Genomic DNA, 248,672 nt, shown 5'->3' on the forward strand with positions numbered 1-248,672 from the left:
CCTTAAGTTACTGTTGAATTGAAATTTTTAGTATTTAATTGAAGATTTTCTTTAGTTTTCATTTTAATAATTTTTTGGTTACATTTTAGTCTCAGAATTCTATTAGGCTAATAAAATGAATTGGATAATTTTTAACGATGTTTAACTTCTGAATAGCTTATAAAGCATGGGAAAATGCCATTCCATAAAAGTTTGATGAAATGATCTGTCTGGACTTAGCAATATTTCAGAGTAATTCTTTAATAATATTGAAAGTGTGTATCTTTTAGTTGGTTGTTCTTGATCAACTATAAAAAGTTCGGATAAAAGAAAGTATGAGGAAGAGAAATTAATTACTTTCAAACCCATCTTTCAGAGAGAACATTTTGGTGTATTTCTTTCTAATCGATTTTTTAAATAACAAAATTGGCACTATGATGTATTTTTTTCCTGATTTTCTATACCATATGTACTTTTTCTCCTATAATCTAATATCATTTAAAACATATATATATTTAAAAACAAGCATTCAATTGGTAGACATTTAAGTTTTTATTTCTGTGCAATTAGAAGTAGTACATCATTTTCCTATGAGTCCCTCCAAAATATTTTAAGTCTGTTCACATCCGAGTTTTATCAACTTACCTGAATAACCTATAATTTTTAATGATGGATTAATTTTGCTTTTACATTTAAAATTTAGAATTTCATCTGCACTTCACTTTAGTGGATGTAATGTGAGATTGCAGTTTTGCATTCATTTATTTGTTCAATGATTCATTCAGTGGATATTTATTAAGTACATATTCTATTATGTGCTGATAAACCAAACATAGTCCTTGCTCTAGTGGAATTTACAGTTTAGGGAGTGAAGACAGATATAAATCAAATAATAACACCAATAATGTACAACTATAAACTGAGATAAGTGCCCAAAATGAAAGGAAATGTGGGTTCCTTGGCAGCAGGGAGCATGATACCATTTAAAGTATTAGAAAGAGGGGCAGAGTGGCTGGCGTTGGACTGCAAGGTGGAGATAACTGAGAGACGAGACTGGGGAAGCAGGCAAGGATACACCATGCAGAGCCTTGTGACTTATTAAGAATTTTAATCTTTATCTTAAGAGTAATGAGAACTATTTAAAGATTTTAACAGCAGGCTTACATGATCAAATTTATGTTTGGAAAAGATCACTATGGAAGCAGAAGAAAGAGTTGGGGGGATGAGTGTCTTTGTGGATGGCAGAAGCCTGTAAGCTATTATAGTAACACAGGCAAGAAATGATGGTAGCCATTTCTGGCTATGAATAATAATTGATGACTAAGTTGGTGTTGCTGGAGACAGAAGTAGGCAGATTTTATGGATATTTACAAAACAAAATGAGTAAGATTTGGTGATTGATTGAATGGTTGGGGTACTGGTCAGGGGACAAGGGAGAGAGGTATTAAGGAAGACCTCTAGATTCCTGGCTTGAACAAAACTGGATTCACAAAAAGCCATTTCCCAATATCATTTGTTAAATAGGCTGTCATTCATCCTTGGCTTATGACATACTGAAGTTTCTTCCAACTATCTCTACATTTCTATGGCAAATACATTGCAACCATTTTAGTTTTACAATGTATTTCAATATTTAGAGAGGCGAATACACTCCACCAAAACTCTTCTTTTTAAAAATATCTTTGTTGGCTGGGCATTGTGGCTCATGCCTGTAATCCTAGCACTTTAGGAGGCTGAGGCAGGAGGACTGCTTGAGGCCAGGAGTTCAAGACAAGCTTGGGCAACACAGTAAGACCTGTATCCACCAAAAAAAAAAAACAACTATCCAGGAGTGGCGTTATGTACCTGTAGTCCAAGCTATTCAGGAGGCAGAGGCAGGAAGATTGCTTGAGCTCAAGATTTCAAGGTTGCAGTGAGCTATGATCATGCCACTGCACTTCAGCATGGGCAACAGAGCAAGACCTTGTCTCTAAAACAAACAAACAAAATATTTGTCTGTTTCCACCTATTATTCCATATGAAGTTTAGAATCTTTTTTCAATTGCTAAGAAAAAACCCTAGAAATTGAGAAGTTCTCTTTTAATTTTTATAGCTCTCAGTATAAAGTTTTATTCATTTCTTTATATAGATATCACATATTTCTTGTTAAAATCAATTTTTTTTTTTTTTTTTTTTAAGATGGAGCAATCTCAGCTCACTGCCTCCTGGATTCAAGCAATTATCATACCTCAGCCTCCTGAGTAGCTGGGATTACAGACGTGTGCCACTACGCCCAGCTAATTTTTGTATTTTTAGTAGAGACAGGGTTTCACCATGTTGGCCAGGCTGGTCTAGAACGCTGACCTCAAGTGATCCACCTGCCTCGGCCTCCCAAAGTGCTGGGATTACAAGTGAGAACCACGATGCCAGGCCTCTTGTAAGAATTATTCTACGTATTTTGTTGTTACTGTTATTGTAAATGCAATGAATTTAGTTTATTTTAATGCAATAAGGTGACAAGATTGTGGAAGCTTGTTGAAGAAAGCTACAATGATGCTATCTCAGATATAAAACTTTTGGTAATTAAAGGGATCCTTCTTTGTCTGAGCCCAAATAGCTAACATGATTATATTTTCTGTTTGATGTTGCAAGCAAGATATCTGAATGCACTGAACTTGAGACTGTAGAGAAAAAAATAAGAGAATGGATGAGTCTGTGAAGGAACTATAGTTATTAATATCAATACCAGTACCTGGGGAGTGGGTAGATGTTACTTGGAGTGTGCATTCATGTCCCGTATCAGAACTGTCCTGTGCTAAATGGAATCACAGAATTTGAAGAACAGCTGAGCTATTTGGTAGAAATAAAATCGGAATTTCAAAAAACATTCACTAGTTTTCATTAGCATGAATTATGCTTTAAGTTTCTGCAGCTGACTTTAGAGAGATGTGTTTGAATTTTGTAAGCATCTGCCTTGTCAACATGGCTCTACTTCAAGAGGAATTGATTGAGCTGAAAGCAAACCCACAGAACCTCTAGGATTTTTTTTAATGAATATATACATCATATATTGCTATTCTGAAATTTCTGGCTCTGTAGTCAAATTCTTGCAACATTAGAGTCTTCCAACTCTTTTAATGTATATTTTCTTTCCTGAAACTATGGAAATAAAATCTAAGGACCACTTTCAATAATGTAAACCTGGACTGGGAATTGAGATGGGCCCTGTCTATATTCAGTTCCCCCTGCCTTTTTTTTTTTTTTTTAAGTTTCATTGAAATAGAATTCACATACCATACAATTCACCCATTTAAAGTGTACAATTCAGTGGTTTTTAAGTGTATTCACAGATATGTGCAATCATCACTACAGTCAATTTTAGAGCATTTTCATTACCTCAGAAAGAAACTCTATGCCCTTTAGCTATTCCCCTGCCCACCCATGCTCCCACCCTCAGCTTTAAACAGCCAGTAATCTACTTTCTGTCTGCATAGATTTCCATATTCCATTCATTTGAATGCAATTATATAGCATATGGTCTTTTGTGACTAGCTTCCTTCACTTAACATAATGATTTCAGGATCCACTCACGTTGCAGCATGTATCAGTACTTCATTCTTTTATATGGCCACATAATATACCATTATATGGATGCCATATTTTGTTTATGCATTTGTCAGTTGATGGACATTTGGGTTGTTCCCACCTTTTGGTGATTCTGAATAATGCTTCTATAAACAAATGTGTACAAGTTTATGTGTGGACATACGTTTTCATTTCTCTTGAGTATACACCTAGAAATAGAATTGCTGGGTCATATAGTAACTAGATGTTTAATCACTTGAGGACCTGCCAGACTGTTTTCCAAAGTGGCGCACCATTTTACACTCCTATCAGAATGCATAAGGATTGCAGTTTTCCTCTATATCTTTGCCAATAATTGTTGTTGTCTGACTTTTTAATTCTGGCTATCATAGAACCAAACCTTGTAAGTGAAGAATGAAAGCCTTGTAGTTTCTTTATTTGCTTTTCTCTGGTGTGTTAAGCATCTTTTCTTGTACTTATTGGCAATTCGCATTTCTTCTTTGGAGAAATGTCTATTTAGATTCATTGCCCATTTTAAGTGGGGTTTTTATTGCGTTTAAGAGTTTGTTATATATTATAGACATAGATCCCTTATCAGATACATGATTTGCAAATATCTTTCCTATTCTGTGGATTTTTTTTACTTTCTTGATGGTGTCTCTTGAACCACTAAGGTTTTCAATCTTGATGAAGTCCAATTTATGGTGTTTTTGTTTGTTTGCTTCTGGGGGCTTGTGTTTTTGGTGTCATAGCTAAGAATCCTGTCAAATCCAAGGTTATACAAATTTATCCTTATGTTTTTTTCTGAGAGTTTTATAGTTTTTCTCTTACATTTAGGTCATTGATCCATTTTGAGCTAATTTTTGCAAAATGGTGTGAGGTAAGGATCCTAGTCTTTTGCATGTGGCTACCCAGTTGTCTCAGCACCATTGGTTGAACAATAGCCTTTGGTTCTTGAACAAAGTTTGATCTGTTATATACCAATATTCTCGCTGACTTCAAAATTACTTGAAGGCTAGTACTTGGCCCATAATTTTACATCTTTTTATAAATAAAACTCATTAAACTAATGTGACACTACTTTGTAATACTGTAAAACTAAATACTTTTTCTGGTTGTTGAGATATGCTCTCACTCTGTCACCCAGGCTGGACTGCAGTGGTACCATCATGACTCACTGCAGCCTCTACCTCCCAGGCTCAAGCGATCCTCCCACTTCAGCCTCTCAAGTAGCTAGGACAAAAGGTTCACACCACCACACCTGGCCAATTAAAAAAAAAATTGATTTTAGAGATGGGGGTCTCACTATGTTGCCCAGTCTGGTCTTGAACTGCTGGACTCAAGCAATCCTCCCACCTCAGCCTTCCAAATTGCTGGTATTACAGGCATGAGCCACTGTCCTCAGCCAAAAACTAAATACTTTTGAATAGCTAATAGGTTATAATTCTACTATTGTAATTTAAAATGTATGTGGCCCACATACATATGGATTTCTGATAGTTGTGATTCACTACTGGAAAACATGCAAACCTCTGAAATATGGCATAATCTTCACTTCCACCCTGTCATGCTAGTTTCTATCTTGCCACTAGGTGACATGAACAATCAAGACTATATTAATCTTGATTTAAAGGAACCAAAATGTGTGGTGATGGTAGGAACCAATGGTGAGTGGATAGATATTATGAGAAGATTGGTAGTAAGACAAATATGTTAAGAAGGAGTGATGAAAGTGAAGCAGCAAGAATGGTTAGCAAGCATGGGTTGCATTGGAGTTGCACCTCAGGGCGAGAACAGACAAACTACTTGGAAAGTTTGCTGTAAGCTTTCTAGATGTGGGTTGAAAGTATTATTAAGTTGAAAGTATTATTGTCAAGGAGAATTTGCTACTAAAAATAAATTATTAAATCACTTGACTGATTACATTAACTTTCTCTTTGATTCACCTTTCTCCACCCTCTCTTACATCCCATCCTTCAGTCAGTTGCCCAAGCTTCTGTTTTAATTGAAATTACAAAAGCAATATATAGCCACCTCAAGAGTCCGGATGAGAAAGTATTATGTCAATGAATATGAACATTTTTACAGCTCAATACATGTTTCTAAATTGTATGAAATTTCCAAGTTCACCACACCTTATCCCTTTTGTGGGGTAATGTTATAGGTACTTTTTTTTATTGTTAATTGTAGAGCTATTCTAAAATGCAAATTTTATCATGATATTATCCTGTATATAAAGTTCTTTCATATTTATTTGTTGAGTGTGGGATAATATCTGCCTCCCAGGTTCAAGCAATTCTCATTCCTCAGCCTCCCAAGTAGCTGGGATTATAGGCATGCTCCACCACACTTGGCTAATTATTGTATTGTTAGTAGAGATGGGGTTTCACCTTGTTGCCCAGGCTGGTCTCAAACTCGTGACCTCAAGTGATCTACCCACCTCGGCCTCCCAAAGTGCTGAAATTATAGGTATGAGCCACCACGCCCCACCTAAGAATGTTATCTGTCAATGTGTATATGCTAATTCAAAATTCCTTTAAGAAGCTCATACTCTGATACTCTTAGAATATAGCAATATTCAAAAAAAATAGGGAATTAGAGACTTACTTATATTCAGAGGCATACTAAACTCCCATCAGTGAATATAATAGCTACATTGTAGTCAGAATAGTTTTCAAACCAGTTTTCTGGTGAGCATCGCTTAAAGAGCCAGATTTCACAACTATGATGTTTTATAGCAATATTGTGTACAGAATGATAATCCAAAAGATTTAATGTAAACACAAAATTAAACTTAAGCATGATCATTTCTAAGCTCCTAGACAAAATGGACATTCAAAAGTTTTTACAGAAATTCTGAAAGATGTGCAATATGTTCTTTAAATTAAAAATACTTTTCCATCTATATTGTCAAATACTACTATAGCTCTTCTAAATTCATAATGTAAGCTATTTTCCCATACATCAAGCAAAAGTTACATCATTTGGCTAGATATGATTATAAGGAATCATCTGACTGTATTGGAGAAAGCTGATGAATGTTGATGTTAGAATTAGGAAGAAGGCAATGCTGAGTGTTAATTGTACAGTTTTTGTAGAGTTAATTATAGGTGCTTTAAAAGCAGTACAGAATTCAACAGTGTAAGATGGAAAGAAGCTGATAAATCAGAAATATTACTATTAAATTTTGGTTTTGGTGCTTTTTAAAAGAGAAAATAAAATATTTCAAATGTCTAACGAAAAATGTTAAAAGCAGTATTCATGTATAGGTACCAATTCCTGACTAAACTTTTATATTTAGTTTTTTAGCAAAAGAGAAATTATTTACTCAAACCTCCTGATTTTGTTCACTGGAGGTCACTTTTTTGATGCTTTTCCTAATCTGTCACCATTCCTTACTCTGGAATAAGACATGAGCTATTTTCTCACCAGCCTTTGTTTGGTTTTTGAGTTTATTGAGTTTATTGTTAGTCAGAATCTTCCTTTTTTTTTTTTTTTTTTTGAGATGGAGTCTCTCTCTGTTGCCCAGGCTGGAGTGCAGTGGAGTGATCTCGGCTCACTGCGAGCTCCACCTTCTGGGTTCACGCCATTCTCCTGCCTCAGCCTCCCTAGTAGCTGGTACTACAGGCATCCACCACCACACCCGGCTAAATTTTTTATATTTTTATTAGAGACGGGGTTTCACTGTGTTAGCCAGGATGGTCTCGATCTCCTGACCTCATGATGTGCCTGCCTCGGCCTCCCAAAGTGCTGGGATTACAGGCGTGAGCCACTGTGCCGGCCAGAATCTTTTAGATTGTTAAATGAAAACTAGATAAAACAGGAATACCTATACTATATATCATAGATTCTGAAATGTTGACTTTGGTGACAAAGTTACTAGTTTTTATTGGACTTTGACATGAGTTAACCCATTATTATGCTTATCAAAAAGGAATAGTTCATGGTAAAGCTACTGCCACTTCATTAATTTAATTTTTTAAAGTTCATAATAGCTGTTTTTCATGGGTGAAAACATTTAAAAGCTTAGGCTGTTTATCCAATTCTAATAGCCCACATTCATCACAACTCGTGTGTAAAGGAAACAAATAATTAGAAGTAGTAACTAACACTGGTTGCATTGAGGTTTCTTTGGTATTACAATGTCTCTAGGCCGGACGCCTTTGCTCAGGCCTGTAATCCCAGCATTTTCCCAGGCCAAGGCAGGGGAGATCGTGCAACTGCACTCCAGCCTGGGTGACATAGTAAGACTCTATCTTAAACAAAAAAAAGTCTCTAGCTGTACATCTTGGATATCATCACTGTGATTAACTGACTTGACGCCAGATGCCAATATATAAAATGCCAGGATAATATAGCATTATAAAAGAATATACCCTTCAAGAAGTTTACAGTCTACTTTCTAGTACTCAAAATCAAATAATTTGCTTTTTTTTTTGGCTGGAGATTGGAGTTTTATTATAACTCAAATCAGTCTCCTCGACCATTTGGGGATCAGTTTTTGAGGATAATTTGGTGGGTGGGGGAAGGCAAGTGAATCAAGAGTGCTGATTGGTTGGGTTAGAGATGAAATCATAGGGAATTGAAGCTGTCCTCTTGCTCTCAGTTCCTGGGTGGAGGGCCACAAGATCAGATGAGCCAGTTTATTGATCTGGGTGGTGCCAGCTGATCCATCAAGTGCAGGGTCTGCAGAATATCTTAAGCACTGATCTTAGAAGCAGTTTCAGGAGGGTCGTGGCCTCCAGCTGCATGACTAGAAATTAAACTATAATTTCTATTCTTGTGCCTGATTTGTTAGTCCTACAAAGGCAGTCTAGTCCCATAAATGATTCGCTTCTATGAATCACTTTCTTGAAATTACTGGTTGCATATTGAATTTGTATGACTGTTCATATATCAATGAAATTAAATTTTTCAACAAAATTTAAGAAGTTTGTCTACTTAATAATGAAGATATGTTCCATGTCCTATGGAGATAGTGCTTAAGAAGTATATTTTTGGAAGGAATAAACACATGAATAAAAGTATATATGGTATGTTTCCACAAACCTTGAAACGAGTAAGGGGCTAGACTAGCTAATTCATTTGGTTATTTAACTAAACATGTTTGGGTCTTTACATTTTTTATTTTGATGCAGTTAGCTAACGCTCAGCTCTTATAGTTTTACTTCAAATAATAAAGAGATCACATCTATTCATTCAATATGCACCCATTCTATCAGGCATTTTAAAGTTCTTAGACAAAATTAAATAAACTGACATAATCACTTAGCTACTAGATTCCTCCAAACATCTCTCACAAAACAGATATTACTTTATTTGTTGTGTTAATAAACAGTAGTGGAAACAATTCTGTTCTCTAATTTTAAACTGAAAAATATTGTCCTTATTACTTCGCTATAATAATTTTTATTAAATTTTATCCCTTGTTTCTTAGATTAAATGCACATAAATTTGATGTACAATCTAGATATTTGTACCAACTTTATAGTTTTAAAATGTGTCTATTTATGGCCTAATTTCAACTTTAAGTGAAAATGGAATTATTAGGAAATATTCACTGTTACATTTGGCTAGCAATTCATCATGGCACTAAGGTACTGTTTTCCATGGTTTTTCCATCTTGGGTTATAATACTGAGACATTTCACTTGTATATTTCCACATTTGATTTTTCTTCCAATTTATTTCCTGCAAGGTAATTCTGAGTCATAATTGTCACTCTATCCTTATTTGATACATTGGTCACCTTTCTCTCCTTATGACTGTTTTTTTGGTAAACCCAAAAAGTGAGCAGGGGCCATATAGTTAAATTCAAAACAGGAGGTCATATGATGTTCCTTTATACTCCTACCTTTCATGATTGACTTGGCTCCCTCTGCTGGTTAGTAATATAATTCCTTTCTTAGTTCAATAGGGTATGTATTACATTGATGAAATATTTGGGGTGCATAAGCTTGGAGTTAGAGCTTCTTATATGTTGATTCTCTAGCAAATTTTGTGTTTAGCTAAGGTTTTAATCAACCTAGGCCTTACTTATGTATAATGGAAAGGGACTTTGCATCACATGCCTGAAAAACAAAATTTTTATTAATGCCCTTTTAAATAGACTTGCCAACATCACAATACTGAAATCTCCAAATAGCAAATAAGGTGAAAGAGTAATGAAATATTTAAATTATATTAAAATATTTCCGTATAATATAATCCTTATCTTATTTGCTTTCTGGTTAGATACTTTTCATTCTACTTATGCAATATAATGCCTCCTTTTTAAATTCTATACACAATTCCTTTCTTCCTAAGTTTCCCCCTTTTAAATCCTGTACACAAGTGTAAGTACATTTATTTAAGTACATAGAATCTTAAGTATATAGAATGAGTTGGATAGCAAATGAGAGTTACCTATTTAAGAAATTATTTACTTTGGCTAGAGAGTAAACACTTATTAAAGGTTTGGTTTTTTGGAGGGAGAAAGGAGTTTCCACCATTTTCAGAGAGTACATTTGTTCCTATGATAATTACTCTGTGAAAGATAGAAATCTGCTTTGCTTTGACTTATTAATAAACACTTGTTTTAAGATTGAAGGGAAGGTGGGAAGAAATAGAAACAAACATATATTTTGCCCCATGTTTATTATTGTGCTGTACTGGACATTTTAGATTGGAAAATGTGCTAAAACAGATCAATAATTGTCACAGATCTACACACAACAAATGTAGGTCCACTAGGAAAATAATTCCTCCTCACAACTTTAACCATATTTGACATTTCTACTAACAGCATACTTTATTTCCTACCCTTTGCCTTAAGATTACCTTTCTGAAACTAGTATCAGATCTCTAAAATATCCTAGTACTTCTTCTAATAATCCTTCACTAGTTCATAGGCAGTCAGATCTTTCTAACATTCCTTTTTTCCCCATTTTCTAAGGAAAATCTGAAGAGTAGACTTTTAAAAACAAAAATGAACACAATTTTTGGCCTGTAACCCACAATAGGGAATATATTTTACAAGGTAACCTAGCACACATACACATGAATAAATGTTTACTTAAAAACACATATCTTTACCATCTGTGATGTACTCTTCTATTTTCTATTCTTTTCTATATCTTAAATTAAAAATGCTAGTCATAATGCAATAAATTAATTTCATGATCCATAGTGGTACTATAATCCACAGACAAATTTGACTACAAGCTAACCTACGCAAGAATGCTGTTAAAATAAGCACCACAAGTCTCTCTTCATACTTATTTTAGATGCTTTAAGTTTAATAGATTTTGTATTCTTTCTTCATAAACAGTCATTTTTTAAATGATGTTTTTCCAGATTAGTTCAGCATTAAAATACTTGACTAGTTTAGCTCTGGTTCACATGCAGAGTATGTGTAGGTTCCAGGAAGATTAGGCTTTCATGAAACTTTATAGTCTTAAATAATTTTACATTAAATATTTCAGAAGTGCATTTTTTGAGGCCCTTCCCTCTGTGTAATTCTCTATGCATTACACAGTGAAACTTGTAGTATAACATGGAACTGGTCACTTTGATTTAGGAACATAAGGCATAGATACATAAAAACATAAACAATAAGGCCAGGCACGGTGGCTCACGCCTGTAATCCCAGCATTTTGGGCGGCCAAAGCGGGCAGATCACGAGGTCAGGAGACCTAGACCATCCTGGCTAACACGGTGAAACCCCGTCTTTACTAAAAGTACAAAAAATTAGCCGGGCGTGGTGGTGGGTGCCTATAGTCCCAGCTACTAGGGAGGCTGAGGCAGGAGCATGGCGTGAACCTGGGAGGCAGAGCTTGCAGTGAGCCGGGATCGCGCCACTGCACTCCAGTCTGGGAGACGGAGTGAGACACCATCTCAAAAAATAAATAAACAAATAAATAATAAACAATACAGGGGTGTCATAGGATTATAAATAGATGGCATGGATAATAAAATCTATAAGTTTAGAGAAAAATGGTAATTATAGGTGAGAAGTATTAATGAAAGGACAAAGCTTGTTCTTAAAGGACTAGAATAGGCCAAGATGAAAAAAGGTATCCATGGGAAAAGAACTATTCATTTCTATAATTTTAACAAAATAGATAAACTATGTTGAATAAACTCCATAAATACTATTTCCAAATTTGATTACGATATTTACTTTGAAAACCTGAAACAGGAACATATTTACAGTATTAAGTGATTTGATAATTTTGTAGCTCTGCCCTAAAAATCAATATCCTTAATTAACTCTTCACCAGTTTAAGTCATCCATCACCCTAAAAGCAATTTAATTATTCTAAATGTGAAATAATTTTGGTAGCGTCTAAAGTAATCTATAAAACATACATACACTACCAGTTTTTTTTTTCTACCTTTAACAAATTTGTTCCCATAAGAGACAATTTTATCACTAACAAAGGATAACTGGCAGGCATAAAATAGTGAAAAGAAAATGATTTTCTAAAATTTTTCATTTCTATCATTTTATAGCAAATTGCATTTATCTTAAAGATAAATATTCTTCAATAAAAATAACAATTTGTAATTTTTCAGTTGTAGAAATTCCTGGAGATGACATTTGGTACAGATAGTTTATACTTGAAATCCATTTAAAATTTTTAATCAAATCTTCTGCAATTCATTGATCAAGAATACATATGAGACTATCCAGGAATATTCCTAGCAAAGAAAACTGAGTCATGTAACTCAGTTCTTGAAGCAAGGAGGCAATTTAAAGTCAGAATAAAGGGTTATTGGACTGTCCTCAATGGACAAGTCAAGGATGTAAGTCACCTGATTTGGAACATAAAAGACTTAAAAATGTAACAGCGAAACAAATGGATGATATTGGGAGAAATAATTATTAAGGAAAAAAAAAAAAACCCAAGACAATGAAATGAAGAAAACACTAATATTAGATTAACAGATTCTATGTAAGATCTCTACTTGGATACTTAAATTTATGCAAGCAAAATACCATTTGATTTAATAGTGAAATACTATGATATACATTGAAACAATTTCTTTGATTCTGTAATCTGGAAAAAAAAATGGTACAAACTATATACAAGTTAAAGCCCTCAGAGGCAGTGTTGTGCTTTCATTCACTACCATGTATGAGATGCCTAGCATAAAGCTAATTAGCACCTAATAAGTCCTCAATAAGAAGGGGAAAAAACTAAAAAAACTTTAAAATTTTACATTAAGTGGCACAGTAATGCCAAGACTTTCCAAAGTAAATTGACCGTAGCAGCTGCAGTTACCTGGACATGCAAAATTACTAGTTTACCAGTAACATTTAAGAAAGCAGACAGGAAGATAAATGTGCTTCTATTAGTGAACTGAAATAATAGTATTTTGAAACTGAGTGAAAAACACATTCTGAGCCATCTGTATTAACTTAAAGCTATTCTGAAGATTAATGGGAAAAACAGTAATGAACAGACTATTGGATTTACTAAACAATGTTTAATTAATTGTATTAATGGTTATAAAATATCTATCAAGGCTATCTTTTCTTGTCCAAAAATTCAATACATGAAATAGGAAAATTTGTAATACCATAGCCAAAGCCTTACTGCATAGCTTCTAGCTTACTGATATATTTACCTATTTTAATTTAAAAAGCCTATTTTTCCAGCCACTAGGAAATAAAATTTCCCACGTTTTATATACTCAAAAATCATGATTAAGTATATCTAATGCTACCCTAAGTGTAAGCAAACAGCAAACTAAATGGTGAATTAAAATATCCACACTAAGCCTGACCTCAGCTTTCACTGAATCTTTTCTTCAGAAGAAAACTAAAAACAAATCTCACTAGCATTTGCTTTGCTTGACAGCATCATTGAGTAGCAACCAAAGTAGCCATATGTGATCCTTTATGTAAGGCCTCCTAGCCTCAGAAACACACACCTTTTGAATTACCGTGCCTGGTACCCATTTGTGCCCGATAAATACTTGCTGAATGAACTTTTCCAATAGTGCTGGATTTGGTCTGAGCCAACGAAATTCTCACTTTTAATGTATTTTGCAAGACAGAGGACGACAAGATGAAGAATGCAGTTTGAGACTCAGGAGAGCAAAGATAATCGGCCCAGTATGGATATGATCATTTGATGCACTATCCTCGGACATGCCCATTTACAGAAGCCTAAAAACAAATTTTATCCCGCGTTTGTGGGTTTCTGGTGTTGTGGAGGGCTTTCCAATGTTTAGAAGCAATGTCTTTTTATAGAATTCTGTAATAAACTTTTAAAAAATATTTTATAAAGCTCTCTGTAGCATATAAGTACATATTAAAGACAGAAATGGGGGAGTGTCAAGGCCCTTATAATCGTCATTCATTCATTAACCACACACTACGCATCTACAGTGTGGCATTCTAGGCGCTGGCCGTAACACCAGTGCAGAAAAACACAACCTCTTGTCCTCTTAGAGCTTACATTCCCCTGGGGAAGGAGAGAGAAGATAAACAAGTATGGATATGTAGACTGTCCAAAGGATAAAATGAGAAGGGGGCTAGGGCTCAATTTAAAAGTAGCCGCGGAAGCACTGAGTGACACTTGGGCAAAATCCTGAAGGTGAAGGAGCAAGCCCTATGGACGCTCAGGGAAGAGCCTGGCAGAGGGAACGACGAGGGCAGGCCCGCCCCCACCCCCAAAGGCGCGCGGGGACTTCAGCCGCGGTCAAGGATTTGGCTCACTCCCCTCAAGAAGCGAAGCCATTCGCAGGGCCTAAAGAAAAGGAGTGACAGGATCTTGGCCCCCCCGCCCCAGACAAAAGGAATAATCTAAGCAAGTTTTCCTACTTACTTTAGCGCACTGGTACACACACAAATACACAATACAATTCATATAACAAGAATTTCGTCCCGGTTGAATAAAAATCCGCTTACCTACTGCACTTTTTACCGAAAATAGCCCCCTTTTAATTTACAAAAACTTAATAGAGAACTGTGGAACGATGGAGTCACTTCTTGTTTTACAATTTAAAAACTACAACAAGCATAGTACTGTATGTATAATCACATTTTGTATTCCAGCCTTGTCCAGCGCCTCAGTGTTCCAAACCTAAAGAGGAAAACGATGTTTGAAATTAGCTGGCCGCAGGCCCGCGGGTCGCCCGCAGTCGCCGGTGGCTGAGTCGGGGCCGGCAGTTCTCCCCGCGCGGTCGGCTCCACCCACACCTAGAGGGGGGCGCCGGGGCTGCCGCGGGCCACCTTCTCGCTCGCGCAGCGTCGCCTACAGGCCTTCATCCCGACGGTTGGAGAAGAACCCAATCCTCTGCTGACAAAAAGCAAGAGCAGCGGAGATCGCCTGTTTCCAGAAATAAACGCATCACAAACACGATTCCAATTCAATCCAGCCGAGAATCGTCTTCACCTCCAAGGGTTGCGTTCTTACTCCGCAGAAACAATACGCAGTCGGGCGTAAGGTCCCGGCTCTCAAAAGGAAAGGTGTACGATCCATCCATCCACCCAGCTGCAGGGACACCATTTAAAACGGGCATCATCGCCGTCGAATCGCGGGCGTCCTCTGTGGGGCCGCCCGGAGATCGGCTCCCTAAAGCTAACGACGACCTGGGACAGCCAGCGCGGCCTCCAGCGGCCGCCGTCGGCGACCTGCAAGCCCGTCCGGGCTTCAGTGCTCCCCACGCTCACGACCACCACCGAACTCCGGCCCCGCTCCCGTCGGCCTCCAGGAAAATAAAGACAGAGGAGAGCCGGCCCGCCTGTGTCGCAGGGAAAACGTCGCTCTGAAGCATCGACAATACTGGCAACATCCACAGCCGCCCTGAGGGGAAGGGCGTAGAGGAGAGCTGCCGCCGCCCGGCTGCTGGCCCCGGCTGGGCCCGGGTGCGGCGAGGCGAGGCGCGGCGCGGCGCGGCGCGGCCGAAGACGCGAGCCCAAGTGGCGGCGGCGGCGGCGGCGGTGGCGGAAGTGGAGTGGGGAAGAGGGGGTGGTTGTTAGTGTTTGGCGCCGGCGGAGGGAGTCATTCCTGCAGCTGCACTTCCGGTCGGCATTTTGTTCTGAGAGGGAGAGACGGAACGAGAGAGAGACACACACAGGGCTCCTTCCCCCCGCCCTCCCCCCCCTCCCTCCGTCGGTACCGACTCACCCGACACCACCAAGCCGCAGGGAGGGACGCCCCCGCCGACAGGAGGATTGGTTCCCGGGCCCGCGGCGATGCCCCCCCGGTAGCTCGGGCCCCTGGTCGGGTGTTTGTGAGTGTTTCTATGTGGGAGAAGGAGGAGGAGGAGGAAGAAGAAGCAACGATTTGTCTTCTCGGCTGGTCTCCCCCCGGCTCTACATGTTCCCCGCACTGAGGAGACGGAAGAGGAGCCGTAGCCACCCCCCCTCCCGGCCCGGATTATAGTCTCTCGCCACAGCGGCCTCGGCCTCCCCTTGGATTCAGACGCCGATTCGCCCAGGTAAATTCCTGCTCTTTATTTCGGCGGCGGCGGCGGCGGCGCCAGGTCCTCAGCGTCTCTCCTCCTCGCTCCCCTCCCCGCCGTTTCCTTAGCGGCCCCAGGTCTCTTCCACAGGCGAGTCTAGAGTTCGCTCCTCTCTGGTGGCAGCCGCCTTGGGTAGCGGTGGTTTTGTACCCTCTCCCGGCCGGCTCCGGTGGCGGGGACTGGGCTCCTGCTGGGCGGCCGGGGAGGCGTAGGCCCGGCGGAGAGTGCAGGCCGCGGGCCAGCGGAATCTACTTGAGCTCGGGGATTAGGAGAGCTCCGGGCTGAGCGGAGCGACTGCTGGTCGGTGACAGGCCTCGCCCGGGAGAGGAGCCGTAGCTAGTGAGCAGGCGGAAACAATACAACTAACAGCAAATGTGCCCTGATCGTCCCCATATTTACAACTTTCCCGGTCCGGGAGTGGGGAACGTCCCAGTGAAACAAACAACCCCCCTTCTTCCCCCTGTGACCCCATGAAGGGAGGAAGTAGTTTCAGTTAGTGAGACAAACGTAAATACTCAGACGCGGATCCAGTGGTAATTCTTTCTCTTTCTAAAACTTGTTTGGACGTTGGAAAGTTCATAAAGACTCATTTTCTTTTTTAAAGAATTAAATCGTCCACATGAATATTTAATACAGAAAACCACACTGTGGCAGACACTGCACATCTCCCCCTCCCCAAGAGCTTTTATCTTGTTGTTTGACAGTGTGCTGTCGCACATGGACTTTTTATTCAAAGACAAGTATAAAGTACTTGACAGGTTTACTCTGCCACTTTCTATTTGTATGCGTTATGTAAGGGCAGTTTTAAACGACTATACATAAAAACCTCAGGTACTTCCTGACCAAAAAGTGTAGGAGCATACAAAGAATTCTAAGTGTTCTGAGAATTGTACTGAGATACGGGTAAAACCAATTTTATTTTATTTTCTTTTTCAAAAAAAGAAGAAATTAAGTTATACTTAAAATCCTTGGGAGGTTAAAAAATTGTAGAAGGTGCCATCCTTTCATGTCAGGGCAGTTCTTCTTGAGGTCCCAGGATTGTCATTGGCTGTTTGTGCCATGATGTTTGACTGTGTAATGAGAGAGGTGTCATTTTAATAGGTCAAATGTATCTGTAAATGCTGGAGAAAAATATCAGTTCTAACTTGACAAGTTCTAGTTCATGAGTAAGTTAAGTGTTTCGAGCTTGTTTATGGAGGCATTCGTAACGTAGGTTGGTATAAGGGGGAAACACCAATTTAAAATTCCTCAGTCAGGCAAATTGCTAGAAAAATGTACCTGGGTTACACGTTTTGATACTTTGTTTCTTGTTCGCTGAAGGAAAACTTTCGTTGGTTAAAATGAAGCAGCCCTGCTTGGCGAAATCCCTTGTTTTACTAGTGTATGTTACATTGGTTCAAATTTTTTGTCATTAAATTATTGTCACTGTAGAATAAGTTATTTTGTGGAGGTTATTTTTGAGTTTAGTGTCCTACTTACAATAAATTGTTTCACATTTCCTGCAAACGTACGGATAAACGTTTAAAAGAATGAAGTTAATATAGCTGTCACGTACTAGGCATGTTTTTAATGCTATAAATCCGTGTAGTAGTCAGTAGCGTGTCCGTGATTTGTATTGGTCAGGGAGCAGTTTGAATTTTAAAAAGCCTGAAGCTCCTGCTGAGCCCCAATCCCGGCCTCCCTCCCTCCCACTAATCTCCCATTCCTGTCTTTGTGCTGCCTGCTCCTGTTAGACACTGTTTGCTACGGGGCCTCAGGCCTACTGCGGGTGGGGGGTGTACGAGTGGGGGGCATGCCAGGGAGGGAAAGCAGACGGAAGGAACACTTCACATCTTAAGAAAGCAGAGGGTTTGCTTTTTTGGGGATGGGGGTGTTAAGGGCTTCATTATAAATGTTTCAAAGGCCCTCATATATTCCTGTGATTGTCTCTACAACTTTTATTTAATTAAAATACTAAGATGTATATCAAGGGATAAACATATGTTTACTAAAGATAATGGAAAGAGGAGTTCTGCTTGCTTAGTTTTCATGAACTGAAGCAACTTATTTTTGGAGGTTGTCTTATGCAGATGTTTGAATAAGTGTGTTAGAGATGGGTTTATGTGATTGATTCTTTTTTTCTTGAGACTTTGCAATTAAGTTATAGTGAATTAGTTCTTCCCAACTTATTTTCCCAATTCTACATATTTAGTAATTTGTGAGTAACATAGGTTGTGTGATAGCTTTCATTATGATAGCGTAAACGTTTCTTTAAATTTAAAAAAATGTTTTGTTTGGTCCAAACCAATTAAATACGTCATTTTTAAAGGAGAAAACATTGTGTAAAAATCAAATTGTAAAATTTAAACTTGAACTTTAAATCTCTGATAACCTAGTTGGAGAGAATAGTTTGTTTCCTTAAAGAGTGTAGTCTGTTCTGCTTCCCCTCTGTTGGTTGGAATATTCACCAGTGGCTAATCATCTATTTCCATAAAAAAAAAAAAAATTAAAATTCGGTGAAAGGAAAAATCAGAAGTGTTCCAGTAATCTTATAATCCTAATTATATTATTTGGAGAAATATTTTCTAATACACCTAAAGAAAATTTCAATAGTGTCGCTTATTGTTTCTCTTGACTCGGAAGAGTTGTCAATAACATTTTTTACTTGAAAAGAGATTTCAAGTAAATAATGAAAGTAAATTACAGTTGAACATTAAATAGATAATTTTCAATGTTTGAGAAATGTATATAGGATGCTTCCTTTTTAAAGTCATTCAACAACTTGTTTACTGAAGTTATTTGAGAACATTTTTGAACCTGTTGTAGAGATCATTATAATATTTTCTGCTTTTAAGCAAAAGTTACACATTACTTGAAAAAAGAAAAACTGTCTACTTGGGATTCTTTTTAGGGATGAAAAGGGAAAGTTTTTACTGTGGCAGTAAACTTGGTTCTTCATAGTAATCATTATTAAATTTCAAAAATATGAGCAAAGCTATACCAATACAAAATTTTCTTTACTTGCAGCCAGACTACCCCACTGAAAAATGTATTTTCTAAGGCTTCTTCAACTAATTGCAGGTTTAATTTTTTGGTACCAATCCATCATCAAACTGTCATAGAAATATTTGAACATATCTGTGTTACATATTTGATATACCCCATTGTGATATTTTTACTTTCTCAAAATAAGATGTAGTAATTGATAATGTAAGAGTAAATAAAAACCAGGAGTTTGAGTTTTATTTAATTTCATTTAATCCTCCTTTCTGGTGCTTATTAGGAAAAGCATAATTTGGAAGAAATTCTAAAATTTTAAATTAAGATTTCAGTTTTATGTGAAGTGATTAGGGAGTCTGAGGTAAACAATAATTCCTTTTAGAGAAATGTAACTTTAATTCTGTTTATCACATTTGCTTGCCATAAAAATGAATGGGAAATAACTAACTAGGAACCTTTATAGAAGCCTGACAATTAACTGTTCAGTTGAACATGCTTATTTTAATATCCTGAGCATACTAGGTTAGGTTTGGTGGTAATTTATGGTCTTATATAGCCTTTAAAAATTATTTTAAGATGGACTTTTTAGGCACAGTTTTTTCTTTTTTCAGCAGTTGTCATTTATAATAATTCTTTGTATTTTAAAACTAGTCCTTTTTCAAGATGATCTGAGTTCATTTAAAAATATTCTGATATCCCTGTGAGAGAAGTGACCAGCATGATTTCCGTTTAATGATGAAATACTTGACACTTAATAGACCATATGATTTGTATAGATTCATGTAGTAAGTCAGCAGGAGAATAAGGGATTCCCTGACACTAGTGTTTTCTTAGATTACGTTGCTTTAAGAAATGTGTGAGCTCTGGTCTTGAAGCTAGGTATTGCTCAGCGCTGACATTGATACCATTTGTGACTTTTTCAATTATCTAAGTTCAAAGTGCATTTTCCTCTTCTTTTAGAGAGATGATACCTGTTTCTTGGTTGTATATTCCTGGTATGAAAATAGAGTGGGATTTTAGTGTTTCTGGTTGATTTAAAAAGAATTTTAAACTCCATGTCTCTTAAGGCCATCATTGTAATTTTAAAGAGTATTTTATGTGCGTAGAATATTTCACCCAAATAAATTACTAAAAGTAATTTTAGATAGATGTGTGTAATTTTTTTTTTTTTGGTGTAAATCTGGAGTCAATTTTATTGAATTGAGTTTTGTCAAATTGCATTATGTTTTAAGACATATTTTTTTTCTATTCCCAAAGTTGTATCATTAGGAGAGATCGTTTCTTGATGTAGCATTGCCAGCTAAGATTTTGTCACATAAGATTTTGAGGACTTACTATTTGCCAGAAGTTAAGTCTGTCCCCATAATATCTCATTTAATCTTTTAACAAGCCCAAAAGTAGAAACAATAATTATCTACAATTTACAGATGAGGAAACTGAGGCTGGAAAGGTTTAGAAAACTGCCCATGGTCCTATAATTAGTAAATGATCAGTCTGATTTACATTTGTTCTTATGGATTCAGGATTCTATATATCTAGTTTCAGTGAAATTTTAATATTATCCTTTGGGCGTTGGTTGATTTGATACTTGCCAGTCATTTTATAATTGTGTATTTCAGGCAAAGAAGCTGAAATCGAATTCAGGCTATATATTCTGTATATATAATACTTTTAAAAATCAGTAACTCTTTACCATCTTATATTTAAAACAATTTTTGGTAAGCAGTCTAAAGCTTTTAGTTCGTTTAAGTATTTTATATTGAGTTGAAGTTGTTTGTCAAAGCATCTGTTGTTAGAAAGACAAAATTCAGCTTTAGAGTCATTTCATTCATAGAAATATATATGACCAATTGTAGGATAGTAGCTGAATCTGTAAATTAGTTTGACTGATCATTTTGTACAGTTTCAGTATTTTTATAGCCAGAGAATGTTGATCGTTACAGTCTTCAACTTGGGAGGTTGTGCACTTATTCCAGAACTGTTGCCATTACATACAACCTTATAGGAATTCCTTTAACGCATTTGAAATAGTCTTTTTCTCATCTTTATGACAAATCTTTATTTTCTGGAGTGAATTTGAGTTTTAGATACTGTACAGCATCACTTGAAACTTAGTTTAGGAAACTAAGATTTAGTAAGGGTTTTTTTTTTGTGTCTGGCTCTATGTTGAGCGCTTTATGTTTGTAATATGTAATATTATTGAATGTTTCCATGTGCCAGAAACTGTGCCAGGGAAAAAGTTTTTAGTTCCTCAAGGTATTGAAAAGTTGAATATGAAGTTGAAGTTAGTTGTATGAGAAAACTGAGATATGGAATGATTACGTGACTAGCCCAAGGTCACACAACTAGTAAGTTAAAGAAAGTGGAGAAAGGATTTCAGAGTTTATACTTTACCCGTAAGCCTTAACCACGATACTGTGTGTCATGATTTGAACCACCCAACTACTCAGTGAAGTGAGTGATACTGTTCTCTTTTTACAGAGGAAATTGAGGTTCATCATGTTTAAGAAACTTGTTCAGGGTAGCAAATCTAGCAAGTGTTAGAAGTAGGATTCCAGCTAAAATATATCTAATTCTAAAACCTCTATTCTTTACATTCTACCACCCTGGCTCTTCAAAATTTATAACACAATTTTTGGTGAAAGGGTAGTCTTGGTTATGAAGTTAGTGACACTGTTTTTCTTGTGGGGCTTACAAGAGTAATTCTAAAATGTTTTGGTCAGTTATAGCTGATTCATTATTTGATTATAGTCTTTTTTTTTTTAACCACCTTGTTACTTTATGTATAGTACACAAAATGTTTGTCTATTCAAATATGCATATAAATAGGATATTGATTTTTAAATACATGTACTGTGGAATATATTGAATGTAGGCATCTGTGGAATAGGTAGCTTTAGGAAATTTGGCAAAAGCTATTCTCAGACTATAAAAATACTGAAATTTTAAAAAATGATCAGTCATGCTAATTTATATACATTAACTGTATTTTTATGATTTTATTGTGACTCTTGTTACTTTTAATAATAATGTTAAGCATTAAAAAGATTCCCAAGAATGCATTAAATTTTCGAAATAATTCATGTAGGTAAATTGCTTTGCCATCTTACATGTGTAACATATCTCTTAACGTGGATATACCAGATTCCTTTAGAGTTGTCTTTTGTACATATTTGCCGTTTGGCAGAAAAGAAAAACTTCTTCAGAAATTAGCAATATTAATTTATTAAAATAATTATATATGTACTTTTATCCTGAGAAATTCAGAAGCTGTGACATAATTTTAAAATGCTGGATTTCCTTTTGTTAGAATTAACATATTTGGGTCACTTATGCAGATGAAATGCATGGTTATTTTTATATGAGCACTATTGAAAAATACTATTCTAGATACATTAAAACTAACAATGGCTAAAACACGAATAAATTATTAAATTCTGGATATAATTTACTTTTAAAATATTAGTCTTTATGATTGATATTTATGATACTTAATTTGGTATTTGTAAAGCACAAATGTCCTTTAATCCTGGCAAGGAAATACATTACAGAGTTTTCTCAACACTGCTACTTGTCAACCCTTTCAGTATTTTAAAACCTGCCTTTAGTTGTCTATTTGAATCAGATTGTGGGTTGCCAGTTTCCAGCTAAAGACATTGATCATCTGAGTGTATGCTCTATGTAATTTGGTGTTTTTTATGGTAATGACCAAGTTGAAATTTTACATGGTGTTAAGTTGGGCATAACATCATTTATTATTTATTTATTTTTTATTAATACTATTCTTTGAAATTGATGTACATGAAAAAAATGTCTTCCTAGGATTCTGCTTATACCTCAGAAAGCTCTAAGATTGAAAGTTGAAATGTCATGACCTGAAAACTACTGATTCTTTCCCCTTTAAAAAAAGAATTCGGAAACTAATATTTATTCCATAAGCTTACCTTCAAGTTATCCTGAAAGACACACGTGACATACGCTTTTATTTAACTCTACTAATCTTTTTACTATTTTCTCTTTCCCTTTTCCTATGTATCTCTTCCTTTAACTATCAGTGTCCATTTCATCTCCCCCAAAGCAAATTTTTGCATACTGTGGCTAATATAGGTATTTGTTGTTAGTGTGGATGGTCTTGTAATGTGTTACTTTCTCTGATGAAACCCAGAGCAGTTTCAGAGGCCTCAAATTCTGAGATCTGCATAAGTTCAAAATAGATTACTGGTGGAAAAGCATTGACATTAGCCATGAAAATATCTATTTGTGTATTTTCCCCACTTTTCTTCTATAGACATACATTACTTTTCAGAATTTCAGCTCAAGGACCAGAAATTTTTTCTAAGGAGAAAAAGCACTGCTTTTGCAAAAGTTTCCCTGATCATTCCATTTCATAGCATTTGTACAGTTTTTTACTTGTATCTCTTGATAAAATAATTTGTTCCTATATTTGTCAGCCATACTAAACCGTCAGCTCTGTGAAAGCAAAGAGATTTTGTATTATCTTCATCTGTATGTCTATAACATCATCACAGTGGTGCTCCTGTTTTAGGTATTCAATATATATTTGTTGTTTAGTTAGAATTGAGTCATATGGTGTTTCTTAAAGGTATGTTTTTAAATCTAAGATTAGTGAATGGCAAGTATATTTCTCTTAATTTCAAAATATAATTTTCTTAGGTAGAGCTGTGTCCTTGAGGGCTTCTTGCTTTGGGGGTAGGAATATTTTATTTACATATATCCCTAACAATATGTACATAACTTTATAAACATGAAGAAAAATTTAAAGCAGCATTCCTTTTTAAGCTGTTAGGGAGGATCGTGAAGTACAGGAAGAGTTTTTTGTTCTGTTCTGTTCTGATTTTCTGAACTGATTTGTTCAGTTCAGTATCCAGTAAGATACTGGAGTATTGCAAGAGGTGAAGTATCTAAATACTTTCTTGTTTTAATCTTTGGATTTATTTTAGTTTTTATTTTCTTTGCCAATTTAAGTATTATATATAATCAGATAAGTTAACTAATGAGAAATACGTTACAGCACGTAAAAAATGCTATTCAGGGTCAGCAAAGCCTGAGTCCTGTCCTCTCGCTCTCCTCCCCGGACAGCATGAGCTTCACCACTCGCTCCACCTTCTCCATCAACTACTGGTTCCTGGGCTCCGTCCAGCCACCCAACTATGGCGCCTGACCGGTCAGCAGTGCAGCCAGCGTCTATGCAGGTGCCAGGGGCTCTGGTTCCCAGATCTCCGTGTCCTGCTCCACCAGCTTCCGCAGCAGCTTGGGGTCCAGGGGCCTGGCCAAGTGGATGGCCCGGAGTCTGGCAGGAATGGGAGGCATCCAGAACAAAGAGACCCTCCAAAGCCTGAATCTGGCCTCCTACCTGGACAGAGTGAGGAGCCTGGAGACCAAGAACCAGAGACTGGAGAGCAACATCTGGGAGCACCTGGATAAGAAGGGACCCCAGGTCAGAGACTGGGGCCCGTTATTTCAAGACCATCGAGGATCTGAGGGCTCGGATCTTTACAAATACTGTGGACAATGCCTGCATTGTTCTGCAGATTGACAATGCCCATCTTGCTTTCGAGTCAAGTACGAGACAGAGCTGGCCATGTGCCAGTCTATAGAGAACGACATCCATGGGCTCTGCAAGGTCATTGGTGACACCAGTGTCACTTGGCCATAGCTGGAGACAGACATCGAGGCTCTCAGGGAGGAGCTGCTCTTCATGAAGGAGAACCACGAAGAGGAAGTAAAAGGCCTACAAGCCTAGCTTGCCAGCTGTAGGTTGACCATGAAGGTAGATGCCCCCAAATCTCAGGACCTCGCCAAGATCATGGCAGACATCCAGGCCCAAAACGACGAGCTAGCTCAGAAGAACCAAGAGGAGCTAGATAAGTACTGGTTTCAGCAGATTGAGAAGAGCACCACCGTGGTCACCACTCAGCCCGCGGAGGTTGGAGCTGCTGAGATGACACTCACGGAGCTGAGACATATGGTCCAGTTATTGGAGATCCACCTGGATTCGATGAGAAATCTGAAGGCCAGCTTCTGGAGAACAGCCCGAGGGAGGTGGAGACCTGCTATGTCCTGCAGACAGAGCAGCTCAACAGAATCCTGCTGCACCTGGAGTCAGGGGTGGCACAGACCCAGGCAGAGGGGCAGCACCAGACGCAGGAGTATGAGGCCCTGCTGAACACTGAGGTCAAGCTGGAGGCTGAGAGTGCCACCTACCACTGCCTGCTTGAAGAAGGCAAGGACTTCAATCTTGGTGATGCCCTGGACAGCAGCAACTTGATGCAAACTATCCAAAAGACCACCACCCGCTGGATAGTGGACGGCAGAGTGGTGTCTGAGACCAGTGACACCAGAGTTCTGAGACATTAAGCCAGCAGAAGCAGGGTACCCTTTGGGGAGCAGGAGGCCAATAAAACGTTCAGAGGTCATTGGGGAGAAAAATGCTATTCAGTTAAAATACTGATCTGATGACTGAATTTTTTTTTAATATGTCAGGTGTGTTGAGGTATAGTTTATACAGTAAAACTCAGTCTTTTAGGTGTACAGTTTGATGACTTTTGACAAACATACACCATCTTAATACCACCACCACAATCAAAGTATTTCCGTTACCCCAGAAGTTCCCATGTGTCCCTTTGTAATCAGTTTCCTGCCCCTACTGCAGCCCAAGGCAACTAGATCTGGTTTCTGTCTCTATAGTTTTTCCTTTTCTAGAACATAAAAATGGAATTATATATAGCCCTTTATGTCTTTTTTTTAATTTAGCAGAAATCTTCTGAGATTCATTCATGTTCTGTGTATCAGTAGTTTGTCAATGACTGAAGTTTAAAATTGTTAACTTCGGTGATGCTCTTATGAAAGAGTATTATAAAAAAGTAGTACTTTGAACAGTTGTAGATATTTCTCTCAGATTTTGGCAGCTGCCTTATTGAACATTTTAGTTGCTCGTTTTTACCCCTCGCCTCCCAAATTTTACTTGCCTGTTTTTACCGCTCACCCCCAAATCTAGTCTAATTGACATCATTATATGGCATTTATTTATATTAGTAAATGCTGTTTAATGCTCTACCCGGCAGGTGAAACAGACCTACTCTCTTTTTCATCATAATTAAAATAGGTAGCATCTTGCATTTTGAACATATAGCACGTAGAAACTAGAATAAAAAATGAGAGATAGTGCAATAACACCAAAAACTTGAGTTTACATTTGCTTTAGGTTTAGTGTTTGTAAGTTTGTACTAAAGATAGAGCATAGATTATAGTGAATAACAGTCACAGCCTCTCTTCCAATGATTAAAGTTAGAAAAGCAGTGCTCTTTTATGAAACTTGGGGACAGATAATGAGAAAAGAATCATTTTCTGGACATTTTATTTGACCACCTTTCCCCCAACCCCTTCCTTTTTGAAACAGCTTCATCTCTGGGATATTCTCTTCTTCTTGTTTCCTTATGTCTTTGACCTCCCATTTGTTAAGTCTTTTGCTAGGTCTTGGTCCTCTATCTACCTCTTTAAATATTTGTATTCTCCAGGAGGTGCTTCAAACTTATTTCTGTTCTCCCTTCCTGTTGATCTTATTTATTCACATGATTTGTTACATGCCACCTGTATAATGACGACTCACAAATCTATCTCAGAATGTATTTCTCTTCTGAGCCAGATTCAGCTGTCTACCAGGTACCTCCTGATGTCCCACAAATAACAGAAATTCCAAAGTATGTAAGTCTGAACTCATTCCTTAATTCTTCCTTACTCTGACCTGTCACCCAGAGAAAGAAAACTATTCTTAAAAAATACATGAAGTAGGTTAATGTTTTCACTATCAACTCATTTGCGTAAAGTAGAAATTCGGGATAATCCTTGACACTTCTTTACCATACTTCCAGTTCAGTTGTTCACCCAGTTCTGACATTTGTAACACTTCCTGAATATCACTTGAATCTACCCTTCCCCCAATGTTTTGATTCTGTGAGTGGGCCTGAACATACAGTTTTGTCAGATTTAATAACTTGTAGTATTTTAAGAAAGATTTAGAGGTAATTGTGAAAGTAATATGTATTTACTATTGGATACTCTTTGCTTCTATGCTTGGGCTCTGGTATTTAAAATTAAGGTGTAATCTTTAGTAACAGTGACACTATATAACCTAAATGTTACTGTGTTCTGTTATGTTTAAAATTTAGGGCTTTTGACTTACAGCCCAGTTTATCAGCTGGAAGACTTGAACTCGTTTTTTATCTTTCCATTCTTGCTTTTAGAATACTGCATTTCATGGAGGTGTATATTCATTTCAAGACTTTGTGTTTATGTGTTTTGGAGCATGGTAGAGGAGAAAATGGGAATGTATAAGGAAAGTTAAAGGAAAGGCTTTTGAATTGACTATCCTATACTGTGGAAACAAGTTTACTTAAATAACATTTTCACTTTTATTGCAAACAACAGAAAACTAAAGAAATGCTGTGGGATATGATAGCATTCAGGTGCTAGGCATGCACATATTTTTAATGACAGGAATTAGATATGTTGTAACAGTATTACTTGTTTCTGAGTTTGGAAATTAATGTTCATGGTTTTGTATAACCTTATGATATTTCTTCCTTAAAATAAGAAATTACCCCTCTAGCCCACAGTTTGAGCCAAAGGGTCTGCTTGAAATTATTAGTTTAAATAATCCTGAGCGCATCTTTTGTAAAGGACATTTAAAAATGTAATGCTGCTTTGAAAAACAAAGCAAGCATTTCTTCGTTATATCTAGAGTTTATAACTAAAGAAACTATGTGCTATATTTTGCTTTAGTGCTAAGTACCATATTTTGGAAAGAATAGAATCAATCTAAAGGCAGTTTACAAAGACTGAAGGGAGACCCAGTTTGGTAGTCATTGGATCCCTTTGGTGGCTTGCACATAGTAAGCACTCAACAAACAATTGTTGAATAAATGAATTTGAATATATTTCAATGTGGGGATATAGGACTAATTAGAGTGACAGAAGATGGGTGGGACTTGCTAAATACTGAGCAAGTTTTACAGAGGAAAGAAAACATGAAACCCAGAAATGGTGGACAACATTGACAGCAAAGAATTGGTGTCATTTAGTTAACTATTTTTATCTGGACAATAAGGTTTATTTAATTGAATAAGAGAAAGATCTATATACAGAAGTGTTTTGAGTTCCTTCTACTTTTATTTCCACTCTGGCTCTATTTCTGGACCCCCATGTTCACTGCTAAAGAAGCAGTTGTAGGCTTGGGGCTAAAGTGATCTGCGTAATCCAGATACTCATATTAAGAACTGGGAGGTGTTGTTGGGAAAGAAGTTTTTCTTACAGTTCTTCAATCTTTCCAGTTACTCATGTTTCTTAGTATGTGTCAGGGTGCCACTGCACTGTCCTCAGTGTTCATATGCAGGTGTCTAAAAACTAGACCTTAAAATCGCATATAATTTGCAATAAGCTTATAACTGTCCCAGGATGAAGTTCAATATCTGAATCTCTAATAATTAGTTACCTAGCTGTTGAGCCACATTGCCATCTACTCTGATTATCATATGGTTCTTATGATTCTGATATTTTAAACTGGAAGATAAACACCACAGTTTTAGTGTGTCTCATAAAAATTTTATAATCCAGTAACAATCCATTCCTTTAGTTTTCTTGGAAACCAAAACTGCATATAGTTTTCTGATATGTTAAGTTTAAACTGTGGAATTTAGAACTTAAAAATTTTCAAGAGCTTCAAAGTTGAAGACTTCTTAATTTTTTTTCAATTGTAGAACCAATGTGAGAAAACAAACTACATGCTATTTGGGAAATGGGAAAAGTATCAAATTTTATGTTTTTCCTACTAAGTTTCCTATTAAGTTTTTACATAAAAATATTATATAATGAATGTAATTATGGTTAAATACATACATTCATGCTATAAATTTATTCCTCTTTTAACATTGGATCATGAAGATTTTCCTGGTTTTCTATATAGTGTTTTGTAATTCTTTTTTTTTTTTTTTTTTGAGACGGAGTCTCGCTCTGTCTCCCAGGCTGGAGTGCAGTGGCCGGATCTCAGCTCACTGCAAGCTCCGCCTCCCGGGTTTACGCCATTCTCCTGCCTCAGCCTCCCGAGTAGCTGGGACTACAGGCACCCACCACCTCGCCCGGCTAGTTATTGTATTATTTTAGTAGAGTCGGGGTTTCACCGTGTTAGCCAGAATGGTCTCGATCTCCTGACCTCGTGATCCACCCGTCTTGGCCTCCCAAAATGCTGGGATTACAGGCTTGAGCAACTGCGCCCGGCCGTGTTTGTAAATCTTTAAAATGTTGCCCAGTATTTTGTCAGTGGATGAACCATAATTTAGTCATTCTATTCTTGCATACTTTTTGCTTTTACTTTTTTTCTATATAAATAATGAGTCAGTGAACATCCTTATATGTACAGGATTTTCCCCCTGTAGGGGCTTTATTCGCTTAGAGTAGAATCTCTTAAGTGGAAGTAATGCTGTAAATGGAAGTTGGGCCAAAAGATTTGAACATTTTTATGGCCCTTAATATATATTTCCAAAACTGCTTTTATTCTGCTATAATCTTTATTTTCATTCACATCTTAATTCAGTAGATTCATTGTATTTTTCATATAGAATACACACTTCCTATGAATATAATTAAGTCATTTAAGTGCTCCCTTTTCCCACTATTGTGCTTATGGTCCCTTTACTATATTTTTTAACCTCTTGGTGATAAACAATTGTGACTTTTCAAACTGTGTATATCATTTCGAGGTATTATGTAGTAAAATTAGCATGGGATCTAAACTGCTATTAGCCAAGTGATGTTTAGGCCAATTCTTAACCCAAGTCCATGTCTTCAACTGTGAACGAAGAGGTTCTCAGCTTTTGAGATTTCATGGACTAGTCAGAACAAAGCAAGAAAGTGCTTTCTGCAGAAATAAAGTGGTAAGGATATTGTAGATTGGCACGTAGTGAAAAGAAAAGTCAGTGTCTAGGTAAGACCCATTACTTAGTCTTAATATTTGAAATATGAAATACCCAGTGTGATGTGAACATGGTCATGATCTCATACTCATTCGCTTGTTCGTCAAACACTGAGTGATTCCTTTGTCTTTTCTCTGAAACTATTAGGCATTGCAGATGGTGAAATAAAAGACTTCAGCCCACCCATTTTATATGGTTTATAGACAGGTAAACAGAGATTATGTTACAATATCTAAGTGCTATGATCAAGATAAACAAGGTGCAGTTGGAGCACTGGTGGTAGGGGTGGTCACCTAATTTAGACTAGTGAGGCAGTAAGTCAGGAGCCCTCCTAGGTGTGATGGTTAGTAGAAGGCTGTTAGTCATACTGGAGAATCTGGGCCAACAATTTGATTTTTGGGAACTGATGATGGCTTAGATTATTAGAACATAGGCTGGAAAAGGGGCATGCCAAAAAGGTTTGAAACTACAGAGAGGGGCAGGCTACAGATTATGAAGGAATGGATATGCCTTACTAAGAATTCTGTGTTTTATTTTAAAGACAAGAAACCAGGAAGTTATTCAGTAATGGAGTACATTTTATGCATATGTAAAAAAATTTTTGGATAGTAGGCAGGAAAAGGGAGGCTCAGGAGGCCAGTAGGAGTTGAGGTCCTCAATTAAGGTAGGGAGAGTGTAGCAAAGGAAACCCATAACAAATACTAAGGAGTTAGTCTGGTTATAGTTTAGTGATTCTGTGTAGGTAGATTGGGTAAGAGAGAATGAAAACAGTCAAAGATATATCCTTGATTCCCAAGTTTCATAATTATGGGCATATGAGAGTAGAATATAAGTTAATTCAATTTTGGCTGCCTGTGAGTAAAAATATAGTCTACCAAAGCCTGTATCACCTTTCACACTTTAGAAGGAATGGATATTGAAAAATTTAGTGGCTTGGTCAAATTGTACTAATGATTATTTGGAAATTACTTTTACAGCTGGCCTAGAAGATCTCTCCAGTGTTAAATCAGGGTTAAAAGTAGCATGGTAGATTATAATCTTACTTGATTAAAGTACTAGAAGATAATACTATTTCTTTTTAAGGCTTTGTTTTCCAGTATATTGACTATATCATTGTGAGCTTAGAATAACATAATGAATGTTCTTTAATAACTATTTTCTATTGTGCAAAGCTCTCTTAGGGCCTTTCTGGTGTATTTGTTTATCCAGCCTCATCTGAAGACTGCCCCTTCAGTTAGTTTTATACTAAATCCATACATATACTGTAATGAAATCTTGTAGTGAGAACTATGTTACTTTGTTCATGAGGGGATTATCTTTACAAATATAATTAAAGGGCTGCTTTTAAAATAAATCTTAAAATGGCAGTAGCTTCTCAGAATTGTTATATGCAGGAACAGTTATAAAGCAGTAAAACTGATGTATCCAAAATAACTGACCAGGTGACATACTGCCAAAATGAAAATTAGTACTTTCCAAGGTTCTAAGTATACTTAAACAAATGTACTTCATTTTGTTTTTTGGCTTAAGAGGTAGCATATCAAAATCACCTAGGTATTTTTTTCAAACTGTAATCCTTTTTTGGAGATGAAAGATGTTTTTAAGTTTCTCTTTTAGCTGTGTTCCCTTAGACTTCTCAATCATTCAGTAAGAATTAATTGAATAACTGCAATGTACTCAGCAATGAATATTAGATATTCGATGTGGACTTTCTTTTGAGTCTCCCTCCCGAATTTTACATGGCTACCTAAAAGATCCCTCTCTTTTTTGTATTCTATAAAAACATCATCTGTGAGGCATAAAGGAGCAAGGAATCATGTGAACAGAGTTAGTGAATTAGATTTTTTTTTAAAAGATGATAGAATGGTGAGATGTGTTTAGTTCTGAAGAATGGAGGAGGGGTTGCTGGATACTAGAGAGGACATAGAATTGAGGAAAGAAGTTAGGGTAGGAGATAGTATAAATGAATTTGGTAGAAAAAATTCAGTACAACCTAGCAGCAGTACTTCAAGTAAAATTAGAAATTGTGAACCGACTGACCTATCTGTTCCAAAAGGTGCCTTATATTTTAAAAGTTTGCTCAAAAGTCATATTGAATCTTGTATATGTTAGAAATACACTACTTAAAAATATAAACCATGACTGTATGTTTATACTAAGTCCTCAGCAAATATTTCTTCTTTATTAGTTCATAGCTGCCTTTCTACTGATTTGATGGAAAATGTATCCTTCTCAAATATATTTCCAAATGAAAATCTGCTAATTTGTGACATTTCTAATGGATTATTAGGAAGAAAGGTATTTGATAAGAAGCAAAGAAAAAGTAATCAAATTAGCTCAAGTTCATCTGATATTGAAGTATGATAAGTATTCCTTACTAATACAACTTAGCTATATACCCCAGATAAAGTGAAGTATCCCAAAAAATAACTGTACTTATATGAGAAGTTTGATTTAACTTTTGCCTAATATCTAAAGTTAATTATGTCTTCAACGGTGTTGTACTATACTGTCTGTATGTACTTTCAAAAATACATGTATATAAAAATACATGTATACATACAATACATTCATATATATAAATATATCCTATGCACTTTGATAACTCTGTTTTGATGACTTGTTTTGTATTTTCCTACCTCGCACCTTTTAATGAAAACATTTACCTCCTTTTTTGTCCTTCTATCCAAATCATACTTTCTTTCTATCATGATCTTATGTTTTTCCCCCCACTGGGGGGAGGTGGCATGTCTCTATCCTGTGGATTATTTTCAAGCTTAAAATTCTTTCCACCTTTTCTCCTGCTCCAGTTCACGTGATCTTTTCCTCTTCTAGCGGTACACTGTGTGTAGGAGTTATAGGAATTATATGTTAACTTGTCACATTTTCTTACTGTATATCAAGCTAAAGTTTGTTTTATTTTCACCTTATTTGTCTTCTCAATCAGATTATAAACTCTTAGAGGACACAATCTGCCTGTGGTGCTTGGTGTCTTATCTGCAACAGGCTTGTAGCAAATGTTTGCTGATAACTGGTGTAGCTCTTCTGGACTGGTTTGAAGAGGTTTGAAAAATACCTCACACTCTTACAAACTAAAATTCACCCTTTTAAAGTGTAAAACTGAGAGATTTTTAGTATATTCACAAAGTTATACATTCATCATTACTTTCTAGTTTCAGAGCATTTTCATCACCCCCCCAAAAAACATTTCCATTAGTGGTCACACCCTGTTGCCTCCAGTCAGTCCTTGGCAAACATTAATTTACCTTCTGTTGCTATGGATTTCTGTATTCGTATAAGTGGAATCAAATAATGTGCCCTTTTGTGTCTGGCTTCTTTTACTTGCTCATCTATGTTGCAGCATGTATCAGTACTTCATTTCTTTTTAGGACTGAATATACTCCATTGTATGGATATACCACATTTTACTTTTGCTTTGACACTTGATGGACGCATGGATTGTTTTCAACTTTTGGCTATTATGAATAATGCTGTTATAAACATTCATTTGGAAGTTTCTGTAAGAATATGTTTTTACTTCTTCCAAGTAGGTGCATAGGAGTAAAATTTTTTTTTTTTTTTTTTTTTTTTTTTTTTTTTTTTTGAGGCAGAGTCTCGCTCTGTCGCCCAGGCTGGAGTGCAGTGGCGCGATCTCGGCTCACTGCAAGCTCCGCCTCCCGGGTTCCCGCCATTCTCGTGCCTCAGCCTCCCGAGTAGCTGGGACTACAGGCGCCGCCACCACGCCCGGCTAATTTTTTTGTATTTTTAGTGGAGACGGGGTTTCATTGTGTTAGCCAGGATGGTCTCGATCTCCTGACCTCGTGATCCGCCCGTCTCGGCCTCCCAAAGTGCTGGGATTACAGGCTTGAGCCACCGCGCCCGGCCAGGAGTAAAATTTTTAGGTCATATGGTAACTATGTTTAACTCTGAGGAGCTGTCAGACTGTTTTCCAAAGAGGCGCATGATTTTACATTTGTAGTAGCAATGTATGAAGGTTAGACTGTCTTTACATCCTCACCAACACTTGTTATTGTCTGTCTGATTGTATTGGTCCTAGAGGGTGTGAAGTGGTATCTCTGTGTGGCTTTGCTTTGCATTTTCCTAATGACTGATGATATTAAATACCCTTTTATGTACTTATTGGTCATTTATGTATCTTCTTTGGAGCAACATTCATCCAAATCTTTTGCCCATTTTTAAACTGGGTTATCTGCCTTTTTATTGTTGAATTGTAAGTTGTTAGACATATTCTAGATACAAGTTCCTTATCAGATATGTGATTTGCAAATATTTGCTCCCATTCTGTGGATTGTCTTTTCACTTTCTTGATAGTGTCCTTTAAAGCACATACATTTTTAATTTTAAAGATCTCTGTTGTTTTCCTTTGGTTTTTTATGCTTTGGGTGTCATAAGAAACCATCGCCTAATCCAAGGACAGGAAAAGTTACACCTATGTTTACTTTTAGCACTTACATTTAATACTCTGATCCATTTTGTGTCAATTTTTTGCGTAAGGTATGAGGTAGGGATCCAGCTTCATTATTATGCATGTGTCTATCCATTTGTCCATTACTGTTTGTTGAAAAGACTATCCTTTCCCATTGAATGGTCTTGGCATCCCTTTCAAAAATCAGTTGAATGTAAATTTAAGAGTTTATTTTTGGCTCTCAATTTTATTCCATCAGTCCATATGTCTATCCTTATGCCAGTACTACACTGTCTTGATTACTGTGGCTTTGTAGTAAGGTTTGAAAGTGGGATGTGTGAGTTCTCCAACTTTGTTCTTTTTCAAGATTGTTTTGACTATTCTGGATCTCTCATTTTCATATGAAGTTTAGGATGTTTGTCATTTTCTGCAAAATAAGCAGCTGCAATTTTGATAGGGGTTGTATTAAATCTATAGATGAGTTTGGGGAGTATTGCCTTTACAGTAATATTAAGTCTTAACAATCCAAGGGCATGGGAAAACATTCCATGTTTTTAATGCCCTAATGTCCTTTAGTGTTTTGTTTGTTTGTTTGTTTTGAGACAACTCACTCTGTTGCCCAAGCTGGAGAGCAGTGGCATGATCTTGGCTCACTGTAACCTCCGCCTCCCTGGTTCAAGCGATTATTGTTCTTCAGCCTTTGAGTAGCTGGGATTACAGTCCTTTGCCACCATGCCTGGCTAGTTTTGGTATTTTTAGTAGAGGCAGGGTTTCACCATTTTGGCCAGGCTGGTCTCAAACTCCTGGCCTCAAGTGATCCGCTTGCCTTAGCCTCCCAAAGTGCTGGGATTACAGGCTTGACCCACCACGCCTGGCCAGTGTTTTATAGATTTAAATGTAAAAATATTGCATTTCTTTTGTTAAATTTGTTCGTATGCATTGTATTCTTTTTAATACTTTTGTAAATTGAATTGCCTTTTTTTTTTTTCTCTTTTCCTTTTTTTTTTGAGACAGAGTCTTGCACTGTCGCCTGGACTGGAGTGCAGTGGCACGATCTTGGCTCACTGCAACCTCCGCCTCCCAGGTTCCAGTGATTCTCCTGCCTTAGCCTCCCGAGTAGCTGGAATTACAGGCATACACCAGCACACCTGGCTAATTTTTTGTGTTTTTTAAGTAGAGATGGGGTTTCACTATGTTGGCCAGACTGGTCTTGAACTCCTGACTTCGTGATCCACCTGCCTCGGCCTCCCAAAGTGCTGGGATCACAAGCGTGAGCCACTGCGCCTGGCCTGGAATTGCTTTCTTAATTTTACTTTCCAGGTTGTTCACTGCTAGGGTATGGAAGTGCAGTTGATTTTTACACATTAATCTTGTATCCTGCAACCTTGCTGAACTTATTAATTCTAACTCATGCTCTTCTTTGACAGTTTATGTTCTTCAGTTTGGTTCATCGTGCCCTCCTCCAGTTTTCCAAATACATGTCAACAGTGTTATAAGAAAGAAATTTCTTATTTGCTCCTCCCTGCTTTCTTTGTGACTTAAACAAAGTTGTGCACATATAAAAAGTAAGATTAGACAACTCAGAAGAAAAACTATGTCCACTAAAAACTATGTCAACATTTTCATTTACTCCTCTGTCTGTAGCATAGGATTAAAAATTTGAGGACTGTGGTTCAGTAGTTAAAGCAATAAACTTTACCTATAGTGAGGCATCTTCAATATTTGTTGCAGAAATAAATAAATGCCTGCTAACAATGTGTATATAGGGATGTAAAATAAATTCTATTGGTCAGTAATTTCTGAAGCCTTTTCTCCACTAGTCAGTAAGTGATTTTCAGTAGTGCATCTGGAAAGCTTGAGTCATACAGGGGGGGAAAAAATAAAGCAGGGAGGGAAGAAACAAAATAAAGTAAGATTAATAATTTGAATTTTGTTATAGAGATAATATAATGATTTAAATAAACTTATTGATTAGGAACAAGAGAGGAAAAAATGGTAACAGATTACAGTATTATTCCTCAAGTTCCAGCTTCTGAGTTTTTTAATGTCAGAATCAAACCTAAAATGTCAAATATGCATATAAAAAGATGTCCAAACTTACTAGCAGTTAGAGAAATAAAGAGTAAAAATCTAACTAGCTTATGTATTTTGTTGATCAATAAGGATAAATAAATGAAGTGTTGAAAGTATGCTTGTTTAATAAGTTGTATCCTCTATTATCATTAATATTGTTCCTATCACTGACCTTTAGGTATTAAAATAGATATCGAGAAGGGTAGTGTAATCCTGCCTTAAAAAAAAAATTCATCAAATGCCTTGTGTCTTATTCATCGTCATATTTAATACTCTTGAAGAAACCCATGAGATAGATATTTTTGAGACAATTGAGGCTTAGGAAGTTAAATAATTTGCCTGAGCTTACACAGCTTGAAACAAGAGGAAGAAGAAATCAAACCTATGTTTTTCTGATTCCTTTTTTTTTTTTTTTTTTTTTTTTTTGAGATGAAGTTTCACTCTTGTTGCCCAGGCTGGAGTGCAATGGCACGATCTCTGCTCACTGCAATCTCTGCCTCCCAGGTTCAAGTGATTCTCCTGCCTCAGTCTCCTGAATAGCTGGGATTACAGACATGCACCATCACGCCCAGCCAGTTTTGTATTTTTAGCAGAGATGGAGTTTCTCCATGTTGGTCAGGCTGGTCTCAAACTCTCGACCTCAGGTGATCCGCCCACCTCAGCCTCCCAAAGTGCTGGGTACAGGCGTGAGCCACCCCACCTGGCCTGTTTTTCTGATTCTAAAACTTAGTCTTAAACTTTTCTTTTTAATTTAGTCGTGAACTTTTAATTGATGTACTATATTGCTTATCCACTACATTTGAACTTATTCTAGGTGGATTATATAATAAATAATATTCCTTGGATTTTTAAATTGTATTAAATAAGATTTAAAGCAGAATTTTAAAACTGGATTTTGATTTTATTTCAGAAAACTCTCAAGTCTTTTCTTTGGGAAATCAAACAAAACATTTGCCCTTTGTTGTAATGCTGCTGTATTTCCCAATTGTGATTTCCAGAATGTCTTTGATTCTCACTTTGGGAAATGGGGTCTTGAAACTCACGAAATCTGATTTTGGGTTCAGAAGCAAATAGATTCAGTGAAAGAGACAGTCATGGGAGAACCCCTTAAATAGTTTTAGGACAAAAAGTTACAGTTTAAAGAGACGGATGGGTCAATGTTGAAGAAAACTTAATAACTCTTAAGTTTTCTCTATGTTGAAGACTCGTGTTTTGCATTAAGTCTTGCCTGCATTAAAAAAAAAGTGTAATGTGATTGTCTTATGTACTTAAAAATTAATATGTATTGTATCTTTAATTGCATCTCTGTGGAATTTTTATATCATTTGCTGACTTTATTTTATACCTTTCTTTGAGAATCTCATATTTGGTGCAGACTGTTGTATTGAGTTTGGTTTGTTGACCTGGTGAGCAGTAGGATTTTGTAAAAGGAAATTCAGCTTAAAGCATTCAGAACTTTGGCTGTTATGCCCTTTCAAAAGTGAAGTTTTAAATAGGTTTAAAATAACTGACTGCCTCCAAAGGATTGCTTTCTAAATTTGGTGTTAGAGACATGCTTGCCTCTTTTGTATTTTAGCCCCAAAGTGAATTATTGAAGCTTTTCTGCTTGAGTTGGTGACTATTACTTCTTAAGTACGTGTATATACACAGAGTTAAAAACCTGCTAGTACTCAAAAATCAGTCCTGTGTTGTATAGAGATTTGCCTGCTGATGGATCAGGTGTTGTTTTCAGTATACTGTTCTTGGACTTTATGATAGACTAGGGGTACTTAATGCCTGAGTCGATAATCAAATTATCACTTCTTACAGTTTGTTTATAGAATCTAGAAGGAGTTAAACAGTCTTTTCTGTTCCTTCCTTATGATTTAGAAAATAGAAAAAATCTTCACTAAAGCCTTTAATTGCCTTATTCTTGGTGATAATGATGATTATTATTATATTGATGGCAATGATGGCCAATATTTATCATGAGCTCACTATTTTGAATATTTGATTGGCATTATTTAATCTTCACTTACAGTTCTTAAGGTATAATCAGACCTTCATATTTGGGAGTCACACATTTGCAGATTCAACCAAGCACAGATTGGAAATATTCAGGAAAAGAAACCAATATAAAAACAATACAAAAAATTTTAAAGTGCAGTATAAAAACTAGCATTTACATTGTATTTGGTATTATAAGTATTCTATTGATGATGTAAAGTATACAGGAAGATGTGCATTTTATACGCAAATGCTACACCATTTTAAATTAGAGACTTTAGCATCCATGAATTTCGTATCTGCAGCGATCCTGGAGCCAATCCCCCCAGGTTACCAAGGGGGACTGTCTAGCTATAATATTATCTCCACTTTACAAATTAGGAAACTGATGCTTACAAAGAATGTGACTTGCTCAAGGGATGAGAGAAGGAAGTCCCACGAGCAATTCAAAGTCAGCATAATTAGAATGAATGTGTGCTCTCCTTAAGTTTAGTTAGACTCCTGACCTCCTTGAGGTCAGGGACTTAATATGTTTATTTCTTTAATTCTAATTCTAGTACCAAGCACAGCACCCAGCCAGCATATGCTCGGGTTTTTTGTTTTTTTGTTTTTTTTTTTTAATAAAGAAATGAAGTTGTGAGAGGCTGATTCATTAGCTTTAGCTGAGTCTTCTGGAGGGAATCCATACCAATTTCATTTACATTGCATGATTTTTTTTTTCCTTTGCCTTGGAATACCACTTGGCAGGGAGCCTAGTAAGTTTCTGTTCATTCTTCAAGTTCCAGCATAATTCCATCTTTTCTTTGATGCCTTCCTTGTCTCTTTTAGGCAGAATTTATTGTTCCCTTTTCTACCTCCACTCCTTTTTTCCCCAGCCTTTATTTTAGATTCCAGGGGGTACATGTGCAGGTTTGTTATATGGGTAAATTGCGAGTCACAGGGGGTTTGTTGTAAAGATTATTTTGTGACCCAGGTAATAAGCATAGTACCTGACAGGTGGTTTTTGATCTGCACCCTTCTCCCACACTCAAATAGGCTTTGGTGTCTCTTGTTTCCTTCTTTGTGTCCATCTGTACTCTATGTTTAGCTCCCACTTACAAGAGATAACATGCAGTATTTGATTTTTTTTGTTCCTGTATTTGCTTAAGATAATGGCCTCCAGCTGCCTCCATGTTGCTGCAAAGGATGTGGTTTCATCCTTTTTTTATGGCTACATAGTATTCCATGGTGTATATGTACCATATTTTCTTTATCCAGTCTACTGTTGGTGGGCATCTAGGTTGATTCCATGTCTTTGCTATTGTGAATAGTGCTGTAGTGAACATACACATCCATGTGTCTTTATGGTAGAATGATTTATATTCCTTTGGGTGTATATTCAGCAGTGGGATTGCTGGGTTGCATGGTTGTTCTGAGTCCTTTTTTTTTTTTTTTTTTTTTTTTGAGTTGGAGATTTGCTCTTGTTGCCCAAGCTGGAGTGCAATGGTGCGATCTTGGCTCACTGCAACCTCTAACTCCTGGGTTCAAGTGATTGTCCTGCTTCACTTGAAATAGGAGGGATTACAGGCGTGTGCCACCCAAATAGCAGGGATTACAGGCGTGTGCCACCACACCCAACTAATTTTGTATTTTTAGTAGAGATGGGGTTTCACCATGTTGGTCAGGCTGGTCTCGAACTCCTGACCTCAAGTGATCAACCTGCCTCTGCCTCCCAAAGGGCTGGGATTACAGGGGTGAGTCACCACACCTGGCCCATTCTAAGTTCTTTGAGAAATTGCTGAACTGTTTTCCACAGTGGCTGAACTAGTTTACATTCCCACCAGCAGTGTATAAGCATTCCCTTTTCTCTATTGCCTCACTAGCATCTGTTATTTTTTTGACTTTTTAGACTAACCATTCTGACTGGTGTGCAGTGGTATCTCATTGTGGTTTTGATTTGCATTTCGCTAATGATTAGTGATGTTGAACATTTTTTGATATGCTTATTGGTGGTATGTATGTTTTCTTTTGAGAAGTGTCTGTTCAAGTCCTTTGCTAGTTTTTTTTTTTTATTTTTTAATAGAGTTGTTTTCTGCTTGTTACTTTGTTTAGGTTCCTTACAGATTCTGGATATTAGACCTTTGTTGGATGCAGTGTTTGCACATATTTTCTTCCGTTCTGTAGGTTGTCTGTTCACTATGTTGATAGTTTCTTTTGCTGTACCGAACCTTAGTTTAATTAGATCCAACTTGCCAGTTTTTGTTTTTGTTGCAATTGCTTTTGAAGTCTTCATCATGAAATCTTTGCCAGGGCTGATGTCCAGAAGAGTTTTTCCTAGGTTTTCTTCTAGGGTTTTTATAGTTTAAATTTTAAATTTTAGTCTTTAATCCATCTTGGGTTGATTTTTGCATGTGGTGAAAGGAAGAGGTCCAGTTTCAATCTTGTGCATATGGTTAGCCAGTTATTATTGAATAGAGAGTCCTTTCCCCATTGCTTGTTATTTTCAGCTTTGTCAGAGATTAGATGTTTTAGGTGTGTGGCTTTATTTCCGGGCTCTCTAACCTGTTCCATTTGTCTGTGTATCAGTTTTTGTACCAGTACTGTGCTGTTTTGGTTAGTGTAGCCTTTTAGTATAGTTTGAAGTTGGATGGTGTGATGCCTCTGGCTTTGTTCTTTTTACTTAGGATTTCTTTGGCTATTCGGACTCTTTTTTGGTTCCATGTGAATTTTAGAAGTTTTTTTTTTTTTTCCTAGTTCTGTGAAAACTGTCACTGGTAGTTTGATAAGAATAGCAATGAATCTGTAAATTGCTTTGGGCAGTATAGCCATTTTAACAATATTGATTCTATCCATGATCACAGAATGTTTTTCCATCTGTTTTTGGAAACCGATTTCTTTCAGCAGTGTTTTCTAATTCTTGTTGTAGAGATCTTTCACATCCCTGGTTAACTGTATTCCTAAGTATCTTATTCCTTTGTGGCTATTGCTAATGGGATTACATTCTTGATTTGACTCTCAGCTTGGATGTTATTGGTTTATAGAAATACTGTTTATTTTTGCACATTCGTTTTGTGTCCTGAAACTGTGCTGACATTGTTTTTCAGATCTAGGAGTTCTTGAGTAGAGACTGTGGGGTTTTCTAGGAATAGAATCATTATCATCTATGAGGAAAGATAGTTTGACTTCCTCTCTTCCTATTCAGATGCCTTTTATTTCTTTATCTTGCCTGATTGCTCTGGCTAGGGCTTCCAGTACTATGTTGAATAGGAATAGTGAGAGAGGGCGTCCTTGTCTTGTTCCAGTTCTCAAGGGGAATGCTCCCAGCTTTTGCTCATTCAGTGTAATGTTGGCTGTGGGTTTGTTGTAGGTGGCTCTTACTATTTTGTCCCTCTTTTTCACCTTTAATGTATTAGTAATACCTATTATTATTATCATATTGTAATTATCTACTTCCTCTAGCCTGGGAACTCTTTATAGATCAGGGAGGGGTCAGTGGTAGGCTTTATCTAACTCATCTCAGTTATTGTCAGTATCAAGTATGATTTCTGGCACTTGGTAGGTGCTCACTAAATGTTTGGGCTGAATGAATTCATATAAACAAGCTAAAAATAGACTTGTAGATAAATGGTGGAGAACGTTAAACGTTGTCTTCTCTGAATTACTGTCATTTGCTTTGTAATTTTAGGCTACTTCTTAGTTTATGAACATTATTTCTCAAGGCTGCATTCTTTAAGAAATATTAATATTTGAGGAGATACTGCACCATCCAAAGACTGCCGCTAGTATTTTCTAAGATGTTTTCTGACATCCTTATCCTTTAGGGAAAAAAATGTAAGAATGGAGGAAAGAACCTATTCAGTGAAAGATGTGATCATAAATAAGCAGACAGATTTATAGGAATAAACAGGTTTTTAAGAATTTGAATATAGAAAGGAATATATTAAATTCTAGAGTCCTAAAGTAGAGTGTAGGCCAGAATTATATGTGCTGTTACACAAACCACATGCTGTATAGGATTGTTTATGAGGTTCAGTTGAGGTAATATAAATAGAAGTGCTCGTAAATAGGATGTTTCTACAAGATGAATTTTGTTAAATATGTAGCGTACTGTAAATAAAGTGATTCTTTTTTTTTTTTTTTTTTTGAGACGGAGTCTCGCTCTGTCACCCAGGCTGGAGTGCAGTGGCCGGATCTCAGCTCACTGCAAGCTCCGCCTCCCGGGTTCGCGCCATTCTCCTGCCTCAGCCTCCCGAGTAGCTGGGACTACAGGCGCCCGCCACCTCGCCCGGCTAGTTTTTTGTATTTTTTAGTAGAGACAGGGTTTCACCGTGTTAACCAGGATGGTCTCGATCTCCTGACCTCGTGATCCGCCCGTCTCGGCCTCCCAAAGTACTGGGGTTACAGGCTTGAGCCACCGCGCCCGGCCTAAAGTGATTCTTAAGAATTCTTAAAAACTGGGCTGGGCACGTTGGCTCACACCTCTAATCCCAGCACTTTGGGAGGCCAAGGTGGGCTGAGCACAAGCTCAGGAGTTTGAGCCCAGCCTGGCCAGCATGGTGAAACCCCATCTCTACTAAAAATTCAAAAAATTAACCAGGTGTGGTGGCGTGTGCCTGTAATCCCAGCTACTCGGGAGACTGAGGCAGGAGAATTGCTTGAAACCAGGAGGCGGTTTGTGCTATTGCACTGCAGCCTGGGTGATAAGAGCAAGACTCCCTCTCAAAAACAAACAAAAAAACTGTTAGTTATATATTGCCATGGAACAAATTACACCAAAATTTAGCAGTTTGGAGCAATGAATATTTATTATCTTACTATTCCTATGGGCCAGTAATATGGGTACAGCTTAGTTGAATGCCCTTTTACTCATGGTATCTCAGGAGGCTATAGTCTTCTTACAGTTAGGGTCAGTGGAGGCTGCAGTCATCACAAGGTTTGACTGCCAGAGAATCTATTCCAAGCTTAATCACTTGACTCTTGGTGAGCCATAGGTTGCCTATAGCTGTTGACTGGATACTTCAGTTTCTTGCCACCTGGGTCTCACCTTAAAGCAGCTCACAACATGGCAGCTGACTTCCCTTAAAGTGACTAAGAGAGGGTACCACAAGAGAAGCCAGTCTTTTTGTAACCCAATCTCAGAAGTGACATGCCAACACTTTTGCCATATTCTATATTTGTTAGAAGGAAACACACAATAGGAGGGAATTACACAAGGTGGATGGCGTAATTGAAGACTGTCTTAAAGGCTGCCTACCACAGTGCATTTAGTATGGAATTAGTATGAGAATTCCAGTGATGCAAAAGTGAAAAAATTCAACAAAAACAAGTACAGGAAGCAAGTTGAGGTTTGTTTGTCTGTTTTACAACTTTTAATGCATGGAGGGTAAATTGGCCAAAAAAATATTAGTCAAGAACAGAAATATGTAGCTTGTCAGCAGTTAGTTGGAAAGGGGTAATAAGCAATGAATTTGAATAATTTACTAAGAGATAATATTACTGTAATGTGTGTGTTCATGGAATCAGTTCACCTCTTCCTATATATTTCTCGTTTCTGTGTTGGTTCTGATGCAGGAGTTTTTTCCTGTTTGAGTGAGATCCACTAATGGAGGATTGTTATTTGATGATTTAGGACTTGGGATTGAGCAGAAAACACTACTGTTTGCTTGTAAGATCAGAATTGGTCTTTTGAATATGGAATATACTACCTTCTTAAATTTAGTTTTACATGTGTAAGTGAGGCAGTTTCCCCTGTGCAGTTTTTCCTTGCACTTCTCCTTCTTGAACCAGTCTTAATGAGGAATGTGTGTGACATGTACCAAAAACTTTAAAACTTTAAGATAGAGAAAATATTCTGAAGATGCCTATTCATAAATTATTTATTGGTTTAATTTATTTTCAATGAAAATTTCAGTGAGATGTTAGGTAGGTGCAATATTTCTGAAATTTATCCAAAAAATAAAGTCAAAGAAAATTCTGAAAACTAAGTTAATGGGGAAGGAAAAACAGACATGGCTTACTACGTATTAAAATGTCATTTCAAGCAGTAGTATCCAAAACATCAATACATCATGATAAATCAGTGGATGAGAGCAACCCGAAAATAAAACCCTACCATTTCTGGGAATGAAATATATAATCATTGTCTAATATAGCTAATATGTAATATGTAGTATATAACGTGTAATGAATATACATAAGATGCATAAAGGAATTCTTCATTTTTAGACCTCCCACAACAATTTTAAATAGTGACAGTGACACGAATAATATTACAATTATTTTGGGACTCTGTTTTAACATTAATTTTAACAAGAATATATTTTGTGGTAAGTATAATCTTGGTTGCTGGGATTACATAATTTATCATCTTGTTAAAATCATTTTGTTGCCTTTATTAGTCTTTTCATTAAGAATGATATGTCCTTTTTTCTATCAAACTACTAATGCCTTTTAGAAGTTATTTCTGCTAACAGGACAGATTTTGTTTTACTTATTGCTTAAGGTCGTTAATGAAACAATCTTTGCAAAACGAAGTGAAGTGACAATTTAATCAAATGTGTAGACTGTTCTAACTACCTTGATCAAGTAAAACAATTTACTTGACTTTGTTGCAATCTAAGCTTTCATTTTGTCAAAGTCTAGTTATCTTATTAAATCTTCAGCAGAAGATATAATTAATACTTAGTGATTTCTAAATCTGAATATTGGAGAAAAGGGCACCAAATTGAAGAATGCTAGATTTTTAATATTTTCTAGAACTTTAATCTATATGTTCCTCAAGGGGAATTGTTGTTGTTAAGCACTGTCTTGATGTGGGAAAACAGATCCACAAGAAATACGAGTTTCTTCCTCCCAGCCCCTGAAGATACACTACAGTGTAACCTCAGACTTGACTGAATTTTTCAGTGTAGTGCTGTCTTTGCACAGGTGTATTTCTTTGCGCAGGTGGTGACTAGTAGAATGTGGATTCCACTTCTGAGCCCATCATACTTGTTTGGTTTTTCCAGGTGAATATATAGCCAAGTTTTAAAGGCAATGCTTTGAGATTCTTATTCCACATCTTGTTAAATGGCGATTGTGAACCAGTAGATCTGGAGTAGGGTCTGAGAGTCTGCATTTCTAACAAACCCAAAGGTGATGTTATGCTCAGCAAGGTTCTAGACTGCTAAATTTCCTGTATAGACTTAGTTGTTGTGATGTCTTTATTCAAAAAGAACTGCTTTGTTCTTGGTCTTGTAATTGTATAAGATATTTTGTTAGGTGAGTCCCATATATTTTTTCTTACTTAATCTTCACAACACCCCTGCAAGACTGTAATACATGTTCATTATGGAAAATTCAGATAAGCAGAAAGAAGAAAAATAAAACTTATGTAGACACTAGAAATAAGATAATATTTAATTATAAGTTTAAGACTCCAAGTGAAGATTAAAGCTCTAAAAGGAACTAAAGTTATAGCTTCAGGAGTATTATATGCATTTTCCCACCTTAAGTAAAGAAAGCAAAACATTGTGGGAGTAATATGACTGAAACTAAAATGTATTTACTTAGAAGAACCAGAAGAAAATATCAGAGCATACAGTAGTTGCGTTAGGGATACAGGATTATAACAGGCACTTTCTCCTTTTATCTGCAGTCCCAAATATTTATAATGTGCATATGTTACCTTTACACTACAAATTTAAAAACCTTAGTCTTCTCAGAAATGCCACTGAGGAAAAGGTCTGAAAGGTAATAATAACTAGATAAATACTTTACAATTTAAATGAAAATCATCAAGATGGGCAAAGAATAATTCATACAAGTGAAAAATGGTAAATGAACAACTGGAAAGAATAAATCAAATACAGCTTTAGTAAAATAGTAAATGGCTTTACACAGTAGTTAAAAAAAAAATGTAGCCAAGTAGGTATCTGTCTTTCCCAAAAAGAAGTATTTTAGAGCTAACAACCAATGCTGACAAGGCACAGCAAAACCAATATATTTGTTCATTTCTGGTAGTAGTATGCATCCTTTTGAAAGGTAATGCGGTTAACACAAAGATTCATAAATATTTAGTGGCAATCGAATACAAAAATATACACACTCCATCTGTCACTATGTAACATGCTTACATGCTGAAAGACAATCTTTTGGGAAAAAAACTTTTTTGAGGATAAAGAGATGAGATTACAGAGTGCTTTAGTGTTTGCTTAAACATTCTTTAAGTCTTTTTTAACTTAAAAAAAACAAATAATCAAAGTTGACTTTACATATGATAGCCCTCTGACTTCAAGTAAGTGAACCACATTTTGCATATTATGGATGTTCATGCTTTTTTGTTTGTTTTTAGCCCTCTTTGGACTAATTCTATAGAATTTTCCTAAATTAGAAACAAGTCTTGAGATTTGGTTTTAACTTTCCTAGTACTAAAGTCAACCACTTATTCAAAATTTATTGAATTCACCTGTATGTGATACAATATCTTGTTATCATACAGGGAATATAGAATTGGGACCACAAGGAAATTATGATTTTAAGAAATAGAAGGACTTAAAGATATTATTTCAGAAATGACTGGAGAACTTTAGGCATTAAAAGAAATCTGTAAGTTGTGGTTTCAGTTTCTTCTCTTCAGTGTCCAAAATTGTATCCAAAATAGCACAGCCACTGCCAGTCATGTGCATTAGATCTTGGAAAGCAAAAAGAGAAATGGTCTGTACCAGTAAGCCACGGTAGTAAAAAGTTTCAGCAGAGACTTTCAGAAGTAATTGGTCAGGTGCAGGTTCTATAGAAACTTGAAGTCTTACCTAAGGAACAAGGTAAAGGAACATATAACATATACCATGTTACATGAACGTAACATTTAATATTGTAAATACTTCACAGAGCTATTATTTTATGTATATCTTCGTCTGAAATGATGTGTCTCCACTTGAACCTTGTTGACTGTCTTTCCAGACTTCTTAAAACTGAAACCAAACAGCATACCCTTATTATCTAGTTTAGTATTTCCCAGCCACATGTTGGGTGAGAGCTGTTGGCATTTTGGACAAGACACTTATTGTGCTGGACTGCCCTGTGATTTTGTGTGCCACTCATTACTGCCAGTTGCAACCCTCAAGAATGAGTACTAGAAACGCCCTCACATGGGATTGGTGAGCAAGTACCTTCTGTTGAGAATTGGTCTAGTCGTTTGAAGAATGCTAGTTAGCTCTTTCTAAAATAGGTTAATTTCATGTCATAGTGGTTAGGTAAAAGCTTCACATTGGACATGAATAAAAAGGATTAGAGTTTAGTATATTCGGGAAACTAATATAAGATCTTTGAATCTTATTTTGTTCCAAGATTGATGAAATTCAGGAGAGGACTTGCTACGGTGTTTTTGGAGGGTAATTTTGCACTACTGTTTGAATCAAAATTTTAAATTGCACATTTCTCATTAACCCCACTTCTAGGAATCAAGCCTATAGAAATCTTGGAGGGCATGAAAATTTATTTGCCAGGATGTTCATTTGCAGTATTATTGGTAATCGCAAAAATAATAAAAGCTAGGAAAAAAAAAGAACGAAATAACCAACAACAATAAAACCCCACCTACCTAAAAGAATATTATAAATAGAGAAAAGGTCAAATGGGCATATAGTACATGTTATACGTCTATTATTTAAAAGGAACTGGGACTCTATGTCCTGAATAAATTTTTAACAAACAATGTATTATTAAAGGAAAAAAAAGAACAGTATGGGCCATGCACGGTGGCTCACGCCTGTGATCCCAGCATTTTGGGAGGCCGAGGTGGGCAGATCACAAGGTCAATAGATCGAGACCATCCTGGCCAACGTGGTGAAACCCCGTCTGTACTAAAAATACAAAAATTAACTGGGCGTAGTGGTATACGCCTGTAGTCCCAGCTACTCAGGAGGCTGAGACAGGAGAATCACTTGAACCTGGGAGGCGGAGGTTGCAGTGAGCAGAGATCGCGCCACTGCATTCCAGAGTGAGTCTCTGTCTGAAAAAAAAAAAAAAAAGAACAGTATGATTAGTATCATCTTCAGTTTTGAAATAACATGTGTGTGTATAGATAAGTAAGGTCTGGAAGGTGACTTCTTATATTGTTTAAAAAAATAAATGAAAAAGCATAACCAAGGCTTTCAAAGGTTGAAAAAGGGAATAATACTTCCTTTGTTTTTCTAGAACATGATTGGTCCTCCCATCATTTTCCTTCATTTCTTCCTTTAGACTGCACAATTGCACTTGTAGTAAACCCTACCTCTTGAATCCCTACCCAAAGATATTTTGAAAAGGATCTAGTAAATAATGGGGCAATAAGCAGCACTATCATCATGGGCACATTAGGCTCAGAATTTGTCATGTTTTAACTGTTTCTCTGTCTTTGCTCTCATGTCATCTTCAGTTGTTGGGTCCAACTTGCACATCTTTTCCATATACCTTTATTGTTCTTCCTGTATTTATCCTAGTTCACTTCATACCTAGATTATTACAGTAGCCTGTGAAGCTGGTCTCTTTTCAGCTTAAGTATTTCCAGCTGTAGAGAGTATACCTCAATGAAAATATTGCTTTAGCAATTTGTACCTCTTTACTCTATAAATTATATTTTATCTTACCTTTTTTTTAGTGGTGGAGTAAGAAGGTAAAGAGAGATATAGGAGCTGATACTATTGTGTTTCAGTACTGGTGATCTATTGCTAAATGATCATGTAAGCTTGCACACTGACCCAACCCTTCTAGAAGGGAGAGTGTTAACAAAACTAGCGAGAGAGATTGTAGCCGAGAGTTAAAATGGGTATATTTATGGGAGAAGCCTGCATAGTGAATTGTGTTTTAGGGTAGGAATTCTGTAATGAGTAAGCATGTCTGCCCTTTTTCTAATATCTGTTAAGTTTGGGGTTATTTTATTCCATGTCTTTTATCTTATCTTTTAGAAATCCTTAGTTGAATTAAGAAAAGATCATTTCAAAAAATATATCTAGACTAGCATTGTATGAATGAAGACTGCAGAAATCTGTAGAAACCTGCTAGAAATTGGTCAGTTAGTAAGGTATCCCCTTGATAGCAATTTCCCATATGGAGGATGTAGTAGGGAGGTCATAGCATCTGGAGAGGTTTTTCCTAAGTGACAGTCATCACATTCTGAGATGGCATCCCACTTATTACCTTTCTCCCCTTGAGAATCAGTTTTAATGAGTCATTATTACTAAGGGAATGTGTTTTTATTTCTCATGTGCAGGGGCAGAAAACTAATTTGGAATAGTTACCTTAGAGAAAGTGAGTTGGCAGTAGCAGTGATTATTTCCTTCACTCCCATGCCCAAATCTTTCATACTCTTTAAGGCTGAAAACTGCCACTTCCTCTAGGAAACATTCCCTGATTTCCTTCTGGCCTTTCCTATTTAGAAATAATTTGTCCCTCTTCTGATCTTACTTGAATCATGTTTATGACCCTTGTTATTTTCTACATTGTACTATAGATTATGTGTGTGCTTATAAAAAATATATATTCTATACTAGAAACTCTTCCTAGGGCAGAGTACATGTCTAACGCCTCTTGTATTCTCACAATACTCAATATAACATCTTGCACATAATATAGAGGCTCAGCAAATATTTCCTGATCATATTATTAATTGTGAAGTTTGCTAGGCAAATTTAGTGAACCTCAAATGTCATTGCTCTTCTACCCCTTTAAAATGTCTTTTACCACAGAGAAAAATTAGCAAAAAATTATAAAGCTGATATCCAGTAACTGAAATTAGGAAAGCAATGTATTGAAGAAGGAGCTAGTATAAATCTGGAAGTGAGTAGAGCTGTAGATAAGCAGTGAATGTTACAAAACCTTGTAGGTAATGCAAAGAGTCTGACCTTTTTCTGTACTTGAAGAGAGCCATTTGAAGACTTTTAAGAGGGGAGTCATTTGATCAAATTCGTGTTTTAAATAGTCTGATACAATGAGGAAGCTAACTGTACAGACAGTAGCACTAGAAGATGGGAACCCAATTAGGTTATTGCAAGAATCTAGGAAAGAATAAATCCTAAGATCTTACAACAGATGGAGTATAGTAGGATAAAAGAGAATGGATTTAAGAAATAGATAAAATTGATAGGCTTGGTGCCTTATTTGATGTGGAGTAAGGCATATGGAAGCGTCTTGACGAGGCTTTAGAGATTGGATGAAGTGCTGACACATAAGTTGGAGAAGGAATATAGGGAAGAGGGAGAATAGCAGCAACTTTAGTGGCTGAGATGAGTTTTGAACGTGGTGATATTGAATTGTCTGTAGGAGAGCCGGTTGAAGATGTCCAGCAGTCAGTTGGTTACATAAGACTCAGGTTTACGGAGAGATCAAGTCTTAGAATCATCAGCATATAGATTCAAAGTAAGAATGGCTAGAGCTTGTCCTAGAGAACATGTATGACTGATTTTTATTTTTTTATTTTTTGAGACAGATTCTCACTCTGTCGCCCAGGCTGGAGTGCAGTGGTGTGGTCTCCGCTCACTGCAAGCTCCACCTCCCAGGTTTACGCCATTCTTCTGCCTCAGCCTCCCCAGTAGCTGGGACTGCAGGCGCCCACCACCACGCCCGGCTAAATTTTTTGTATTTTTAGTAGAGACGGGGTTTCACTGTGTTAGCCAGGATGGTCTCGATCTCTTGACCTTGTGATCCGCCCACTTCAGCCTCCCAAAGTGTTGAGATTACAGGTGTTAGCTACCACGCTGGCCTTTTTTTTTTTTTTTTTTTTTTTTTTTTTGAGACGGAGTTTCGTTCTTGTTGCCCAGGCTGGAGTACACTGGCGCGATCTCGGCTCTCTGCAACCTCCGCCTCCCAGATTCAAGCAATTCTCCTGCCTCTGCCTCCCAAGTAGCTGGGATTACGGGCATGTGCCACTACCCCCAGCTAATTTTGTGTTTTTAGTAGAGACGGGGTTTCTCCATGTTAGTCAGGCTGGTCTCAAACTCCTGACCTCAGGTGATCCACCTGCCTCGGCCTTCCAAAGTACTGGGATTACAGATGTGAGCCACCGCGCCCATCGTATTGTTGATTTTTAAAACCTTTTCTTCACTGTTTTCTCTGGTGTTTCCTTTAGCCAAGTATTTGTTATGGTTTACTTTCTGTTATTGTTTTTATTATAGAAACAGTGTCTTTCAACCTGAATTTAGTCATGGGGGGAAATAAAGCAATCCAAATTGAGGAACACTGTGAAAAACAATTGGCATTAAAATGTCTTCAACAATGTCTATCTTGAAATATTAAAAATATAGGTTGTGGAATTGTTCAACGTTAAAGGAGACTAAAAGAGACATGATAACCAAATGCAACCTGATTTGATTGATTGATTCCAGATAATCTTTTTAGAGGAAATTATTGGAATAATTGGAGAAATTTGAATATGGATTGTATTCTAGATAATAGTAACAATATTAAAGTCTGATAATTTATTGTTGTATAGGAGAATGTCCTTTTACGTAGGGTAAAGTGCCATAATGCAACAACTCCAGAGGTTCAGCACACACAAAAAAAGTACGTGTAAAGTGATAAAGCAAATGTGGTTTGCATTGTAAGTACATCTTATTATGTAAATATGTATTTTTATAAAAGTGCCTAGTTTTCTTATTTCCTTCTTTTTCTCTTTCTTTTTTTTTTTTTTTTTTTTTTTTTGAGACACTGTCTTGCTCTGTCTCCCAGGCTGACATGCAGTGGCATGATTACAGCTTACTGCATCTTCTACTCCCTGGGCTCAAGCCATCCACCCATCTCAGCCGCCTGAATAGTTGGGACTACAGATGTATGCCAGCACAGCTGACTAATTTTTCTGTAGAGAAACTCCCAATTTTTCTGGTCTTGAACTCCTGGGCTCAAGCAGTCCTTCTGCCTCAGCCTCCCAAAGTGCTGGAATTTCAGGTGTGAGCCACTGTGCCCAGCCTGGTTTTCTTAATCTATTTTTGCATATGGTAGTATATTAGAGGTTGAATACAATTGTATTTATTACATGTTTGTGCTTTTCTCTATTATGGGAAATTGTTAAGACAAAATAGCATTCACTGTATAGCAGCTGGTTTATCCTGGGGTTCTTCTCTTGCAGGCAAACTTACTAAGTAAATGGACCAGAATAAATTATTTGTATAATCTATTATTAATAAACTCTGTATTAGAATATGATATAATCTCAGTTATTTAATACAACTAGGGTTTATTCTTGCTCACATTACCTATCCAATAGTTTGTCAGGGAATAGATCTACTCCATACAGTAGCTCAAGAAATCACACTGATGGAATTTCTGACAGCGTATATCTGTACACCTGGAACATTAGGCCTCCACGGTGACCACCACATGGAAATAAAGCGCTAGAGGGTCTTCTGTTGGCTGTTAAATATTTCAGCCATGAAATGACACCCAGGTCATTCAGTCACTCACAGCCTAGTAACCAGAACTAGTTACCTTACCCTGCTGGAAAGTGTCTGGGACATGTGGGAAGCACATGGTTGGTTGGTGAACAGTAAATGTCTCTGTCACATATTGTAATTCATCTCAAGAAATATGTGTAGTCTTTACTTATGGCAAAGTTTTTGTGTGCCAGATGCCTGACTGAGAAACAAGATATTTTCGTTTAAAAATAAACAAATAATCCTCAACTTTTTTTCTAACATACCAAATTGATCCATATGCATGATGAAAAACCTCTGATATTGAACACAGAGATTCTTATTAATTGTGGTGTTCACAGGATTAGAATTTAAGTACACAAAAAGTAAAGAAATATGTGTAGTCTTTAAACGTATGGATAATGGCCATTGTTGCCATAATTCTGCTTATTAAGTTGTACTTAAAAAGTGTTACAGGCCAAGTATCCCTAATCCAAAAATCTGAAATCCAAAATGATCCAAAATACAAAACTTTTTGAGTGCCTACACGGTGCCACAAGTAGAAAATTCCACACCCGACCTCATGACAGGTTGCAGTCAAAACTTTGTTTAACGCACAAAAGTATTATAAGTATTGTATAAAATTAACTCTGGGATTTGTGTATGGGGCGTATATGAAACATACATGAATTTTGTGTTTAGACTTGGTTCCCATCTACAAGATACCTCATTATGTATATGTAGATGTCCCAAAATTTGAAAATCCGAAATTTGAAACACTTCTGGTTCCAAGCATTGACACTCAACCTGAATCACTTTTAGTGACAAACAGTGGCTTTCCTCTTATATATTGACTATTTCTCACATAATCCATTTTATTTATTATTTTCAAAACTATATAATAAATGCAAACTGATTTTGAGAGAAGTTTAGTGATTTGCCCAGAGTTACAGAGGCTATCACTTGGAGAGCTTGTAGAGTTTTGAGATTTTGCTTTGCCATTTAAATTTAATGATAACTACATTTAAATACTATTTTAACCTAAAACTTTTGTTTAGATTTTTAAAAATTTTTTTCTCAGATTTTAATTTTTTTCTTAAAATTTATATTATTTACATTAAAAAATAGCATTACATACTGTTTTTCAGAATGAAGTCTATTAGCCCTGTATATAATCATTCTTTTATTCTTGGGCACTTAATTAGTTAGACATTACTCAAAGGTATAAATTCTAACGTATTTCTAAACAAATGTCCAAAATGTCTTATATTATAGTTTATCTTAAACACATTTGAAATGTCTACATATAATAGAATGATGAAATCTATATAAACTTTAGTAACGTTTATGTCTCTAAGATATGGCACTACAATTAATTTCTAATATTAAAAATTTTAATAGAATCACAAACAACAGAAAACATTTTAAATTGTATTTAATTTTAGGATGTTTATTTTAAATCTAGTTATAAACAAAGTCAGTTAACCAGATTCTTCAGTTGACTTGATCCCTGTACCAACCCTTCCTGCACACTTCTTTTTATTGAATTAGGTAAATTGTAAACCAAAATCTCTTACTAGATGAAGTTCTCAGGTCAGTACAGGTTCAACAGTCTGTTATGACCCTGTAATTCCTGATTGGAGTTTTGTTCTCAAAATCGTACTCTTATGAACAAACACCAAAGCTATATCATAACTATAGAATGAAGGGGAGAGAGTTACATTTTAATATTTAAAATGTTTAAAGCTTTACATGTTTGAAGCAGGTTTATTAGCTTAGTAGTTTTAACTTTTGTTCAATTATAGTCAAAAGATAGCTTTCATGTTTAAGTAATCTCTGACCTTTGTTTTGACATATAAAGATGTTATAAATTTTATCATAGTGATACATTGTAACACATGCCCAAGTATCTCCAAAACTGAGTTCATGTTTTGTGGAAGTGATGCTACAAGTGACTTCATCTTTTGTGGAAGTGATCCTAAACATACCAGGAAGTCTTAGGCATTTGTATCAAACTGCCTAATAACCCAGCTGTTAGCTTATAAGTCAGTGAAATTATATTTTATCATTTATTATCATTGATAGAACACAAACTAAAAGGAAATACATCTGAAGTCCATTTCTTTAATTCATCATTATCTCCAGTGGAAAAATACATGAGGAACAGCATCACTCAGTTGGAAATGAACCATGTTTGTCATTTCATTTGTGGTAGTTGTCCTTTCTTTCTCCAAAAAGCTATTTCTTGAAGAAAGGGAAAGTTAGTGAAATTTGTTTTCTCATTATATTTTACCCAAATTTGAGGTTTCCTAATAAAAGTAGGTAATTGCCTTTTGGCAAGTTCCTTCTTTATTACAAGTTCATGTAGGTGTTCGAGTTTGTTTTTCTTATTCATAAGTTAGGCAGAAGATAACCCCAATTTTCACAGTTATTTACTAACTCATTGCTTTAGTTTGAAAGAAACCGACAATTTTTTTTCTGAAACTTTTTTTTTTTTTGAGACGGAGTCTGGCTCTGTTGCCCAGGCTGGAGTGCAGTGGCGCGATCTCAGCTCACTGCAAGCTCCGCCTCCCGGGTTCACGCCATTCTCCTGCCTCAGCCTCCCGAGTAGCTGGGACTACAGGCGTTCGCCACCTCGCCCGGCTAGTTTTTTGTATTTTTTTAGTAGAGACGGGGTTTCACCGTGTTAGCCAGGATGGTCTCGATCTCCTGACCTTGTGATCCGCCCGTCTCGGCCTCCCAAAGTGCTGGGATTACAGGCTTGAGCCACCGCGCCCAGCGAAACTTTTTAACAATACAATTAATTAAGCACCTGACTAAAATAAAGTATCCCTTTGGGTTTTTGAATTGGACATGCCAGGTTAATATCAGTTGTTTCACTAAAACCACAGAAGTGCCCTCAATTTTTACACCATTTTGTTTTTTAAGTGAATTTTACCAATCATTTACATTTTAATACAGGATAACCAGGTTTTTATGCTGCTAAGGACAATTTTGTAAAAATTATTCCCCCAAAAAATTATTTTAATAAAAGAGAGGACATTTTAATACCAAAAGGTAAAGTAGGAAAGGTGTATCTTCAGAATGAAAGACTGCCCTTCCATGTATTTCAGTTGACATTATTATGCTGATATAGTATGTCTCCCATTATCTTTATTTCTCTCCTACCTCTCTTTGTTTTAAGAGATAAGGTCTCATGAAACTGCCCAGGCTGGCCTTGAACTCCTGGACTTGAGTGATCCTTCCACCTAATCCTCCCTAGTGACTGGGACTGCAGGCATGTACCACTGCACCCAGTATTACTTTTTTTCTCTTTACCATGTGCTTCTGTGAACTTTATTTTAATCCTTACTTAAAAAGCATGATTTTGAACACATCCTGTGATGGTTACAGTGCTTATTGCAATATTGCAATAGAAAAGGAGCTTTCAATTTTGTAGGCAAAGTTTTTGTGTGCCAGATGCCTGACTGAGAAACAAGATATTTTCATTTAAAAATAAGCAAATAATCCTCAACTTTTTTTCTGACGTAGCAAATTGATCCATATGCATGATGGAAAACCTCTGATATTGAACATAGAGATTCTTATTAATTGCGGTGTTCACAGGATTAGAATTTAAGTACACAAATAGGTATCTGCAGCTATCAATACCAGATGACTCAGTAAGCTAAATACAGACTTTAATAGAACTATCTTGGATGCCTTTTAAAATATCTTTTAAACTTGTTGTCAGGTATTCTTTTTTATCCTGTGATTTCTAAAATGGGTTGTAACATTTGAGACTCACGGAAGTTTCTTTTGTATGTTTAGCGATAATACTATTTTACCATTTTCAGGATAGAAATACTCATTTTTTAAGCTATTACTGTAGGCAGCTTTTTTGTAAGGCGATATGAATATCAAAAAAATATAACTACATGTTATACTTCTGATTTCATGGGATTAAAAAAAGAAAAGTCTTCTCAAGTGACACAAATGTATGTGTTTTCAGAGACTAAGAAAGCATAAATTGATGATGACAGAACTTGCAGTGCATTTAGATTTGTGTCACTTGAGAAGCACTTGTTACAAGCATCCTATCAATTTGTATTTCATCAAATAGCCATTTTAAAGAAAAACGTAAGTAATAGTACACTGATGATACTCAGATATGGTGAAATCATACAGGTAGACCTTGAATGAGTAATGAGCATATTGCTTTAGGACAAATGTGACTCTCAACTTTTGATATTTGACTGTAAGTTTAAAGTTGATGCTTTAATTTTTTAATAAGTCGAACTTGGGAATCTAATGACTGTTACTATTTTTGATAAGAAAGCACTAATATAGAACAAGAAACAATGTTCTGAAATGAATATTATCAGACTTCCACTTTTTGTTCATACCTATTTCAAAGAATGTACGTGGCGTATTATGTTCTTTGCTACTAGTTACTATTAAAATGGAATCGTTTTATAAATATCTTTCAGCAAAGAAAAATGTTGTCTGCTGCTGTGATTACCCACCACTAACTACTGTGTTCCTCCTCTCAATAGCTGGACCACCTTGTATACTTTACGTGGCATCTTTAACCGGTGTCTGGCACCTTACATATCTTCTTTGTTCCTTAATTTTTTTTTTTTTCCAAAGACTGCCTGGACTTACTCTCTCATTCTCTCCTCTCTGTTGCTACTATAGTTGTCACTTTCTTCTACATTCTTATTCTCTGCTTTGGCTGCTGTAATTATCTTTTGCTTTTGCTATTTTGATCTTGTCATTCAGGACCATACTATAAATTACATTTTACCATGGGTTAGGTTTACCTATCTTTAAAAAAATTTTCAGATTACCTTATTCTCTCCTCAATATCAAATAATATACCCCAGTTTTCTTAGCTAATTTTTAAGTGTCTTCCCCATTCCTCCACATTCACCAAGAAAAATTCATCCTACACCACATTTTTACCCCGGACCTAAAGTGCATTATATGTTCTTGAAAAGGAAAATTTCATCTCCTGAAAAAATAAAAACCATTACTGATATTTCCGTGAGTAGATATTGATTGTGGTTTGATGACTATTTTGAAATAGAGTGGATATAAAAATCTAGGATGAAATCTTAAAACTAGTAAAATTATCATTAGAACTAGTATATATAGAACTATTAGTCTGGTGACATAGTCTGTTATACTACTCACACTAAGGCAAAATAAAAAGTACTGTCTTCACTTGGAACTCTTGTCTTATAATTCTATGCCTGCCTTCACCATAAAAATATTAATTATTGTTCTTGGCATACTTTTTCTTTAATTTATGTTCTTGCCAGGACAAAATCACAAGTGATGATTTAGGACTTGGAAATTTGTTGAGATAAGTTCATATTGTCACCACTTTCCCAGTTTTGAAGCTTACAAAAAAAGTAGGCAGGATTTTAGTTTGCCTTCAGTTAGAGAAAGGAGAATTCATTTGCCACGGGAGTAAAATCCTATATTTTATAAAGCTATTTTAATGAAAATGCCAGCTTTCCAAAATGAATGGGACCAGCACAGAATTAATTGATGCTTAAAAACATTAACTATATTGAGTTTCGATAAATGATAATTCAAAAATAAAATGGGGGGGCAAGAAATTATTAACTTTTTATTGTTAAAATACATTTTCCTCAATGTGTTTTTTTTTGTTTTTGGGGGGTTTTTTTTGTTTTTTTTGTTTTTTTTTGAAACGAAGTCTTGCTCTGTCACCCAGGCTGGAGTGCAGTGGCGTGATCTCAGCTCACTGCAACCTCTGCCTCCCGGATTCAGGTGGTTCTCCTGTCCCAGCCTCCTGAGTAGCTGGGATTATAGGCTCCCACCACCACGCCTGGTTAATTTTTGTTATTTTAGTAGGGGCAGGGTTAAACCATGTTGGCCAGGCTGGTCTTGAACTCCTGACCTCGGGCGATCTGTCCGCCTCAGCCTCTGAAAGTGCTGGGATTACAGGCATGAGCCACAGCACCTGGCCCCCTCAATGTTTTTCTTAAAAATACGTTACCAGTTTCTATCACTGCCCATTTTCCACCCCCTTATTTTTTGTATAATGACCTTGAATTTTGACCCGTTTCTTAAAAATTGGATTTTTATCATAATTTTTATACTCTTTCCCTAAACCTGTTGGTTCGATTTTTCAATAAGAAAAATCGTGCTATTCATATAGGTGAAATCTCATCTGAGGTTACCCACTTGAGTAGTATATTCATAGAAAAAGTATTTTGAGTCCTTAAGAGCCATGTAAAAAAACAAAACGGGGGGGGTCAGTTTTCTTTCGGCCATTGTCAAGTATTATACTTTTAACTTAATATGAAATGTAGGAAGTGTCAAGTGTACTGGATACTTACTTCTCTGAAATTCACTCTGGCTGTCTATTGGTGATATTTGATATTACTGCACAAAGCACAGGTTTTGTTCTAGAAAGTCCTGGATTTGACTTTCTTACTCATTTTATGAAGCTGTGCAGTGATGAACTCTGACGTTCATGTACTTATTATGACTTATAAAACATTTAAATTGTTAGGGTTGTTATGCCTAGACTTGGCGATTTTATGTACCGTTGCAATTTTGTTGAGAAGATAAATGCTGAAAAGCAAACCCTTGGGAAATTAGTTTACCTTTCCTTACCTTTGATAAAGGGAATGTTAAAGGGTGACTGATTTGAACTACATACTTCTTTTCTACCACCTTTAAGTACTTTTAGGTCCTTTCCAGTAATATCTCTGTAAACAAAGTTAAAGAAAAATACATTTTAAAGAAAAGAGTTGTTGTAACTAAACCAATTAAATCTGGCTTCTTGGCCAGGGCTGGTGCCTCACACCTGTAATCCCAGAACTTTGAGAGGCGGAGACGGGCAGATCACAAGGTCAAGAGATCGAGACCATCCTGGCCAACATGGTGAAACCCTGTCTCTACTAAAAATGCAAAAATTAGCTGGACGTGGTGGCACACGCCTGTAGTCGCAGCTACTCAGAAGACTCAGGCAGGAGAATCACTTGAACCCAGGAGGCAAAGGTTACAGTGAGCCGAGATCGCACCACTGCACTCCAGCCTGGATGACAGAGCGAGACTCTATCTCAAAACAAAAAACACAAACAAACAACAACAACAAAAATAATATATATGGCTGGCTTCTCAAGTTCAATAATGTTATTCTCTGAGATATATATTTATTTTTTCTTTTCATGAATAAGTTGAGTACATTATCTTGATAGCTCTTGATCTGATAACTGGAGTAATCTTTGAATGTTAGTTAGCTATTATTAAAAATACTTATTAAGGTCCTTTATGGAAATTGACCAATTTCTTGCTTTTATATTCATTCTTTTTTCTGTGGCCTGAAACGTTATGTGGTCTTTGGTTATTTACTTTAGAATTTAGTTATTCCTATAAATACTCTTACTTTAAAAATTTTACATCCAGAATAAGCTTTTTCTGCAGGCAAAGAAGTAGTCTTGATTAACCTGTTTTGGCTTTCTGTGTAATGTCTGTATTAGATACCAACTGATTGATATAAATGAGACTCTTAAGGGGATAATAGTAAGTGTTAAGGCCCAATTAACACCCTGAGGCTGTGAAAATGTTCACTGCTATTTGTAGGAAGTTCATGTATAATATGATATAAAAATTGCAAATTGAGTCCTGGCAATTTCTAGTCTTATAAATGGATAGAGCAAGATACAGTTTTGAGTGAATGAATTCCTTCTTTAAAGTGGTTAAGGATTATATTTGCAAGTTCCAAGTTATCTGTATTCTACTAATTGTCCTATAGATGACATTGTTATAATTTGTTCACTCACATTTTTGCTTTCCCCTAAGATCTGTTATTATTATCTCTAGAATTTTCTTATTTGTTAACATGATTGCTTAAATGATTAATCAGACTAGATCAGATAACATAGAACTCAATGAATATAGCTCTTAACTTTGGATAATAGCTGTTTTCCTCTTGAACTAATACCCAGATTTTTAATCTTTAAATATTACAACTACAGTAAGCATGGAATATTATTGAAATAAATTTAAATATAACTAATAAATTATTAATTATGGATGATTAAGAAAATGTTTAGTGTGTTATTGAATGTTTCTTGAGAAAATTATCAGTTCAAATAGTTTTGTAGCTTGTCAGCATTACGGAATTTTTTTTTTTTATTGTGTCAGTAAGTGTAGTGGTTGAGAACATAGGCTTTTAGAGTAAGATCTGAATTCGTATTCTGATTCTGGTCTTTATTAGCTGTGTGAACTTAGGCAAATTACTGTAACTTCTTTGAAAAGGTTTCCATTTCTATAATAGTTTGCCAGCTAGTTTGGTCAGGAACACTTTATTATCTTGTGTATAGGTGTATCCACAATGTCTGGCACCTAGTAGGTGCTCACTAAATTTTTAATGAAATGAATGATAACTGCTTTGCATGATTGCCTTGAAAATTAAATGATGATATGAATGTAAAGCAGCTAGTAATGTACATAGCTGACACTAACTGCTCTTACTATCAACAGTGACAGAAAATCTCCAGTCTAGCTAATACAAGAAATAGATTTTTCCTCAGACTCTCATCTCACATTCCCTTTTAAGATTTCCTTGTTCTATCCCCACCTTAGATGTTTCCATTTTGCTTTTATTTTCTCTAATAATTCCTGGGGGCCTCTATTAAAGTCCTTTTTCTTTGACTACTTACGTCCATTATACCAGTATCTTTGTCAGTAAAATTTTATATATCTTTTATCCTACTGTCATCGGGTTAAGAAACAATAATTGTATTTTTAAAGGAAAATATTTTATGATGCTACTAAGCAGTTACTTTGTCCACTTATGCAGTTATTTCATAAGTATGAAGTGGGGAGGTCAATGTCTGTGACAAGAATCTGCTGAAGATTAATGTTTACTTAATCTAGCAGAATGCCTGGCATATAGAAGGTACTCAAATGAGTGATGCTACCTGTTAATAGTATTGATAGTAATACTTTAAAACACACTTTTTTCTAGTATATCATATCTCCAAACTTAATATCTATTGTCTTTTACACTTAATTTACATACATTAATTCATTAATTTTTTTGTTTTTTGTTTTTTGTTTTTTTTTTGAGATGGAGTTTCATTCTTGTTGCCCAGGCTGGAGTGCAGTGGCGCGATCTTGGCTCACTGCAACCTCTGCCTCCCGGGTTCAAGCGATTCTCCTGCCTCAGCCTCCCGAGTAGCTGGGATTACAGGCATGCACCACCACACTGGCTAATTTTGTATTTTTAGCAGAGACAGGGTTTCACGATGTTGGTCAAGTTGGTTTCGAACTCCTGACCTCAGGTGATCCACCTACCTCAGCCTCCCAAAATTCTGGGATTAAAGGTGTGAGCCACCGCACCCGGCCAATTCATTAATTTTTAAAATAACTCTGTGAGGGAGGCACTATTATCCTCATTTTATATGAGAAATCTTCAGAGAGACTAAGTAAATAACTTAAAGTCATTCAACTAGTGCGTGGCAGAATTATAATTAAAAACCTGTTTTTGCCGCTATTGCATATTGTTAGAAGGCTGTTTCTTCTTGAGGCTGAGCTAAGAGAACATATATCCATCCTGTATAACTTATGGTCCATTGTCTGTTCATTTGCCTATATTCTACTCACATTTCCTGGTTTCCATTCTTATTTATTTCTGTCCAACTAGACCAAGAACATAACATTCCATACCCTATCTCCCAAACTTCTAAGTCATAGATTTGTTTTAACCTCCTGCTATGCTCATTTAGCTAGGTATCATTTATGAATATTTTCTTCTCGTTTTCATACCCATTCTCACGTCTAATTCATTGATGACTCAGTCACGTCAGTAGTTTCTCCATTACCACGGCAATACCTTCCTGAATATGAGAATAAACATATTTCCTGACTTAATTCCTTTGGCTCATTCTGTGAATTCTTTACCACTTTTGCACACTGTAAATGTACCTTTGAAAACTTCTTTGTTGCCATTTTGATTTAAAAACAAACAAAAAAAAAATGTTACTGACTGTTCCAGTTATCTGTTGCTGTGTAACAAACTACTCCCAGTACTTAGTGTGGTTTTAAAATAACAGCCATTTTCCTATGTCTCACAATTTTGTGGGTCAGGAATTTAGGCAGAGCTTGGCTTTGTTCATGTGGTAGGGATGGAGGTTACTTGGAGGTATTCAGCTGGTAGATGGGCTAGCTATAATAGTTCCAGATGGCTATACCCATATAAGTGCTGCCTTAGTAGAGACAGCCAGAAGCCTGGGTTCAACTGAGACATCATGTATAGCATCTACATACAGCGTCATCAGCATGGCTTTTTCATGGTCATGTGACATTTAACATAGTGGATCAGGGTTCCCAAAAAGTATTGTCAACATGTTTGTTTTAAAGCTGTAAGGTTTCTTACCACCTAGCCTTGGGAATCTCAGAAGGTCATTTCTGCTGCATTTGATTCACCATGCATGTCACAAAGGTCAGCCCAGATTCAAAAGGAAAGGAATTAGCCATTACCTCAGTATGAGGACTAGCAAATAATTAGTGGTTTATATTTTTTATTTTTGTGGGTACATAGTATATGTATTTATGGGGTATGTGAGATATTTTGGTATAGGCGTGCAATGAGTACTAATGATGTGGTTGTTTTTAATCTGCCACATTGTATTAAACCGATTATTTTAGATTGTGTAAATTCAAGTGAAAACAATTGGTAATAGGGCAAATGGTTTTATGTATTTTTTTTTACCGGGAACAAATTTAAACAATTATTAGAATCAGAGCACCTATAATTGGAGTCGATTTTTCCTGAAGCTGAAACAAAATGTTTATTGGTTTGATTTGAAAGGAGAAGTTGGTTTTGTTGACATTAGAACTATAAACACTTTTTCCTATAAATATGTATATTCTCCCTCTAATATTTGCTTTTTGATTAACAGTATGCTATCATCTGCTTTTGTATCACGACTTGAGTTCAAGAGTTGTAAGTGTATGAGATCTGAGAAAAGAATCCTCTGCTCCATTTCACCTAATGTTATATTCTCACCAATTTGTATAACACTTACATATTATATGTATTGTTTTCTCAAATAAGATACAGGCATATATTTTACTGAGAGGAGAAAAGAATATCAAGGTGGATTTTTGGTTTAAAATGTTATTATTCATATTCAAAACTTGTAGATCATTATAAGGATTTTGCCTTTGTCTGAAAAAGTCATTGAAAGATTTCAAAAAGAGTGACATGATCCAACCTGTATTTTAATAGAATCTCTGGTTGCTATGTTTAACTGCCAAGGAGTGCAAGAGTGAAAAAGACCAATTAAGAGGCTAGGAAGGGAGCATGGTGGCTTGGAAATGGTCGAATTTTGGGTATATTTTGAAGGTAGAGGCTCACAATCCAAAAATTGTGTAAAAAAGGTAGGAGTCAAGGATAATAACAAGATTTTTGGCCAAAGGAACTGGATGAATGAGTTGTCTTTAATCAAAATTAGGAGTATTATAGAAGAAGCATGAAGAATAGGATAAAGAATTTATTTTGGAAGTAAGTTTGAGATGGTTGTTAGACATCCAAATGGAGATACGAAATAGGCAGTTGGATATACCAGTCTGGAGTTCAGGAAAGAGGTCCAGGCTGGAGTCATTAGCATATACAGTGTTTAAAATCCTTGAGACGTGGAAATCACCAAGGGAGAATAAAGTGGTAAAGGAGATGAAATTTAAAGACTTACTCCAAGGGTTTTGAAAGAAAGTTAAAAAAGCAAAAAGATTTGAGAAAAGAAAAGTTGTGTTTGGGGTTTGTTTGTTTTTGAGACAGGGTCTCGCTCTGTTGCCTGGGCTGGAGTGCAGTGGCAAGATTATAGCTCACTGCAGCCTCAGTTTCCTGGGTTGAAGTGTTCTTCTCACCTGAGCCTCACTAGTTGCTGGGATCTCAGGCATGTGCCACTATACCTGGCTAATTTTTTAGATTTTTAGTAGAAATGAGGTCTAGCCATGTTGCCCAGGCTAGTCTCAGACTCCTATGCTTAAGCATTCCTCCTGCCTCAGCCTCCCAGAGTGTTGGGATCAAAAGCATGAGCCACTGCGCCCGACCAAGAAATGGCTTATTTAAAAAAAAAAAAGAAAGAAAACAAGAATGGCAATATTAATGCGAGACAAAGTAGTTTAAGTTAAAAATACTAAAGTAATGAAAGACAAAGGAAAAAACTGGGTTACAGCTAAAATTTTTTATAAACCAAATAAATAACTAAATATAAAAGGCAAGAAATATTTGAAATGTAAGTTTAACTTGACAAAATATAGTTACATAGTGGGAGATTTAATATAGCATTTTCAATACTAAAATATCTAGTAGACACAGTAGGAAGATAGAGGTATTTAATAGAGTAGTTAAACTGAATAAAGAGAGATAAACATAAGTTCAAATAAAAATATGCTTCTTTTTTCTTTAGGGTAAAAATCTCCCCTTTGGTCTCAGAGAAAGAGTTCAGAATTTTTCTTTTAAATCATTCCTTTTTCTGTGATAGTAAGAATAAGCTTTTATTCCTTCCTTTAAATACTTATTAATGCGCATCATATGCCATGCTTGATTGGACTATAGTAGTGAACAAGATATACTCATTTTCTGCCCTTTTAGTACTTTAAATCCAGGGAGGGATTTTATTAAACAACTGGTTACAGAAATATTTATTTCATTATAGTTACGACAAGTACTGTTGGGTAGAGCACTTGAGAGTGTGTTTAACAGAGTACTTAATCTAGTTTAGGAAAGATCATCAGATACTTTCTTGAGACAGCGACCAGGGTAGGAATTAGCTAGTTCGAGGGTTTTTGGGAGGAGTGGTTTACACATGAAGAAGTGAGTGGCTTTTCAGGTTAAAGGCATATAAAGACAGTGAAGCAGAAAGAAGAATCTCTGGGACTAAAAGAAAGCCAGTATAGTTGCATCATATTGAGAGAGAGAAGGAGTTGTGTAGAAATGAACCCACAGTAGGAAGCAAGGAGTAAATTTTAAAAGTCAGGCTGGGCACAGTGGCTCACACCTGTAATCCCAGCACTTTGGGAGGCCGAGGCAGGCCGATCATGAGGTCAGGAGATCAAGACCATCCTGGCTAACACAGTGAAGCCCTGCCTCTACTAAAAATACAAAAAAATTAGCTGGGTGTAGTGGCTGGCACCTGTAGTCCCAACTGAGGCAGGAGAATGGCATGAACCCAGGAGGTGGAGCTTGCAGTGAGCCGAGATTGCACCACTGCACTCCAGCCTAGGCAAAAGAGTGAGACTGTCTCAAAAAAAAAAAAAGTCAAAGCATTATTTCAATTTTTTGAACGAAGCTAAATAGTCTGTCCTTAGCAGCTAAAAATGTTGCATTCTTTTCAGAGGTCACACACTGTTGCCCTACAGGCCAAATCCATCCTGCAGACTTGTTTTCCCTGACCTATGCAGTGTTTTTTTAAAAAAAAAAAAAGTGAGTGATTTAAAATCAAGAAACCATATTAAATTTAAAAAAAGAAGAAGAGGGGGCCAGGTGCGGTTGCTCATACCTGTAATCCCAGCACTTTGGGAGGCCGAGGTGGGTGGATCACCTGAGGTCGGGAGTTTGAGATCAGCCTGGTCAACATGGCAAAACTCCGTCTTTACTAAAAATACAAAAATGAGCTGGGCATGGTGGCACACACCTGTAATTAATCCCAGCTACTCCAGAGGCTGAGGCAGGAGAGTCACTTGATTCTAGGAGATGGAGGTCACAGGTGAGCTGAGATCGCACCACTGCACTCCAGTCTAGGCGACAGAGTGAGACTCCGCCTCAAAAAAAAAAAAAAAAAGGAGAAGAAGAGGGAAGAGCTGATTTCTAGCTTCTCTTGAACACTTAAAGATCTGGTCACATGACCTGCATTCTATAGTACCTGTAATCTCAAGTGAAGTTGCTGCTAACACTTAAAGATCTGGTCACATGACCTGTATTCCCAAGTACCTGTAATCAAGTGAAGTTGCTGCTTTGGGCAGTCTCCAGATTGCCACTTCTTTTCCTTGTTTTATATCTGTATTAGTTTGTTCTCACATTGCTATGAAGAACTACCTGAGACTGGGTAAATTATGAAGAGAAGAGGTTTAATTGACTCAAAATTTTGCAGGCTGTACAGTTGGCATGGCTAGGAAGGCCTCAGGAAATTTACAATCATGGCGGAATGCAAAGGGGAAGCAGGCACATCTTCAAATGGGTGGCAGGAGAAAGAGCAAAGTAGGAGGTGCTACATACTTTTAAACTACCAGATCTTGTGAGAACTCTGACGAGAACAGCAATGGAGAAGTCCAACCTCGTGATCCAGTCACCTCCCACTAGGCCTGTCCTTCAACACTGATGATCACAACTCAGCATGAGATTTGGGTGGGGACACAGCCAAACCGTATCAATATCCATTCTTTCTTTCACTCCTTTGGGGTGACTTTGTGGTCATTGGGTATTTCAGTAGCAACCTCTACTTTAATATTAGTACATATATGTATCTCAGGCATTATGAATTCTAAACACAGATAACTTAAGGAAAAGAGCTTTTCTTGATCAGGTAATTCTATTTTGATAGAAAATTAGAAAAAGCTTCTCAAAAGTCAACTTAACTGCATTATGTTTGTGTGTGGTCAAGTGTTTAGCAGGCCAGCAGTTGAGTTCAGCATGGCATTTATTCATTGTATTTATTTTCACACTGCTCTGAAGAACTACCTGAGACTGGGTAATTTATGAAGAAAAGAGGTTTAATTGACTCACAGTTCTACATGGCTGGGGAGGCCTCAGGAAACTTACAATCGTGGCAGAAGGTGAAGGGGAAGCAAGGCACATCTTACATGGTAGCAGGAGAGAGCAAGGGGGGAATGACCAAACACTTTTAAATCATCAGATCTCATGAGAACTCATTCACTATCACGAGAGCAGCATGGGGAAACCACCCCCATGATCCAGGCACCTCTCACCAGGTCCCTTCGTCAACACGTGGGGATTACAATTCAAGATGAGGTTTGGGTGGACACACAGAGCCAAACCACACATTCATCGTGTAAAACTTCCTGGCATCGTGGTAAGCACTGAGAATATAAAAATAAGCGATAATGTCTTTGTCATCAAGCAGTTCATAAGCTAAATGTGAAACCCATCATTTTATAAATAACTACAGTGTAGTCCAAATGCAGAAATAGAAATGCACATTAGATGTAGAGGTAACATGAGATTGCCTAAACAAATCAAGCTTTAGAAGAATAACTCCAGCAGTGTTTTTTTGTTTGTTTTGTTTTGTTTTTTGAGATGGAGTCTCCCTCTGTCATCCAGGCTGAAGTGCAGTGGCGTGATCTTGGCTCACTGCGGCCACCTTCTCCTGGGTTCAAGTGATTCTCCTGCCTCAGCCTCTGGGATTCCTGCCAGTAGCTGGGATTACAGCTGAGTGCCACCATGCCCAGATAATTTTTTGTATTTTTTTTAGTAGAGACGGGATTTCACCATGTTGGCCAGACTGGTCTCGAACTCCTGACCTCAGGTCATCCGCTCACTGCAGGCTCCCAAAGTGCTGGGATTACAGGTGTGAGACACCGCGCCTGACCCCAGCAGTGGTTTTAAAGGTAGAGTAGATAGAACAGGATGATCGGTTTGGAGACCTCTTTTATGATTGATGTTGCCCATGAAAATCTGTGTGGAGATGTCTGATAAGTAATTGCATGTACAGTAATAACCCAAATAAAAATTATCTGAAATAGATGAGTACTATATTGTAAACAATGTTGTTTCCTATTTATTCTACAAGTAGAATAACATTGTTGGAGTCAGATGGTTAGGCCACTAACAGAGAGGCAGTCTGAAAATCATTGGTTTGGACTTTAAGAATTTCCTCAGTGATTTCTTCCATTCCCCCTTTCTCTCTTTCATTAGATGTGGTTGTCTTGGGTTTTCCCTATCTACAATTTATGGTCTTGAGTGAAGTTAGCACCAATTATTACAATAATCACTAATTTTGTTGCAGTTTCCAATCCTCCTTTGCGTGTCTGTCTTGACAAACTCCCGTTCTGCCATTTCCGACTTTGCTTTCGTTTTGTTCTATGCTTTAAAAATCCTATAGGAATTCATTTCAGGAAGAGGAACTTTTTGAAATTTCTTAAGCAATAGAAATAAGCTTTGTTTTCTTTATCATCAGTTTATCAAGTTATTTTTTTAAATAGGCTCCTGTAACTTTCTAATGTAAAGTTTTGTGAAAAATAATTTAGCATATCTAATTTCAGTGAGGGCAATATTACTCCCAGGAGGTGAGAATTAGTTGTGGGGGAATAAAATCATAGATAAACAATTAAGAAACAATTATTAGGGAGCCTCCTTAGTGCAGTAGGTGTTTTGTAGGTTTTATAGTCTGAAGAAACACTGTTTGGGGATAACGTGGCTATGTGTTGATTTGAGAACAAGTTTGATTAGGTAGGGGAAAGATTGTAACATCTGAAAGGAATTGGACACCAAAAGCCAAATTTGAGAAGCAAGATTTTACTTTATATTGAATTATACCTCATATTGGTAAAAGGGAGTCCAAAGCCAGATCTATTTAAGCATGTTAAGATAGATAGAAATATTTTACAGCATATTTCTAATGAAGCATGATGTAAGTTTGTTGAAATCTAATGAAACATATGCTGCAACCTAAACTGATTTCATAAAAACTGATCAACAACTGTCTCAAGAATTTTTATTTAACTCAAAGAACAAATTTCACTTCTTAGTGAGGCTCAGAGATTACTTGCCGTTTATATTAAAAAGCCAATTTTAGGCTGGCCGTCGTGGCTCATACCTGTAATCTCAGCACTTTGGGAGGCCGAAGAGGGCAGATTACTTTAGTTTAGGAGTTCGAGACCAGCCTGGGCAACATGGCGAAACCCCACGCTACAAAAATACAAAAAATTAGCCAGGCGTGGTGGCGCGTGCCTTTATTCCCAGCTACTTGGGAAGCTGAGGTGGGAGGATTGCTTGAGCCCAGGAGTTGAGATTGCAGTGAGCTGAGATCACATAACTGCACTCCAACCTGGGTGACAGAGCAAGACCCTGCCTCAAAATTTTTTTTTTAAACAAGCCAATTTTAATATAATAGAAATATCTCCTTTTCCCCCTGAGTTTTTCTTTCTAAATACTATAAACCTTTTGACAGAAAACTTTCAGTGTATCAGAAGACTTTCGTTTTCAGTCATTTGTATAATTCTTCCTTTCATTTAAAAAATCTCTAATTTTAAATAAGAATGTCCAGCATTCTTATTTGATGAGCTCCATCTTATTGATGGAACTATTTGAGACTTAAAGTAGATGTATTTCCAATTTCAAGAGCCTATAAGTAGAAGAAAATAAGAATAACAAAACTCAAGTTTAACATAAGAATTAATGGAATTAGAAATGTGTAGGAATTAAAGCTTTTAAGTGAGGGTAAAGTGTCAAGAATAAAATAATATTGCAAAGAAGGGATGATACTCAATTCTGAAAAAACAGCAGTATTTAGAATAATGATTTCCAGAGTTGTAGTAGGATGGGAAAGATGTAGTAGAATGTGACTGGGCGGTGTGCAAGATAATTTAGCTCATTGTGGAAAAGAAATTAGAACTTTGAGATGTACTTATTTTTATCTCATCCTTTTAAAATGTCTATGTTATGACCTTTACAGTAAACATATTTATTGAAAGTGTAAACACAAACAATATTTACTGAAAGGAATTGTTTTGGAGACCACTGCTTAAACTACCTGAAAGAACAATGAAATAAAAAGAGCATGGAAGGCAGATACATTTAACTTTTTAAATTCTGGCTTAATTGTTTACAAACTTTCTAAGCAGGGCAAGTTAACTATTTTGAACCTCAGTTTCTCCAGTTATTAGTATTAGGTAATTCTTACTTCATGGGAATGTTTTGAGTATTAAATGAAATAATAAATACGTCAAAGGCTTTATAAAGTTTCCCTCCCTTTTTGTAAAATAAAAAGGAACCAACAAGTTGAGGTTACAAGAGATATGTTGATGGGATGAAAAATTAATCAGCTGTTAGCTGTTGCCTGGGTATTTTCCTTGTGATTATTTATTTTATTTACATATATTTTTGGAGACAGAGTCTGTCTCTCTGTCACCCAGGCTGGAGTATTGTGGCGTGCTCTCAGTTCACTGCAACCTCCACCTCGTCGGTTCAAATGATTCTTGTGCCTCAGCCTCCCGAGTAGCTCAAATTAGAGATGTGTGCCACCATGTCCAGCTAATTTTTTTGTATTTTTAGTTGAGATGGGTTTCACCATGTTGGCCAGGCTAGTCTGGAAATCCTGGCTTCAAGTGGTCCACCTGCCTTGGCCTCCTGAAGTGCTGGGATTACAGCCATGAGCCGCCACACCTGGCCACAGTGATTTTTTTTTTTTTTTCCTACCACTTTCTTCTTTCAATAAAACCATACTCGATGTACAAAAAGAGCAGGAAAGTCAGGAGACTGGGAAGCTTTGCTACTAACTTTGAATGTGTGATCTTGAACACGTAATTTCATCTTTTTCTTACCTGTAAAACAAAGGGATTGAACTAGATTACTTGTAAGATGCTTTCCTACTTTAATATATCAGTGAATCTTTTCAAAACAGAGTAATTATATTGAATGTCACTGTCATCCTAGGGTAAGTGAAATAGTCTTTAACGACATGCAGGTGACAGTTTGTGAGCTTGCTTAAAAACATGATTGCTTTGCCTGTTCTTCTCAAGAAATTTTAGTCAAGTGCAAGTTAGAGCTGATCAATACAACCAAATCACAGTGTTTTTGCATTCCCAGAAATTGTTAGTACTGTATGTGATCAGTATGTACAATAAATTTTTTTATCAACTAAAAAAATTTCTTAAGGAAAAAAATAATGACCTAAGGCAAAATGTTTAGAGCTAGATAAAGGAAATTAATATCTCTAGATGCGATTTTACTTTACAACTTTATTGAGGTATGATCCATTTAATATAAACTTCACCTGTTTAAGTATACAATTTGATGGTTTCCAGTTTTAGAACCTTTTCATCAGTCCCCAAATTTTCCTCAAGCCTATTTGTAGTGAGTTCCCAACTCCCACAACCCTCTCCAGTTCTGGCAACTACTGATCTGCTTTTTGTTTCTATAAATTTTTCTGGACATTTCATCTAAAAAGAATTATACTGTATGTAGTCTTTTGCATCTGGCTTTTTTCACTTTACGTGTTTTGAGGTTCATTTATGACATGGCATGTATCAGTATTTTGTTCTTTTTTATTGCTGAATGGTAGTTCATTATATTGCGATATGTTGTCTATGCACTAGTTGGTAGATACTTATATAATTTCCAGCTTTTTACTTTTATGAATAATACTTTTTTGAGCATTCATGGAGAAATCTTTGTGTGGACATACGTTTTTATTTATCTTGGATACATTACTAAGAATGGAATTGCTGGACCATATGATAAATTAACTTTTTAAGAAACAGCCAAACTGTATTCCAATGTGGCTGTATCATTTTACATTTCTACCAGCAGTGTGTAAGGGTTCAAGTTTCTCCACATCTTCACCAACACTTGATATTGTCTGTCTTTTTTATAATATTACGGCAATTTAATGGATGTGTCATGGTATCGTGGTTTCAATGAGAGTATACCTAATGACTAATGATATTGAGCACTTTTTTTTGTATGTTTTTAAGCCATTCATATGTATGTGTTCTTTGGCGAAGTGTCTAAGTAAGTTCTTTGCCCATTTTAAAAGTTGCATTATCTTCTTGTTCACTAGTGAGAGTTCATTTAAATTCTGAATACAAGAGCTTCATCAGATTTGTGATTTGGCAATAATTTCTCCCAGTCTATGGCTTGTCTTTTCACTTTCTTATTGATATCATTTGAACTATGAAAGTTGTTAACTTTAATGAAATCCAGTTTATCAGTTTTATCTGTTATGGCTCATGTTTTTGTTATCTAAGAACTCTGCCTTGTTTTTGTCATCTAAGAACTCTGCCTGACCCAAGGTCGCAAATGTTTTCTCCTATATTTTCCTTTAGATGGTTTATAGTTTAAGCTCATACGTTTAGGCATTTGATCCATTTGAATTAATTTTTGTGTATGGTATAAGATAATAGTCTGTTTTATTTTATTTTGCATGTAGATGTCTAGTTATCTAAAAATTATTTGTTGACAAGACTGTCTCTTATTCCATTGAATTTTCTGGGCATCTTTGTGAGAAATCTAACATAAATACAAAGATTTCTTTCTGGACTCTAAATTCTCTTCGTTGATCAATCCGTATACCTGTCCTTACATTAATACCATACAATCTTGATTACTGTAGCTTCATAGTAAGTTTTGAAATTGGGTAGTATAAGTTCTCCAACTTTTTTCTTCCCCAAATTATTTTGGCTATTCTAGATCCTTTGTATTTTCCTATAAAGTTAGGATCCGCTTATTTCTACAGAAAAAAAAAAACAGCTGGGATTTTGAAAAAGATTATGTTGAATCTATAGATCAATTTGAAGAGGATTGCCATATTAACAATTTTGAATTTTCTAATTTATGAGCATGGAATGTTAAAGATCTTTTTGACTCAGCAATGTCTTATAACAGTGTGCAATACAAATCTTGTACTTCTTTTTAAAAATTTATTCCCAAATACTCTTCATGGTCCTAGTTTGAATGGAATTGTTTTCTTAATTTCATTTTTGCATTTTTGCTAGAATGTAGAACTACAACTGATTTTCGTATATTGAGTTTCTATCTTGTGATCTAGCTGAGCTTTTTTTTTATTATTCTAGTTGTTTGTTAGTGGCTGCTTAGGATTTTCTACATACTGGACAGTGTCATCTGATAATGCAGTTTCATTTCTTCGTGTCTAATCTGAATGCATTTAATATCTTTTTAAGTTTTTTTCTTTTTAAGATATGTTACTTTTTGGTGTTTTACTGTACTAAAACCTACAGGACAATATTCAGCGGAAGGAATAAGAACAGGCATCTTTGTTTTTCTCCTGATAGGGAAGTTAGCTGTAGACTTGTCATTGACACTCTTTATTAGGTTGAAAAAGAGCCTTTTTATTTCTAATTTTTGAGAGTTTTAAAAAATAATGAATGGTTGTTGGATTTTGTCAAGTGTTTTTCCGTGTCTTTCGAAATGATCATGTAGCTTTAGTTGTTATTTCTATTTATAAGATGTTTTACATTAATTTATTTTTAGATAGTTAACCACCCTTGCATTCACAGGATAAATCCCATTTGGTCCTAATGTATAGTCATTTTTATATGTTGCTGAATTTGGTTTGCCAGTTTTTAAAAAATAATTTTTGTATGTGTGTTCATGAGGGATATTGGTCTGTAGTTGTTTTTTTGTTTTTTTGTTTTTTTTGCATTGTCTCTGTCTTTGGTGATACCAGACTCAGTTGGGAAATATTCTCCTCTAGTTTATAAAACAGTTTATAAAAGTTTGCTATTCTTTCTTACATATTTCATAACATTCATTGGTGAAGATCATCTGTGCCTAGGCTTTTCTTAGTGTGAAGATTTTTAAATAGTTCAATTTTCTTATTTGTTAGAGATCTATTCAGAGTTTCTATTTCTTGTTGAGTCTGTTCTGGTAATTTGTCTTTTGAAGAATTTCTTTTTTTCTTTTTTAATATAAGTTGTGTAATTTGTTGGCTTAAAGTTCATATTCCTTTTTAATTCTTTTTTTTTATTTTTTTGAAAAGGAGTCTCACTCTGTCACTCTGTCACTCCACCACCCAGGCTGGAGTGCAGTGGTATGATCTTGGCTCACTGCAGCCTCTGCCTCCTAGGCTCAAGTGATCTTCCCACCTAACCCTCCTGAGTAACTAAAACCACAGGTGCGTGCCACCATGCCCGACTAATTTTTGTATTTTCTGTAGAGATGGGGTTTCTCCTTGTTGCCCAGATTTCTCTCAAACTCCTGGACTCAAATGATCTACCCGCCTTGGCCTGGAAAGTGTTGGGATTATAGGCGTGAGCCATCGCACCTGGCCTTCCCTCTTAATTTCTAAAGGATTGGTGATGATTTCCCCTCCTTCATTTCTGATTTTGGTAATTTGTGTCTGTTCTTCTCTCTTACTTTCCTGGTCATTCTATTTAAGGGATTGTCAATTTTGTTGATTTTTTTTTAAGAACTAATTTTTGAATTCATTGGTATTTCTCTGTTTTTTGTTGTTGTTGTTTTCTGTTTATTTTTACTTTAATCTTTATTTTTTTCTTCTTCCTGTTTTTGATTTTGTTTGCACTTTTTCTAGTTTCTTAAGGTATGAAAGCAATAGATACTGATTTGAGACCTTTCTAATATAGGCATTTCAAGCTGTAAATATTCCTACAAAACTGCTTTAGCTGTATCCAATGAAGTTTGATATGTTGTGTTTTCATTTTCCTGCAGTTTTAAGTATTTAATTTCTCTCATGATTTCTTCTCTGACCCATTGATTTTCTCAGATTTCTTTCGGTTATGGATTTTAATTTTATTCTTTTGTTGTCAGGGAACACCCTTTATATGATTTGTTGTAAATTTAGTGAGATTTATTTCTTGGCCCAGCATGTGATCAATTTTGAAGAACGTTCTTGTGTGCTTAGAAGGCATTGAGTATTCTGTGGTCTTTGAGTGTTCTGTAAACTTAAGTTAGGTTATTTTGGTTGATAGTGTTGCTGAAGTTTTTTACATCCTTGTTAATTTTCTCTCTAGTTATATTTATCATTCAGTTCTGTTGGTTTGTGCTTCATATATTTGGCAGCTTCGTTGTTAGGTATGAACACATGTATAAATGCTGTATCTTCCTGATGTACTGACTCTATCATTATGAAATATCCCTGTTTTTCTTTGTTACTATTTATCTTCAAGTCTGTTTCATCTGCTGTTAATAGCCACTCCAGCTTTTTTATTGTTTCTGTTTGTATGGAGTATATTTCCTATTATTTTACTTTCAATCTACTTGTATCTTTGAATCAAAGAGTGTCTTTTGTAGAAGTATATAATTGGATCTTGTTATTTGAACCAATATGATAGTTTTTTGGCTTTTGATTGTCATATTTAGTCTATTCCCATTTAATGTGATTTTTGATATGAGTGAATTTATTTCTGCCATTCTTCCTTTACTGCCTTCTTTTGTGTTAAATATTCTTTTAGTGTACTATTTAAATTCTTCTGTTGATTTGTTTTTTGGTTTTTTTTTTTTTTTTAAAGAACAGAGTCTCATTCTGTTGCCCAGGCTCAAGTGTAGTGGCTGTTCACAACTGCCATCATAGCATACTACAGACTCAAACTCTTGGCTCAAGTGATCCTTTCCCTTCAGCCTTGTGAGTAGCTAGGAGTACAGGCATATAGGAGTACATTGGAGCACACAGTTGTACACTACTGCATGCAGCTCTCTTGATTTTTTTAAAAACAACTTTTTAGAGTTATTTCCTTGGAGGTTACTATAGGGATTATAATATGCTTCTTAATTTATCACAATCTACTTGTATAGTTAAATTTTTATTCCAGTATGGTAGTAGAAAAACTCTCCCTTTAATAAAGTTTAGAGTAAATAAGTTTTTAAAAACATACTGTTTTTTTAAAATGTACTGTTTTTAAAATCCTAATTTTTATACTTAGTAAATCTTATACTTAATAATTCTATTTTATGATATTTCTAAACTATGGTATCAGTTCTGGTGTGTTTTCTATATCAATTAACATTTAGCTAGAATTTATTCTATATTAATTAACATTATTAATTATTAACATTAGTATTGACATATGTCAGCATTTAGTGAAATTCTAGCTAAATGCAGTGTCATATTGAATTCTGTTATGAGTTTCATGGTTACTTATAATAAACTCCCAGTTTCCCCATTACACAGTAGAATGGTATTTTTCCAATTTGAACTCTTAATTCTAAATTTTCTTCTACCTTTAAAATTCTGTGATTCTATTTGGTCAAAAGTGTCTATAGAAATAATACTTAATTTGATATGTTTATATAGCAGTTATTCAAAACTTACTCATCTATTATTTGCTGACATCTGATGAGATATAGTTCTAGAGACATTTTTTATTTCTGGACTTTAGTCTTGGGTGGATGAAAATTTGATCTGATTTCAGGAAAGAAAAAGGATCTTAAGTTAGAATCCATAACATGTGTAAGAAGTTTGTTTTTAATGTCAATGTAATGGTAATTTTTGATAAAGAATTTAATTTTTTAATTTAATTAACTAAATCTAATTAGTTAATTAGATTTTTCTGTATGATTTCAGACACCAATAGTGAAAATTACCCAATTCCATTTAATTTGGTAGCAGTAAGATATCAGTTGGCTTTTATTATTTAATCTTCCTTGCTCCTTTATCAACTATACCACATTTATGTAAGTAAAAACTTACTCATGTTGCTAGCTTTTTGTGGAACTGTTTTGCATTTTATTCTCAATTTTCCCAAGGATTTTACACTTTCAGTCCATGTAAAACTTCAACTCTTATTTTTCTTAATAAGAGTATTGCAGGGAGCAGTTTCTAGAATTAACTGATAGGTCTCTGTTAAAATGAGGTTCTCTTTCTAATAAAAAACAGGTGTGACGTGGCTAATGTAAGCTTAACATGTAAAGATCATGGTATTAAGATCACTTGATACATGTTTGCATATGACCACCTGGTGTCATCATTTTAACTACATGAACTTGCTCAGCATCCTGATTTCATACTCTTTAACCTAGTGTTTGATTGTATAAGGCGTTGTGTTTTTCATCTAATACATTCTCTAGCAGTTTTGTGTTTCATTTCAACCTGGTAACCATATGACCAGCATTGTGCTAGGTATTATGGAGAGATTTCAAAAATTAATTTTAAAAAATTAATTAGACAAGATTCTGTACTTAAGGTGCCAATGAAATGATTAGAAAGAATGTAATTATGCATGGCTGGATGCTGACTTTGTGTGGTCTAATACAGGAATTCATTAAAGGAAAAGATTGTGAAGTAAAATGGTAGGTAGAGGATGGTTTCCAGGAAGAATTGGAACTTGAAGGATGGTAAGTGAAATGATAGAGGAATAGAGGATAGATAGATTTTGTCTAGGTGTAATGATAAAATAGCAACATAGACAGTCCTTGATTTACAGCAGGTCAACTTTACCGTTCGGATTACTAATGAATGGGAGCAATGGTAGAAGATCTAAGATTACAGATAGTGATTTTTCATTTTAGAAATATTTGAGCAGTAACATTTTAAGGGGAAATGATTGTCATGTTGACACATTCACACATTGGTACTATAAGAATTTGTAGTGCCAAAAAAGAATCATGAATGAATTCCCACATAATGAAGCAATAAAGAACTTTCAGAGGCCACGGAAATAATTCAATTTTTGAAGAGCTATAGGTAGACCTGAGTAGCTAGAGTTAAGAAGTTACCAAAGATAATGAACCATTAGAGAAAGTGGAGTCAGTAGAGTCAATCTAAGGTACAAGAAAGAAGATTGAGTCACAGAAACCAAAGAATGAGTTGCAGGATAGGACTCACTACGTGCGTTGAATGTTGCAATACTGTTTTTCTTCTCTTCAGTGTCCCTCTTTTCCTCCTTATAGCTTAAATTCAAAGGTCATTTAATCATTCCCTTGCATACAAATACCTTCAGTTCCTTCGCTCCTCTCTGTTTTGGCAAAACCACAGCTTTGGTTAAATCTCACCCTCGCAGCTAAGTGGTACTGGAGAAGAATTCAAAAAACATAATGACTGGTCTCACTTTAAAGGCAGTGGGCTCTTAATGTTACCCAGCAACTGTACCACACTTCTTTGAGCCGTTCACTCTCCTAGATGATTGTTTTATTCTTTTTCCTCTCCTGAAAACCTCCAACATCTCTTCCTCATCAAGGCAATCAGAAAAGCTTTCACAAGTACCTGACATCACATTTGTCCTCCCATTCTTTGTTAAACCTACCCTAAACACGTTTCTGCTCTTCTGTCCCACCATTTTCAAAATGGGTCTTCTCTAAGTCACCAGTAACTTGCATCAAGTCTAGTGGTCAGTTCTCAGACTTTAGTATTCAGTGACCAGTTGATGACTCCTCTGGTATTGGGGGCTCTCTTCATTTTGCTTCTAAGGTACCATATTGTATTAGAATTGCTGTATCAATCCCAGTGCCAACACAGAACACACAATATCCAAGGTTTCTTTTCAGTTCTTTTTGTTCTTAGGATATATTCCAGTATATTCGTTTCCTAGGGCTGCTATAACAACTTATAATACCATAAAGCTGGTGGCTTAAAACAACAGAGATTTATTGTCTCACAGTTCAAGGGGCCAGAAGGCCAAACCAAAATGTCAGTGTGCCGATTCACCTTCCAAAGGCTCTAGGAAAGAGTCCTTCCTTGCCTCTTCCAGCTATTGTAGTGGCTCCAGGGATTCTTTATCTTGCGGCTACATAAAACTCCGGTCTCTGACTCTATCCTCCTGTGGCTCCCTTAGTATGTCTGTCTCTTTCTTCTATCTTATATAAGGGTGTGTGTCATTAGATTTAGGGACCACCCTAAATCCAAGATGATCTCATCTTGAGATCCTTTATTACATTGGCAAAGACCCTTTTTCCAAATAAGGTGACATTTATGGGCTCCCAGTGGACTTATTTGCAGGGGGGTTGTGGGGTTTTATATTTCAATAAACTACTCAGTAATTGTATAGTTATAGTACTGTCATCGCAGTTACTTGAAAAATTTTTGTGTGTGATTATGGTATTATTTGATCTATAGTTGAGTTTGTTTGTTGCTGTTTGTGTTGAGTTTTAGGATTTGCTTTTTCATCCACTAATCAATAATATTGATTTTTGAGTATAGGTAACATACACAGTCATGTACCATATGATGACATTTGGTCAACAACAGACCATAATGACTGAGGTCCTATAGGATTTTAATACCGTATTTTTACTGTACCTTTTCTATGTTTAGATACACAAATACTTACTATTGTGTTATAAATGGCTACGTATACAGTACAGTAACATGCTGTTTAGGTTTGTAGCCTAGGAGCAATAGGCTATACCAGTAGCAATAGGTGTGTAGTAGGCTATACCATCTAGGTGTGTGTAGGTACATTCTATCATGTTTGCACAGTGATGAAATTGCCTAATGGTACATTTCTCAGAACGTTTGTCCCTGTCATTATGTGACACATAACTGTGTGTGTCTCCGAGGTCAAAGTTACTATTAGGAGGATATGCCCAGAATTCTCACTACCATCCCATTTTATCTTCCTTGTGGATAACCATTTTATGATTACTGTCAAGTTTATCTTAACCTAACAAGTAAGTCTGATTAACCTCATCTTAATAATGGGACAAAAACAAGCGAACTGCCCAGAGTTCCTATCTTTGAAATGGTGGTAACAAGACTTATTCATTGGATTATATTGAAGATTAAATGGGGAAAAAAAACTAAAACAACTAGCACAGTGCCTGGCACATAGTAGATTTAATTTCCTTTTTTCCCCTCTGTACCTCATAATATAGGCTATGTATTGCCTACAATTAGGGAGGCTAATCAATTTGTTCACATATAGCCTTTTCTTTCTATAAAGGAGAATTTGTGGTATATTAAACAGGCATTATAAAATATTGCCCAGAAGTTTTATCAATTTTTTGGCTTTCAGCTCCGGAAACTATAGATAGCATTTATCTATAGTTAGTAGCACTGGTTTGTAAATTTGGAATCGTGATCCTCTCATTCATTTATGTATTAGAGCAAAGTCAGACTTATTTTAAAAACAATTCTGACCTGCCTGAGGCTTCTGTCTAGAAGTGGAATGTATTTTGGGTAAGCTTCTTAAACTTCATAAAATCACCTTCTCATTTGTTCCTTGCCTTAATTGATAAAACATGTACTTCTGCTCTTAATGATATTCAGCCATATACTCTTGACATTCTAAATTTTTCTAACACTCAATTTTGAGAAATGTATTAATGGAGCACTGACTAAAGGTTGGCATTCTCTGCATTCCTGTGAATATTTCAAATTTTACTTTTAAGTTAAACCATACCATTGGAGATCTGTGTGCATGGATTGCATGATTTTGACCTCCTGTTAACTTTGCGTTTACTGGATTGTACTTTTAGGATGTGATTTCCCCCGCCCCCCAAGAAAAGAGAGGAAAAGGAGAAGTCGCCTAAAACAGATCTTTAATTTTTTTAGGAACACTATTAAGGACCTTCTCCATTATGTCATCCAGCGTCTTTCTGAGGACTTACTAGTGAAGTTACTCTCTGATTTCTGCATCTTGGAAAAGCTGTACTTTGGAACAACTACTAATTCACTTTTATTTTACATACATAATACTTTCTTCTTTTCGTTGCTAACGAGGAGACTAAAGCCTTATTTTAGGACCAACTCTTGGAGTTTGGAGAACAATGTCTGTTTCTGTGTGCCATTTTTATTTATTTTCGATATCAAAATGTATCCTTTGCCCGGAATCTTTCCCCTGTTTATTTTTAGTCATATGTATGCATCAAAATTACCTGAAGCACTTATTAAATACCAGCTCCCATCCTTGAAAACCTTGGGTTCAGCGGGTGTAATAGATTGCATTAATAGCATCAGTTCTTTGCCATGTGACTATACCATTTACCACCTACTCCTAAAGGGGCAGATTATATTTCGTTGCCCCCTGCTTTGGATTTGGTCATAGGACTCACTTTGGTATTAGTGGGCATGACATGACCAAAGGCTTGAGTAGCACTGGCAGGATTGGGCTCGTATTTTTGTGCCTCTATCATCTCCAAAAGACCATGTCCAGCCTGGCCCACTGGTTCCAGGAGAAAGGTTGAGAGACTGTAGTTTTAGGCCAGTACGTATTGAAGTATTTAGGGGAATGAACTTTGATGTTGTCACCTCTTAAATGGTTCAAGGGAGACACACCACACACACACACAAGCACGCACGCATGCACGCACGCACGCACACCCCTGACCACCACCACACCACGAGTGAGGAAGGGAAACAGGAGGAAAGAGTTTGTGATTGTTTAAGCAGATGGAGCAAAATATAAACAATTGGTGAATCTGGTTAAAGATTATGGTAGTTTCTTGACTGTGTAATTTTTTAAGTTTGAAATTATATCGAAAGTAAAAGTTATCTTTTCCACCGAAAAATGTGAAAACATTTAAAACCCAAAGAAAATTGTTCTGCAAAGTTTCTAAATCAACTAATTTGAACATTAAACTTTGTTAAGTGATAAAAAATCTATACTAATGAACTATGTACTGTCCAGAATGCACAGAGTATTACTGTTTTTTAAATTTTTAAATTTTGAAATAATGTAGATCCATAGGAAGTTGGGGAAAAATGTACAAGGAAGTCGTCACCCAGCTTCTCACAATAATAAAATTTTATATAAGTATATTACAGTTTCAAAACCAGGAAACTGACGTTGATACAATCCAGGAACTTGTTCAGATTTAACCAGGTGGATATGTACTGTTGTGTGCGTGTACGGCAGGGGTGTGTGTGTACAGTTGTGTGTACATGTAGTTATGTATAACAGTACCACACTCAACTTACTATTCTATCACTGTAAGCACTACTTTGGGTGCTATCTCTTCATAACTACACCTGCACTCTTGTTTTTTTGTTTTTGTTTTTTCACAGGGTCTTGCTCTGTCACCCAGACTGGAGTGCAGTGGTGCAGTCACAGCTCACTGCACCCTCAACCTCCGTGGCTCAAGTGATCCTTACACCTCAGCCTCCCAAATAGCTGGAACTACAGGTGCATACTACCACACTTGACTAATTTTTGTATTTTTTGTAGAAATGGGCTTTTGCCATATTGCCCAGACTGTTTTTGAACTCTTGGGCTCAAGCTATCCATCTACCTCGGCCTCCCAAAGTTGGTATTCCAGGCTTGAGCCACTGTGCCTGGCCCACTTGGGAGTTTTCAGTCCCTGGCAACCACTAATCTTTTCACCATCTCCATGATGTTATTATTTCAAGAATGTTACAAAAATGGAATCATGTAGTTTGTAGGCTTTTGAGATTGGTATTTTTTCTACTTGGTGTAATTTCCTTTATATCATCCAAGTTGATGTTTTTACCAATAATTTTTTTCCTTTTATTGTTCTAGCATTCCGTAGTATGGATCTACTGTGGTTGGTTTAACCATGTCTGCATTGAAGGACATTTGTTTCCAGCTTTTGGCTATTATGAAATTGTCTTAGTCCATTTTGTGCTGCTCTAACAGAATATCTGAGACTGGGTAGTTTATAAAAACAGAGATTTATTTCTTACAATTCTGGAGTCTGGCAAGTTCAAGGTTGAGGGGCCCACATCTGGGGAGGACCTTCTTGCTGTTTCATCCCATAATGGAAAGTGGAGGAGCAAGAGAGCACAAGACATTAGTGGGGAGAAATAGAAGGGGACAGAACTCTTCTTTTTATCAGGAACTCACTCCTGAGACAACAACATTAATCCATTTATGAAGGCAAAAGAGTCCTTGTGAACTAATCACCTTTTAAAGGTCCCATCTCTCAACACTGTTGTATTGGGGATTAAGTTTCCAACAAATGAACTTTAGGGGACGCAGTCAAGCCATAGCACAAATAAAGCAGCTTTGAACATTCATTTGCAGGTTTTTGCATGAACATAGTTTTCATCTCATAAACACCCAAGAATATACAATTGCCCTTTTACTTAGCATTTAGATTTTTCCTTTAAAGTTTATTCTGAGGCAATTGTTTTCATACTTTATTTGTGAAAAACTATTGTTCTTTCCAAGGCCTTAAAGCTCTGACTAATTCTGTAAACATAGTTATTGTAATTTCAGGTTAATATTTTTAAGGAGTATACATATTTTATTACATGTATTTAAGAGAGAAATGGATTCAAAACTAAGCAACTTTTAAGTGTGCCATGCTTATTAACTAAGATATGTGTGGGAGTAACCAGTAGATTATTTTTTGAAGTAGCATGAGTCAAAATAAATCAAATTGAGAGTGCCTTCAGCTTGTCTCTCAGGTGAGGAATGAACTAATTTGTATGTACCTTTTCTCCCTAGTCTTGTGTCAGTCCATCACTATGTACTAGATAATCTTCTTTCCTTAGCTAGTTTCTGTCCTTCTTCAGAGACTTGAACGTGCTAAGATCCTCATTTCTTCTTCCCCCTTTGCCTATTTAACTCTTACTTATGAGAATTCCCTCATCAGGCATTTCCTCCCTCCCCGAACATAAGTTTAATTAACCTTTTTTTCTTCTCTTGCAACAGTTTTTGTTTTGTTTTGTTTTGTTTTTCATATGAAAAACAGCTAGGACTCTGGAATGTTAAGAGTGGGGATTCTGGAATCAGACTTGGGCAAGTTACTTAATCTTTATGTGCCTCTGTTATTAATTATCTTAAAATGAATATAAAAGTAGTACCTAATTCATAAGATAAGAATTAAATGAATTAAAATATGTAAATCCCTTAGATAACAATGCTAGGCATATATTAAGCACTATGTTAGTGTCATGAAATGTCATTACTGTTAGGGAATTTATCACAAATATGTAATTATATGTTTCGTAGTGATTATTCAGTGCATCATCCCTACTGGACTCTTACAGTCTGTGAGGGTATGTCTCTTTGGTTTACCACTGTATCCTCAACAACCACTGACGGTCCCTATTGTAGGTGTTAGGTATTAAGTGCATGATAGTGAATGCATAAAGGTTTACTTTTTAAAAGAAAATCTGGAAATCAGATAATCAAAAAGAAAGAAATTAATCACTTAGTAAGTTTCATCTCCCAGTGATAAGAAAACTTAGATAAAGAGAGGTTAAACTACTCCTTCAAGTTCAGGCAATTCAGTATTCTAATTGAAAGTGTTGTGTTTCCTTTTTAAGTCTAGTTTTGCTTCTGTGTTTATGTGTCATAATTAATTGTGTTAAAACATAATTTTAGAAACCGATCTTTCTATATCCCTCTTTTCTATACCTCCCAATTTTACTTCAATTTCTTAAACAACAATAAAAGTCCCCTGTAACATAAGATAAAGCTTTTCTTCCTAATTATCTTCTTTAGGTACTTTAAAAATCAATCAGCTATCACATATTCTGGACCCCTATTGAGTTAATATCCCAAGAGTTTCAAAACCCAGAAACAAAACAAACAAAAAAAAAACCCACCAAAAATGCTGTTTGGAGAGTTTCAGGTTTAATTAAAGAGTCTGTTCAGTTCTTTTGCTGTTTGAAATCATTACCTGAGAAATTACGCTATAACACATGGTCATTTGATTTCTGTTTCCATTAGCCTTCTACCCTGGGATATATGACTATTACATTTTCTTTTTAATAATCTGTGTTTCATAGTAAGTTGACTTTTGTGGAACTCTGTTATTAAATCAAAAATCTTACTTAAAATTTAAAAATTTATTTTTCTAACGAACAGTTGGTATTACAGAACTAAATTTTTAAAATTTTATGTGCAGAAAGGATCTAGTATTTCATGTTATCAAAACTTGCATGTTGTGATTGGTTCATTGACCATGAGTATATTAATTTAGAAAAAAATACATCCCTAATTTATATCATACTTAATTTGTATACTTGTCATATAATGCAGAGGTCCAATGGAAAGCCTAGAAAGGTTACTGTAGGTAATGAGTTACAAGTCACTTTTCTCCATTGATAGCTTCTTTTTCTGTAAATCGAACTACTTAAAATAGTTTATAAACTTAGATCCTTAGTAAAAAGCTGTTTTTTATTGGTTTAAGTTGACTTTTTAAAAATTTATCTTCGCTGGCCAGGCGCAGTGGCTCATGCCCAGCTCTTTGGGAGGTGGATGGGGGGTGGATCACCTCAGGTCATGAGTTTGAAGCCAGCCTGGCCAACATGGTGAAAGCCCATCTCTACTAAAAATACCAAAATTAGCCGGGTGGGGTGGTGCATGCCTTAATCCCAGCTACTCGGGAGGCTGAGGCACAAGAATCACTTGAACCCGTGAGTCAGAGGTTTCAGTAAGCTGAGATCATGCCACTGCATGCCAGCCTGGGTGATGGAGTGAGACTCTGTCTTAAAAAAAAAAAAAATGGCCGGATTCAGTGGCTCACGCCTGTAATCCCAGCACTTTGGGAGGCCAAAGCAGGCGGATCACTTGAGGTCAGGAGTTTGAGACCAGTCTGACCAAGATGATGAAGCCCCGTCTTTACTAAAAATAAAAAAATTAGCTGGGCATGGTGGCGGCGCACACCTGTAGCCCAACTACTTGAGGGGCTGAGGCGCAAGAATCACTTGAACCCTGGAGGCAGAGGCTGTAGTGAGCCCAGATCGCACCACTGCACTTCAGCCTGGGTGACAGAGTGAGACTTTGTCTTAAAAAAAAAAAAAAAAAAATTATCCTCCCTAAAAAGCTATTCCAGTATCTTTTTTCACATTCATTAGTTATATTATTTAGTGGTTATATGTAGTTCTTTTGAACTGTTTTCTGAGTTTTTGAAACCAATTGCAGAAATACAGCCCGAGGGAAACATGGTTTAGCAGTAGTAGGACTGAAAAAAAGAAGGTTTTTTTGTTTTGTTTTGTTTGTTGTTTTGTTTTGTTTTTGTTTGTTTGTTTTTTTGAGGTGGAGTCTCACTCTGTCACCCAGGCTGGAGTGCAGTGGCGCCATCTCAGCTCACTGCCAACTCCGCCTCCCGGGTTCATGCCATTCTCCTGCCTCAGCCTCCTGAGTAGCTGGTACTACAGGTGCCCGTCACCACGCCCGGCTAATTTTTTGTATTTTTAGTAGAGACGGGGTTTCACCGTGTTAGCCAGGATGGTCTCTATCTGACCTCGTGATCCTCCCGCCTCAGCCACCCAAAGTGCTGGGATTACAGACGTGAGCCACTGTGCCTGGCCAAAAAGAAGTTTTAATTATTGCCAACCTCACTGTGAGACTGTAGTATTTTGTACCTAACAAAAAAGTTTCCATAGTAATCCTTAGTAAAAAAAAAAAAAAAAAAAAAAAACCAAAACAAAAAAAGCAAAACCTTCTATTACAGAAAACTATATAGTTGTTATACTGTACTTTTAAATTTTTGTTGTGTTTTTTATTGTCATATTGTTTTTTCTCACATATTTTCAGTCCACAATTGGTTGAATCCATGGATGTGGAACCTGTGAATACGGAAGGCCAACTGTACAAAAAAGACCCCAGAATTAATAAGTAAGGTTAGTAAGTTTTCAGGATACAGAATTAATATACAATATTCTATTGTATTTCTGCATCCTAGCAATTAACAATTGGAAATCAAAAATTTGTCAATTATAATAACATCAAAAATGTGAACTACTTAGGAATAAATCTGAAAAAGTATGTGAAAGCACCATAGACTGAAAACTAGTAAGCATTGCTGAGCGAAATTAAAGAATATCTAAATTAGTGGAGACATATACATCATTTGTAGATCATAATGCTCAATATGGTTATCAGTTCTACCCAAATTGTTACATAGATTAAATGCTATATCTATCATATTCCAAGCAGCTTTATAGAAATTAACAAGATGATTCTAAAATCCATATGTAACTATGAAAAAAAAAACCCCTAGAATCAGAACAGTTTGGGGAGGGGGAATAAATTTGTACTAAAGCAGAGATATTGATTAGATAGTTGGATATGAGTCTAGTATATGGGGAAGAAGTCAGATTTAGAAATACAAATTTGGGAGCCATAAGCACAGAAGCACTGTTTTAAAATCATGCCACTGAATGAGGTCAACAGTAGAGTATGGAGAGGAAGATGAAAGGAACCAGAAGAGGATTCTGGAGTGGCCAGGTTAGTCAGCAGAACTAGGAGAATATGTTGTTCTGGAAAACAAGTAAAGAATTATTCAAGGAGGAGAGAGTGATCAACTTTGTTGATTACTAGGTCACATCATTTGGGGTGAGAGGCTTGCCCACCGAATCTAGCAATTTTAGTGCCATTGCTAACTGTGGCTAGATATTTGGTGGAATGGAGAATAAAAACACATATGATTATGGGTTCCAAGAGAAAGTAGAAGAATTAGGGATGAATATAAACAACTGAGGTAATTTTGCTGTGAAAGGGAACAGAAAAATTAAGCCATTGTTGGAGGGAGATCATAGGGGTCAAGATAAAGGGTGGGGTTTTTTGGGTTTTGTTTTTATTGCGAGTAGGGAGAATTATTTGCATATATATGTTTTATGCTGATTGGGATTATTCAATATGTGGAAAAATGGATGATACAGGAGAGAGGAGAATTGCTGAAATGGTATTTTTGAATGAGTTAGAGCAGGATAGAGATCAGTATGCAGATTATGCATAAGTGCTCCACGATTGTTTGCACCTCTTCCATGTATACCCTTTCTTGATTGCTCTTTCATGTGCTTTATTAATGATCTTACCTATTTAATTGGGAGAGTTTCCTAAAGTATCTGAAACATATTCCGTGTTCTCATACTAGATTGTCTTGAAGAATTGAGGATCAAAAATCAAAGTAGCCAGAGTTTCTTGAAAAGATTCTTAAGGCAGCCAAATTCCAAATGGCTAACAGAACCAAAATGGCAAAGACTATTGCATACTTTCATAATTTAATTTTAATATTAATATAGAAGTCTTGTTCACAAGTTTTTCTTATATTTCACATATATCTCAAAAAAGTTTCCATTTCGGTATTTAAACAAAAAAAACCCACACACTTCGGGATCTTTTGCTTTCTAATATTGTTGAATAATCAGAAGAATCTGGCCAATCTTTAATGTGCTAGTAAAAAAAAAAAACAAAACTGAATTTTTAATTTTTCCACTTATTTACATTAGTTGAAAGTGTGCCCTCTTGTGGACTATTCAGTAATTTTCACATAAAAGGCTTTTATATTGCAGACTAAATTAATTGTATATCACATATGTTTTGGTCAAAAGTTGAGATCTAGATCTTAATTTTATAGTTCTTTAAAACCTAAACCTCATTTGGAAATAAACAGTCATTGTTTGATTTTGCATTTCTAATACGATTGTATATGCAACAGTCTTATAACAGTTTCAACCTATATAAGGGACTTGGAGACAGGCTATTTTTGCAGTGTAAAAGAAGATGAGGAATAAATTTTGTTTTGGTGTGTTGGGGGTGGACTAGGAATCCAAACAATTCATAGATACGCTTGGAAATTTCCTTTGTAGCCTCTATGTAAAAATAAATTTATAATAATCAAATTCCAGGACACAGGACTATATTTTTCCTGAGGTAGTTTGTAGTTTTGTATAGTTTGGTACAATTAAACTTTGTGTAACTAACTACAGGCCTCTGCAAATCCATTTAACTGTATAACAAACTGGGACTATTTAAAGTTATATGAAGTTTTATTGAAGTCAGTTCATAGAAGTATATAGTTTTACTCATTGTTTTATTTCTCAGCAAACGTGAACATATTTTATAAACCGCTTTTGAGAAACCCTACATCTCAACCTTATTTACTTAGTGGTAACTTTTCTTTCTCTGCATAATAGTACTCAGCAGTGTAAATATATCCTTCTAATACATGTTATAAATATATTATGTGATATAGCTACACTGTTGGGACACACATATACATTATTGGTATCCAGCATGGTGGCTGCAGAGAACTCAGTGTTCCAGAAGCAAAGCAAGTGTCTCAAGAGAGTTTTAGAACTTTGCTTTATTTTACATTTTAAAAATTTATTGGAAGTAATTTGGAACTTTAGAAAAGCAGAAATGTTTTAAAGAAAATGAGAATTTTTACAGTGCAACTTATTGGGAACTTTTTGTTTTTGAACTAGAATTTGAGGAAGATCCTTTCAGAAGTATCTTAAATAGCATGTGAAAAATCTGTTCTTAAATAGCAGGCAGGGAAAAGGAATCTGAAGGTGGCTTGACTGAAGTGAAAGGATTCTGCTGGAGAGGTGCCACTCTCTAGGGACTCACTGACCTATTTAAAATAGTAAGTAGTACCACATAGATTTATTTATTTACTTAACCTGTGTAGCTATTTAGCATTTATATCCCACCTATTTTCTAAAAGGATTTTAGGTGGTTTATAATGTTAAATGTAATATAAACTAGGACAATAAAAATATACTAATTTAAACTTTTTAAAAAATTGTTTAATGTGAGAAGGCTGAGCAGAGGGCAAGGAGAACCTTTTCATTCTTGCCACCAGAAATCTTGCTCCTCTCTTACTAAAGCTTTCAGTCATCCCTCCAAGTGGTGGCGGGACAATTCTAAGGTCTGACCTTAGTTCTTAGCATAGTATGTTAACAGATCTACCCTTAGTGTCCTGGCCCACCAGGACTCGAGCAAACTTTTCTGTTACCCAACAGGTTGGGCTGCAGCCACACTATAACAAGGTCTGAATCTCAGCCTTGTGAGATGAGTATGCTTTTCCAAATTCTTATTTTCCTCAGATATTTTCCCCCCTTAACTCCATGGATGGTAGCTGCTTCCTGTATTTGCCATTCCTGTATTTTGTAGAATCCTTTTTATACCATCCAGTTAACCATTTTTTACTACTTAATAATTCTATATATTAAATTTTTCCTGCTCAAAAACAGTGTGTGTATATATACACACACATATCTGTGTGTGTATATATATATGTACTTAGTTTTAAGCCTTTCTCCCACCACCAAAAAAGTTAACATTAGCAAAGAAGGTATTAATTAGTTAAATATTCCACGTATATGAAATTTCAGTTTATTCAAAATAGTGTTATAATCACACAAGGTGACAGTATAGTATAAAGAATGCTGAACTGGAGATCAAACACTTATATTCTAGTCTTGGCTAGTGAATTACCAGCTCAGAGACCTTGAACAGACACTTATCTTCTCTGAAGAACTTTTACTGTTTGCTGTAGGTTTATCTTTTTTCCATAGCAGTGTAGATGTTTCTCAGTTTTATGTCCTTTAGACAAACATAAGAATATAAGATTTGGTTAGCAACACCTGAATTCAAATCCTGTTTCTGCTGCGTGCTGCCTGTTTAGCTATAGACAGAGTTTTTAGGCCCTGAAACTTAATTTTTGCATCTGTGAAATAGTAATAATCTTTATAGTCCTTTGATATTGGAATGATTAAGAAAAGGGATGTATAAATATCTGACACATAACAAGTGCCAAAAAAATTTCCCCCACAGCGTTACTTTATTTCTTGCCTATCTGATCTATTATAATGTAACTTATCAACCCTCAGTAAATCACTTCCATAACTATAGCTATAGTTCAGACCACTTTTGTCACATTGTGAATTTCCAACTTCCTGCTTTAGACATCTCCAACTAGATATTACACTGGCATTTTAATCTGAACAAGTCCAAAATCACACCATGGTTACATGTAAGTACTGCAGTATTCTAACAGAACTTTCTGCTTCCATCCTCTGTCTCTGTCTCTTCCTCCCCCACCCTATCTTCCTTATCACTATTAAATTAGTCTTAACTGAAAGCTTAAGGATGTGGAAAAAGATATCAACATTATATAAGAAACTCCCTTGCAGGCTCCAGTTGACCTTTCTGGCCATATGCTCTAAAGTGTTTATGAATATACCTTGCATGTTATATTAGTCTTTAGCACCTAGCTCAGTGTACTTCATAGAAGATGCTTAACATAGGTAATTATTTAAATACTCAGAGAAATCTATGTACATGTAGCAGCAACAGGAGACTTACTAATTTTTTTATTTTATCATAGTTTATATTACTGTTTTCCTGAATCATAAAGTAATATTCTAATCATAATAAAAGTCCAAGGATACAGATAAAAATACCACCAAAATAACAATTCCCCAACATCTCAGAATATACCCGACCCCTAATCATTGTTAAAGGTTTAATAATATTCTTTTTTTTCATGCATAGACCATCATTTTTATGAAAATGTTTTAAGGAAAAGTATTTAGCTTGGTTGGTGAGCTTATGATGTGCACATTGATATTTTTGATTAGCAATATATCTTTAATATCTTTTCTTGAATTTTAAGAATCTTTGTCATTCTTTTTTATTTTAGTGCCAATTTGTGGAGAGATTAAAATACAGAATCATCACTGTAAAGTTGGTTCAGGCTTTAATTCAATGATTCTTTCTCTTTTCTGCCTCTGAAATATGTATTCCCTTTACCACATTCTTGTGGCCAAACTCAAATTTTAAAGGGCAGAGGATGTTTCCGTCTTGTTAACCATTGTACTTTGCTTACCTAGCATAGTGTCTGACACAGTAACATAAGAGATAAACATTAATTGGATGCGTCATGAAGGACTAAATATTTTAGAAATAGTATGTTGTGTTGGGGTGCCGCTTATAACTCAGGGGGTACTTACAGGGTTGAATGAAACTGTTATATAACCTGATATGGCATTTTAAACTGTTAACTATTAAGCATAGTAAAAGGAAAATACTTTAGTTATGTAAAGACAAGATGAAGCAGATTTTTCTGGAAAACAACACAAAGTAGAGTTTAAAGCAATTTCAATTATTAAATTACTAAGACAGATTGAATAGTTGTTATGGGAAAAGTTACCAAAATCATATCTTAACATCCATCATGTATTTAGCTCATTATTAGTGTATTCAAAGATGGAGGAAATAAGGGGTTTGTGCTTGGTAAGATTTATTTGTTAAAATGTCATTGTGCAAATTTTGAGAAGAAAGGTTATGAACTTAGCATAAAAAATATCATGGTGTTTACTTACTCATTGTAATCTTGTATCCAAAACTGATTTTCCTCAAAGTGAATTTTGCTTTCTGCTCAATAGTTCAGATCAAGAAGAAAGTTAAGAGTAATTGCAGTGCCATAGAAGTGTGAATCACATACTAAATGTGGTTATAAAGTAAGGAGCCTAACTCCATAAAGCCAGAGTCACCATACTTCAGTGTCACATGGTACAGTACACTGACTAACAGTCTTTTAAACTGGATATTTCAGTCAACCTGTAAAATAATATTTAAAAAAGAATGAGACAGATCTGCATAAATGAAAGATTTCCAAGATAATATACATGGCAAAAGCAAGATGCAGAAGAATATATAATAAATAACAGCTTACATTTAACGAACATTTACTACATGCCCAGCACAATTCTAAGAACTTTACACATATTATTTCATCCTCACAGCAAAATTTAATAATAATTACCTACCTCTTATATCAGAGATGAGGAAACTGAGGTGCAGAAATTAAATACGTTGTCCAAGGTTATGTAGTAAGTGGGGAAGCTTGGATTCAAACACACAGCCTAATTAATCTCTTTCTTTCTTGGCTATATATTTTGAGTATATTGATTGTGTATGCATAGTAATCTCTCATGGATGTACCGTCATTTGTTATACTAATAATATTGTTATACATTTTAGTTGTTAGTTTAAGTGTCCATGTACCAGATAGCCTGGGTTTGACTCCAGTTGTATGACCTTAGGCAAATTATTTATCTTCTCTGTACATCACATTCTTCATCAAATAGAACTGTAATATTAGCACCTCAGGTTCATATGAGGATTAAATGAAAGTATATTAAAGTGTTTATAACCATTTTTATTACATAGTAAGTGTTTTTTTTTTTTTTGAGACGGAGTCTCGCTCTGTTACCCGGGCTGGAGTGTAGTGGCCGGATCTCAGCTCACTGCAAACTCCACCTCCCGGGTTTACGCCATTCTCCTGCCTCAGCCTCCCGAGTAGCTGGGACTACAGGTGCCTGCCAACTAAATGTAGTAAAAATGTTGTGGGAGTATCTACATGTGTATGTTTTTCAGCATGTATATGATTATTTCTTTAGGATATATTTCTAAAAGTGAAATTGTTGAGAAAAAATTTGCATGTTTTTAAGGCTTTGTTTATAGGGTGCAAAGTGGCCCTCCAGAAAATTTATCTACCATCAGATAATAAGAATGCCTTCTATTCCAAATCTGTCCCAATTTTAATATTATTATAATCCCTACTGATACTGTTTTATTTGCATTTCTTTTGTTTGCTTGAGGAAGTTGTAAATTTGGTAGTGAAATTAAATGAACTGGAGTCTTTAAAAATCTTAGCAAATGCTTAAAAGTTCCCTTCAGACTCATTAGAATGGGCTAAATTGATAATTTACTATAGTATCTTACTCTAATTAAGCATTCTTTTAATTAAACCTCAAGCCATTCTTAAATTTAGTTTATAAATGATTCTCACTCAATGTATTTTGTTTGATTTAGTTCTTAGTATTACAACAGTTAGATTTTTTTCTGCTTTCTGTCTCCAGTATTTATTTCTCCTGCCTTATGATTTAAGTAATTGTAGGTGAGCAGGCCCAAGACTATGACTTGTAATACTGTGGTGAAATATATACTGGAATGCCAAATAATTATTTATAATAGATCTTTCAGAAGTAGGAATTATTTGTATTGAAAAGATGCCTTTCACTCTATTTGATTCGAAAAGACTCCTGTTCTTCCTCTGTTCTCCCAAATCTATTTAGTAATGCTGTTAACTTTCTGGATCACTTACTATGTGCCAGGTGGTATGTCAGATGATACATGTGCATTATTTTATTTTATTCTCATCACCACTTATGAGGTGAGCTACTTTCCTCACTCTTCCATTTTTTCAAATCAGCAGCTCTCAGATGGCTTTGCCTGGTGACCCACAATTTAAAAGACATTTTACCTGGACTCACAAAGCACTGTGCAGTATACCCTTATATTTCTATTCCCTCCATTCCTTTCAGTGTTCAACCCACTAAATTTATTTTATAATCTACTAATCGGTAACCAGTCACAGATTGTAAAGCACTACCTTAAGTGACAGTTTTAAAGCCCTCATTAAAATCTTCTTTACAGTTTGGTTGCCATTTCATTCTGGACACATGTCAGCTTCAGTTTTACAAAAAACAGTATACTTTCACAGAGCTAAGCAGTCCAAAACATTATTCAATCCAGAGCCAAAAATGTCATAGCTAGTTAGTTAGGGTGTGTTTGTTCATGTTTAGAATCCTAGGAACACTATTTCTTGATGGACCCTGGTCACCTTCCAAGATAAAGTAGCAACATTTACACAGATTACTTACATTTATTAAAAGCTGTGACTTTAGCTAAAATTGTGACCTCATTTCTACCAAATTCCTCTGCTGTTCTTCAAAATCTTGGATTCCAGTGGTATTAGCTATAGTTCAGCAGTGAAGATCAAATGTTTTTGTCAGTAATCATCTATCAGCATGTAATTAAAGCACTTTAAACCAAGTAAGTATTGTTGCTCTCCCGCCCTTTCCCCTTTACTCCCAGTATTTAGTTAACATCAGTATTCAGTGCATTTTTTTATCACTGTGAAAAGCACAATCTTGTGGTTAGGCTTATTAATCTTCTAGTTCATATATGGGTAACTAAATACATAGTCATTTTTAGGCTAAAAATCCTAGCCTGGGGTTGGATCTGCTCTATTTGTTACTCACCTGGGGCTTCAGAAAACAGTCAGGTAGCCCACAGTAGAATCCTCTAGCATATTACTCTTTTTAGGTTCCTAGCCTCTGAGTTAAATAATTAAATACAGTCATTTGTTACTTAATCTGCTTGAATATGGCAGTGTACATGTACAACAGTGAGTTGTATATGAATAACGATATTTTTGTGATCTGTAAGTCATTTTCATTCAATGATTTAATTCCATTAATTACTAAGCATAAGTTGGAACTTCCTTATTAGCATAAATTTATGAAAAATTCAGTGTGTTTTGGTGACTTTTATCAGGAAATTTTAAATTCCAGCCAACTTTTTAAAGTGCTTCATGTGACTGCTAACTATGCAATGTTGCATTAAATTTCTTTAGTAATTGTTAAAGAATCAAATTAATAATTTCAAAGAGTAGAGTCCACAGTGTAGCAAATGGACAAATATAGAATAGCTAGTAGTGATTATAGCTTTCCTATATTATTTCCTGTGCCTTTTCCTTTCAGTGGGCTTCTACTAGAAATTTTGTCAGTCATTCACCAAAGGAAAGTAACGTTTTTTTCCCTTAGCTGGCAATTGGTAAAGAATGTACATATAAAGGTCTTTAAACTGTAAAGAAAAAAGAGGAAGTGATTACCACAAGGACAAGATAGTTAATACCCCTAGAAGGAACCAGAATGCTAGCCTTTTGGATGGTGGTTCTATGGATGCTTACTTTATAACTCTTGTTAAGTTCTCTGTGTGTGTGTGTGTGTGTGTACCTGTTTAATGTGCCTTTGTTCAATAGATCTTATATTTATTGTACCTGTTTAATGTACCTTTGATCAATAGGTCTGATATTTATAATAATCATGTTTGGGGCAAAGGAAATTCTTAATTTTAACTACCTGTATAATTATACATTAAAAAATTCTTATTTGCAATGTTGCATTCAGACATATAAGTAAGGGAAATCACTAGTATTATGTCATTTGAATGTTTGACGTTTACAACTCAAAAACTTAAGAGGTTCTCTTAAAAGTAACTGACTAGCAAATACAGCCTTTAAAAGATAAATATTTAAGCTTTTTAAACTGGAAGCTACAATTCAGTTTTCAATCTTAGCTCTATGGCTTAGTTTGATGTAGTGTTCCATTTGCTGATTAATTTATAAAGTAAAAGTAACTTAATGAAAGTGTACCTTCCATTAATGTATACATTGGTAAAATATTATCTGCTTACAAAAAAGGGTTTACCAAGCACTGTTAAAGGAAAGATAAATGTTTTACAAGCCATATGTTGAAAATAAGAGAAAAATGTGAAAATGTGGGGGTTTTGAACAGAATAACAAAGTGTTCAGTTTTTACAGAATGTCTTCATATATTTTTCTGTGTGTATATATAGAGAGAATTCCATCATGGTAAATACTAAACATTAAAGTCAGTTAAGTAATTTGTATGGGGAACATTAAAAATGTTAACACATGTCTTTGCCTTTCTGTGGTTGCACATTGGTTATGTGACTTATAAGAAACATGTAGTGATAGTTGGAAAGACAAGCTAAGTACATGAACAGTAAGTAACCATGCAAGATTGAAACAAGACAAGTTTCAAAAGATGTCACAAAGGAATATATAATTATTTACCAAAATAATATTGGGCAATAAATGTCATAAGTTCAGAGTAGGTTAAGATACTCATTTGGGTGAATTTGAGGTTTCATGAAATAGTGGGAACATGCTTTGGATCTTGAAGAATTATAGGATTTGGACCAAAGTAGGAATGGGCTTCCTAGGTAGGAAGAATGTCTTAAGGAAGTGTATAAAGATGGGAATACACAAGGGAGATTTGGGAGAATCTGATTAGATCAGGTTGGTTGGGGAGGGTGGTTTATGTAGGATAGTGATAAAAGACACAGCTAGAAAGGCAAGTTGAAGCTAGATTATGAAGTTAAATGTTTAATGTGCTTATATTGTGGAAATGAATTACAGTGCTTGTCGAGGTTGATCAAGTATTCCTATCTAGCCATCCAGCCTAACAGTTAAGAAACAAACTCTGGAACCATATTGCTTTGGTTCTAATTCTTGCTCCACTAGTTACTTTAAACTCACTGTAAATTAATTTCCTCTTAGTAAAATGCAAAAAACAATAGTAGCTGTTGTACTGGGTTGTTGTGAGGACTGAGTTAATGTGTGCAAAGCACTTTGCAATTGCTTAACATATAGTAAGTGGTATATAAAAATGATTATTATATAGGTTGAACAAACAAAAGCAGAAATTTTTTTTTATAGTGACTAAGCATTTTCCTGGTAGTAATATATCTGACATATTTCTACAAATAATTGTCTGTTTTGTGTGTTGCAGTGTTTGGGAAATGGGAAGTAATGACAGCTGGCACCTGAACTGAGTACTTTTATAGGCAACACCATTCCAGAAATTCAGGATGAATGGGGATATGCCCCATGTCCCCATTACTACTCTTGCGGGGATTGCTAGTCTCACAGACCGTAAGTTTGGTTAATTTATCTAACTTAAGTTCTACTGTGTGTTAATAATTTTTACAGTGACTGTTCTAAAAATTATTATAGGTTCTTTAAAACACATTTACAGAAAAAGCAACTGAAACTGCCCTTTAAAGAAAAAATAATTGACAGCCTAATTTATCTAACTTCTTAGTGATGTTTAATTTGGTTGTCATGTTCAGTAATCTGTTGGAGTTTGTTGGGGATATCAGCAGCCTGTTTTACTCTAAGGACTTAAGAATTTTAAAGAACATTGCCAGTCTTTTGAGATTTATTTAATGTAACTCAATTTTTCAGAGATTTATTCTTTCGTTAGGCATTTGTAACTATAATTCTTAGTCCTTGAGTAAAAAGCTCCCTACAATTTTAGTTACTGTGTCGTCCTACCTGAATAAATAAAAGGAAAAAGATATGAGAGGGAAGGGTAGAAAGTGAGAGAATGGCATACTTTTCTTTGTATAGCATTGTGCAAGATTTGGAACTTCATAATAAGGGAGCTAGGAGAAAGTATCTTCAAGAAATGTTTTTGTCCATGTTCAGTATCCTCCAAATACAATTTTTCTGGCTTTTGTTTTTTGTGAATTTCCAGTTGGTTTTAGTGGGGTAAAATAGATAACAGCCTATATAGCTTTGAGCTTAGGAAACTAGCATAACTAGTTTATGAGGTCTAAATTAACAGGGAAGTGCTGTAGGTGATTGGGTTAGCATTAGGTAAGAAAACTTTTTGAAACTGGTATTATCACTTTGTTGTAGGTAAGGCATAAATACTTCAGGAGTACAAAATCAGATATACTATAAGGAATTTCTTTTTGGTTTTTCTCCCCATGATCTTTGCTATACCTCAATATTTTGTCTTTGCAGGAAGCCCTGTTTATTAGGTAATAATTTATTTTCTGTGTTTTTATTAATGAAAATCCTGTTCGTACCTATTGGGGCTGAGCACCATAATAATTATACTGTATAGGTGATTAGAAATTAAGCCAGAAACAGACACCTGACATTTTAGTTAGCTTTCTTAACTTTTAGATAAATGAACAAATTTCTGTTAGGTGAACAGAGATTAAACAGCTGAGTTTAAGCTACTATAAAACATTTATGTTCTTTTGTTTGCTATTAGAGAATAAAGAGGAGATAATTAGGAATTTGGAATTTAGAAGAATATTTTAATATTCTTACAGAATTCTATGCTATGAATGCTTTCTCGCTAAAGTGAAGTATTTATTTGTATATTCTTAAGCTTTTAAAAAATATTACTTGTGTTTTATGAAGAGTCAGATACTGTTATTTGATTTATTTGTATGAGCGTACTAGTGATTCTGATAAATCTTATAAACAAGAACAAATGAAATTAATGAATTGCTACATTGGAAGTTAGTTTGTAACCATGCCCTTTTCGCTAGTCATTTGTTTAAGAAATGAAAAGCAAGGATGAATATAAGGGAGCTGAATTTTATTCCTAGAGACTAGTATAATCTATTATGGTCCAAGTGATGTTTTGGGAGTTTTGTAGGGTTGATTGAGGTGTGTTAGGAAGAGGAGGAATGCTTTTTAATAATTTGTCACATTGATATTTATAACTTACGTTTAATCCCAAAATACAGATAAACACTAAAGAGACTTCTTACAGTCACTCAATTTCTAATAATCTGATTTTATTCCAAATAGTCCTGAACCAGCTGCCTCTTCCATCTCCTTTACCTGCTACAACTACAAAGAGCCTTCTCTTTAATGCACGAATAGCAGAAGAGGTGAACTGCCTTTTGGCTTGTAGGGATGACAATTTGGTTTCACAGCTTGTCCATAGCCTCAACCAGGTATCAACAGATCACATGTAAGTATGATCAATTTTATATCTAATATAAGTAAAAAGTTTTGGCCCAAGAGAATCCATATTCCTGGTTTTATTTCAAAAATTTTTAGATGCATAGTTTATTTTTAAAATATATCAGTATCCAAGGGAGAATATAGTCTTATTGCGATAATAGATTAATGAGATTTAAATAGGCAATTTTTAGATAACTCTGACCCATGTAGCTCTATGGATATTTTTTCAGCTCTTTTGAACTTATCTTGGGGGATCGATCGTCTTTGCAGAGATCTGGTCATGAAACTATATCCCTGGCTGGGCGCGGTGGCTCACGCCTGTAATCCCAGCACTTTGGGAGGCCGAGGCAGGCGGATCACAAGGTCAGGAGAGCAACACCATCCTGGCTAACACAGTGAAACCCCGTCTCTACTAAAATACCAAAAAAAAAAAAAAATTAGCTGGGCGTGGTGACGGCCGTCTGTAGTCTCAGCTACTCAGGAGACTGAGGCAGGAGTATGGCGGGAACCAGAGAGGCGGAGCTTGCAGTGAGCCGAGATCGAGCCACTGCACTCTAACCTGAGCGAAAGAGCGAGACCCTGTCTCAAAAAAAAAAAAAAAAAAAAGAAACTATATCCCTTTTTCCTGATATTGCTAGAGTAGTTAAAATTCACAGACTCTAATAGACTATGCTACTAGCTCTTTTTGGAGTAGGCTTACATGCTTTTCAGGAGAAGTATATAAGAATTCAAGGGCTAACTCCATGAAAGGCTGTTATAGAGTTTGGGACTAAGTTTTCCTAGAATTTACTCTACCATCTAATTATAGGTATGTATATTCACACAGTAAACTTTTTTAAATAAAATTGATTTAAATTATATAGCATATTTACAATTTTTTGCACAGGTATACCTTTTAAAATTTATTTTTCGGCCAGGGGCGGTGGCTCACACTTTTAATCCCAGCACTTTGGGAGGCCCAGGCAGGCAGATCACAAGATCAAGAGATTGAGACCATCCTGGCCAATATGGTGAAACCCTGTCTCTACTAAAAATACAAAAATTAGCTGGGCATTGTGGCACATGCCTTAGTTCCAGCTACTCGGGAGGCTGAGGCAGGAGAATCACTTGAACCCGGGAGGAAGAGGTTGCAGTGAGCCAAGATCACGCCACTGCACTGGGGAAAAAAAATTATATTTTTTTCACTACAAAACCAAATCATATTTATAACAACAACACAAAAATGTGTAAAAAGTAAAATTTCTCATTCTTATCCCTTCATATCCCACCACACAATGTTACTCATGTAACCTCACATTCTTTTTTTTTTTTTTTTTAATTTAAAGATTCATCATGTAGGGGAATGAGGATAAACACATTATAATGGACAGGTGTCTGCATTAGATGCAGTACATACTTTGGGGACATTTTTAAAGCTGATGACGCTAAGGTGAGATGCTTACTAAATGGATTTTCTAATAGAGAAGCTGAGAAATGATTGGTTAAAATCAGAAAGAAGTATACTACTACTAATATTTTGTCACTCCCAAAATTCAGCAATATTTAAATCACCTTTTTTTTTTTTTTTTTTTTTTTTTTTTTTTTTTTTTTTTTTTGAGACAGAGTCTTGCTCTGTCCCCCAGGCTGGAATGCAATGGTACGGTCTTGGCTCACTCAACCTCCACCTCCTGGGTTCACGCCATTCTCCTGCCTCAGCCTCCTGAGTAGCTGGGATTACAGGCCCCCAGCACCATGCTTGGCTAATTTTTGTATTTTAAGTAGAGACAGGTTTTCACCATACTGGCCCGGCTGGTCTCAAATTCCTGACTTCAGGTGATCCACCCACTTCAGCCTCCCAAAGTGCTAGGATTACAGGCGTGAGCCACCACGCCCAGCCTCTAAATCACTTCTTATGCTTGTACATACTTATTCAGTAGTTTTCACCAAATATTTAAAGATGTAAAGGAAATAGCACACATAAAATAAGGACTTATTTTATGGAGAGCTCCCTTAAGATTGCCCTAGAAATGTAGTGAGTCTTATCATTGGACAACATCTTTATAGGTCTTCATGGTTAGATCCAATGAGTAGAACATTGACATGTATAATGTAAAATTAAAACACTGCCTATGCTTAGTTTTATCATCATCTCCATGGTTGTGAATTTAATTTGCTACTTACATTAAAGTTTATTGAAAATTGCTGCTGTGAAGGTATTGAAATTTGCTGTTTGGTTTCTGCTTTCCCCCCACCATGACATTATTTGAGAAAACAATATAAGATGGAAAAATTACATAACCTCTGGCTCTTGTCTTAATCAGTGTGGCAACAATATCTTATTTGTAAGACATTCCCAGAAAGTCAGAGTCACTCATATTCAGATGTAAGAAAATATATTCCAATAACAAATATCAACTTTTTGTATAACTATCACTTCGCTACCCTTCCATTATTTTGAGTAGTTTAGAATAGAATATATTTCTTTTCTATTCTAAAACTACTTGGAAATTATTAAACTCTTAGTTCAATAAAATAGTGTTTTGGGCTTTTTTCCCCGACTGTGTAAAGTAAAATGAAGAAAAAAGAGTGTCCTTAGAAGAATCCCTCTGTTATTTTTGATAATTATATTTCTCCCAGGGATAGCATATTTGAAAATTCATAACTGTTGGGCCGGTTGTGGTGGCTCATGCCTGTAATCCCAGCACTGTGGGAGACTGAGGTGGGCAGATCACTCGAGGTCAGGAGTTAAAGACCAGCCTGGCCAACATGGTGAAATCCCATCTCTACTAAAAATACAAAAATACAAAAATTAGTTGGACGTGGTGGCAGGCACCTGTAATCCCAGCTACTCAGGAGGCTGAGGCAAGAGAATCACTTGAACCTGGGAGGTGGAGGTTGCAGTGAGCCGAGATTGCACCATTGCACTCCAGCCTGGGGGACAAGAGCAATACTTCGTCTCAAAAAAAAAAAAGAGAAAATTCATATCGTTGGCCATACCAGTGTGATTTACTTTTATACGATAAGTCTTCTTAAGAATCAGTCACCATTTTAATTTTTGATATTTATTTTCTCAATGCCAGAGAGTTGAAAGATAACCTTGGCAGTGATGACCCAGAAGGTGACATACCAGTCTTGTTGCAGGCCGTCCTGGCAAGGAGTCCTAATGTTTTCAGGGAGAAAAGCATGCAGAACAGATATGTACAAAGTGGTGAGTTTCTTAATAACTGAATTCCCATATCAGAACTTGTTTTATACATATTTAAATCCAGGTGTCTTCTTTAACAAGCTGGCCTATCAGGAATGCCATGTTTATGCCTTCAGTCAAGCCAAGAACAAGAAGGAAACTAAATTGATAAGATTCTTGTAGTTTAATATGTAACTAAATTCCTTGAGAATTAGATAAAGTTTTAAGTGTATTTTGTTACATATTTTGGAATATATCAGTTTACTCAGCTTAAAAATTTTTTTTTGTTTTGGAAAATCAGAATTAATTTGAAATAAGTCTTTCATTAATCAAATATTTGCAAAGCTTTTGAACATGTACATTGTAGCAGGTATATAGAGTTTTAATACTGATTGTGATTCTGTATTCATGGTTTTCTAGTAATTGATTTAATACTCCTGTTGCCTTAGCAACAGAAAAATTGGTTAAGTATTTTTAAAGACAAATTGATTCATAGTATTATAAAATAATAAAAATATTACATCCAACACAGACATAATTTTTATGTAGTCACGGAGTACCTTTAGGTTAAGAGCATTGTTCTGTTCAAGTTTACCGAATTTGACAAGCCCAAGTGCCTGTTTGGCTCTCAAGAATAAAATAGTCAGGGAGGGAATAGCTTAGACAACTTCAGAAAGTTCAACTTTGTTAATTAAATAACTGTATTTGCCGGGCATGGTGACTCACACCTGTAATCCCAGCACTTTGGGAAGCTGAGGCAGGTGGATTGCCTCAGGCCAGGAGTTCAAGACCAGCCTGTCTCTACAAAAAAATACAACAATTAGCTAGCTGTTATGGCGTGCACCTGTAGTCCCAGCTACTTGGGAGGCTGAAGTGGGAGGATCGCTTGAACTCAGGAGGTCAAGGCTGCAGTGAGCTGAGATTGCACCACTGCACTCCAGCCTGAGCAACAGAGCAAGATCCTGTCTTCAAAAAAAAGAAAAAAAATAAAATAATTTTGCCAAATTCATTCTGGTTTACTTTGTTGGCAGCACTTCCATGATGCTTCCTATTCCGTTTCCTTTAAATAATGTTACTTTGCTGATTCTGTGTATTTGTGTTGTTTGAATGGTATTTTGAAAGCAATTGCATAGTTACTGTCGATTCCTCAAAATGCATAATGGGGATGCTTCTGACTGACTTGCCTTTTAGCAAGTTGAAGGTAGGTATGCAGGACAGTGCTCTGTCTTCACCAGAACTAATAAGTTAGATTGCAGTAGTAGGAGACAGATATAAATAATGGAGGAAGCTAGAGTTATGAATACTTTCTGGAAAAATGTTGGAATTGAAAGAAATTATGGAAAGAGTTGATTGGAAGAAAGACTAATAGAGTGGGAGTATTAGTTACATGAGAATGTGAGTAAATCTAGTATTGGATAAATGGATCTAAGGTTACTAATACTACATTTTTGCAGCTTACATTTTTGAGTATTTGGGTAGTAAATCACTCTAATAAAAACTTGAGTATTCACCTCTCAGTCACATATTTTGTGTTTTATACTACATACACTTGTTTTTTAGTCCAAAACATTGATTTCTATATACCCTACATTGTAAAAGCATAAACTAGCATTTAAAATTAATCGATTAGTTGCATGTTTTTTTTTTTTTAATTAAAGCATTTTCCTGGTGATAAATGGCTTTGAAATTTTAAAAGCTGGCTGGGCGTGGTGGCTCACGCCTGTAATCCCGGCACTTGGGAGGCCAAGGTAGGAGGATTGCTTGAGCCCAGGAGTTCGAGACCAACCTGGGCAACACAGAGAGATCCTGTCTCATTAAAAAATAAAAAATAAAAATAAAATAGAAATTTAAAAAGTTGATTTGGGGGTTGGTAAGTTTAAATATGAGTCATGCATGTGGAGAAAATTTAATAAAATGCAAATCACTTTAATCATAGTTCTTTGGAACTTAGAGCTAATTGAAAAGGACTGTAAGAATTTCATTTATCCCTTTTATTTAGAAAGCCATTGCTTTCAAACTAGTAATTCCAGTTTGTCCCAGTGATGACTGTTAGTTCATGGGGGAAAAGCTTTTTAACTCCTGTCTCATTGAGTATTCATCTCCCTCCAAAAGAAAAAGAAAAAGAAAAAAAACCTCCAGCAACAATAATTATAGTAATTAAGCTATTAAGCTATGGAGCAAAACAATTTTTTGCTGAGTTTGAGTTGGAAAAGAAAAGTCAGAAGTTGAAATTTAGACTACATACTTAAGAAAACACCCTTCAATGGTAGACTGAGAGGTGATTTTGAAACCTAATTTCTTTCAGCTACAATCCCTTTTGTAGTACTCTTAGCAAATGAACTTCTGTATGAATATTTCTAGTGAAAGGCACTTTTTGCAACAACAGCAGGAAATGAAATTTGGAAATATAATTTGATGTTTGCAGCTCCCAAAAAAGAGTTTGGCTATAGAAATCATAAGAAAATTCAGGGTGTTATTTATAGATTTTTATCTGATTCTGAAATATCTAAATAAGTGAATTTTTCTGTGTCTCCTGTATAATGAAATGCCATTTGCATAATATTTGAGAAATAATGTCTGGCTTGAAAATAAATGTAAGAACCAGAACGCTGTTCTCAGGTTTTTATTTTTTAATCAAATATTCTGTTAATCCCTACTATGTGACAAAGAGTTATTGTGAAAGAAGGAATAGGTACATTCGGTTTTGCTTCAAAAGACATTCAGATGGAAATTGCAGGAATTCAAACTTTTGACCCATAAATAAAGTACTTTTCAAAACCTATGTCTGAACCATAATACAAATAGCTTTTTGAAATTAAGTTCCCAAGCATGAAAGGTGTATATGATAAAATATTCATGTAATAAAAACTACTCTGAGTCCTGTTGTAGAAGGAAGTGTATTGTGTTAGGTGCGAGGTTAGATAAGACAACTTTTTAAAAAATCTTTTGAATTCTAAGACTAAATAATAGAATATTGAGTAAGCAAGTAAAATTTTTAAAAATATTATAATCTCTGTTTCTAGTCCTGAATTAGTTTTATGGAAAATGGTGCTGTAATAAAATTGTTCTTGAAATTTACAGTTTTACAGTGTCTATATTTTGCTCTTTGAAATGAAAACATTGATCAAAAAAAATCTCTGGCATGTTTGTGAAAGAATAACTGATTTCAGTTATTTAAAGGACACTTTACTGCTAGAAGAAAATAACATTCTATATTTTTGTGTTTTGCATAGGAATGATGATGTCTCAGTATAAACTTTCTCAGAATTCCATGCACAGTAGTCCTGCATCTTCCAATTATCAACAAACCACTATCTCACATAGCCCCTCCAGGTAATATGTGTATATATCATTTATTAAATGTCTTCTGTGGTGAATATGCTGGTGAATATATGGTTCATACATTTAGGTAATGGTGGATTATTTAGAGTTTAAATAGTTGAAATACTTAAATAGTAATTCACTTGTGCATTTGCCTTAAAATGTTGTATATGGAAATAGTCTAATATGCTAATTGAAGTAGCTACCATCTTAGTAATGTAATTTCATACAGACAAAAGAATGTTAAAATAACTAATGTGTTTGAGGTAAGATTTAGGGAACATGGCTTTAAGTACCTTAAACAGATTGGTACTTTTATATAAGTAAACAAATTACCTGCTTTTAAAAACTTTTTTATTGTAACTCTTTGATTATGAATTGCAAACAATTTTTGTATATTATTTGACTATTTTGCAAGATTCTTCTATTTGCATAGATTGTACATATATAAACTAGAGTTCAGAGGACTTTGTGACAGTCAAATTTCAAGGAATAGCATGTTTATTTTATTTCCTTACATTTTTTATTTGGATTTTGGGTTTTAGCCGGTTTGTGCCACCACAGACAAGCTCTGGGAACAGATTTATGCCACAGCAAAATAGCCCAGTGCCTAGTCCATACGCCCCACAAAGCCCTGCAGGATACATGCCATATTCCCATCCTTCAAGTTACACAACACATCCACAGATGCAGCAAGGTAAGAAAATTGTTTGTAACTTTACTGGGAATGTCCAAGTGCTTTAATTCCAAGCAAATTTGTTTTTCAAAATATAATTATTAAACACAAACTAAAATACTATACTGTATACTTACTTGTCAGTGAACCTTTTTAAAGATATGGTTTAAATCATTAAAACATGTTACACTTACCATTTGAAAATTTGTCATTTTAGGAGGTGAAAGGAGCAGTGTCATTTTGGCTTTTTGGATTCAGTTATTATATAACTAAGTATATTTAGGTATGAAATTAAGAAGAATTGCGTTTTTTAAAATTGCTCCTTCTTCTTACATTAGCACTAAGCCAAGGGACATTTACATTTTAATTGTAAAGTAGATACAGTCAGCCTTTCACATACATGGGTTCTGCATCATGGATTCAACCAAATGCTGAGTGAAAATATTTGGAAAAAAAAAATTGAGTCTGTACGGAACATGTACAGGCATGTTTTCTTGTCATTATTACATAAACAATACAGTATAGCAACTGTTTACATAGCACTTACATTGTATAGGCATTGTAAGTAATCTAGAGATGATTTAAAGTACTATATAGTGCATAGGGCTATATGCAGGTATTGTGCATTTTATATGAGGAACTTTTGAGCATTTGCAGATTTTGGTATTCACAGAAGATACTGGAACCAATCCCTCATGGATACTGAGGGATGACTACTATGAAAAACTTACTATACTGTAAAAATTTACTGTAGTACAGTAGAGGAAAATTAATCTTAGATGCAAAAATTTGAGATTAAATTACCAATTCTCACTTGATTATTAGTTCTTAATGTCATAACGTTAATATTATGATGTCTTTTTAAGGTTATATTTCCTTGAGATATATTTCATGGTTATTAAATAATTGATTTATTATTAGTATAAATTTATATGTTTTAAAGAAATTTTTTAAAGCAGAAAAGTGCAAAGGATAATACAAAACATCTTTATTTTTGTCCTCCTTAATTAACAGCAAATTTTAAAAATTTGCTTTCAGTCACTAATTTCTACATGTGTGTTCTTGTTTATTATGCATGAAGTTGAAACTTTATTCATTAATAAAGTTATTAATTTATAAACTTTTAACTTTGTCATCCATCAAAACAGCTAACTCTGGTTTCCCAAAACTAGATAATGAAATATTAGGTTGAGCTTTTTTTACGCACGAACTCAAGGAGAAACTGGGAAGCAAATTTGACACATTTGAAATAGACACAACCAGGTGCGGTGGTACTCGCCTGTAATCCCAGCACTGTAGGAGGCTGGGGCAGAAGAATCAATTGAGCCCAGGAGCTCAAGACCAGCCTGGGCAACACAGTGGAACCCTGTCTCTACAAAAAAAAAAAAAAATTAACCAGGCATGGTGGCAGTTACTTGTAGTCCCAGCTACTCAGGAGGCTGGGGTAAAAGGATTGCTTGAACCCAGAAGGTCAAGGCTACAGTGAGCCATGATCACACCATTGCAGTCCAGCCTGGGTGACAAATTGAGGTCTGTCTCGAAAAGAAATAGACACTTAGAAAATTACTGAATTGAGTGTGAGTGCCATACGTACATATCTATGTGTATATGTAGATGCTTAATATTTGTAATATACTGGTATACTCTGGTACACAAAAATCTGAGGGACATTTTACATGTAATTAATTAGATGAAAAATGTCAGAAGAGCACATCTGTTTCTTGTGTAAATGTCCATATACACATGAATGTGCATAAAAAAGAGTGTAAATTTTAACTCTAAGAAATGTGTTGTTTTTTAACAAAATCAACTTAGCTATTTAATATAGTTTGAGGACCTATTCAGTATTGTGTCATTTCTTAGAAACGCTCAGATAAAGAAATAAAAACCTTAGTCGGGGATTAGCCTCACCCAGATATTAAAGTTATTCTAAATAAAAAAATTTAGTCAGTACTACCCAAAACAGTTTGCATATTCAGTGTAATCCCTATCAAAATACCAATGACATTCTTCACATAAATAGAAAAAATTTACATGGAACCAAAAAAGACCCCAAATTGCCAAAGCAATCCTGAGGAAAAAGAACAAAGTCACTACCTGACTTAAAAATACATTACAAAGTAACCAAATACATTATAGTCACCAAATCGGCTTGTTGCTAGCATAAAAACACACATACCAATCCCAGAGAGAATACAGATATTTACAGACAACTTACTTTTGACAAAGGCACCAAGTACATAAAAGGAGGAAAGGACAGTCTCTTCGATAAATAATGCTGTGAAAAATAAACTCAAAATGGATTAAATACTTAAATCTGAGACATGAAACTATGAAACTACTAGAAGAAAACATTGAAGAAACACTCCAGGATGTTGGTCTGTGCAAAATACTTTTTGTTTAAGATTTCAAAGCACAGGCAACCAAAGGAAGAAATAGACAAATGGGATTACATCAAGCTAAAAAGCTTCTGTACAGCAAAAGAAACAATCAACGAAGTGAAGAGACAGCCCACAGAATGGGAGAAAATATTTGCAAACTGTTTGACAAGTGATTAATAACTAGAATATCAATAATATATAAGGACCTCATTACCAAAACAATAATAACAAAAACAAATTAAAAGATAGCCAAAAGGTGTGAGTAAACATTCTCAAATGAAGACATACAAATGGCCAGCAGATACAGCAAAAAATGCCGAACATCACTCATCATCAGAGAAATACAAATAAAAAGCACAGTGAGATATTATCTTGCCTTAATTAAAATGGCCTTTTTCAAAAATATAGGTAATAGTGAATACTGGTGAAGATGTGGAGAAAAGGGAAGCCTCATATACTGTTGGTGGGAATGTAAATTAATACAGCCTTTGGAACACTGTATGGCAGTTTCTCAAAATACTAAAAATAGAGCTACTGTATGATCCAGCAATTCCATTAGTAGGTATATATCCAAAAGAAGGGGAATCAGTATACTGAAGGGATGCAAGCCCATGTTTATTGCAGTACTATTCACAAAATAGCCAAAATATGGAATCAAACAAGTGTCCATCAGTGGATGAATAAATAAAGAAAAGGTATATGTATACACAATGGAATATTAGCCATAAAAAAAGAGTAAAGTCCTGTCATTTTGAGCAACATAGAGGGAACTGGAGGTCATTATGTTAAGTGAAATAAGCAAAGCACAGACAAATATTATATGTTCTCACTCATATGTGACAATTAAAGTGGATCTTAAGAAGATAGAGAATAGATTGGAAGTTACCAGAGGCTGGGAAGGGTAGAGGAGGGAGGCGATGAAAAGAGCTTGATTAATGGGGACAAATATACTGTTTGATAGGAGAAATAACATTTAGTGTTGGATGGCTCAGTAGGGTGACTAGTTGACAGCAATCTATATTTCAAAATAGCTGGAAGAAGATAATTTGAATGTTTTTCCCATACAGAAAAGACAAATATTTAAGGTGGTGGATATCTCAATTACACTGATGCAATCTTTACAAATTATATGAATGTATTTAATTACCACGTGTATCCCAGAAATCTATGCCTCTATTATCTGTCAATAATAAAACATAATTTTCTTTGAAAAGGGAAAAAATTAGTCTGGCAGGGAACAAGTGGATAGGTCAGTAGGACAGAGAGAATGCAGAAATAGGACAATTTAGACTATTGAGAAAGGTTGCATTTTTTTTTTCAACTTTATATTACAAAAATTTAACTGCAGAAAGTTCTAAGATTAGCACAATGAACCCCTTCACCAACAGGTATCCTGCCACTTTGTCCTTAAGTATATCTGCTAAGAAGGATATGCTCCTATATAAAAACCAAAGGTAATAATTGTAAAAAACTTAAGGTCAGTTCTGTGGTATCATCTAATATCCAGAATATATTTGACTTTTACCAATCCACTTGTCCTAAATATGACTTTAATATCTTTTCAAAGCATGTTCAAATCTAGCTTTTCACACATTGCATTTGATTTTTGCATCTCTTATGGAGGCTCTTTTAATCTAAAGCAGTCTGATACCTTTTTCCCCCCATGACACTAATTTTTGGTTTTTGAAGAGTTTGGCCACTTTCGTTGTAGAATATTTCATATTCTAAACTCCACTCTTTTCTGCTGGTGTTGCTTAATTTGTTTTCTGTATTTCCTATCAAGTAGAAGTTAGCTTTAAGGTTTTACTAGTTTCTAGTTACACATTTTTGGCAAGAGTACTTGATAAGCAATGTTGTGCACTTTACATTGTATCTTATCATTATCATAAAATGGTCTCAGTATATCAGTGGTGTTTAGGTGGTGAACCTCTCTTTATTGTAAAAGTACATATTTTTCCCTTTGCAATTCATAAATAATCTGTGGGATGATACTTTGATATCATGTAAATATGCAATTTCCCATTAATCTTTTACTTAAAGGGTGTAACATTCAGTGAATCTCATTTTATCGGTTTTTACACAATCATTGGAAAAATGATGTTTAAAAATTCTATCATTCTAAAGATTACATTTTAAAATCAGCATATAAGAATGGATTGTTTAATAAATGATGTTGGTGATTGTCTAGGTATTTTGCAATTTTAGCTGGATTCCTGGATCACCGAAAGCAAAAGTGTTCTAGATTAATAAGCTGTTTATATTTTTTAAGTCATAAAATTATAAGAAAAACATTTGGGCAAAGTTTTGGTATTCTAAGAGTTGAGAAGGCGTTATTTCTAAGCAGACCGAAAACCTGGATTGTAGAAATGAAAAAAAAAAAAAAAAAGATTAATTATAAATTTGTGTATAAGAGAACATAAATCTATAAATTACATAAATATAAAACAAATATGGGGAAATATGCATTTATTGTAAACACAAAGTATTGATTTTTTTAATACTGAAATCTCATACAGATCTGTAAGAAGACAGAAATGAAAGAAGTAAACAGGCAATTTACTGGAAATGAATAGCCAAGTCGATACAGAAAGATTTAATAAATATATGAAATTGTGGTCACCTTAGCTCATAAAGGCATGCATTCAAAATTAAGATGAAATAAAATTTTATATCAAATTGATAAACATTTCAGTCTTCATAGTGATATAAATTGGTGCAACTTTTTTAGAGAACCATTTGTTTGACAATATCTATCATATAATTTAAAATTCATATACCTCACTCAGTAGTCCAAAATCTACCTCCCTTGAAAGAAAGGGAAAGAGATAAAAACATACTCAGACTGTTTTAACAAGTTCTATCAAACATCGAATGAAGAGATATTCTAATCTTAATCCATTCCAGAAAAAAGAAAAACAGCAACACTTTCTCAACTCTTTTTATAAAGTTAAATTACAATCTGGATACCAAAACCAGGTGAAGTGAGGGGAGTATGAGAAAGCAAAATTATAAATCAGTCATCATACGTGAACATTCATGTCCTGTTCCTGAATTGAAATAAAATGTTTCTAATTTTTTCTACCACTAGGTAAGATTAAATCAATCTCTTCTCTTTTTTTTTTTTCCATACAGATGGGGTCTTGCTGTATTGCACAGGCTAGACTCAAACTCCTGGGCTTAAGTGATCCTTAAGCCTTAAGGTGAAACAACATTTTTAAACAAATATTAAGAAACCAGGCCAGGCATGGTTGCTTACTCCTATAATCCTAGCACTTTCGGAGGCCAGAACGGGCAGGTTGCTTGCAGCTGAGGACCAGCCTGAGCAACATGGTGAAACTCCATCTCTCTCTACAGAAAATTAGCCAGGCATGGTGGTGTGTGCCTGTAGTCCCAGCTACTTGGAGGCTGAGGTGGGAGGATGGCTTGAGCCTGGGAGGCAGAGGTTGCAGCGAGCTGAGATCACGCCACTGCGCTCTAGCCTGAGCAACAGAGTGAGACACTGTCTCAAAAAATAAAATAAAATAAAATAAGCAGTGTTATCAACCAATGTGACAAAATTGGATATATATATGAATTGGTTAGTAGAAGACAGTATAATTCAGATTATCGGGCTGGGGTCCTGTGAGCCTTTTAATAGGTCTCAAAAGAGCATTCAGAAAGATTCAATTTCCATACATGTCATTTAAAACTTTTCACTGGCCTGTAATCCCAGCACTTTGGGAGGCTGAGACGGGTGGATCACGAGGTCAGGAGATCGAGACCATCCTGGCTAACACGGTGAAACCCCGTGTCTACTAAGAAATACAAAAAACTAGCCGGGCGAGGTGGCGGGCACCTGTAGTCCCAGCTACTCGGGAGGCTGAGGCCGGAGAATGGCGTGAACCCGGGAGGCGAAGCGTGCAGTGAGCTGAGATCCGGCCACCGCACTCCAGCCTGGGCTACAGAGCGAGACTCCGTCTCAAAAAAAAATAAATAAAAAAAAAATAAAACTTTTCACTGAATAAGAATACATTAAGCACTTTGGGAGGCCAAGACTGGTGGATCACGATTTCAGCAGATCAAGACCATCCTGGCTAACATGGTGAAACCCCGTGTCTACTAAAAATACAAAAAAAATTAGCCAGGCGTAGTGGCGGGCGCCTGTAGTCCCAGCTACTTGGGAGGCTGAGGCAGGAGAATGGCGTGAACCTGGGAGGCGGAGCTTGCAGTGAGCTGAGATCGCCCACTGCACTCCAGCCTGGGCAACCGAGTGAGACTCCGTCTCGAAAAAAAAAAGAAAAAATACATTAAGCTGAGTGTGACGGTACACACCTGTAGTCCCAGCTACTCAAGTGGCCGAGACAGGGGGATCACTTAAGCCCGGGAGTTTGAGTCTAACTTGTGCTATACAGCAAGACCCCATCTGTATGGGGGGAAAAAAAAAGAGAAGAGATTGATTTAATCTTACCTAGTGGTAGAAAAAAATTAGAAACATTTTGTTTCAATTCAGGAACAGGTCATGAATACCTATAATCACATTTATTTAGTGGGTGTCCCAGCCAATACAGGAAGAAAAGAAGCGTTAAAACTATGTATAATTATTAGTAAGGAAGAAAAAAGTGTCATTTTCAGGTGATATAATTGTCTTCATAGAAAATCTGAGATAAGCTGCAGACAAGATACTAGAATTAATAAAAGCATTCCACTTAGTTACTGGATACAACATCATTATAATGAAATTAATTGCATTTTTGTGTACCAGAAATAAGCAGGTATAATTATAATCTTTTTTGATATCATTAACAATTTAAAGGAACACCACAAGATACCTAGGATAAATTTAATGAAAGATTTAAAAGACTTTTGTGGAGCAAATTACAAAACTTTTGAAAGAGATAGAAGAAAACTTAAGAAAATGAAGAGTTGTGCCATCTTCATGGATAGGAAGACTCAGTAGGGTAAAGATTATTATACCCATATCTGTAAATTCAGTATAACACTGATAAAAAATCTCAAGAAAGGTTTTTGTGAAATTCAACCTGCTTCTAAAAATTCATATAGTAGAAGTTCAAGAATAGACAAAATAATAAGGAATGAAGTGTAGCAGCTCAGTCTAACAGCAGTCAAGATTTGTGCAGGCATGGAAAAATAACACATAGTGAAGTGGAACATGATGAAGAGCTTAGGAACATACCCATGGACAAATGGAAACTTGGTCCCTATCACATCGTATCTTAATGGGGGAAAGAATGATTTCTTTAATTAATGATGCAGAGACAGCTAGTTATTCATATGGAAACAAGTAACATTGGATCCCTGTCTCACACTTAAAAATGAGTTTTACATGGGTTAAATACCTAACTGAAAAACCAAAACTGTAAGGCTTTTAGAAGATACAAGTGACTATTAGAAATGTTTCCTACCCTTAGAATGATGAAAATTATTGGCAAGGATATACAACAGTGGGAACTCTCATATGCTACCAATGAATACAAATGGTCATAAGTAATCTGTTATTTGGTAAGGTTTAAAAATATGCATACCCAGCAATTTCACTGCTAGGTATTAGCACCCAGAGCTCTTACACATTTATAAAAAGAGTCCTCATGTACAAGAACATACATTGCAGCATTGTTTATGGCAGCAAGCATTTTAAGCAATTTGAACATCCACGTAAGAAAGAACAAATAAATAGTGTACATCATACAGCAGAGTACTGTATGAAATGAGTACTGTACAAAAGAAATGAATTTAGGCCAGGCACAGTGGCTCACATCTGCGTGTAATCCCAGTGCTTTGGGAGGATAAGGCAGAAGGATCATTTGAAGCCAGGAGTTTAAGACCAGCCTGGGCAACATGGCAAGACCCTATCTCTACCAAAAAAAAGAAAAAGCCAGGTGTGGTGGCAGGTTTCTGTAGTCCTAGCTACTCAGAAGGCTAAGGCAAGAGGATCACTTGAACCCAGGAGTTTGAGCTTACAGTGAGCTATGATCATGCCAGTGAACTCCAGCCTGGGCAACAGAGCTGTCTAAAATAAATAAAAGAATTTAAAACTGTATATATAAAAAATATATATAATCTCAACATAATATTAAATGGAAAAACAAGTTATATAAGGATAGATACATATATCACCTATATAAAATTATAATGTAAAAACACAATGAATTACTTAGGAATATATTCATGCATAGCAAAGGTATAAAGATAACACATAGGCAGAATAAACCCAAGTCAAAATAGTGGTTACCTCTAAGGAGTAAAAGGAAAGGAATAGAGGAGAGAAATAACAGATAAATGGAGATCTTCAACTATATTTGTAATGTTTTAGTTCTTTTCAAAAACAGATCGGAATCTGGCAGAGTGTTAAGATTTGATCAAACTAAGTAGTCAGTACATGAGTATCTGTTATATTATTCTCTGTAATTTCTATATGCTTAAAATATTTGTGAATAATTACTATTCTCCAAGAATGTTAAGAATTTTTTAATAAACTTTTTTTTATTCTTATTAATTTCAGCGTCGGTATCAAGTCCCATTGTTGCAGGTGGTTTGAGAAACATACACGATAATAAAGTTTCTGGTCCGTTGTCTGGCAATTCAGCTAATCATCATGCTGATAATCCTAGACATGGTTCAAGTGAGGACTACCTACACATGGTGCACAGGCTAAGTAGTGACGTATGTAATATATTATCATTAAGGTGATAAAATAGTTCTAATATTTGTCATATAACCTATTATTTCCATTTCAAAATTTGAATGATACCTACCGTATATCATTATACTAGCTACTGAGTACAACATGGCTTCTGCACATACAGAGCTTAGTCTAGAGTAGGATTGGTCAAGTGTGACCAGTAGCCTGAACCACAAAGTGAGAATGGTTTTTACGTTTATAAAGAGTTATTTTAAAAAATTTAAAAAAAGCAGTATGTGACAGAGACTGTGTGTGGCCCACAGAGTCTGAAATATTTATTCTCTGTTCCTTTATGTAAAAAAGTTGGCTGGCTGGGCACGGTGGCTCACGCCTGTAATCCCAGCACTTTGGGAGGCCGAGGCAGGTGGATCACAAGGTCAGGAGATGGAGACCATCCTGGCTAACACAGTGAAGCTCCGTCTCTACTAAAAACAGAAAAAAATTAGCTGCGCGTGGTGGCAGGCACCTGTAGTCCCAGCTACTCGGGAGGCTGAGGCAGGAAAATGGCGTGAACCCGGGAGGCGGAGCTTTTAGTGAGTGGAGATCAGGCCACTGCACTCCAGCCTGGGCGACAGAGACTCCCTGGAAAAAAAAAAAAAAAATAGTTGGCTGACCCCTGGCCTCGAGGTTTAGGTTCTTAATGAAATACTTCAGTTTTAGGTTAATACTGCTCACACTAAATTTTTTTTTAAGATAATGAGCCTTTATTTATTAGTACTTGACTCCTTTTCCCTCTAATACTTGTACAGACTTTTGTGTCTGAAATTTAATGTTGTCTTGATGTTATTAAAATATTCCATATTCTGGAAATTTGCCTTGTTATTGATTTGTTGTATTTTACATAAGCTGCATGTGTCTAAGGATAATACAGATGACAATAAACTCTGCCCTCAAGACATTTACCAGCTGGTAGAGTACTCATAGCTCCTTTGGTAGAAAAAAGCAAACAAAAATGGAGCATACTAGTAATACAAATTTTCTTATTCATTGCCATGCTTAGGCTGTTGATTCTTTTGGATACAATTTCAATTCTTCTAAGATATACCAAGAAGAAAACAGGAAAGTGCAGAAGAATTATGCTTTTGAATTCCAACACTTTACCTGTCAGTAATTTATGTCTCTTATTGGTTCTCTTTAAGATTTCTATAAAGCCTCTCCTGTCATTCAAAAGATAAATTGTATACTCTATTTTTAGGATGGAGATTCTTCAACAATGAGGAATGCTGCATCTTTTCCCTTGAGATCTCCACAGCCAGTATGCTCCCCTGCTGGAAGTGAAGGAACTCCTAAAGGTAGTACTGTAACTAAAATTTCCTTCTGTATATTTTATATTTCAAGTTGAATAAAGAACTCAAACTTCCTAAAGCAGATATTAAAAAGTTACTCTGTATCTTTTTTTCATTGTAGGAAAAAAATAAACCTGTACAAGCAGGTCTAGATCATGGGATTTAAATCTGTCCCTCTTCATTGATTCATTCATCTTCCACTTACCCAGTAATCTATTGATAGTATTCTCAGGTATATCCAGTATCCATTCTCTTTGATAAATCCAGTGGTCTTTTCAAACCACAACCTTCTTCTCTTTAACATTTGAAATTTTTGATCAGCCTTCCTCTTTCCTCCAAAAGGACTTACTTCATATGAGCCCATCTGTTTTTCTCCTACTTCTTTCATTGATACTTTTTTTCTTCATTAGCTCTTCTCCTTATTCTCGAGATTTCTATTATTAGACCTTCTATCACCCATTATACTTTTTTCCCCAGCCATTTTATTAAGTTTCATTAACATCATTGATTACTTTTATGCGTAAAACTCCTAAATCAATCTTTGGCTCCAGTCTTGTCTCCCAAGTTGTAATTCTTCATTGCCAGACAAAACTTCCTTCATACCTAGCGGATATTTCAAATTCATGTTTGAAATGCTTTTCACTGTTCTTTCTGTCATCCCATCTCTCTTAATGCTGTTCCAATCCTGAATCATTGTACCTTAAAAATTTTAAGTTTTATCACAAAGTCTCTTCTCAACTATTTAGTCATTTATCAAATCTAACCTGTTCTATGTTACATTCTTAAATCTCTCACATCTACTTTTATCTCTGCCTTTTAAAATTCTGTTATTCCAGGTCTAAGTTAAATGGGTGATCTTCCATGGGCCCTCCCCTAATCTCCTCAAGCTATTAGTTTATATTTTTTCTAAGAACTTACACTACTTTATGTACATGAATTTTAGTTTACCTTTGAATTCTCAAAGAACTTTGCATGGTCTTCTATCTGTAACAGATTCACAAAATTGTGAATTTAAGTCCAGGTTTGAGCCAGTTTTTAAAATACTTAAAATTGTAGTCAAATAGTTTTAATTATCAGTTTGTTGGAAGAGAATACTGTATTCTACTTTTTAAAATTAGCTTATAATTAATTTTAACATAGCTGGTAATATATTCTCTCAAGTCATGGGAATTTCTAATTATAGCCATCTAAAGCATAAAGATATTTTACCTCGTATCTGCCTGATGTGGTAAAGATCTTTTTTTCACTGATTGCATTCCTACTGTTTATTAAGGACATTTTTCTTTTTTTTTTTTTCAAAAATTTTTTTAAATTTTATTTTACTTTAAGTTCTGGGATATATGTGCAGAACGTGCAGGTTTGCTACATAGGTATACATGTGCCGTGGTGATTTGCTGCACCTGTCAACCCATCATCTAGGTTTTTTTTCTTTCTTTCTCTTGAGACAGAGTCTCGCTCTGTCACCCAGGCTGGGGTGCAGTGGCGTGATCTCAGCTCACTGCAACCTCCGCCTCCTGGGTTCAAGCGATTCTCCTGCCTCAGCCTCCTAAGTAGCTGGGATTACAGGCGCATGCCAACATGCCCGGGTAATTTTTTTTGTATTTTTAGTAGAGATGGGGTTTCACCATGTTGGTCAGGCTGGTCTTGAACTCTTGACCTCGTGATGCACCTGCCTTGGCCTCCCAAAGTGCTGGGATTACAGGCGTGAGCCACCACACCAGGCTTGTCATCTAGGTTTTAAGCCTCACCTGCGTTAGGTATTTGTCCTAATGCTCTCCCTCTTCTTTCCCCCTTCCCCCCAACAGGCCCTGTTATGTGATGTTCCCCTCCCTGGGTCCATGTGTTTTCATTGTTCAACTCCCACTTATGAGTGAGAACATGTGGTGGTTGGTTTTCTGTCAAGGACATTTTTCATAGGGTAAAAGTTGAGCTGTTATGAGCCATTTAAATTCTGTAAATTGTATGAATTTTCAGGGATAAAAACCCAGCTTCTGAAAGGGAGAAAAACTTCCAGAGTAACTATTTGTAGGTTAGATACATATCCCACAAATGTTGTCAAGGTGAGAAGTTATTTAGATTGCCAGGGAAAGAGAACAGGGAGATAGGTGATTGATCTAGATAACTAGCTTTTTTTCTTCTGACTCTTGAGATTAGATAGATAAATAGTAGATAAACTTTAGATAGAAATGGAAAACTTTAAAGCAAATAACCTCACTAATATATTATTCATCAAAAGCTTGAACTTCTGTCATGAAGTTGTTTTCCAACTAGTTTTGAAGGGTAAGTCAGTCTATCATGATTTTTAGATTAATTGTTAGAATTTGAAGTTTGTTCTAAAATGTATTTAATTTGCCACATAGGATTTAAATACAAAGACATAATGGCATATTACAATTCAGACTTAAGACAAATCTTGTTTTAAATCTTCAAGTTTGTTAACAACATAACCTTGGGCAAATTTGTTAACCTCTGTAGGCTTCATGTTCCATTTCTGAAAAATTTTAATGATAATACTCAAGAATGTTGTAAAAATCAAGTGAACTGATATGTAAAGCACCTTTTACAACACAAAATGTTAGGTTCATTTCTTTTTAATGTCTAATATAAGCTGAGTCTAAAGGGAAAAACGAATGATTGATACGACTTCAGACTAACATTTATAGTTAATTGCTCCCATATCATCTTTATCACACTTGATTCAATAAAGTTGTATGTTTATATATAACATTTAAAATACATTAACCTTGCTAATTGAAAGTCCAGATTTATGTATCATGGAAAAAGTATAAAAGCGGTGAAAGCTTAATTTAAGGCAATTCTAGGTTTAAGTTCTGTCTGTAAAAAAAAAACTTTTATCTTGACCAATTTTTACAATTTCCTACAAGTTTTTAAATATTTTATAGTTTAATGATAAGAAATGTATACATTATTAAGATGCAGTTATACTATTATCTCTGAAGCATATCAGTGTACTTTTTCCTTCATGTCTGAAGGAGAATTTTTGTCTGAAGGCTTATTAACTAGGATAATTTTTCCATCTGATTATTTTTAACACTTTCCTGTTTCATATAACATTGGTTGATTTAATGGACTCTGGGCTCAGTATATTTTATTGGGCCTTGAAATTTACTGAACTTATTTATTTTTCTAATAAAAAGAGGATTAGCAAGCTGAAGCAAGTATGTGAATGATGTTAAGGGAGAAAGAGAAGACCGCATAAAAGTATAAATCAATACTTTACCACCAGTTTTTGAAGTAAGTAAAGGCTTTAGTAATTGTAAATTGACTGCTTGCTTTTTGTTATCATCCCAGTAGTAGTCATGTGAGATGATCTCTAGGATTAAATTGTTATTTTTGTGTAATTTAACAAAAGCATACTTATTCTTTCTTTAATCAGGATATATCCGTTTTCCTAGATAGTCCATGAAAGAACAGAGATGGTCATGCCCAAAATATTTGTGTTGTATCATCTTTAGAAGCAATGAACTTTTTACCCTTATAAAACTAAATATTTATACATTATAGGCACAAAAATCAGAAATAATACTGGTCTGAAAAATTGAATACTCATACTTAGATTCAAACCTAGGTTTTAGATTATCTACTAGCAAGCTAAACAACTGTGTGGGACAAGTCTTTAAGCTTTCTTTTCATCTTTTGTGAATAAGTAGCTTGAATCATATAATTTCTTATTTTTTCTAGCATTACTATGTTGTCACTTAATATTTCTATCACATTGTAAGAAAATGTGAAACCCGCACAACTATTATTTCTATCGAATTATTTTTCTAGGCTCAAGACCGCCTTTAATCCTACAATCTCAGTCTCTACCTTGTTCATCACCTCGAGATGTTCCACCAGATATCTTGCTAGATTCTCCAGAAAGAAAACAAAAGAAGCAAAAGAAAATGAAGTTAGGCAAGGATGAAAAAGAGCAGAGTGAGAAAGCGGCAATGTATGATATAATTAGTTCTCCATCCAAGGACTCTACTAAACTTACATTAAGACTTTCTCGTGTAAGGTCTTCAGACATGGACCAGCAAGAGGATATGATTTCTGGTGTGGAAAATAGCAATGTTTCAGAAAATGATATTCCTTTTAATGTGCAGTACCCGGGACAGACTTCAAAAACACCCATTACTCCACAGGATGTAAACCGCCCACTAAATGCTGCTCAATGTTTGTCGCAGCAAGAACAAACAGCATTCCTTCCAGCAAATCAAGTGCCTGTTTTACAACAGAACACTTCAGTTGCTACAAAACAACCCCAGACTTCTGTGGTACAGAATCAGCAACAGGTATCACAACAGGGACCTATATATGATGAAGTGGAATTGGATGCATTGGCTGAAATTGAGCGAATAGAGAGAGAATCAGCTATTGAAAGGGAGCGCTTCTCAAAAGAAGTTCAAGATAAAGGTAAAATAATTCATTATTACCACTTCATCATCTGGGCAAATATGTAATTATAGTGTCAGAAATTCTTTTCATATTACTTTTTTTCTCATATTTTGTATAATTTATGTCTACTCAAGTATATATTTTTATTCCTAATACTCATAACACAGAAGTTAAATTTGTAACAATTTCATTTATTGTCTGAAACAACTATATGAGATTTGGTAATTCTCTAACTGCAGGTCTGTTGCTCATTATATACTATATGATTTTACTTATTTGTGCTTTTCTGCTAAAATGAACATTAGCATTTCTATATGACATGTATACTTCACAAGTTATGTTAATATTGTTGTGCACCTTCAAATTTTTTTCTGCTGAAACAAGGTTAAGTACTATAGAATTATTTTGAACAGGTATATTTAAGAAAAGCTTATGTGTATGCTTATTAGGCAGTTAGATACTTCACTTGGTTTATGATCCTACTGGCTTAATAATGTCAATTTTTTTAGTAAACAAATCATGGAAAGTTAATATTAAATAGCAAACCTTAGAAATTAAGGGTCTTTTAGTGGTAATTACAGTGAAGTGTTCCCTTTTATCTGACTAGTATGTTAGGATGGAGTTTCAAGATATACCTGGTCTATGAATTTATGAGCTTTCCTTGTGCTTCATAATCAAATAAAAATAAATCCCTAGTAAGTTCTTAGTAATTTGGTATACTCTGTGTACAAAATTTCTTTCATGTTTTAAGAGACTGATGAATCAGTGGTTGAAATTAGCAATATAATTGATGAATTTGATTGCTATGTAAATGCATATACACATTTGATCAGACCAAAAGCATGCTTTATGATTTAATTTTATGATTAAAATATTCTAGGTTGATTTTCAGTTCTTATATTTTATTTCTTGGTAATGATAAAACTTCTTGATATTGGGTAGAGCTGATTTTTATATATGATGTGTTCAGTGTTTGACAGGATTATGACTAGATAATTGTGTTTCTATGCTAAGAAACACGCTGAAGATTAATATTATATCTCCTGCCTGTCATGATGGCTCATTTTAATGTTATTGAAAAAAATGGACTGTATTTAGTAATTGTTATACTACAATGTTTGCAACATATGTAAATCAGAAATAGATGCAAATAAAGAGATTGCTAGAAGTCTTCATTTTACTGGCTAGGGAGCTGGGATTTTTTTCTTTGTCTTTTTTTTTTTTTTAAATATAGATTCAGGGGATACATGTACAGGTTTGTTACATGGGTATATTGTGTGATGGTGGGGTTTGGGCTTCTAATGAACCCATCACCCAAATAGTGATCATAGTACCCATTAGATAGTTTTTCAACCTTGGCTCCCTCCCTCTTTCCTCCATTTTTGAGTCCCCTGTATCTGTTGTTTCCAACTTTATGTCCGTGTGTACCCGTTGTTGAATTCCCACTTATTAGTGAGAACCTGTAGTGTTTCATTTTCTGTCTGCATTATTTCACTTAGGGTAGCTAATGGCCTCAAACTGCATCCGTGTTGCTGCAGAGGACATGATTTCACTCTTGTTTATGATTGTGTACCATGGTATATATATACCACATTTTATCCAGTCCACTCCTGATGGACGCTTAGGTTGATTCTGTAACTTTGCTATTGTAAATAGTGCTGTGATAAACATATGAGTTCAGGTGTCTTTTTTATAAAATAGTTGGATAGAAACTATTATGGATAGAAACCCAGTAGTGGGATTACTAGGTCAGATGGTAGTTATATTTTTAGTTCTTTGAGAAATCTCCATACTGTTTTTCATAAGGGTTAAACTAATTTACATTCCCACCAACAGTGTGTAAGTATTCCCTTTTCTCTGCAACCTCTGTTATTTTTTGACTTTTTAATAATAGCCATTCTGACTAGTCTAAGATTGCATCTCATTGTAGTTTAATTGGCATTTCTCTGATGATTAATGATGTTGAGCATTTTTTTTAAATATTTGGTGGCTGTGTGTACGTCTTCTTTTGAGAAGTGTCTGTTCATGTCTTTTGCCCACTTTTTAGTGGGTTGTTTTTTTCTTGTAGATTTGTTTGAGTTCCTTATAGATTCTCGGTATTAGACTGTTGTTGGGTGCATAGTTTGTAAATATTTTCTCTCATTCTCTAGGTTGCCTGTTTACTCTGTTATGGTTTCTTTTGCTGTACAGAAGCTCTTTAGTTTAATTAAGCCCCATTTGTCAATTTTTCTTTGTGTTGTATTTGCTTTTTAGGTCTTAGTCATAAATTCTTTAATTAGGACAATGTCCCAAAAGAGTTTTTTGCAGGTTTTCTTCTAGGATTTTTATCACTTGAGGTCTTAGAGTTACGTGTTTAATTCATCTTGAGTTAATTTTTGTATAGGTGAGAGGCAGGAGTCCCATTTCATTCTTCTGCATATGGCTAGCCAGTTTTCCCAGCACCATTTATTAAATAGAGTGTTCTTTTTCTGTTGTTTATTTTTGTCAGCTTTCTTGGAGATCAGTTGTTTTTAGGTATGTGACTTTATTTCTGGGTTCTCTATTCTGTTCCATTGATCTGTGTGCCTGTTTTTATACCAGTACCATGCTGTTTTGCTTACTGTAGTCTTGTAGTGTAGTTTGAAGTTTCCTAATATGATGCCACCAGCTTTGTTCTTTTTGCTTAGGATTGCTTTGGCTATTAAGGTTCTTTTTTGGTTTTATATAAATGTTAGGATAGTTTTTCTAATTCTTTGAAAAATTACTTTGGTAGTTTGATAGGAATAGTGTTGAATCTGTAGATTACTTTGGGCAGTATAGTCATTTTTAATAATATTGATTCTTCCTATCCATGAACATAGAATGTTTTTTGATTTGTTTGTGTTGTCTATGATTTCTTTTATCAGTGTTTTGTAGTTGTCCTTGTAAAGCTCTTGCACCTCCTTGTTTAAATGTATTCCTAGGTATTTTATTTTTTGTGTGTGGCTATTGTAAATGAGATTGAGTTTTTGATTTGGTTCTCAGCTTGAATGTTATTGGTGTATAGACATGCTACTGATTTTGGTACATTTATTTTGTATCCTAAAACTTCCCTGAAGTTATCAGGTCTGTGAGTCTTTTGGAGGAATTTTTTGGGTTTTCTAAGTATGAGATCATTTCATCAGTGAACAGAGATCATTTGACTGTCTATTTGGATGCCTAATATTCCTTTATCTTGCCTGATTGCTCTGGGTAGGACTTCTGGAATTTTTTTTTAAACTAGTAAAGTTTTGATACTAAGGATGAAATGTTGCTTGTACCTTTTCTCTTTAGTTTGCCGTGTGAGGTTCAGGAAATAAATACATAGGTTCCAAATTACATCTCTTCCTCTAACCTTTTATAAAAGCATATGCATGTCAAATGAAAAAAGTAATATTACTCAGCTTTTCTTATTAACCTGTTCAAAATTCCTGAATCTTAGGATAGTCAGTTTTGCAAGAAACATACAATATTACAGTTCCCTGACCAAGAAAAGTTAGTTGCCCTGATAACTGAATTTTTGCGTGACCTTAAATCTTTATTATGGAAAAATGTGTTCTTGAAAAAGAATGTACTTTTTAAGTGAATTTTAATAGTTGTTGATAGTAACAAAAACAGAGGAGGAATGGTGACCTTTTTTTATGTATCATATTTGTTGAATCCAAAGTTTCTACTTATAAAAATGGAATTAAAATAAGGGTCATGTATAGTTCTAATTGTATATTAGCAAACTTCTTTTATACTACTAACTTTCCTTTGGAAAAAAAGAACAAAGTCAACAGATACAACATACTGTTCTTGTAGAAACTTGTATATTTTATTTTCAATTATTTAAATAGTTTTTTCTGTAATCTATGATGACATAGTTACAGATAACTGAAAAGTTGAATGAGCAGAGTTGACATTCAATTTTGGTGAAAATACAGGTATGTGGTGATATCCTGAGGATTAAAGTAGGTTTTGCTGATTTCATATTATTGTTGTCATTTCTAACTTGTTTTCTGAAAGCCACTTTCCTCTTATTTCGTGGATTTATAGTCATGTATCACATAATGATGTTTCATTTCACACTAGACTTTAAATACAGTGGTGGTCCCATAAGAATATAATATTGTATATTTACTCTACCTTTTCTATGTTTAGATATGTTTTAGATACACAAATACTTACCATTGTGTTACAGTTGCCTACAGTATTCAATATAGTAACATGCTGTACAGGTTTATAGCCTGGTAGCAATAAGCTATACCACATAGCCTAGGTACATAGTAGGCTATATCATCTAGGTTTATGTGAATATACTATATGATACTCACATAACAGAGAAATCGCCTAACAATGCATTTCGCAGAATGTATCCTGTTGTTAAGCAATACATGACTGTATTTGGAAACTTTTGGAACTTAGATGCCACCTAACCCTTTTGATTTGAACTTGGCATATTGCGTTCAGTTTCTGCATTGCGTGATGGGATAGTATTTGTGATATAAGAAGTTACCCTGAGATTTTGCGATGATTAAAGGTGTATATATTGATCCAAGGGTATAGGTGAGGTCATAAATAAAAGCAAAATTCTTCTGAAGTGGTGGTTTTAGAGTCCTTAAGAGATGAAATACTTCCTTGAAATTAATTTGTCCCTAGTTACCATTATTTTTGCTTATTAAAGACTACATGTTAAAATCAACATTTAATGTATTCAAACATTTGGCACTGAGGACTTTTTTACAACTGTTGTGTTACTGGTGATACGGAACAGGCAGGAATATTTGGCCTACTAGTTTTACTTTAGGGTATAAGTTTGTTTGCCAATATATTCATTTACTGTGAGAGAAATATTCCACTCAATAACCAGGAATCAAAAACACTATACCTTATAAATAAGATTAGAAAATTCAACAAATGTAGAATATTTGTGGAATTCATTGTTTTACCTAGGCTGTGGCAGACCCTATTGTACCCTTGTTCTGCATAAGAAGGACGTTTTTCTAGCTGTTAGGTATTTATGTCCCTTTGTCCTGTTCTCTCTTCTTTGAGCAATTCTATATATACACTGATAAGGCAACTTTGTAACCTAATATTTTATAATATTCCAAAAGGACCGTTGTCTCAATCTTTTTGCTCATACTTTTAGTGTCTCTAATTACATAAATTAATTTTAAAAGGCTATTCATCTTTCTTTGCCTCTGGGATGACCTATCATTAGATATTAATACCTTTTTCATGTGCTGAAAATTTCTGCTTTCCTTTGTCAAAGAGGGGGTTCCTTTGTTCATCTTTGCCTATTTCATCTTTTCCTAAGGTCCACTTTCCATGTTAGCAAGTATAAGGAATGGCTCAGCTTCACTAATGTTTATATAATGTTACAATATTCTTGCACTATAGCCCTTGTTAAAAGTCAGTTATTACCTACTGTCATTTGGAGTAAGAGACTGGGATTTGGTACAAGGAATAGGACAATTAGCCAATCAGCTTGTATTGTGGTTGAGGGGTGGTGTGTTTTCATTGTACTTAATTGGCCACCATGTATACACAATTATTGTGCTTTCTGCTTTAAGTGTTTTCATATATCACTTGTAGATTTAAGTAACTGGTATAGTTTGTTTTTCTTGTAAGCATAATTGAGTTTAGAATTTCTGTAAGGGCTGGATCTTATTTTGAGGATATCAGCATCTGGATGACAAGTGTTGGTTTTGAGATTACGATAATCCTTTTGTATGCATTTTCTTTAGGAATATATGTATTCTAATAGCTAATCTTATGGTTCCTAGTGCTGAAGAGGGCTTACAGGTAATCACTGTCCTAAATACCAGAATGATTCTTCATAGAGATGGCTTTCCAAGATTATTAGGTGGTTATGATGTAATGAAGACTCGTAACAAAAGTGGTTGAACAAAAGTGATCTGTACAGATTCAGAGCCGCTTTATAAGGAGTAAGCTCATGGTGGAATTGAATCAGACCAAGTGAATCAGAACATACATCCTCTTAACATATCTAAGAATCCTTGCCACAATAATGAAAATTTTCCAGGTTTCACAGGAGTAAAGTACTTTTCAGTAGTTGAATGATTAAAATTTTGTATTTAACAGCATTTTATATATAGTGGAAAAAAATGGTAAGATGTTTCCCAATCTTAATTACTTGTGTGCAAATACTTTCATACATTTTTTGTTATAAATAATCATAGGATTCAGTTTAAATAAAAATATATCATTTCTTTGAAATTAAGATATTTGTTATTGTATTTGCTAAATTTTCATTTTAATGTCTTAAGATAAATTGGATTGAGGTTAATAGTATACAAACTCTTGAGTATTTTGTAATCCTTTAAAAGTCAGCCCGAGGCCGGGCGCGGTGGCTCACGCCTGTAATCCCAGCACTTTGGGAGGCCGAGACGGGCGGATCACAAGGTCAGGAGATCGAGACCATCCTGGCTAACACGGCGAAACCCCGTCTCTACTAAAAACACAAAAAATTAGCCGGGCGAGGTGGCGGCGCCTGTGGTCCCAGCTACTCAGGAGGCTGAGGCAGGAGAATGGCGGGAACCCGGGAGGCGGAGCTTGCAGTGAGCTGAGATCGCGCCACTGCACTCCAGCCTGGGCGACAGAGCGAGACTCCGTGTCAAAAAAAAAAAAAAAAAAAAAAAAGTCAGCCCTCTAAGTTATGCTAATGTTTTTCTGAAGACACTGCATAAAAGAGTGAGCCATAGATATCTTAAATCTTCAGATACCAGAGACCTATGTCGTTGTACATCTTAAGTATGATTAGGCTACCATTTTAGTTACTTTTACAAAGCATATTTCATCAAAAATATAGAAATCTTAGGTTATACTGTTTGAATTTCTAGATTCTTATAAAAGTTTAAGGGATAAGTATAAATTGATAAAGCATCTTATTCATGAGATATCAATTGGTTTGCCCTATGACAAAACATAAAGATGATTTTTGAATGGCAGAAGATTCTAAAAGAGGATTCGATAAACATAAATTTAGTATTCTGATTTCTTTTTTAAGGTATTGACGTAGAAAGCTTCCTATAAATTCTTACCATGTTAGTTTTAGCTGGTGGAAACAATCTAATGATAATATACTTTAGAATTGTTATGGTGGTGGTTTACAAATGGAGCATGTGTGGTGTTAGATTTGACTGGATAACTGAAGGAGCAGAAGGACTTAGTTTTATAAAATATAACTAACAAATATCTTAATTAAATTGCAGTTACATTTGATTAGATTTTAAACTGGCAAGAACTGCTACTTCCCACTTTAAAAAGAAAACTGGAACTTTGCTATATAAAAGAAGCATTACCATTAGGAAAAAAAATCGCAACTTGGTTCTCTTAACAATAAGGAGCCATTTTTCAGTTGTCAGTTTGACTTTTAATCTTGTGATACCATCTTCCTTATATTCACATTAGTGAATATTACAAGAGAATCTAGAGATTGTCTTATTAAAATAACTAAGAGTGATTTTTAAAACATACTCAAGCTCAGCAAATAAACAAAAGGAAGCCAAACCTCAAGGTACTATAATGTAACCATTCCCAAGACCTAACTGGAGATTTAATTTACAGAAAATGACCTAGCACCCTCATAAGTCAGAAATGGAATCATACACAGAAATATATAGATGTTAAAAATACCTTCACATTTTATTGCAATGGTGAATTTGTGTTTGTGTGTGTGTCTTTACATTTAATAATACTGTAAATTATTTCTTTCCGAGACCAGAATAGACCCCTAGAACATTATAACTTTATGTTGAAGAGTAGGAACAGTTTTCTTCAGTGGAAGTTGCTTAAGACAGGATTCTAATTTATACCTGTTGCTTCTTGATTTTAAATTTTCTATTCCTTTGATATCTATTGCTTCCTTATTTTAAATTTACTTCTATCTAACATTGTGGTTAGCTTTTAAACTCCTTTCACTCTTTTAACACTTTAAAGAATTTGAATTATTGATTAAAGTTAAATGACAGATTACTAAATTCATTTTTTAAACTCATTTTTTTCCAATGGCATGGTATCTATTTTATTTCTTTTTTTCCATACTTATCTTAATACAGTAAAAGCTTATATTTCCTGTTTGGTATGTTGGCAGATTTGGAGCTCTTTATAGTTTTTCGCTAACAGTTAAAATTAACCTGAGTGAGACTATGATTTATAACTGGTTGTTTTATTCTTAGGGAAAGAATCTGATTTATCTTTAACATCTATGAACATAAATATATGTTTGTATTTGGTACATTATAAGTTCTATTCATTTTATATTCTTACACTTATTTATATCCTTAAAGAGTATGCAGTTAAATTCTTTTTACTGTATTTATTGAAATCTCTCAAGCATATTTCTTCAAACCTTGGTTTTCAAAGTATTGTGTCATTCATGCTTACTATTTTATGTATGCATATGTGCATTTGCATTTACTCCATTTTTAAAACATAACCTTAAAAAAGATAAAAAACATCCATAGGGTTTTTAATAAGATAAGAATACATGTCTATTACTGATATCAAATATTTATCTTTAAATTTCAGATAAGCCTTTGAAAAAAAGAAAACAAGATTCTTACCCACAGGAGGCTGGGGGTGCTACAGGAGGTAATAGACCAGCTTCTCAGGAGACGGGTTCTACGGGAAATGGGTCAAGGCCAGCATTAATGGTTAGCATTGATCTTCATCAGGCAGGAAGAGTGGACTCTCAGGCTTCTGTAACTCAGGATTCAGACTCCATAAAAAAGCCTGAAGAAATCAAACAATGTAATGATGCACCTATTTCTGTTCTTCAGGAAGATGTTATTGGAAGTCTTAAATCTACACCAGAAAACCATCCTGAGACACCTAAAAAAAAGTCTGATCCTGAGCTTTCAAAGAGTGAAATGAAACAAAGTGAAAGTAGATTGTCAGAATCTAAACCAAATGAAAACCGATTGGTGGAGACAAAATCAACTGAAAATAAGTTAGAAACTAAAGTTGAGACCCAAACAGAAGAACTTAAACAGAATGAGAGCAGAACAACTGAATGCAAACAAAACGAGAGCACCGTAGTTGAGCCTAAACAAAATGAAAATAGACTGTCTGACACAAAACCAAATGACAACAAACAAAATAATGGCAGATCAGAAACAACAAAATCAAGGCCTGAAACCCCAAAGCAAAAGGGTGAAAGCCGGCCTGAGACTCCAAAACAAAAGAGTGAAGGGCGTCCTGAAACCCCAAAACAGAAGGGTGATGGAAGGCCTGAAACTCCAAAGCAAAAAGGTGAAAGCCGCCCTGAAACTCCAAAGCAAAAAAATGAAGGGCGACCTGAAACACCAAAACACAGGCATGACAATAGGAGGGATTCTGGAAAGCCATCTACGGAGAAAAAACCTGAAGTGTCTAAACATAAACAAGATACTAAATCTGACTCACCTCGGTTAAAATCAGAGCGAGCTGAAGCCTTAAAGCAGAGACCTGATGGGCGATCTATTTCTGAGTCACTAAGACGTGACCATGATAATAAACAAAAATCAGATGACAGGGGTGAATCAGAGCGACATCGAGGAGATCAGTCTAGGGTTCGAAGACCAGAAACATTGAGATCCTCTAGTAGAAATGAACATGGCATTAAATCTGATAGTTCAAAAACTGATAAACTAGAACGAAAACACAGGCATGAATCAGGGGACTCAAGGGAAAGACCATCTTCTGGGGAACAAAAATCAAGACCTGACAGTCCTCGTGTTAAACAAGGAGATTCTAATAAATCAAGATCTGATAAACCTGGTTTTAAATCACCAAATAGTAAAGATGACAAAAGGACAGAGGGTAACAAGAGTAAAGTAGACACTAATAAAGCACACCCTGACAATAAGGCAGAATTTCCAAGTTATTTGTTGGGGGGCAGGTCTGGTGCATTGAAAAATTTTGTCATTCCGAAAATCAAGAGGGATAAAGATGGCAATGTTACTCAGGAAACAAAGAAAATGGAAATGAAAGGAGAGCAGAAAGACAAAGTAGAAAAAATAGGATTAGTTGAAGATCTAAATAAAGGAGCTAAGCCTGTAGTTGTTCTACAAAAACTGTCTTTGGATGATGTTCAGAAACTTATTAAAGATAGAGAGGACAAATCAAGAAGTTCCCTTAAACCTATCAAGAGTAAACCATCAAAGTCAAATAAAGGTAAGAATACTGATGTCATTTATAATATAATCGATTTTAAGTGCTAAGGTTACTAAGTATTAAAAAGGAAATTTACAAAAATTAGAAAGCTACTACGTGAAAATATAACATCTATGTCAAACAACAGTAAATTTTTTTCAGAAGTATAGATAAAGGTTTCCAATGAATTTTTTTTTCCCCACAGTTTTTTTCTTCCCACCCACTACTCAAGGTAGTTATGAATCTTACTGCTATTTGGTTACACAGAGATAAGTTATTTGGCTGTTTAATTATTTCTTATATTCGTTATTTCTTATGTTAATCAAGTGAATGTTGTATTAAAATAGCTGTCTTTAAAAACTCTCTATAGTCTTACAATACTATATTCTTACAGACCTGTGTTTGAGCTAATTATCGATGAATAGTTTGTATAGTTAGAAAGTTATATAAAAGGTTATTTTTCATTTTGTTGGGGAGATGGTTAGTTAAATATGTTTTATATTTTTAAAACATATCTTTTTGTCCTTGTTTATGCAAAGGTAATAGGGAACGGTACTTACTTTTTAAATTTGGTTAAATTGTAAGTTTGTGGGAGGCAGGGGGACTGGTGTTATTTTTGCATGGTTTCTGAGTTAAATTCTCTGGTTACTTGAGTAAGATTATTTCCAAAGGGATAAGAATGTCTTAAGTGCCAAAAAATAATGACCATTTGTGCAGAAGATATACTTTTGTATCCGTTTGTACACAAGTATTTAAAATAACTTTTTTTATTTTTAAATAGAGATGAGGTCTTCTTGCTTTGTTGACCAGGCTGCTTTCGAACTCCTGGCCTCAAGCGATCCTTTTGTCTCAGCCTCCCAAAGTGCTGGGATTACAGGCGTGAGCCACCATGTCCATGCAGTCTAAATATATTGAGGTGTAGTGAAGGCGATAGAACTGAGAGTTTATTTGATTTTGAGTTTTCCTTCTGTGAAAGAGAATTATTAAGAATTTAGATTTAAACTTATATGTAACCAAGTATATGAAATCTGGAATTGCATTGGCTGAGATGGTAGCCATTACCTTTTTTGGCTATTTAAATTTAAATTAACTAAAATTGAAAGTTCATTTTATCAGTTGTCATACGTGGCTGTTGGCTACCGTATTGGACAAAACAGAACATTTGCATCATCACAGAAAGTTGTATTGCATAGCACTGCAGTGCATTAGCAGATATGAAAAGTGTGTGGTTATTGTTTTCATAACATGCTGTTGTAACTTGTCTACCAAGAAAACTCTTTGAAAACATATTATAAAGAACTCTTTATTCAAAGAATGACTTGTGGCTAATCTGTTGTTATTCTTGCTTGGTCTTCGTCAACATTCATTTCTTCACTGTTAATTTATTTGATTTTGTCTTACAAAAATGAAAAAATATTGCCTTCTGAGTTACTAATATTTGTGTTCTTTGAGTGAAGCTTTTAATTTTTAGATTATAGCAATTAGACCAAAAATCAATTAAGACATCAGCCTCAATAAGTAGCCTTTTTTATTTAACTGGAATGTGTCTTTTCAGAGTTACTTGTTAATATGAAAGAAGTTGTAGAATGCGGGAGTTAACACTAGATTTGTTTTCTTTTAGGTAAAGATTTTCTTTAAAATTTTTTAGCGAAAGTTTGGGAGTAGCTTATATTTATAAACTAAAGAGTATGGCTATACAATTTTAGAAGAGTCAGGTGAAAGATGGAAAGTGGTACCCTCTTGTTCCTTTGATCTGGACCATCTTTCTCTCCCTCCCCTCTCAGCTTACCCTAGCCTTGCTTTCTAAACTCTGTTCTAACAAAGAGTCTTTTACAACTCCTTAAAGAACATCCAGAAGTGAATATAGCTTTTAGTTAGTAATTGCTGTATTATTTCACCTGGTTTTTTCACATGCAGTAATATGGCCTATGAATAAGTTTTTAGCACCAAAATGCATTTCTGATAGTATACTTTTAATGCAGATGTATATACCTGATATGGTCATGTTAGTATGTAAGTAAGCTATCTGGGTGTCTGAGTGATGTGTATGTATGTGTACATGTGCATGTTTATGTATATATACACATATATTAATGTAACTGCAATTACAATAACAGTCCTTTTCATCAAAAAATACTGTGTCAGTGCTTAAATTCATTTCAGGATGCCGTGTAGCTATCTTTTGGATTAATTTATTTATGTCTTAGGATCCGTATCTTTTTTTTTTTTTTTTCAGTAATGTTCTAATTTTGGTTTTATTTTAGATTTTTGCTACTCAGTTTAAATAGCAGAGTTGGTTAATTGTGGATTTTTTTAATTGCATGTACATGAAGCACAGTTGTAGATTACTTACCCTTTGTAGTACATATTGGGGTTTTCTTTGGAGAGTCACAGAAAATCACATTTTGATGTGTTGATGATTTTCTGAGTAAAGGAATTAGTCTGAATATTGCTGGGATACTTTTATGGTTGGTTCCTAGGGCCAAAATTGAAGAGCCATAAATTTCCATCTTTTAAATATTTTACCAGTTGTTCATATAGAAAATATTCTTTAGGATATATTTTAAGCTGATAAATTTTGAGTGTGTGATAGAGGTACAGATTTATTACTCCTATTTTAGATTACTTATTTTTGTCTTTTGTATGAGCATGTTAAATGTAAAGTGGCATTGTTACATTTGATTTGATTTCTGTGGCAATATGTCTATATCCCTGGTACCTAACAAAATACTTCATACATAATAAAATTATACTTAATGGCTATTGAATGGAGACGATGTTGTCACCATTTTCAGGAAAAGCTTTTGTGTACAGATTAAAATTAGATAGTCATCTTTTATGTTCCCATCAACACACCCTAGCTCAAGAGCTACTTATTTGTCGAATCCTGCTTCCTAAATATTGTAGTAACTTTCTTCACACTGTCAACTACCTAGATTTTTTGTTAAGATCCAAAGAAAACCTGCTTATAGTATTATGTGTTTAGTTTTTCTATCACACTTATTTTGATCTACAGCAGTTACAACATGGGATTAATATTATTCCCATTCTTATCCTGCTTTGTCAACTTCCCTATCTTTCCATCACCTTGTTTATTCCTTGTGTGGGAGGGGTGGAGGGGGCAGTCAGGCAACGTAACCCTTTGTAGAATTCTTTTTAAGTTCTTCAAATATCTTCTACTAAAATATACTTCGATCAGTATGTTACATGCCAAAAAATATTTTATTGTTAAAAATTTTATTAGAATATTACCCTAATGTATAGTGTCTCTAAATTAAAATAATAAAGTTATGAGATCCTTTAAGATTGGCATAATCTCCCAGCATTTTGGGAGGCCAAGGTAGGTGGATCATTTGAGGTCAGGAGTTAAGACCAGCCTGGCCAACATGGTGAAACCCCACCTCTACTAAAAATACAAAAATTAGTTGGGCACGGTGGCAGGCACTTGGTAGTTCCAGCTACTCAGGAGGCTGAAGCAGGAGAATCGCTTCAAACCAGGAGGAGGAGGTTATAGTGAGCTGAGATTGTGCCACTGCACTCCAGCCTGGGTGACAGAGCAAGACTCTTATCTCAAAAAAAAAGAAGATTGGCATAATCATCAACTAACATGTGCCTTCAGTGTTATTAACAGCTTAGTATCAGTAATTACAAACATTTGATTTTGTTTTGGGTTTGTTTTTCTTTTTTAATTCCAGAGTGTCTCAAAATAGCTTTATGTCTAAGGAAACCATTTTTCCTTCGCTCTCCCCCTTCTTCTTTCCAACTAGTATATCATTCTCCATTATGTGGACTCAGTGCTTTCGAGAAATATCTGTATTATTTGTTATTTGACATCATCCTTTAAACTGAAGAGTAAAGCAGTTTCTGAAAGTAGTCTTCACTGGGAATGTATCTGGCGGCTTTAATAGTCAATAGTGATTAGCCTATATTGCTCACTTGATGAGCTAATGATTGTAGGCCTTACTAGCGACAGTTATGTCACTTCAGTTATCTACTGTTACAGTTACACTACTAAATGCTGATCACTGTCATCAGCTGGTTGCCTTTTACTTAGCACTGAACCAGTCTAGTTAGATTGTGTTTAGGATCCTCAGCTTCTGCAAGTTTTAAAGTATTGTTTCTGAGAGTGAATTTATAGCATAGTTTATTCATTCCTAAATTGAGGATTTTCAGTGTGTTTTCTTTAAGGTAGATTGTAATATTGAATAATATTTAATGATGCTGCAGTGGGAATTTATTTTGCTTCATTTGCACAGTTTTATAAAATACCTTTCTAAAAAACTCGAATTTTCAGTTTTTATAAAGACATTCATATCAGTGATATCTTTAGGAAATGTTTAGAGAAAGTTTATTACAGAAGTTGGCATAATCCATATCTAGCTCTTGTGACTTTAGAGCAGTATTTTGAAAATTTGTACTCATGATTTCCAGTTGTAGAAATTTTTGTTCCAAATTATGCTTAATAGATTGTTCATACAAATATTGCTTAAAAGAAATGCGTTACGTAGAAACCTTTTTATAAAAATTAAAGTTTGCTGGAGCTGTTCTCTCTCCTTTCCATTCCATCTCTTAAGCCAGCCCAAAAACGTAGTTTCTATAAGGTTCTTGTATCTGTAGAAATAGGTGTATAATTGACAGCTAAGGAGCTAGCAAATACTAATTCTGAAAGAACCTGTGTCTGTTTATGAAGAAATTATCTTTGACATACTGAATTCCCTCTTATATCCTAAAAAAAAATTAATGAAACCCTTCTTTACAAGGGCCTGATGCAAAATTAAAGAGTATGAATACCTACTAGTATTATAATACCAATAAAATGAGTTTTTTAATATGGATCTCTCTGTCTTGCCTATAAAAATATTAGCATTTTCTGGCTTCTGATGTGTCAATTTTTTAAAATTCTCCTTTAAACTTATTATAAATTATAGTACAAAGAGAACTGGTATCAAAACCTTGAATAAGTCTTAACCTTTCAAAGCTTGATTCATTCACTTTTAAAATAAATAAACCAATTTCCCTCCTGCTTTATACAGTTATAAAAACCAAAATGAATGTTGTTATAGTAAAAGCTAATCGGTCTGTTTTTTTATATAAAGGAATGTACAGTCATTCAGTTTCTAATTGAATTGAATTTATCTAAATGAAGAAAGCAATTTTTAAAAACAAATCTTTTTATGTATCTGCACTTTATATTCAGTGTAGATTTAAAGATATTACTGCCACAATTTATTTTTCTCACCGTGTATACATATCAAGGAAAGAATCATTTGATCCCTGCCCCCTACTTTTCAGTAATGAGTAGTAAGTTGTTACTTACATAATGAGTAGTAAATTGTCATTTATATGCAGTATTGAAATTTTTTTTTTTTTTTTTTTGCCCCCGCTTACCTCTAATTGAAGTTGAAGATCCATTTGGTGCTTCTGTGTTATATGAGTAGATTAATGGAAGAATTGTCACTGAACTGTTACATTGTGCCTGCCCAAGATTTTTTTTTGTTTTTTAGGATTTATAATATTTGGAGGTTTATGTAAGGCTCTTAGTTATTTTTCTGAACATGACTTGTTTCCATTGACCAAAGCTTCAGCCCCAAAGATTTTATTAGTTTAGGTGATTTGTTTCTATCTCAGAGTTGTTTTCCTGTTTTAAAAAGAAAACAAAACACTTTGTTATCAAATCAATGTTTGGGACTTTAAATCTTTTGATGATTTCTGGTTTTAATAATCTGGCAAGTGCTGATTTGTGTGATTTATAATAGAAATCAAAGATTACTTAAATGAAGCTTATCTAGGAGTAAATGTATTCTTTAGCCATATTAGAGCCAGAGTATAGAGTGCATTGTATTTAATGGAATATATGTACAGAAGCTGAAAACTTGGTATCTCACAAAATTGTGACTAAATGACATTATTCATCAAGCCAATAACAAAGTTTTATGGGAACTCAGACATCTGATTTAAAGAATAAAGCAGGACAAAAGAAATTAGGGGAGAGACAATCATAAAGCACTAGTAGTCTGAAGTTTTTAGGAACAGATAACTTGGCAAGCAACAATAATCCCTAAAATCATCAATCCCTAAAATACATCATCGTATGTTAAGAGATAGCAAGACTCTATGTTTGTATTTAATGGATTATTAACTAATTCAGGGGAAATAACATAACCAAGTATGTCATACAGATAATTTTAAGTACTTGCTATTTATTCATTTTTTTTAAACTGAGTTATCCAAATCAGGATCCTTTTGTTTTTTTAAAGACAGAGTCTCATTCTCTTGCCCAGGCTGGAGTGCAGTGGTGCTAATATAGCTCACTGCAGCCTAGGACTCCTGAGTTCAAACAATCCTCCCATCTCAGCCTCCAAATGGCTGGGTTATCCAGATCCTTGATGTCATATTAAAGATCCCAGGCCTGAATATGGGAAAGTCATGCATTTTATTTGTTATCTTTGTAATCAAGGGACCTGGCAGAGTCCATTTATAAAGTGCTTCATGAAATGGAAGAAGGATGTGGTTAATTCAGAAAATGTGTGAAACCTGTGGAATAGACAATTCTGTTCAAAATGAAACAGGGTTCACTTTTGGAGGATGATACATGTAGAGACATTGATTCCTGGATTTTTTTTCTTTAAAGTTAGGTCATCTTCAGAAATAAAACTTTTGACCTTTGAATTATGTTGTTTAAACTTTCAAAGTTTTATAGAAGTTAAAATGATCTGGAGAATACTAGAGGTCTTAATAGTATTCTCGTTAATGTAAGGAATAAGAAAGGGTAAACTACTGTTAATAAATGTTGATACTTGCTTTATCAGATATAAGGCACAGGTTGTCTGTGTTTGGCTATTGTGAGGAATTTTTTTAAAAAGAAAAAGAGCAGAGTCCTTGCTCTGGGAACATAATAATCCATTGCAGAGAGAGCACAAGAACTAGTACATATTTTAACCTTTGATTATTGTGTGTTTATCTGCAGGAAAATATTCTGGTATATTAGTATCAAGTCAGTATGTCTGTGATGTGAACGTAATCTAAGCAGAACAATCACTTAGGTAACATTTGCTTTAAAAAAAAAAAATTCCGTGATGGATGAAAGGTCAAATACTTTGGGTTATCTGTATTTATAAAACCATAAAGATCATAATGTTTCAAATACTGCAAAAAAAAAAATTCCATTCTTAAAAATTTTGGAAATGTACTCATTTGTCTCTCAAATATAGCAACTCAGGAACTATCCAGCAAGTATATCTGTAAGTGAACATGAGAAATTGTGAACCACAGAGTTAGGCAATCAAGAAGCATCTATTGACCATCCATATATGTACTTAATATTATGTAGGTCATGTGGAAAAGAGAAGATGTATACTCTAAAACATGATGTTCCATCAAAAAGACACATACTGAAGTAGAGATATTCATTCAAAGACTTTTAAATGAGTTGCAAAATGTGTTCAGTTTGGGGCTGAAGATACGCAATGCAAAGCTAAAGTTGACTTCTTTTACTTCTACCAGTATTCTAAAAAAAAAAAAAAAAAATGACCCTCACTGATAAAACTTAACTAGTTAAATTAAGAAAGCCAATACAGAGAAATATTACCTGATTTCAAAATGACACAGAAGTTAAACTCAACATTAGTTAGAATTCTTAGCAATTGAAGTCTGGGATATTACCAGTCATGAGTATTGCATGTTTGTTGGGTAAAATTATTGCTGTGCATGTCCTTAGAAGAACAGAAGCCTGAAAGTTACTGAAATAACTCCTTTGTGATACTGAGTAAAAGTTTTGAAAGAATTAAAAGGTTATTCTTCCATTAAGATTAATGTTTTATATCTCCATCTTGAGTTATTTGATTGTATTGTCTTAATCTTCTTGATAGCTATTTACTTTTCTGTCATAATTAATTTTTATTCTTTACATAAGCGCTATTATCATTTGCATGTTATAAAGGATAGTATTAATGTTGATTGTAAGTTACTAATATTTCCTGCTGTAAACCACAAAGGTACTCTTTGCTCCCAATTCATAAAATTTATCAGGTAAGATTTTTCTTTTTATACTTCCACTCAAAGTAAGTAAAGGAAACTAAAATTGCCATCTTTAGTAATCATTAAGGACAAATAATCCTGAATAAGTAGCTTTTTCTACTTCTACTTTATTTTTTAAACTGTCAGGAAGATAGTCACAGTTTATTTCTTCGTAAGAACTATTTGTGTGTGTTTGTGTGTATGTGTGTAGGATTAAGTAGTATAATGGCTCTTATTGTCTTATTTTTTATTGTCTTGACTCTTTCGTGGGAAGATATGAACTTGAATTTTCTAAAAGTACTTGAAATGTACTTTTCAGTTACAGACATTTATATTTTAAAATATTTGTCATCTATTTATCCTATGTTACATGTTTCTCTTGTCTTCAGTTAAATTGTATATATTGATTTGTCTGTTTGAAGAAGTTCTCCATAATGCTAAAGGCATTACCATGCCTTCAAATAGACAGTGATAGGTAAAAGCATATGTAAAGCTCTTGTCTCAGCCACCATACACAACTGCCAAGATCATAGAAAAGGAGGAGGAGTGGTAAGTGTCTTCCAGCACTTCTCACTTGTATTGAGGGGTAACATTAGATTCAAACTACTGCAGACCTACAGAAAACAAAATTTATGTATTACCAAGAATGTGAAGTGTACCTCTTACCGCAAATCCGTTTGCAAATGTCAGTGAATCTCTAGTTTCAGAAAGTTTTAAGTCAATGCAGACAAATTGAAGGCATTATATCAAAAATTTATTATATAATTACCCTTCGTTTTTATGGTGGTGTCATGTTTTTAAAGTTGTTACATAATTATATGTATATATGTACACATACATATATATTAACTATATTGTCACTTTAGGGTTAAGAGTATTATAGTTGTGTTCTATTAAAATAAACAGGTGACTTAGAAACCATAAATACTAATATTTTTATTGTGCTAATTTAGTTAAAATTTTCCTTTTATCTTCAGATTTACATTTTTTTTTTGTTTGTTTACCTTTCATTAATAGGTAGTATAGATCAATCAGTGTTAAAAGAATTACCCCCTGAACTCCTGGCAGAAATTGAGTCCACCATGCCACTTTGTGAACGTGTGAAAATGAACAAACGCAAGCGTAGCACAGTTAATGAAAAGCCAAAATATGCTGAAATCAGTTCAGATGAAGATAATGATAGTGATGAAGCTTTTGAATGTAAGTATCACAGAACTCTTTGTTATTATTTTAGAGTTTAAAAGCAGGTTGATGTGTTTTTCTCATTTATAATTTGGGGGTTTAGCAAGAGCACAGTCACCTTAATTCTTAATAACGCAGTATAGTAAGTTTTTTTCTCTACACTTTAAAAATGCGTGAAAGATGAGATCAGTTGGCACCAAGAAAAAATATTAAATGAGCTACAATTAAGTTTAAAACACAGGTAGGTATGTGTCTGTATGCATTCAGCAAACATATTGAGCTCCTATTATATGCTAGACACTGAGAGTAAAAATACAAATAAGATATGGCCCCTGTCTTCAAAGAGCCTTCAGTCTAATGGGGGAAATATGTAAATAAATAATTGCAGTATGCTGATAAAAGTACAGTGATAATAGTTAATCCAGGGTGCTATGGGAACACATTGGATTGGCATCAAAATCAGAGTGGGGGCTCAGGGAATGCTTACTGGAAGAGGTGACACTTGAGTTGAGTCTTGAAGGACACGTAGGAGATAGCCAGATGAAGAAATATTTAAAACCATACTATCACTAAATTATGAATGGATTAGCCACATTGCAGATTATCTCTGTGGTTTGGACCTGGCTTCTCCTTTTTGCCCAGCTGTGTCCTGGAATTCCTCCCTTGTTTCACTGTTTTCCAGAGCTGGCTTCTTCACTACACAGCTACCTCTCTACAACACTGTGATCACCTGTCTTTGCACTAGACTTGCTATACCTCGCCTGTCTTCCTACTGGTCCACTGAAAAAGTTCTTCTCTTTTATCCCTATCTTCCTTCTTCTGGAGCAAGAGAATTGAGCCTAGCCAAGAGGGGTCAGCAACCTTGTTTGACTTAAACGGCATTCAGTGGAAACAGACTATGGGAGATCTTCACTTGTGTGCCAACTGACTTAGTCATAATGACCAAAAGAAGTGGGAAGACCACCAGTGTTCTACCTTTTCCACCTAGTGTCCATAGATTGAGGTGTGACAAGCAAGGGCAGGAAGGACAGATGCATGCCGCCATTTTTAAATGTATATTGCTGATGGAAGCCCTTCACCTCCTCCAAAGTTTTTAATGTTAATTTACTGATTTTTTTTTAATTGTGAGCTCTTGAGCTATGAGCAGTAGACTATGAATACTGAACAAATCTGAAAAAGGTTTTAAAAGTGAAATAAAATATACAGCAAACTTAATCAACAGTTAATCATGTATAATTGTTATAATTTGTATTATGAAATGTATTGACACACAGTATATTAAAATGGCTAAAGTTAATTTTTTTTATTATGATCAGACATTTTGGTCATATGGGGATGTGGTTAGCTCTGGAAGGTGAGAAGATAAAAGAAACATGGGGCCCAGGAACTCACTCCCTTTAATATACATGCCTTACCACTCTGCCTCTTTCCCTCTAATAAACATATCACCCATATCTAGAATAGCCAAGAAGGAGGAGTCCCTGAATTCCAGTTTGATTTCAAATAACATTTCAAATCCAGTTGACGGATAGTGGCTGCCTCCATTACTCAATTGCAAAGATTTCTGAAGCTGTCTCACAGTTAAGTGGAAAGGATAACATAATCAGAAATCTCCATGAAATATAAAATAGTGGAGAGTAGAGCCACACATCCCTCATGTTTGTCACCAATGCAGCCACCATTCATTTCCCCTTGCTTTCTATCATGAAAGCTTTTGTCTCGTCTTATGGAGGCATGTACTTCGTTGTAAAGCCATGGATCCTGTTATATCTATGCCCAACTATATTGAAAGGTAATATTTATTTTAAAGAACCTGAGCTTCACCCACTGCTAGAAGAAAGGAAAGTTTCTCTAGATTTTTAAAGAGATGTCAAGAGTAGCTTCCTGTTTTTCTTCACTTATTTCTATACGAGTAACTATAGAAAAGTGGACACTGGAGCCACTGATTTGAGTGGTGAAAGAAGTCCAAATGGTTGTTCACATAAACAACCAATTGTTATACCACAACAGAAACAGTGTAGTGAAAATATAGCACAATACAAAATGTGAAACTATCATGAGACCATTAAGTTGCAAGCATTATGCTGCTTCGAGAAAGAGAGAGACTTTTTGAAACTTAACAGTTTAATCAAATTGTTTCTCAAAATCTAAAACCAAGGAAATAGTTTTGTTGAAGGTTAGGGGAAAATGTCGAAGGATAACTTTGAAAGTTGGGCTACACAGATTTGGATGGCCATAGCACAAATATAAGGTCACTGGGTACCTGGGGGAAATGGAGAGAGGGGCGATGTAAGAAACTCAAGAGGTACATAGGTGAAATTTGGAAAGAGAGGAGAGAGAACACCCAAATCATATTTTACATACCTCTCTTTTGAGTCCTTTCCCCTCCCCTGCTTATTCCAAGGTAATGAGAGAAATGGAGAAAGAATAAACTAGCCACAATGAGTTGGTATTCTGATAACCTCATTATAACACAATGTGTTATGGAAGTTGTTTTTTTTTTTAATGTCACCCCATTTTTATCTAAATTGTCTAAAATTTGATGAATGTGAACTAAAGATTTACAAGATCTGTGGATAGTTACCACCAATACAGCATATTCTATGTAATTACAAACCACTATAAGATTTTTCAAGCATTTTCTACTCATAGGATTGAATGCTTGAAATGGATTTATGAAATTAATTAAAATGTACAAAGACTAAAGCAGGTCATATTTGAGGTTGTAAAATACTAATTTCTGGTGCGGTAACTCATGCCTGTAATCCCAACACTTTGGGAGGCCGAGGTGGGAGGATTGTTTGAGACCAGCCTGAGCAACATAGCAAGACCCCTTCTCTGCCTCTGTGAGAAAATAGTGCTTTCTGAAGTAGTTTGCTTATTAGTTGCCATCCCTAAGTACTGAAATTTAGGCATTTCAGTACTTGTGAAAAAAAATCTGAGGAATTCTGTATAGAAATGACATGTTTCTCTCTCACAAATACATACACACAGCCTACTTATATTAGTGTATGAAACAAGTTGTCACTAAAGGAATATACTAGAGCATACTGTAATCATAAAAGAGGAACAGTCCTATCACTCTTCACATACCTCATAACCAAATTCATACCTAATTATGAAGAAAATCCCAGATATTTATATCCATTTACATTTGTGGTTTATATGAACCTTTTTGCTCTCCAAGCCTGTGACCATAAAGAAGAGGAAACATAATGACCTTTTCCTGCCATGTTGTCCCTAGATTGGCTAGAAGAGTCCAGAACCAGAAACCAAACTAGATTCTTGAACAGGAATAGATAGGGTAGCATTTAAGAATAAGATTAGCCAGAGTGTAGACATTTATTACCCACACATGAAGACACTGGCACAAGCATAGAGCGCCTGGGCCAGAGGTTGGCATCCTTACATCTAAGCCAAGTAGGGGACTTAAGCAAAACATTTGTCTTAAGTATTTGTGTATTTATCATAGTTAGGGATTCAGAAAAGAGCAGTTGCTAGTCAAATAACAGACTGGAAAGTTTATCATTGTCAGCAGCAAGTGGTCACAACAACAACCAGTATATGATCTCAAGGTAGGACACATCACTTCTCTACGCTGGTTTTAACTTGGTGGTACCTACTACATCCTAGAACAGACATGGTAAATATTTGTCACTTATAGTGCCCCCCAGCTCTTACTGCAGACATTTCTAATCAGTCTTTCTTGCTGAACTATGATGCTTTCTCAGAGCTCAGAGTTATTTTCAACATAATATTCTAGGCAGCTATTGCCAGTTGATGAGAGTTGATGTGTCAGATGAAATCTGTTTGCCAGGTCTGCCTAAAGGCTCCTGTCAGTACGGGTGATTTTAGCAGAATGCTAAAATGATGGGGAAAAGATTGAAGGTAACATATATAATCATGCTTATGAAGCATACATAAGCTTAGAAACTTTTCTTGGGTTTAAGCAAGCCTTTTGTTGGAGAACTGAATTCATTATGTGAGTATTTACAACTGTACAGGTTTATTCTATCTCTGTAGGCTTGTCATGTTAGGTCACCAGGGCTTATGGAATTTATCACTGAGTTGTGGGTTTAACTTAGCTATTAATTGATGGTGTACATGGTTACCCATATTCTGTAACACTTTCTCAAATTTGACTTCTCCAAACCCTGCTCCCCATCAGTAATCTACGTGCTTTAAGGTGGTTCTGTTTTTCATCCAATTCCTAAACATAGTTTGTTTTACAGCCTCAATTAATCTTGAAGTTTAGGTATAACCCTTACTGACTTGCTGAATAAATGTCATTGAAATGAACACCATAGTTTAATTTTAAGAACCTTTCTATCTGTATTTATTAGGAATAAATACTGAGTTCGTGTAAAGATCTTAAAATCTGGGTAGATTGTGCTAAAATTAGTGATACTCTTTCTATATCAAAACTTAAACTTCTGGGTAGACAAAATCACTCTGAATTTCCTAGACCCTATGGAATGAAGATTTTTTTCCCCATGTGGTTCATTTGTAAAGTACAAGTTTTAATCATCTTTTTAAATGAGGTAAATTATTTGTCATGGGGATTTGCTTCTAGCCTCTAGGAAACGACATAAAAAAGATGATGATAAAGCTTGGGAATATGAAGAGCGTGACAGAAGAAGCTCTGGGGATCATAGGAGAAGTGGCCACTCTCATGAAGGAAGAAGGAGTTCAGGTGGTGGTCGTTATCGAAACCGAAGTCCATCAGATTCTGACATGGAAGATTATTCTCCTCCTCCCAGCCTTAGTGAGGGTAATTCATCAGTGTCAACGGATTTCTTACATAAACCAATTTAAATTTAGGGCTTTAACTTTGAAGAATATTTTATATCTTTTTATGAGTTAATTAACAACTAATTTTCAATTAAGACAAAAATACTTAGTTTCTATGAGCAGTGATTATTGTTTAAGTCTTTAACATTCAGGAAAAAAACTAGAAACAAAAATGGAATTATTTTAAGTTGTCATTCCTGCATTTCAGTACTTCTTTTTGTTCATTTTAGTTGCTAGGAAAATGAAGAAAAAAGAAAAACAGAAGAAAAGGAAAGCATATGAACCAAAACTAACACCTGAAGGTAACACTTTAGTTTATTTAATTTGTCTTTATTCATATTCTTCAGCTTCACATGTCTACTTGGAATGTGAGAATAATGAATGTATTTTTCTCTCTTGCAGAAATGATGGACTCTTCAACTTTTAAGAGATTCACAGCCTCGATAGAGAATATTTTGGATAATTTGGAAGATATGGATTTTACTGCATTTGGTAAAATCAACTTAAAATACATTTACCCATACTCTAAGTGTCTAACTTTCTGTCAGTTACTCCAGAGGATACAGAGGCATGCTCTGTGCTATCAAGAAACGAAATCTAGTGAAGTCAAATCTAGTCTGTTACCAAGAAATTAAAAACTTTAGTACGAATCTCAAGTATAAATTAATCAAGTCTGAATAGTATCTAAAGAATCCTGAATAAATTAGAGTAATTAAGAAAGTCTTTATGCAGGTGAGGAGGCTTGAATAGACCCTGGATAATGAAGGTACTGATAGGAGCAAATATGCAGAAATAAGCATCTATTCTTCTGTTCATTTATTCTAATGACCAATATTTATTGAATACTTACTGTATGCCAGTAGTATGTTAAGTGCTAGAGATGCAAAAATAAGTAAAACCCGAACACCTGGCTTTAGGGAATACAGATTCTAATATGGAAACCAAAATAGTAAACCAATTAGAATACAGTAGGATTAATGTTATATTCATATATTACTTTTACAATGACATAAAGATTACATCTATAAATATTAAAATATGTTTATAAAAACACTGCTTACAATGTATAGAGCTATTCTTAACAATCTTATGCCACCTTCAGCTGGTAAAATAAGTTGTTTTGTGAGAATTACTTGCCTATCATTTTGTTTGCTGATTATTTAGAATGTCAGTTTCATCTTTTTTAAAACTTTGCAATTGTATGCTGAGAAATTGTCTTCTGTATCATTTAGGGTCCCAAAAGGACAAAGGGCACTCTCAAATTAGGATAATATGAGGAGGAGTTATTTACAAACAGACCAGTTAAAAAGATGGAGGCAAAATAGTACCAGAACCCAAGGTTAACAGTCTTAAACCAAAAGAGTGAGGCTACAGAAAAGTCACCAGAACTCATTCTGCAAGAAAAAAAGTTGTAGAGTAGACTGCCTTGAAAGAAGCAATACCTTTTGGTCAGGGGACAGAGCCAGCCTGAGGAGACCTTGTAAGCAAAGAGTAAGAGATACAAATACTTGACCTTACACTCTTTAATCTTCTAACAGGGCACCCTACTGGCCAAACCCAAACAAAAGCCAGAGGGCATGGGAGACTCTTGATGTAGTCCGATCAGGTCAACGTCCTGAGGCAGAGTGTGTGGTTGAAAAGAGTCAAGAGTGTATCTAAAGTAGTAAAGATAAGATACCTATCTCATGTTCCCATTTTTGTCATAAATCTGACTTCAATTTCTGTCCTTTTTCATTTCGGGTTTACTTGAGGTTTATATATAGAGGCCTCTTAGGTTGTTATTTGTTTAGTTTGTGTGTCTAAAAATTTTATTAGAAAGTTAAGCTTGACATTTGGAGCTATTTCGTTTACCTAAAGTTTGTGTTTATTTGGCTTGATTTTGCAGGTGATGATGATGAAATTCCTCAGGAACTGCTATTAGGAAAACATCAGCTTAATGAACTTGGCAGTGAATCCGCTAAAATAAAAGCAATGGGTATAATGGATAAGGTATCTCACCAAAATAAAATGTATAAATTTACCTCATAGAAATATTTGAAATTAATTTAAGGTTTTCAGGGTAAATTATAAAATTTATGTAAATAGTAAAAAGAAAACTCATTGACCTCTGAGAGTCTAAATGAATTTTTTTGTTTTTTACAAAAGAATAAAAGAAGTATTCTGCAAATTATTCTAAAGAGAATCACAGTCCTGCATTGAAAGAGGGCATGGACTTTAATTTTTTTCGGAGTTTTTTTTTTTTCGTTTTCTCAAAAATTTAGATTATTTAAATGCAGAAATACATTACATTTTTCTTTGACATTTGCTTTAGTCATTTAGGGTCGTGAGTAGAAGTTCTAAGTGGGAAAGTTTTCTTACTCTTTAAGAGGGTAACAATGCTATTTCCTCCATAGCTCAAAGGGAATAATTGTAAAGATTGTTTCTTGAATAGTATATAACTTTTACCAGTGATTGATAAAAGAATTTATCTTGCTATTTTAGCTTTCAACTGACAAAACTGTGAAAGTCCTAAATATCTTGGAGAAGAATATTCAGGATGGGTCAAAGCTTTCCACTTTGTTAAATCATGTAAGTTTAAGATCCATACTGTTAATTTTACCCTTAATGTTATTAAGATCTGTAGTAGTCCCCCACTTCTCTATTGTTTCATTTTTCATGGTCTCAGTTACCTACAGTCAACTGTGAGCTGAAAGTAGGTGAATGATTTTTATTACAGTCTATTGTTCTATTTTTTATTAATGTCATTAATCTCTTCCCATGCCTAATTTATAAATTAAATTTTATCTTAGGTATGTATGTGTAGGAAAAAACATAGTGTATATCGGGTTTGATACTATCCGTAGTTTTAGGCATGCACTCGAGGTCTTGGAATCTATCATCTGTGCATTAGGGAGGGACTAATGTGAATTTTTTCACAAATGACTTTCATGTGCAGGGGAAATTTCACATTTCGTTAATTTGAACATGTTACCATGAATTACTAGTTACATTCATTAGCATTGCTAATAAAACTTTTAGTAATTCAGAATTAACGTTACACATTGTCAATTCACAGCTTTGCCATAAAGAACAGTCAAGACATGAAAATTTTTGTCAGTTTCAGGGACCGTTCTTTAGTTTATGCTCTTCCTTATGTAATTGTATGAATGTTTAAATTTTGTTTTTGATTTATGAGATGATAGGTAGTAATTCTTTTTGTTGACCTTTCCTGAAGAAATAATATAGTTAGAAACTTTATCATGATTTCTGAATGTATACTAATTTTTAATTAATATGCATTACTCCTTATATACCATTTTTATACCTACCTCAAAGGGTTGTTAAAAGGATTAAAGAATTAATTCATGTAAAGTACTTATAACAGTGTCTGGCATACTTTAACTTCTCAGTAAATGTTAACTGCCACTGTTACTATATTTTAATATGTTTATATCAAAAGCAGTAGCAACATGGTTGCAATGGTTTATTGAGTGAAGTAAATTTCCTGGGATTTGCCTTCCTAGCATTGTAGTGGACTGTAAATTTTATGTGCATTCAAATTGATCTTGATATCTCTGACATTAATGAATGCAAACACTAATGCTTATAGGCATTTAATAAGTTCTGAGTTGATAAATTTTCTTTTTTTTTTTTTTTTTTTTTTTTTTTTTTTTTTTTTGTTCCTAATAGAGCCAGGGTCTTGCTTTGTCTCCTGGGCTGGAGTGCCGTGCTGCAGTCATAGCTCATTGTAGTCTCGAACTACTGGGCTCAGGTGATCCTTCCACCTCAGCCTCCCAAGCTACTAGGACTACAGGCATGCACCAGAATGCCTGGCTAATTATTTAAAATATTTTGTAGAGGCAAGGTCTCACTCTGTTGCTCAGACTAGTCCCAAACTGCTGGCTTCAAACGATCCTCCTGCCTTGTCCTCCCAAAGCTCTGGGACCACAGATGTGAGGCACTACACCTGGCCAAATTTTCTTTATTTTTAAAGGCCTGATTATAAAAGTAACATATTTATTGCAGAAAATTTCCAAAACAAAAAGCACCAAAAAAGCTATATTCTAATCTAGCAATAACCATGTTGAACACTTTTGATATATATGCTTCTCATGTATACATATGTAGTATATATATTTAATACAAACACTAGATTTCATTTTGTCTTATGAGGGAAATGCTCTTGGTGTTTGCAAAAGCCACAGGATTGCTAGGAAATCTTATCTCCATGGAGTAAAACAAGCTTGTCCAACCCACTGGCCCATGTGGCCCAGGACAGATTTGAATGCAGCCCAACACAAATTTGTAAACTTTCTTGAAACATTATGAGGATTTTTTGCAATTTCTTTTTAAGCTCATCAGCTATCGTAATTGTTAGTGTATTTTATATGTAGCCCAAGACAGTTCTTCCAGTGTAGCCCAGGGAAGCCAAAAGATTGGACACTCCTGGAATAAAATATGTAGAAAAATAATCTCAGATGGTAGTTTTCTGGATTATTAAGTATATTTATATTTTTAAGTGCCCTCTCTTTAAACTACTTTTTGCATCATAGAAACAAAGGGCTTAGAGAAACCTAAAGTAACAATCTACTCCATTGTTAGTCTACAAGTTACTTAGATACTTCACCAAGAAATTGTGGTAATCATCATCAGAAATCTAGAGTTCTGGAGAGCTGGCTGACTCAGTCTTAAGGAAATTACTTTCATTCCTAAAAAACTGTAACAGTATTTAATATTTTGTAGATAGCCTTAACGTTTGGCATGAATCATGAACCTCCTTAACTGATTCTTCCAAACAAACAGCAATGTCTGCATCAAAGACAAGCTATTTTATCTTTCCTTTGTGAGTTTTTAGGCATTACTGAACAGAAAGCCCTGTCTGCTTTACATATTATATATTGTGTTTTTGTTCATTTTCCCAGTGTATAAGCTTTGAATAGGATATATTTGGAAGTAGTCCTATAATATAGTTTATATTTCATAACTAAAGATGTGATGGAAGGATTTTTACTTTAACAGTGAGATTACTCCTAATTGCAATGTCAAGTTACTGATGTGTAGATTAAAATAAGGTCTTCTCTCAGTTCTTAAATTATCTGTTTTAAAAAATGTCTTCATTAGTCTGCATATTACTACTTTTTAATCTCAGTTTCAGAAGCAGTGTTGTTGAAAAGCAGGTGTTAGGAATGATTGTCAGTAACATTTTAGTACTAAGTAAGGCTTTACCCTTTGTCATTAACTTTTGCTTTGTTATCACAGCAGCAAGCAGAATTTATAAAGTTTTTAAACTATCATAATGTTTATACCCAAAACACAAAATTAATTTATATACAGTTAAAGTGATAGATAGATAAAGCACACAAAGGATAAAGATAATTATAACTTTGTCAGTAGGGTGTCATCTAGTGGTGAAATGAGGTAGAGTATATAAAGTTTGAAAACATTGAAACACAAATCGTGCTCAAAGTAGTATTGATATTTGTACCTCATTCTGGATATTCTTTAAAGAATTAACACACATCATAACACTGTTTTCCACCAGTGAAAATCAAATAAATCATAATTTTAATGTATATTTTAAACCTATAAATGTGTTTATTTCCATTTCATTAACAATGTACTGTTTTACAGAATAACGATACTGAAGAAGAAGAAAGGTTATGGAGAGACCTTATTATGGAGAGAGTTACAAAATCAGCAGATGCTTGTCTTACAACTATCAACATTATGACATCCCCTAACATGCCAAAAGCTGTGTACATTGAGGATGTAATTGAAAGAGTTATACAGTACACTAAATTTCATTTACAGAATACACTTTATCCTCAGTATGATCCTGTTTACAGATTAGATCCTCATGGAGGTTAGTTCATATAATATCAAAATTATTGTAAATTTTTGCCATGTTAGATGAGTCAAAATAGGACTTAAAATGGCACTAAAATTTTTGAATCATATAAGTTGTAATAAACACTGATTTTGATTATGGATTTGACTAGAATATAGTACTTGTTCAATCATAATTTCTTTAGGAACTACTTATATATAATAGAAGTTATTTCTACTTGTCAGGGAAAATCTCAGAAAATGCTGCCTTCTGGTTTCATTTATCATTTCCCCCTAATTTACCCAGAAAAGCAGTTGTCTACAAAATGGATTGATTCAAGATAAATACTCCTTTTGTTCTTAACCTTTATAAATTAACAATGAAATGTATACATTTGAAGGGAGTAAGGTCAAACTTGGGTTCCTGAATAATGAACTTGATGATTTGTTGTATAATTGAAAATTAATTTAAAGGGAAATATAATCTTACTATCCTGCTCCAATGGAGAAAAGTAGAAATCAAGATAAAATAATATTTTAGATACAAGGATTTAATAGCCCCTGAAGATTATCTGTTGCAAGAATGTTTCTAATAGAATATCTCTAGAGAGTAATTTTCTATTTTAATAAATAAAAAGCTTTATCTTCCAGATTCTGTTTTTATGTAGTTTAAAAATTGTGTTCTCTTAATTCAAAAACAGTTTGAGTACTGTTTATTAAAAATTATTAAAACTTGATGTTTTCCTTGTCTTGAATTTGTTTCATTTTAGGAGGCTTATTAAGTTCAAAAGCAAAACGGGCTAAATGTTCTACCCATAAGCAGAGAGTAATAGTAATGCTTTATAACAAAGTTTGTGACATTGTTAGCAGCTTATCAGAATTGCTAGAGATACAACTTCTTACAGACACAACAATTCTTCAGGTAAGTTTTTTTGGTAAGCATTTCGTATATTTCTAAACTAAATGATTGAGTCCAGTATAACCTAGCACACTCAATAATAAGACCAGCACTATATTATCAGTAATTTTTCCTATTAAGAGTATGTTATATCTAAATTGAAGAAATAAAACTTCAGGAGTTATAAAAGGACATTTTATCAGGAGACAGATAAATGTAGTGTAAATTCCAGACTCTAAATTCTTTGAAAGATAGGTTATATTTTCATGCAGATATTAAATGTTTGTTATTTCTTTATATTCCTGTGACATTTATAAACTCAAAAAGTAGAGATTAGAGTACTGATAGCTATGAAACAATGTACCTCCTGTATGTGCTAATGTGCTTTGAGGATGAAGAGGAACAGAGAAAAGAATAGATGCTGATTCGGTGGCGGAAAGAAAAAATGCCTTCTTAGTGTTTTCCAGTAAGCTTATGAATGTATTGGAATTAAGTAAGATAGAATGTTACTGAAATCAACTAATGTTGTATACTACTTACTCTTTTAAACAGGTTTCATCTATGGGAATAACACCATTTTTTGTGGAAAATGTCAGTGAACTACAGTTGTGTGCCATTAAGTTAGTCACTGCAGTAAGTATAATCAATTTGTATTTTTAGTTACCCCACAAATAAAACAATATTGATGTCATTTAATCCAAACTTCCAAAAAGTAATGATGATACCTGGTTTTCAGTACATTCATTTCAATCTAAGGACTGTTTTACTAAGTCTTATTAGACTTTATGAATTGAGGATTTATTTTTCTGTTTTGTTAATTTTTTGAGTTATTCTGTTTCTGTCACATTTAGAACGCTTCTAAATATTTGCAAATATTTCAGCTAATAATTCCTTGATATTTATAATAAAGTTAGAATTGTTTAAAATCATTTAAATCTTGTCTGTCTATAGCTAAGATATCATAGTCCTTTAAATGAAACTAGTGTACTCTTTGACTTCTATAAGAATGCTATAATTAATGATAGGAAAATTGAGCAACTTACCTTAGATACTGAAAACATTTTCATTCTAAATGGCAGGTAATTTTTTTAACCGCATGATATTATTTTTTGGTTTGTTTTCTATTAATTATAAGTTTAACTTGGAATCTTATAATTACTAAACAGGTATTCTCAAGATATGAAAAGCATAGGCAGTTAATTTTGGAAGAAATTTTTACTTCACTTGCAAGATTACCAACCAGCAAGAGGAGTTTAAGGAACTTCAGGTAATTAATTACAACAGAGGTCAAGTATAATGAAGAACCCCCATTATATTGAACTGTTGTACATTTATTCTTCATTCTGTCTGATTTATACTTTAATAATTATTAACTAGGCAGTTACATCAGAACAACATGAAGAATAGCTTAGATGTGTGAAATAACATGGCATATTTAGGGGGCTTAGAAAAGTTCACTGATTCTCAAAGGTAAAAGATCTGTGGAAGGGTCTTTCATAATTGGCACTGTTAACATTTTAGGCCATATAACATTTTGTTATTCTTAGCTGTCTAGTGCAATATAGGATGCTTAGCAGCATCCCTGATCTCTACCCATTAGATGCCAATAGACACCCTTCCTCCTTCCACTTGTGGCAACCAAAATTATCTCCAGGCACTGGAGAGCAAAATCATTCCTTACTACAAACCACTAGTCAGTGCTATTGCAAATATGGCTCAAAAGAATCAGATCAGTTCAAAGAGGATTTTATAAGATTTTTTTGTCTCAAAAAAAAACAAAGATTACTCTAATGGCAGTATGGAGAATAATCATGGAGATTAAATGCTCTTTAATCACTAAGCACACTGTTAATAAGGAATGTTATCCACTGCTATGGTCAGCATTATTGTCTTTGCCATCATAGATAATCACCGGAATTATCTTAATATTCCTGAGTGATTAAAAGTGTTGACGTGGCATATAGGATTATTTTTAAGATTGCTTTGAAGACTTCTTCTCTAAAATAATTATTTTATCTTAATCGTTTTTTGGACTAATTATATACTGATAAACATTTATTGTCTGTTAAACCTGAAGAAAAACTATCAACATATAAAAGAATGCTTAGATTTTTACAATATCTGTAGAACAAAAGATGTGGACATTGATTTTTTATAATCTATACTACCAACACTAGCACAGATGATCAAAAGCTGTAGCAGATTTTAATACCAAATGAATAACAGATTCAACAGATGAGTAGCAAAATATATGGGCATTTGGAAACTTTGAAGACTTTTATCATTTTCGAAATCATTTTGAGAAATGTTTAGTATTTTATTATGAATTTTTATCTGCAGCGTAGGTAAAGCATAGAAGTTTTTGTTAATACTGTATTTTTCCTTTGACTGTTTTAATTATCTGAGCATGCCTAGGCATTTACTTGATGTTTTTGCTAACTTATGACAAATAATTACACATAAGAACACTATTATAAACGCTAAAATCATGCCTAGAAATATTGGCAAACAAAGTATCGTGAAACTTTCAGACAATAGATGACATCTAAATGAGAGTATCTTGATACTCCATACAAGTTTTTTTTCTTCATTAAAGGTTAAACAGTAGTGATATGGATGGAGAACCTATGTATATTCAGATGGTTACAGCACTGGTTTTACAACTTATTCAGTGTGTGGTACACTTACCATCATCAGAGAAGGACTCTAATGCAGAAGAAGATTCAAATAAAAAAGTAAGGAATCTATTAAAGGTTTACAACTGTACGTTATTGAAGGAAACATCTGTATTCTCTGTCATTCTCATAAAACGGAAATTCTTTTTTTTTTCCTTCTGTCTTTTTGAGATGGAGTCCTGCTCTGTCACCTAGGCTGGAGTGCAGTGGCACGATCTCAGCTCACTGCAACTTCTGCCTCCCAGGTTCAAGCTATTCTCCTGCCCCAGCCTCCTGAGTAGCTGGGATTACAGGCACATACCACCACGCCCAGCTAATTTTTGTATTTTTAGTAGAGACAAGGTTTCACCATGTTGGTCAGGCTGGTCTCGAACTCCTGACCTCGTGGTCCACCCTCCTCAGCCTCCCAAAGTACTGGGGTTAGAGGCGTGAGCCACTGTACCTGGCCAAAACTGGTGTTCTTAAGTAGAGGTTCATGGCTGGGCTTTAAGGTTCTTTTAGAGCACTAGACGTGGTGTTGGAAGAGTTGAGTTCTGGGTCTATCTACCAGTCATAAAACATATAAATCATTTTAATCTTTCTGAGTTCATTCTTCAGCTGTAAAATGGGGGTGATAATACTTATCAAAACTACTATACCAGGTTGTAAGGGTCAGTGAGATATTAAATGTGAAACTGAATAAGACACTATGTAATATATGTGCATGTTGAGTATCCCTGATCCAAAAATCTGGAATCGGAAATGCTCCAAAATCTGAAACTTTTTGAGTACCAAAATGATACTCAAAGGAAATATTCATTAGGGCATTTTGCATTTCAGATTTTCAGATTAGGGATACTGAACCCGTATATAAATGCATAACATAGGATTATAATAACATTAAATTCATGTGGAAAATGAGTTTATTCCCTCCCTAATAGGTAGCTCATGCTGAAGATTTGCTTTTGGTTTTATAGCTTTTGGAGATGTTTAGAATTTTTCCAAGTGTATACTTTTACCTCAACAAAAGTTTAAGAGAAACAAATAATTTTGTTTATCTACTGTTAGAGCCAAGCATATGTGTGTATCTTTTGGGGAATAATGATAAATATATAATAATTATTAATAACTGGACAGGCACTTTGGCTCATGCCCATAATCCCAGCACTTTGCGAGGTCAGGGCGGGCAGATTGCTTGAGGCCAGGAGTTCAAGACCAGCTTGGGCAACATGACAAAACCCTGTCTCTACAAAAAATACACAAATTAGCTGGTCGTGGTGGTATGCACCTGTCATCCCAGCTACTCAGGAGGCTGAAACGGGAGGGTCGATCGAGCCTTGAGAGATCGAGACTCAGTGAGCCAAGATTGTGCCACTGCACTCCGGCCTAGGTGACAGAATGAGACCCTGTCTAAAAATGAATGAACGAAAGAAAGAAAGTCAAATATTACCTGAAAAGTTCAGATCCTCTTTATTTCTCCCATCCCAATCCCATTGTTTGTCTCTAGTCTTCCTTTCCTAACCAGTGGTGACAAGTATGATGAATATGTTTGTTTCTTTCTTTTAATTATTTTTATGTAAATTCGATATACAAGTATTTCATTTTTAAAATTTACGTAAAGGACAGTGATGACATATTTACAGCTAATTTTTTTCACTCAGCATCACTTTTAATACATACAACTCATACTAGATTGTTTTTTTACTTGAATTAAAAACACCATATCATAGAATCACAACTTAGAGCAAAAGTTTCTCTAGATATACTTAGAAGTAGAATTAAGATAGTATACATGCATTAACTTTACTGGAAGTTGTCAATTTGCTTACTAAAGGGGTGTTTCAGTTTATAGCCCTACTTCTTACTTAAAATTATGGTCGTTGAGAAATACTCATGTTATTTTGCATTTTCCTGGCTATTAGTGAGCTTGAGCCCCTTTTCCTGTAGTTATTTGTCTGTTGGATTTTTATAACTATGAATTGACTATTTATATCCTAATCTTTAAATTTCTGATGAAGGCGTTGAATTTTTTTTTTTGATTGTATGGATTATGTGTTTCTTAAACTTTGAGGTTGATATATGTTTTCTAAATTCTTTTTGTATTTTCAACCCATTTCTTTCTGTTCTGACCAGAAACAACTATTGATATTAAATTTGTTAACCGCATTTGTTACTGTTACATATTTTAATAACACTCTATCTGTATTTTTATTTGTTTCTATAAAGTTTTAAAATATGCTTAGTGTGCTAATTTTGGCTTCTGTCTTTATATATAATAGAATATTTTAAGCATTTTAGTATTTAAATGTATTACCCCTCTTCAGTAGTAACATGACAATAGCAACAGGTCTAACTTATTGATTATTGTATCTTTATAAACTCATTTTTTTTAATTCTAGGTTGACCAGGATGTTGTCATTACCAACTCCTATGAAACAGCTATGCGAACAGCCCAAAACTTCCTCTCCATCTTCCTTAAAAAGTGAGTAACATTAATATAAATCTGGTTTTTCTTTCCACAGTGTAGAGAATAGTTCGTTTTTTAAAAAAAGATGAATCCAATTTCCTGCCATAATCTGAACCTTGAATACATCTTCCTGACCCTTGGTTTGTTCATCTTTAAAATGAGGCAATTGGAGTATTAAAAATCTGAAATTGGTATGGGACTACGGGGGGAAAAAATCTAAAATTTTGTGAATTTGCTTATCTGTTAGACTCCAGAAATTAAAGTACTAGATTAAAATTCTGTAATTTGTCTTCAGTAAATTTTGGAGAATTTTCCTGTGGTACCTGAATAGGAAAGTTTGTGAAGAGATGTTATTTAGCCTCCATCAGAATTTTTTTTTTTTTCTTTTAATGAGACGGAGTTTCGCTCTTGGTGCCCAGGCTGGTGTGCAATGGTGCGATCTCGGCTCGTCTCAACCTCCACCTTCCAGGTTCAAGCGATTCTCCTGCCTCAGCCTCCCAAGTAGGTGGGATTACGGGCATGCACCACCATGCCCCGCTAATTTTTGTATTTTTTGTAGAGACGGGGTTTCCCCACGTTGGTCAGGCTGGTCTCAAACTTCCGACCTCTGGTGATCCACCCGCCCTGACCTCCCAAAGTGCTGGGATTACAGGCGTGAGCCACCGCACCCAGCCTAGCCTCCATAAGAATTTATGGTGATCTTGGCCGGGTGCCGTGGCTCACGCCTGTAATCCCAGCACTTTGGGAGGCCGAGGCAGGCGGATTACAAGGTCAGGAGTTCGAGACCAGCCTGACCAACATGGTGAAACCCCATCTCTACTAAAAATACAAAAAATTTAAAAATTAGTGAGACATGGTGGTGCACACCTGTAGTCCCAGCTACTTGGGAGGCTGAGGCAGGAGAATCACTGGAACCTGGAAGATGGAGGGTGGCTGTAAGCCGAGATCACACCACTGCACTCCAGCTTGGGTGAGAGCGAGACTCCATCTCAAAAAAAAAAAAAAGAAGAATTTGTGGTAATCTTGTAGGTAGAAAAACAGTGGTCATTTTTTTTTAAATGTGTTTCACTTGCAAGAAAGTAATATTAGTTTTGGTTAATGAATTCCCTTTAATTAAGGAGAAAGTGGAGTTTGTGAAATAGACTCATTTAAAGCCATATTTTATTTAATGTACTTTTATATATCTTGTTACTAAACATAGAGAAAAGAAAACTTAGCTAACAATTTCAGTCATGTTGGTAGACAGATGACTGACATGTTGTCACCTAAATTGACATCCTTTTCATTGTTTTTGAACAGATGTGGTAGTAAGCAAGGTGAAGAAGATTACAGACCACTGTTTGAAAATTTTGTTCAAGACCTTCTTTCAACAGTCAATAAGCCTGAATGGCCAGCTGCTGAACTACTCCTTAGTTTGTTAGGGAGACTGTTGGTAAGAGTATAGCATTTAAAGATTATTAGATTACTAGAAGACAACATAATGAGGATGTACTCTGATTCACAGATGATGAATTCTTTAAAAATGTGTAAGGAAATATGAACATTGCATCTCTTTTTGCATGTGCATAACTGTACACAATATTGTCAGTACCTTGTAGAAAATTTTCAAATGTTGTGAAGTTTGGTGCTTTCATTTCATTACATAAGATAAGAAAACAGTGCTTTAACAATTTTTTTTTGTGGGGGGGAATGTTATATTGTTAAAAGTATCTCAACAGTGAGTCATAAGTTACTCATTTCAAAGCATGAAAATGATTAATGTAGACTCCTTATCATCTTTAAGAGTATTTATACAAATACATGGCATTTTGTAATCCTCATGTAATGCAGTAGGTAAATGCAAAGAAATACTGTGACTCTCTTTATTTTTAAACTACATTTGAACTTGCACAATACACATTGTTACAAAGCTTCTGGGACCTTTTGTGGATGGGAAAATATGTTAATACTATTCTGAAACTATAATAACTTTTTATAGGCATCAGAATTCCACCCTTAGAAATTTGTATTCAGTAATACCACATTTTGTGGAAATATACAGTTGAGCCTACATATTTAAAGAGTTATGTTGTTCTCAAGGAAGTTTAATCTGTAATTTTTTTAGTCACATGAAAATGTTCAGATTCCAGAAAATCAAAAGGCAAAAATGACTTTATGGGACAGTATCACAGGGGGGAAAAAAAGTTTAAATTTTAAATTATACAATTTAGATTGGGAATTTATATGATAATTGCTATTTAAAATATATTGTTATAAATTATTAAATCAAAAACTATTTTGATATTTAGGTTCATCAGTTCAGTAACAAGTCAACAGAGATGGCTTTAAGAGTGGCATCTCTTGATTACCTTGGAACCGTTGCTGCACGGCTGAGGAAAGATGCTGTTACAAGCAAAATGGATCAAGGATCTATAGAACGCATTTTAAAACAGGTACTAAGATACAGGATTAAAATTGTGGGAATAAATAATAGTTATTTTCTTTGGATGTCCTTCCATTACTTTTGCATTTCATTTTGTGGATTCAAAGTAAGATTTTTACTTCTAAAAGTGGACTTTTCAAAGCCCCAGTGAGAAATTTTAAGACCCGAGAACGAATTGTTTAGTCTAACAGGGACTTCTGAATGGTTCATATAAATCATTTACTTTGTTTTTGTGAAGTACTCTTAATAATGTATAATGGTGTTTTATATTTGATTTAACATAAATTTTATTTAAGTTTTTAATTTACTGAATGGTGATTTAGCATACCCAATAAGATTGTTTTGTACTTTTGAATGTTATGTATCTTCTCATACCAAGGAGATGTGAGGAGAGCTTTTTTATACTTTATTAGAGAGTTTTCATATGGGGGGAAAAAGTGTTTTATTGCTTTTTTTTTTTTTTTAATGTGGATAAGGTGGTAGTAATAAAGTTATGTGAGAAAACTGGTGAGGAAATGATTTCTAATCCTACTGTATACAACTTCTGTTTTCATTTTTTTCTAGTCTTTTTTTATGCTCATAATCATATCCATGTTGGTAGAAATGCCTCTAATTTTTTTTTGCTATAGTTCATGTTTTGAAATAATTTCAACCTTAGAGAAAAATTGTAGGAATACTACAAAGAACTCCCGTAAAAACTTCTTGCAAATTCCTCAATTATTGACAATTTACAAAATTTGCTTTATCATCTTTCAAAATATAGATGTATGTGTGTCTGTATATGCATTTATTTAAAATTTTGTTTTGAACCACATGGAAGTTGCAGACGTGATTCCCTCTTTACCCCTGAATTCTCTAATGCAGTGATTTTCAAAGTGTGATCCCCTTGACAAGTAGCACCAATATTAAAATCACCTGGGAACTAACAAGTACATTTCTAACAAAAATACAAATTCTTAGGACCCTCCCTGGACCTACTGAATCAAAAACTCTTGGTTTAACAAGCCCTCCAGGTGATTCTAATGAGTGAATGCTGAAGCTTGGGAGCCACTGCTTAGTGTATATTTCTGCAAACAAGAGCTCTCACTTAAATATCTATAGTACAATTATCAAAAGCAAAAAATTATCATTAATATAATATTAACATCTAATATAATACTACAGTACCTACTCTGGTAAATTATAATTTGTTGCTGTCATTATTTTAATGCTCAAATCATCCTAGATTTGATCAATGAGAACCCTTTGAAGCTGGCTTTTATGTCCTTTTGATATGTTCCCATCATAATTTGAGGGCTTGCTTTCTAGAACAAAAAGGTGTTTCAGGCAGATCTTTTACCTTCCCTACCCTAGCACTGGGATCAGCTGTTTCTCCTAGGAATCTTGGTTCCTTTTATTGGTGAACTGTAATGTAGAAACGAAGATCTAGTTACTGGATGACTTACTGTATTTCTTAAAGTGGGCCTGGAACCTCTTATTGCCATGTATGGCTATATTGATTGTACATTGTGCAACTCAAGGGGAAGGATCATTTGTAAATTTTCATGACTCTCAACGCGTATTTCCAAAAGCAAATTCTTCCTACCTCTGAAGATTTAACACATTTTTCTGATCATTTTTATGTCAACTACCTATGAGCTCTTTTTTTAAAAAAATGACATGTAGTTCATAAAAATAAAGACTGGGTGCAGTGGCTTAAACCTATAATCTCAGGAGGGTGGATTATTTGAGATCAGGAGTTCAAGACCAGCTTGGTCAACATGGTGAAACCCTGTTTCTACTAAAAATACAAAAATTAGCCAGTCATTGTGGACCATGCCTGTAGTCACAGCTACTAGGGAGTCTGAGGCAGGAGAATTGTATTAACCCAGGAGGCAGAGGTTGCAGTGAGCCAAGATAGTGCCACTGGACTCCAGCCTGGGCAACAGAGTGAAACTCCATCTCAAAGTAAAACAAAAAAGGCAAACTTCAGCTACCAATATATAATATTTTTCAGAAATACTATTTTTCTGTTTCCTTTTAGTTAACTGTGGTTGTATTTTCATTTTTAATATCAGTTTTTCCCTGAGATTTGTGTTTACAATTAGATGATTTATAAAAGCACACCAGTAATACCTTTTTTTGTTCTTACTTGGTTTATTCTATAGGTTTCAGGAGGGGAAGATGAAATCCAACAATTACAAAAAGCCTTGCTTGATTACTTGGATGAAAACACTGAGACTGATCCTTCACTAGTGGTAGGATTGTTTTCCCCTTTTTTGGTGATATTAAATGTTTATTTAAATTGGGTTTAAGAAAATTGGGAGGTAGGATGAAGAGGAAAACTTAAGTTGTTTGGAATATTTATCTTCAAAACAAAGGGATACTTGATAATCTAAACAGAAAAGAATGCTTTGGGTTGATTTGTCTTATATGGAATTCTGGTTAAGGATACTGTACTGTCCTAAAATTGTGTGACAAGAGAAATATTTGGAAGTCTCTCCATAAGTGATCTTTGAGACGAGGCTAGGTCATTGGTTCTCAGAGTAAGTATGGGCCAAGTGGTACATGAGATGATCTATAAGCCTGTAAAAATAAACTATTGGATTTTTATATATTTTTTTAAAATATAATTTTACTTTTATTTCATGTATGTTACGTAATATAACCAAAATGTTAGTATAAGAGGTTCATGTACAAAATTTATAAACTGTTATTTGAGAACATTATACATAGAGGTATTTGATTTTATTTTTTAACTGATGGGATATGTAATTGAAAGAAATGGGATACCACTAAGCTATTCAGCCAGATACTGCAGGTTTTCAGTTTGTATTCAAATGAACAGATTTACAGGTGTGTCTCAGTGTTAAACTATTTCAGTGAAGTTGTCTTGTGTGTTTCTTGGAGAACTAACATTTGAAAACAGATGAATTCTTCTACCTTCAGCATTTTATCCAGTTGATATAAACTTTCCTAGTTGACCCATCATCTAATTTTGTCATGATATTGTCCTTGATTAAGTAGTTGATAATAGTATTCTATATTTAATACACTTGTGTTTATCAAATTATCTTGACATCATTAAGTATTGGAACATAGTGAAATAATAAGTTTTCTAACATTTAGGATATTCTAAATTTTCTGGCTTTCTTAAAATCTGTTTTTATCACATGGGAGTTGTTATAAAGTAAACTTTAATATTTGTATTCCTGTAATGTGAGCACTCCAACTTTATTACTTAACTTGGAAATCTTGTTGCTAATTTCATCAAGCTCAAGTCTGTCTAATTTCTTTCCAGTTTTCTCGTAAATTTTATATAGCCCAGTGGTTTCGAGACACGACTCTGGAAACAGAAAAAGCAATGAAATCACAAAAAGATGAAGAATCATCTGAAGGAACACATCATGCAAAGGAAATTGAGACAACTGGCCAAATTATGCATCGAGCTGAAAACCGAAAAAAGTTTCTTAGAAGCATTATCAAAACCACACCTTCTCAGTTTAGCACATTAAAGTAAGATCCAAGGAGAAAACAGTTTACATTTATCTCCTTGATATCTAGATACCTAAGTTACAAAAAAGAAAAATAAATTTTTAATGACTTTTTGTTGCAGGATGAACTCTGATACTGTGGACTACGATGATGCTTGCTTGATTGTTCGATACTTGGCCTCCATGAGGCCGTTTGCCCAGAGCTTTGATATTTATTTGACACAGGTAAACTGGACAAGAATTCCTTATACAGTGATGTTGATTTTTCTGATTCCGGATGCTTGTGAGTAGTATATAATGTCATTCATTGTTGAGTACAGTACTCAAAAGATCATAGATGTAGTGTTTGTTTTAAGGTTTTGTATTAAAATGTCCAACCAGGTGCAGTGGCTCAGGCCTGTAATCCCAACACTTTGGGAAGCCAAGGCAGGTGGATCACCTGAGGTCAGGAGTTCGAGACCAACCTGACAAACATGATGAAACCCCGTCTCTACTAAAAATACAAAAATTAACTGGGCGTGGTGGCACGCATCTGTAATCCCAGCTACTCAGGAGGCTGAGGCTGGAGAATCGCTTGACCCTGGAAGGTGGAAGTTGCAGTGAGCCGAGATCATGCCATTGCACTCCAACCTAGGCAACAAGAGGGAAACTCCATCTCAAAACAAAAGTCCTTGTTCTACATCCCTTTTACATATTCTTGTTTTACAAATAAACTGATACATATATATTTGTATGAATGCACACACATATGGTGTCAGTAGAGTAAGTGACATTATAAAAACATTTAACTAAATCCCAGCACTTTGGGAAGCCAAGGCAGGCAGATCATGAGGTCAGGAGATCAAGACCTTCCTGGCTAACACAGTGAAACCCTGTCTCTACTAAAAATACAAAAAATTAGCTGCCGTGGTGGCACGTGCCTGTAATCCCAGCTACTCAGGAGTCTGAGGCAGGAGAATCGCTTGAACCCGGGATACAGAGGTTGCAGGGAGCCAAGATCACGCCACTGCACTCCAGCCTGGGCAGCAGAGCGAGACTCCATCCCAAAAAAATAAAATAAAATAATAAAATAAGATACAAAATATTCAACTACCAAATTATGATTTAAATGACACTAAATATCTTTGATTCAAGTTACACATAGTAAGGTTTTAGTGGGGCTACAGGTTCTGCAAATGAAGCATAACAATTAAAAAACAGGTTTAATTGGATAAAGGAAAGGCTCCAAAGTATGGACTGTATACTTAACACCTGTACTGATCTTTAAGTTACACTTTCAATCAGTAGAAAAGATCCTTTACTCATTTATATACAGATTAAAGAGAGGTAAATAATAGATTTGTTTTCTTTTGCATGTTTTCATGCTATTTTAAATTATATTTTATGTATTCTAAAATTTACGAAAATGTCAATGTTTGCTTGGCAGATCTTACGAGTTCTTGGTGAAAATGCAATTGCTGTTCGAACAAAAGCCATGAAGTGTTTGTCTGAGGTTGTTGCTGTAGACCCCAGTATTCTAGCAAGGGTAAAGAGCAAAAATGATTCTTTCTTTTCTATTCAAATTGGAATATTCACTCTATTTAGGTATAAATTGCTTTTTTTCCTTCATTTTTCTTTAGCTTGATATGCAACGAGGTGTTCATGGACGATTGATGGATAATTCGACTAGTGTCCGAGAAGCAGCAGTAGAATTACTAGGTCGATTTGTCCTTTGTCGACCTCAGCTTGCTGAACAGTATTATGATATGCTGATTGAAAGAATATTGGTATGTTTGTCATTTTTATAATGATTCATGAATATAATTTTGCCGTTCAAGTATCATGTTTTGTTTTAAAGTGTTAAGCTAGAAAAATAAATGTACCAATTATATATTTATATTGTCTAATTTATGAATTATTGCCACTTTCTAAACAAGTGCATATTTTCAAGAATAGCCCTTGCAGTATCATAAAACAAATCATTGGTAATAATTGGATTCCTTTTTTCAGTTGCTATTTCTTTTTAATTACACCAGTTTACAATGAGTAGATGATAGGAACCACATGGGATAGTTAAATGTTTTTGGACAAGAATCTAGAGTGATTTTATGTATATATGTATGTATGTATATATATAAACAAGAAGAATTATTTCAGTGAGAGACAAGTACAGAACGCTGGTATCTGACAATATTTTTGGATGCCTTATGTGCATCTTCTTGTTTCCTTAAAGCTGAGTAATGATGAGCTCAGATACCTACAAGTTAAGCCCAAAAGTTCTTTGAGGTTTAAGAGCAAACTTAAGAAGTTCTGCATACATCATGGAATTCTCTGGCTCTGAAGCATCTTTCTGAAAAATAAAAGGAAACGTTGGCATTAGGAAATATCTGTGGAATCTCTACACTACTCACTGCAGGCATATTGACTTACTCAACATAGATGTACTAGTGCACAAAATCAAGTATTATCTCAATGACAAGAGTTTATTTTGTCACCCTTGGCCTAGTATCAGAACATTGTGTGACAGAAGTATAGAGTAATTTTTAGCTTCAACTAGGCATAAATCTTGGTTAAGAAACAAATAATTTAGAGAAAGGCTGGAAAATTTTTTTTCCTTCTTAGGGCTTCCATCACAGGATTCCCAAATATCTAATGAACTCTGGTATTGGTAACCCTAGTAAAATATCCTAAAATATTTTGGGAATTGCTAAAATCACATAATGGAGATTAATAATTTTGCACACTACATGTCTGATGCTTTTTATTTTTAAAACTCTAAATATGAAAGTTTGTTAAGGAAAAATAGTACAGTGAACACCCTTGTACCTACCTCCATACTTCATCTGTACTTTCTGCTAAATTATTTTAAGTCAAATATTTTTTACTGCTTTTCTTGTGAACACTTCAGTTTGAATCACCAAAAAAATGATACTGTGCTATATAAACAAAACCATTATCTCACCCAAATTAACACTCTCTATTATCTGAATACTAGTTCTTAGATCCTCCGATGTCCTAAAAATGTTTTTTCATTCTCCTTTTTTAAGAATCAGAATTCAGTCAAAGGTAATATGTTGCATTTGGGGGTCATGTCTTAAAATTGAAGACTATATTCTTTTTTTTTTTTCTTTTTTACATACTTCCCATATGACATTGACTGGTTAAAAAGGCCTGATCCTTTGTTACTTTCCCATGCTTTGTTTAATTTAACTTGTGTTTTGTATCTCTTACAAACCATAAGATAGGCCAGGCGCAGTGCCTCATGCCTGTAATCCCAGCTCTTTGGGAGACTGAGGCAGGTGTATCATCAAAGATCAGGAGTTTGAGACCAGCCTGGCCAACATGGTAAAACACTGTTTCTACTAAAAATACAAAAATTAGGTAGGCATGGTGGTATGCGCCTGTAATCCCAGCTACCTGGGAGGCTGAGGCAGGAGAATCACTTGAGCCTGGGAGGCAGAGGTTGCAGTGAGCTGAGATCGCACCATTGTACCCCAGCCTGGGCGACAAGAGCAAAACTCCGTCTCAAAAAAAAAAAAGAAATAACCATAAGATAATGCCAAAGGTTTGATTAGATTCAGGTTAAACATTTTTATGAAGTCACTTTATAAGTGATACTTCGTGTGCTGTTTAAGTGCCAGACACTATATTAAAGCTTATGTTTGTTTTGTAATTTAATTTTTACAAGCGTATACTTCTAGTCTTGTGTCCAGGGCTTAACTATAAAATATGTTTCTATATATTAGATATCATACTTTAAAAGTAAAGACAATATAATAACACATTTATAGTAGCAGTAAGAAAGCATGTAAAGAGCAAATATGTCAAATGTGTTTATCATGTTAACAAATAGCGAACATACTGCGTGTGGATACGTATTTTCTAATTTCACACACAAGGCATCTCAATTTTTCTGACACTTAAAAATACCTTTCTGTTTTTAGGATACTGGTATCAGTGTCAGGAAAAGAGTAATAAAGATTCTCAGAGACATTTGTATTGAACAGCCAACATTTCCAAAAATCACAGAAATGTGTGTAAAAATGATTCGCAGAGTCAATGATGAAGAGGGCATTAAGGTAATGTTGACTTTTAAATTTATTTTTCATTAATGTTTAAAATAAGTTAAATGTTTATTGCACCTAAATGTTGATTTTAAATATATCCAAAAACTTTACAGTGAATCGTTTTTAGTTTATAAACTTAAGAAAAATACTTTAATACTTTTTTGTTTCTAGATTTTTATTTTAATTATTATAATCTGATCTTAACCAACCAGTTCCACAATGGTAATATCTATTTAAGACTGGCCATAGTAGCTCATGCCTATAATCCCAGCACTTTGGGAGGCCAAGGCAGGAGAATGGCTTGAGGCCAGGAGTTGAAGATCAGCCTGGGCAACATAGTAAGAATCCTATTTCTATAAAAAATAAAATAATGAAAATAATTTTAAAAATTTCGCCAAACATAGTAGAGCATGCTTGTAGTTCCAGCTACACTAGAGACTGACACAGGAAGATTACTTGAGCCCAGGAATTCAAGGCTGCAGTGAGCTATAATCTTGCTGCTGCACTCCTGCCTGGGCAACAGAGTGAGACTCCATCTCAAAAAATGTGCATGTGTGTGTTAATTGACTTATTGATTGTTATTATAGAGATTGCATTATATTCAAAGGTTTCTCATGGATTATTTTAATTTTCAAATGTTATGTTTTTACTTTTCTAAATTATTAGATACTTTGTTTCATTATGTTAAGTGAAATAAGCCAGACACAGAAAATAGCACATATTTTCACTCATATGTGGAAACTTTAAAAAAATTTGTCTCATAGTGATAAAGAATAGAATGATGGTTAGCAGAGGGAGAGAAGGGTTGTGAGGGGTTGAATAAAGAGGGGTTGGTTCACGGTTATCAAAAATACACCTAGAAGGAATAAAATTTGGTGTTCAGTAGCACAATAGGGTGACTATAGTTAACAATAATTTATTATACATTTCAAAATAACTAGAAGAGTGGAAATGGAATGTTCCTAACACAAAGAAATGATAAATGCTTGAGGTGATGGATACCCCAGTTACCCTGATTTGATCATTATACATTGTATGCTTGTATCAAAAGGTCAAATATACTTCATAAATGTGTACAGCTGTTATATATACATAAAAATTTTAGTCCTAAATTCATTAGTAAATTTACATTTATATGTAATAATATATATAATTGTTCCTTTTTTTAAGTTTAGCAAACACTGTAACAACTTCTTCTCCAAAAGCAGTAAATACATTTTTTAGTTTGATCATAAACATTTGAGTGTATAGTATGAAGAAGTTCCAGGCTGGGGATAGTATCACCCATTCGTATTGTTTAAAATCTTTACCAAATTGAAAAATTTTATAGTTTTGAGAAATTGGTAGTTTTAGAAAAAACTGAGGAAATTAATACCAGAAATTCCTGGCAATTTCTGTTTTGATTAGTTATTTATAGCTTTGTGTTGGGCCTAATGATAATTTGGAATTGTGAAATTGCCATATTTGTTATAATTAGTTAATTTGAAATTTCTCTTTCTTCTAGAAATTAGTAAATGAAACATTCCAGAAACTCTGGTTTACTCCAACTCCACACAATGACAAAGAAGCAATGACAAGGAAAATTTTAAACATTACCGATGTGGTAAGAAGGACTGGAACAAGGGTGTGGTCACTGTTGATCCAGACCTAATTGAGGCCTACGTGTCTTATGAAGGAAGAGACAATAATGAGATATTTCATTAATCTTGACATTTCGTACTGCTGCCTTTACTTTATATTTCTGGAGATGCTCAAGGGATGCAAGTAACATGTCGTTGACGTTTCCATATAGCCCTACTTCTTGGCATTAATTGATGTAAACACTGATACTGAGATTTTCCTATTCCTCCAGCAATTAAAAACAGGGAGGGAAAGGAGAAATGGAAGAACAGATACAATCGCCCAAGGGTAATAATCTGCAAAGATAGTAATGCCTACTTTTTTCAGAAATTATGAATATAGATTAGCTAAATTTTTTTATTATGCATAAGCTATACATTTTGTGTTTTTAATATAAGAAATTTTTGCCAGTCACAGTGGCATATGCCTATAATCCCAGCTGCCCAGGAGTCTGAGACGGGGGATCAGGAGATCCTTGAACCAGGAGTTCAAAGCTGCAGTATACTGTAATCATGCCTGTGAATAGGCGCTACACTCCAGCCTGGGCAATATAATAGCAAGATACCTCAAAAAAAAAAAAAAAAAAGAAAAGAAAAGAAATTCTGTATATTCAATTACATCATCTTCTAAATTTCTATTGATGTCTTTAAAATGTGCCATCTAGAAGGGTAATAAGAAACTAATATTTTTGTTCTTAATGTTTAAGATATTACAGTTTTTTCTCACAGACTGTAGTTCAAGTTATTGTGCCATTTTAAACTTGTGCCACTTTAAACATTTAGTGCCATATTAAACTTCAATATATTTAACTAATTTCTTCAATGTTTTCCAAGGTATTTTTAGAATAAAGTTCTATAACATTGGTAAATGGTTGTGTTACTGAAAAAATAGTTTCATTTAAAAATAAACTTTTGAATTGAGAGAATTGAAACATGTTTCAGGCTAAAGCATAACAAAAGTGTATGTTATTCAGATTTTTAAATATATTTCTAACTTTGATACTTTTCATCACCCCTTAGGTTGCAGCATGCAGAGATACTGGATATGACTGGTTTGAGCAACTCCTTCAAAATGTGAGTGTTCTTTTGACTCCTGGTAACATAAAATTTAATAGGTTATTTTGTTTTGTTTTGTTTTGTTTTGTTTGACTATGATTTAAAAGAACCTTTTGAGTTCTTTTGATAGGGAAAATTTATTTCAATGTGTTAGGCTGGATGATTTTGTTAATTTCTCTAATTCAGCTGCCTAGTTTTTTTGTTTGTTTGTTTGTTTGTTTGTTTTTTGAGATGGAGTCTCGCTCTCTCACTGTCACCCAGGCTGGAGTGCAGTGGCATAATCTTGGTTCACTTTAACCTCCACCTCCTGGGTTCAAGCAGTTCTCCTGCCTCAGACTCCAGAGTAGCTAGGATTACAGGTGTCCGCCACCACGCCCGGCTAATTTTTGTATTTTTAGTAGAGACGGGGTTTCACCATGTTGGCCACGCTGGTCTCAAACTCCTGACCTCAGGTGATCTGCCTGCCTCGGCCTCCCAAAGTGCTGGGATTATAGGCATGAGCCACACTGCACCTGGCCTTCAGTTGCCTATCATAGAAGTAAGTTTTCTGAATCATTAACTAAAATTCTATCTTACTTTCTTTCCAGATAATTTTTTTCTTTAATCTCTGTACCTAATAGATGCAAGATTTATAAATGTATCAATATATTGCATTAAAAATATAATTACATGATTTAGTATGTTATGCATAGAATTTCCTTTAGTAGTACAGAGTCAAACCACAACTAGTGGGTTTTTTTAAGTTTCATAAAAGGAAATGTTTGTCTCCCTGTGAGTTGTTAAATTTTTTATTTTAGAAAATTTCACATAGGCAGAAATATCCATCACCCGCTTCAAAAATTGTCAGCATTTTCCCAGTCTTGTTATAGCTATCCTTCCCCTATCTGGTTTTCTCCTTTTCTTTCTTTCTTCTTTTGTTTTCCGTAATCCTTTTTTTCTTTTTTTTTTTGGGGGGAGACGGAATCTCACTCTGTCGCCCAAACTGGAGTGCAGTGGCACCATCTCAGCCGGCTCACTGCAACCTCCGCCTCCCAAGTTCAAGGGATTCTCCTACCTCAGCCTCCCAAGTAGCTGGGGTACAGGCACTTGCCACCACACCCAGCTAATTTTTGTATTTTTAGTAGAGATGAAGTTTCGCCGTGTTGGCCAGGCTGGTCTCAAACTCCTGACCTCAGGTGATCTACCCACCTCGGCCTCCCCAAGTGCTGAGATTACAGACATGAGCCACCATGCCCAGCCTGTAATACTTTTAAAACAAATGCCAAACTTTATATTATCTCACTCATAGATACTTTAGCATCTATCTATCTGTAGCAGATAATGACTTAAAAAAAAAAAAAGAATATTATCATTTATATCAAAATAGTAATGCATTATTCCATAACTAATACCTATTCAGTGTTCATATTTTCCTGTCTCAAAAATGTATTTTTATAGTTGGTTTGCAGTTGCTTTGGTTGATATACTCTTAAGTCTCTTATAATAGTTTGCCCCTTATCTCCCTTTTCTCATGCCGCTTGTATGTTTTTCTGTAGAATCTCCCACATTCTGGATTTAATAGGTCACTTTTTTTCTGGTGTCATTTAAGTTGTTCCTCCATCCACCAGTTTTCAAGTAAACTCTTAGTGAAATCTAGAGGCTTAATATGATTAAAGTTCAATTTTTAATCTGGGAGACAAATACCTCATAGGTGGTGGTGAATATTATTGCATCACAGCAGGAAGCACATGTCTAGTTGTCCCATTTTCAGTGATTGATCTTCGATGAATTTAAGTGATGATATACAGTCATGTAACCTCCAACACAATGAACATACAGGATATTACCCTAAAAAACTTCCTCATGCCTTTTTGCAGTTGATCCTCTCTTCCTGGCCCTAGAAAAGTATTGATCTACTTTTTGTCACTATAGTTGTACCTTTTTAGAAGTTCATATCAATGGAATCATACAGTATGCAATCTTGTGTTTGACTTTTTAAACTTAGAATGTTGATTCATTCTTGTTGCTAATATATTAATATACCTTTTTATTGCTGAGTAGTTTCAATGGCATGGATATATCATAATTTCATTATTCACCATTTTGTGGACTTTTGGGTTCTTTCCAGTTTGGGGGTGTTATGAATAATGCTGCTCTGAATATTGGTGTGTAAGGTTTTATGCAGTTGTATGTTTTCATTTATCTTGGGTAAATTCCTAGGAATGTGATTACAGGGTCATATGGTGAGTGAGAAACTGCCAAAATGTTTTTCCAAAATTACTAAACCATTTTTCATTTCCACTATCAGTGTGTGAAAGTTCCAGCTGCTCCACATCCTCACCAATTCTCGTTATTGTCAGTCTTTTTTAAAAAACTTTAGCCATTTTGGTGTGGTGGTAAAAGTAGTACATTACTTTCTTAAGATATCTGTTTTAAAAAACCTTCGTGGTGTTTTCAATGTGTAAATCTTAGACTGTCTTCTTAAATCATTTTTCATTTCATATTTTTACATGATATATTTGGCATCATTTCTTTCCTAAATCAAATAATTAGCTCTATATCACAGAGCCTTATGACCACCTTAGTCAAGTTTATGTCAGCCATCCCAAAAGGTACATCATGATTTCTAAAAGGCTCTAAATCATATATTTCATTTGATAGTTATTATAAATGATCAAGTAAGAATTCAGTGTAACTATCAGAAATGTCACTATTTAGGATTACTAAAAAGAATCTAAAATAATATCCTCCTGTATTAGCAAATTAGAAGCAGAAGGGACATGACCATTTTTATAATCTCTTAGCAATGATAGTTTTACTTGTACATTCTTTGTATCTTTATTCTCTAGTCCCATTTATTTAGTTAGTTAGTTTATCCATCCTATTGATGCTCCCTATTCTTTGCTTTCCTACTTTAGTTTCTGCCAACAACTTAGTTTACCAATGATACTGTAACTTTGTGATATATTTCCTTATACTAGCAGAGTTTGCTTTAGTGAAAGAAAGCAAACTCAAATATATATATATATATATACACACACACACACACACATATATATGACAGAAACATAACTCCTCTGAGCAATTATAACGTATGCATAAATGTTAAGAGAAGCTAGGAAGGATATAAAGAATGGACTGCTGTAGTTATTACAAATTCTTGAGTCCAGAATAATTGACATGCTTACTGTTTTTACATGAGCACATTACATGCATTGCATTCAGTCCAATTTCAGATATTTCTAATTTTTATTTTTGGATTGGGTTTTGGGGGTTTTGTTGTTCTTGATTGTTTTTTGTAGATCATTGACTCTCCCCAATTATTGAATATGTTTTTCTAGGGAAACTTGAAGTACTACTGAAATAGCTTCAAATTCCCACATGTACTAAACTCTGTTCCTTGTCTAAATAATTATGTTAGTATATCTTCTTTTTTTTTTTTTTTTTTTTTTTTGGAGACAGAGTCTTGCTCTGTCATGCAGGCTGGAGTGCAGTGGCACCATCATGGCCCACTGTGACCTCAACGTCCCTGGCTCAAGCAGTCCTTTGTCCTCAGCCTCCCATTTAGCTGGAACCACAGGCATGCCCTACCATGTTTAGCCTCTTTTGCTTCTTTTTTTTTTTTTTTTTTTTTTTTTTTGAGACAGGATGTCACTGTATTACTCAAGCTTAGTATATCTTTTTTGTTTTTGTTTTTGTTTTTGAGGCAGAGTTTCAGTCTTGTCGCCCAGGGTGGAATGCAGTGGTATGATCTCCGCTCACTGCAACCTCCGCCTCCTGGGTTTAAGCAATTCTCTTGCCTCAGCCTCCTGAGTAGCTGGAATTACAGGCACCCACCACCACGCCCAGCTACTTTTTTTGTATTAGTAGAGACGGGGTTTCACCATGTTGACCAGGCTGGTCTTGAACTCCTGACCTCAGGTGATCTGCCCGCCTTGGCCTCCCAAAGTGCTGAGATTACAGGTGCAAGCCACCGTGCCCGGCCAGTGTATCATTTTTAAATGTATGGCGCTATCATTCCTTTATAACCTTTAACAATTCATAGTTTTTTGGCATTTTTCAGTAGGATGTGGAAGAATAACTTCTGTCATGAAGGTCCTCACATTTTTTTTGTTTCTAAAATATACTCCAGTTAGTTTAAACCACTACCATAAATTGAGTAGCTCTTCATGACAGTCTTCTTCAAAAAACACATCCATAGCCCTGTGATGGGTACACAAAAATAGATTTTACAATGCCATTCATTTTACTTACTTATGATCTGAGACTGACCCTTTTTTAGTTTGTAAGGAAAATACAGGCAATGAAAAACAGTTAAGGGTTACCCATGTTTCATCTGTTCCTGTCCTTTGTAATCCAGAGCAAGATCTTTCTGAGTTTACAATGAAATATTTTATCTCTATCAACCAGTGAATGGATAAACTATGATGATTCCATACAATTTAATAGTATTCCACATCAAAAAGGAACAGACTATCAAAACATACAGCAACATAGATAAATAATGAAAACATTGTGCAGAGTAAAAGAAGCCTTACATAGAAGAGTACATACTATAATTCCATTTATACAAAATTCTAGGAGAGGTAAAGCTAATCTATACTGGAAAAAATCGGAAGAGTGGCTGCAGGGAGCTGGGGATTGACTGGGAAAGGACATGAGGGAAATTTCAGGGATGATAGTAGTCGTCCCTATCAGTGGTTCTAAAAGTTACCAGCATTACCTGGGGATTTATTAGAAATGCAAATTCTCAGGCCCTACTCCAGACTTAATTCATCAGTAACTCTGAGGGTAGAGCCCATAATTCTGTATTTTAACAGTCTCTCTCCAGATGATTCAGATATAAGTTAAAGATTGAGAACAACTGTTCTGTATCTTGGTGAACTTGAATTACAATGGTAAATGCATTTGACAAAACTGAGCAAATATACACTAAAAATTTGTGCATTTTATTGCATGTACGTTTTATCTCAAGGAAAAAATGGGTAGTATACTGAAGTCTCCAGTTTACTTTGAAATGTGTTGGAAGTAAAATGGATATAGGTGTGTGTGTATGCATATGCATACATGTATACACGTGTGTGTGTGTGTGTGTGTGTGTGTGTGTGTGTGTGTGTGTTCATCCCAGCAGAATAAAGTCTTAAAGGCAGGATCCTGGAGCCAGGCTCAGTAGCTTGTACCCGGAATCCCAGCCTCTCAGAAGGTTGAGGCAGGAGGATCATTTGAAGCCTGGAGTTTTAGACCAGCCTGGACAACATACTGAGACCCCATCTCTAAAAAACATAAATAAATAAAATTAGCTGAGCATTGTGGCCTGTGCCTGTAGATCCAGCTACTTGGGAGGCAGAGGCAGGAGGATCACTTGAGCCTGGGATTTTTAGGGTGCAGTGAACTGTGATTATGCAACTGCACTTTCTTCTGGGGAATAGAGTGAGACCCTGTCTCACACACAAAAAATGTTTTTAATGGTAGAATCTAGATGATGGTGGTTAGAGAGTGTTCATGATAAAAATTTTTCAACTCTTTTGTATGGCTGAAGTTTTTCATAATAAAATATTAAGATGGTGTAAAAATGTACCTATATCACTGGGAATGTTGGTACCTTTAAAAGGTAATTTTTAAATGAGCAAACTAAATTATACTTTAAAAAAATTTTATGCACTTTGATTAGTTCTTTTATATTATGAGTGCATGGCTAATATATGTGTGTAGGTTAACATTAAAGTAGAAGAAATCATTTCAGAGTGGGCAAGAAAAAATTTTGATAAAATTCAATATCCTTGAATGATTACTTGTAATAAATGAGGATAAAATGTAAATTCCTTAATCTGACAGATAAAACTATAAAACCTAAAATGAAAATAATGCAAAATGGGAAACTGTGAGCTTTCTTCAAAATCATGAATAAAAAAATTTAAATATATCAAGGTGATTGTGAAATGTATATGGAAAAGCAGAGAAAAGATAAAAATAATTTCTGCAAAAGCTGAAACACTGACTTGCCTTACAAAATATCGGGACTTATTTTCAAAGATACATTACATAATTAACAGCAGTAATAAGTAGATCAGTACTAAATAGAACAATGGAACAGGATAGAGAGCCCAGAAAACAGGCTTACACAAATAGAATATGCTTGCTATAAAACGGAGGTGGCACTGCAGATGATGGAGACAAGATAGACTGTTTAGTAAATGGAGTTGGGCTATTTGACTGACCATAAGAATTAAAAAAAAAAAAGAGAGAAACCTACTTCAACTGAAAAATCAACTCCATATAGATTAAAGGAGAACTTTAAAATTTTAGAATAAAATATAGGAGAAAAAATTTTTTTAATTATATATATGTAATGGAGTTACATATTTTTATTTTTATATTTTATATTTATTGCTGAGTACATATTTTATTTTGTATAAACACAAAATAAAATATATATAAAATAAAATATTTTTATATATATATATATATATTTTTTTTTTTTTTAATGGCGTGGTCTTGCTGTGTTGCCCAGGCTGGACTCAAACTCCTAGGCCCAAGTGATCCTTCTACCTCAGCCTCTTGAGTAGCTGGGACTACAAGCATGCACCACCATGCCCAGCCTGAATATATTTTTGGTCTCTGGGTAGGAAAGGATGTCTTAAACAAGTCACAAAAACCATTAACCTTAAAAGATTGAAGTGAAAATACAAGTCACAAAATGGGAAAAGATATTTGGCACATATGTAATCAACAATTAATATCAAGAATAAATACATAAGAACTCCTCTCCTACAAAGCCATTATAAGTCAAGAGTCCCAGTAGAAAAATAGGTAAAGTTCATTAATAGGCATTTCATGGAGAAAATAGCATATAGGGCCTATACTGTGTTCAACCCCATTAGTAAAGTAAGAAATACAAATCAATACCACTTTCTATACCATTTTATTGACAAAAATAGAGAAGTCAGACCATCACAAGTGATGGAAAAGAGGGATCAGATAGTGTCTCTTAATACAGATGATAATTGAGAAAATATTACAGCCACTTTGAAAAACAACGATTTCATAAAATTATCTCATAAAAGCATTATCTTGTGAAATTGAACAATGCGTATATCCAATGACCCAGCAGTTCGACTTCAAGTATATATACACACAAAAGAATCTTGCATATTTGCATCAGGAGGCATATACAAGAATGCTTAGTTGTACTAAAATTGGGATTAACCTATCTACAAAAGAGTGGATAAATGAATTAAGATATAGGCAGACAGTGGGGTGTTGTACAGCAGTGAAAAATCAGTAAAATACAGCTGTATGCAACAACCTAGATCATAGTGGCATAATGTTGAGTGAAAAAAGCAAATCTCAGAAGACTACATCAAGTATACTACCTTTTTAGAAAGTGGAAAATCAAAGAAAACTATAAATAGCATACAGCTTATACTTTTTTAAAAAACAAGGAGATGATAAATTTTCTGATAGCGGTTACCTTACATGTGAAACAGGAAAATGGGATAAGGGAAGGAGCACATTGGGAGATATGAGATATTAAAATTATTCTTGTTCTTGATTTGGATTCAAATTATGCCATTATTTATTAGTAAATTAAAAGGGCATATACAAGTGGCAATGGTGTGTCATGAATCAAAATTTATGGTTAATTCTTTTGTGTGTACCTGAAGCCTTGGAAATGAAAAAGGAATACCACGGATGAGAGAGGGTAGTTTTCTACTCCTGCCATTAAATAAAAGACCAAGCTAAGCCGGGCGTGGTAGCTCATGCCTATAATCCCAGCACTTTGGGAGACTGAGGGAGGTGGATCACTTGAGCCCAAGAGTTTTAAGACCAGCTTGGGCAACTTAGAGAACTCCATCTCTACAAACTATACAAAAATAAGCCCGGGCGTGTTTTCTCACGCCTGTGGTCCCAGCTGTATGGGAGACTGAGCTCGGGAGGTCAAGGCTGCAGTGAGCTTTGATTGTGCCACTGCACTCCAGCCTGAGTGACAATGAGACCATGTCTCAGAAAAGATCAAACTAGAATGTGATATTAATAGCTGCTTTAAGGAAATTGGAGAATGGGGCAGGAAGAATTTGCAGTTCATAGTTGAAACCTAGTACATTGAAGCTGTCTGCTTTATTTCTTTAAATTGGAGGAAAAGGGGCAGTGTGTGTGTTATGTTACTCTGGTTGCTGTCAGTTGTTTTAATCATTTATGTATCTTATAGGGAAAGTTTCAGCTTGTGCTGCCCAAGCTTGTGCCCAGCTATAAGCCACATGCATTTTTTTAAATGTTAATTTCAATTTTTATTTTATTTTATTTTAATTCCTCAATCACAGTAGGTACATTGCAAGTGCTTAATAGCTGCATGTGACTCTTGGAAACCATATTGGACAGCAAGGATATAGAGCATTTCCATTATTGCAGAGAAAGTTATATTTAACAGCAGTGGAACTCTTCACAGAAATCAAATACACATTTAGATTCCTTCAGTATCCTCAGAATTATATTAGCTAGCTTTTCTTAGCGAAACATATATACCTTATGACTCTTCTGTTGACCTTTGATTATGAAAGATTAGATTGGTTTTACTTTTTAGCTATATTTAGAATGATCTCTATCCTCATCTCATTATTCATAACACTTTTCTAGTGTTGTTTGTGATTTTGCAAAGGATAATGCAGAAATCTACCCTTATGTTTTATAATTGCCTTTTAAGATGCAATTCAGATGCAGTTATTAATTATTTAAAATAATTCAGCTAGTATTGTGTGATACTATGTTTTTGATTGGAATAGGGAGAAAGGGAAGTTCATCTTTTCTGCATCTTTCACATCTTACCTTAGGTCTTACACAGCAATTTAAGTACTTTGTAGTAAAATTGAAAGTATTGGTAAATTACTGGTTTATATTTTTAAACATATATATTTTTGTTTTATTAATTTGCACTTTGAGTACTAAATTGTTAATGACAAATTGAAAAGTATATTACTTATGGACACTTTTAATGTGTTTATCTTATTATTGCCTAGTGAATAATTATACCGGGATTTTTTTTTTTGTATATATATATGTATAGTTGTTGAAGTCCGAAGAGGATTCCTCATATAAACCTGTGAAGAAAGCTTGTACTCAACTTGTTGATAACCTAGTTGAGCACATTCTTAAATATGAGGAATCTCTAGCTGGTAAGACATTTTATATATATATTGATCTTTAGTTGATTTTATAAGATATTTTTAAATATTTTGAGCACATTTCTCATTTTTCCCTCTGGCTCTGCTTGGCTAATGATTACTTCACTTTTAAATGAAATACATTTTTGTTTTATAGATATCTGTTTGATGTTGTATCCTAGATTATATTGTTATGATGGACTAAGATTATCTAGAGCATTGTGATAAAAGCGTGGGCCTCACCTCTTCCACGTATCTTTTAATAGCATATTATAATTTTAGATGTCATTGAATAGGAGTAAAAATCCAGGGGCTAATATGTATCTAGCTAATGATACTCATCACAAAACTGGTATCTTCTAAGTCATATAAAATTATCTCTCAAAATGAAATTGTTTTAGCTATTATAAAAAATGTTTTTTAAAGATTTGTATTACATTCCTAATATTTATTATTTATATTTGTTACATAAAGTTTGCTTAATCTTGAGCTATAAATTTATTAAAATGTTTAAAATCACAAATTAAGTACTTAATATTTTATATTCCCTCTCATGTTATTTACCAATCACAAATCTGAAATTTTTAATCAATTATAAATAAATGATTACTTAAGAAATATAAAAATTGGTCCAGGCACGGTGGCTCACCCCTGTAATCCCAACACTTCGGGAGGCCAAGGTGGGTGGATCATGAGGTCAGGAGATCGAGACCATCCTGGCTAACACGGTGAAACCCCGTCTCTACTGAAAATACAAAAAAATTAGCCTGGCATGGTGGTGGGCGCCTGTAGTCCCAGCTACTTGGGAGGCTGAGGCAGGAGAATGGCATGAACCCAGGAGGCGGAGCTTGCAGTGAGCCAAGATCGCGCCGCTACACTCCAGCCTGGGCAACAGAGCGAGACTCCGTCTCAAACAAATACATAGATAGATGGATGGATAGATAGATAGATACCCATGCTTGAAGCACACAAAGACTAGCATTACTTCCCATCTAACGCACATTAATGAGGAATAACGTCAGCTTCAGTTGTTCTCCAAAATTGGGAGCCAGTAGCCTCTAACAGCTGTCCATTTATGGCACCTATGGAAATTGTTGATATGCTTTATATTTTTTATGCAGTCTTTTTTTTTTTCCATGTGTACCTCTTTTTTTTTATCTCCTTGTTCTGATTTTTTATTTTTCCCCATCCTGGAATTTAGGGGTGATACTGATGTCCCTTAATGTTAAAAAGTTACTAATTTCCTCTAAAAATTTGTTTCCTAAGAACCAGTGTATTTCCTAATTAGCAACATTTTCTTCCCACCTGAACAGCATTTTGTTTAGAGCTGTCTTACAGCATTTTTCCAATTTCTGTTTGTTGCTCCCATTTTTTAACATTCTTCTACCACAGCATCATCTCTTTTTTTCCCAGTACCCTTAAACAGTTTCACCTCAGCTAAATTGCTAGCTTTTTTTCCCCACATTCACTTCCTTTTTTATTTTTATTTTTATTTTAAAGACAGGGTCTCACTCTGTCACCCAGGCTGGGTTGTAGTGGTATAATCATAGCTCACTGCAACCTAGAACTCCTGGGCTGAAGCAATCCTCCCACCTCGGCCTCCCGAGTAACTGAGACTACAAGTGCACATCAGTACACCAGGCTAAATTTTTTATTTTTCTGTAGAGCTGGGGTTTTCCCGTGTTGTCCAAGCTGATCTAAATTCCTAGACTCAAGCCTTTTTCCTGTGATGGCCTCCCAAAGTGCTGGGATTACAGGTGTGAGCCATCACACCCAGCCCATTGATTTTAGATATAACCAATACCACATGTATTCCCAAAAGCCCATCCCTAAACTTCCCAATTTCCATTAGTATAAAACTTGCCTTTTATAGAGAGCATGGCCTCTTGTTCTTTATCTTGAGAGTATGTGATTTCTATACCAAAGAAAAAATGAGATGGAGAAAGTCTAGTGTCATAAGAACTACTAATTCATTATATTGAGGACTATACTGGACCTATTTAGGGGATAATATTAACTAATTTAAATAATATTCTGTATAATTTCCACTACCTTGTCATATTTTAGTGTCTTATTTCTCTGTTTGTTTTTCCAGATTCTGACAATAAAGGTGTGAATTCTGGAAGATTGGTAGCTTGCATAACCACTTTGTTCTTATTCAGCAAAATAAGACCCCAGCTCATGGTTAAACATGCAATGACTATGCAACCATACCTTACCACTAAATGTAGTGTAAGTATAGAGCTGTCTTATTCTTGTGTCTTACATAAAACATTAAGTGCTTTAAATTTAGAATTCACATGCGTCAACCACATTCTCACTGACAGATCAACTGTGTCATTTACTTAGATATATGTTCTATTTGTAGCAAGTGATCTATAAACATCAGGTCTGACATATTATAAATAAAGTTCAGGTTCCATTTTGCTGTAAACTTCTCAAGCCAAACCCTCAGTAAATGCTTACTAAATGTTATAGCTATTGTTAAGATCTCAGAATGAATGAAGCAGAGTTCCTGTCTTTGAGAAATTTACTATCTTTTGGGTCCTGAACATGTCTGTCGTTTATAATATAATAAATATAAAAATCGATAACATTGCTCGAAGCACACAAAGACTAACATTACTTCCCATCTAATGCACATTATTGAGGAACAACAGTCAACCTCAGTCATTCTCCAAAATTGAGAGCCAATAGCCTCTAACAGAGGTCCATTTATGGCACCTAAGGAAGTTGTTGTTATGCTTTATATTTTTCATACAGTCTTTTTTAATTTATTTATATTTTATAAATATATTTTATTTTTATAATAGAACAATATTAAATATGGAAAATCTATAATGTCATACCAGAGATGTTAGGCTGTTGGTATTAACATACTCTATGTTTTTCTGAAATACGGTGTGAGTAGTAAGACATTGCTTAAGTAAAATTATCTAGCAAATAAAGATTTTAAAGTATATATGACAGCATAGTGAGTTACGTGGTTTACATATATAATCTCATTTACTTTATGAAGTAGGTACTATTATCTCTATTTTACAGATAAGGAAACTGAAGCTTAAAGAGTATAACTGCTAAAAATGCAAAATTTTTAAATACTCTTAAAACTTAACAAATATAAAAGGCTTCTCACATGCTATGATCCTAATGTTCCTAAGGAGCTAATTTTAACTTTACTACATTTGTTTTGCTGCTATGGTCAGTTTTTTTGATGATCTAAATTGCAAGCTCTAGGTGAAAACCTCAGGACTTCCTGAGAAAACTTTAAGAACTGAGGAGAGTAGTAAAGGATAATAAATACCTAAAAACAACATGCATTTACTTCTGAGACACTAATTCTATCTTTAGGGTTTCTGTTAGATCCAGAAATAAATTGGTTAATATTGTGGCTAATAATAATAGCTAATAATTTTTTAGCAAAGTACCAAGCACTGTGAAAATTTTACATATATTTTGTCTCATTTACTTTGTGAAGTAAGTACTATTATGATCTCAGTTTTACAGATAAGGAAACTAAAACTTAAAGAATATCAATAACTGGCCCAGTGTCACATAGCTAACCAGTCCCAAAGCTAGAATTCAGCCCCATGTCTACCAGCAGAATCTGGACTATAAGGAAACCTGTTATTTATTATTTATATTATAAATTGTCCTTGCATGATTTTGAACCAGTAATTTTTTAAAACAAAATCACTTTTAAAATGTCTTGTACATCTTTTATGTATGTATGTACACAGATATTAAGTTTTATATAAATAAGAGTATCTCATACATGGTAAACTTTTTTTTTTAACGTTTTGTGTTTTTTGTTTTTGTTTTTATGTCCTATCTCCATCTTTATTCATCTTCCCTTCAGAATAAACGTCTTATAGTGTCCTTAACATACTTTTATAGTTGTGAACACACAGGTATATATAAATGATGGTTTTGTAAAAATTGAATCATACTATATAGATATTTGTTAGGCATATTTGGTAATCTCATATTACCTGGTATATATCTAATTCCTTGTTTTAGATGGCTGTATATTATCCATTTTATGGATGTCCTATGATTTATTTAATCATTTCCCTATTTGGCAGGTGTTTACATATTTCCTTTTGATCACCACTACAAACAATGTTTAAATAAACATTCCAATTTAAATACCTTTAAGTACTGATGCCTTTATTTTGTTGGAACAGTTGCTGAGGAGTGGACTTGCTAGGTTGAAACAAGGTTATTTTGGTTTTCATTTTTAATTGATCTTGCCATTTTGCAGTGGATGGGTTTTATACAACCTTTTGGAAAGCTGTATGTGACAATCATTGTCATTATTTTAGTACTCTTTGCCAGTCTAACAGGTGGAAAGGAATAATTCATTATTGCTTCAGTTTCCTTCCCTGACTGCAAAGAAGGTTGAGCATCTTTTCATGGTACTGACCAGTTGGGCTTGCTTTTCTGTTAATTCACTGTTTATATCATTTTCATATCATTCGTCCATTTTACCTTTGAATTGTAGGCCTTTTTTTAGGAGAGCTCTTTAAATAATTTTAATATTTTAGATATTAAGCCATCTTATAGTATATTTATTACAAATACTTTTCCCTGTTCTATTCTGTTGCTCTTTTACTTAATAGTTTCCGTCTTTCTTTAAATTTTTCTTCTGGAATTTAAGGTATTTCTTTTACTTGATTTTCCAGGCCAGTATGTTAAGGGAAGGTTCAGAAAATGCTACTTTTTTTGAGATTGAGGCTCACACTGTCACCCAGGCTGGAGTGCAATGCGCAGTCTTGGCTCACTGCAACCTCCACCTCCTGGCTTCAAGCGATTCTCCTTCCTCAGTCTCCCAAGTAGCCGGGATTACAGGTGCACACCACCACACCTGGCTAATTTTTTGTATTTTTAGTAGAGATGGGGTTTCACTATGTTGGCCCGACTGGTCTTGAACTGCAGACCTTGTTGATCTACCCCGCCTTGGCCTCCCAAAGTGCAGGGATTACAGGCATGAGCCACCACGCCCGGCCTACTGTTTTTTGTTTTTTGTTTTGTTTTTAACCACACAGTCTTGCTCTGTTGCCCAGGCTGGAGTACAGTCCTGCAATTTTGGCTCACTGCAACCTTCGCCTCCCAGGTTCAAGCAATTCTCATGCCTCAGCCACCCGAGTAGCTGGGATTTTACAGGAGTGCACCACCACACCCAGCTAATTTTTGTATTTTCAGTAGAGACAGGGTTTTGCCATGCTGACCAGGGTGGTCTTGAACTCCTGGCCTCAAGTAATCTGTGCACCTTGGCCTCCCAAAGAGCTGGGATTATAGGCATGAGCCACTGTGCCCAGCCACTACATTTTTTTTTTTTTTCAGGTAAAATGCTGGCACTGGTTCTCAAATGAATTTATCTTACCCAACAAAAATTCTTCTATCCCTAGACCCAATTTAACTCATTACAGGAAACAGCAGGATTTCTGTTACTTAAAAAGAATTTATGTTTTCTTTTTAATCCTGTGGGGATCTTAAAAGGAAGGATGAATATGATGTGGGAATTTCTTTTTTTTTTTTTTTTTTTAAATTAATACTCCTACAAGCCAAGTGGTGGGAATGTTTTTAACTAGTGTGTTAATTAGCTCAAAAAGTCCAAAATGGGCTGGGCGCGGTGGCTCACGCCTGTAATCCCAGCACTTTGGGAGGCTGAGGTGGGCAGATCACGAGGTCAGGAGTTCAAGACCAGCCTGGCCAGCATGGTGAAACCCTGTCTCTACTAAAAATACAAAAATTAGCCAAGCATGGTGGTGCGCACCTGTAGTCCCAACTACTCGGAAAACTAAAGCAGGAGAATCGCTTGAACCTGGGGGGCGGAGGTTGCAGTGAACCGAGATTGCGCCACTGCCTCCCGCCTGGACAGCAGGACGGGGTGCTGTCTCAACAAAAAGTCCAAAATGAATGCCGGTAATCCATTACTAACAATGAGGATTAGTAGCTTAAAAACTAGATTAAGGCTGGACATGATGGCTCACACTTGTAATCCCAGCACTTTGGGAGGCTGAGGCAGGCAGATCACAAAGTGAGGAGTTTAAGACCAGCCTGGCCAATATGGTGAAACCCCATCTCTACTAAAAATACAAAACTTAACCGGGCGTGGTGGCGGGCTAGTTGTCGGTCCATATTCCTGACATGCTGATGCTTCTCCCTCCATACCTCCAGCTACTCTGGAGGCTGAGGCAGGAGAATCACTTGAACCCAGGAGGCAGAGGTTGCAGTGAGCCAAGATCACACCACTGCACTCCAGCCTGGACGACAGAGTGAGACTCTTGTCTAAAAAAAAAGAAAAGCAAAAAAAAAAAAAAAAAAAACTAGATTAAAAACATGCATTGAAAGCCTTACTACACAAACACACACACAAACACACACACACACGCACACATAACTGATTGCCTTTGGGGAAATGAACTGGGTGGCTGGAGGATAGATAGAAACAAGACTTTTTATTGTAAATCCTTTTCTACCTTTTGGTTTTTTTTAAAAAGTCTCTACCTATTTTTTTAAACATGCTTATTACTTTTTCTAATCAAAGAAATACACATTTAAATTTAAAGAAGTCCTAGGCTGAGCATGGTGGCTCACACCTGTAATCCCAGTGCTTTGGGTGGCCAAGGCAGGAGGATCACTTGAGGCCAGGAATTCACAACCAGCCTGGGCAACATAGTGAGACCCTGTCTCTACAAAAATGAAAATTAAGGCCAGGTGCAGTGGCTCACACCTGTAATCCCAGCACTTTGGGAGGCCAAGGCAGGTGGATGACGAGGTCAGGAGTCCCAGACCAGCCTGGCCAAGATGGTGAAACCCCATCTCTACTAAAAATACAAAAATTAGCCAGGCATGGTGGTGGGCACCTGTCATCTCAGCTACTTGGGTGGCTGAGGCAGGGAGTTGCTTGAACCCGGGAGGCAGGGGTTGCAGTGAGCCAAGATCGCGCCACTGCACTCCAGCCTGGGCAACAGAGCAAGACTCCGTCTCAAAAAAAAGAAAAAAAGAAAATTTAAAAATTAACTGGGTGTAGTGTTACACACCTGTAGTCCTAGCTACTCGAGAGACTGTCAGGAAAATTGCTGAAGCTCAGGAATTCAGGATTGCATTGAGCTATGATTGTGCCACTGCACTCCAACCTGGGCAACTGAGCAAGACACTGTTTCTTAAAAATAAAGAAGCCTTTTGTGTAGTTCTGGGATTCTATGTTTTTTTATCTATCAGAAAATTTTAACACAGGGTTTCTCAACCTCAGCACTATTGACAGGACTAGATTATTCTTTGTTGTCAAGGATTGTTATGTGCATTACAGGTTGTTTAGCAGCATCCCTGGCCTGTAGCCACTAGATGCCAGTAGTGGCTCCCATTGTGACAACCAAAAATGTCTCCAGACACTGCCAAGTACTCCTGTGTCAGGATACAGGGGAAGAAGCTTATTCCTGATTGAGAACTACTGGGTTAACATACACAGCTCGGAAAATACTAATCGTAAAAACTGTACCAGTCTTTGTATAATGCTGTCAATACGTAAATACCCTTGTTTAGAATTGACTTGTGTTACATTTTAGGAAAAAAAATATAACTTTAACATTGTGATTAAGTGACCCCAAGGTCACATTTTGGTAAGTTAGTTGTTGGTCCATATTCCTGACATGCTGGTGCTTCTTCTTCCATATCTTGAAAAAAAAACTCTAATAGACTTTTTTTTTTTAACTGGACCTTTACGTGCAAAATGCCCTATTTCTGCCCACAAATACATAAAACTGTATATAGTTTCTTTTAAGGTTTTGGATATTCATAAAGCATTATTTTTATTCTTATAGACACAAAATGATTTCATGGTTATCTGCAATGTTGCAAAAATCCTAGAGCTAGTTGTACCACTGATGGAGCATCCAAGTGAAACTTTCCTTGCCACTATTGAAGAAGATCTGATGAAGCTCATCATCAAATATGGCATGACTGTAAGCACTCAGTTTACCATTTCTTTATTCATTAGTGTAAAGTTATAATATATTTTATTAATATTATTTTTAAAGCAAATATTTGTAAAAAGCTAAGTTTTTAAAATAGTATATTTTTAACTTTTATCTAAACAAATATTTTCTATATCTTTTAGGTAGTGCAACATTGTGTCAGCTGTCTTGGGGCTGTTGTAAATAAAGTGACACAAAATTTTAAATTTGTGTGGGCTTGTTTCAATAGATACTATGGTAAGTTCAGTACCAGGGTTTTAAAATTTTTCTGCTAGGTCCTGCAGTGTGTCAGCTCATTTTAAATGCATTTGATAAAAGGCTAGAATCAAGGAAACTATGAGGTGTGATTATCCACTGTGGTCCTCTCAGAAACAATATTGTCTGGTGTCTTTTGTATTCCCTTAAGAACCCACTGTGATTACTTCAGAAATTTATCTCCTGATAAGTAAAGGTTGGTAAATTTTTTGCACACTGTGAAAAGTAAAATTTAAATTTTCTTACATTAATTAGTTTAGACTCTAAAAGAGCGCCCTCATAATTCTAGACATATTTAATATTTAGAACCATTAGTAAAAATTAATTGGCCGGGCACAGTGGCTCACACCTGTAATTCCAGCACTTTGGGAGGCCAAGGCAGATGGATCACCTCAGGTCGGAGTTCGAGATCAGCCTGGCCAACATGGTGAAACCCCGTCTCTCTACTAAAAATACAAAAATGTCCCAGGCATGGTGGCACACAAGTGTAATCCCAGCTACTTGGGAAGCTGAGGCAGGAGAATCACTTGAACCCGGGAGGCGGAGGCTGCAGTGAGCTAAGATCACGTCACTGCACTCCAGCCTGCGTGACAGAGTGAGACTCCATCTCAAAAAAAAAAAAAATCATAATTCATTAGTAGTAATTACTTGAACTGAGTAATTCCAAGATAAATATTATAAATATTACTTATCTTTATTAGGTGCCATTTCAAAATTAAAAAGTCAACACCAAGAGGACCCAAATAACACTTCACTTCTAACAAACAAACCAGCACTTCTTAGATCCCTTTTCACTGTTGGAGCACTATGTCGGCATTTTGATTTTGATCTGGAAGATTTTAAAGGCAACAGCAAGGTAAAGATAGTAATACTTAAAATGCTATAAAACACAGAACTATATGGCACTGTAATCTGAGAATAACAGTAATGACCCAGGATGAAGGCAATATTAGTCTGGTTTAATGAAAATTCTGAAAACAGTGCTACTCAAAGCATGGTCCTCGGACTGACTGCTAATCCATGAACTTTTTGTTACTGGTGTGTAACCAGATAATGAAATTTCTCTGACAAGTTATATCAGCTTTGTAACAGTAGGCACACTGTTGACATCAACAGCTGATTTTTTTAAAAAATTTTTTTCAATGAAGGGAACACACTGATTCACATTCCGAAACAAGCTGCTTTGTCACACACTGATACTTTGAATGCCACTGTTCTAAAATAAATGGAATTGGTTACTTTTTTTTTTTAATAAAGTTCACATACAGAAATTCTCATTGTCTTTAGGTATTTTTTCCTTTATAGTTGAAAATTAATCTAAGTTACTCTTCATGAATACTTTAATGTGTTTTCCTTCCCTTAGGTTAACATAAAAGATAAAGTACTTGAACTATTGATGTATTTTACAAAACATTCAGATGAAGAAGTACAAACAAAAGCTATCATTGGTCTAGGTAAGTCTGAATTTCTTAATAAATTGTAGCTATTTGAGAGGGATAGAGCACATTTTTAAATATTGTGAATCTAAATTGTTGGTTTATTTTAATATGTTTCTATTAGCAGTAGGATTTGGTGTATAGAATGTAGCTCTGGGGATTAAAACAACTGGGTTCCATTCTTGTTATGGCCATTGACTTCCTGGGTAAACTTGAGCGAGCCACTTGTCTTTTTATCAGTTTCTTCATTAGTAAAATAGAGATAACAATACTTTCTTCTACCCCTCCTCCATAGGGTATCTGAAGAACATTCATTAAAGCCATTTGATAAAGAAAAATAATGTAGAAGAATTCTGTGCTCTTTGCATTTTTGTAATTATTCTTTTTCATTGCAAGGCTTTGTCACTACAGGAAGCTGCCACATCTAGTTAAAACAATGATCAGTCTACACTGACTTATTTATATAAAAGCAAAAAGTTAGCAACCCAGGAGGAACAATTTGGATATATACATGTTTTATATTATTTTTCCAGGAAGCACTGATGTAATAAAAACATGTTTTGCAATTGTTAGGCAGGTCTGTATGGCTTATATCTAGGAAGGAATTAGAATATGAGGAAATAGGAAACGAATGGCATTAAAGTACCTGAATTGAATGCACTTCAGAAAAATACAAGAACAGTCTGTCCAGGTTTTTGGTTTTTGTTGTTGTTTTTTTTTGTACGGATACGGTTGGCCTTCCATATCCATGGGTTTCACATCTGTGGATTTAACCAAGAATCAAAAATACTGAGAAAAAACAATTACACCTATACTAAATATGTACAGATTTTTTTGTCATTATTCTCTAAACAGTACAACAGCAATTTACATAGCATTTACATTGTGTTAGATATAAATAATCTAGAGATGATTTAAAGTATACGGGAGGATGTGAATAGGTTATATGCAAATGCTACCCCATTTTATGTCAGAGACTTGAGAAACCACGGATTTTGGTATCCCTGGGAGGTTCTGGAGCCAATCCCCCATGGATACCAAGCAACGACTATACACGTAAAGCTACCCAATGAGATTAATAACTTATTTGGAAATTTTATTTTAGTATTATGATTAAGGTTCATACTTTAATATGTATGAGTAGTTATTTATATTAGTCTTTTGAACAAAGATGAGTAAGAAAAGATTCTAAGTTACTTATTAAATCATGTTTATGATATCTGTAAATAAATTGAGACCTTATCATTGTATTCCTCCTCTATCCCTTTTTGAAAATTACTTGTAGCACATAGAGTAAAAATTCAGACATCATTTACTAAGGAGTTAAATTGGTGCAATATTAACTTCAAGCCAGTGTGTACCTTTAAATATTCAGTCTGGACATAATTTATATGGAGTGGCAAAACTAATAGTGTTACAAGTATTTCAGAGTACAAAAAGATGAAGTTTTAACTTAAGCAGCACTATTCAGAAAATATTGCCTCTAGACCAGTTAATAAAAAACATCTTGCCTGGGCCATAGTTATCCTGAGTGACCTTGGGCTAGTTATCTGATCACTCTATGCTTTGAGTTTAGTTTGTTGTTTGTTATCAATAATACTTGCTGTCATGAGAGATCTTCATTTTTTTCCTCAAATAAACATTATAAACATGGATGATATATTGCTACTTATTAACCCGTGGTTATAGGATTCAGCATTGTAGCTTTATTATAATGCCATATGAGAAAGAAGTGGAAGATATTTTTTGCTCTGGTTTATTATATTGTTTCATCAAATGAATATATTTTAATTTTTTTAAAAAAATAATGTCAATGTAGTACCTTCTACTGGGAATCTGAAAAATGTTTGCAGACATTACTTCTTAAATCCTGAAAACATCCCTGTGAGGTAGGTGGGTGGTAAATATTATTATCCCCATTTTACAGATGGAGAATTGAGGCACAGAGAGATTATGTGACTCACCCAAGGTCACACTACAAGTCAGTGGTGGAGCCAGGAATAGAACCCAAGACTCCTGACTCCTAATCCACTCCCCTAGCCACTAGGCCCTGCTCCCTCCTCAAGGTTTCCTCTTGTGTGAAATTCTCCTTTGAAATGCAATTTCTTGTTTTTAATTCATGGGGAAAGAAGTACCTGCTCTAATGCTTCTCTAGGTAAGGCCACCAGCATATTCTTCCAGTCATTTTAAGTTTTAACTTTTTGAAATAAGGAGCCATTTATATAATTTATTAACATATTTATTAAATTTTAATTTTAATATGAATATATGATGAGATTTTCCCCTCTCCCATAGGATTTGCCTTTATTCAGCATCCAAGTCTAATGTTCGAGCAAGAAGTGAAGAATCTATATAATAATATTTTATCTGATAAGAACTCCTCAGTCAATTTAAAAATACAAGTGTTAAAAAACCTTCAGACCTACCTACAAGAAGAAGATACACGTATGCAGCAGGCAGATAGAGACTGTAAGTGAAAATATATTTTTAAATTTCATAGCTATGTTTATATTATAATGGCTTTATCTCCTTTGATCTAAATATCTAAATTTCCTGATACGTTAGACAAAGAAATTCAGTTAAATAGCAGTCCTTATGCTGAGGTCTATAACTGGGCTTTAGCATATTCTTAAATTCTCTAAAATAGTTTTTAAATTGTATATGTGTGTAAACATTAACATTTTGAGGGAGGAGAGAGATTATACTTCTCATTGGGTTCTCAAAGGGGCCTCTGACACAGACGCAGACACACACACACACACACACACACACACACATACATTAAGAACCATTGAGCCAGAACACTAGCTATAACATTTTGTGATTTTGCTTATGGCCTAATTTTGAAATATTTAGTAAAGTTAGTATAGGTGCTCTTAATATGTGTTTATCCTTTGCTTTCTTTTGTAGGGAAGAAAGTTGCAAAACAGGAAGACTTGAAAGAAATGGGTGATGTTTCCTCAGGGATGAGTAGTTCCATCATGCAGCTTTATCTCAAACAGGTGCTTGAGGCATTTTTTCACACCCAGTCAAGTGTACGCCACTTTGCCCTAAATGTCATTGCATTGACTCTAAATCAAGGTCTTATTCATCCAGTTCAGGTAAGCATGTTTTATGGCAGCAGCAACTTAATAAAAGGGCCAGATTAGTTGTCATTTGATACATTGTGATTATAGAGAATAAGTAGTTCTTTGTTCCTCTTACTCTTCTTTGTACTAAACTCTTAAGAATCTAGAAGTTTTAGATAATCTCTTGGGTTATGACTACTGCAAAATACCCATATATTCATAATATTGTCTCTGTTATAAACCAACTTGTAATTTCTATTGGCAGAACATATACTCAAATTATTTTTCTAAGTAGGGATATTTGTTTTAATTCATACTTACTTTTGTCCCTAAGATCCAACAATCTATGTGAAGAGAGTTCACTGGGTTTAAAAGTATAATCTGTTCAACAGGGTCTTAGTCCACAGAAAAGTAAATTATGTAATCCCAATTCCTTCATCTTTAAGTTGGGGATGGCACCAACTACCTGACACCTCATAGCATTGATATGAGGACAAAACGATGTGATAAAAGACATTAGTATTACTGAAGATTGGCAGCCAATGCTGATGTAGTAGTATATACCATCTGATGGTCAAGAGAGCGCCATAGGCTACAAAAGTGTATGTATTAAATAAGCAGAGTCTATACCCTTCAAGATTTTTATTTTGGGTATTTTTCATGGAACTTTTTGAAAATATGATATATTTAAACATACTGTGGTCTTCCCTATGTCCTGAAACAAAACATGTTAACAAATACTTATCCTGTTCTTCATGACTCCAGGTTATTATCATAAAGAATCATACATTATAATGTAACAGTAGTACATTGAGACTGTGACCTTTTTGAACTACCGAGGGCTCATTGTTGGGTGCTTATTTTATATGCTTTTTAAACTTTTTTTAAAATTTCACACAAAGGAGTCAGGTGCAGTGTCTCCCACGTGTAATCCCAGCACTTTGGGAGGCGGAGGTGGGCGGATCACTTGGGTCAGGAGTTCAAAACCAGCATAGCCAACATGGCAAAACCCCGTCTCTACTAAAAACACAAAAATTAGCCAGGTGTGGTTGCGCATCCCTGTAGTCCCAGCTACATGGGAGGCTGAGGCAGGAAAATTTCTTGAACCCAGGAAGCAGAGGTTGCAGTGAGCGAAGACCGTGCCATTGCACTCCAGCCTGGCCAACAGAGGGAGACTCTATCTCAAAAAAAAAAAAAAAAAATTCACACAAAGAAATTACAAAAGTATTGTATGAATTCCTTTATACTCTTCACCTATATTCACCATTTGTTGACATTTTGCCACAATTGCTTTCTCTCTCTCCCTTTTATACATCTGCTTTTTTCTGAATCATTTGGTAGGAAGTTTCAGGTAATTATAATTCTTTACCACTAAACACTTCAGCATATATTTTCTAAGAACAAGGGCATTCTCTTACAAAACCATATTATAATCATTAAATTTAGGAAGTTTAACATTGATACAATATTATCTAATATATAGTCCATTTGCAGATTCTGCTAGTTAACCAAGGGCATTCTCTCTGGCCTTTTTTCTTTTTCTTTTTTTTTTTGGCTGGAGTGCAATGACGCAGTCTTGGCTCACTGCAGCCTCTGCCTCCTGGACTCAAGCAGTCTTCCCACCTCAGCCTCCCAAGTAGCTGAGACTACAGGTGCACGCCACCACCTGGCTAATTTTTGCGTTTTTGTAGAGATGGGGTTTTACCATATTGGCCAGGCTGGTCTCAAACTTCTGAGCTCAAGTCATCTGCCTGCCTCAGCGTCGCAAAGTGCTGGGATTACAGGCATGAGCCACTGCACCCACCTTACAGCCTTTTTTCTTTCCTGATTTGAGATTTAACATGATCATTTCTTTCATTTAGTGCCATGTCTGTATTTTAAAGTTATAAGTTTGTTGTTTTTCTGGCCTTCACATTGCTTTTTGATTCAGACTCGCTTAACATAGTAGTACTGTTTTTTGACTCTAGAAGTACAGTGAATATGACTGTTACCAACTATCTGATCCTCAAAGCCACATCTGAAATCACTTTGAAAAACAATTATATTTTCCTAGCTTTGAGTATGGAAAGCAAATTACTGTTTGCCCTATATTATCTTTACAAGGCAAATCTAATCAAGCTTTAAAAACTACTGGATTATACATTTGTAGTCTATATCATAATCTTAAATAGATATTCTTAGTGTGGGAATGCTTTATGTTTAAAGAACCTTAAATTTACAATGAAATTGTTTAAATTTTACCACATTAGTATTTTTGCTGGTGCTCCAGTGCTTTCTGGATTTAAGCTGAATCTCAAAGATTTGTCACTTTAAAAAGAACACTAAATCATAGCCTTTATAGGAAAGCCTATAAGGTTAAATTCATATATCTCAGATATACAGAAAGTCTTGACGTATGTCTAAATAGAGAGTTTTTACTACCGTGATATCTCATAATTTTTTTTTATTTCCAGTGTGTGCCATATTTAATTGCTATGGGCACAGACCCAGAACCTGCTATGCGGAACAAGGCTGATCAGCAACTTGTGGAAATAGACAAAAAATATGCTGGATTCATTCATGTATGTATTTTAACATTTTATAACCTAAATTTAAGCATTTTTCTTTTTTTTTTTTTTTTTTGAGACGGAGTCTCACGCTGTTGCCCAGGCTGGAGTGCAGTGGCGCGATCTCGGCTCACTGCAAGCTCCGCCTCCCGGGTTCCCGCCATTCTTCTGCCTCAGCCTCCTGAGTAGCTGGGACTACAGGTGCCCGCCACCGCGCCCAGCTAATTTTTTGTATTTTTAGTAGAGACGGGGTTTCACTGTGGTCTCGATCTCCTGACCTTGTGATCCGCCCGCCTCGGCCTCCCAAAGTGCTGGGATTACAGGCTTGAGCCACCGCGCCCGGCCAAATTTAAGCATTTTTCTTGAGTAAAGCATGTCTTTGATAAATACCCTGCCCACATTCATAATTGGGATAAAATGTCTTACTTAGTACCTGTCTTCTAAACATGCAACTAAGTTAGTCTCCCAAGGTGTTTTTTCTAGTTTAAAGTTAAGATTGGGCTAGAGGTGACAGTACCAAGCACACCAGACTAAAAATCCGGAAACCTAGATTTTATATCCTACTGTGTGAACTTGGCTGCAATGACTCTCCTGGGCCTCATTTTTTTTTTCTTCTTTGAAATGAGGGAATTGTAAGAGATAATCTCTGATGTTCCTTCTAGCACTTCATTCTGTGATTCGTATTATTTTAATTAAGAAAACCAAATAATGAAGCTAGCCTCAGGATGTAATGCTCTAAGTATATTTTTAAGTTGTGTCTTTTAATTTCCTTGACAAAAATGAGACTTGTATTGATTTCAGATGAAAGCAGTGGCTGGTATGAAGATGTCTTACCAGGTACAACAGGCAATCAACACATGCCTAAAAGATCCTGTAAGGGGTTTCAGACAAGACGAGTCCTCTAGCGCTTTGTGTTCACACCTTTACTCCATGATCCGTGGAAACCGCCAACACAGACGAGCCTTTCTTATTTCTTTACTCAACCTCTTTGATGACACAGCAGTAAGCACAAAAACTTATTATTTTAAGAAAATAAATGCTCTAGAAATTTTATGGATAAAGTAGTCACCATTTTTAAAATATTACCATTTTATTAGTATATGATAGTAACTTCATCAAATGTTTTCTTAATCTTCTAAGTTATTTACAAAGTACACAGTCAGAATTGAAGGGGAAATTTTGTATAAAAATAAGTATAATGAGGAATAATGTATAACTTTGCCTCCATACTGAATATCCCATAAACTTTGATAACAGATTCTGTAAGCATATCTTTAAATAAGCACCATCACTAAACTAATCACATTGGGAATCGATTACCTCAAATATTGTTAGAGAATAACTGTTACAGGTTTTTGGTTGTTGAGATCCCTAGTTGTTCAACTTGACTTTCCTTAATGAAGGGAAGTCAGTTTTGTGTATAGTAGTCCACTTTTGTGTATAGTAGTCCTCCCTTATCCTTAAAGATCCATTTCATGACCCCCAGTGGATGCATGAAACCATGGATAGTACTAAATCTTATATATGCAGTCATGCATCACTTAATGACAAGGATACATTTGGAGAAATGCATAGTTAGGCAATTTCTTTGTGGGGTGAATATCTTACTTACACAAACCTAGATGTTGTAGCCTAGCTAAGCTATATTGTTCCTAGGCTACAAACCTGTACAGCATGTTACTGTACTGAATACTGTAGATAACTAACACAATCATAAGTATTCGTGTGTATAAACATATCTAAACATAGAAAAGGTACAGTAAAAATATGATAGGGTAATCTTATGGGACCGTCATTTATATATATGGTTTGTCATTGACTGAAACATGGTTATGTGGCACATGACACTACTAGTTTTTCCAGTACCTACAAACCTATGTTAAAGTTTTAATTTCTAAATTAGTCACAGTAAGAGATTAACAATGATAATAAAATAGAGCAATTATAACAGTATACTGTAATAAAAGTTATGTAAATGGGATCTTGCTTTTCTCTCTCTCTCTCAAAATACCTTGTTGTAGTTTACTCACCTATTTTTGGACTATGGTTGACCAAGGGTAACTGAAACTGTGGAAAGCAAAACAACAATAAGGGGGGATTACCATAATTACAATTTTGACACTTCTGGCTGTTGCACTAGTTGCGTTGGCCAGGACCATAGGCCAAGAAAACTGAATATTCTTTTAAGTTTACCTTTTAATTTATTTATTTTACACAATATTTATTCAGCATCTGCTATGTACCAGCCATTGTGCTAAGAAGTTTAACGAGCATAAAATAGTAAAGACAGATATGGTTTCTGGCCACACAGAGCGCACATGAGTCTATGTGTATAGCAACTTTTAAAAGAACAAAAGAGGCCAGGCATGGTGAATCACGCCTGTAATCCCAGCACTTTGGGAGGCCAAGGCAGGTGGATCACAAGGTCAGGAGTTCGAGACCAGCCTGACCAACATGGTGAAACCCCGTCTCTACTAAAAATATGAAAATCAGCCGGGCGTGGTGGCACACGCCTGTAATCCCAGCTACTCAGGAGGCTGAGGCAGAAGAATTGCTTGAACCCGAGAGGCAGAGGTTGCAGTGAGCCAAGATCACGCCTCTGCATTCCAGCCTGGCCGACAGAGCGAGACTCCGTCTCAAAAAAAAAAACAAAAAACAAAAAAAAAGCAAAAGAAAAGAACAAAAGAAATACTTTAATTACTTGTTAGCCTGACAGCAGATTTTTGCAATAAAGCAAAATTATAATTACCATAGTGTAGATATCTTACTAGACCTCTTCTTTTTAAGTACTGTGTGAAATTTATCATCAATATTATCATCATATCATCAGTATTAAGTTTGCATTGTGTATAGGACACTATACTAGGAGTGCCAGATGATATAACGTAGTGCTTTTGCCCTGAAAGGATTTTCCCTCCAGTTGTGGGGATAGGACACAAAATTAATAGTGATTATGGTTAGTGTATCCTGAGTGCCCTGATGGTTTGTATTGATAATATTGTTCCAGTCCTTGTTTCTCTCCAAAAGAACTTCATTCCTATGTGGTTTCACTGCCTGCTTTATGTCATTGACTAGATGTACTGTCATCTCAGCATTTGAAATGCTAAACTGGAAACCCAGCTCTCACAATGCAATGCTTTCTTCTAAGTACCTCCAACAAAGAATGTCAGAGAAAGAACAAATGCCTGAAGGCCCAGAGGGATAGAATGAGAGGGATCTGCTATATAAACCAGGGAAGGAAGATGTTCCAGTAGGGGCCAAAAATGTAAAAGATAAGAATGTGTGGTTAATAATGAATAGTTTGTTATTTGACTGGGGTAGAAAGGTCATAATGAGGAATAGTATATAGAGGATCCTGTAGATGGCAAAAAAAAAAAAAAAAACATTGGAAGTGTGCGAATAAAATAATGAGGACAGTTGCCAAAGAGCAGTTTAGGAAGATGAAATTTTTTAGCATTGTGGTCACACTGGAGGTAATAAGAAATTAACCTATTGTGACAACAGTAGGGGAGAAAAAGAATGGATAGTAGAGATCGGGTGCGGTGGCTCACACCTGTAATCCCAACATTTTGGGAGGCCAAGGCGGGCGGATCACCTGAGGTCAGGAGTTCGAAAACAGCCTGGCCAACACGGCAAAACGCCGTCACTACTAAAAGTACAAAAAAAATTAGCCAGGTGTGATGGCGCGCACCTGTAGTCCCAGCTACTTGGAAGCCAGGGCATGAGAATCACTTAAACCTGGGGGGCAGAGAGTGGCAGTGAGCTGAGATCACACCACTGCACTCCAGCCTGGGCAACAGAACAAGACTCCATCTCAATTAAAAAAAAAAAAAAAAAAAAAGAATGGATAGTAGAAAAGAAATTTGAGGAAAGAATTAAATGAGACTGTGTGAAAAGAATAGTAAGTGGACAACTGGAGTATTTTTATCTTGAGCACCTGAAAGAATAGGATTGTTGCCAAAGTCAGATGCAAAGGAGTTGGCTTGAGTAGTACATAAAAAGGGAGTAGTCAAAGAGCTAGGAAGAGAAAAACTTAGGAAGTAGATTTCGTGAAGGAAAGTGTGGATGATAGTCAGATGCTACTGTGAAGGCAAGGAGAGTAGAAGTGAAAAATAGAGTAGAATGGTGAACTTCATGGACAAAAACAGTCAAGCAGTGAGGGACAAAAGCAGATTGTAATTGAAGAGGGAGGGCCAGGTGAGATGACTCATGCTTGTAATCCCAGCACCCAAGCCAGATGATTGCTTGAGCCCAGGAGTTCCATACCAGAGACCCTGTCTCTACAAAAATTAAAAAATAAAACTCAGCCAGGCCTTGTGGCATGCACCTATACTCCTAGCTACCTAGTTACTTGTGAGACCTAGGCAAAGCGATTGCTTGAGCCCAGGAGTTCAAGATGGCAGTGACCGATATCATGTCTCCTTTGAAAAAAAATAGTGGGGAAGACATGGGAGGAGCAGTCTAAACTATTCTTTGAAGAACTTAGAAAGGAAAGAGAAATACAGGGCTTTTATGGATGTTGAAGAAAATATTTATATAAATATAAATATATAAAAATAAAATATATATGAGTTTTGAAAATATATATATAAATTATAATGTTAAACTAATAGATGAGGTAGGGTTTTATGTCTACATTTTTTCGTCTGTAACATGGGTGTTGATACATACCGTAAAGTAAAAATAGAGTGAGAGTGATACTCTTACGAATATTAATAGCAAGGTTATTCCATCTGTGCTATGGGATCTTGTTGCTGCTGCTGTTGGGTTTTATGTTGTTTCCATGGCAGGGGAGGGTAGATGGTAGGAGGGAGTGCTTTTTAGTTGTGAGCTTTTTTTTTCCTTGATCTATAAATATTTAAAAGAAATTTGAATATTAATATGCCCTTCTGTTTATGATCATGAAATGCTTGAATTCTCTATTACTTCTTTTTAAAGCAAGCAAATAACAATAATCCTCTTAAATTTTGCCTACCTCAGAGTACTTATAGTGTGAAACTGATAGCATTGTCAAAACAACTCTGATATTCTGAATTACATATACACAGGAAACTGACAAATGTTTATGAGTACGTGGATTTAGGTTTTTTCTTTTAACCTATGTATTAGTACTATAATTAGTAGTTATTTTGAGGGCAGAATAGTAACTGTGTGTAACTGATCTCCATATAGGTTAAACTCTTAGTAGCACAATGATTTAACTTTCATGTATACTTTCTGATATGGTATGGATTTATCATAAAGATTCCATATACTCTAAGAAAACCTCAAGGAATTTCACATGGATGCAATAAAAAATTTCACCTCTTGAGATAGCATAGTGTAAGTCATTATAAAATAAAAAATGGGCCTAAGATTATTTTATAAAATTCTATTTATGTTCCCCCTTCTCCCTTTTTCTTACACCTCTCTCCCTCTCCCTTTTTCCTCCTCTATATTTCTCTCCCTCCTGCTGTCTCTCTGTCTCTCTGTGTCTCTGCCCACTCTCCCCATGTGTGTGTCTGCTTATCTCTCTCTCTAACATTAAGTGAGGTGAAAGTGCCCTGTATTTTTTCTAAAAAAGCTTTTTTGGATGGGTTTCTAGATTATCCGCTAAACATATGTGCTTTTTCTTAAAATTTACAGAAAACAGACGTGACTATGCTCTTATATATAGCAGACAATCTAGCCTGTTTTCCATACCAGACACAGGAAGAGCCGTTGTTTATAATGCATCATATAGACATTACACTCTCAGTTTCTGGTAGTAACCTACTGCAGTCATTCAAGGAGGTAAGTTACACACATTACTATTCTTAATCCATCTGTCAAAGTGCAGACATGCTGTTTTCACTGTTTTGTTTCTCATTCTTTTTATTCTCTTCATGAGTATATAAAATCTTTCTAAGTGAACTTAATGAAATCTGGGCAGTACTTGACTTGGGAGAGGATGTACGTTGCCACTTTACTTCTATTTAGAAACATCTAAAATACATATATGGATTGTTCTGTTGATAAGCCATCGCATTTATTTCTCTCACTTTAAGCACTGACCTTAAGTGTTTTATGTCCATTCATACATTCATTTAAGCCCCATTTTAAAACATTATTCTGTAAATCTTGTAATGCTGTAATCACATTACACATGAAAATATATAGCTTATTTACACTTATACCAAAAATTTATGACACCATTGACTTTATCGCTCAACTACAGCACCGTAATAGAGTTGGCATATGTGTGCCCAAAATCTTTACTAAATTTCTTGTTGAACCTTCCGTCATTTCTGTCATGACTTTTAGGAGGAATGTAATTTATTTAATTATAAAAGTACCTGGTGTAGCACTAGGCACATAGTAAGCACTCAGTAAATTCTTTGCAAATTAAATATTCTCATGTATCTAATGATCCAAGTAGATCTCATTTGGTAAAATTGTATTGCTCAAAACTCAGCCTTGTCAGACTAGTAAATCAGACAGATTATTTTAGATGCCTCCTAAGGGCTGGAATTACAAAGGTGTCTAAACCCTTACTACTTGAAGTGTAGACCACACACCAGCAGCAGTGGTTTCACCTGAGAGCTTATTAAAGCTCTAGAACCTCAGGCCCCACCCAGATTTGCTGAAACAGAATCTGCATCTTCAACAAAATCCACAGATGTTAATGTGCACATTTAAGTTTGAGAAGTTAATAATTTCCCAGGAGCTTTAGCCCTCATGTTCTCTTATTTTACCTACTTACTGGTTGGTATGGCTGTCTTTGTAAATGTTTCTTCCAGTTTTGAATAAATGTTGTTATAATGTGCCCCCTACACACACACCACACAACCTGCTTAAATCCAGTTGACTTTGTTTCTAAGAACTAACATTTTCATAAAGTACAAAGAAACAGGATTTAAGTCTTCAGAGAAAATTGCGTATTATCTTGCTGAAATGTTCTTGAAAAGGAGAGTTTGATAGAAGCTCGGGATGTCCAAGATTACTTTATTCTCCTCAGTTAAATTATAATTACTGCTTTTCCTCTATAATGGCTTACCTATGCACCTAATTGATACTTTTATAACTATCTTTTATTACTATCCTTAGAAGAAAATTGTTTCCCTTTGAATGATATTTCACAAGGATTTTTTTGAAGGAGTGGTTGTGGGGGAGGGGGTGGATATTGTATATAATTTTATTTAGTTTTAGAAACTATCCCCTAACATTACATACCAGTTGATATCAAGTCAAGAGGTTTATAAAATACTCATTTAAGGAAGCTTTTTCAAGCTGTTGAATGGAGAATACTTATATCTACTAGTGGCATTTTGTTTTTATTGTTTATCAAACAATTTTTTCTTTCAGTCTATGGTAAAGGACAAAAGGAAAGAGAGAAAATCATCACCTAGTAAGGAAAATGAGTCAAGCGACAGTGAAGAAGAAGTTTCCAGGCCTCGGAAGTCACGGAAACGTGTAGATTCAGATTCAGATTCAGATTCAGAAGACGATATAAATTCAGTGATGAAATGTTTGCCAGAAAATTCAGCTCCTTTAATTGAATTTGCCAATGTGTCCCAGGGTATTTTATTGCTTCTAATGTTAAAACAACATTTGAAGAATCTTTGTGGATTTTCTGATAGGTAAGATTACATAAGCAGTGAGAAAAAAAAACTTCACTCTGTTCAAATAATAAATATTTGGGCTGGGCGCAGTGGCTCATGCCTATAATCCCAGCATTTTGGGAGGCCGAGGTGGGCAGATCCCCTAGGTCAGGAGTTCGAGACCAGCCTGGCCAACATGGTGAAACCCCCATCTCTATTAAAAATGGAAAAATTAAGTGAGCATGGTGGTGCACACCTGTGATCCCAGCTACTCGGGAGGCTGAGGCAGGAGAATCGCTTAAACCCGGGAGGCGGTGATTGCGGTAAGCTGAGATTATGCCACTGCAGTCCAGCCTGGGCAACAGAGCAAGACTCCGTCTAAAAAAATAATAATGATAAATATGAAACCCAGTTTTGTTTGCATGTTTAATGTTAGAAATGTTCCTTTTTATAAAGGAGTTTATTCTCTTCTATTGCTGTATAGTATTCTGTTGTGTAATATGCCATAATTTATTATTTTATTAAAGGGTAAAAAACATATTCCTGTACTTGGTGATAATGCATTACAAATTGAAGGGCTTATTTTGTTGATTTCCTTAAAAAGAATCAGGCTAACCTTAAAATAGATTACAAGTTTAAGTTTTTAAAGAACTCTGAAGTAACAGATGTAAACCAACTAAACTGAGCTCCAATAGAACTCAAATAGTCTTTAAAGTACTCTATAAAGTAAGAGAGAGAAAAGGTACAGTTATTATAAATATCCTGTGGTTTTACCCACCATTAGTCATTAAAGATATCTCTTCCTGCCTATACCCATGGAATTTTGGTCATTTTTTACATTCATTGAAATCCAAGATTAGGAATCACAAAGTCAAATGTTAATAGGCCACCTGGTCAGTGGCCAACTGGAAAGAGTGTTTCATGATGAAAGAGATGTCATTTAAGTGGACCTGTCTCAAGTTTCCATAAGCTTGTTACCAAAGGAGAGGGTGGGCATAATGTGGCCAGAGCTCCCACTTTTTCAGGAGACACCAGAAATCCAGATTTTTTAGAGGAATATCTCTGTATTTGTTTGAAACAGGGTCTCGCTCTGATGCCCAGGCTGGAATGCAGTTATGCAATCATGAACTCCTGGCTCGAGTAGTCCTCCTACTTCAGCCACCTGAGTAGCTGGGAGTACAGATGCATGCCACCACACCCAGCTAATTTTTTTTACTTTTTACTTGTAGAGATGATGTCTAGTTGTGTTGCCCATGGTACTCTTGAACTCCTGGTCTCAAAGTGATCCTCCCACACTGGCCTCCCAAAACTCTGAGATTATAGGCATGAGCCACTGCTCCTGGCCTTATAAGGAATATTTTGATGTTAAATGTTGGCAACATGCAAAATAGTTTAAAACTTTGTAAAGCTAATTAGGCAATGCTAAGGAGTTGGAAAGATTTTTAAGCAGAGTTGTTAATAACCTGAAACAAGTTTATAAACAATCATTCTGGCCACTGTATAGAGAATGGATAGGTTGGGGGTGGGGCAGCAACTAGTAGAAAGAGGTAAACCAGTTAGGTGATATTAAGTAATTGTATTGAAGCTGTCCTAGGATCACAATAGTATTAAAAATAGACATGAGAAACTAATTTCATTAATATGATGCTTCCTACCTATAATTGGATTTCTCCAAATATGTTGCATCCATAGTTTTAAAGTTTTTGGTTTTGTTTTCCCAAAACAGTAAAATTCAGAAGTACTCTCCATCTGAATCTGCAAAAGTGTATGATAAAGCGATAAACCGAAAAACAGGAGTTCATTTTCATCCAAAACAAACACTGGACTTCCTGCGGAGTGACATGGCTAATTCCAAAATCACAGAAGAGGTGAAGAGGAGTATAGTAAAGCAGTATCTAGATGTGAGTAGTAAACCAAAAGTTTTTACTTCTCATAAGGGCTTTTTTGACAAGTAAATGTGGGGGGCTGGTGGGGAGATAACTATCTCCTTTACATTGAATGTAAGCTTCATGAACTGTCAAGATAATTTTTCTCTATGTGGTTTTAATGAGTTACTTTAAGCTTGTCTTTCGCATTGCACCTATGGCATCCTAATTATTTTTTCTTAGGAAACAACAGCCCACGAATAGTTTTATTTTAGTGAAAATGAAAGATAATAGGAAAACCCGTGTGTGTGTTTTGTAGTTGTCCCCTGGTTTCCACAGGAAATTGGTTCCAGTCCCCCCATGGATACCCAAATCCTCCGATATTCAAGGGCCTGATAAAAAGTGGCATAGTAGGCTGCGTGAGGTGGCTCACACCTGTCATTCCAACACTTTGGGAGGCCATGGCAGGTCAGAGTTTGAGACCAGCCTGGGCAACATGGCATATCCCCATATCTACAAAAAATACAAAAAATTAGCTGGGGGCAGTGGTGTGCACCTGTAGTCCCAGCTACTCAGGAGGCTGAGGCAGGAGAAGTGCTTGAGCCTGAGAGGCAGTGGTTACAGTGACCTGAGATTGCACCATTACACCCAATCCTGGGTGACGGGAGTGAAACCCTGTCTCAAAAAAATTATTTAAAAAATATAGTATTTGCATATACGTACATCCTCCCATATACTTTAAATCATTTCTAGATTACTTATAATACCTAAAGCAATGTAAATGCTATGTACATAGTTGTTATACCACATTTTTTTTAAGTTGTATTATTTTTTATTGTAATGCTGGGTTTTGTTTTGTTTTGTTTTGTTTTGAGATGGAGTTTCACTCTTGTTGCCCAGGCTGGAGTGCAATGGCGTGATCTCGGCTCACCATAACCTCCGCCTCCCGGGTTCAAGCGAGTCTCCTGCCTCAGCCTCCCAAGTAGCTGGGATTACAGACATGCGCCACCACGCCTGGCTAATTTTTGTATTTTTAGTAGAGATAGGGTTTCGCCATGTTGGCCAGGCTGGTCTCAAACTCCTGACCTCAGGTGATCCGCCAGCCTCCCAAAGTAGTGGGATTAGAGGCATGAGCCACCACACCCGGCCAGTGCTGTTATTTTTGTTGTGGCATTTTCCAAATAGTTTTTGATCCGCTGTGGGTTGAATCTGCAGGTGCGGAATCCGGGGATACAGAGGGCTATGTTTTTAAATCAGAAAAATACATGACTTATATGTCATAAAAGGTAAAACTGCAAACAGTCATCCTCTTACCCTGTTTGGCCATTCTGTTCCTTTCTTTTCTGACAACCAATATTATTACTTTTTCATATGTTCTTATATGAGTAATGCCAATATATATTTGCATACATTCTCACTTAACAAGTATGCAAATGTATGTATATAAAATGTGCTTTTAAAATAGAGACAGAGAATAGACTAGAGGTTACCAAGGACCAGGGAAGGAAAGAACAGGGAATTATTGTTTAATGAGGACAGAGCTGTGACGTCCAGTGATTTAAAAAAACAAAGAAAGAAACAGCTCTGGAAATGGATAGTGGTGATAGTTGTACAACATGCCAATGAATTATACATTTAAAATGGTTAAACTGGTAGGCTAGGCATGCTGGCTTAAACCTGTAATCTTAGCACTTTGGGAGGCCTATTGTCGGAGGTTTGCTTGAGTCCAAGAAGTCCAAGCCAGCCTGAGCAACAGAGCGAGACCCTCTCTCTACAAAAAATACAAACATTAGCCAGACATGGTGGTGCGCACCTGTAGTGCCAACTACTGGGGAGGCTGAGGTGGGAGGACCACCTCAGCCTGGGAGGTGTAGGCTATAGTGAGCCATGATCACGCCGCTGCACTTCAGCCTGAGTGACAAAGTGAGACCCTGTCTGAATTTAAAAAGAAAAAAAAAACGTTAAGCTGGCAAATTTTATGTTATTTCTATTTTACCACAATATAAAAGTTGTTTAAAATGTTTTTTAAATTAGAAGACTGTCCTAAAAAATAAAAATAAAGTTTTATATTTTAATCTACTTAGTTCAGGTGCAGTGGCTCCCAAGTACTTTGGGAGGCTGAGGTGGGCAGATCACTCGAGGCCAGAGGTTTGACACCAGTTTGGCCAACATGGCAAAACTCCATTTCTATTTTTCTTAAAAAAATTTTAAAAATCTACTTTAAAGCAAGTAGCTGAACATAGAAAATAAGAATTTTTGAGCTAAGAATATAATCTACACGGTGGCTTTCCTATTATTCATTGACTTTGCAAACCTTACATACATTAAAATTTAAAAATATTTTAGTTCTCATTTAAAATTTTTCAACATTCTCTGCTTTCTCTTATATCCTCTTAGCAGAGAGCAAAGAGGGGAGATAACTAGAAAATGTCTGTCAGTAATTGTCACCTGGTTGCTTGATGTCTTGGACCAAGGGTCTGAAAACTCTGGCTGTTTTTGTATCTAACCCATTGCCTATTTTTGCAAATAAAGTTTTACTGAAAACATTCATGCCCACTCATTTATTTGTCTGTAACTGCTTTCATACTACAGTGGCAGAGTTGTGTAGTTGTGACGGACTATATGGCCTTCAAAATGAAAAATATTGACCACCTGGCTGTTTACAGAAAATGTTTACCAGCCCCTAACTTAGATGATGGCTAACATCTGTTTCACACACAGCAAACTACTGCCATAGAAAACATTTAGGAATTTAACAATCTTGCTTGAAATATTTACTTAAAATTCTGAAATAATATCTATTTTTTATAGTTCAAACTTCTCATGGAACATCTGGACCCTGATGAAGAAGAAGAAGAAGGGGAGGTGTCAGCTAGCACAAATGCTCGGAACAAAGCAATTACCTCACTGCTTGGAGGAGGCAGCCCTAAAAATAATACAGCAGCAGAGACAGAAGATGATGAAAGTGATGGGGAGGATAGAGGAGGAGGCACTTCAGGGGTGAGGCGGAGGAGGAGTCAACGTATTTCGCAGCGTATTACGTAAAATGATTTTTATGTGCTTATATATGTCAGTCTATTAAATGTACAACCAAGTAATGTAATACTTAAGAGAGGAAACATTTTGTAGATAGAGATTCTCTACTTACCCATTTATACATCCTTTTGTAGAAAGTTTAACATAAAAGACAATAAAAAAAAACAGAAATGAGATTTATCCAGCATAAAGGGTTAATTTTTCTTTGAATTGTATTAATGTGTGTTATTTTTATTGTTGCTAAGTTTTATGTAGCTTTATGGTTCATATGTATATATAATTTTATATATCAATAAGAGTAAAGACACGGGTACAAATTAAGAGTTATATGGTTTTACAAGTATATGTTAACCCCTTGGCGCTGGCGGTCACGGTGCGTCTCATTGCCGGCAATGGAAGTGTGCCGGGAAATCCCAACTCCCGGCGTCAAGGGATTAAAAGCAATAAAAACAATAATTTCACTAAAATTCTTTTGTGTAACACTTGGTCTTTTTTCCCCCCTCCCAATGTTTTAGTCATTGAGAAGGTCAAAACGAAATTCAGACTCTACGGAGTTGGCAGCACAGATGAATGAAAGTGTTGACGTCATGGATGTCATCGCTATTTGCTGTCCAAAGTACAAAGATCGACCACAAATTGCAAGAGTAGTACAGAAAACCAGCAATGGCTTCAGTGTTCAGTGGATGGCAGGCTCCTACAGTGGCTCCTGGACTGAGGCTAAGCGCCGTGATGGCCGCAAACTGGTGCCTTGGGTAGACACTATTAAAGAGTCAGACATTATTTACAAAAAAATTGCTCTAACGAGTGCTAATAAGCTGACTAATAAAGTTGTTCAGACTTTACGATCCCTGTATGCCGCCAAGGATGGGACTTCCAGCTAATGAATTTGTACATGCAGCCAAATTTACAGGAATTTTTTTAAAAGGCAGAAAAACTTGAAATACCAACATTCTGGCAAAAAAAAAAAAAAAATCAGTTTTATGAAGAGTAAGTGGAACCTGGGATGCAGGAACAAAAGAAGGAAATGTTGGGCAAACATTTTTGTGGGAGCTCCCTTCGCTGTTGTGCAGCAGAAACAGATTCTCAGTTCATTTTTACTCCCACTGTATTATAGTTTAACAAAAATTGTTTATATCTTGGAAAAAAACTTTCTGTTTAAAAAAAATAAACAAGTGAATGTTGGAAATTAGTCTGTTAATGTTCTTAATAAAGTGTTCTTGGAGTTTAACCTAGCAGCGGATGGCTTTCTTTAGCTTAGCCCAGTTTCCAGGGAAGCGTTGTTTTTTCCAGGCTGTAAAATGGCAGAATCTCCTGGATATATAATTTATTCTGTTGAAAAAAAAAAAAAAAGCATGCAGTATCTATGACCTATCTGCAGAAGGAGTTTTTGTAAATGTAGATTTTGATGTATTAGGTCACCCTGAAAACAATACAAGAAAAGGGATCCCCAGGTAATCTGGTGGAGCGAATACTGCAATAAATTTTTTTACTTCTCTTTGTTACTTGTCTGTTTCCATTTGAATTTCTTATTGTAAAAATCTGTTTAAATCCATTTATATTATTTTACAGTCTTTTATGTAAAATTTATTATATCACTGGTTTTCAAAGCAAAACATAAAATATTGTTTATACAGTTTGTATAGGCTGACTTCTGAATAATTGGTATCTATCTATTATTTTCATTCCCATAAGAGGGTGTAAACAATTAACTCCAGGGTTTTATTGTATCCTGCAATATTTAGTATTAACTATATATGATTTAGCACTGTGCCAAACACATTTTCAAGAGTACATTTTGATATAAAAAGAAACTATAGTTTATTCCTTGTATGCTTCAATTTCTTTCTAGTGATGTCATGATGCTGATACTTATTCTTTAAACCTCGGGTAAAAGGTAACCTGCTATTTGGAAAACCAGCATTTCTCTTAGTTAAAATGATGTCGTGTTATTTTAGAACTAAAGTTGAGATGAGTATGCCACTTCATAATTACACTCACTACATTTTTCACAAATTATTTTTTAATGCTGAAAAGAGTAATTTTACTTGTTGAGATGTTTATTCATTTTCTATTCTAAAAGCTTTATCATAAGTCTTTTGGGAACAGTTGTCATTTACACATTGCTTACTGCAGATATCTTGACTAGATCAGGAGGGAGGTGTTTAATCATTTGATGTGTATAGTTGACACTCAGGAATAGTAATGCCTAAAATTTACAGTGGAATGAGGTCTGTTTCAAGTTTAAATCTTTTAAAAAATGTTTTACTCATTTTTAAATCACTGAAAAAATTGACCTCCAGAATGCTGTTTTATGAAATTGGCAAATAAATGAAGGTATTCAATTTTTTAGGAAGAATGACATTGCCACAAAATACCTTTTTGTGACACCTATTAAACCACTATGAAAATAACTTTTCAGGATCTATTTCCTATGTGGAATTCTTTCAAATGCTTTCTTCACAGAAATGTTCTCTCACTCTTCATTTTCTTCCCCTTACTTACATGTTTCTCTTTTCCTTATACTGTGAACTCTGGAACAAAACTAGATTGGGTTGGTTGGTTTGTTCTTCTTGGAGTTTATGTATATCAACAAAGGATTTGAGGTCACTTCTGAAAATAATATATCGAAAAGAGTAAAATACTGGTTAGAGAAAATACAAGAATAAAATCCAGCCCAGAGAGAGTACTAAGAATATAAATGTGAGTAAAAAGCCAGTTTTGAATGCTATTTACCTGACAGCGATGCGTGCTGTCATTTAATTCTCACAAAAACTCTAGTTATATATTTTATCCTCATTTTGTAGATAAGGATAGCAGGCTTAGAAGGATTTGGTAATTTAGTAATGTCATGATAGGGATTTAAATCTGGAATTGAAGTAATTGTGTCTCACTAATTGAGCATCAGACATTAAGGGAGATCTTATTGAAGTAAACCAGTTCCTAAAGGATCCTCGTGGTATACATACTTGGGAATTCGAGTAATTTTTAGGAAGTAGGTACACAGTAGTAAGTCTTGTGTTGCCTCAGTTGGCCATAGATGGAATTCTGTGTTTGCCATTCATTAGAAATTTAGGAATTTTAGGCAAGGCGCAGTGGCTCACACCTGTAATCCCAGCACTTTGGGAGGCCGAGGAGGGCAGATCACCTGAGGTCAGGAGTTCAAGACCAGCCTGACCAACATGGTGAAACCCCATCTCTACTAAAAACACAAAATTAGCCAGGCATGGTGGTGCGTACCTGTAATCCCAGCTACTGGGGAGGCTGAGGCAGGAGAATCGCTTGAACCTGGGAGGCAGAGGTTGCAGTGAGCCGAGATCACGCCATTGCACTCCAGCCTGGGCAACGAGCGAAACTCCGTCTCAAAAAAAGAAAAAAAAAAATTCAGGAATTCTAGGAATCAGTTTGGGGAATTTTTGTATATTCTATGCTATTAATTTTATGCATTAATAGATGCCAAATGTTGATAATAGGCCTTAACTCTTAAATATACAAACCAAAATTTTCAGAAAGTTGAAGATTGTTCAAGATTAATTTTTAGGTCTTAATACTAAAATAAGTTAAAGCTTTGTCAGTCAAATGCACAAAATCAAACTTTAAGTATATTGGGGACTTACAAAGTTCTATTAAGTATTTAGAAAGTTCAGTCTTACTCTATAGTGTGTTGATTAATTACTATAGATTAATCTTGTTATATTGACCTGAAAAGATAGGTTATATGTGATATAAAAATTTTCAAGTATCTCTTCACTTTTTAAGTACATTAATATGAAATTTTAGCCTTATTGAAATTGTTTATTAAGAATGGCTAGTTTTCAAAATATATTCATACCAAAATACACATGGCAGAAAATTCAGTGATCGCTAGAATTTTCTAGCTGTAGTAATCTCTAATGGAAGAAATGCTGAGTTTTTAGAGAGAAATATATAGCTTACTCTGTTGATATATTGAGTATTTGAATTATTCAGGTAACTGAAGCACACAGGCGATTTTTGATGACCATAGTCTGTCTCATGAAGACAGGTAAGTCAAGCTAATGTTTGTTCAATACAGATTTCATGATCAGCAATTAAATTTACCATATTTTTATTTAGGAAGAAATTGACCAGGGAGGTATGTGGTTCTCCCTCCCCTACACACCACTTTTAGTTGCACAGAAAAGTTCATCCTTGTCAATACCTGTGTCCAGGTGGTCTGCATCTTCAGGACCGTGGATGTGGATAATTGGAATAAGATTACTTTTGCAAAATATAAAACTCATCAGATTACCCACTTGAAATAATGTAATTTGAAACACTTGATAGTAATTTTTGCCCCATAAAAATCCTACGTGTTTGAACCTTTTGCTGTTTGCCTTGTTCATTTTAAAACCAAAGTTTTGTTTAGTCCTATAGCTAATTTCTGTCCTAGGCATCATTTATTACAAATTGATTATACTAATTTTTCACTTGAATTTTTTTCTAAAATACACTCTTCGTCCTATTGGTGCTAGCTGAGGAACAATTACATGCAGATTTGGTGTAATAGAAAGTCACTGACCAAACAAACTCAGTTTGGTACTCTGTTGACTAAGTGGTAATAAAGTTCCCGTGCGTTTTGCATGATGATGTGAGTACCACCAACCCACCCTTCCTATTTAAGACCCCAATTGTATATGGCTTCACTGCTGAGAGTGGTACAGTATACACAATTATTTTTCTTCTCATAAGAATTTTGTAAATCATTTTTACTTTTTTTAAGAGAACCTTCATTTACCCATTGCTCAGTTTCAGTGATTCTGAATTTCTGACCAAACTTATTTGAGCTGTACCCCATGCACCTCTTTCCACTCTTATCTTTTTGAAACAAGTCTCAGGCATCATTTTATTTTATCCATAAATAGGTTTTTTGGTTTTTTGGGTTTTTTGTTTTTTTTGAGACGGAGTCTTGCTCTGTCACCCAGGCTGGAGTGCAGTGGCCCAATCTCGGCTCACTGCGAGCGCCACCTCCCAGGTTCACGCCATTCTCCTGCCTCAGCTTCCCAAGTAGCTGCATCTACAGGCGGCCGCCACCATGCCCAGCTAATTTTTTGTATTTTTAGTTGAGATGGGGTTTCACCATGTTAGCCAGGATGGTCTCGATCTCCTGACCTTGTAATCCCTACCCAACTCGGCCTCCCAAAGTGCTGGGATTACAGGCGTGAGCCACTGCACCCCACCCCATAAATAGGTTATCTTTAAATATTCTCCCTTGACGTCAAATATCCAGTAAGTGTTTAAATTTTTTATTTTCTCATAAATGTCATATTGTTTAGGTCCTATTCTGTAGGCTTTCTCATGTCTTTTTATTCCTTGCAAATTTTTTTTTATTGAAAGCACAAATATTTTTCCTTGAGTTCTTAAGAAAGTAGATTCTAGGGGCCGGGCACGGTGGCTCACGCCTGTAATCCCAGCACTTTGGGAGGCCTAGGCGGGCGGATCACGAGGCCAGGAGTTGAAGACCAGCCTGGCCAACATGGTGAAACCCTGTCTCTACTAAAACTACAAAAATTAGTTGGGCATGGTGGCGTATACCTGTAGTCCCAGCTACTTGGGAGGCTGAGGCAGGAGAATCACTTGAACCTGGGAGGTGGAGGTTGCAGTGAGCCGAGATCTCGCCATTGCACTCCAGCCTGGCGACAGCAAGACTCCATCTCAAAAAAAAAAAAAAAAAAGGAAAGTAGTTGATTCTAAATGGAGAGTCTAGTTGTTTTCTGATTTTTAATCATTTTTCTTACCTGAAGTTATTGTAGGCTTGAGAGATACTAGACCTCTTTCAAATGCATAAGTAGCTTGAGCCTACATAACTAGAACAGAGTACCACTACAGAGATAATGAAGTACGGAGATAGGTACACTTTTCAGGAAGATGGTGATAAGCATTGTTTAATCCTTTGATTTTGAGTTGGCAAATAACCATGCAGGCAGTTGGAGATTTAAAGTAAGGAAATGGAGTTGAGCTAGGTGCTGGAGGATGCCGTATAATCAGAGTTCCTTTTGTTGGTCAGTAATTTTGTAATACATACTGCTTGAAATAAGTGGACTACAGGCTATGTTTTGTTTTTTGTTTTTTGTTTTTTTTTAATGATAGAGCGTTTTTGTTGAATGGAATTTTGCCCTTTTGTGACTTTTTTCAGTCATTGTTTAAATCTCAGTCACATAGAACTTGAAATGAAGTTAGCGTTACTTCATCAAACATAGTAGCCTCACCCTTTACATTGACCTTTCATCTGCTAAGAAATAGCAGAGTAAGTTTTTCTTGATTATAACATGCCTAGAATTATAATTTAGCCTTAACCTTATTAGATTTAGATCCTGAAGCAACAGAAAAAGGTCCATCATTATGGTCTAAGTATGTTATAAAACGTAAACCAGTAATGGATCTCCAATTCCATAGTTTTAAAAGTATTTGTACAGTCATATGAGAAATGAGAAATAAGTTAATCTAAATGTTTTTAATCACTTTGGAATTTACTAACCCTTTCAGAATATAATGAAAGCTGAGAAATCTCTCCTTAGAAAATAGAGTGAGTTCATATTTAGAATTGTGTATAAAATTTCAAGGGGTTCATGGTCATCCCCATCCCATTTCCATCTTTGGCCTATCTAATGAATCTATGGACTGAGTACAGGTTAAGAAGGTGAAATTAAGGCTCAAAGAGGTGAATTGATATCACCAAGCTGCATACCTACTTGTTGCTAGAGTCAAAAGCAAAACTGGGTTCTTGTCTCCCATAAGGAAGATTTAATCTTGGGAAGTTATTATTCAGTCTCCTGTTAAGATCTGAATGTAGGCTACTTAATGACTACATTTCACTGATTTTTTTTTCTATGCCTTTTCAAAAGATCCACTTTTTGTGTTCTCAGAGTTTGTGATGCCTACCATCCTGTTAGGTAGAGAAGGGAAAGTAGAGAAGGGAAAATATAATATTTTATTGTGTTTTAATTATTTTCTACGTCACCTGGCATAGAAAACTAAAACTTAGGTTAGTGAAAAAGAGTATTAACTTTGAAGTCAAAAGACATAGTCGTAGTCTGAAGCCATGGGTTTCTGAAACAAGTGTGAAATGAAATGTAAGCAAAATCACTTAGCTTATTTTGTGGAATCTTATTTAAAGAAGTCTATACTTATGTTTCGTGTAGATAGAGAGAGAGAATCAGAATGTTGGGTTAAGTGGGGAGATGGGGGGTGGAATTCTGAAAGCGGGAGCAGTATAGTGAGTAGAGGAACTGGTGTGCGTGTAGTACAATGTCAAAAGATGAAGCTATAGAGAGGAGACGTAAGTATGCAATTTTGATAACTTTAGTAATATAGTGATATAATTTGATCATTTTAATGTGTAGGCAATTGAAGGACTCAAGGGGTTGGTGAACGCTCACTCTGCTACATAGAGGAAAGACAAGGGTGTCAAGAAGAGGACACTAATGCAATAGTCTCAGAAATGGAGACTGAACTGGGATGATGATGGCAGTAGGGATGAAGATTGGAGTGATTTGCAAATGCATTTAGGAAATAAAAACATCAGGACAAGGATAGCTATTAGGTTTCTCTGGCTTAAGTTACCAGGTTCAATTTTAAATATGTTGATAGTGCCTGTGGGACATTCAGGTGATGTCCAGAGGTGGGAATATACACAAGCATGACACTTGAGTAGGGAAGCCAGGGTGGGGACTCAGAGTCAACAGCATATAAGCTGTAGAATAGGAGCAGCACAGAGCAAGGGGAGGATCTTGGAGGCTACCAACGGCTAAACTATGACTATATAGAGCACTGAAATTCTGAGAGGGGAAGCTGGCAAGGGAAGCAAATAATAAAGCGTTTAAAATGTCACATTCAAGAATTTGGAAGGGCTTTAAATGGGGTAACATAATACTAAGGGTAGTTCAGAAAGATCAGTAATTGGCTACAATGTAGAGAATTGTGGTGATGCCAAACTGCATGATTGTATTGTTTTTCTCCAGTGGTACTCAACTCCCAACAAAGAATTGAATATGGTATCAAGCCAAGATGCGGGGATTGCCGGGGGTATAGTTGAAGAACTAGATTCAGAGAAAATGGAAGAATCAAGGTTCAGAAGTCTCCATGAAGTGGGAGAGCAAGTATGAGTGCGAGCAGCAGGTATGGAATAATCGGATGATATGGTCAGAGAAAGGGATGTAAGAGATTTCCGAGAGCAGTTCTGGGTGCAAGGTACAGAGCGTGACCTTGGGAATGAATTAGTAAAGTGAAGAGGTGCATTGAGGAGATCAAGGAATCACAGGCTACATTCTATACTCCTTTCCTGTGAGCTAAAACATTGGTTTATTCTTTCTTTGGTATTGACACTGGTTTATTATCTTTAGTTTTTGCAGATTCCATCATTTGACAAGTATTTGCTGAGCGCCTACTATAAGCTGTGCTGGACCCATTGGCAGTAAACTTGCATTCCAGTAGTGGAGACAGGAAGTGACCATAAAGTACACAATTTAATAACAATTGAGATGTGTGCTTGAAAGGAAAAGTAATAGAAGCCGGGAGAGTATGTAGCACTGACATAGTCTGGATGGTTGAGGGAGATCAGAAAGGCTTCCTTCTCCAAGTGAAACATTCTCAGATAAAGCAGGACATGCAGGCAGGGCACGGTGGCTCACGCCTGTAATCTCAACCCTTTGGGAGGCTGAGGCAGGTGGATCACAAGGTCAGGAGATCGAGACCATCCTGGCTGACATGGTGAAACCCCGTCTCTACTAAAAATATTTTAAAAATTAGCGGGGCATGGTGGTGGGGGCCTGTAGTCCCAGCTACTTGGGAGGCTGAGGCAGGAGAATGGCGTGAACCTGGGAGGTGAAGCTTGCAGTGAGCCGAGATCGCACCACTGCACTCCAGCCTGGGAGACAGAGCAAGACTCCGTCTCAAAAAAAAACAAAAAACAAAAAACAAAAAACAGGACATGCAATAGACATAATAGATACCAAATAATGTCTGAACTATTGAGAAATAGAAAATGATCTTTGTTTTAAATTGCAGGCTGGGTGCAGTGGCTCATGCCTATAATCCCAACACTTTGAGAGGCCACGACAGGCAGATCACTTGATCTCAGGAGTTCAAGACCAGCCTAAGCAACATGGCAAATCTCTGTCTCTACAAAAAGATACAAAAATTAGCTGGGCATGGTGATACGCGCCTGTGGTCCCATCTACTCGAGATGCTGAGGTAGGAAGATCACTGGAGCCAGAGAGGTTGAGTCTGCAGTGAGCTGTGATGTACCACTGCACTCCAGCCTATCTAAAAAATAAAAATAAAAATAAAATAAAATTGCTCCCACATTTTATTCCTTAGGGACATGGTGGTTGAGCTTTAAAGTATGAAGGGGAAAGAGTTGAAGGGAGGGGGAAGCAGGGAGAGTGTCCCAAACAGATGGCCAGGCACTTACAAAGTCCCTGGATAAAGCAGCACTTGGCCCTCAGAAGCTTCACAGTTCCTATGAATGGCAGAGAACAAATGAGAGAAGAATGATGAAGCCAATGAAAAAGAGGCCAATTCATGCTTTTGTAGGCCGTGTTAAGGATGTCCTATGAACAACAGAGTGCCATTAAAGAGATTAAGATACTGGGGCTGGAATAGGGATTTGTATTTGTAGAATTCAATTTGTGTTTCTAAAAGATCACTGACTACAATCTATAGAATGATTGGAGCAGGGTCATAGTGTTCCATGTGAGAGATGATGATAACTTGGGCTGGGGGGTGGTAGTAGTGGAGGGAGGGTAGTGGCCTCATTTGTTTGGAAAGTTAAATTAGTCACATATCTTTGGTTATTATAATTTAAATTGTAATAAGGAGATAACAAGTGTGAACTTCCTTAGTAAAATTAGATGAGTGAAGCAAGCTTTCCTGGATTGCATCCACATAGGAGATAACATGACTTACTCCTCGTTCTTCTGGAGAATGGCCCATGAGGGAATAACCATGATTTTAAGTGAAAAATCTAAATATATTACATCATCCAGAAAGGAGAAAAGTAGTCTAGGTGGATTCCTGCATAACTGTAAAAAGTCAACTGAAAAGTCAACATTCTGCCATTTGTACAATTCAAAGTAATTTCAAGACAATTAATGAAGAAAGGTTTTAACTCAATAAAGTTTATGTTATTTAACAGTATGATTTTGCTGATTAAAGAAAGAATGCCTTATTCCACCTCTCTCCATCCAGGCCTTTGTAGAGGCAACCACTTAAAATTCTTTGCTCTTTCTTTGGGTCATTTATATTTCTAAAGAATCTACTGTTAACAATTTGTTAACACTAGACCTTACATATTGAATTATATTATGATCTGTTGATTTTTTTATGATAGATAAGGACTTGGCTCTCATGTCCTTCCCCTCTCCTCCCAATATGGATATCATATTTAATGAGCATTTATGTAATGTAAAACTATGTAAATATTGTTGAATCAGAGCCAACACTTAGTGTACTATAAATACATGTTCTTGTATATGTTTTCTTATGTACTTTAACTCGTTTGGAATGTTCCTTTATATCATTCACTCTTTGGAGTCTTCCCCCACCCTCTTCCTCTATCCCAGCCCCTCCTCCCCATTAGTTTTGCATCAATGTGGATTCATTTTCCAGGGCTGCTGCAAGGTTGTTCCAGACTTTTCCTTCCCCTTTTCTGGCTGGATCCAGAGTCCATCTCTGGAATCCATACCTTTCTCCTTTTAGCTTAAAATTCTCCGTTTGCTTGAGCATATCCTGCCATAGCTTCCTAAGAATAGGTTCATGGCGACAAACTTTTCGAATTATTGGATGTGTGAAAACATCTTTTTTCTCATGATTGATAGCCAGGTCTAGAATTCTAAGTTGAAAAGTTTCCCTTTGAAAGCTTCTCAGAATCTCCTAGCCTGTGCTGTTGCTGTTAAGTGGACTGATACAATTCTGATTTTTGTTCTTTTTGATACGATCTGTGTTTCCTCTCTCTAGAAGCCTTTAGGATATTTTTTGTATTTCTAGTATTCTAAAATTTCACAATGATGTCCCTTAATGTGAATCTTTTTTTAAAAACTCATTTTGCAGCTGGGCACCATGGCTCACAGCTGTTATCCTAGCCCTTTGTGAGGCCGAGGTGGGAGGATTGCTTGAAGCCAAGAGTTCAAAACCAGCCAGGATAACAAACACCTCTATTGTTTTGATAAAATTAATAAAATTCATTTTGCAGGGCATGTTGTAGGCTTATTTAATCTGTATCCTTAGCTCTGGAGAATTTTCTTTACTAATTTTCTCCCCTTTAGTTTATTTGTCCTCTTAAATCTGTAGATATTGTTCCTTTTAGACTTTCTCAGCTATGTTTTTTGCTCTTTTTTTTTTCTTTCTTTCCTTTTTGGCTCTGTCTTCTTTGAGAGTTTTCCAACATTATCTTTTAACTCTAATGTTAAATTCATAACAACTATATTTAAAATTTTGAAGGTTTTTTCTTGTTCTCTGATTGCTCCCTTCATACAGCAACTTATTTTATGAATGAATATACCACCTTCTCATATCTGTTTGTTAGATTAGAAAGCAGAATTCTCAGCCAGGTGCGGTGGCTCACGCCCATAATCCCAGCACTTTGGGAGGCCCAGGCGGGTGAATCATGAAGTCAGGAGATCGAGACCATCCTGGCCAACATGGTGAAACCCCGTCTCTACTAAAATATCAAAAAGTTAGCCGGGCATGATGGTGTGTGCCTGTAGTCCCAGCTACTCGGGAGGCTGAGGCAGGGGAATTGCTTGAATCTGGGATGCAGAGGTTGCAGTCAGCTGAGATCACACCACTGCACTCCAGCCTGGTGACAGAGCAAGACTCCATCTCAAAGGCCGGGCGCGGTGGCTCACGCCTGTAATCCCAGCACTTTGGGAGGCCGAGGCGGGCGGATCACAAGGTCAGGAGATCGAGACCACAGTGAAACCCCGTCTCTACTAAAAATACAAAAAATTAGCCGGGCGCGGTTGTGGGCACCTGTAGTCCCGGCAACTCGGGAGGCTGAGGCAGGAGAATGGCGTGAACCCGGGAGGCGGAGCTTGCAGTGAGCCGAGATCGCGCCACTGCACTCCAGCCTGGGCGACAGAGCGAGACTCCGTCTCAAAAAAAAAAAAAAAAAAAGACTCCATCTCAAAAAAAAACAAAAAGAAAGAAAGTAGAATTCTCACTTGCCATTTGGGGGCCTGAGCTCAAGTCACAGCCAACAAACATATCATCATGTGTTCAGGATTAAGTAGGCTGAGAAATCACATGCCTTATTCCTTAGAGATCTGTTTCAAATTATAAACTGGAGCCAGGCAGATGGAGGTAACATTAACAGCTTTATTGTCAGTAGAGTCAGAATACAGAACGCATTGTAACCTGGACCTGCAATCACAATCAAGCTTGCTGCCATCTTCCTGGAATCTAGACCTTGCGAGGCATCTGCTGGGTGGATATTTGGCAAGGCAGATACTTACCTACTTAGCCAGACTACTGAAAGAAAAATTGCTTACCCCTCACTTGTCAAGCCCCAAATGTTGGGAAAGAATAGAGTCACATACACTTGGTTTTTACTATATGTATTGCATTTACTTAAGATATGGAAACAGGCTGGGCACGGTGGCTCACACCTGTAATCCCAGCACTTTGGGAGGCTTAGATGGGAGAATTGCTTGAGCCAAGGAGTTAGAAACCAGCCGAGGCAACATAGTAAAACTCCCATCACTACAAAAAAAAAAAAAAACAAAAACAAAAATTAGCCAGGTATGTTGGTGTTATGTTGGTGTTTACCTGTGGTCCCAGCTACTCAGGAGGCCAAGGCAGGAGGATAACTTGAACAAGAGGTAGAGGCTGCAGTGGGCAATGATCACACCACTGCACTCTAGCCTGGGCGACAGAACAAGACCCTGTCTCAAAAAAAAAAAAAAAAAAAGAAAAAGAAAAAGAAGAGCTGGGCTGGGAGGAGCAATTGATGTCAAACTCTTTTTTTTTTCCTTTTGTTTTTGTTTTTTGAGACAAGGTCTCACTCTGTTGCCCAGGCACGATCTCTGCTCAATGCAATCTTTGCCTCCCAGATTCAAGTGATTCTCGTGCCTTAGCCTCCCGAATAGCTGGGATTACAGGCACATGCCACTCTGCCTGGCTAACTTTTGTATTTTTGGTAGAGAGAGGGTTTCACCAAGTTGGCCAGGCTGGTCTCAAACTCCTGACCCCAAGTGATCCACTCACCTCAACCTCCCAAAGTACTGGGATTACAGGCGTGAGCCACCGTACCTGGCAATGTTGAACTCTTGCCACTCACCAATCAGAAACATAAATTCTCTTTTTTCCAAAGAAATAACCTTATAGAAATGTGAGAATAGAGCTCCCTTTGTCATTGAGCATACCAATTAGTTTTAAAAACCATTTATTTTATTTCTTCATGAGTTATTTTCTCTATTATTTTGCCTATTTAATTTGGATTTTCCCTTTCATAATGAGGATTTTCTCCATGCATCTAGGATGCCTAATGGTCTATTTAGGTTTAGGGAAAGATACTAAAACATTTATTGAAGCTATGAGTGTGTAGGTGAAGCTCCTCTGGGTAGGCTTGACTCTGGGCAGTGGTCAGCAAACTTTTTCTGTAAAGGGCCAGAAAATATTTTAGGCTTTGCAGGCCATAAGGTCTATGTTGCAACTTTGCAATTCTACCATAGATAATACATAAACGAATAGACAGAATGCATTTCAATAAAACCTTATTTGTAAGAAGAGGGACTGAACCACTTTGCAGACCTCTGCTCTAAGGTGAATCAGATGAGAAGTTGGACCCTTGCTTGGGGTATAAGTGCTAGGAATTCTTTGCAGAAGTTTCCAGAGATGAAGAGTTGCAGCTGTTCTACATATGGACTAATAAACCATGAGACAACCATATGTAGAACAGCTGCACACCCCTGTTCAAAAAGCTGGTATGCCCCTTTTTGTGCTTGTCAGCTCTGAGTCTCAAGTTCACTTTTCATCACTATCCTCTTTTGCACAAATTACATCATGGCTTTCTCCACCCCGTTACATCTGTTGCTGCTGCTTTTGCTTTGTCTTCTGAAAATTTGTTGAAATCTTTCATCTAGAATTGTCTACTTTCCAATTCTCTTTATTTGCATTGATTTATATATTTTTAAAATTTATTATCCTTTCACTTGGGTCGTAAGACCCAATATACTGTATCAAGAAAATTGTGTGTCCTTTTTTTTTTTTTTTTTTTTTTTGAGCCAGGGTCTCTCTCTGTTACCCAGGCTGGGATGCAGTGGCATGATCATGGCTCACTGCAGCCTTGACCTCGCAGGCTCAAGTGATCCTCCCACCTCAGCCTCCCAGGTAGCTGAGACTACAGGCACGCACCAACACACCTGGCTGATTTTTAAATTTTTTTTGTAGAAACAGGGCCTCACTATATTGCCTAAGCTGATCTTGATCTCCCGGACTCAAGCGATCCTCCCACCTTGGCCTCCCCAAATGCTGGGATTACAGGTGTAAGCTGCCGTGCCCAGCAATTTTTAATTTTTTGTAGAGATGGGATCTCCCTTTGTTGCCCAGGCTGGTCTCAAACTCCTGGGCTCAAGCGATCCTCCTGCATCAGCCTCCCAAAGTGAGATTACAGGTAGAAACCGTTAAAAAACAATTTTTTATCTTCAGCTTTTAAGGGGTACATGTGCAGGATGTGCAAGTTTGTTACATAGGTAAACGTGGGGAGTGGTGGTTTGCTGTACAGATCATCCCATCACCTAGATATTAAGCCCAGCATCCATTAGCTATTCTTCCTGATGCTCTCCCTCCACTCCTCAACAGGCCCCAGTGTGTGTTTTTCCCTCCATGTGTCCATGTGTTCGCATCATTCAACTAACACTTATAAGTGAGAATATGCAGTGTTTGGTTTTCTGTTACTGCCTTAGTTTGCTAAGGATAACGGCCTCCAGCTCCATGCATATCCATGCAAATGACAAGATCTTGTTCTTTTTATGGCTGCATAGTATTTCATGGTATATATATATACAGTATTTTATTTGTCCCATCTATCATTGATGGACATTTGGATTGATTCTGTGTCTTTGCTATTGTGAATAGTGCTGCAGTGAACATACACATCCATGTATCTTTATAATAGAATGATTTATATTACTTTGGATACATATACCCAGTAATGGTATTGCTGGGTCAAATGGTATTTCTGCTTCTAGATCTTTGAGGAATTACCACACTGTCTTCCACAATGGTTAAACTAATTTACACTCCCACCAACAGTGTAAACGTGTTCCTTCTTCTCCACAACCTTGCCAGTATCTGCATTTTTTTGTTTTTGTTTACATTTTAATTATCGCCATTCTGACTGGTGTGAGATGGTATCTCATTGTGGTTTTGACTTGGATTTCTCTAATGATCAGCAATGTTGAGCTTCTTTTCATATGTTTGTTGGCCGTATGTATGTCTTCTTTTGAGATGTGTCTGTTCATGTCCTTTGCCCACTTTTTAATGGGGTTTTTTCTTGTAAATTTGTTTAAGTTATTTGTAGACTCTGGATATTAGACCTTTGTCAGATGGACAGATTGCAAAAATGTTCTCCCATTCTGTAAGTTGTCTATTTGCTCTGGTGGTAGTTTCTTTTGCTATGTAGAGGCTCTTCAGTTCAATTAGATCCCGTTCGCCAACTTTTGCTTGTGTTGCAAGTGCTTTTGGTATTTTCATTATAAAATCTTAGCCTGTGCCTATGTCCCAAATAGTATTGCCTAGGTTTTCTTCTAGGGATTTTGTAGTTTTGGGTTTTACATTTAAGTCTTTAATCCATCTTGAGCTAATTTTTGTATAAGGTGTAAGGAAAGGGTTCAGTTTCAATTTTCCGCATACAGCTAGCCAGTTCTCCCAGCACCATTGATTAAATAGGGGGTCCTTTCCCCATTGCTTATTTTTGTCAGGTTTGTTGACAAAAATGGTTGTAGATGTGCTAAATTCTTAATACTGGGGTAATATTAATTAGTTTATTTTTACTTTCACTAGCTTTGAACATATTTAAAATATTTGTTTTTAAATTAGTATCATTTTTTTAAATCCTACGTAAAAAGTTTCCCTTCAGGTAGGCAACTCCTACCACAGAAGTTGATTGCAGGCCCACATATATATAGGCACAAGCTGGGTCATTCCCAATTTCCAAACCAATCTTACCTAAAAGGCTTTTTTCCTCTAAGGTGTTCCCTAGATTCAATATTTTCATGAAAACAGAAACATTAGCTTTCATCAGGGTCTTTATGCCACAGGGCCAAGTTCAGATGCTGAACACACGTGAATGGTGAGAGTGTGAACAGTGTCTGAAGGCAGTAGAGCTCTGGTGGGCTGCCACTAGGACGTCTGCCCAATTATTAAGTGTTTTCCTCTTCTCAATAAGGTCCAAAGTTTTCCTACAGAAAAGCCAAACAAGACATAAAGTGCAGTACATGGTGATTATTTGAATTGCTGAGAAATGGAAAATGGTATAAGTTATAATGTCTTATCATTAGTTTATCAAATATTTACTAAATATATACTATGTTTATGCTTTATAAGCATTGCATCTAAAAAGCACTCATTGGATGTTTCCTCTGTATTCAGATAGTTTGAGCAAAGCTGGCAGATGATCTTCGTGTCTTGAAGATGAGCGGATATTCAAGCTAGAGGCTAGGTACCTCCTAGGATTGTCAGCTTTCTGCTGATACTCTTTGCCCTCCTTCATTATTTTCAGGTTTGTCGTATGTATATAAAGTTCAGAGATTAAGACTTCCACTTCCAGTTATAACAGAGTAACTACAACCTGACTAGCTTATCTACCTTAACCATAAAATTGGACAAAATACATGTAAGGCAATTTCTTTTAGACATTGGACAAAATGCAGCACAAGACAGTCACCCCCCAATAGAAGGGAAGTTCCTGAGGTAAGTCGCATGAATTTCTGGCTGTCTGCTTAAGGACATTCCCCTGACTCTAGCACAGTGAGTGACGTCCAGGCAGACCACAGTGTTCCCACTGAGCTGAGCGGGGAGAGATCAGAGTTCTGGGCAGTCACAATGGCTGGAATCTACAAGATCGAGAGGGAAAAAGCTGTACAAAGACTAGCTCATTATTTGGGTTTTTTTTCCCATCACTTTGTCATAATAACTCAAAGCAGGGTAGATGCAGATACACTGAAACTGGATCTTAAAAGAGATCCATTTTTTTCTTGTCAGGCTTGACATTATCTTGCAAAAGCCCATGTGAGAGTTCCCTGTGAGGTCTTTGCCAAGGGCTTATGTACAGTGCAACACTATATGCAATTTGCCAGAAAGCAGTAGCTACTACGTTGAAAGAGAACAGAGATACTAGAAGCTAAGAAGTGCTGGAGGATGCTGGAGTCCCAGCCCAGCTAGAGTGGAGCACCAAAACCTGATACTCCAGACATCCAGCTTAGACACCAGAAAAGGCCCCGTGAGAATGAAGAACTGTGCCCTAGAGTAAGGCCCACAAAGCCTAAAACTAAACCCATACGATCCACAGGGGGAAATTTTGGAGGTTATGTTCTACTAAATTAGACTCAGAATAAACCTGGCACTTACCACATAGTCAAGATGATTATCTTTGAACTGCCTACATGAATAAAAACTATCAACTTTTCAGAACAAGAAAACAGAATTCAGAATCTATCACAATTCACCCACTATATAAAGAATACAATAAAAAAATTACAAGCTGGGTGTGATGGCCCATGCCTGTAATCCCAGCTATTTATAAGGATCACTTGAAGTTAAGAGTTCAAGACTAGCCTGGAAAACAGAGCTAGATCCTGTCTCATAAATAAATAAATAAATAACCACTAGACATGCAAAGAAAGGAAACTATGCCCCAGAGTCCAGAGAAAAAAGTCAATAAAAACTAACCTTGAGATGCCCCAAAGACTTTGAAGCAGCTATTTTAAATATGTACAAAGAAACGAAAGTGTTTAAAGAATTAAAGGAAAATGTATGGTTTTGTTTGTTTTAAGACAGTCTCTCTCTCTGTCGCCCAGGCTGGAGTACAGTGGTACGATCTTGGCTCACCGCTAACTCCACCTCCCGAGTTCAAGTGATTCTCCTCCTTCAGCCTCCGGGTTAGCTGGGACTACAGGCGTGCACCACCAAAGCTGGCTAATTTTTGTATTTTTAGTAGAGATGGGGTTTCACCATGTTGGCCAGGCTGGTCTCAAACTCCTGACCTCAAGTGATCCACCCACCTCGGCCTCCCAAAGTGCTGGGATTACAGGTGTGAGCCGCTGTGCCCGGCCTGAAAATGTGGTTTTAAGGAGAACAGAGAGACAATAGGGCAGAAAAAAAATTTTTGTGAATAAATAGTGCCTGAAATTTTCCCATATTTCATGAAAAACATCAACCTACAAATCCAAGAAGCTTAGGGAACTCCTACAAGAATACATCAAAAGGAAATCAAACCTATACACATCATAGTCAAACTGCTGAAGATCAAAGATAGAAAATACTCAAAATACTCAGAAGAAAGTGACATTGGCAGGGCGCAGCAGCACATGACTGTAATCCCAGCACTTTGGGAGGCTGAAGCAGGTGGATCACCTGAGGTCAGAAGTTTGCGACCAGCCTAACATGGTGAAAGCCCGTCTCTACTAAATATAAAAAAATGAGCAGGGCATGGTGGTGCATGCCTGTAATCCGAGCTACTTGGGAGGCTGAGGCAGGAGAATTGCTTGTACCTGGGAGGCGGAGGTTGCAGTGAGCCAAGATCACGCCATTGCACTCCAGCCTGGCCATCAAGAGTGAAACTCCATCTCAAAACAAAAGAAAAAAAGAAAAAAAGAATGTGACATGCAATGTATTAAATGTAGTGAAATAACAGAGGTAATGGCTGACTTTCCAATTAGAAACAATGGGAAAAAGAAGACAATGTAACAGCATCTTCCAAATACTGAAATAAAAACTTGTCAACCTCAAAATTTACATCAAGCAAAAATACCACTCAAAAATGGATGACTACACATTCAATGCAATCTGTCAAAATTCCAATGACATTTTTCAAATAGAAAAAAAAATAAAAAATTTTTGTATGGAACCACAAAAGACTCCAAATAGCCAAGGCAAATCTAAGCAAAACAACAAAGCTGGAGGCATCATACTACCCGATCCCAAGATCCATTATAAAGCCAGAATAATTCAAAACAATGTGAGAGTGACATAAAAACACACACAAAGACCAATGGAAGAAAACAGAGAGCCCAGATGTAAACCCAAGTATATACAGTCAACTAATTTTCAACCAGGAAGACACCATTAGGAAAGGACAATCTCCTTAATAAAAAATGAAAACTTCCCAAGGACCGTTTTTCCTCTCTACCTGCCTAAAATAATTTCTTCATAACTTCTACAACATAACTATATGTTACCTATAAGAAACTTACTTCACCTATAATGACATACAGACTGAAAGTGAAGGGATGGAAAGAGAAATTCCATGTACGTGGAAACCCCCCAAAAAAAAAGAAAAAAGCAGGAGTAGCTATACTTAGATAAAATAGACATTAAGTCAAAAACTTTACAAAGAAACAAAGGGCAGAGTTGTCAGATCGTGGCAGACGGGCCGTAGCACTAGATTGCAGCTCCCACTCAGATGGACAGAGAAGCATGTGGAGGCTCGGATTATTAATTTTTGCTCCAGAACAACTGCAGAACTAAATCAGGAAACCCAAGGGGACCCACAGACTCTCTGAAGGAAGCAGATTACTCCTGCAGGACCCAGGAGATACCCCAAATATTGTGCTGGTATCCCTGGCTGAGAGACCCACAGACAGTTCACATCACAGGACTCTGTGCAGACAACCCCCAGTACCAGCCTGGAGCCTGGTAGACTTGCTGGGTGGCTAGATCCAGAAGAGAGAGAACAATCACTTCAGCTCAGCTCTCAGGAAGCCACATCCATAGGAAAAGGGGAAGAGTACTACATCAAGGGAACTACCTGTGGGACAAAAAAATCTGAACAACAGCCTTCAGCCCTAGACCTTCCCTCTGACAGAGCCTACCCAAATGAGAAGGAATCAGAAAACCAACTGGTATTATGACATAACAAGGTTCGTTAACACACCCAGAAAATCACACCAGCTCACCAGCAATGGACACAAACCAAGAAGGAATCCCTGATTTACCTGAAAAAGAATTCAGAAGTTTAGGTATCGAGCCAATCAGGGAGGCACCTGAGAAAGGCAAAGCCCAATGTAAGGAAACCAAAAAAATTATAGAAGAAGTAAAGGGAGAAACATTCAATGAAATAGATAGCATAAATAAAAAATAATCAAAACTTCAGGGAAACAATAGAAACACTTATAGAAATGCAAAATGCTCTGGAAAGTCTCAACTATAGAATCGAGTAAGTAGAAGAAAGAATTCAGAGTTCGAAGATAATGTCTTCAAAGTAACCCAATCCAACAAAGGCAAACAAAAAAGAATAAGAAATGTGAACAAAGCCTCTAAGAAGTCTACGATTATGTTAAACGAATCCATTCACCTAAGAATAATCAGCATTCCTGAGGAAGAAGATAAATCTAAAAGTTTGGAAAACATATTTGAGGGAATAATTGAGGAAAATTTCCCTGGCCTTGCTAGAGACCTAGATATTCAAACATAAGAAGCACAAAGAACACCTGGGAAATTCATCGCAAAAGATCATCACCTAGGCACACTGCCATCAGGTTATCTAAATTTAAGATGAAGGAAAGCCCCCCCACTGGCTGCTCTGAAAAGCCATCTTTGCATTGTTCCTCGTCCGCCTCCTTGCTCGCGGCAGCCGCCTCCGCCACGCGCTTCCTCCGCCGCCGCGGACTCCGGCAGCTTTATCGCCAGAGTCCCTGAACTCTCGCTTTCTTTTTAAATCCCCTGCATCGGATCACCGGCGTGCCCCACCATGTCAGACGCAGCCGCCCTAGACACCAGCTCCGAAATCACCACCAAGGACTTAAAGGAGAAGAAGGAAGTTGTGGAAGAGGCAGAAAATGGAAGAGACGCCCCTGCTAACGGGAATGCTAATGAGGAAAATGGGGAGCAAGAGGCTGACAATGAGGTAGATGAAGAAGAGGAAGAAGGTGGGGAGGAAGAGGAGGAGGAAGAAGAAGGTGATGGTGAGGAAGAGGATGGAGATGAAGATGAGGAAGCTGAGTCAGCTACGGGCAAGCCGGCAGCTGAAGATCATGAGGATGACGATGTTGATACCAAGAAGCAGAAGACCGACGAGGATGACTAGACAGCAAAAAAGGAAAAGTTAAACTAAAAAAGGCCACCGTGACCTATTCACCCTCCACTTCCCGTCTCAGAATCTAAACGTGGTCACCTTCGAGTAGAGAGGCCCGCCCGCCCACCGTGGGCAGTGCCACCCGCAGATGACACGCGCTCTCCACCACCCCACCCAAACCATGAGAATTTGCAACAGGGGAGGAAAAAAGAACCAAAACTTCCAAGGCCCTGCTTTTTTTCTTAAAAGTACTTTAAAAAGGAAATTTGTTTGTATTTTTTATTTACATTTTATATTTTTGTACATATTGTTAGGGTCAGCCATTTTTAATGATCTCGGATGACCAAACCAGCCTTTGGAGCGTTCTCTGTCCTACTTCTGACTTTACTTGTGGTGTGACCATGTTCATTATAATCTCAAAGGAGAAAAAAAACCTTGTAAAAAAAGCAAAAATGACAACAGAAAAACAATCTTATTCCGAACATTCCAGTAACTTTTTTGTGTATGTACTTAGCTGTACTATAAGTAGTTGGTTTGTATGAGATGGTTAAAAAGGCCAAAGATAAAAGGTTTCTTTTTTTTCCTTTTTTGTCTATGAAGTTGCTGTTTATTTTTTTTGGCCTGTTTGATGTATGTGTGAAACAATGTTGTCCAACAATAAACAGGAATTTTATTTTGCTGAGTTGTTCTAACAAAACAAAACAAAAAAAAAAAAGATGAAGGAAAGAATCTTAAGAGCTGTGAGAAAAAAGCACCAGGTAACCTATAAAGGAAAACCTGTCAGATTAACAGCAGATTTCTCAGCAGAAATTCTGCAAGCTAGACAGGATTGGGGCCTATTTTCAGCCTCCTCAAACAAAACAATTAGCAGCCAAGAATTCTGTATCCAATGAAACTGAGCTTCATATATGACGGAAAGATAGTCTTTTCCAGGCAAGCAAATGCTGAGAGAATTCACCACTACCAAGCTACCATTACAAGAACAGCTAAGAAACTGGATCCCTTCCTTACACCTTATACAAAAATTAATTCAAGATGGATTAAATACTTAAATGTTAGACCTAAAACCATAACAACCCTAGAAGAAAACCTAGACAATACCATTCAGGACATAGGCATGGGCAAGGACTTCATGTCTAAAACACCAAAAGCAACGGCAACAAAAGCCAGAATTGACAAATGGGATCTAATTAAACTAAAGAGCTTCTGCACAGCAAAAGAAACTACCATCAGAGTGAACAGTCAACCTACAGAATGGGAGAAAATTGTTGCGATCTCCCCATCTGACAAAGGGCTAATATCCAGAATCTACAAAGAACTTAAACAAATTTATAAGAAAAAAAATCAAACAACCCCATCAAAAAGTGGGCAAAGGATATGAACAGACACTTCTCAAAAGAAGACATTTATGCAGCCAATATGAAAAAATGTTCATCATCACTGGCCATTAGAGAAATGCAAATCAAAACCACAATGAGATACCATTTCACATTAAAAAGTCAGGAAACAACAGGTGCTGGAGAGGATGTGGAGAAACAGGAACAATTTTACACTGTTGGTGGGACTGTAAACTAGTTCAACCATTGTGGAAGACAGTGTGGTGATTCCTCAAGGATCTGGAACTAGAAATACCATTTGACCCAGCCATCACATTACTGGGTATATACCCAAAGGATTATAAATCATGCTGCTATAAAGACACATGCACACATATGTTTATTGCGGCACTATTCACAATAGCAGACTTGGAACCAACCCAAATGTCCATCAATGATAGACTGGATTAAGAAAATGTGGCACATATACACCATGGAATACTATGCAGCCATAAAAAAGGATGAGTTCATGTCCTTTGTAGGGACATGGATGAAGCTGGAAACCATCATTCTCAGCAAACTATTGCAAGGACAGAAAACCAAACACTGCATGTTCTCACTCATAGGGGGAACTGAACAATGAGAACACTTGGACACGGGACGGGGAATAACACACCCCAGGACCTATCATGGGGTTGGGGAAGAGGTAGGGATAGCATTAGGAGATATACCTATTGTAAATGAAGAGTTAATGGGTGCAGCACACCAACATGGCACATGTATACATATGTAACAAATCTGCACATTGTGCACATGTACCCAGAACTTAAAGTATAATAACAATAATTATATACATGTATATAATTATATATATATATAAAGAATAGCTAAAAGGAGCTCTAAATGTTGAAACAAATCCGGCAAACAGATCAAAACAGAACCTCTTAAAAGCATAAATCTCACAGGACCTACAAAACAAAAATACAACTTAAAAAACAAAAACAAAAACCCAAGGTATACAAGCAGCAAATAACACAATGAAGGGAATAGTATCTCACATTGCAATACTAACAGTGAATGTAAATGGCCTAAATGCTCCACTTAAAAGAAACAGAATGGGCCAGGTGTAGTGGCTCACACCTGTAATCCCAGCACTTTGGGAGGCTGAGTTGGGCGGGTTATGAGGTCAGGTATTTGAGACCAGCCTGACCAAATTAGTGAAACCCCATCTCTACTAAAATACAAAAATTAGCCAGTTGTAGTGGCACACACCTGTAATCCCAGCTACTCAGGAGGCTGAGGCAGGAGAATTGCTTGAACCCGGGAGGCGGAGGTTGCAGTGAGCTGAGATCATGCCATTGCACTCCAGCCTGGGCAACAGAGCGAGACTCCATCTAAAAAAAAAAAAAAGATACAGAATGGCAGAATGGATAAGAATTCACCAACCAACCACCTGCTACCTTTAAGAGATTCATCTAATACACAAGGACTCATATAAACTTAAGGTAAGGGGATGGAAAAAGACATTTCATGCAAATGGACACCAAAAGTAAGAAGGAATAGCTATTCTTATATCAGACAAAACCAACTTTAAAGTAACAGCAGTTTAGAATTTCTACGCACACTGGAAGAGAGAGGTCCTCTTTCCTTGCCTAATGCAGCCATGGCTTGTGGTCCCAAGAAGCATCTGAAGTGGGTAGCAGCTCCAAAACATTGGATGCTGGATAAATTGACCAGTGTGTTTGCTCCTTGTCCATCCACCAGCCATCACAAGTTGAGAGAGTGTCTCCCCCTCATCATTTTCCTAAGGAACAGACTTAAGAATGCCCTGACAGGAGATGAAGTAAAGATTTGCATGCAGGGGTTCATTAAGGTTGATGGCAAGTTCCGAACTGATATAACCTACACTGCTGGATTCATGGATATCATCAGCATTGACAAGATGGGAGATAATTTCCATCTGACCTATGACACCAAGGGTCACTTTGCTGTACATCATATTACACCTGAGGAAGCTAAGTACAAATGGGGCAAAGTGAGAAAAATCTTTGCGGGCACAAAAGAAATCCCTCATCTGGTGACTCGTGATGCTCGCAGCATCCACTACCCTGATCCCCTCATCAAGGTAAATGATACCATTCAGATTGATTTGGAGACTGGCAAGATTACTGGTTTCATCAAGTTTGACACTGGTACACTGGTAACCTATGTGTGGTGACTGGAGGTGCTATCCTGGGAAGAATTGGTATGATCACCAACAGAGAGAGGCACCCTGCATCTTTTGACATGGTTCACGTGAAAGATGTCAATGGCACCAGCTTTGCCACTCAACTTTCCAACATTTTTGTAATTGGCAAGGGCAACAAACCATGGATTTCTCTTCCCCGAGGAAATGGTATCTGTCTCACTATTGCTGAAGAGAGAGACAAAAGACTGGGGGCCAAATAGAGCAGTGGGTGAAATGGTCCTTGGGTGACATGTTAAATCTTTGTACATAATTAAAAATAATGTGGCATGATTAATAGGAAAAAAAAAAAAAGCAACAGCAGTTTAAAAGGACAAAGAGGGACATTATATAATGATAAAAGGACATGTCCAACAGGAAAATATCAGAATCCTAAACATATATGCACCTAACACTGGAGCTCCCAAATTTATAAAATAATTACTAAAAGACCGAAGAAATGAGATAGACAGCAACACAATAATAGTGGGGACTTCAATACTCCACTGACAGCACTAGACAGGTCATCAAGACAGTTAACAAAGAAACAATGGATTTAAACTATACCCTGGAACAAATGGACTTAGAGATACATACAGAACATTCCATGCAACAATCGCAGAATAAACATTCTATTCAACAGTGCATGGAACTTTCTCCAAGATAGACCATATGATAGGCCACAAAACGAGCCTCAATAAATTTAAGAAAATTGAAATTATATGAAGCACTCTCTCAGACCACAGTGGAATAAAACTGGAAATCTCTAGGGGTTCAATCAAGATGGTAGGGAAAATTATAAAATAAAACACAAACCTTCTTGGAAGGCCAAAAGGTTTTTGCAAAAACTTCAGGATAGAGTTAGGGCTGAAGGCAGCCTAATCCTCTTTGAGCTATAGCAAGGGTAATTAACATAGGAATGTAGAGTAGTTTATCTAAATAGCTTGTTTACTCATGTGGTTCTAAAACTAACCTTTGATCATCTACAGGCAGCATAGTGCTCTGTAGGGAGGGGATTGGAGGAAGGCGACCAGGTTGATTACCCTCTAATGGTGTTTACCTGAGACTTTTGTCATTTAATATGTAATGAATAAATGCTGGGAGGGCCAGAGAGTCAGGGCCGCGGGTGACAGCACCCTTCTTAGAGTCTGTAAGTGGCCTGAACCCTCAGCTGGAATGACAAGCATAATATCTGTGTCCGTGTACGTATTCATCCATCGTTGAGTCAGGTTCTGCAGGACAGACCCCCACAGGTGGTGACCCCGCTGAGACCAACACTGTGAAGGAAGCACGACAGACCCCTCGAAAACAAAAGTGAAAAGGACCATGTGGTCAGTGAGTAATCAGTAAGTCATTGGTGCCCACTTGGGATCTCCAAGTTCAGGGGAGATTATTCAGGCTGAGGTTTCATCATGGGACAACAGTTATCAGCTCATCAGAAACAGTATATAAAAGTGTTGAAACAGCTGCTTAAGGCTAGTGGAGCCTCAGTTTCCCAGGCTCAGTTAAGAGACCTAATGCAAACTGTAGTAAACCATAATCCATGGCTCCCGAAAGAAGGCATGCTACATGTAGAACTCGGGGAACAAGTAGGGAGAAATCTTAAACAGCATTATGCACAAGGGCAACAGGTCCCAGCATCATCTTTAACACTATGGGCTCTAGTAAGGACGGCTTTGGTCCCATTAGACACAGAAAAACCTAAAAAGGGGAAGGAGGAGGAAATATCACCTGCCTTGCTGCCTCCTTTTCCCTCAGCCCCACTATCACCAGGCCAAAATAACAAAGAGGAAATGGAGGTTTTGCCTGAGCCCCCTCCTCCAATAAGTAGGAAAAAAGACAAGAAACACATTCCAGCTATGGGGCCTTGTCTTAAGCAAGCAGCATTAGAGGGGGAGCTTTTAGCCTGCCCAGTAATGCAAGACCGACATAGCAATCAGGTACATAAACTCATTTCTTTTAACGCTTATAAAGAGCTAAGAAAAAGCATTAAAGAAAATGGAGCCGCTAGCCCATTTATGAAAGGAATGATTGAGGCCTTGAAAGGCCACTTCCGTATGACCCCATGGGACTGGTCAATGCTAGCTAAAACAACTTTGGAGCCTAGCCAATACCTCCTCTGGAAGGCAGAATACAATGAGTGGTGCGAACAAGCCAAGCAGAATCAGGCAGCCGGGTAAGACATAACAACTGATATGCTCCAGGGGAGGAGTCCTCATGCCAATGTACAACAACTAGATTTTGATCCCCAGGCCTATGCTCAAGTGTCTGTGTGTGCTCTCAGGGCTTGGGACCCAATTCCCGAAAGCGGAGTTCAACAGGGATCTTTCGTAAATGTTTGACAAGGGCCTCGGGAGCCATTTGTTGAGTTTATCAATTGGTTAATCCAGGCAATTAAGAGACAAATTAGTCACACCCAAGCTGCTGATATCTTATTGTTGCAATTGACTTTTGAAACTTAATGTGGTTTGCCCGCAGGCAATCAGAGGAAAGGCAGCCACAGTCGGGGAGCTTATATGAGCGTGTCAGCTGGTAGGAACCGAGACACACAAAGCCAAAATATTGACTATGGCATTAAGGCCTCCTAAAGTGAAAAGGGAAAGAAACCCAAATTGTTTTCTATGTGGAGAGCCAGGTCATATAAAGAGGGAATGCCGCCATAGTAGAGACCACAGTAACTCAGGGAAAGAACCCCCTTCTATATGTCCCCGATGTAGGAAGGGGAAACATTGGGCAAAACATTGCAGGTCTAAATTTGATTAAAAACACCAACCCCATAAAAAACCAGTCAGGCAATTTCATGAGGGGCCAGCCCCAGGCCCCACTCCCAGCTGGGGCAATGCCAGCAGCTTTCCTCGGTCAGATGGGAAGCCCACAGTCCTCTCTCTCAGAGCAGCCACCACTGGGAACACAGGACTGGACTTACTCTGCCCCAACGAATTAGTGCTAAAAGAAGGAAAAGACCTTAAAAGGGTTGCAACTGGGATCTGGGGTCCGCTGCCTCTGGGATTAGTCCTGGGGTGGTATAGCCTATCCAGTAAAGGAATTATTGTGCTCACCGCGGTAATTGATAGTGATTATCAGGGGGAGATATTGGTTATGATGGACTGTAAAGGTCTGCATATTCTTCCCCCTGGGTCAAAGATAGCTCAGTTACTGATTTTATCACACTGGGTCCCCAATGCCTATGGAAAGGAAAGGGGAAAGGGAAGTTTTGGGAGCACAGGAGACACAGCAGTATATTGGAATCAATTAATCACTGATCAGGGACCCATGAAAAAATTGGAAATAAGAATTTTACTGGCTTATTGGACACAGGGGTGGACATTTCAATCATTAGTGATCAAAATTTGTCAGAAACTTGGCTTTGGGTCACTAAGAAACAGAAAATTGTCAGCACCATGGAGGCACACACGGCCAGGCAGAGCACACACCCCCTAACATGCTGTGATTCAGAAGGAAGAAAGGTAGTTATACAACCTCTAATCATGCCCATCCCTGTTAATCTTTGGGGATGGGACCTATTAGCCCAATGGGGGGTTACTCTGCAGACTCCTTTCTAACAATGGCCACTGTTATTATTCCTCCCCTACCCCTGACCTGGCTCTCTCAAGATCCGATTTGGGTAGAACAGTGGCCTCTGAAGGGAGAGAAATTACAGAGGGCCCATGAATTAGTTGAGGAGTAACTGAAAGCTGGGCATGTTGAATTATCTAACAGCCCTTGGAATTCACCCATTTTTGTCATTCCCAAAAAGTCTGGGAAATGAAGACTTTTGCATGACCTATGTGCTATTAATGCCAATTTGCAACCTATGGGACCCCTTCAGCAGGGACTCCCTTCCCCCACGGCAATTCCTCAAGATTGGCCTATAATCATTATTGACTTAAAAGATTGTTTTCATATGATTCCCCTAGCAGAACAGGACAGAGAAAAATTCGCATTTATAATACCAGCTATCAATAAAGAAAAGCCAGCTTGTCAATTTCATTGGAAAGTGCTTCCTCATGGAATGATAAATAGTCCTACCATGTGTCAGTATCATGTAAATCAAGCCTTGCTCCCTAGTAGAAAAGAATTTCCTGATTGCAAGATTATTCATTTTATGGATGATTTTCTACTAGCAGCCCCAACGGAGCCAATACTTTTAAATTTATAGTCCTCTGTCGTAAAGAATACACAGCTAAGAGATTTAATCATTGTACCTGAAAAAGTACAAATGTCGTCTCCTTGGAAATATCTTGGGTACATACTAACTTTCTTGTCAGTAAGACCTCAGAAGGTTAAATTAAATACTAGCAACTTACACACCTTAAATGACTATCAGAAATTACTGTGCGATATTAACTGGCTCCACTCCACTTTGGGGATTCCTACTGATAAACTACAAAACCTGTTTTCTATCTTAAAAGGCAATCCAGCCCTGGATTCTACCAGATATTTAACCCCTGCAGCAAAAAGGGAAATCGAGGAAATAGAACAAGCCATCTCTCAGAGGCAGCTAGATTGCATTGACGCTATTCAATCTAATTGTTCATCTTTCTTACCAAACACTCCCCTACAGGGTTAATAGGACAGGTGGCCCCGGGCTACGCTTCCTAGAATGGGTTTTTTGCTGACATACCGGGACTAAAACGCTATCTTCCTATAGTCAGTTACTTACTAAAATCATCTATTCAGGCCACAAACGATGCAATCAGTTACGAGGTTATGACCCTGATGCCATCAGGATTCCTTTAAGTAAGAAGCAATTTGAAGCAGTATTGCCAGTATCTATCGATCTGCAAATAGCTTTCTCTGATTACACAGGACAAATAGGGCACATACTTCCTGCTGATAAACTCCTTTATTTCTTATCTCATACCCTGGTAATCTTGCCCACAAAAATAGTTCACTCCCCCATACCTAATGCTTTAACACTGTTTACTGATGGTTCTGGTAAACATGGAAAAGCGGCAGTCTGGTGGAGACCACATAATTCAGTCACTTGATCTGGGTTTACTAGTACTCAGAGAGCTGAGATTGGGGCCCTGATATTGGCCTTTTTCCAATATCAGGAGACTTTTTCCACTCAGCCCATAAATATTGTAAATGACTTGGCTTACACTATTTATTGCAGAACCCTGAAACAGCCTTAATTAAGTCCACTCTCAAGCCCACCCTGTGTGCTCTTCTTCTTCGACTTCAGCAATTGCTAGATCAATGTACACATCCTATTTTTATCACACACATTCAAGCCCACAGCTTTCTGCCTGGCCCAGTGGCTTATGGCAATGAACAAGACCTACAAGTTATGACATCACTGCTTGACCAAGCCACCCAATCACATCAATTTTTCCACCAAAATTGGAGAAATTTATCTAAACAATTTGAACTTACCCAGAGGCTGGCTAAACAAATTATCCTACAATGCCCAGATTGCCAGCTCACTGGCCTTCTTCCACAGGTGTTAACCCTAGAGGATTAGAACTTCATCAGTTATGGCAAACAGATGTTACACGTGTCCCTGCATTTGGAAAACTTAGATATGTACATGTATCTGTTGATACCAACACTCATCTAATTAGTGCAAACACCCCTCAGTATGTCATTAAACATCTTTTAAGTTTTGCATTTATGGGGCAGCCCACAAAAATTAAAAAATTAAAACCGAAAATGGTCCAGCTTATGCCAGCTCACAATTTCAACAATTTTGTCACACGTGGAATATCCAACATTCCACAGGCAACCCATATAACCCCCAAGGACAAGCCATAGTAGAACGTGCCCACTCCACCCTTAAAAATATGCTCAGAAAACAGCCAGAAAGGGGAAGTATGAGTAAAGACCCTCCAACACTATTGGCACAAGCCTTATTTACCCTTAATTTCCTAAATTTAGATGACAAATTTCAATCAGCAGTAGAAAAACACTTTGCTAAAACCTCTCAAGACATATGGAAAGATGTAAACAGTAACGAATGGTGTGGTCCAAATGAATTGTTAATGTGGGGAAGAGGGTATGCCTGTGTCCACACCCCCTCAGGTCCTCTTTGGATTCCAGCATGATGCATTAAACCATACCACGGCATGGCTAGGACCCAACCTGGTATCAGAGATGAAGGAGCTGACCCTGCAGGATCTGCAGCCCCAGACGATGAGGCTTCCGTGGATGACACAAGCCCCAGACGTCACCTGGGGGATGCTGAAGAGAATAACTCAGGAGACTGAACAAATTCTGCTCCGGACACAGACACCATTTACTTCAGATAATTTGTTCCTTGCTATGCTCTCTGTTGTACATTGCAACTCACGTAGGGTATTGATCCTTTCTATGCTCTCCCTTTGTCTGCAATCTGTACCTGCTACACTCTACTGGCTCATATCTTAGACCTACCTTTCTTTCGCCCTGTCACCTGGGCAGACACCCTCTTCCCAGCCTATAATAACATAACTGCTTGGATAGGAGGGATAGATTTACACCCAGTGGGGTCCCTAAGTAATGGCACACATTGGACTAAGGTGCCAGATAACACTACATATCACTCCACCACCTTCCCACTGTGTGTAAGTTAAAAAGGTTCTAACACTTACTGTGTATCTGCCCAAACACAATTATGGCCACATCATGGCAAAGAAAATGTCTTAACAGCCTTAGTTGCAGGTAGCCTTAAACCAGGTAATACAATCAATGCCGCTTTCCCAAACATTCCTTCCTGTGCTAAAGGGCAAAACTGGGAAAGTAATGGATTTCACTTTAGCTGGGAGGTCTGTCACGGGGCACAAGCCCACAGCCTCCAGTTAGGCAATGATAACATCTTAGACTGGAGTCCCCACAGCCATATGCAGGGCAGCCTTACTGATGTCCTCATCTGTCAAGGCATCAATCACAGTTTCATAGCCATGTCCCATTCGCCTATGATTTGGGTCAATGGGGGGATGGAATATCCCAGACCCCAAGTAAAGTCCATGCCGCCCCAAGACACTTTATGGCACCTGGGACATCTTGGCACCTCCCTTGACACCTGGCATGGAGCATATCATAATTCCAGTAACAACAATAGTATAACCATCATACTGATCAGTTACAGCTGATTTGCACTACCCATCCATGTTTTCTTTATGGGAACCAATATTTCTATTTCACCCCAAAACTCCACATTTGTGACCCAGGTGCAGGGACAGGCTTGGTTTGCCTCATGTATCACTAATTATAATATATCTGATCTAAATATTACTAGTGTCATGGTATTAAGGAGACAATCTGAGGCATTCATACCAGTCAATTTGACGTGTGATTGGCAAGGATCCTCTGCCCTTGCCACCTTAGACCATGCCCTGTCCCAGGTCAGACACAAAAGACTCATAGCTACATTTATGTCCTTTATAGTCTCAGCCATAGTCATCCTAGCAACTGCTAGCATTGCTGTGGCAGCTATTACTGAGTCAGTACAAACAGTTGCCTTTGTAGATAACCTGGCCAAAAATGTGTCTAACGAACTTCTCTTATAGCAGGGTATAGATCAAAAAATTCTTGCATGTCTGCAAGCCCTTGAGGCTGCTTTGAAATATGTGGGGAGCGACAAGATGCACTGGCATTCCAACAGCAATTAAACTGCAACTGGGAGCATAAGCATATCTGAGTCACTTCTCTACCATGGAATCAATCAATGCACAGTTGGGATGAGGTGAAACAACACCTCTGGGGAACCTTTCATGATAATTTAACAGCAGACGTAAAGCAACTTAAAACTAAAATTTTAGAATCCCTTCACACTGTAGATCTACACACCCAACAAACAGCCATATGATCATCTCTCCTGTTTAGATCCCCACCCCTGGGGGTCACTCTTTGACTAGAAAAAATGTTGCTAATTATACTCATGATTGTCTTATGCTACTTACTAATTCTAGGATGCAAAGCCAGAAAAAGAGCAATGACTGCCACTCATGACAAACCTGTTGCTGCATACATCTGCACTCTCCAATCCATAAGACCTGATGCAGAAAACAGAAAAGGGAGAGATGTAGGTGTTCAATCAGAATGGTGGGGAAAATTATAAAATAAAACACAAACCTTCTTGGAAGGCCAAAAAGTTTTTGCAAAAGCTTCAGGATAGAGTTAGGGCTGAAGGCAGCCTAATCCTCTTTGAGCCATAGCAAGGGTAATTAACAGGAATGTAGAGTAGTTTATCTAAATAGCTTGTTTACTCATGTGGTTCTAAAACTAACTTTGATCATTTGCAGGTAGGATAGTGCTCTGGGGCGGGGGTGAGGGGGGTGGGATGGAAGGTGACCAGTTTGAAATTAAATAACCTGCTCCTGAATGATCATTGGGTCAAAAATGAAATGAAGATTGAAATTAAAGAATTCTTCGAACTGAATGACATACTGACAAAACCTATCAAAACCTCTGGGATACAGCAAAGGCAGTGCTGAGAGGAAAGTTCATAGCCCTAAAGGCCTACATCAAATTGTCTGAAAGAGCACAGACAATCTAAGGTAACACCTCAAGGAGTTAGAGAAACAAGAATAAACCAAACCCAAACCTAGCAGGAGAAAGGAAATAACCAAGATCAAAGCAGAACTAAGTGAAATTAAAACAAAAAACAATACAAACAATAAATGAAACAAAAACCTGGTTCATTGAAAAGATAAATAAAATTGATAGACTATAAGCAAGATTAACTAAGAAAAGAAGAGAGAAAATGCAAATAAGTTCAATAAGAAATGAAACAGGAGATATTACAACTGATACCACAGAAATACAAAAGATCATTCAAGGCTACTATGAACACTTCAATGCACATAAACTAGAAAACCTAGAAGAAATGCATAAATTCCTGGAAAGATACAACCCTCCTACCTTATATCAGGAAGAATTAGATATCCTGAACAGACCAATAATAAGCAGCAAGATTGAAATGGTAATTTAAAAATTATCAACAAAAAAAAAGTCCAGGACCAGACAGATTCACAGCAGAATTCTACCAAACATTCAAAGAAGAATTGGCATTAATCCTATTGACACTATTCCACAAGACAGAGAAAGAGGGAACCCTCCTAAGTCATGCTATGAAGCCAGTATCACCCTAATACCAAAACCAAGAAAGGACATCACCAAAAAAGAAAACTACAGACCAATATCCCTGGCGAATATAGATGCTAAAATCCTTAACAAAATACTAGCTAACAGAATCCAACAACATATCAAAAAGACAATCCACCTTGATCAAGTGGGTTTCATAACGGGAATGCAGGGGTGGTTTAATATACTCAAGTCAATAAATGTGATATACCACATATACATAATTAAAAACAAAAATCACATAATCATTTCAACAGATGCAGGAAAAGCATTCGACAAAATCCAGCATCCCTTTATGATTAAAGCTCTCAGCAAAATCGGCATACAAGGGACATACCTCAATGTAATAAAAGACATCTTTGACAAACCCACAGCCAACATAATACTGAATGGGGAAAAGTGAAAGCATTCCCCCTGAAAACTGGAACAAGGATGCCCACTCTCACCACTCCTCTTCAACACAGTACTGGAAATGCTAGCCAGAGCAACCAGATAAGAGAAATGAATCAAGGGCATCCAAATCAGTAAAGAGGAAGTCAAACTGTCTCTGTTTGCTGATGATATAATTGTTTACCCAGAAAACCTTAATGATTCCTCCAAAAAACTCCTAGAGCTAATAAAATAATTCAGCAAAGTTTCTGGATACAAAATTAATGTACACAAATCAGTAGTTCTGCTATACACCAACAGCAACCAAACTGAGAAACAAATCAAGAACTCAACCCCTTTCACAATAGCTGCAAAAAAATAAAATACTTAGGAATATACCTAACCCAGGAGATGAAAGACCTCTACAAGGGAAACTGCAAAACAATGCTGAAGGAAATCATAGATGACACAAACAAATGGAAACACATCTCATGCTCAAGGATGGATAGAATAATATTGTAAAGATGACCATACTGCCAAAAGCAATCTACAAGTTCAACGCAGTTCCCATCAAAATACCACCATCATTCTTCACAGAATTAGAAAAAAAAATTCTAAAATTCATATGGAAACAAAAAAGAGCCCGCATAGCCAAAGCAAGACTAAGCAAAATAAACAAATCTAGAGGTATCACATTACCTGATTTCAAACTATAAGGCCATAGCGATCAAAACAGCATGATACTGGTATTTTTAAAAAGGCACATAGACCAATAGACCAGAATAGAGAAACCAGAAAAAAACCCAAATACTTACAGCCAAGTGATCTTTGACAAAGCAAACAAAAACATAACGGTTTTCAACCTTTCCACAAACGGTGCTGGGATAATTGGCTAGTCACATGTAGGAAAATGAAACTGGATCCTCATCTCTAACCTTATACAAAAATCAACTCAAGATGGATGAAGGACTTAAATATAAGACCTGAAAATATAAAAATTCTAGAAGATAACATTGGAAAACCCCTTCTAGAGATTGGCTTAGGAAAGGATTTCATGACCAAGAACCTAAAAGCAAATACAGTAAAAACAAAGATAAATTGCTGGGTCTTAATTAAACTGAAGAGCTTTTGCATGGTAAAAGGAACAGTCAGCAGAGTAAACAGACAACCCACAGAGTGGGAGAAAAATCTTCACAATCTATGTGTCTGACAAAGAACTAATATCCAGAATCTACAATGAACTCAAACAAATCAGCAAGAAAAAAGCAAACAATCCCATCAAAAAGTGGGCTAAGGAAATGAATAGACAATTCTCAAAAGAAGATATACAAATGGCCAACAAACATATGAAAAAATGCTCAACATCACTAATGATCAGGGAAATGCAAATCAGAACCACAATGTGATACCACTTTACTCCTGCAAGAATGGCCATAATAATTTAAAAAAAAAAAAATCAAAACAATGGATGTTGGCATGGATGCGGTGAACAGGGAACACTTCTACACTGCTGGTTGGAATATAAACTCGTACAGCCACTATGGAAAACAGTGTGGAGAAAAAAAGAAAGAAACCAAGAAAGTCATTATATAATGATAAAGCGATCATTTAACCAAAAGGATATAAAAACACGGCCAGGCATGGTGGCTCACACCTATTATCCCAGCACTTTAAGAGGCAGAGGTGGAAGAATCACTTGAGGCCAGGAGTTCGAGACCAGTCTGGTCAACATAGCAAGACCCCATCTCATTTTTTAAAAAATTAAAAAGCAAAACAAAACAAAAAAACAATAAATATATGTGCATTTCATCCAACTGCTGCAGAATAGACAATCTTCTCAACAGCGCACAGAATGTTCTCAAACAACAATAACAAAAAACCCCAAAAACAAAACAAAAAAAAACCTCATAAAAAAGAATGCAAAGTCTACATGACACATGGGACAGCATAAAGCAACCAAATATATGGATTTGTTTGTTCCAGAAGGTGAAGAGAAGATCAATGGCATAAAAAACCTTTTACCAAAATAATGACTGAAAACTTTCCAAGTATAGCAAGACATTTAGACATCCAGATAAAGGAAGTTCAGATACCCACAAATAGATAACAACCCAAAAAGGTCTTCTGCCTGTCACATTATGGTCAAACTGTCAAAAGTTAAAGGCAGAGAGCAGTGTCTAGTCACATACAAGGGAAGTTTCATCAGAGTAACAGAGGATTTCTCAGCAGAAACTTCACAGGCCAGGAGAGAATGGGATGATATATTCAAAGTGCTGAGAGGAAAATAAAACAAAAACCTGCCAAACAAGAATTCTATACTCAGCCAAGGAAGCTTTCATAAACGAAAGAGAAATAAAGTCTCTCTCACACAAACAAAAATGGAGAGGATTCATTTCAGGAATGAGTCCTCACATCTCAATAATAACCCTAACTGTGAGTGGATTAAATGTCCTATTTAAAAGATAAGACAGTAAAACAACAACAGTAAAAAGACAATGAAGATCATAATATAATGACAAAGCAATTAATTCATCAATAGAATCCTGCATTTCTAAATATATATGCACCCAATACTGAAGCACCCAGATATATAAAACAAATATTACTAGATCTAAAGGAAGAGACAGACTCCAATACAATAGTATTTGGGTACTTTAAAACCTACTCACAGAAGCCCAGGCATGGTGGCTCACGCCTGTAATCTCAGCACTTTGGGAGACTGAGGCAGGCGGATCACGAGATCAGGAGTTCAGACCAGCCTGACCAAGATGGTGAAACCCTCTCTCTACTAAAAATACAAAAATTACCCAGGCATGTTGCAGGAAGTCAGGGACCCCAAATGGAAGGACCAGCTGAAGCCGTGGCGGAAAAACATAAATTGTGAAGGTTTCATGGACATTTATTAGTTCCCAAAATTAAAACTTTTATAATTTCTTACGTCTGTCTTTACTATAATCTCTGAACATAAATTGTGAAGATTTCATGGACACTTATCACTTCCCCAATGAATATCCTTGTGATTTCCTATGCCTGTCTTTACTTTAATATCTTAATCCCGTCATGTTTTCGTAAACTGAGGAGGATGAATGTCGCCTCAGGACCCTGTGATTTGGGTCAGAATTTCCAATACTATGTTGAATATGAGGGGTGAGAGGGTATCCTTGTCTTACGCCAGTTTTCAAGGGGAATGCTTCCAGCTTTTGCCCATTCCGTATGATACTGGCTGTGGGTTTGTCATACATGGCTCTTATTATTTAGAGGTATGTTCCTTCAATACCTAGCTTATTGAGAGTTTTTAACATAAAGGGATGTTGAATTTTATCAAAGGCCTTTTCTGTGTCAAGATAATAATGTGGTTTGTCTTTCATTCTGTTTATGTGAATTACATTTATTGATTTGCATATGTTGAATCAACCTGGCATCCTGGGGAGGAAGCCAACTTGATCATGGTGGATAAGCTTTTTGATGTGCTGCTGGATTTGGTTTGCCACTATTAGTATTATTGAGAATTTTTGCATCAATGTTCATCAGGGATATTGGCCTGAAGTTTTCTTTTTTTGTTGTATCTCTGCCAGGTTTTGGAATTAGGATGATGCTGGCCTTATAAAATGAGGGAGGAGTTGCTCCTTTTCAATTGCTTGAAATAGTTTCAGTAAAAATGGTACTAGCTCTTCTTTGTACCTCTTTTAAAATTCAGCTGTAAATCCGTCTGGTCCTGGGCTTATTTTGGTTGGTAGGCTATTTATAAGTGACTCAATTTCAGAAATTGTTCTTGATCTATTCAGGAATTCAATTTCTTCCTGGTTCCATCTTGGGAGGGTGTATATGTCCAGGAATTTATCTATTTCTTCAAGATTTTCTAATTTATGTGCATAGAGGTGTTTATAGTATTCTCTATGGTTGTTTGTATTTCTGTGGGATCAGTGGTGATATCACCTTTATCATTTCTCATTGTGTCTATTTGGTTCTCTCTTTTCTTATTATTCTAGCTAGCAGTCTATTAATTAAAAAAAAAACTGGATTAATTTTTGAAGGGTTTTTTTCATGTCTCTATTTCCTTCAGTTCTGCTCTGATCTTGGTTATTCCTTGTCTCCTGCTAGCTTTGGGATTTGTCTGCCATTGGTTCTCTAGCTTTTGTTTGTTTTTTGAGATGGAGTCTCGCTCTGTTGCCCAGGCTGGAGTGTAGTGGTGCAATCTTGGTTCACTGAAACCTTCATCTCTCAGGTTCAAGCAATTATCCTGCCTCAGCCTCCCAAGTAGCTGGAATTACAGGCATGCACCACCATGCCCGGCTAATTTTTGTAATTTTAGTAGAGGCAGGGTTTCACCATGTTAACCAGGCTGGTCTCAAACTCCTGAGCTCAACCATTCCACCCACCTCGGCCTCCCAAAGTGCTGGGATCACAGGCATGAGCCACCATGCCTGGACTCTAGTTAGGTTGTGATGTTAGGTTGTTGCTTTGAGATCTTTTTGTTGTGGGGATTTAGTGCTATAAACTTTACCGTTAACACTGCTTTAGCTGTGTCCCAGAGATTCTGGTACATTGTCTCTTTGTTCTCACTAGTTTCAAACAACTTCTTGGTTTCTGCCTTAATTTCATTTACTCAAGAGTCATTCAGGTGCAAGTTGTTCAATTTCCATGTAGTTGTGTGGTTTTGAGTGAGTTTCTTGAGTTCTAACTTGATTGTGCTGTGGTCTGAGCAGTTTGATTTCAGTTCTTTCGCATTTGCTGAGGGGTGTTTTACTTCCAATTACGTGATCAATTTTAGAGTGCCATGTGATGAGAATAATGTATATTCTGTTGTTTTGGAATGGAGAGTTCTGTAGATATCTATCAGGTCCACTTGATCCAGAGCTGAGTTCAGGTCCTGAATATCTTTGTTAATTTTCTGTCTTGGTGATCTAATATTGTCAGTGGGGTGTTAAAGTGTCCACTATTACTGTGTGGGAATCTAAGTCTCTTTGAAGGTCTCTAAGAACTTGCTTTATGAATTTGAGTGCTCCTATATTGGGTGCACATATATTTAGGATAGTTAGCTCTTGATGAATTGAACCCTTTACCACTATGTAATGGCCTTTTTTTATCTTTGTTGGTTTAAAGTCTGTTTTGTCAGAAACCAGGATTGTGACCCCAACTTTTTTCTGTTTTCCGTTTTTCCTCCCTCCCTTTATTTTGAGCATATGTGTGTTTTTGGATGACATGTGTCTTTTGAAGACAGAATACTGATGGGGCTTGACTCTATCCAGTTTGCCATTTTATGTCTTTTAATTGGGGCATTAAGCCTATTTACATTTAAGGTTAATATTTTTATGTGTGAATCTGATCCTGTCATCATGATGCTAACTGGTTATTTTGCAGACTTTTTATGTGGTTCCTTCATAGTGTCACTGATGTGTATACTTCAGTGTGCTTTTAAAGTGGCTGTTAATGGTTTTTCCTTTCCACATCTAGTACTTCCTTCAGGAGCTCTTGCAAGGCAGGCTTGGTGGAGATGTATTTGCTCAGCATTTGCTTGTCTGAAAAGGAGCTTATTTCTCTTTCATTTATGAAGCTTAGTTTGGCCAAATATGAAATTCTGGGTTGGTAATTCTTTTCTTTAAGAATGTTGAATATTGGCCCCCAATCTCTTCTGGCTTGTTGGGTTTCCACTAAGAGATGTGCTGTTAGTCTGATAGGCTTACTTTTTTAGGTGACCTGGCCTCTCTGGCTGCCCTTAACACTTCTTCTTTCATTTTGACCTTGGCAAATGTGATGATGGTATGTTTTGGGGTTTTCTTGTAAAGTATCTTACTGGGGTTCTCTGGATTTCCTGAATTTGAATGTTGGCCTGTCTTGCTAGGTTGGGGAAGTTCTCCTGGATGATATCCTGAAGTGTGTTTTCCAACTTGGTTCCATTCTCCCCATCTCTTTCAGGTACCCCAGTCACAGGATGTCTTTTTACATAATCTCATATTTCTCAGAGTTTTATTAGTTCCTTTTCACTCTCTTTTCTTTATTCTTGTCTGCCTGTTTTATTTCAGAAAGATAGTCTTCAAGCTGAGATTCTTTTCTCCACTTGGCCTATTCTGTTACTGATACTTGTGACTGCACAGTAAATTTCTTGTGTTGTGTTTTTCAGCTCTATCAGGTCAGTTTTGTTCCTCTCTAAACTGGTTATTCTGGTTATCAGCTCCTGTAGTTTTACCATGGTTCTTAGAGTCTCTGCATTGGGTTCTAACTATGCTCCAGGATAGGTGCGGTGGCTCATGCCTGTAATTCCAGCAGTTTGGGAGGTCTAGGGGGACTGATCACCTGAGGTCAGGAGTTAAGAGACCAGCCTGGTCAACAAGCTGAAACCCCATCTCTACTAAAAATACAGAAAAGTAGCCGGGCATGATGGCACGTGCCTTTAGTCCCAGCTACTCAGGTGGCTGAGGCACACGAATCGCTTGAACCCGGGAGGAAGAGGTTGTAGTAAGCCAAGATTGCGCCACTGGACTCCAGCCTGGGTGACAAAGTGAGACTCTGTCTAAAAAATAATAATAATAATACACCATAATTCAGCCGAGTGTGGTAGCTCATGCCTGTAATCCCAGCACTTTGGGAGGCCAAGGCAGGCAGATCACCTGAGGTAAGGAGTTTGAGACCACCCTGGTCAACATTGTGAAACTCCATCTCTACTAACACACACACACACACACACACACACACACACTAGCTAAGCATGGTGGCAGGTGCCTGTAGTCCCAGCTACTCAGGAGACTGAGGCAGAAGAATCACTTAAACCCGGGAGGCGGAGGTTGCAGTGAGCCGAGATTGTGCCATTGCACTCCAGCTTGGGCGACAAGAGTGAAATTCCATCTCTCCATGTGTTATTATTACACAGTTATAATAACAAAGACAGCACGGAACTGGCATAAAAACACATAGACCAATAGAACAGAATAAAGAACCCATCAATAGGTTGGGTGCGGTGGCCCATCCCTCTAATCCAAGCATTTTGGGAGGCCAAGGTGGGAGGATCACTGGAACTCAGGAGTTCCAGAAGAGCCCGGGCAACATGAAACACTGTCTCTATGAAAATCACAAAAAATTAGCCAGGCATGGTGGCATGCACCTAGTCCCAGCTACTTGGGTGGTCGAGGTAGGAGGATCGCTTGAGCCTGGGAGGTCAAGGCTGCAGTGAGCCAACATCACACCACTGCACTCCAGCCTGGAGAACAAAGTGAGATCCTGTCTCAAAGAAAAAAAAAAGAACTATCAATAAATCCATGCATTTACAGTCAGCTCATTTTTGGCAAAGACATCAAGAACATACAATGGGGAAAGGATACCCTCTTCTTCAATAAATGCTGCCAAGAAAACTAGATGTCCATTGTAGAAGAATGAAACTACATCCGTATAAATCATATATAAAACCAAAATAGATTAGACTTAAATGTGAGAACTGAAACTATGAAACTGCTTGAAAAAAACATTTGGGAAGTGTTTCAGGACACTCGTCTAGGCAGAGATTTTTTTCTGAGTAAAACCTCAAAAGCACAGGCAATGAAAGCAAAAATTGACAAATAGAATTACATCAAGCTGAAAAGCTTCTGCACAGCAAAGAAAACAATTAACAAG

At 36.0% G+C, this 248,672-nt stretch overlaps 2 protein-coding genes and 3 pseudogenes across 8 annotated transcripts; 4 read left to right on the plus strand and 1 right to left on the minus strand.

Moving 5' to 3' along the window:
• Window positions 1-10,163: 10,163 nt before the first annotated feature.
• Window positions 10,164-18,301, minus strand: LOC144341266 (uncharacterized). The gene is made up of 3 exons (XM_078004354.1): window positions 18,297-18,301; window positions 15,665-15,990; window positions 10,164-15,575 (listed from the first exon to the last, which is right to left on the minus strand). Exons 1-3 carry the CDS (start codon window positions 18,299-18,301, stop codon window positions 14,992-14,994), a joined length of 915 nt encoding a protein of 304 aa, XP_077860480.1. The 3' UTR covers window positions 10,164-14,991.
• On the plus strand, window positions 15,361-208,347 carry NIPBL (NIPBL cohesin loading factor). 6 transcript variants are annotated; one of them, XM_078004661.1, is made up of 48 exons: window positions 15,361-15,977; window positions 82,420-82,537; window positions 97,507-97,649; window positions 99,330-99,495; window positions 102,548-102,675; window positions 105,885-105,984; window positions 106,518-106,669; window positions 115,529-115,689; window positions 116,904-117,000; window positions 120,787-121,413; window positions 129,928-131,553; window positions 140,566-140,748; window positions 145,304-145,501; window positions 145,752-145,823; window positions 145,924-146,013; window positions 147,407-147,510; window positions 148,003-148,089; window positions 151,132-151,363; window positions 152,097-152,248; window positions 152,777-152,857; window positions 153,391-153,491; window positions 154,821-154,959; window positions 157,278-157,360; window positions 158,645-158,777; window positions 159,634-159,777; window positions 161,915-162,004; window positions 163,048-163,262; window positions 163,363-163,465; window positions 164,667-164,765; window positions 164,860-165,006; window positions 167,164-167,298; window positions 168,791-168,889; window positions 169,926-169,979; window positions 179,002-179,110; window positions 181,194-181,330; window positions 186,928-187,068; window positions 187,224-187,317; window positions 188,037-188,191; window positions 188,699-188,789; window positions 191,067-191,240; window positions 191,682-191,872; window positions 194,293-194,400; window positions 195,187-195,387; window positions 200,011-200,157; window positions 201,709-201,983; window positions 203,671-203,845; window positions 206,621-206,809; window positions 207,361-208,347. In XM_078004661.1, the coding sequence occupies exons 3-48, from the start codon at window positions 97,586-97,588 to the stop codon at window positions 207,724-207,726; spliced, it is 8,415 nt and encodes a 2,804-aa protein (XP_077860787.1). In that variant the 5' UTR covers window positions 15,361-15,977; window positions 82,420-82,537; window positions 97,507-97,585; the 3' UTR covers window positions 207,727-208,347. The 6 variants fall into 6 exon arrangements, with proteins under 6 accessions (XP_077860787.1, XP_014995360.1, XP_077860789.1 ...); XM_015139874.3 differs by lacking the exon at window positions 82,420-82,537 and adding an exon at window positions 86,864-86,949; XM_078004663.1 differs by lacking the exons at window positions 82,420-82,537; window positions 129,928-131,553 and adding an exon at window positions 86,864-86,949.
• On the plus strand, window positions 24,082-25,430 carry LOC144341395 (keratin, type I cytoskeletal 18 pseudogene; annotated as a pseudogene).
• A 19,243-nt stretch (window positions 208,348-227,590) lies between the features above and the next one.
• LOC701473 (prothymosin alpha pseudogene) lies at window positions 227,591-228,685 on the plus strand (annotated as a pseudogene). Its single transcript, XR_013418305.1, has one exon. The product of XR_013418305.1 is annotated as a prothymosin alpha pseudogene (transcript).
• A 2,363-nt stretch (window positions 228,686-231,048) lies between these two features.
• On the plus strand, window positions 231,049-231,990 carry LOC705410 (small ribosomal subunit protein eS4, X isoform-like; annotated as a pseudogene).
• Window positions 231,991-248,672: the final 16,682 nt, after the last annotated feature.

This window comes from Macaca mulatta, chromosome 6, assembly GCF_049350105.2.
Source record: "Macaca mulatta isolate MMU2019108-1 chromosome 6, T2T-MMU8v2.0, whole genome shotgun sequence".
Classification (NCBI taxonomy): domain Eukaryota; kingdom Metazoa; phylum Chordata; class Mammalia; order Primates; family Cercopithecidae; genus Macaca; species Macaca mulatta.

What these genes read in the sequence shown, in the direction of transcription:
- LOC144341266 (XM_078004354.1), bottom strand. An exon ending in CTGCGGCTTGGTGGTGTCGG is followed by an intron (nt 15,576 to 15,664) that starts GTGAGTCGGTAC and finishes TCTCCCTCTCAG; the next exon opens with AACAAAATGCCGACCGGAAG.
- NIPBL (XM_078004661.1), top strand. Translation starts at nt 97,586, where the DNA reads ATGAATGGGGATATGCCCCATGTCCCCATTACTACTCTTGCGGGGATT. An exon ending in TAGTGATGAAGCTTTTGAAT is followed by an intron (nt 140,749 to 145,303) that starts GTAAGTATCACA and finishes ATTTGCTTCTAG; the next exon opens with CCTCTAGGAAACGACATAAA. An exon ending in TGCTGATTGAAAGAATATTG is followed by an intron (nt 165,007 to 167,163) that starts GTATGTTTGTCA and finishes TTCTGTTTTTAG; the next exon opens with GATACTGGTATCAGTGTCAG.